Source organism: Natator depressus, chromosome 10, assembly GCF_965152275.1.
Source record: "Natator depressus isolate rNatDep1 chromosome 10, rNatDep2.hap1, whole genome shotgun sequence".
Taxonomy (NCBI): domain Eukaryota; kingdom Metazoa; phylum Chordata; order Testudines; family Cheloniidae; genus Natator; species Natator depressus.
Genome location: NC_134243.1, coordinates 32,818,431 through 33,073,578, shown reverse-complemented (window position 1 = coordinate 33,073,578; position 255,148 = coordinate 32,818,431). Strand labels below are relative to the sequence as shown.

Here is a 255,148-nt window from a genome sequence, read left to right as displayed (position 1 = left end):
TTAACAACTGCAAATAAGGTATTGGCACTGGAAGGGTTATTTTAAATTTTAGCTTTTGGTTATGTATTCTAAGCGGTTTATATTGAGTGTATGGCTACCATGGGCAAATAGGATGATCTAGTCTAACCCATTAAAAGCACTGAGACTGTCTAAAGACCCTTCACTTTTCTCTCATAGTACTTATTTGTAACAAAGATACTGGAGAAATAATTTGCACTTTGGAGGCAGGTTTGAATCTATAATTGTCAAAAGATAAGCTCTGGGGAGAAAAACAAAATGTGCTACAGTGAAAAACAGTTGTCTGACTGAATGTGTCCCTATGCACATGAGGTAAAATTCTGACCCCATTCACCTAGGGTTTTCTCACTGTATAAAAAATTCCATCTTGTCATCACCTAGTGAAAATAGGCAGACCCCGAAAGTGGTGGCCTCTTCTACACCATTGCCCAAAGCAATGCCTCCCGCAGCACCCAGCACCACTGCATTCTTTTTAAGAGCCCTACCAGTGTCAAACATTTGTTCTCTCAACATCCACTAATTCAGCAGTTCACAGCTGCTGGAGGAAACTTCACCCAAACTTTACTTCCTGAATTGCAGTGTTCTAAAGCCATGGTTCTGTATATGCAGAGCCAGGGGCTCTAGTAACACCCTCTGAGATTACAGCTTTAAACTGCAGCAGTAATAAATAGAAATATAAGTAATAATTAAAAAGCCAAGAGCCTTAAGTCCTAACTACTATTTAAAGACAAAGCACAGTTGCAAATTCATTATGAATACTGCGTAGAATTTGCATGATAAATGGAGGGTGTCTCTTATTGATCAGGTAATAATAACCATATCCTATTCTGATAAGCACCGTGTCCAAAATTACTGAGTTAACAGGGAACACCCAGAAGTTAACAACACACCGAAATGTGCTCTTCCCCACTGCTGCACCTCTCAGGAAGGGTATTTTCCACACTCCAATGGCAAATGTGATTTGTTTTATATTGGATTTATTTTAAAAGCTTCCTCTGTCCTGGCAAAGGTTATTTTTACATTCAGCATAAAAAGCTGCAAATATTGGTGTGGGGGGACTGGACTCTTCCATGCTCCCTGCCCCCGGTCAGTGCTGCTGAGCTGAAGCTAAAGGGGGAGGGGTAGCTTTTAAAGAAAGTATAAACTGAAAGACAAATGACTTGGGAGAGGATTTAGAATTCCTCTAGAGCAAGGAGGACAAGGGGCAGGGGCTAGGAGGACATGGGGCCCACGGGTAGCAGGTTGGGGAAGGCATGATTAGTTGAGGTGTTGTAGTCACCTGTATATGGAGTTCTGAGAGCAGTAGCCAAGCAGAGCAACGATTTGTATGCCATACAGTTATTATGCCAATTGGACACACACATCCCAACCAATAAGAGTGCAGAGAGCTACACAGAGAAATAATTGGACAGTTGTGGGTCAGTAATTGTGCTGCTTCTGTGCACCGCAGTTGACTGAGCCAATTCTGCTTCAGCATAACTATTGTTCATTGAGTTTGTAAAAATGTCTTTTCCCTCTGCATTTTTCTTTAAATTGTTCATGTGAGTAAATTTTGAGCTGGCAGTTGAAATTGCATTTTAAATTCAGACACAGCTACCCTGTTACCAAAGTTCAGTTGTATGTGGGGTTTTGGTTTGTTTTTTGTTGCTTTTTTTTGTTTGTTTCTATATCGTGTTGTGTACAGTATTATACAGATGTGACATTATGTAAGCAATTACTGTGCATAGAAAGCTATCGTGACTGGCTGGAGTGTTACAAGATTACAGAAACCTGCAGTAGGTTCATCTTAAAGGTAGAAATGCAAAATAGATCCTTCCGAGTTGATTTTGGTTTCACAAAAAATTGTAAGTTGGGCAAAGGTGATATTTCTGTTCAAACACCGGCTTAAGATTCCTCCTTGGCAACATGCCTGGAGATAGACATCAACTCCATATCGTCATATGCTTCCTTTAAAAGCTGCCTTTAGACCAGTATTAGCCCAAGCGCTCTCGCACTTTGGTATTGCATTTCCTGCCCCTCCACAAATGCGCATGGAAACAGCACAAAAGCGCTAAGCATTAACTGAAAACAATTTCCAATTCAAAAAACAATTTAAAAAAAATCCTAATCTCCTGGAAAGTGTTACTTTAGTGATGTCTTTGGGTTTTTTCCCCATCCCCGTAGACCCCACAATCACACTACATTCTCCCCTCCTCTTTGCAAACAGACAGAAAAGGCCTGTTTACAAACACTTCTGAGGGGAAGTTTGTAACTTCCACTGAATTATTTGCTGGGGAAGGTGCTTCCATTCAGCAGATGAATTGTAAATATTCTGCATATGCTTTGTTGACAACACACAAAATGGAAAAAAGTTGTATCTGTGAAATATTAAGCTATATATGTATATAGATAAAAATACATATCTTTGACTCGTTACTACAGAGCTGTAATCAACTGTATATTAAACTGTTTTACTGTATTGCAGAACATTTCACGCTATCTTAGATGTAGAAAAGCTGGGAAAGTAATTCACAATACAGTATGTCAACTTAAAATTTGTTTGCTTTTTTATTTTGCTTAGGCACAACTTCAAACAGAATCTGTGCCAGTTGTACATTGTTTCAGAGAATTACAGTTTGGAACACAAATTCTTGGACCTTTTATTTACTGAACATTGACTCCTCACAATAGTTCTTTGTGATTGCTTATGAAACTTCACTCATTTCATTTGTGGTTAGGTAGGATATTTGAGAGGAATTTTAAAAAGTAAAGGGACTTCCCAGGTAGTTTAGGATTAGAAGTACTCTAATTATTTGGTGGCAAATGACCTTTAAATTCTAAATACCAGTTTTTACAAAACTCCTTTCTGAAACAGACTTTTTTTTTTCTAATACACTACTATACATTGTGAGTCTGTGCTACAGCAACAGGTAACAGCCAATGCTCTTGGAAGAGTTCTGTTGTCACTCTTAATTCAGGTGCAAATCTAAGGAAATGAAGAAAAAGAGCCATATTGATTTTAGTTTCAGTAGAATCTCTAAGGAAAGAGTTCGACTAAGATTTTCAAAGCCTTAATGTTTGTCAACTAGAAAACTGAACACTATAGACAAGGTGTAGTATGGTAAGTAGCACAGTACACTATACGACTTGGGTATCTCCAACAAGCATCCTGTTATATTTTACTTGGGTTCATGTGGCTTTGATATATTTAACTCAAAAGATTTAAAGAAAATTCTGAACTCTTGCAAAATAAGTTTGACGTGCAGAAGAAAGGAAGGTTTTTTCTTTTTTCTGGATTCTGTGTCCACCCTACTCCACCCAGATGCACTCTTCATATCTTTGTGCCTGCCAAATGAACCTTATTTGCCACATCTTTTAAAGGACATCTTTAAATCCTTTTTATCTGGTGATGACAGAGCTATCCAGTTGTAGATTATTTGGCATGTTAAATTGGACAGCAAATGAATTGTGGCTTTACTGTTATTATTTACGTAGCCCCATTGATATGGAATAGGATTTCAGCAGATGCTTCATTAAGAACTTTGTCCCGCACTGAACCATTGAGAGCTACAGTCTGATTTTTCTTAAAGTTTTCTCAAAAGGAAAGGTAAGTATCAGAGAGCTTGTATAACGCACATATGGTACCATTCAGTCTTAAGGCAACCAGCCATTAGCCACATTTCCCACCATATTACTCAAACTCAACCCAGGAATTTTTATACCAATACACATATTTAACCAGTACTCAAGAGTTCCTGGGTGTCAGCCTTCTCTTGTAGGTGAAAACTGTTTGAACATTATCCAAGTATTTCTGTTTGTTTTCATTGTAGATCATGGTGATTGTCAACAGCCAAGAGATATTTTTTAATAAATCTTATAAAGGAATTTCCAATAAATCCAGTCTTCCTGTTTTCCTTGTTAATTGTATGTTGTCTTCTCCAAAAGTAAAATATTTTTAAGGTCCTAAACTTCCCTAGTTACTAAACCTTGGAGAAAAATGCTGTGTGTACAAATATGGAGTTATAGTTATCCAGCGTTGTACAGCTAAAAATATTGCGTTAGGAGGAAAAGTGTTTTCAAGAGATTTCTCCAACTGTATAACATCAGACACATTAAACAGCATTTCCAAAAATTGAGATGGCTAGGTTAGACCATATGTGTATAACTTTCCTATCATCCACCTTCAACAGCTGGGGTGGGGTGGTTTAGAAAGCCTGATGTCCCACCTAAAGTAAACTGCGCAGTATATTGAAAAATCTAAGTCTAAATCTGGAGCAAGCATTGTCCCGCTGGGTAGCAGTGTGCTCTAGTGAACTGAGCGCTTGAGTAAGAGCTAGGAACTCCTCTAAGATCTCCCAGCTGACCTTGAGACATTTACTTATTGTCTCTGCCTCAGTGTCCACGTCTATAAATAGGGATAATGATACTCATCTCATGCATGTGTTGCGAAGACTAATCGTTCATTTTATATAACACTTTAAAGCTGTAAAAGTACCATATAGTTGCTAACTACTATTGTTCCTAATTTAGTCTTGCTTGTTGTTCTTTCACTGTGTGAGGATATGTGCCAAGATTTGTCCAGGATTCCTGACGCTTAAGCATCTTGTGGTAATTGGGCTTTAATGGATGTGTAAGGAAGTCGATACATCGGTTGTGTACGCACTGCACGAGTCCAGGTAGGAATCAACCTTAATCAGTGTATTTTATCCATTTCTAGTAATGAGCCCAAGTCATATCTGGGAACAATGAAATAATGCAGAATTGCATGGGGTTTACTATAATTAGGGCCCTACCAAATTCATGGCTGTGAAAAACATGTCACAGACCGTGAAATCTCATCTTCCCTGTGAAATCTGGGGATTGTATGGGGTGGTCATGGTATTGCCACCCTTACTTCTGCGCTGCCTTCAGAGCTGGGTGGCCAGAGAGCGACGGCTGCTGGCCAGGCACCCAGCTCTAAAGGCAGCACCACTGCCAGCAGCAGCACAGAAGTGAGGGTGGCATGGTATGGGGGGGTCATTTAGGACCAACCTTACGGGTGGGTGACATGGGCAACCACCCAGGGTGCCATGATCATGGTCACTAACCCACGCACACAAAAGGCCCCTTTAACCTCCGAGTGATTGGCCTGGAGCCAGACGGGCAGGCTCCTACCATGCACAGGGCTCCAGCTGCTAGTCCCAGCCAGGCTGGGGAGGGATGGGACTTCCTCTTCCCCTGCACGGGCACTCCCTGGGCCCGGTCAGACCAACCTCCGCGCACCTCCCCCAGCTGCAGGAAGCACAACGGCTGCTGGTTGGGAGCCCAGCTCTGAAGGCAGTGCTGCCTCTAACAGCTGCGCAGAAGTAAGGGTGGCTATACTGTGACCCCCATACAATAGCCTTGCAATCCCCCTCTCCCCCGGCACTTGTGTCGGGACCCCTGTGGTTACAACACCATGAAATTTCAGATTTAAATATCTGAAACCATAAAATTTAAGATTTTTTAATTCTCTGACTGTGAAATTTACCAAAATGGACCTTGAATTTGGTAGGGCCCTAACTATAATGATGTTGCCATAGCATCCAAGACATGCGAGCCCTATAAAACCATTGGACAATATGGTTCCCATCCAAAGTGCTTACAACCCAAAGCAAAACAAAAACAAAAAGGAGTGAGGGGCAATAAGGTAAGACCTAGGTGAACAGGGTGATGACAGGTGCACACACCACTTGTGCATTCCATTTGTAAAATATCTTTTCTAAAACTTAGAGCTGGGGGGTCTTTTTCTGGGGGACAGTCAGAATTGATGGGTGAGAGAGGAATGTGTTTTAGCCAAACCAACAGGTAGTAGGTGTAGGGTTGGTAACTAACTACATCAGGAGTATAATATGTAACTTGTTGTAACAATGTGTAAAACATCTCCATCTATTATCCTGTCATCCTAACATTGTCTTATGAGGGGTCAGTGTGCCCCTGTACCATCTTCAGTGAATGTGTTCATACCATAACTTAATTGTGGGATAGGTCTGTGCTAGCCTTCTAGAATGAGTTTACGTGAATACCTAGTGCCTAGTACTTGTTAGTAGTGTCTGTTTTAGCAACGCCAGCCATGTTTTTGCCAAGTTCATGTACCAGACAGTGAAGCAGGCATTTGCTTTATGACAGGGCCTGACTTTGGTTCATAGCTTGGCTTTTGCTGACTTTGGCTCAGGCCTCAGGCCTTGCACCAGGCCCTGTGCGTCTGGCTGTCTCTGAGGGGGAAAGCACAGTGAATAGGTTAGTGAATCTGGGCAGCTGAAAGGTTGTGGTGGTCAGATGGGGCCAGGTCAAGGAGGGAGCAACACACTAGTAAATGAAAAGCCCAGAGTCCAAGTTTCAGAATTGAGTGAATGATGGTTGAAGGCCTCTTTACTCCTGCTCCCCTTATAGAGGTGAGGAGAGGACACTGGGTCTGTGCCATGGGCAGGACCAGGGGAGAGGACCGAGCAAAGGCTGGAAGGCCCAGACTTCTCCATCTTCAGCAATCGTAGGTGCTGGTTGCTTTGGAAAAGGAGCCATGAAGGAGTGGAGATTTGCGTAGTCCAGCTCCTCCTAGATGCTCTTACAGTGCTCCAGGTGCATGCTTCTGAGTCAGGATGAGCTGGACAGACAGTCTCAGATCCGGTAAGGGTCAAGCAGCCAAGTCTTGAACCTTTCACATTGTCAGAGCCATCCCTCTAAATAAGGAGGTTTTGTTTCAATCATTTTAGTTCTTACAGGCACAATGAACTGCTGTTTGCTGGACCTGACAGCGGTAGAGCCATCAGATATAAATCAATGCATCAGAACTTGTGCTCGGGCAGCTAAATAATAAACAGAAATTCAGGAGCCTAATGCACCAGAATGTGTAGGGAGCTAAGTGTATGGTACCTGAACTGGCTCGCTTTATTCCCCCCAAACCCATATAAAATACAAGGGTGACCATATGGTCCCTGAAAACTTGGAATGCGTCAGTTGTCTGTTGCGCTACAATTGCCTCCACACTGCAATCCCCTGAGCCAATGAAACTTGCTGGATGAGCATCAGTAGCCCCTGGCAGGTCTCTCCTGTGTCTCCATGCTGCCCCACCATCAAGTCTCCCAGGGTTTGTAGACTGAGGCCTGGCATAAACCACAGATGTTTGTCCTAAAAGCAATAGTTGTGGAATGTCTGGATTAATTTATTGCCAATTGTCTAATTAATTTATTGACAATTAACTCAAATTGAAGGTTTTGGGGGTTGGACTAGATGATCTCCTGAGGTCCCTTCCAACCCTGATATTCTATGATTCTATGAAACAAACTACGCTAGACAAACCCCCTTGAGCCAGCCCTTGCTCATCCATAGAGTCAGATCCATGAGAAATTGGATTCCTCGGGCCCTGCTGCGGGCAGTGAGCCTATAGACATCTGCACAGCCAAACAAGTGACTGAGCAGGGCAAACAAGTGACTGAGCTGGCAGAGGCACCAACTCCATGAGTGTTCCAGGGCTAGGGTCATCCACAAGAAAAAAACAGTGGGTGCTCAGCACCCACTGGCAGCCCCACTGATCAGCTCCTTCCCCTCCTCCCCATCGCCTCCCGCCTGCCAGTGAGCAGCTGTTCAGTGGGGGGTGGGGCACTCTGGGGGGAGGGGGCAGAACAGGGCAGGAAGAGGTGAAGCAGGGGTCGGAAGAGGTGGGGTGGGAGTGGAGGCAGGGCCTGGGGCGGAGCGGGGGTCGACCACCCTCTGGCAAATCACAAAATCGACACCTCTGTGAGCAGGAGTCTGTGGGTGAAATGGAGATGGGGAGAGCTATTGATGGAAGAAAAGAGGGAGAAGACTGGCACATGGTGGGAGATGAGAAAGTGAGAAAGAGTGAAGAAAAAAATATAGACATATGCCCCTCAAATCTGCTCTCACCCCCAACCAAACCATTGCCACAGCACTACCCCTCCGTGCTCAGGACAAGCCTCCTGGGTTGGACTTTGAGAATGTGATCACTTATGAAAGTAAAATAGCCACATTAGTCTCTTTCACTTTTCATTTCGCAGCCCAGCAGCATTCTCTTTGGTGGCAAGGTTTACATTGAGCTCAGTGCACCACCTTAGCTTTGCCCTTTTCTGTGGTGCTAATCTCTGCCTGCCCTTGCTCTCTAGAGCTGCTAGAGCCACCCTCTTAGCAGACAAGAGTCTTCAGTCCTGCACTGCAGGACCTCTATACCTGGGTGGTTCCCCCTAAGCCCCAGAAGTCATGCCCATGGACCTTGTTGAGGAGAATAGGTAGCAAGAAATAAAGAAGGCCTCAGAGCACCTATCGTTTCCTCTCCCTGATGCTACAGATTCCCTGCTTCAGGCTGAAACAGCAGGAAACCCACAGAGTCTTGGACACCAAAAATCAGTCCATTCTGGAAGTAAAGAGGACACCGTGTATGCAGAAGGTTTCAGGTAAGAGAAATAACAGGCAGGGGGAGTCTTTACACAACTGTATAGACCCAGCATTTGGACAGATGCCAGAGCTATTCAAGGACATGCTACGGTGTAAGTGAAGTCTTTCCTCCTTTTACAGTCACCTGACATTTCCCTCATGCTCCCTCCATGGATCTCTACTCGCTCCCCAGTCTCTGAGGTCCTTCTGTAACCCCCCAGCACCATCCAAGATACTGAAATAGCTAATCTTCTCAGCAGGCCGACAGGCCACTATCACAAGGGAAAGCCAGTCCTCCTGTCGCCCTCCCTCCTTCGTTGGGCGTCAAGCCCTTGGGCTTCAGATCAGTCGGATACAGATGGGCTCTTCCAGGCAGCAGACTAAGCTCAGCATCCGCCAGGTAAAGCCCTCAGTGCAGCCCTCCAAATCAAAAGGAGAAAGCAGGAAAGTCAGATTAAAAGAGCAAACAAATTAAATCCAATCCTAGTAGAGCCCATTCATTAACGGCTCAGATCCCTTTCTCCCAATAAATAAGATGAGAAGTTAGATGTACATCTGAATTGCCATTTTCAAATATCCCTGTTATTCTATGAGGGAGATGAGGATACTCAACCAGAAATCCAAGCTCAGAACAAGGCATTCTGGGAGCTCTATCTCAAAGAGCCTGAGGAGCTAAAGCAGAGCCTCCAAGAAAACACATCAAGAGCCAGGAAAGAAGATTCCTCCCCCAGCTCATCACCCCGCACAGAAGGAGAGGTACCAGACTCAGAGATGGAGGAGACAGGGATGGAGATTCAAGAGATTCTCTCCTGAGGAGAGGTTTTCCAGCCAAAGGTAAAAAAAAATAAATAAATAAAATAAAAGATCAAAATTCTGAAGGTCCTTCCCCAGGAAGAGGAACAAGAGAAGGGAGTCTGCAGGTAGCAGGCCCGAAAGCAGATACTTCCCCTATGGGGTTGGAAAGGAATCATTTCTACCTCTCCCTGGAACACTGGAGGATAGTGTCAGATTAGAATGGGACATCCAGACAAGCATAGGAGGCCCAGCAGACACCAGAGACTCTACAGTCACCTCTTTGATAGAGAAGTTGGTCATCCTGTGAGAAAATGATTTTTCATGTAGAGGGCCATATCAGTTCCTAAATGGACAGACAGACAGATGCATTGATTTACTCAATAGGATTGACATCCAGCAACCAGATGGTATCCATAGTGACCACCTGGAAAGAAGACATGCGGGCAAAACAGTTATTGGCTTTCTCCAAACACTCTGGAGGGAAATTAATTGCACCGTTTGTGGGCAAGAAGGCTATTGAAACAGCCGAGAAGAACCAAGAAAACAACTGAACATGCAGGAAGGGATTTTAAAGCTACCTACCAGACAGGGCTGCTATTCTTTTGGAGCAGCAGATATACCCAGTCTAGTGGACCAGATGCTGGATTCTCTAGCAGAATATGGTGAGAAGAATCCATGGAAAGTATAGGGGTGAAGCCAATTGGATTCCATACAAAATAAATAGAATTCTAATTTGCAGTCTTCTCTGTGAAAACTTGCCAAATGGGTCTGGTTCTCTAGAGCCCTTACAACTTCTAGTGACTTCATGGTGCTCTGGTGCCTCTGTTTCTGAGTCCAGCCACACTTCCCCATTCTCATATGACTGACAGTCACTTCCGAGCTGTACAGGAACACTTCAGTTTCCCTTTCTCCCAGGGTGTATGCACAGATAAATACGCTGGAGATTGTGGGGTTCTCGGATTCCTGGTAACAGGGGCCATACAGGTGCCTGAGATAGATAATGCTTCATTCTCTTCTGCCCTGGTGCTGTTTCAGGCCTCCACTTTAGGAGCCACGCAGGGTGGCCAGGTGCCTGCCACACAGAGCTCCAGCACAGGTGCTCCCAGTGCTCAGGTATTTGGCTGAAATCACTGTTTAGAAGAAAGAAAAAAAAAACTTCCCCACTTCCAAGGCAAGTCTCCTCCTTTGTTTGGTGCAATGGATGCTTGTGCTTTGTTTCCACCTTAGGCTTGTCTATACAGTGTGCAGCAAGTTGGGGTGGATATCTTACATCACACTGCCATACTGTGCACTAGCTGTCCGTATGAACCCTGCTGCCATGCACTAGAAGTTCCCTAGCGCATGTTGACCAGGGTGGATAAAAATCAATGGTGTTTTTTTAAAAATAAAAAAAGTGAGATTTTTTTTATAAAATGCTTTTTGAGAAAAAAAACCTATCTAAAGATATCTTTGAGCTATAATGTATCTTTATTAAAACTATCTCATCATGGAATAGGGATTATAAATTCTAATTCTATAGTATGAGACAATATATTCATGTAATGTTTAAGAATAATAATATAGAGAGAAAGGGGAGAAATAACAGACCTCAACCCTATTGTCCCTCTGCAAATTTGTGTACACAGAGTCAATCCCTTACCTCTCTCTCAAAGTGCAAAGTTTCAAAAAGTTCAATTCATAGAAGATTGTTGGGGGCTGACTAGATCTGGACAAGGAGAAGAAGTCTGGAGAGAAATGTGAGAAGGGAGGGACAGGCAGTAGAAACAAAAGTCAAACTGTTTGAGCAGCATATTCCAGAAATCTTGAGGTCTTTCTGAGTGTAACCTTCATTGATTTGAGATCTACCATACCATTCTCCCACTAGAAGGGAAAACCTATAATGGCAACAGGCTGTAAAAGAGACCCAGTTTGGGAATATTTTAATGAAGTTCCTCTACCTGTGGGTAAGACAGGCATGCGTGCAAAATGCAAACAGTGCAACAAAGAAGTGCAAAAAATATAGTTGTTACTCTATGGTACTATCATTTCAGATGCAGTTGTGATAAAAATAAATAGCTGAAATAGGCAGATCTTCCTTTTACAATTTCACCTTTAAAGTAGTACTGAGTGTCAGTGAACGCAATGAGTAATACTAAATAAATAAATACTTCAAGATCACCATCATTTTCTATAGTTTCAGAGTTATCTGCCAATGATAGTGTTTCAGTCACATCATGTATGTCACATAGCCACAGTATATGTGGCAAAAAGAAAAAAAATCTCCATCATCCAGAAACAACCATAGATAAGTTTGTGATAAGAACCAGCTGATTACAAAAAGAGGTAATTGATGAAAAAATTGCCCAGTTTCTTTATGCAACAAACTGTCCTTTCCATATGATTGAGAACCCACACTTCATTAACATGGTTCAGTCATTAAGACCTGGATACAGTCCACCCAACAGAGCAGTTGCCACAGGCAAATTGCTGGATAAAGTGTACGAAAGAGAAATTCAGCAGTGTGCAAAAGGTCTAGAGAGTAAAATTGTTAACTTGAGTTTTGATGGGTGGAGCAATGTTCACAATGATCCTGTTGTGTGTGCTTGTGTGACAACAGAAGAAGGGAATGTCTTCCTTAGAGAAACAATTGATACATCAGGTAATGCACACACAGCAGAATACTTACAAGAAGTAGCAATAAAAGCTATAACAAACTGTGGGAAAAAAAATCAAATGTCTAGTATGCAGCTTGGTCAGAGACAATGCTGCAAATGTATCCAAGATGAGAAGAAACTATTTACAAGAGACTGAAGAGAGTCCCAAGCTAACAACATACGGTTGCAGTGCTCATTTGATGCACCTCCTAGCCAGTGGCACTGCTGTGGGTACCCACAGTATGCCAACATTTTTATGGCTTACTTAGAACAACACTTCCTTAGCTCTCATCCCCTAATGTCCGTACTCTACTTGCTACATTGATGACATCTTCATCATCTGGACCCATGGAAAAGAAGCCCTTGAGGAATTCCACCATGATTTCAACAATTTCCATCCCACCATCAACCTCAGCCTGGACCAATCCACACAAGCGGTCCATTTCCTGGACACTACTGTGCTAATAAGCGATGGTCACATAAACACCACCTTATACCGGAAACCTACTGACCGCTATACTTACCTACATGCCTCCAGCTTCCATCCAGGACACACCACACGATCCATTGTCTACAGCCAAGCTCTAAAATACAACTGCATTTGCGCGAATCCCTCAGACAGAGACAAACTCCTACAAGATCTCTATCAAGCATTCTTACAATTACAATACTCACCTGCTGAAGTGAAAAAACAGATTGACAGAGGCAGAAGAGTACCTAGAAGTCACCCACTACAGGACAGGCCCAACAAAGAAAATAACAGAACGCCACTAGCCGTCCCCTTCAGTCCCAACTAAAACCTCTCCAGCACATCATCAAAGATCTACAACCTATCCTGAAAGACGATCCCTCACTCTCACAGATCTTGGGAGACAGACCAGTCCTCGCTTACAGACAGCCCTCCAACCTGAAGCAAATACTCACCAGCAACCACACAACAAAAACACTAACCCAGGAACCTATCCTTGCAACAAAGCCCGATGCCAACTGTGTCCACATATCTATTCAGAGGACACCATCATAGGACCTAATCACATTAGCCACGCCATCAGGGGCTCGTTCACCTGCACATCTACCAATGTGATATATGCCATCATGTGCCAGCAATGCCCCTCTGCCATGTACACTGGCCAAACTGGACAGTCTCTCTTGCAAAAGAATAAATGGACACAAATCTCACATCAGGAATCATAACATTCAAGAACACTTCAACCTCTCTGGTCACTCAGTAACAGACTTAAATGTGGCAATTTTGCAACAGAAAAGCTTCAAAAACAGACTCCAATGAGAAACTACTGAACTGGAATTAATTTGCAAACTAGATACCATTAACTTGGGCTTGAATAGAGACTGGGAGTAGCTGGGTCATTACACAAATTGAATCTATTTCCCCATGTTAAGTATCCTCACACCTTGTCAACTGTCTGAAATGGGCCATCTTGATTATCACTACAAAAGTTTTTTTTCTCCTGCTGATAATAGCTCATCTTAATTAATTAGCCTCTTAGAGTTGGTATGGCAACTTCCACCTTTTCATGTCCTCTGCATGTATATATATCTTCTTACTATATGTTCCATTCTATGCATCTGATGAAATGGGCTGTAGCCCACGAAAGCTTATGCTCAAATAAATTTGTTAGTTTCTAAGGTGCCCCTGTTCTTTTTGTGGATACAGACTAACACGGCTGCTACTCTGAAACCTCTTAGCGAAAGACTTCAGTGTTCCAGAAATAAAGGCTAATGTTGTTGAAATTGTAAAATACTTCCATAACAACCACTTTGCAGCAGCTGCTCTGAAAAAAGTGGGAGGAACCAAGCTAACTCTCCCACAAGACGTGTGATGGAACTCAGTAGTAGACTGTTTTGAGCACTATATCAAGAACTGGCCTAATCTGATGACAGTTTGTGAACAAAATCATGAAAAAATAGATGGCACTATCAGAGCCAAAGTTCTCAACATTGGGCTTAAGAGAAATGTTGAACACATGCTGAATACCCTGAAGCCTGTTTCTGTAGCCCTGAACAAAATGCAGGGAAATAGCTGTTTTATTGCTGATGCTGTTGAAATTTGGAAGGAACTGAGTGAGATCTTAAAAAGAGAAATATGCAATGACAGACTTAAATTACAAGCATTAAAAAAATGAATGGGACAAGCACTCTCTCCAGCTCATTTTTTGCAAATATTCTCAGTACTCTGTACCACGGTCAAACCTTAAGTTCTGAAGAAGAGGAGTTGGCTATGACATGGACATCCTGCAGTCTCTCCATAATGCCAACTGTAATAAACTTCAGACCTAAGGGTGAACCATTCAAGAAATATATGTTTGCTGATGATGTTTTAAAGAAAGTCACACCAGTGAACTGGTGGAAGTCACTTAAGAACTTGGATTCAGAGACTTTTGAAGTGATAATCTCACTTTTAACTGAAGTAGATTCTTCTGCCGGTTTAGAAAGAATATTTTCTTCCTTTGGACTAATTCGTTCCAAATTGAGAAATTGTTTGGGAACTGAAAAAGCAGGAAAGCTTGTTTTTCTTTTCCAGATTATGAACAAACAGGAAAATGAAGGTAAAGACAACTGAAGAAGCCAATATTTTAAGTTTCTCAAGTTGACCTGGCTGACAGTCGATTTAATTTTTGTTTTGTTTTTTAAATATTTAATTTAACTATTTTAGTTAAAAACAATTTTAACAAAAATAAACCTGATTTTAAAAAACTCGAATGTTTAACTAAATTCACAAAAAGAAAAGGAGTACTTGTGGCACCTTAGAGACTAACAAATTTATTTGAGCATAAGATGAATGCATCCGATGAAGTGAGCTGTAGCTCACGAAAGCTTATGCTCAAATAAATTTGTTAGTCTCTGAGGTGCTGCCAGTACTCCTTTTCTTTTTGAGAATACAGACTAACACGGCTGCTACTCTGAAACCTAACTAAATTCAAAAATTCATATGCTTGTTTTGTAAAAATATTACATGTTTGCTGTTGAAGAAAAAAATCCAGAATACATAACGTTGTTGTTTTAGTTAAATAAAACAATAGTAAATGTCTGTCTGGTGATGTTCTCCTCCTAATACAGTATGGCAAGAAAATCCTCCAAATATACTGATGATCATCCTGTTGAATTGGAGATAGTTCACCTCCCAATGACTTCATAAATATCTGTTTCAGTTACCTTTGGTAAATGAAATAATCAAACAATCATTCATTTTCTGATATAGCTGTAAAACTAATCTGAAAAGTTTTCAAAATAAATCACTTAAAAATGTATAGTGTGTACCTTCTAAAAATGAAATGTACATCTGTCTCTGAGTTGTGATGAATATGTATTAAGGTTATAACAACTAACAAGAATGCACTTTTATGTAGAAATCCATGATTAAATCGAGTCCACCCTTATGTTGACCTACTCCCATTTCCAAGCAAGGTGGATCAAAGCACAGTGCGGGACTTTTAGTGTACAGCAGCAGGGAACACACGGACATTTAGTGCGCAGCAGGCCTATTGCGAGGTAGAGTCACACCCCAGCTTGCCGTGCACTGACTGTTCATATGGATGAGCTTCTTGTGGTGCAACTTCAGATGTATTTCAGTCCAGTTGAAGGCCCTGGAGTGGTTTGTATTCAGTTACCGTTGACATTGAATCCCCAGTTTGTTAGATATAATTCAGTGCCGATTTCCCACATTAACTGTGGGAGAAGGGGCCTGCTGAATAATTCAGTGTAATGTGCTCCAATAGCACAAGGGCCCCTGTCTGTGTGTGAAGAGCCTGGTAGTGATTTTAGCATGCTTTTGTTCAGACTAGTTAATCATGGTTTTGGTTTTGGCAACTAAATGTAGTTGTTCTTTTGTATCAAGCAGCAATTCTAATTTCACAGCTTTCTAGGAATTTTATGGGAATTTAAAAAGTAGATACAAATGAAATCTATTAATATTTTTAATTATCTTGTAAATGTAACATCTATCTGTCTTGTATATGCTTCCCAGGAGATGCACTAAGACAAGCAGCCATGTTAAATTTAATATCTTGACTCCAAGAGTATGTCTACGCTGGAGCTGAAAGGCATAATCTCCGGCTCAAGTAGACATATCTGCTCTAGCCCTGATCAAGCTAGTGTGCTAAAAATAACAAGAATAGCTGCCATGGCACAAGCAATGGAAGGGACTCATTAGGTACCTACAGTCTGGGACAGATCATACTTGGGTTGGCTAGCCCTTCCTGCTGCATATGACATCACGGCTTCTCTTCTATTTTTAGTACAGTAGCTTGATCAGAGCTAGCGCAGATATGTCTCCTTAAGCTAGAAATTATACCTCCAGCTCCAGTGCCGATGTACTCTCAAAGAGTGGGGAGTGGGTCAGGAAGGCAGTAAGGATGGTGAAGACTGCAAAACCTAGCCCTCAATATCCAACAGTGGTGGATGAGGAGCTTTCAGAGATGATAATGTCTTAGCAGCCCTCTTTAGACCAACTGACTGACCGGGCAGATGAACTCCAAACTCAGCCAACGGCAGTGAGACCCAGAACAGCATCTGAATCAGAATGAACAACCAGCCCTGTCCGCAGTGCCTGTAAAAGAGAGTCTTCAAGGATAAACCTGAAGATACCAAAAACAGGCACTATCAGCTCAATATGTGACTCCTGGGTCGGCCAGAAGGAGCAAAGAACCCCAGTCCATTGCCTCTGAATTGATCCCTGAACTACTGGATCTGTTGGTAAGAGAGAAAAAAAATTAAAAATGCAGCCCCACAGATGTCATTTGCAGACACCAGGAATGGCCTTTGCCCCCTGGAGTGCAATTGTCTGCTTATATAATCTTAATGGAAAGCAACTCATTATACAGGCTGCCATGAGAAAGGGAACTCCAGTTTACTCACAGAGAGAACACAGAGTTCTTTTTGCGGATACAGACTAACACGAAACAGAGAACATTGTAATTTCCCAGGATTCTCTGCACTACTAAAAGGAGGAAGAACTGCGCTCAGTCTAGCAAGGAAATCACTTGGAGATGTGCTTGTGTAATCCACACTAGCACTGTGGCATTTTCCCCCTCTAGTGGCTGGAACACAGGTTTATGAGTCTGCTGCAGTCTCTGAGCTAACAGATCTGATCCAGTAACTCGGGCAATAGAGGCTCATACTTTTAGAGCTAGGGGGCTTGGGTCCAGTCCCTGCAGACAGTCGGATCCAGGCACATCTTTACACTCGACTTCATTGTTTATATGGTAACTGACAGGGAACAGCTCCTGTAATAATGTTACGGCAACTTACCCTCTGATCTACTGGATAAGAGCAGTATTCGCTTTTCATTTAGTCTACAGACAATATGCTAATTAATGGCAAATATCTAAAATACCACTTACATATAGATTTACCCCAGACTATTCCCATAACCCTTTACTTTCCGTGTGGTCCTAGTTTCCCAGGTATTGATCCTTATAAATTAATTAAGACTGATAAACAGAGGTAAGCTCAGCGATCCTGCTTTCACTCAAGAGCATATTTTACTTTATTGTTTCATGACTAGAGTGAATTTTAGTTAATATTAAAGACAATAAGAAAATTTTGTAGCACTTGAAAAGTTCCCTCTCCTTGTCATATACTTGGGGGGTATAAAAGAGATGCGGTGGTCAGAGGAAGAATTAGCTGTCTATTAGCAACACAACTTTGTTTCATTATTCTCAGAGTGGAATGGTGAGGAATGTATGCTGTATGGTTAATAACGTTGGTTCTGTGATCAGTTTAAATGACTGAATCTTTGTTCTGTCTTTAAACATGACCATTTCATAACAGACCACGCATTTGGACTCTGATCTTGTTCCCATTTAAATCAATATAAAACGCCCCCAGGATGCCCATAGCTCACAGCAGGGTACTGTACGTAGTGTGGTTAGTATGTTTAAGAATGTTGTTAAATTTAGAAGCTTCCTTTTATTGTTCTCTTGGAAACATACTGGTTCCCCCATGTTTCACCAGTGCAAGGTACCTGGGAAGCACGTTTGCCCAGAACTGGCTTAGACAAGGATTCCTTAAGCAAAATACAATCCCCCATCTTATCTCCTCTGCATTCTTTAAGATTCTGAACATGGAATAATAAGAGCATTAGACACTAGATAAAACCTAAAAAATAGAGAAGTTGAATATTGCCATAATTCAGAAATTGTTGTGCACTGAAAAAGGACATGGTGGCGGGGAAAGACAGGAAACAAGTATTTGTTGCATATAACACTGCTGAAAGGAGGGCAGCTACATTAATACATGAAAGCTTAGCCTTTGTGTTAGCTCATTCATTACAGGTGATTTCTTGCTGTCTAGCAGAAACGTTACTATTTGATTGATATGTATACCCCTCCTGATGAATTTATATCAGCTTTGTTTATCAGATACTCCATTCTTACATACATTAATTATATCCTAGAGGAGACTTTAGTGTTCAGGGAAATTCCAAGTCTGAGTAAAGCCCACATAGCCAGCTCTATCTTTCCCCTGATTATAGCCATGAGTGAAGAAGAGAGGCTGCACTCCAGTGGTCCATGACAGGCATAGAAGCCCTTCAGAAGGGCCCATTATCAACAGATGTAAATTAGAGCAGCCTTAGGGCTATTCTAACTTGCACCTACACAAGAATCAAGGACTGCAAAGGTGACAAAGTTCAGCTGGATTCGATAATTGGAGCCAATTTTTAAATGTTGAAATAAAGTCTTCTATGTATTTTCAAAGGTGTGTCCTGTGAATGCCCCAGCAGTTACATCTGCAATTTTAATGGAAGAAAATAAAAGACCTGGTTAAAAAAACCTATTGTTTAAGTTCTACCAAAAAACTATTCATTTGAGGAGCTCCTACTACAACACAAATACAAAGTTTTTTGGAGAACCTAAATAGCCTACAGTTTTCTAAAGATGAAAAAGGTGCAGGTTGAAGCAGAGATCTCAAAAGACAATGTTCAGAACACAAGGGAGCTTCCAAATCTCTACGGCCAGCAGAGTGTGTCACCAGCAAGTTCTGGAGCTTGTAGTGCTTCAGACACCCAACTCTCCATCCCTCTCTGGCCTTAAAGTCTGTGAATCTTGCCCCTAACTCAAGTCCGTCTATAGACACAAACCTTAACTTGAGTGTGGTGGTGCTTTTAGCTCAAGTTGGCCAGCTCCAGCTAGCACAGCTTGTCAACTGTAACCCAACCACTGTATGCAGCTGGAGACTTATTTCACAGCATGGCTGCTCTCACTTGAACTAGACATTAACTCAAGTGCAGACAGCTCAAGTTAACTCTGCAATGAAGACATAGCCTGACCCTGTCACAGCAAATTCACATTAACCAGTCCAGCTTGAACAAAAGAACGGCCATACTGGGTCCGACCAAAGGTCCATCTAGCCCAGTATCCTGTCTTCAGACAGTGGCCAATGCCAGGTGCCCCAGAGGAAATGAACAGAACAGGTAATCATCAAGTAATCTATCCCCTGTCTCCCATTCTCAGCTTCTGGCAAACAGAAGCTAGGGACACCATCCCTGCCCATCCTGGCTAATAGCCATTGATGGACCTGTCCTCCATGAACTTACCTAGTTCTTTTTTGAACCCTTTTATAGTCTTGGCCTTCACAACATCCTCTGGCAAGGTTGACTGTGTGTTGTGTAAAAAAAATACTTCCTTTTGTTTGTTTTAAACCTGCTGCCTATTAATTTCATTTGGTGACCCTAGTTCTTGTGTTATGAGAAGGAGTAAATAACACTTCCTTATTTACTTTCTCCACACCAGTAATGATTTTATAAACTTCTATCATATCCCCCTTGGTTGTCTCTTTTCCAAACTTAAAAGTCCCATTTTATTAATTTCTCCTCATTTGGCATCCATTCCATACCCCTAATCCCTAGCTTGATCCCATGAAAAGTCACAAATCATAATATTTGGTGAAGACCAGCATCTTTTTTGCAGTAAACAAATGAATAAAAGCAGCTTTCCTCTAGAGTTAGGTGCAAAGGGGCCATTCTGTAGGGTTTTGTGAAATGCTCTTATACTGGAGATGTTTAATTCTGGACATATCTTTGTAACTTCCATTAACTATTCTACAGTTATCGATGGTCATTCCTCTATTTAAATGGCTCTTGATTGGAGACATTCTCCTTAAGAGCGGCACAGAAGAAAGGTATATTTTGTGACATTTCTAGTTTGCTCTATGTATTGACCTCCTTGCAATAGCTACCAGAGATCCTCCAGAGAGACTCAGGAGTCAATCCAGGATAAAGAATATAACATTGGTCTGTCACAGATGACATCCTGCCTCAGTTGAAACACAAACCTCAATCTGAGGCCTTAACGAAGTCATAGACCTATGTGGTTTCCATGTCAATATGACCGAATCAGAGGTAGTCCATCCAAGCATTTTCCATGCTTGTGGATCCCTAAATCTATAACCTATTATCCCATAAATAAAACTTAGTTGGTTGTATGACATTTCCCTGGTGCAAACCCCACACAGCAAGGTACAGCCAAGTGCCAGGCGCCTCTCAGCTGTACCCAAATGCCCACACAACATGTTTCCAGTGATGTTGATGGACTCTGCATCTTCCCAAGGAACCTCCTACTGCTTCCAGCTGTTAGGGAAATACACTACACATTAGTCTCCCTTCCAGTAAAACACAAACCTTAATTACAACCTCAGCACATTAGCAAACATGCTGCATTGACAGATGTTCACAACATAGGTGTGGTGTGTGCTTGTGGGCATCTATTGAGGTTATAAATAAGGTTTGGCATTATATTTGGAGGGGGACTGTGTTTGTGTTTCCTTAGCTGCTGAAGGAAGAAGGAGGGTAGCTTCACTCCCATTGTAAGTGATGGGAACTACTGGCCATTTTGAGAAATGGAAAATTGTGAATACGATGGGGGAAAAGTAACTTCATTTAATTACAACCCAAGTTCTTCAATATGTTTGCAATATGTTTAACCATGTGAAAGCTGTGATAGATTGAAAAACCCAGACATTGTTAGCAAAAGGAGAAGCACGGGACCTTTTGTTCTTCAGTGTCCCATTTTTAATTAAACGTAACTCAGACTGAGGAGCAGATTTGCTTGAACATCCCCAAAGAATTCAGTTTTGACCCACAGATTGTACTCTAAAGATACACTGTATTCATCATACAAAATAGAGAGGCTGAATCCCTGCTTTAAGTGAACCAAACCTTACACAGAAGCACTACTGCAATGATAGAATACCTTACACCGAGACTCAAAGATGGCTTATTTCACCCTTACCTGTGTTTGGCCAAGTCAATTTGATCAAAACAAATATCCTTCCCCAAGTATTGTACTTTCTACAAATCCATAACCTTTATCTACTTGGATATATATTTTTTAAAAAACCTAGACAGAATATATATTAATTTTCCTTAGCATGAAGAGTGACCAAGAATTCAACTTGTAGAGACTTCAAAAACAGCAAATCATAGGAGTTGCTGTACTCCCCAGGTAGAAATTCTAGAGCTGGACAGCTCTAGAACCTTTGGAACAGGTTACATTTTAGAGAAACTCAAAACAAGAGCCCCACATGGCAAAGCTCTGGAGCGAGCAACATATTGTTCTTCTTTATTCTTCCCAACATGTTTTGTGGCAAAGACACATTACTCCCACAGGAGATCAGACAGCATCCTGTCTTAGTAACCACTCTGCAAACATGGACAGGACAGTGCCTTGGTATACTGCCAGTATTCTCATTGACTTACCAGACACACAAGTTACCAAGTTTTCCTCCCGGACACTAAGTTTGAGAGAGAGGATGTCAAAGAGTTGTTGACAGCTGGAGATATTTCCAGGACATCGCTCTACTGAGCTTTGAACAGCTCCGAATTAAATTTCATCTACCTTCTCAGGACTTCTGCATGTACCTACAAGTTAGTCGTGCTATTAGAGACAAATGGGGAAGAACCAATTAGAGGCAGCACTCAGGGTCCTAACCTAAATAAGATCCTATCTGTACTAAACTGGGGCACTTTCCTACCATTATTAACCACCTTGAGACCCTCAGGTGTAAAGTGCTTACTATATATGTGCTATTTATGATTGCTTTATAGTCTTTCCTCTCTTCCCCCTGCTGCTCTCAGTGGTCAGGTCTACCACCTGTGTTCTACAGTGGAAAAGGAATTGAAGAGCAGTTGAGCCTGCTCCTCCCTTTATGCCCTCAGGAAGGGAGGCACTCAGGGTGGAGCCCCAATAGACACTGTTGGCCAAAAGAATCTGATCTTGCACGTATAGGGTGTATACACACCAGAAGTTGAATGCATGTGAACTACAGAACTCAAAGAACCACGGTTACTGTCAGTGACATACCACAGTTTCCAGTTGTCATTTGCTGCAGCATGAAGTGGAGCTTGTGGGTCTTATTCACCCAGTCTGAAAATAACTGACCCAGACTTCCAGCTCCCTTCAGCCAAGACTCGCTCATGGTTAAATGAAGAGAAAAAGGCAAGGTGGCCTCTCAAAAGCCAGAATATGAAAATATGGAAGCCCCCACTCCCATCTGACAATGTAGCACCCAGTCAATAAGATGCTGCAGTAGCCCTTTCACACATCTCTTTAAAGTTTGACACTTTCAAGTAGTTAAGTCCCCAGATGTATTTTAAAATTGTAAAAGTCTCTGGGAGAATGTATTTTGATTTATAAATATTTTTTTTTGTATTTTTTACTGTGTTAAATCCAGTTAATTGCTGAGAAGTTAATTGGAAAAACCTTATTTTGGAGGGACGTGAAATGAAGAAAAAACCCTTGCTGACTGTGGCCTAGTAGGAGGAGAATGTTCCAGTGGCTAAGATAGTAGCTTAAGACTTGAGAGATCTGAGTTCAATTCCTTGTTTCACCACAGCCTTCCTATGTGACCTGGGGCGAGCTGCGTAGGCCCAGATCCACAATGGGACTTGGGCATTGCAACTCTAAGGGCAGGTCTACACTACAAATTTCGGCACAGCTGCACCAATGCAGTTTCACCACTGTAGCACCTCTGGTGAAGACACTATAAGCCAATAGGAGAGAGCTCTCCTGTTGGCTTAATTACTCCACCTTCATGAGAGGCAGTAGCTATCTCGGCGGGAGAAGCTCTCCTGATGACATACTGCTTTCTACACTGGTGCTTAGGTCAGTATAACTGTATCACTCCAGGGTGTGGATTATTCACAACCTGGAGCAACACAGTTATACAGGAGTAATTCTTTAGGGTAGACCAGGGCTAATTGTTAAGTGTCTGGACATCCGATGGAATCCACAAACCCTGGGTTAGGTGCCTAGACTCACTATACAGTTCATGTGGAGAGAGTGGTGCCTGAGAATGGAATCCACAAAAGCCAGTATGCTAGGCAGGGAGCTGCCTAAGCTAGCCAAAAGAGCCGATGCAATCCTTGGATGTACAAACAGAGGACTCTTGAGTAGGAGTAGTCAGGTTATTTATCCTCTGTATTTGGCACTTCCATGACCTCTGCTGAAATATTCTGTCCAGTTCTGGTGTCCGCAATTCAAGAAGGATGTTGATAAATTGGAGAGGGTTCAGAGAAGAGCCATGAGAATGATTAAAGGATTAGAAATCCTGCCTTATAACAAACTCTAGGAGCTCAGTCTGTTTATCTTAAAGAGAAGGTTAAGGGATGACTTGACTATAGTCTGTAAGTACCTACATAGGGAACAAATATTTAGTAATGGGATCTTAATCTAACAGGGAAAGATATAAGAAGAGCCAATGGCTGGAAGTTGAAGCTAGACAAATTCAGACTGGAAATAAGGCATACATTTTTAACAGCAAGGATAATGAACCATTGGAACAACTTGCAAAGGGTCATGGTGGATTCTCCCTCACTGACAATTTTAAAATCAAAACTAGATGCTTTTCTAAAAGATCTGCTCTAGGAATTATTTTGGGGAAGTCCTATGGTCTGTGATATACAGGTCAGACTAGATGATCACAATGGTCTCTTCTGCCCTTGAAATCTATGAAAGTCTCCTTGTTTTAGTTTCTTGAGGGAGGACTATACCATTCAGAAATGTGGGGAGGTTGAATTTAAAAGAAAAGGAAATTGACACCACCACCACCCCCTGCCATCTATAGAAAGCATTGTGATTAGTAGAGTAAAGTTGAAAATTGAAAGGAAATATTTTCTATTTAGGTCAGTAGGGAAATGTTTGTAGAAAATGCAAAAACATTGTTTGATTGATACAGGCCATATTTCTGAAATGAGATGTTGCTCCATGAAATTTCCCATTTTGTTCCACTTATTTCCATAGCAAAAAAAAATACAGGCCCTCGTGCTGCAACATTGTGCTCCTTCTTATTGCAAAGAAAAGAAACCCTGAAAACATGAACCAAGTAAAAAACTGATCCAGTGTCATCTTACTGAGTCCACAGACAGCCTATAACAACTGCCTCGTTCATCTCCACCGTCTATTAAATTAGACTTGCACACTTTTTATTGTCATGATGTATGAAGGCACCCTGAAAGTTTTCTCTCTTGACATTTAAAAACTCAATCAAAGCCTTAGGAATATCCAGTGAAATTCTTCATAGTTTTGCTGGAGTACATCTTAACGGAAGGGTAGTGAATTTTTAACATAGGGTTCTGTCACAGTTCCTGAGGTAATTACTTCTGACTCTCTTCTGACTCCTTCGAGGGGCCTCCACTCATGTCTCAGGCCTCTAGCTGTCACCTTCTCAGGGTGGGATCCCAGGATCCATTCACTCCAGAGCAGGGCCTGAGGCTGCTGACTCCTGGAATTCAGTGTGATCTCTTCATCCAGTCAGAGTTCAGTTCAGTACCCACCATCCTTCTTCTCTCAGGGGCAGTGGCAGGGTCATCTAGTGCCCAAAATTAGGGGTGATGAGCAGAGGTGATGTCTGCACCCTCTCTCAAGGCTATTTGCCTAGTTTTCCCCAAAATGTCTCTCAGCCCAGGGTCTTATTGGCTCCATCATCACTCAGGTAGGGGAAGTTGGCTGTTGGGCCTTTCTCCAGCCACTGATGTCCAAGCAGTTATGCCTGCTCCTCTCTAATGCAGACCTTCCAAGGTTCATCCACATCTCTGACCTCCAGGCTCATGTAATGTTTTCCTGTGTACTTAGCAATACTCTTCAGCACTACCTAGGAGCTTTAGCTGCTTACCTCATGGTGGGCCATTATGAGCATACACCTGAGCTTTCTCTACCTGATGGATGTCTGCTACCTGAGAGATCACTTCTCAACTTATACCCTACCCCCCCTCCCCACAGGAGTTGAGGTCAGCAGGTATGCTTTGTTGGGATTCCCTCTGAGACCTTTCCACTCGGCTTACCCAGAACACCCTGTCCAAGTCTGGGAGAACACTTCATCCAGTTTGCTGGGATCCAAGACTCCAGCTTATCATGCAGATTACTTTATTAGGCATGTAACAGCTCTTTGCCCACGGTAGCCAGGCCCAGATGCAGGGGGTTTAGATATGAGTGACACCACAATTCCAAATCATGTCACACACCACACAGTTCAACGAGTTCATATACATCTTTTCTAGCTACTAACATCTTGACTTCTTGCATGTGAAGACCAATCACTTTGCAGATTGCGTAAGGCAAGCTTATCAGTTAAGAGTGGTTTCAGAGTAGCAGCCGTGTTAGTCTGTATTCACAAAAAGAAAAGGAGTACTTGTGGCACCTTAAAGACTAACAAATTTATTTGAGCAAAGCTTTCGTGAATGCATCCGATGAAGTGGGCTGTAGCTCACAAAAGGTTATGTTCAAATAAATTTGTTAGTCTCTAAGGTGCCACAAGTCCTCCCTTTCTTTTTTCAGTTCAGAGTGTTTCTGCTTCCTTTGTTAACTATAAACATACCCACAATAGTTAGTTTCTGCCTCCCTTACTTACTATAAACATATTCACAATACTTAGTTGTTTCAGTAATTACTTGTTCAGGCTTGTTCAGCAGTTACTTGTTCAGGCATGTCTTGTCTTAAATTGGGCCGGTTCATGGCACCTAAGCCGGCCATACATGCTTGTGCTATTCTTGGCTTGGATTACCCAGGACTGTCTCTGGTCATAGTCTTGTGTCAGTTCTTGGATCAAGTATGAGTGACTTCTGTGTAGGTTAGCATTTATGTGTTGGGACATCTGATAGGATGCATATGAACGCTAGTGCCCTGGTAATGGTCATAGTGCTGCCTGTCCAGCTGCCAGTTGGTTGGCTTCTTTGCTGAGCAGCTGAAGGGGTCTCTGCCACAAGTGTGGCGAGCTCAATAGCATAAGCAGCAGCCTTGTGTAGTGGGCTAGATATTGGACCATGAGCATGATTTCCTGCATCCTAGCTCTGACATGGATTCCCCTCTCTGGCCTTTGTCCAGTCACTTAACCCTTTGCCTTGGTTTCCTCATCTGTGAAATGGTGCTAATTTATACCTCCTTCATAGGGACATTAACCTGGAAGATATTATATGTAGCAAAAACATGTGACACCCACCCTAAGGGCCTGTACATTAGTTACTTAATGAGGTATCAAAATCTGACAGTCTCTTGTTTTTGATGTCTGAGCCTATGAATCTAAGTTCTCCTATTACTTCCACGTGTGTTACAGAGGTTCCAGTACAGGGGAGTCTCGGGGGGGCAGGGGGATGAGCTGGCTGAGAGAAGTGCTTTTCTGCTGAGGTATATAACTGGCACAGCGTGAGAGAGAATGATTTCATTCAGAGTTGTAGGCATTGTCCATTTCTGGTTCTTGGGCAATATTTGCATCATATGAAATAGGACCCTATTTTCTGAATGGGATGTATGGTTTCCCTCTCTCTGAAGTGGTTTGTTTAAAGGTACTAGTGACATTTTCAGTGCAGCTGTATGGGGATGGCTGTTCGAATGCCCAAGGCCAGCAGTACCACCTAGTGGCGACACTCGGAGCTATGTAACCCAAACGGCGAGAGTCCAGGGCCGCTTTGCAACTACTGTCTGCAAACAAAAAGGGGGGAAGGGAGGGGAACCCGGGCCCACCCAACTCCACTGAGTTCCAGCCCAGGGCCTTTCAGAACAGTAGTCCATATAAGTGGCCAACAGCCTGGTACCCTTACTCTAGCTCCCTGGGTCACTTCCTACCCTTGTTTCTGTCTCTCCGTCAGTGGCATGGGTCTGCTTGGGATCCCTCTCAGGTCCGTCTCTGGAACACCTTCCCCAGGTGGCAGCAAGTCATCACCTTCGGCTCCTGCCATTAAAGGGCCTACAGCAGCTTGACTTTGAGGCCTGGTCCCATCTGCTTGAAGTTCTGGCAACGTCTCTGCAGGAGGCTGGTGCACCCAACTGCTCTCCTCCCTGGTCAGCCCAGACTGAGCTGAGCTGTTTCCTTTTGAATGCTCCCTGCACTGCCCAGCAGGAGCAAGGGCGCATGGCTTCCTGTGTCCAGTGCAGCTCCTTAACCCTCGCCTCACCGGTGCAGGGTTAATACACCCCACCACAGGGCATCTGTTTCTTTTATATCTGATGCAGGGGGTTGTGCCCTCAGAACTCTTGTTGTTTCAGGCTGTTCAGAGCTTGCCTCTGACAATTACAATAGAGGTGGCAGTGAAGGGAGATCTGAATTGAAGGAATAAGTGGGAGGGTGTCAGGAGAAAACCTGCAAAGCAAAAGCAAGTATTTAAAATTATTAAGTGAAAGCTTTGTCCCTTTGGAGCATATTTAATCGTCTGGGCCTTCGCTCCTCCATACACCTCTGTTGAGAAATACTACATAGGCAGTTGGAGAGAAAAATAGATTTGGATCCACAGAGAATCACAAATCCCAACCAAAGTAAAGCAGGGATGGGTGAGGGAGAGTAGCTGAGCTATGTGACCCACTCTTAGAAGCAGCATTCCAGTTTATGCACCAGAGCAGAGGCACAGAGAATGTTCAGACCTCTATCTCCACCTAGTGTTGGCCTCGTGCAGTACAGTTATTCTGTACCTTAAATAGGTGAGGCTACGGTAACACAGCTGACTTTATTCATAAAAAATTAGCAGCATTAACAGTTGAATGATGAAGATTTTTAAAGAAAATATTAGGTTCGTATAAAGAATGCAAATGTTTTGGTAGGCTTATGCTACATGGTCAGGAAAAAAAGATACTGATCATCCAGTATTGGAGAGGTCAAAGAAACAACTGTCTAGTAACCTGATAATAGTGGATGACTTTGACCATCTGAATATATAATGGATAAATATTACAGCAGGGCAAGGTTTAGAGAGGCAATTTCTCAACACTTTAAACAATTGGGTTTTTTTGGAACAACTAGTTGGAACAACAGACAAGATGACAAGCTATTCTTGACATAATCCCATGTAACCCAGAGGAGTTGATTCAAATAGTAACTATAGCTGTTGAGCATTGTGTAACACGGCCACAATATAGTGAAGTTCAACATCCTTGAGAGGGATCCTACTAACACCTAGTATTTGGACACTAAACTATAGAATGGGGATTTAAAAAAAAAAACTAGTAAAAAAAATGTCCTAAAGTCAAAAGTGAGGAAATTAACATCTATAGACTCAGCATGGAGGCGACTGACACATATGGTACCGTTACTGAGTCCCAGATATTGGGAGACAAGAGAAGGCAAGAAGTAAACTAACATGGCTAAATAGAGTGTTTGTACAGGATCTTACTGGCAAGAAGTAGGAGAAGATGGAAGGGCCTGGAATGGGAAAGGGACTCCGGGGCTATGAGGCCAGAGGCCCAAACCCAAAGATGTTACAGTTGTGGGAGCAAGGGACACTCTAGCAGGGGCCACTCACTTCATGTGAGCGCCCCCCTAACTGGTGTGCGTGTGCCTGTTCTCTCTCTGCTTTTGTGGTGCTCTCTGCTTGCACTTCTTCTTTTCAGGTGGGTTTTCAGTGACTCAGTCCTCCAGCCAAGTCTCACACAGTCCCTGTATGAAACAAAATAGATCCCTTCCGGGGTAATCAGTCCAACAGGGCCTATCCCAGTACCTGCCTTGGTCTTCGGCAGCCCTCCCTGGACTAGTTCTCAAATAGTCCTCGCTCTGGAATGGAGCGGTGCCCCTGGGGCTTCCTCCCTGGAGACTCTTCAATCTGTAGTGAGCTTTGACTGACACCAGTTGAGTCGCTCATTCAGTTCAGTTCATCCCCCTTCTGGGGTATTATATTTCAATATATATTGACCCCTTCAGGGTCTTCAGCCCTTTCCCTATGTAAACTCCCTTCTCAGTGCACTCAGCCACTTTGCCTGCAGCTGGTGGGGCGGGACCTGTGCCCGCCCACTATACCGGCTCCCAATCCAGGGACTCTACAAATGGCAGCCACCTGCTGCATCCCTTTAACTAACTTGTTGCTGCTACTCTTCCCTGGGCCACTTTCCCACAGCCCCAGCATGTTCAGTTTTACCCTTACCTTGGGCTGAAGTCTTGCTTGAGACCCGGCAGCCAGCTAGGAGCACCTTTCTTGCACCCCCAGTCCCTGCCGGCAACTGATTCTACTCTGTCCAGGAGCTCCCTTTTATATGAGCCTGCTGGACTCTGGCTGCCCCATGCAGCCTCTTTTCTGATTGGCTGCTTCCCTGCAGCCGCTTTAGGTAGCCTGGAGGACTCACCTGTACTGTTCTTTTCCTGGGGTGGGGTGTGGTATGACCATGAGGCCTCCAGCAGGGGGACTCTGAGTCTAGTATACCCCGTCACACCTGCCCCCTCAGACAGGCTTAGGGTGGTTCTATTGCGGATAATGTCCCTTCTTACCCAGTCTTTTCTTTGTCTCTCATAATTTAGGGTCTTCTCTCCCCGGCCTCTCTGCCCAGAGAGCTATCCTCATTTCTGCCCTGTTTTGGTCAGGGTCTTCTCGCCTCTCAGACCTCTCTGCCTCAAGCTTATAACACTCCTTTGCTCTCTTTAGTCAGGTTCTCTCTCCCAGACCTCCATCTGGACAGCTTTTAGCTTTTAACTCGTGGCTCCCTTGAGACATGTCCCTGTGCCCTAACACCCGAGCCTGCCTCCTCAAGAGGCAAAACTGTTTTATGTGGCTGCTCCCTCCACAATAACAGCAATTGAGCCTTACTAATCTCTCAGCCTGTGGCAGGGTTTCTGTGGCTCTCCTGGCCTTTTGCGCTGGCCACCCTGTCCTTTCCCCTGGTTCATCCAAGGGCAAGCCCTCCTTAAATGTCCCACCTGTCTACACCGATAACACCTCTTAGGTCGGGCCTCTGGCCAACAGCCCACTTGACCTCTGGTTCCCCCGATACCTATAACAGATGCTGTCTCTCTCCTGCAGGATCCGGAACAGATACTGCTGCTGTCTCCTAGCCTGGCCAGCCCCTGTTGCAGTTCCAGCTGAACCTGCTAACTGAACATGTTTCATAGTTTCCTTGATATTCTTGCCCACTTATTCCCTAGGAGCCTTGGGACCCCAAACTTCCTCCCTCTGGAGTCTTTGCTTTCCTTCCCTCCATGGGTTGGGCTCTCCTTCTAAATGGGACTTTTTTAGCTCCTACAACCTGCCCTTCACCTTGCAATTCAAAGCCCAGCAATGTCTCTTCACATGCCCCAGCTCCCCACACTTACAGCACCTTATCCCTGGGGCCTCGGTCTTCTTGGCCCCAGGTGGTGTTTTCTCAGTTCTGATCTCCTTTGTGGCTCGGACCTTTGGGTGCTGTCATCACTGCCAGGCTTCCTGCCACACTTGAAACTGGGGCTGCTGGAGTTGTTGCTGCTGCTGAATCTGAAGAAACTCCTGGACCTTGTGAGTTAATCCCCAGAATGACCAGGAGGAGACACTGTACCTAGTGGTGAGTAGACCACCCTGTCACAGGGATTAAAGGAAATACTTTAGAGAACCCATAGTTAGCTCGTTGCCACAAAATATCACTGAGGCCAAATGCTGAGAAGAATGCACAGAAGGACTGAATAGTTATATGGATAATGAACAGCCAGAGTCCCCGTAGACAGGTTATTTAAAAAATCTTGGGAGGAATCTAAATCCTGATGCTCCAGGGTATAAACCAGCGGATTACTGAGGATTTAGGGAGAAATGTGTCCTGTGGGCAGGTTAGTCAATAATTACCCACTTTGGAGTTTCTTGCACCTTTCTCTGAAGCATCTTATGCTGGCCACTGGCAAAGATGGGACACTGGGCTGAACGGACCATCCAGTCTGGCAATTCTTTGAGTACTGCCTCTCTGCATGCTCATTGGACTATGCACTGGTTCTCACTTGTCTTCAAAGCGATTCAGCACATCAACCCTGTTTCAGACAGGATTGTTTTGGCACAACCCCATAGTACCTGTGGCACAACCCCATAGTACCATAGTAATTGTACCAGTGTATTCTAGGACTTTTGAGCAGCCAACAGATTTATAAGGCTATCGGGAGTCACCAGACAGCTTGATTACAGATAGGCTTACAAGTCCTATTTAACTAGCTTTATAGGCAGGGAGATTTGGGAAGAAATACTCTGGTGCTAGTGGTGATGAAGTTCTCTTTGGAAACTGTAGTAGCCAAGCAAAATTTGTTCGTTGTCCACATCAGAGTGGAATCTTCTGCATACCTGTGCAAGGAAAACCAAACCTCGCATGGTTATCAAACTTTAACCCACCTCCTGAAGCATTCTGGGAGTTGTGTGACTGTCCTAGAATTCCCCATGTCCAGTCACTATTGCTGCTACTGCCAGCATGACCCATACAATGGAGAAGCAGCAGTGCAGGCTCTTCAGACAAGCAGAGAGTTCAATAAGTGAATGGACGGTGTGGGAGAGTTATATGGCTGCTGCTGATCAGAAACTGCAGTAGGAAGAATTCATGAGGAGGCTTGAGTGGAATAAATAGGTACTGGACCTAGGACACTGCTTAGGGGGTACCCCCAGGGAAAGTTCCAGGTTGAGCGCCTGACAGTGCTGTCCCTGAACCCAAGTTACTCAATGGTGGGATGATGTGATGGGAACTAGCCTGACGGCTTTGCTCTCAAGGCATTCCTTGTGATGGCACCTCTCATCAGCAGAGATCTGGATTTCCTGTGCCATGGCTCTGAGAGTATACCGTGGTCAAGCTCAGGAGCCATGTTATTTCAGAATTAAAGTACCCCTCAGTGATATAGGCAACTTCTCTTCTCTTAGGCAGAAAGAGCCCATGCATTTAAAGAGAACATCTCAACCAGTGAGTTATATGGGCTCATGGTGCCTGTGCTCCAGCAAATTTAGAGCCCAGCTCCACTGGGGCCAGGTCTCTCCCCTGGCCCTGCCTGCCGCCCCGCGCACCTCCCCCAGCCCTGCCTGCTTCCCCTGTGCACCTCCTCTGGAGTGTCCCTGCCTGCGCCCTGGACAGCGGGCGGCTGCCCTGCCACTCCACGCTGCACTCCCTCCCAGCCCCTGCTGGCCACAAAAGGGAATGGCACTGGCAGCAGGCTGAGGAGGGGAGGAGGTGCATGTGTGATGGTAGCGCCCCCCCCAAGCACCCACCACAGGGGAGGCGAGGGGGCTTCCTGGATCCGAGAGGGTCTCAGCCCCTAGGCGCACGTGCAGTGATGGTGCCGGATGAGTGTGCTCGGGGAGGGGAAGAAGGGGGCCCCTCCTCCAGAGCTTGCCCCTCCCCCGGAGCTTGCTGCTGCCAGTGGGGAGAGGGCTGGGGGGGACTGTGGAGTCTTCCTCTCTGGCCCCAGCCCCCAGGCAGCCTGCCTGCACCCCAGACTCCTCATCCTAGCCCCACCCCACCCCAGAGCCTGCACCCCCAGCCAGAGCCCCCACACCCCAACCCACTGCCCTAGCCCTGAGCCCCTCCCAAACCCCTCATCCCCAGCCCTAGCCAGAGCCCTCATCCCCCTACACCCAACTGTCTGTCCTAGCCCTGAGCACCCTCCCACACTCCAAACCCCTTGGCCCCACCCCATTAATTTTGTTATGTGCACCAATATGCAGGTGTGGGGAGGCGGGACTTGGACCCATTCTGAGCACCACCAGAAATTATACAAACCTGCTGCCCCTGATCTCAACATGCCCGTCAGGCATCTTGTCAATTGAAGATGCTTTGCTAATCCTCATGCCTGTTGCAGACCAAGTTACAGGTTTCATCACTTCGCATAGTTGATCAGTGATTCCTCAGGAGCTGCAGAGGAAGGTTTCTGCTTTCCCATCCAGGCTCAGACACTGGATGTAGCGGGACACCTACTCTGAAATCTAAGTTTCCCTAGAACTAGCAGTTCCATAACGACATTGCCTTTTAGCACAGGTCAGAACAAGCCCACTTATTGGAACGTCCCCCACACTTTCCTTTCTAGCATGACTGGTTCACTAATTAAGCCTTTTCTTATTCCAATCAAGTTGTTACATCTGCCTTACATGTATATTTGTTGACTATGTCTGCTACAAATTTCTGGTAATATCCAGGGTTCATGGGTGCTGAACTAGGGGTGCTGGAGGTGCTGCTGCACCCCCTGGCTTGAAGTGGTTTCCATCATACACAGGGTGTACAATTTGGTTCAATGGCTCTCAGCACCCCCACTATACAAATTGTTCCAGCCCCCCTGTGAGGGTGAGGTCACCTACAGGTTCTCCTTTGTACTTCGGTTCAGCATTTGCTTGCATTCAGCATGCCCTTTGGGTGGCGTGTGTCCTGAGGGGGGATGCCTACCTCTCCAACAGCCCTATCTTCGAGCAGCAGGATGGCTGTGATATGTTTAGCTTTTCTTCAAATTGCTGTGAGCTGTAAAGAATCAGAACACCAATCTTATCATTTTGTCATTTGAAAACTGTTTGAGGCCACCTCATCTTCTGGCTCCAGCTAAAATGTATTCACCTGAGTGTATTAGTTTCCTCCAGTTATCTTTTACAACTGCAGCCTCTGCAAAAAAGAAGCCACCTGACCTATACCTTCTTCTGTGACGGTATCAGCTATGATCAATCGTTCCCTGCAGAGCTACATTCACATGTTGGCATTCTTTCACACCCACTGCCTTCCACTCAGAAAAGGCACTGCTCCGTCCTGATGGCAGGGGCAGCATGCACCCCCTGATATCTCTCAAACTCGGATAGCTTTGAGAATTCCCACTGAGTCACATGCTTGGCACATGGACCTTCATGTTTGTATCTATCACAGAGCTATACCTGGAATAATAGTTTTGTCAACAAGTCATTATGGTTTGTCTCAATTTTACTAGATGGGTAACCACAGGCATAGATAGATAAAGGACCCAACCCTGCTCCCAGTGAGATCAGTGGAAGTTTTGCTATTGACTTTAGTGGGAGTGGGATTGGGACTCTAAGAGAGTTGTCCAGTGCCATAGAGAGTCAGTGCCAGGGGCAGGATTAAGGGAACTGGACATGATATACAGTAAATTTGCCAGATTTTCTAGGGTTCTCACCTGTCACCCTGGTCCCAGACATTTTGGCCAAACTCTTGCTCTTACAAAAAGTGCAGAGGGATTTTTAATGTCCATGCAGAACAGACTGGAGCTTGGGTGTTCAGGTGTCATTTGAAAGATCCACCACACACAGTAAACTACACTGGCACTCAGTTTTTATGTTAGCCCTTCATTCTTCCATACTGGGGTTTGAAGCTATCTAGGTAGTTCTAGCCTCCTGCTTACATTATTCAGCCAAATATTTAAAAATGAGAGAACCAGGGTGTGATGTTATTGACTTGAACTGGGACCATATAGATCATTGTTGCAACCAAGGTCCTGTAGTGGCACCAAATCTTATATAAAGGAGGTCAAATGAGGTGTCTAAGACAAGGTTATGGTTTGTTGGTTATGATTATGCTATCTGTATATGTGTACCATTTTTATAATTGAAGTTATGAATATTGGCTCTATACTGTCTGTATTTCAAACTTATGCTATGCTTCTGGGTGACACCCCAGACAAGTTGGTGTCCGTTCTGCCTAGCCTGCTTGATGACCCATTAAGGACCATCCGCCATACAATTGACCCATTGAGAGAAGGCAGACATGCCTTGGGACTCAGCAAGGTATGCAGGGACATGCCTGTGGACAGAACTCTGAGGTTTTTCCAGGCCCTGTGATGGACAGCTTGTCTTTACTGTAACTAGGCTGGTTCTGGCGGGACCCAACTGAGAGTGCCAATTCAGGACCAATTGCTTCAAGCAGGGCAGTTACAGCCCAAGGCTGGGGTTTCTATGCACACCAAGGCAAACCAATCCAGCCAAACAGAGAAGACTTTGGTTTTACCCCACTGGCTAACCACAAGTCACACACAGCAATTCCCTTGGACACTCCAGTTTCCCAGTATCCCCATCAGTGCCATTCATTATGGGGACAAATGGTTATGGAAACCAATACCCCAGTAAAAGAAAAAAAGGTTCTCTCAATCCCAAAGGACCAAGCCCCAGACCCAGGTCAATATACAAATCAGATCTTACCCACAAATCACACTATTGCCAATCCTTTAGAATCTAAAATCTAAAGGTTTATTCATAAAAGGAAAGAAATATAGATGAGAGCTAGAATTGGTTAAATGGAATCAATTACATACAGTCATGGCAAAGTTCTTGGTTCAGGCTTTCAGCAGTGATGGAATAAACTGCAGGTTCAAATCAAGTCTCTGGAGAACATCCACAGCTGGGATGGGTCTTTCAGTCCTTGGTTCAAAGCTTCAGGGTAGCCAAGTCCCTCCAGAGGTATGAAGCAGGATTGAAGACCAGATGGAGGAGCTGCAGCAGCTTGTTATATTCTCTTGCCATGTGGTCTGTCTTTCTTTGTTCCAAAGACAAGCTGTCCATCACACGGCCTGGAAAAACCTCAGAGTTCTGTCCACAGGCATGTCCCTGCATACCTTGCTGAGTCCCAAGCCGTGTCTGCCTTCTCTCAGTGGGTCAGTTGTCTAGCTGATGGTCCTTAATGGGCCATCAAGCAGGCTAGGCAGAGCGGACACCAACTTGTCTGGGGTGTCACCCGGAATCATAGCATAAGTTTGAAATACAGACAGTATAGAGCCAATATTCATAACTTCAACTATAAAACATATACAGATAGCATAATCATAACCAGCAAACCATAACCTTGTCTTAGACACCTCATTTGACCCCCTTTATATAGGATTTGGTGCCACTACAGGACCTTGGTTGCAACAATGATCTATATGGTCCCAGTTCAAGTCAATAACATCACACAGGGACCATTTTTTTATTTTTGTTAGGATACAAAATGTTAGTAATCGGCTTAGCCTGCTACAGAGGTATTTTCATTTCAAATATTAGGAAAAAATTACAGCTCAGGAGTCAAAGCCAGCCCTGCATTTGTCTGCAGTGCAGTCATGTCGGTTTATATTTGGCTCCAAGGCTAGACAGGCAATAGAAAATGCAACCAAGTGAGGCTAAGTAATCACCATTCCCGGAAACAATCAAGATTGGACTAAACCCATTTGTCTGGGATTGGGTAAGAATAATAAACTCAGTCCTGCCATGTTTCAGAGAAGCACTTAGGGCTTGTCTTCATTGCATAAGGTAGCTCAGGTTAGTACATGGGCATTACTGCACTCGAGTTGGAGTGAGAGAGGCCACACGTCAGCTGCTAATCCCATCACTCTGTGTAGCTCCTGTGTTGTTGTAACTCAAACTGCTGCATCCCCACTGCATTACTAGCTCCAGCGTCAGCAGCATTCAAGCTTCAACCCCCCCACCTCTTGCTGGGCCAGCTAGCTAGAATTAAGAGCACCACTTAACTTGATCTAGAAATTTGTATGTGTGGACAGGAGTCAGGTTATTACTATTTATTACCTGTATTGTGATAGCACCTAGGAGCCCTAGTTATGGACCAGGACCCCATTGTGCCAGGCACTGTACAGACACAGAACAGAAAAACAGTCCCTACCCCAAGAGGCTTATAGTCTAAGTTGGGGGGGAAATTTTAGTTCTAGCTCAAGCTAACCATGAAGTGAAGATTAGCCTTTAGTTTCTCTGGTGATGGGAACTGGACAGATAGACATGCTAAAGTATTAGAGAGCCCTTCCAACCCTAATGATTCTACGACTGACCTTTGCGATCCTCTCCTTGGGGGAGCTCAATAGGTGCCCCTGTGGGATACCATGGCATTTTGAGGTCCCCAGGTATGGATGTAGTAGTTTCCTCTATGGAGAGAGCTCTTGGAAGAGATATTCCCGATCACAGTGAACGTTGTCCCTGTGTGGTTAAAAACCTCTCCAGTGGCAGTGTCCCCATGTTTATTCCCCCCCACACACACACACTCCCCACTGTTCCTCAGGCGTTCTTGTTAACCGCTGGAAATGGCCCACCTTGATTATCCCTACAAAAGGTTTTCTTCCCCCCTCGCCCCCACTTTCCTGCTGGTAATAGCTCATCTTAAGTGATCACTCTCCTTACAGTGTGTGTGATAACACCCATTTTTTCATGTTCTGTGTGTATATAAATCTCCTCACTGTATCTTCCACTGAATGCATCCGATGAAGTGAGCTGTAGCTCACGAAAGCTTATGCTCAAATAAATTGGTTAGTCTCTAAGGTGCCACAAGTACTCCTTTTCTTTTTGCGAATACAGACTAACACGGCTGCTACTCTGAAACCTGTCTTAAGTGTGAAGGGGATAAAAGTTATCACTGCCTTTTAGATAACAAATTCAAGCCCATAGCATGCTGGTACCCTTCCAACTCTGTGCACCATGTGGCCACTTAATTCAGGAGCCCTAAGGCTGTCCTTGGGTGCTTCTCTGAGACTCGCAAGATTTGGGGTCCTCAGAAAAGTTATTTCCTGACTAAATTGTCTTAAAAGTTGTCCTATACAAAGAGAGAGAGCCCTCCTCCATGGAGGAGTGTGTGTGTTTCTGTGCACACTTCAGATACAGCAGCTGTCCAAGAACAAAACAAGAAAGAGACATCACTCAGTTTCATTGACTATGTTCTGGGGGTGTTGGAAGAGTTGCATCTGACCATTTGCAAGCTGAACTCTTGCTCTTTCTCACAGGCAAGGACCTTCAGGCCAGCCTCAAGCTAGCTGTTGATGAAGATTATCAATTGGAGGTGTCAGAGAACTATTTTCCCAGCCAGTGAGAATCTCAGATTTCCGAGATTTTTTTTCCCATCCCAAATCGGGATGAAAGGTTGAGATCTCAAAAATTTTCATGAACCAATAATCTGAATAAGAATTCCTGGGGTACTAGCCCTCTGGAATCAAGGCGGACGTGACTGATAAGGAAAGCTTTAAACAGTGAAGTGTAGGGGGAAGGTTGGGAGAGACTCCTGTAATCTCCATGCCTGATTTTAATACTCAGGAAGAGGAAAATCAGGTAAACAAGGCTATAGTAAGGGATAAAGGAACAGCAAAGGGTGAGAGAATGGACAGCAAAAGGGCTGTACCTAACTTAGCTAGGAAACTAGGTGAGGTCAGAGAAACAACTGAGGTGTTTGTGCACTAATGCAAGGAGCCTGAGCAACAAAATGAAAGAACTAGAGCTACAGCTGCTGGATGTGAAACCTGATGTTACAGGGATTACAGACACGTGGTGGAATAGCATTCATGACTGGAATACAAATATTGAAGAGTGCTTGCTGGTGAGGAGAGAGAGAAATAAAGGTAAAAGAGGTGTGGTAATATTGTACATCAGTAAGGTGGTAGGCCATAAAGAAATAAGAAGTGATATCAAAGATGAAGCAGAACTGATTTGGTTCAAAAATCACTTTGGAGAAGGATTGTAAAAGGGGTTCTGTTGGGATACTGTTAGGGGTTTGCTCTAGCCTGCAGGGTTGGATTCGGAGATGGAAGATCTCTTTATTATTAAGGAGATAAATACGATGAGGAATTGTCTCATTTTGGGAGACTAACTCTCCAAATATACACTGGAGAACAAATGCTACTAATAATGACAGGTTTCAGAGTAGCAGCCGTGCTAGTCTGTATTCGCAAAAAGAAAAGGAGTACTTGTGGCACCTTAGAGACTAACAAATTTATTTGAGCATAAGCTTTCATGAGCTACAGCTCACTTCATCGGATGCTGTAGCTCACGAAAGCTTATGCTCAAATAAATTTGTTAGTCTCTAAGGTGCCACAAGTACTCCTTTTCTTTTTGCTACTTAATAATTGTAAAGCCCAGTGATTTCTGGATATGATAGCTGATTGGTTCAGGGATTTTGGTGAAGAAATCTATCACAGGTGATGCTGTGTTAGACTTGTTTTTAGTAAATAGTGAGGATATCAGAGAAGAGCTGGTCATAGGAGACAATCTTGAATCGAGTCATCACGAGCTGATTCAGTTCAAATTAAATGGAACTATATTCAAAAAAGAAGTCGGTGTAAAAGGTGCACGCCCTCCGCACACATTACCTGTACCACCAGCTGCAGTGCTTTGGATGTGCTCTGCCTTCATGTCCCCAGTTGGGTTGTCAGTAAGTTCACCGAGGCTTTTATGTATCCACTAGGGCCGCCTTCTGAGGGTCTGATTTTATTAACAGAAAGTTCAATAGAAACACAAGGAAAACCTTCAGCCTGGCATCTTAGCAGGAGGGCAGATTCTGCCTGAGTTCATCTGTCCCACCTCGGACATCTGTCCCACCGCTTGTCAGGCCCTTTACCTACGAGGAACTCTTGACCTTGATTCCTTTCTGGGAGCCAGGGCCTTCCTGCCGACTGCAGCTCACATCTACACAACCTGTGGAGCTAAGGTCATCTTTGGTCCAGACTAATTCCCTGTTAGGATTTCTAATCACTGCTGACTGTGCATTTTTGCCTGCAGTCTTCAGCAAAGGGCTTGAAAGCCCATTTCTGATCTTCTTGCACCCACACTACTTTGTATGTGATGTTATGAGGTGAGAAACAAACTTTATTCTCCTCCCCTTGAGGGGTCATCTGTTCCTTTAGAATGGACTTGGTTTTAGCCCTACCTTGGTTAGGGCTGCTATCTCTGGGCCTCCAGCAGGGGAGAACACCCTTGTCTCTTTGTTTTTTATTTCAGCTTCCTCCTGGATGTGTGTTTCTACATCGCTAACTTAGTGGCTTTTCCCTTCAGCAGGGTGGAACACTACCTCAGAAATTCCCTAGGCTTGACCCTCTCTTCAGGGCTGCCATCTCAGCTTTCAGCACTTCCACCTTCTCACCCCAGGCATTGATGCTCTGGCACTGCCAGGGGATTTCCTCACGGAGCTCTCCCAGGTCCTTCTCCAACTACAAGTGCTATTGGTCATTGTTTTCTTCTTTTAATTTCAGGTGGGCCAACTCCTACTCCTGTGTCATGGCTGGAGCCAAGATATGGTCCCTTGAGAAGTGCATCTCTCCTAGCTCATCCGAAGCCTCTTCCTTTTGGGCCTGTAAGGCATGCAGTTGTGCAAGGACTTCAGCCATGATCCTCTCAGCTTGATTAACCTTTTCTTCTAGCTCTTTTTAGTTTATTAAAGGATGGGTTTGCTGGGTGGCCACCATCATTACTGCAGCTGCTATTATAGACACCACCTGTGTATTTGTACTTGTCAACACCTGGTCCTTTGATGGGTGATCCATTCCTCCCCTGGAAAAGCCTTCCAGGACACCTCAGGCATCACTCCTAGTGAGTTATTGCATTGCTGTCCATCTTATCACACGTACTAATGCCTTCGTCACTCACCGCTGCCCTCTCCTGAGCCATCATCTTCAGTCTTTCCAACTTCTGGACTTGTTCCAGGACCTGTGTCTTTTCCCACCTGAGTTTCATACTTTTTGGGTTACTTTCTTCTAAACTGCGCTGCAGGTTTGTGAGTCTCCTGGTTTTCCAGCAGCACAATTCATATCCTGCAGCTCTTTCTGGAGTGCCCCATTCGCAAGCTGTAGGCTTTTCAGTTTAGTCTCCTGGGCAACTTTTCCCTTGAATAGCTCCTTTTGTACCTTGGCTGCCTGGTGGTAGGCAGTCTGGTGCATCTTGGACTCAGAATCTAGCTGCTCTTCAGCCATGTTATCCTCACTTCCAAGACAGAGATGAAAGACTCATACTTGGATGCCACTGTGCTCTGCATGTTCTGCAACTTGGCCTTCAAGTTGGTATTTACTTGGCTGACCTACAGAGTTGTTTTCTTGAACCAACTGTTCACTGTCTTGCTGTTGCTCTGCTCCTCCTCCAGCTGGAGTATTCGGGTTTCCAGCCATTGCTTTTCCTCTAGGGCAGGGCTCCTTGACCATGGGTACTGGCTCTTCCTAACTGTCAATTAATTCCTGTCATGTGGTGCCTGGCACTTGGCACATTTAGCAGCTGCAAGTTTCTCCTGAATTTGAACCATCTCAGCCATCATCTACTTACATAGGTGCTAGAGCTTCATCATCAACCGCTGGGTTTCTTGGAGGCTAAGAAGGGTTTTCCTTTGAAGAACATGGTGTTCCTTTCCTAGCATGTTGATTCATTCTCTCATCTTAAACACAACCAAATGATTTCTCTCCCTCTCTGCAACTGGCTCCTTCTCCCTGTCTGCTACTCACTGGGTTTGCACCTGTTGCTCAGAGAGTTTGTCAGTAAGACTCCATCTGGGCCTGCAAATTGCATGAGTGCTCCACAACACCATCAGACCTCAGACGTTTCCCAGGACTTCTGAATCATATTTGTTCTTTTCCCTGGCCCCCAGCCCTGGAACCCTGCTGTCTGTCCTTCACAGCAGCTGAATGGACTCTTCTCTAACAGATTCCTTTCAGGCTCCGGTAGCAAGCTACCCCAGCTCCCAAAACCCTCATGCTCTGAGACTGAGGACAAAGTCAAGGTATCCCTGGTAAACGGAGAGAAGTCTGAACCCCCTGAAGCTTCCTTGGCTACCCAAGGTTTTCCCAACTCTACAAACTCTTACTTCCCTGAGTGCCATCCCCTCTGTCTGAAACCCAAAGTTCTTGTAGGACAGCACCTTTTCACATGCTCCTTTTCCCCACACTTGAAACAAGTTACCCTGGGTTGTCACTCTTCCAGGCTCAAAACTGTGTCCCCTCAGGCCTTTGTTCAGTTTCTGAAGCTGTCTGAGTCTCAGTATTCGTAATAGTCCAGACCTCCCCAAGTGTCTCAGTACTCTGTCTCACCCAGCTATCCCAGTAGTCTCTTTTTCTCTAGGGGCAGACCCAATTTACCTACTCTGGGGCCCACAGAATGCACACCCAATTGGCAGGACCATGTCTCCTTCTCTTTCGGTGTCTGTGATGGCTGGGCCTGTCTAGTCGCTGCTGTGGCTCCTGGACCCTCTGCCAAACCTGGGACTGGAACTCCTGGAGTCATGACTGTTGCTCCATCAGCCAGTCTGGGAGGTCAGACATCTCACAGCCAAGGATAGTATAGGCCCCTATAAAAGTCTTCGTCCCTCCTTGATGAGAGGAGGGTCTTGGGATCCTGCTAGCTATGCAATGTGTAACTGTGCATGTGCTGTCCCCACTCGCCACATCAACTCTGCAGCTGTGCCCTGCCTTAATGTCCCCAGTTGGGTCATCAGTAAGTTCACCAAGGCTTTTGTGTATCACCCAGCACCCCCTTCTGAGGGTCTGATTTGTTAACTGAAAGTTCAACAGAAACACAAGGAAAACCTTCACCATCTTAGCAGCGGGGCAGACTCTGCCTGACTTCATCAGTCCCACTTGTGTCTGTAAGTCGCATGTCAGGCCCATTACCTACAAGGCATTCTCAGTGTTGATTCCTTCCTGGAGCCAGAGCCTCTGCAGGGCCTTCCCGCCGACTGCAGCTCTTCTCCCAGCAGCAGCAGGCAGCTCCTCGCAGGCTGGGCCTCCTCCAGCTATCTGGGATGTCCCTCCCTAAATTCCTGTCTCTCTGAGTTCTCCTGCTCTGTTCCCTCAGAGCTCCTCTGCTTAGGCACCTCCTCTCTCTAACCAAGCTCTGGTAGTCTTTTATCAGGTCCCGTACTTGTTAGCCAGTTAGCTGCCAACCAGTCACCTAGGCAGTTAATTACTACAGGTGGGCTGAGAGGGGCTCGTTCTCCTTAAATAAGTCTGTCACAGGTAAACTGGGCCCTGACTCCCCTTAAAGGAGCCAGACAGCCCATGATATAGCTTGATATAACTTTTTTTATTTATTTTTTTTGGCCAGTGAGAAAGTTGGATTTTGTATATATTGTGGGATATAGTATATTTTAAGACTGGTATGCTGAAGAAGAAGGGGTGGATGCATACACCACTGTGGGAGTGTCTTTAGACAGGCTTTGGTGTTTTTCGGAAATGCAGGGTGATAGCAGTGGGCATTGTGGAATGAATTTCCGTTAGATGGATTGACTGTGTGTAGCACCACTGAGTTTCTTATCCTTGTCTGTTACAGATGTAATGTGACATGCTTCATTTCCACTTTTGTCTGGCATAACGATGCAGGTTGCTCACAGGCGGTGATTAGTGTAAATGAGGGAGTGTGTTGTGTTCTGAGAAGTTTTTCCCTATAGTGTGTGTTTGCCAGATTTTGTCACCATCTGCCATTTCTGTTTGTTGTTCCAAAAGATGTCATTCTGAATGGCGTTCGGGGGAATATTTTCAAAAGGTAACTCAGGGCAACATTGGTTACATTTGGATTCATGAGCTCTCTGCTGGGTTTCAACAGTCATCGTATATGCTGACCTATGTGATTTTTTTTTTGTAGTCTTTGTGCTGCTGTTGTTTGTCGACTTTGGTAACTGTCACATTCCAGGGTGCAATCCAGACCAGTGAGGGGTTATGTCACCACCTACAGTGCAGCCACACACAAATAGCCAAATAGCATGCAGGTCACACCTCAAGTGTCTGTGTGTATCTGCAGCCCTCATCCAGCAGCTCTGACCCTAGCAGCCTGCCAGCAACACTCCAGTCACACACTGTCGTCCACCAGCCTTGGTTACTACCTGCAGGGTGACCCCAACATACTCCCAGTCCTGGATTTTCCCCAAAACAGGTTCTGCACCAGCCAGCCCTTTCCTGGGCAGTTCAGATATTAAAGGCCCATTTCCCCTGTAAAGGGTCAATATTCAACAGTTAGCTACTGTAAGTGGAGTCACCAAACAGTTCTGTTTAAACACAGCACTGGATTGGTTCAGATTAAAAACGAGACAAGTTTATTTGACTACATAGGGATAGGTTTAAAATGAACTCAATATCCAGTGTTAAAGTCAGAAATGGTTACAAGAGAAATAAAGATAAAACACTTTCTAGTAGCTAAAACTTAAACTAGACTTGGTTCAAGGTAAAATCCTTATCACACATTCCCAGCAGCATTGCTGAGCAAATGTTTGTCAGGATCCCTCCCAACCTCAAAAGGCTGGTTCCTTTGTCTTCCTAGGTGTGTGTGAGAGAGAGAGAGAGAGAGCGCACTTGGCATTTTCTGCCTCTTTCTTTTATAGTCCAGTTAACTTATTGAAGTGGATTCTTCTGAGGGTTACCCCTCAAAGCAAAGTTTATTTAAACAGTAAAGAAGGCAACATGGAGTCTGGTGGTAAAGGAGGGTCCATGTTCTTTCTTCTCACCCATGGTTGCTGAAATGCAAATTTGCTTTGTCTCCTGCCCTCCCTTCTCCCTGCTGTCTTGAGGAGCCTGTTTACTACTTATATGTAAATTGTGGTAAGCACATTTCTTTGTGATACTTCTGCCTGGGCAGGACTGTGTGGATTTTAATATATGTTAAGAACATCAGACGGGGATTTCATAACTTTACATATAATGTTACTACATACATTTCACCAATGAGTTATTAGTTTTCAAATAGTACTTGACAAGGCATGCTTTGTACAAAGATTATTACAGTACTGTGGAGGGTGTGAATACAGAGGTGCTTTCGGTTAACGTATTCACTTTTCACCAGTTTCTGAGATGTTCTCTTTCTCTGTTGCAAACATGGAAAGTGGTATCCAGTCCAGGAATAGTCCATGCTGCAATATAACGTGTTTGTTAATGTCTAGTTTTAAGCAGAGATTTTGTCATTCTTCTTAGATGGGATCTGTGTGACTTTTTGGGGCGGGTGTCACTTTTTACTTGTTTTAGTTTGGTCAACATTTAAGAAAACATTGCTTCAGAAATTCTGACATGAACTATATTATTGTTCATGGATTGCAGTGTTGCCAATTCTCACAATATTTTGCTGTGTGTTTTTTTAAAGCCCCAGTAAATGTCTAGCTCTTGGGGTTGAAAAAGTTTGAAACCATGAACTCTGTGCATGCTAAAGGTTAAAAAACCAGAAGTTAATTAAAAAGAGCCCCAGAGTTTTGGGGTTTTTTTTTCATCTCTCAATTTTTATGCCAGTCATGATTTTAGAGGCCTAACTCTTGATTTTTTAATGTTTGAAACATTAATGTTTAATTCGAAACAAATACTTTTGAATCCATAGCAGATTTTTTCCATGTTTTTTTTTTCTGAGCTGCTACAGTACTCAGCGTGATATTTCTCTGTTTGTTTGGATGTAATGCAATAACTTCTGAATGCCACATCCAATCAATTCCAAAAATTCAGTGAACATTCTAGGCACCACTGGGCAGAATCCTATTGATTTTGGGGGAAATTGGGAAACTGGAAGGGGGAAGATGGGGTCAAATGCAGGCCCTGGTGTTTGTTTAAGCAGACCACAGCTTCAAACACCTCGGTAATTGACTATAGAACAAAGGACCACTTGATGGCAGCCATTAATGACTTCCATCATAGCAACACCCTCAGCTCTGTCCCTCCCCCTCAGAGGGTTTTACATGTTGACACCATGAATGACTCATCTCCTAGACAGAAAGAAGAAAGATGATACTGGAAGGAAGTGCAAAATGGGGTTCACAAAGACCCTGGCTTGCAGGAAGAGAATGTGAAACCAAGGGATAGGGGAATACACAAAGCCCCAGTATGGGGAGAAGGAGGGAAAGGGGAGTAACAAGGTGGCACACAGTGACTCTGGCATGGGGGGAGAACATGGAGGACACTCAGAGCCCCTGGCATGTTGCAAAGGAGGAAGTGGGGGAACATGCAGGGAACTTGTGGGAGGGGGCAAGGAGCCCTGGTGTGTGAAATGAGCTTGGCCGACAGAAGCTATAAAGCGTGAGACCCAGCCTAGCGTACAGTTTTCACCATTATGGTGTCTTGGTGCATGAAGCTGCAGCAATGCCTTTGTCTAACCCAACCCTTTGCACGGGCAGTGCTTGACCACTTCATGATCTTTAGAACCAGAAATGAGGCATGGAGTTGGTGAGGCTTCAGTCCTCAGAGCTGACTGAATCTGGCTGACTTGTTGGTGTGTATCGTGTCACTCATTAAAGTGAGGTGCGAGATCGTCATTGTGCATATACCCCAGACTTTCCCATGTATTTTCATGTAAAGGCAAATCATACATTTTACAACACTGATGCCTTCATTGGATGAAGGCAAAGGGTATTCAGTGTTCCCAGCTCTCGTGCTGAGAAATGATTTTTTTTAAGGACCTGTGATTAAGCTGGCCAGCTCTGAACATACAATGCTTTTCCTCGAAGTGTAGAAAGTCACTGTGGTTTCGTCTGCATATTCACCCGCTAGTTGGTGACTGTTGTTGGTGTGCCCTGGTGTCTTCACTAGTAGATGAAAAATCATTTCGCTTTGGCAATAATCTTGTTCCTGTTCCTCAGCGGTCGAGTGGATTACACTTGTGCTACAGTGTGAAGCAGAATTACAGGTGAGTAATTATCCCAGGTGGCAAATAAGTGGAATCTCTTAGGAAATAAGAGCTTTCTGAGGTCATCACAGACAAATGAGTACTCCTCCCTAGGCAGGGGACTGTAAGAGAACAGACAACTTGAGGTGGTGTGAGGGGGGTGGATAAACCACACAGGGGAGAGGTAAGGGTGCAGGAACTAGTCTGGGCCCATGAAGTTCTGCCCAGACAGGCCTGCTGGGCATGCTCCAGTTGGAGGCAGAACTCAAAAGGTTATTTCTTCGGCACAGCAGGTGGTGGGCAGAGAGACTACGCCAGGAAGGCATTTCCGAGGGGAGTTCTGCTGCACGAAGTCGAGACTGCCCACCCTGCTGAGACCCTTGGGCCATGTTGCCAGGGACAACCACCAGCTGCACTGCGCCCTAAGGGGAAGGGCAGAATGGTAGGAAGAGGCCCGGGGGAGAGTGTTAGCTGAACCGCAGGTAGTGGACACCTACCTTATGGTGCTCAAGAGGGCCCCTGGGCTGGAACCTGGTGGAGTGGGCAGGTCCAGGTTCCCCAAACCCAGAGGTTCCCAAACTAAGCCATGACCCAAAGGTGATCTGTGACACAGTCCCAGGTGCTCTGCCATGGGCAGAGTTTGGGGGGGTGTTGCCCCCCAGAAAAACTGTATGTGTTGGCAGAGTGGCAGCCAACCATGGCCCCCACTCAGGGCCAGAGGAGCCCAGCACCCCTTGCAGGTGACAGAGGGCACAGCAGAGCCAGTGGGTGGTGGGCAGAGGGCAAGAAGAAGGGGCTGGCCCCTACAGGCAGCAACGGTTCCCAGGGCAGCTGGAGGAGGCTGGAGCGTTCGTGGCTCTTCCCATTCTGAGCCGCTGAACCCCATGATTCATGGCTGTCGGGGTGAGGGGTGAGCTCAGGGCTGGAGCCCCTGGCCAGCCAGGCAGGGGGTGGGCAATGCTGCTCGGAGCTGCCAGCCTAGTGGGAAGGTGCAGGCAACAGGACTCACCCCTGCAGAGCCAGCAGGCCAGCCCCTATGTCCCCCTTCCCACACGCATCGTGGTCGGGGTGTAGGGCTGGAGGAGCCCTTGGGCTCAGAAACTCCTTCCTGTGCAGCCCGGCCTGGGTGGCCTGAAAGCAGCAGCTGCTGGCTGGGCACTCAGCTCTGAGGGCAGTGCTACCACTGGCAGCAGTGCAGAAGTGAGGGGAGCATCCCAAACCATCTACAGCAGCACGAAATGATCCAGCCAAAAAAATGAAGAAAGTGGTAAGAAAATATGATGACACATAGTTGAAATTTGGATTCTCCTTTACTGGATTGGCTGAGTACCGTGTGTTCTATGCTGCGAAACATTAGAGAATGAGTGTTTGAAGCCATCAAAACTTGAGCATCACCAGAAGCAAAAAACACTGTACATTGCAGAATAAACCACTTGAGTTTTTTGTGATTGAAAAAAGAAAAGAACTGAGTAAACAGAGATCAGTACTGGAAAAAACCACAATGCAAATAGAAAAGAGCTTAAAAGCATCCCACTTGGTTGTACTGAGAATTGCAAACCTCACTCATGCTATTAGAGAGGATTTGATTTTACCTTCCATGCAAGATATGTGTTGAGAGGTTCTAGGTGAAGAAGCTGCAAGGAAAACAGGAACGAAAGATCAGTTCATCGATACGACTGGTGATGCCTGTTATTTTGCATTGCAGCTCGATGAAACCACTGATGTAGCAAACAGCTCATGATTTATGTGCAGTTTATACTCAAAAACAAACTGACAGAAGAACTTTTATTCTGCAGAGTTACCAACCTGAACAACTGGTGCTGAGATCTTTCAGTTATTGAATTATTTCATTACCTCCAACTCACCGGAGCAAATGTGTTGCGACATGTACTGATAGAGCGGCTGCTATGACAGGTAAGTGAAGTGGAGTTGTCGTTTGAGTGAGAGAAGTCACTCTGAATTTTACTGCTACCCACTGAGTCAACAGGCACTGCCATCGAAAGAAATGAATGAAGAGCTGCATTATATGATCCTGTTATTTAGCAAAGGTGGGCATTTGTCCTGTTTGCTCTTGCCAACTCGATCAGTTGGAAAGAGCAAATGGGACAAATGCCCACTTTCATCAAAAAAGTGGGGTGTGGAGGAACATACGGGGGCAGGGGGTGAACGGTGATGCTAGCCCTGTGAGGGGGGGAGCAGGGTTTGGGTGGGGGACAGGCAGGGCTTGAGCGAGTAGTGACCGCCAGCTGCAGTCTTGCGCAGGGGTGCAGTCAGTGGTTGGGTGAGCAGTGACGCCAGCCCTACACGGGGTGGGGGAGGGCTCGGGCCAGCCCCCAATGTGTGGGAGGGGCCTCAGGCTAGCCCCTTGCGGTGTCTTGTTTCCCTTTTGGGAAATATGATAACCCTAAATATTTGATTCTTTTCTAATTGGCAGAGAATAGGGTTGGGTCTTCATTTACACAGCACAGATATTCAGATTTTGCACTAAAAAAATAGAACACACAAGGTAGTGTGCAAAGCCGGACAACTATTTTGTTTTAAAATCCAATAATAACAGGTTTTTAAACAATTTTGTTGCTTATTGTTCAGTTTTCTACAAAATTGTGGTTTCCCTGTTTGAACACCCCATTTTGCTCTTGACATATTTTTAAAGTATAGTTTCACTAACCCTGTTTGGTTTCAAAGACGTGGAAGCATTTCTTTGAGTATATAGTGCTAGGGATTTCTAACATTACAATTGTTTACATTAACATGGAAAGGAAATATGTACATTGTTTATTTACAGTGTTAGAATTTATATGTATGTAATTATTCAAATTAATATTTTTCATCAAGAAGTGTTAATAATGGGCCGCAATGCTTATTGCAGCTGCACAGATGGGCCTCAGGGGAAAAAAGTTTGGGAACCCCTGCCCTAACCCAAAACCGCAAGATGGGGCTGCTGCCCCACCCCCAAACTATAACCACTAGGAGGAAGGCTTGCCCCACTCTAAGGTGGGGACAGTTGCCGTTCAATATTTGAGAGGGACCCATTTTCTGTCATGCTTGAGGAGGGCCATTGTATATTGCCAGGCAGTGCAGGAACCAATAAAAAAAAAGCAGCTGTCAGAGGACAATGGACGAGGCAAACCAAGAGGAACCACCCATGCATTGTGGATTCCTTGCAAGTCTTGCAAGAAGCTGGGATGAAATCCTGAGTGTAACAAGATGGACAGGAGCCTCGCTGAAAGGGAGGTTCAGCTCAGTTATGATAAGAGGATGATAGCTGAGGCTCAACAGCAAGTGAAACCTTGCATGGAGGATCTAACTGTATCTGTATAATCTCTGTATCCATCTATGTAGTTAATTGAGAGGAAGGATGGTCTTGTGGTCAAGGTGTTGCACTAGGTCTCCGGAGATATTGGTTTAGCATCTGGGTCTGCTATAAGCTCTCTGTATGACTTTGGGCAAGTCACTTAGTCTGTCTGTGCCTCCATTCCCAATTTGTAAAATTGAGATAATACTTCTTTTCTCCCATTGTTTGCCTGTGATGTTTGTTTATTTAGACTATAAGTCTTCCAAGCAAAGACTGTCTCTTACTCTGTGTATATATGTCAGCTTCCTTTGTGGCTGTTCCCAGATATTGAACCAGGGACCTTCAGAGGTGAAGCTGAGCTAGAGAGCCAAATTCTTAATCTGACAGCTGTAGCAGGTCCACAGAGAGATATACACAACGCACACTGACCATTACACTCAATGGGCCCTGGCCTTATTTGCTATATTTAAGTACTACTGCAATAGAAATGATAATAGATCATGCTCATCACTGCAGTATCTGAGCTCTGTACAAATTCTAAACATGATATTAACAATTCAGGATGTCCAAGTTCAGTTACATGGTGTCTGGGCCAATAATGACCTGATGAACAACCCTGCCTAGAGTGACAGAATAGCCTGCTTCCGACTCACTGCGGTTTCTCGGGATTCTTTGGGCACATGGAGGGAGTCAACCAACTGGCTGGAATGGTAGAAGCAAAAGAGTCAAGGGCAGCTGGAAAAGGGCAACTGGGAGGAGGAGATGGCAGAACTGCAGTGACAGTAGCAGGGTCCTGTGGGGGCGGGGATGGGAAGAATGACTAGTAGGGAGCAGAGTAACAGTGGTGAGAGGAGTAGTGTCAGGGAGGTGACAGAGAGCAAGAGATGAACCCAATGAAACTAGGCAGAAAGTGTAAGGAGTTACAATGGGCTATATAGTAATTACTCTTTGCAGTAGTTCTCAAACTTTTTGTTTTCGCAGACCACTTGAATATTGCTGGGGGTCTTGGCAGACCACTTAGTGATCTTTCTAAATCTTGTTTGTACCATTAGCTAATTATTGTAAAACGCTTTGGATAAAAGCGCTATATAAAAAAAACCCTTAATAATAATAAACAGTTTTTTGGTCTACAAATAAAAGCACATAACTCATATTTTAATATCAGTAGTCTTACATTTCTAATGCAATGAATATGCCCTCTTTCCCCCGCCGCAGCAGCCCCTGAGCTGGGGCTGGGAAGGAGGGGGGTCTCCCCCCCCACCACAGCAGCCACAGAGCTGAGGCTGGGAAGGAGGGCCATCTCTCCCCGGCAGCTGCAGCCCTGGAGCTGGGAAAGTCGTCTCTTTCTCTGGCCGCCGCAATCCTACATGTCCCAAATTCCCCCCACCCTCTCTTCTCACCCCACTGCCCTCTCCCACTGACCCCCTATTCCCCACAAGGCCACCACCTCACTTTACATGTGTGTCTTCTCCAGGGTCCAGACACCTAATTAGTGGAGCTACGCCTGTGTGGCTCCACTAATTAGGTGGGTGGCCCTTCATTCTCTTGTGTGCGGCCGTCCAGGCGTGCACTTTAGAAGGAACTATCGGCGGACCACCTGAATGGAGCTTGTGGACCACTGGTGGTCCGTGGACCACAGTTTTGAGAGCCTCTGCTGTACAGTGTGCACCATGTGGTCACTGCCTGCTTATTCAAGATGCTATTTGAGGAACCTACTCGGAAAGGTGAGTGAGGAAACTCTCTCGCAGCCTCAGGAACTGCGTAGGGTAAAGGGTTTGAGCTGTTGTCTGATCCTACCTCAATTTAAATATAAGGAAAAACAATTTTTTAGGTTTCCTGTTTAGTTTATTATTTTATTTTCTCTTAGGGTCCGATCCTGTGAAGTGTATTGAATGGGAGTTGAGGGTGGTTGGCATGTTGTCAGACTAAGGCCTAAGACAGTGATATTTGGTACTAGTGAGGGGTCAAGAGGCACTGTGTGGGAGAAAGAGAAAGGGTTGTTTTTGCAACTACGTGTAGGAAATCAGGGTTACAGCTACAAGCACCGCAATAGTGGACTCCAGGTTAGCTCTGCCTAATTGCACAAATTCTCAAGAGCCTTTTTTGCAAAACATTCTCTCCTGCTCCCTTTGGGTACGTCTACACGGCAATAAAAAACCCCACAGCCCTGTGTCTCAGAGCCTAGGTCGATTGACTCAGGCTCCTGGGGCTCGCGCAGTGTAGACGTTCAGGCTCAGGTTGGAGCCTGAGCTCTGAGCCCCCCTCCCCTCATGGTGTTTAGAAGTCTGGGCTCCAACCTGAGCCTAAACATCTACGTTACAATTTTTAGCCCTGCAGCCTGAGCCCTGCGAGCCTGAGCCAGCTGACCCGGGTGAGCCCTGGCCATGCTGTGGGTCTTTTATTGCAGTGTAGACATACCTCGTATGGCAGTTGCATTTAGCATCAAAGCTATTTCATGAAATATCATTGGAAATACACAAAACTGAGAGATCCATGGAAATTACTATATTTTTGTCTACTACTGCCCCAAAGCTATATCTAGAGGCCATTATGATTATTTGTATATATTTTATCTAGAAGCCCTAGTCATGGACCAGGTCCCCACTGTGCTAGACTCTGTACGGACACATTTATAACCCTTGCGTCGCAACAGTATTGAGGATACAGAGTTAATTTTCTTGGGCCATAATCTCTACAAGCCACAAGAAAGTAAATGAAAGTGCCATGATGTCACAGTGCCTGAAGTGACTGAACCTCTGAACTCTCCATGGCCTCATTGGATAAGTCTACAGTGCATTGTAAACCCAGGTCTGCGGGTTCCACCCTTGCGGACTCGGTGTTTCCAAGCATGTACTTAAGCATCTACACTGCACTGTAAATCTAAATTTACAATTGCTGAACGCAGATCTCATAGCCATGCTAACACATCCATACTGCACTGCACAGACCTTCTGACTTAGGTCTTTGGCTCGACTTGCATCCACACTGCAAAATGACAGAGCTCAGACCAACTCAGCAAGACTCAGGCTGTGACCCACTCTCCTCGCAGGATCTGCAGGCCTGAGTCCAGAGGGGTTCTTGGCCTGATTCAGACTGATTTGTATGTGGATGGAAGTGAGGCTTGGTCTCAAACCTGAGTCTGAGGCCAGGTTTAGAGAGCAGTATAGACATACCAACTGAGGCCACCCCACTTAGGTCTCAAGCCTCAAGCTGTCACCTTTCTTAGGTGTCCTGTATTACTCTCCCTCTAGATGGGGCTAGAATTCCTCCTGCAAATTCGTTTAGCAAGTCTGCGTTTACTTCAGCTCCTGCCATCCTGTTATCTAAGGGGTAATGGCACAGTTAACCAGTGACTAGCCCGCTCTCACAAGAAAAAGTACTATTTATTCAGGAGAAAAGCATTTCAGAGAAAACATATCTTAAAAACCAGAAACAGCTTATACACAGGCCTGGCTTACAAGCTAACACCCATTTTCCACATGGAGGGCCTGAGAGCAACAAAATACTTTGAACCCTTCCCTCTTGGTCAAACCCTAACAAAAATGGATGAAATCCAAATCCTCACTATAGTTACTTCTATTTGATTTACATAACTCCCAGTCTGTCAAAGCATCCCTGGAGAGAAAATCCACTCCTGGTTGTAGCTGTTCCCTGGGCTATGTCATATTGTGTTGATTTGGCTCTGAGGAGATGGCCCTTGATGATAATAACAAGAGGAAGAGAAGGTAGAAGCTGGGGAGCAGAGAGGACATGGGAGGATGAAATAAATTTCTTTGATGCCCTTTCTGTTGTAGAATTAAATTATGAACAGGATGAAGATTTTTCCACATAAGAGATTCATTGCAGACACAGAACAATACTCTTTCCCAGAAGACCACCCTTATGGCTTACTTATTACAAACCTTGATGTCTTGCTATTGGAAGTCACATGATAAATTTCTGTCTGAACCATAGACATAGTTTGATTTCTATATTTGGAAGGGTGGAGGGCTTAATACCATTAATAATAGGTATAGGTCCAATTTCTGGATTTACCGATTGTTAATGGTACTTAAATTACAGTGTACCTGAAGTCACAGTTTACATTCATTATTTAATCACCCTTAATTTTTTGTTTTAACTTAATTATTTGACGTTTACCAGTTACCACTTAAAAATCAATATTATCATAAAAACAAATGCTTGAATAAACAGAACTGAGCAATTTCATGTAACGATGAATCATGTCTCCCTGGTTTTAGAGATACACAAACATTGTTTTAATATAGAAATACTATATTTACCTTAATGTGGATGCAATCATATTTCCCTTCGGTTAGCATAAATGTCCTCAATGTTTTCTGGAATCAGCTTTGCAGTTAAATTGGCTTCTATGTGAAGAGCCAGTGAAAAAAATCTTCCTTCTTCCATGGTTGAATGAAATCAGTTTCTAATCTGTCTCATTGCAGAAAAGCTTCATTCCGATGTGGCCATCCCGACTGGCAATGTGAGAGCTAACTGAATGAGTTGGTAATAGTTTTGGATACATAATCTGAGACATTTCTTCCTGAAGTCTTTGACAAGTAACCGGAGATTCCGTAGTGGTAAGAATGTCCATTTCTCCAGCTGCAAGGTGAGGATTTATGTTGAGTGGGTCTGCATATTTCTGCAAGAGTGGATGAATGCATTTTTCTCCCACCTTAAACACTGTGTCACGCACTTCAGGAATTTCCTTTGATTCTTTTGAGAATCGTCTCTCTAACTGCAGTTATGGCATCCAAAACAGGAAGGTACAACTGCTGATGCCACCTGTTTTTTTCAGGTGCAGTTACAGTCTTCGGCGTTTCACGTGCATTTATTGCCTCTTCTACATGCTCTCTTTGACCCAAAGTTATTGGGACAATAAAGTCCCTAAGAGCTGCCCAGGCTTTTACTACTTTTGCTTTTTGGCGAGTGAAGTGTGTCTTCATCTGGCACTGCACTGTTATGGTCTGGACAGTATTCTGTCATTTCTTTCCACATTTCATTCCAGCCTTCTTCACTTCTGAGTTTCTCAAAGTACCCTTTCATTTTCTCTCTGATAGGCATGAACTTTCATAATATGTTGAAAGATAAGCAAGCATGCAGTAAATTAAACTCCAGGCATGTGATGATAAAGGCTGTTGGCTCCCACAGACCTCTTTTTGCCTTGTTCGCTCAGATCTTGTAGACACTGCATGATGGCAGTGTATTGTGTTTTTACTGCAAACACACTTCTCCACTTACATGCCCAACACGTATCACTGGGCTGCATGATCTCTTGATGTTTAAGACCCGGAGCAGTGTGCATGTCGAGAAAACTCTGGTGATTGTTTGGCTCCACAAAGACTGGATACAATTGCTCAAGTACATTTAAAAAGCCCCCAGCACTACGACTTACTTTTCAGCACTCCATGAGGACGAGGTTGGCTTTGTGTGCCACGCAATGTAGATACATTACAAACAGATCCATCTTCTTTCATTTGCTGCTGAATTCCAGCTATGTGTCTTGACATCACAGAATCACCGTTATAAGATTGAGAAACCATTGGCACATTCTCCAAAGCTGTCTTTATGGTAGTATAGATGCTATTTGCATTATAGGAAGATGAACAATTGATAAAAGCACAGGAACCTTTCTTTAATCTCTAGGTTTTCTGTGTATCTGATGCAAACTGAAAGATCTTCTGTCTTAACTAACCCGGCTTCATCTGTAATTACAGGGGAGGGGGAGGGGGCGGGGGTGGGGGAGAACGGTCTTATTCCCTGCCTGTACAATTTCTTTGCAAACCAAATCTGCACAAATCTGCAGCACTTCGTTTTGAAATTCAGGGTGTGTGTAATTAAAATAACTTGCCTGCATTTTCTTGAAAGTTTTATCAAGCTTTGAAAAGAAATCTCAAACTTCATGGAAATTCCCTTTCAATTTAGAGTCCTTTCCCTCATCGTGCCCTTGAAACAGTAAACCAATTTTCGAACGTAACTTGACAATATCACAAACCTTAGTAAGGTAATACTGGTTTCTCTCAATGGTACTTTTATGGCTTGCCGAAAGCTTGACTGCTACTGATCCAGTTTCTTTGCTATGTTTGAAGCATTGCCACTTTTCCATACATTTCACATGAACCTGGGAAACAGCATGTTTAGATAATTTTTCAGAGATTTTCTTCCAATCCTGCACATCTTTTTTGATAAATGAACCATCCACATAGCCTGTTTCAGAGTAGATGTGACGGCAGGGAAAGCAGAATACAGCATTTTGTTGAACAGAATATTCAACCCAAGGAAATTTGTTGTAATGGAGAACTGAAAAAGAACAGTTAAAATCAGGCAGATGTGGTTGATTAGGCCCATTGCTTTTTTCTCCAAGATCTGTAGGGACAGTTACGCTTCTCATACCATCTTTAGTAGTATCTGTGCTGAGAGAACCTGTGCTCACTGCACCCAAAGATTCAAGATCCAGAACCGAGGAAGATGGTGGCAGGGCCTGGCCTGGAGGTGTGAAATCCTGCTGTAAATCAGCCACCAGTGGTTCAACTGTCACTTTCACAAAACTATTCCCAATGTCCATTTTAGCTTTTCTTGGGTTTAGAGAGGTCTGGAATCGCAGGTGGGAGGAACTTTTTTTTTTTTTTAAATCTGAATTGTAAACTACTGAAAAATAAATCAATGTATACAGTTTGGGGGTGGGGGGAAACTCCCCTTCAGACCCCCCCCCCCAATCTCCGCCCCTGGTCTGAACTATCCATTTCTTCTTTTTGTGGATTTGTGTCACAGTATTAAGATTATTATAGGGACTGCTCTCCCGAAAGCTACCGAATGGTTTGTGATATCTTAAATTGTAAATTCTTTCTGGCAGAGCCTGTATCCTCAAACACATTTATACAGGCACCTGACCTGTGTGCTATCGCAATATCAATATAAATAACAATCTATGATTGTTCTAACAATTGAATAACTTTCTGAACATTTCCCCTTTTTTAGCTGAAAGTTTCCATGCTTGCTTTCTGCTGGAAGGTGATTTAGAAGCAAATTGTGAGCAAAATCCCTTCTGCCATTTTGGAATAGTGTGAACATGTACATTTTCCCAGGGCATAACTCAAAGATATAAAAACTGTGAAACTTCAGACTGGCCAGGTAAATTGGCCTTCATAAGCAATAAGTACTTTCCTACAGAGAGCAAAGTTGGGAAGCAGCAGAGGAGCCCTGAAAAAGGGTGGGGGCTGAACTAACTGACTGACTGGATTTGGGCAGTGGGAAGCAGAATTGCTTGGATGTAAGTGCTGAGTTGATCATGAGCAGAACTGTAGCAGGAAGGTTGGATAACCAGCTGGTGTAGTGGTCAGGTTGTGGCTTTATGGTTTCTGCCAGCCTGCTCATCCCAGAGGAGCGGCCAGCTACATCCTCCATCACCCCACATGCTCTCTGTGACATCCTGTACCTTGGGGGAGCGCCCTGTAAACCCCATATTCCTCATTTGTATATGATTGTGATCTTGCATATAAAGCAGGCTATGTGAGGTATCAAGGGAAAGGTTATGATCTGCTGAAAGTCATTTTTCCATCCATATATTTATATAATTCATGCATATGAAGTTATGAGAATTGTATTGTATGGTTGTCACTATAACATGCTGTAAGTTGGGGAATGAGCCAGATATTAGCCCCAGAGAGACAACAGCAAGGAAAGTAACCAACATCCAGGCGGGGTGTCAAACAACCCATCAACAGCCATTGTCCAGCAAGGGAGCTACAATTCAATGACACACCTGCATGAGGCCACATCAGGGGAATTGCCCAGACTTGCCTGGGGACTCAGCAATGCCCACGAGATATGCCTAGACTTGTGTTCCACAAGCACATAGGACTGAGGGTATAAAACAGAACACAGGGGGGCCGCATGCTTGGCCTTTCTCTGGCCCCCACCTATGCAATAAGCAACAAGGACACTGAAGACTTGAGACTCCAACAGAGGAGGCTGGCCCAGATTTCAAGGGTGAAATCTGTGTACTATGAACTGCAATATCCAGTGGGGTGAGAAAAACTGCTTAATCTAGATGTTGCCTGGTCTAATAGGGTTGAGAGTTTAGATTTTGTGCTTATATTTTATTTTATGTTGATAACCAACTCTGATTTTTGGCCTATCACTTATAATTACTTAAAATCATATTTGTTTAACTGTTTATCTTTGGCAGTGAGTTTGCCTGAAGTGTGTGGCAAATCTGCACATTTTGCAAAGGCTGGTGAAGCAATTAATAATTTTGCACTGCTCATCTTGAGCAGTGCAACACGGTATATTCCTAAGGTACAGTGCTGGGAGCTGGGGGGATTTGGCTGGTGCCTTTCCCTATGATTTATGAGTGGCTCTGGGAGCATTCATGCAATATAGCCGGGTGTCGGGCTCCACGTGCTGTTGTGCTGAGTGATAGCAGCACCTGGAGGCATTTGTTGCTAGTCTCTAGCAAGGCAGTGTGAGAAAAAACCTAGGTTGGAGAGAGTTCAGGGGCCACAGCGGTCCCACAGTCCCAGGATCCACTCGGGGGGATCCCATCACACTCATTGTTCCCAGGAGCTTCTGTCACTACATAGGAGCTGGGGGGAGGCAAGGCAGGGGGAGCTGGCCCACCCACTCCACCAGGTCCTGACCTAGGGCCCAACATAGAATCATAGAATATTAGGGTTGGAAGAGACCTCAGGAGGTCATCTAGTCCAACTCCCTGCTCAAAGCAGGACCAATCCCCAACTAAATCATCCCAGCCAGAGCTTTGTCAAGCTGGGCCTTAAAAACCCCTAAGGATGGAGATTCCACCACCTCCCTAGATAACCCATTCCAGTGCTTCACCACCCTCCTAGTGAAATAGTGTTTCCTGATATCCAGGCTAAACCTCTCCCACTGCAACTTGAGACCATTGCTTCTTGTTCTGTCATCTGACACCACTGAGAACAGCCTAGCTCCATCCTCTTTGGAACCCCCCTTCAGGTAGTTGAAGGCAGTTATCAAACCCCCCCCCCCCCGACTCTTCTCTTCTAAAGACTAAATAACCCCAGTTCCCTCAGCTTCTCCTAGTAAGTCATGTGCCCCAGCCCCCTAATCATTTTCGTTGCCCTCCGCTGGACTCTGTCCAATTTGTCCACATCCTTTCTGGAGTCAGGGGACCAAAACTGGACGCAATACTCCAGGTGTGGCCTCACCAGTGCCGAATAGAGGGGAATAATCACTTCCCTCGATCTGCTGGCAATGCTCCTACTAATACAGCCCAATATGCTGTTGGCCTTCTTGGCAACAAGGGCAAACTGCTGACTCATATCCAGCTTCTCGTCCACTGTAACCCCTAGGTCCTTTTCTGCAGAACTGCTGCTTAGCCAGTTGGTCCCCAGCCCAGTTATTGAGTTACCCAAATTATGTTTTCCCCTGGGTCACTTCCTACCAGTCTGGTGCTCCTCAATTTGGGACGTGGTCACTGGCTTAGCAGACTCTCCTCAGTCTCTAAGTTCGTTCAATCAATCAATCAATCTCTTTTCGGGCTTAAGCTCCCAAAGGGTGGAGAGGGGGAAATCCAAGTCCCTGCTGCCAGAACAGCCTGTGCAAAGCTGTTGCCACTCCAGACACAACTCTCGGCATCAGCCTTCCCTCCTGGTGCCACATGCAGCTCATTCCCCACTTTTCTTGGGCTACCAGTGTCCTTTTAAACTGTTCTTCTATTGGGAACGTGCCCTGCACCTGTTGAGAGGTGGGGCCTCCCTAGCCGAGTAGTGCTGTACTCCCAGCCCTGCTTCAGTGTGGGGCTTGTAGGCCCCCTCACACACCTTCCCCATCGAATTCGGCATCACCAGGTCTGCTTGTGTCACAGTAACCCCTCCCCTCCAGACTTGTCCCATAAAAATAAGTCTGCATTTTTATTATCTTTACTGGCTTGATGCTGTACTTCAAAGCAATATCGTTGCAGGGACAAATATCACCACATGACTCAGGCATGGTGGTCCTTCCTGGATGGTAGCCATCGGAGGGGCACGTGAGCCATCACTAGCTGGAATGGTCGGCCCACAGGTAGTAATGTAAGGCCTCCATAGCCCCTTTAACCACGAAAGCCTCCTTCTCTATCACCACAGATGTGACTTTTCAGGGAAACAACTTCCTGCTAAGATATAGGGTAGGATGCTCCTCTCTCCACACTTCCTGCCACAGTGCAGCTCCGTCTCCGATGTCCAATGTGTCTGTAAAATAAAAGGTTTTGAAACATCAGAGTGAAATAAAACACGTTCTTGACTAGCCTTTTTTAATGCCCTGGAGGCCTTGTTGCAGGCCTTGGTCCACTGGATCTTCCTCTCTGAGGCATCGTTTACTAGGCCTGTTAAGTTACGGCTGTCATGGCAAAGCTGGGTGTGAACCGCCTACTGTACCCCACTAGCCCCAGGAGTTGACCTACGTGTTTCTTCGTAGAGAGGATCAGGCATTCTGCCAAGGCTTTTACTTTGCCATCTAATGGATGTTAACTGTCCCCCACCCACCATGTATCCCAGATAGTTCACTTCCCAGTTGTCTAATTGACATTTCACCTGCTTAGCTGTCAGCTTGGTCTCTTGGAGTGCCTGTAGGGCCGTTGTGAGGTGTTTATGTGGTCGTCCCAGGTCCTGCTGTAGATGACGATCTCATTGATATACAGCTCCATACTGACTATGTGGGTGCAATACTGTGACACACTGGGGTCCAATCTAGACGAGTCAGGGGCTGTGTCACCCCTGCCCTGCAATCTTGAGTGCCTTATAATACCTTGCTGATAGTATCTCCCACCTAGGTTGCTCACAAAGAGCCTTCTAGCATGCAAGTCACACCCTGAGTGTCTGTGTGTAGCTGCAGCCTGCCAGCCACACTTGGATTACACTCTGGGTCTCAGCAGCCTTAGTTATACTGCAGGGTGACCCCAGCACACTCCCAGTACTGGGTTTTCCCGCAGAAGTGTGTGTCTTCTACTGCCCAGCCTCTCCTGGATAGTCCAAATATACTAAGTCTGTTAGTCCTTTAAGGGAATAATACAATAGTTTACCACCTTAAATGGAGTTACCCAGACATTTTAACTTAAACACTCTGGATTAGATAAAAACAAGTTTATTAACTACAAAGAGAGAGATTTTAAGTGAGTACAAGCAATGAGGCATAGGAGTCAGAAATAGTTACAAGAAAAATAAAGGTAAAATGCTTCCTAGTCCTTAACTAAAATGATATTAGATTTAAAGCAAAGTTTCTCACCACGTGTTTCCAAAAGCATTACTGTCCAAACTCTTCAGGTCAGACTCCCCCAGCGTCCAACAGTTGCTTCTTTTGTCTTCTCAGGTGCAAAGAATGAGATGGACAGGAAAAGAGAGGAGAGATCTCTTGGAGTGTTTGTCCCTCTTTTTTATAGTTTCAGTCCGTCTTTGAAAAGCATTTCCAGCTCAGAACCAAGAGACAGGGGGTCTGGTGGAGGAAGGAGACCTAATGCTGTTTTTCTGCTAAGATTCAGGTCTCTTAGACCTTTCCCCCACTTTCTTGCCAAAGAATGGCCCCTTGATAAATGACGGCTCATCAGCTTTGTTGACAGCTGGCTGGGGTGTCAGCTTGCCTTTTGTCTTTGAGAAACTGGTTTAGCCTCTCCCCAGACTTATCTGGGAAACACACATCAGTCATGATTTCAGCTTATGTTCATAACTTTACACTTAATGTTGCTACATGCATTATACCATGATGTTACTGATCAGCAAGTTATGATACCTCACAAGACATGCCTTGTACAAAGATTATTAAAATAGTGTGTAGGGTGTGAATACAGGAGTGCATTCCATCACGAACACCTTAGCCATTAACCCCGGGAACATAACCACAACCCCATGCAGACCAGAGGGCATGGTTCTAAACTGGAAGAAGCTCAGAGGCACATAGCAGGCCATCTTCTACCTAAATTCAGAGGCAAGGGGAATCTGCCAATACCCCTTGGTTAGGCTGAAGGTGGATATGTATGTGACAACTCCCAGCCACTCCAGTAATTCATCCATTTGCTGCATGGGAAGCCATCTAATTTGGATATTGCATTCACTTTTCAAAAGTCTATGCAGAACCGTGTTGAGTCATCCCATATGGGCATGAACACTATCGGACTTCACCACTCACTATGTGACTCCTCAATGACCCTCATGGCCAACATGTTTTGTAGATCTTGTTGCACAGTCTCCCATATTTTTCTGGGTAATGGTCTCATACTTTCATGCACTTTCTGGAAGGGTTCAGTCTCTATATGAGGAACACTGGGTGCGTCCTAGCATGGTGCCTCTGAAAACATGAAGGGGAACAAGCTGATGAGTTTGTGTATCTTCTGTTCCTGTTTGTGTCGCAAGCCTTCCCTAATTGATAGAATCCCCATAGCAGAAGTGACACTCAGTCTCCCAGTTGGAGTTCTCTGATATGGGCACCCTTATTATGGTACTTCTCCTGGTCATGTTGCACCTTCAACAAGTTCTCCTTTGAAAACTCACTCAAGGATGTTAGCTTCTCTCTTAATTGTATTACATACTGCACTGAATTTCATAGATTCATAGATACTAAGGTCAGAAGGGACCATTATGATCATCTAGTCCGACCTCCTGCACAACGCAGGCCACAGAATCTCACCCACCCACTCGTGCGAAAAACCTCTCACCTATGTCTGAGCTATTGAAGTCCTCAAATCGTGGTTTAAAGACTTCAAGGAGCAGAGAATCCTCCAGCAAGTGACCCATGCCCCATGCTACAGAGGAAGGCAAAAAGCCTCCAGGGCCTCTTCCAATCTGCCCTGGAGGAAAATTCCTTCCCGACCCCAAATATGGCGATCAGCTAAACCCTGAGCATATGGGCAAGATTCACCAGCCAGATACTACAGAAAATTCTTCCCTGAGTAACTCAGATCCCACCCCGTCTAACATCTCATCAGGCCTATTTACCATGAATATTTAAAGATCGATTAATTACCAAAATCATGTTATCCCATCATACCATCTCCTCCATAAACTTATCGAGTTTAATCTTAAAGCCAGATAGATCTTTTACCCCCACTGCTTCCCTTGGAAGGCTATTCCAAAATTTCACTCCTCTGATGGTTAGAAACCTTCGTCTAATTTCAAGTCTAAACTTCCCAATGACCAGTTTATATCCATTTGTTCTTGTGTCCACATTGGTACTGAGCTTAAATAATTCCTCTCCCAATCTGGTATTTATCCTTCCGATATATTTATAGAGAGCAATCATATCTCCCCTCAACCTTCTTTTAGTTAGGCTAAACAAGCCAAGCTCCTTGAGTCTCCTTTCATAAGACAAGTTTTCCATTCCTCGGATCATCCTAGTAGCCCTTCTCTGTACCTGTTTCAGTTTGAATTCATCCTTCTTAAACATGGGAGACCAGAACTGCACACAGTATTCAAGGTGAGGTCTCACCAGTGCCTTGTATAACGGTACTAAAACCTCCTTATCTCTACTGGAAATACCTCTCCTGATGCATCCCAAGACCGCATTAGCTTTTTTCACGGCCATATCACATTGGCGGCTCATAGTCATCCTATGATCAACCAATACTCCAAGATCCTTCTCCTCCTCCGTTACTTCTAATTGATGCGTCCCCAGCTTATAACTAAAATTCTTGTTATTAATCCCTAAATGCATAACCTTACACTTCTCACTATTAAATTTCATCCTATTCCTATTACTCCAGTTTACAAGGTCATCCAGATCCTCCTGTATGATATCCCGGTCCTTCTCTAAATTGGCAATACCTCCCAGCTTTGTATCATCCTCAAACTTTATTAGCACACTCCCACTTTTTGTGCCGAGGTCAGTAATAAAAAGATTAAATAAGATTGGTCCCAAAACTGATCCTTGAGGAACTCCACTGGTAACCTCCCTCCGGCCTGACAGTTCACCTTTCAGTAGCACCCATTGTAGTCTCCCCTTTAACCAATTCCTTATCCACCTTTCAATTTTCATATTGATCCCCATCTTTTCCAATTTAACTAATAATTCCCCATGTGACACGGTATCAAATGCCTTACTGAAATCTAGGTAAATTGGATCCACTGCGTTTCCTTTGTCTAAAAAATCTGTTACTTTCTCAAAGAAAAAAGAAAAGGAGTACTTATGGCACCTTAGAGACTAACAAATTTATTTGAGCATAAGCTTTCGTGAGCTACACGAATACTTTTCTTTTTGCGAATACAGACTAACACGGCTGCTACTCTGAAACCTTTCTCAAAGAAGGAGATCAGGTTGATTTGGCATGATCTACCATTTGTAAAACCATGTTGTATTTTGTCCCATTTGCCATTGACTTCAATGTCCTTAACTACTTTCTCCTTCAAAATTTTTTCCAAGACCTTGCATACTACAGATGTCAAACTAACAGGCCTGTAGTTACCTGGATCACTTTTTTTCCCTTTCTTAAAAATAGGAACTATGTTAGCAATTCTCCAATCATACGGTACAACCCCTGAGTTTACAGATTCATTAAAAATTCTTGCTGATGGGCTTGCAATTTCATGTGCCAGTTCCTTTAATATTCTTGGATGAAGATTATCTGGGCCCCCCGCTTTAGTCCCATTAAGTAGTTTGAGTTTCGCTTCTATCGCAGATATAGTAATATCTACCTCCATATCCTCATTCCCATTTGTCATGCTACCATTATCCCTAAGATCCTCTTTAGCCTTATTAAAGACTGAGGCAAAGTATTTGTTTAGATATTGGGCCATGCCTAGCTTATCCTTGACCTCCACTCCATCCTCAGTGTTTAGCGGTCCCACTTCTTCTTTCTTTGTTTTCTTCTTATTTATATGTCTATCGAACCTTTTACTATTGGTTTTAATTCCCTTTGCAAGGTCCAACTCTACTTGACTTTTAGCCTGTCTCACTTTATCTATACATGTTCTGACCTCAATAAGGTAGCTTTCCTTGCTGATCCCTCCCATCTTCCACTCCCTGTATGCTTTCTGCTTTTTCTTAATCACCTCTCTGAGATGCTTGCTCATCCAGCTTGGTCTACAACTCCTGCCTATGAATTTTTTCCCCTTTCTTGGGATGCAGGCTTGTAATAGCTTCTGCAGCTTTGATTTAAAGAAATCCCAGGCCTCCTCTACCTTTAGATCCATAAGTTCTTCAGTCCAATCCACTTCCCTAACTAATTTCCTTAATTTTTGAAAGTCAGCCCTTTTGAAATCAAAAACCCTAGTTGCAGATTTATTTTTGTTAATCCTTCCGTTCAGTTTGAACTGAATTAGCTCATGATCACTTGAACCAAGATTATCCCCTACAACCATTTCCTCTATGAGGTCCTCACTACTCTCCAAAACCAAATCTAAAATGGCATCCCCTCTAGTCGGTTCAGCAACTACTTGGTGAAGGAATCCATCAGCTATTGCATCTAGGAAAATCTGAGCCCTATTATTATTACTAGCACTCGTCCTCCAGTCTATATCTGGGAAGTTAAAGTCTCCCATGATCACGCAGTTTCCATTAGTATTTACTTTATTAAAGACATTAAAAATGGCTCTATCCATATCCAAATTAGATTCCGGCGGTCTATAGCACACCCCAAGCACTATCCCAGGGGAGGCTCTAATAGTTTTCTTCCCCAATATAATTTTTGCCCAGACGGACTCTGTCTTATCCATTCCATCGCTTCTTATTTCTTTACATTCTACCTCATCATTGATATACAATGCTAGTCCAGCACCTTTACCTTTATTTCGGTCTTTCCTAAACAGCACATACCCTTCAATACCTGTAGTCCAGTCATGACTACTATTCCACCATGTTTCTGTTATCCCTATAATATCTGGTTTCACTTCCTGTACCAGTAGCTCTAGTTCCTCCATTTGTTACCTAGGCTCCTCGCATTGGTGTACAAACATCTTAATTTTTGCTGTTTGGCCTTGCTCACATTCTGTACCTGATTAGGCACGGTCATTCTACAGCCAGTATAACCTATTAGACTGGTATCCACACTGCCCTTCCTCCTTATGTCCATTCTCCTACCCACGGCTGTATCCTTTCTTACTTCGTTTTCTTCCCTCTCAATGCTAAAATCTGGTGTGGAGATTACCTGGACATCTCCCAACCATCTCCCCCAAATTCCTAGCTTAAAGCTCTCTTCATCAGTTGTGCCAGCCTCCATCCTAGAAGTCTATTTCCTTCCCTACTCAGATAAAGTCCATCCCAAGAGAACTGTCCTCTTTCCATGAATGCCTCCCAGTGGCCATACATCCCAAAGCCCTCCTTGTAGCACCACTGCCTAAGCCATCTGTTGATAGTCATAATCTTGTCACACCTTTGTTGCCCTTCTCGAGGAACAGGCAGAATCTCACTAAAGATTACCTGAGCCTCGATTTCCTTAAGTGTCTTCCCCAGCCTAGCATAGTCTCCCTTAATACTTTCCAGCGAGAATCTAGCCGTATCATTTGTTCTCACATGAAGGATAATTAGGGGATTCTTTCCCGCTCCCTTTAGGATCCTTTTCAACCTCAGGTCTACATCCCGTATCTTAGCACCTGGAAGACAGCACACCCTTCTATTCTCTGGATCAGCTCTGGTTACAGGCCTGTTTATTCTTCTCAGTAAAGAGTCTCCGATCACATAGACCTGCCTTTTCCTGGTGACAGTGCTATTCTCCAGTCTATCCCCTGTTCCCTCTGGCTGCAAGTTCTTTCCATTCCTATTCTCCCTTGTAATCCTCTTCAACCCATCCTGTATCCTCCTGAGGCTTATATTTGGTGTAGTCTCCATTGACTCTTCCCCTTTTCCTATATGACTAGCCGCTCTTCTCTTCTTCCTTGTCCTCCCACCTTCAGTGACTACCTGCTGAGCCCCTTCTTCATTTCCAACTCTGCAAACCTGTTCTTGAGCTCTGTTTCTCCTTCACTAGCCCGTCTTTTCCTCTGCCTGGTTCTTTTAGTCACATGCTTCCACTGACCACTTTCCTCACCCAGTCTCCCCTCAGAATTCCTCAGTCCTGCTTCCATCTGCAAGTCTGAGCTTTTCTCTTCAGATACCTCATGTCTTTGCTCCATAATCTGCTCAAAGTTAATGGACTGTGACTCCTATCACTCCAATGTTTCGCAAATCAGATCTAATATTCCCAGGGGTTGTCGCCCATATAGTAACTCAAATGGGGGAAATCCCATAGAAGCTTGGGGAACTTCCCAGATGGAGAAGAGAAAGGATGGGAGGTTGGAGTTGATCCCAGTAACAAAGATAGGAGGCCACAAACTTCTTTAGCATCTTTTACAAAGTTTTATTAAAATGTTTCACCAGCCTGTCGGTCTGTGCATGATGAAAGCCCTAAGAAAATTCATTTATCTTTAGCAAATTGCATAGCTCCTTCATTAGCTGTGACATAAAATTGGTTCCCTGGTCAGTGATATTTCTTTAGGAATCTCCACCCGGGCGAATACTTTCATCAATTCGGTGGTGATGGCTGCCACCTTTGTAGAGTGGAGGGGTACTGACTCAGAGTAGCATGTAGTGTAGTTCATTGGTCACTAAGATATACTGGTGCCCTCCTGTGCTTTTAATCAATCCCTATTAATCAATCCCTACCCTTTTGAATGGGGTCGCTTCCATGGGAAAGGGTACTAGAGAGGCCTTAGGGACCTTCTTTGGCCTTGCAGACTGACATTTGGGGCATGAAGCACAATAGTCCTGCACTTCCTTGTGGATACCTTTTTTCAGTATTTTTTCCTGCCCATGATGTCCTCCACTTGGGCCTCTCATTGTGTCTTCTGCTCCTCCCTCTTTCCCCTCTAGGGACACCCCTTGTCCTAATCCAAGCAGTTCCCAGAAGAACTTCCAGTCTCACCGACTATCATGGGGTAAGCTAAGTTCGGGGCCACTCCTGTGCAAGTAGTATCTGAGCAGTTCTGTATCGATAACTGGCAGTGGTGCAAGTAGAATTCATTTCTTACTGGTGCGCTGCACCAGCTAAAGGGGGGGCACATGACCTCCCCACATGACTCCTTACATAACCCCGCCCCGAGCCTGAGATCCCGTGCTCTCCTCCTCCCCTCCCCATGATCCATCCCACATTACCCGGGGGGAGGGAGGGGGCTCTGTCCTCCTCCCGCTTGCGTCGGAGACTTCTGAACCACAGGGCTCTCCAGAACCTCAGCGGCGAAAGGAGAACTTGGGTCCAATGGGCATCCCACGCCAGCAGCTCCTCTGGTGCGGCTGTACCGGTACTGCCCCCAGCCCTGTCCTCCAGTGGGCTGCCTACAGACGCCAGACAGGAGATCCTAGACGCAGCTGTGTGCAAGGGCTGGGGGAAGTACAGCTGTGCCGGAGGAGCTGCCGATGTGGGGCTGCCTGGTGGCCCCACATTCTGTTCTTCCTGTGACTTTCCGGTACAGTGTACAGGCTATAAATATCTTACCGGTACAGCGTACTGGACTGTACCGCCCTACTTGCACCATTGATAACTGGACTTGCCTTATGGGTATGGATGTACATCCCAATGGATGCACATCCCCATGTATGCACTGAAGGTATATGGTGGCCAAAGATTCTCCATGACTGCGGCCAGGTGTTCTCTGATCATTGTCTGACTATAGTCCAGGTCTCCTAAGCCTTGGACCCTGACTCCATTACCCTGTACCGGAACCACCAGTTTCTCCGAACCCCTCTTGTGGGTTCTGGATTCCACTGCCCAGACCTGTCTGTAGTTGCAGTCCATATATGGGCAATCTCATTGAAAGTGATCCAGTTGACCTCAGGTGAAGCAGTTGCCTGACTGGGAAGGTGCTTCAACTGTTTGGGCTCCGCCCCTGAATGGTGTTCCCATGGGGGGGGCCGTCAGGTCACACTGGAACTGCCCTCCTGGCCTCTCTCTCCATGGATAAACTCCTGTGGTCAGTCTCTGCTCAGTTGGTCCCATCCCCTTTGGAGTGGCAGCCAGGCTCCTCTTGTGCTTCCCCTCCTTGCTCTCCCCCGCCCCAGTCACCTGAGTTGGCCAGCGTTGAGTTGGGTCCCCTCCTGGTGTTTTGCAGGCAGGCCTGGCGATCAGCAAATAGTTCTCAGTCAACATCACTGCTTCCAGCAGGGTCTCCAGTTGATATTGTATTACTCACCTCCAGATGGGAAGATCTGGAGGAATTGCTCTAATATGATCTTCCCCACCATCTGTATTGCTGTCTTTTCCTTGGGCTGGAGCCACTGTCAGAAGTGTTCCTTTAGGGTCTGTACCAATGCCCTAGGTCTGACACCAGGAGCAAATGTGTCTCATTGAAATCTCGGGTGGTGAGCCTCGTTGGAGATGCCAAAAGCATCCAGGATGGCTGCCTTGAGTAGGGAATAACCCTGTGCAGCTACCGTTTCTAGGCTCCAGTATATGGCCTGCACTGTCCCTGTTAAGTATGGAGCAATCAGGACCACCCAGCTCTACGCTGTCCAACAGGTTGCCCTAGTGACTCTCTTGAATGTCACCAGGAAGGCTTCAGGTTTGTCATCTGGTTCCATTTTTGTCACCCTGATGGTGTGGCTGATGTGGTTCATTAGGGGCTCATTCACCTACACATCTACTAATGTGATATATGCCATCATGTGCCAGCAATGCCCCTCTGCCATGAACGTTGGCCAAACTGGACAGTCTCTACGTAAAAGAATAAATGGACACAAATCAGACATCAGGAATGGTAACATACAAAAGCCAGTAGGAGAACACTTCGATCTCCCTGGACATTCAATAACAGATTTAAAAGTAGCCATCCTTCAACCAAAAAACTTCAAAAACAGACTTCAAAGAGAAACTGCAGAGCTACAATTCATTTGCAAACTTAACACCATTAATTTGGGCTTGAATAGGGACTGGGAGTGGCTGGCTCACTACAAAAGCAATTTTCCCTCTCTTGGTATTGACACCTCCTCATTAATTATTGGGAGTGGACCACATCCACCCTGACTGAATTGGCCTTTTCAACACTGGTTCTCCACTTGTAAGGTAACTCTCTTCTCTTCATGTGCCAGTATATTTATGCCTGTATCTGTACTTTTCACTCCATGCATCTGAAGAAGTGGGGTTTTTTACTCACAAAAACTTATGCCCAAATAAATCTGTTAATCTCTTTTAGGGCTTTCAGCTCCTAAAGGGGCTCAGCTAGAGCAGCCTTCACAAACTTGTTGCCATTCCTGACACAATTCTCAGCATCAGCCTTGTTTCCTGGTGCTACATGCATCATTCCTCCCCTTTCCCAGAGCTACCAGTGTCCTTTTAACTGTTCTTCTACTGGGAACATGCCAGTATCTGTTGAGGGGCAGGGCCTCCCCAGCTCACTAATGCTCCACTCCCAGCCCTGGTTCATTGTGGGGCCTGTAGACCCCATCACAAGAACTGATTTATTAGACATATTTATGGAAATTAAATAAACATGGGTTTTAGGGAAAGAGGGGCAGTACAAGTATTTGTCAAGGCCTCCTCCTCACTCTTCCTTCAGACCATATGAATGAGAGAGCTGAACTTAACTCTGGCCATTCCCCGGACAGCTCTGGGACATAAGGCATGGGGAAGATTTTAATGGTTGATTTGTGTGGGGGGAAGGGAAGTTGAGGGAGAAATGAGGGCTCTTTCCTCACTAACTGCTTTACCTCCAGCTGGTTTAAGAAAACTTAAATATCAAATATCCAGAATAATGTAAAATATAATTAAAATATAAGTGTAGAACACATAAAATGCTATTTTACACATCATTAGCCAACCAATGGAATTCAGTCTTGTAGGAGGTAATCAATGTGCATAATGTGGATGGTCTTTTTTATAAAAGCCTACTAATTTTATGACTAACAAAAACATCTGTAGCTCTGCAAACTAAGGGACCAATGCTACAAAGACTTATGGTATGTAAATTCTTGCAGGATTGGGGCCTAAATAAAAGTAATCCAATCTCATGCTTCAGAGAATAAATTGATAATTTGAGAGGATCAATTAGGATTTCTTCCCCAATTCATACAACCTTGAACACTTGGCTAGTTGCATTATGCTAGATGTTAGGAATTTAAGATTTTTAACACTAGTACAGACCATTGATACATCAAGTCTGGATTGGTGCATCCCAGCTATGGTTAATACTTGATAGTTCAGACAAAGAGGAACAAAATGTAAACAAATTATGATGCATCTGGCCAAATGTACAATAGTGAACATTTGCAGTAAAACTGCTTCGACCTTTGTGGTGATGATTTTACACCCCAAAGCATGAGACCTTATTAATCCTGTCTTATACATAATTTATCATACAAAAAATATTATTTTTGGCCTTAAAATTATCCAGCTGCTTTTTAAATCCAGCTATAGTATTTAACTTTCTGATCCCCTCCGGAAGCAATTTTCACAGGCAAATTACACACTGTGCAAAAATGGCTTTTTTTATTTGGTTTTAAATTTTCCTGCCATTAATGTCATATTATGAGACATCATAAAAAGAGGGATTCATAATTTTTTCTAACCCTCAACATTGTAAGTGGAGTACCTCAATTAAGTCTCTTTAACTTTTCTTTTCCAGTTGAAATAATCCCAGTAATATGCAGAGGCGATGTGATGGATGTGCACACATTGCATGGAGCAGCAAGGGGGTGCACAGGTAGATTGATGTTGTGGGGAGACTGTCTGGGGTGTGCACATGCTGTGGGATGGCAGCATGAGGCTGAAAAGGTGGTTGTGCAAGAACTGCAGCGAAGCAGCATGATAGATATGTGGGCAAGTGTTGTGTGGAGGTTGGGGTGCTGCAGGAATTGGGTGTGTGTGGATAGAGAGCATCACATAGACATTTAGGTACCATAGGGAGGCAGCACGGGAGCGGTGGGTGGACACCATGGGGAAGTCATGAAGTGGGCACAGGCTGGTGCTGTGGGAAGGTATGGACACCACAGAGAGGCTGCATGAGGTGGGCATTATGGAGAAAACAGTATGGGGGATAGGGGAGGGGCATTATGAGGTGGAAGGGGGTATGGGTGAATGTTGCTAAGAGGTTTGGGTGCTATGGGTAGGTAGCATTGTGCATCATGTCACACCAGTGAGATGGGGTGTGGGCACTATGGGGAGGCAGCCTGCGGGCAAGAGATTTGGCTCTACAGGGAAGCAGCATGTGAAGGATATGGGCAGATAGGGGAATGGGGAGGCAGTGTTGCGGCCTATTGCACCAGTATTATAGGTGAGCAGCATGGTGCAGAGGCCTATACTCCAGGTCTTCCAAGGCAACAAAAGTCTAGCTTGATGCTCTCTGTAAAAGTTGGTGGGTGTTGCACTCTGTTGTACCAGAGCTATGGGTCTGTGGGACTGGGTTGGCAGGGGGAGAGTATGCACTGCCCCTATGGGGACACACGGGTGGCAGGCTGGAAGAGGAGACAATGGGGTGCTTCCCCCTGTTGCAGTGGTCCTATAGAAGGTGGGCACACAGCACAGGGTCAGGGGCCAGTGCAGGGAGGTAGTGTTTGAGGGGTGCATATGCTTGGCAGGTGCTGTTGCACCAGTGGGACAGCAGAGGTGCCCATCCTATGTGGCTCCAGGGGATAGGCCCCTGGATAATTTAGTAGGAGCCAGAGGGGAGGGATTAATTTACATGTTTATTTACATATATTTGCATCCTTTCCTCCCACAGCCAGGAGCCTCTTGGCAACTCAGGCTCAGTTCGCCTCTTTCCGGCAGCGCTCGTGTCTTTACGGGTGCGGCGAGGAGGGGCGTGCCCGTGCGCGGTGACGCAGAACGCAGGCTCCACCCCCGCCCCGCCCCCATGGTCCCTGGAAAAGAGAAGAGAAAAAAAAACTTTTTTTTTTAATTGAGGAATCAACAGCCGCCATCTTGTCGCGGAGCCGGAGCGCGGCGCGGGCGGGAGCGGGGCCGGGCCGGGCCGGGCCAGGGCAGCGGGGCCGCCCGCCGGAGCACGGGCAGCCGCACGGAGCGCCGCGGAGGGGCAGACGGGCTCGGCCAGCGGGGCAGCGACAGCCGGGGGGCGAGCCGGGCGCCGCCGCCGCCGGGACCGAGAGCAGTGGCCGCCGCGGCCGCCGCGCTGCGCTCATTGTTTTTCTTGCCGGCGGTGGCGGCTGCTCCTGGGCGGGCGGGGGTCGAGGGGCCGAGTGAGGGCCCGGCGCGGGGCCGGGGCGAGTCCCCCGCTCGGAGGGGAGGGGACGGGACGGGACGGGGCGCGGAGGAGCGGGGTGGGGGGGCGCTATGCTCCCTGAGTGACTGACTGAGCCGCCATCCGGGCACCTCCTCGCTCGGCAGGGAGGGGGAGCGGCCGGGAGGAGCGAGCCAGGCAGGGCGGGGGCGCTGGGCTCTCTCCCCACCCCGTCCTGAGCCCTCCTCCCTGCGGCCTGCTGCGGCGGCGGCCCGGCCCGGGCATGGGGCAGCGGGGGCCGCCGCCGGCCGAGCACTAAGCGGCGCTGTTGCTCGGCCGAGTTTTCCTGGGCGCTCCGCGCGGAGTCTCTGCTGGCGGCTGCCCGAGGCCGGGAGCGCAGGATCCGGGCGGCCCCGGCGGGCGGCGCGGGGCTGGAGCTGTGACCGCCGAGCCGGCTACCATGGCGGAGAACTTACTGGACGGGCCGCCCAACCCCAAGCGAGCCAAGCTCAACTCGCCGGGCTTCTCCGCCAGCGACAGCACAGGTGAGGGGGCCGGAGGCGGGCAGCCCGGGGCCGGAGCTCGCAGCTCCCCTCCCTCGGAACCGAGCAGGGGGCGGCTTCATGGGGGCGGCTTCTCGCCTAGGAGATCGGGAGAAACGAGCTTCCCCGCGGAACCGGCCGGTAGCCCCTCGCTGTCCGGGGTGACTCGCACCTAGCGGGGTCCCTGCCAGCCGACAGAGCCGGCAGGGCAGGAACGGAGCCTGCCCTGCCGGAGGTCTATCGCCTGCACCTGACTCCCGGGGCTCTTCCAGCTGGGTCCATGGCCACTGGGTCGGACCCTGTGTGTAACTTCAGCCCGTAACCACAGATCTGTAAACAGTGAAGGGCTCTAGGGCGTAGTAAGACCTGAGGGAAGCAAAGGGGATTGTTTCAGACTCACCTTGCGCTTGTTTGTGCCTGGTAAACAATTGTAAGTTAACGATAGAGCCAACCAGAACTTTAAAATTTCTATATTTTTCTCGGACTGAGGCAACATCTACAAAGGCTTTTTTGGTTTCTCAGGAAAACGTGTGTTCAGACAGATTTATTCCTGCAGTCTGTGCATGTATAACTTTGTCAAAACCGCATAGTTACCCAGTGTGCTGGAATAGCTCCTATCTGTTCAGAAATGCTGTGTAAATATGTGGGAATCAGTGTGAAGTGGTTCAGAGAAGTAGTTGTTTTTCCTTCACAGTAACTACTTTCAAAAGTTTTGGCTTTGGACAATAGTGGTTTTTTCAGAGCATATGATGTCGTTTTTAAACACACTGGATCAGCGTATTTTATGAGCTGTCAAATTTCCTCCCTTAAAATATAATTCTGTGCAGTAAACATGCATTTCTTTTGTGCACTTTTGTGTGTGCACCCAGTTTCATCCTTGAATGTATTATCACAACCCTGTTCTTAACTAAAAACTGGGTTTAGTAAATGGTTGACTCAGTCTGCTCTGAGCAATTTTCCTTAAAAAAAAAAAAAAAAAAGTGCATATCTTGTTAAGCATTTCAGTTGTATGGTACGTTATCTTGTATATATGAAAACACCCCCAGTAGTGTTGTAATGTTTAGACATTAATGTGGTGTAAATTTGACAGTAGGTTGTCTTACAGCCATCCTTACTGTTTCTCTGAGTCTTTCTCATAACAGGTGGGGAGTAGAGGAACACTTGAAAAAGAAAATGTACAAAAATTGGCAAAAGAACTCTAGGTCAGGTGTAGTACTTAGCCATTTTAACTCTCTTTTTGGAACTGACTGGAGTTGACAGTGAATGACAATACACATTGCTGTGAAATGCACCATGTAAACTAAAAAAAAATTGAAATAATTTTTTCTGATCTTTCATATAGTCACTTTAGGTTGTAACAATGGTAGGTAAAAGATTTGAAACGGTGAATTTTGAAGGTGATAATTTTGGATGTTTTAATTTTAAAGAGAGAGAATGTCCCAGTTTTGCAAACTTACTTATGCATATGGGTAGTCTCAGTGAACTCAAGGGAATCACTCCAGCAGATAACCTTAAGCATGTGCAAAAGTGTTTGCGGAGTTAGGGCCTTGATCAATAGAAAAATGACAGTGTCAGAGCAAGTACTACAGGTGTGACAAATAGGAATATCTCAGTAGGCACAATGTCTAAAATAACTTTAAAGATAAAAATTAAGATTAAAAAAGTTGCAGGTAGCATTGGTTTTGTTGTTGATCTTAAGTATATTGAAAGTGCTTTTTCCAATTGAATGTTTTTATATTTGTTGCCACTGCTAGTAGGCAATACAAATTGTTAGGGTTCTTATGTAAAATATTACTCAAAACTCTGAACTTAAAATGGGATCTTCTTGCCTGTTGGTTTAATAACAAAGTTGCGTTACAACCATGAAAATTGCCTTTGACCAGTTGCTCCGGTTGATAGGTTTGAGTGATGTGCCCTCAAAATCAGCAGGCTGTTATGTTCTGCTATTGAATGATGAATAAAGCCTCAGTCCTGCAAATGCTTACAGACATGCTTGCTTTTAGTATTGTGAGTAGTCCCATTGAACTAAAGGTCTGATGAAAATACCATTAATTATAGCTAAGTTCTTCCTTGTTTCCCTTTCACATGCTGCTTTCTGTAGCATTTAGTAGATTTAAGCATCCCATTTTCTGGGTAAATATTACCTGTTAACTTCAATCTTTCTCGTAGAAACAGTTTTCCTTGAGATTAGAATATGCAGAATTTTGGGTCTTTCCATTTGTTCTAGGGTGATGTAAGAATTGTTTGAGGCAAATCTTCCTTAGTGTATTGGAGTAATGTTTGCGTGATTAAAGTTAGTTAGAAGGCTTATGAACTTTTTTGTTAATGTCATAGTTCTGTACATTTTTAAATTACACTTTCATTTAGCATTTTATTAGCAGTAGAAAATCAAGGTGTATTGATAGAATTAATACAGTGTATATGTCATAAGTCAGTATTTTAGTTGGATTACTAAGGTGCTTGTGTTCTTACAACAGCAACACTATACACTAATCAAAGCTAGTTACTGGGAATACAGCTAGCTGCCCACTAGTTGACAGGTTTCATCCACATAACTAAGCTAATGAGTAGAATATCCATGGGAAAGGGTTTTCATTTATCTACCTAACCAGGAGGAAGGATCAATGTGTTTTGTTTCTGTATAATTATTTCTTTCTTAAATACTAAGTGACTTTCTTGTTGCACAACTTTAAGCATTTAACTCTTGTTTCATCTCGTATTTATTTCATAACAGCTAAGTTGCAATCTCTTTATACAAATATTTAATGTAAAAAGTAGGTTTATGGTAACTGTTAATTTTAATCTTTGAGGGCCATAATCATTTAGTTTGTCAGTATTCACATTTTGTCATGATGTACAGTAGACCATCCAGATTTTTAAATTAACGTCTCTGGAGCCAGTGCATGCTGTGTGGGAACTGATGATATATTAATTAGTAGCATTTTATCTAAAGATGTAGCAAAATGGGCATCCTTTAAGATGCCTAAAGGAGCCAATATAATGTGGCTGCTGTGATTTTTACTACTGTATACTATGGTGCAAACAAGGGAATGCATCTGTATTTGTTAAATGCCTTGCAAACTTTTGGTGCTGTAGAAATATATTATTTTCAAGAACTAACAGTGGTAGTCATTCAAATTGTTTTATTTTATAATCTTTACAATTTTAAATGTTTATAAAATTATACACTCACATGATTTAGGGAAGTTAGGATGGCTGAGTTGTTAAGCTGCAGTTTTAACATTGAGTTGCCTGGTGTTTTTTACAACTTCAAATTATGTACTGATTGATTAATTAGCATGTCTGTTTCTTAAACATCTGTACAAGTAGTCGTGACAATTAATGAAGTTTATGACTGTCCAGTGTATGTTTTAAACATAAATATTTTAAAATATTTTGAATTATTTAAAATAGAAAAAATTTACCTTGATATGAATTAATCTGCATAATTTAAAAATTGTTAGCTGTATTTCTTACTCACTATATTTTTAACTAAAACACTTTTAAGAAGTTAAACTATACGTGTATACTCATTTTACTTTGACCTTTTTTCTGCACTATACCCAAGAAATATGGTTATGCACTTCAGGTATCATTTCTTTCAGTTTAAAAGAAGTTAGTTTAATAAAAATCATCCGGATTTTACGGCCCTGAAATCTTTAAGATAATACCTTCTATTTAAATTAAGACAGACAATGGGAGTAAATATTCATGTACCTAACTGTGAATTCATATGACTTTACAAAGTGGTTTAAACCTATCTCCATTTGTGTGCCATGTGAACATTTCAGTTTTTTCCTTTTAAAGCATTAACTGTTATGCCCAGCTAATAAAATTTGCTTCCATGAAACTTATTGCCTGTATGGTCAAATGTGCAAACACAAAAGGTCACTTGTATACCACAAGACTTTTTATTGGATTTACATTCATGTACAATCCCAACAGTAGTTAGTAAATTTGAATTCTGCTGAGAAAAAATTATGAAAGAAATGGTACTTGGAAAAAAGATACAGATGAAGAACAAATGCTTTATATTGTGTTTTTTAAATTGTTCTGTGGAATGTATTACATTTATTTGCAGCACATTGCATTCCATTATCCTGCAAACTTTTGCCAAGGCACTTAGAGCATAAAATGTGGTTATAGTCAGAAAAATACAACTCAGTCTTTTGCAGGTATATTGGTTCTTAAGGCTGGCCAGGTGTATGTATAGTGGTGGGGAGCAGGGGAGGGAATCATGAAAGGAGACGTGTAAGTGGATTGAGCTGAGTTTTTTATGATTTTATCACATCAAAAAGTGTCTTCCCCATGGACTTATATAATTCAGTGCCATAACATGTAATTCAGACCAAGAGCTCGGTAGGATTCAAAAATGGATTATGTGTTTGGATGAGAACGCACAGTTACACTAGATAGGATAAAAATATATAAATGAGATAAAAACGTATGCTTTGGGATATAAGAAAAACATACTAACAGCATGATGTTCAGAAGAGAAATTCCCCTTGGCATCTTATTCCAAAATTATCCATTATGGGTTTCTTGCATTGTCCTCTAAAGCATATGATGATAACCTGTGTCAGAGGTAGGATGCTAAATGGATTACAGGTCTGATCTTGCAAGGAAATTCACATGGGAGGTATTTTGTGCTTTGCAGTGTTAATTTGTCGAAAATTATATTTTGAATTCTAATTGTACATGTGCCCAGAAGTTTATCAATGGGTGCATTTTTTTTATGGCTTTATAAATTTCAGGATAAATTCTGCGCTGTGCTGTGTTGTGGAACAGACCCATTACCCATGTGTAATCCTCTGCAGAACATAAGACAGGAATCTAGGGGTGTGCATGAGGGGGCACGCTTTGCTGCACCTTTGAGGTCTCCAGCTATCTGTTAGGGTAATTCTTGAAGTTTTCTTTGTAGAGGTGATTCAATTTCTATTCCTGCTGTAGTTTCCTGACTTGGTCATAACCCTGTGTCCATACCATCACAGTTATTTCCACAGCAATCAATGTGATGTACCAAACAGAATGTTATGACTTCAGATGATGAAGAATAAGCGGTCATAAGAGATGAACTATTAAACAATGATCTTGTTTTGATGCAATTGTCTCTAATAATAAAATGTGAAGAAAGACGCATACAAAAATCTTGCTACATAAGCAGAATTTTGTTTTTATGAAACATCAGCAGAAGAAATTCAGGTTATGGCCATGTACAGTGAAATAACTGGGACAGTTTAGGAATCTGACGTATTCTTCTTTACGTGGTTTACACTTTCAATTTGAAAAACTTCTATTAATTCATGCACGTTACAAGCATCATAGACTGTGCAAAAACAGTGTGGCAACCAGAAGAGAACTGTCATCTTGATTATTGCTGCAAATTACTAAATATTAAATTCTGAACCAGATGTAATTCATGCAGTCTGTCACTACTCCACTTCATCTTGCATTTACCTTCTCCTTTGCCACACGAGAAAAATAAGTTTAAAAATTTAAACCGCTTAGTAAATACAACGTACACTTTAAGTGCAATAACTTTTCAGTATTCGTATAATAAAATATCAAGTATGACCTGGTGAGAACTCCCAGAGTAAGTCTGATACAGCAAAATGAACTGTTTTGTCTGAGAGGTGAAAGACCTCCTACCTCATCCCCACCAATCACAGGTAGAAATAATTTAGTTCTTGTCTGTTGTTAAAAGCTTATTTGGTGCAACATTTTGGGGCAGCAGCCTTCTCTTACGCAGTGAGAAGGAAGTTGGAGCATCCTAGGTCAGGATGCATTTTTCTGCCATATATAAGCAGGCATCTCACTATTTCGGGAGTTACCCTTATTCATAATGATAAATTGGTGTGTGTTTACTTCCTCTCTGTATAGTTTCTGCCTTTGTGTACTCTTCTGGGATAAAGCCATAAGTTAATACAAAACTTGGATCTTGTAGATATTGAATTTGAATCTGTTTTGTAGTAGCAACAGTCTTAAGTCTTTTTTTCTAAATTTTAGAGATGCAGTTCAAAGATATACAGAATCTTTGTATGGTTATACAGGATAAGAGCCAATGAAGGGTTGACCAGCTTGATGGTGCTGACTAGCCTCAGCTCATTGACGTCAATGGGAATTGAGACTACTTGGCTTCTTGCAGGTTCAGGACCATAGTGCTTTACACAGGGTTGACTATCATTCTGGTATGATGATGTTGGTATTTTTATGCAGCACATTGAAAGCTGAAGGTTTCTTACAGTAAAGTGTATAAAATCATTGTTTCCAAGTCTCCTGTGGGCATGTGATCTCTTCCTTATGTATATTTGGTATATGCTTCAGTGCTGTACACTTTTGCACAGGCTCTCAGAGCTAAATTGCCAAGCAAAGAAAAAAGTGCACTTAAGGGATTTAGAATTTAACATAAAAATACAACATTTGAGGCCACATTTATAAAGCATAAAGGAGCAGTAAAGAACATAAGTTTTGTTTCATTGTTAATTTTTACAATGTGTCATGGGTTTGCTCGTTTATAATGTTGCTTAAATTATCCTTTATAGTAGGTTAAGGTAACAATGATTAAATTACATCTAAATATGTGTATTGTATATCTATATTAAGAAGACACTTCGTGGGGGAGAGTTTCAGAATGTAATATATATATAAATGAGGGTATAGTTGCATTAAATTGATGCTTCCTTTTAGATGAAGGAATGTAAACCCCACATTTCCTTGAATTGAAAGAAATGCTTTAGGAGCTTTTGTGATTCAGAAGGAGATATGAGCAGGTAGACTTTTCACCCCTTTAATATTGCCAGTTGCTGAAAAAATAATTTGAAGCTAATTTAAAAACAAAATAAACAGTACCTATTGTGCTACATGTCTGACATTTGACAGTAATTTTACAGTTATGCAGCACTACAAATATTTGCCTGGCAAGAGAATTTCCTCCCCTTGAGTTAGTATCTGTTCATTCCTCAAAGGTGGGTTGTCTCTCCTTCACTGCACTATGTGAAGGCTGCAGAGCTGTTAGTTTACGGAGGCCAAACCAAAGGGACTTGCCTGTTGACTTTTTGTTCCATACAGTTTGTGCATTTCATGCTCCTTTCAGTAAGAGCCAGCTTTTAATTTTAAGCATTCTTTTCTCATAATTCCACCTTTTTAGAGGAACAGAATAGACTTAAATTATATATGCGTGAAAATGTTTTACCTGCTGTTACAAGCAAGGCTGAAAAAATGTATTCACTGTGTCGGTATGATGAGACAGGAAGCTTTCCTAGGTGAGTGCCAAATTTTAAGATTTCATTTTAAAACCCTGAAATTTCTAGTTTTTATGGCTGTAAAGATAATCTTACACTATGTTTGGAACGAATAGTGTGTCTTCACTATTCAGCTTCAGTGGCCTTGCTGCTGTTCAGAGTTTTGCAAGCAACAGCAAATAAAAAATCTGACACGTTTTTTGGCTGTAGCTTTTCAGAATCCAGCGGGCATCTTGATGTGACAAAAATCACATCAGTTTTGCTGATGCTTTTGAAATATGAGCAATAGCAGAGGGAGGATCTGGAATTACTCACTGGAGCAGAGGGACTGAGATCTGAGTAGTGAAGATAGCCCTCAAGAAGCAGCCAAGAAGGGATGGAGCTGTGGAGACTGCATATCACTCAGCAGCAGGAGGCTCTTTGGTGTCAGAGGGAAGCAGAACAGGTGTGCTGCTTTTACCTTTTAGCTGTTAGATAAAGTTTTTGTGGAGTATCCAGTTGAGACACCTAACCAGAGGTTGATTTGAAAGATGATTACTCCCTACTCCAAAGAAGAGTCTATGGCAAGCATCTTGATAGGAATTCCACTGCTGTCTTCTTTCCGGCAGCCCGAGGTAGGGGGAGGTTGGTTTCTCACCTGGGTGTTATCCGCATTTTTCATTTTTACTTCTGGCTGTTAACTGTGAGTGTGTTTAAGGGGAGCCTGGGAGGAGAGAGAAGTTGAAAAATCTAGGAGACATTTTGGGGAGATGAGACAGTCTGAGATACGGGACATAGAGGGTGAGAAGGGAAAGAGGAAATACATTGAAGACCATTCGGGGAAAAGATACATTAGATACAAAAGATACATACAGAGGTGTGAAGCCAAAAGGGTAAGAAGATGTGGAAAAAAGCAATAGATTTTTAGAAAGTTATGTTTAAAGAAAGATTAAATAGAAAGTTGACTGCCTTGTTAGAGTTTAAATATCGTATACCCCAATTGTATTATTTGGGATGTTTCAGAGTAGCAACTGTGTTAATCTGTGTTCGCAAAAAGAAAAGGAGTACTTGTGGCACCTTAGAGACTAACCAATTTATTTGAGCATAAGCTTTCATGAGCTACAGCTCACTTCATTGGATGTGGCTACTGGAGTGAATGATTTTTTTTAACCCTGACTGGTGGTATTAAACCTCAGACTAGTACATGTGCATTTTTGAAATAGCAAATGTGACCCTTTATATTGTAATTGAAAGACTATAGAAAAAGCATTTATCTAAACCTTTCTATTACTTTACTTTGTGTAATCAGTTTCAGTATTTGAGAAGTCAGTCAGTTCCTCCTTTGTTTGGGTTTTGCACACAGGGACAGGGCAACAAATTAGACAAATAGGAAAATGTTGGCCCTGAAACTACATTTAACGCACATTTTGAGGTTGACTCCATTTTGAGTTGGCAGTGTCCTTTTTATCTCTGACCATTTATACCACATATCTCCAGTTTTATCCAAAGGTCTGAGTGCCATTCCTCTTGTCTAGGACACCACTGTGCTGCTAGAAGAGAAAATGGCAGAATGAAAGGAGACCATCCCTGCCCAAAGGTCAAAGTCACCCTCTCTATTATATTGAGTGGGGGAACTGTTCTGTGCTCATGGTCCTGCTCTGTCTGTGGCCCTCTTCTCAATGGGCTCCCTGATAAGCTGGATCCTTTTGGAAAGATGGACTTATTCATGGTATCAGTTTTATTTCTTTAGGGTAACCATAGAAGAGAGCCTTAGTAACTGATGCACTGGTTCAGAAATGGACAAACCAGATTCTGTCTTTCCTCCTAATCCCCAATTCAAGAAAGGTGTTGAGAAGTTCAAGTGCAAAGGAGTCTGGATAGTTATCCAATCACCTCTTCTGTTACGTGGGCTGTGGCTTATGAGACTCTGTTTTCAAGATAAGTACTTTTGGATGCAGTCATTTTTACCTTGTTTTTTCAAGAAAAAAATCCACCAACTAGGTGTACCCCAACAGTTGGAAAAGATTAATATTCTGCTGTAGAAAAGGCACGTGTTTTTCAGGAAAAAATCAAATCAGTTGGTTTTTTAATTTGTTTGTTTTCTTTGAACATCTATTGTACTCATTCATTTAAATGAATATAGTATATATGTGTATCTGTTATATAATTTTGATACTCAAAATAGGCTCTAATATTTTTGTGAATGAAATTTTAACTGTTCTAAAAAGTGTTGAGGACCTAAGTGTGCTTATGCCTGTTATGAAACAATAAGACAGTTTTATTAAACTGTCTGGGAGCCTAGAGGGGATGGGAATGGGACAGACTGGAGAGAGCAGCATGGTTAGTGGGTTTCTGTTCATCTTGGAAACCCAACATTGACACACATCAATTGAAGGTTATGCCATATAATCTGAAATGTCCCACCCTGATTTTGGTAGTTTCACCTGCCTGTTATGCTAAATAGCATCAAATGAACAATAAACAGACAACAACAAAAAAAAACAGTTGAAGTATTTTGACCAGAATATAATCTTCCAGGAAGATCTAAGATTGTATATCCACTAAATACTGCATATGGAAAAACATGAAAAAATAAACGAGCTAAAGAATCAACAGTGATATTATTGGATGATGGTTGATTGAACACAAGAAATGACCTGATAATAGTAGTAAGTATTCATACAAGGGAAAATGTGTCCTTTCTAAATGCTGTTGATTCTCTCTTTGAGAAGAAAATGGCAGAGTAAGTATCCAAGCTGCTGAAGAGGCCATCCAAGAATGGAGAAAAAAGTACGATAAAGTATGATAGCTCCTTTTTTCTCAGAAAGGATACAAACAAAAAATGGAACTAGATTAGAGAACTTCTCAGGTGCAGCCATCCAAACATCTGATGCATGAGTATTCCATACACTATTTACTACTTTCTCCACAAGGCTAACGTACAGTGTGGAAGCTTTGTCTCTGCAACAGCCATCAAGTCCAAGATTTACCCCAGGCATGAAATAGATCATGAGTTTTCCAGACTTTGTCCACTCTAAAACCAGCTACAGTTTTATTGCTTTAACCCCCATCCCAGAATCCTTTGTTGGATTAGGGTTGAGGTGCCTTGGATGGATATTGAGTGGAGTGAATCATTCAGTCATAGAAGATTAGGGTTGGAAGAGACCTCGGGAGGTCATCTAGTCCAACCCCCTGCTCAAAGCAGGACCAACCCCAACTAAATCATCCCAGCCGGGGCTTTGTCAAACCGGGCCTTAAAAACCTCTAAGGATGGAGGTTCTGCCACCTCCCTAGGTAGCCTATTCCAGTGCTTCACCAGCTTCCTAGTGAAATAGTTTTTCTAATATCCAACCTAGAACTCCCCCACAGAGTGCTTCAGCTTCTTGCCCCCCCCCTTCTGTCCCTGCCTCCTGCACTGTTCTGCTTCAAGGATGCATAATTATAAAATGGCGTGAATCATTTGAGTGATTTGATGGGGGTGGGATGAGGTGCAGATGGTCCAAAGTAGTTCACTCTTTTTTCCATTTTTGAGCATACTTTCCAGGAGCAGAGTGTGGGTTTTTTTGTTTTTTGTTTTTGTTTTGTTTTTTAAAGGGAGGGGGGACACTAAGTGCCATTGGGGGCAGCATGGCAGAATGAGGGAGCAGAGCTTTTACTTTCCCTTAGAACTTAGTAACTGCTGGGTTTTTGGCAAATTTAGCATTGTCTGTTGCCCCTTGGAAGCACAATCTCAGTTTAAGAAATGCTGACCTAGATGTATGAAGTACCTTAATCTCTATCAAAGGGCATGGCTACCTGGAAACTTCAAAGCGATGTCGCGGGAGCGCTTTGAAGTGCGAGTGCGGTCATGCACGAGCGCTGGGAGAGTGCTTTCCTAGCGCTCCTGGTAATCCACCTCCACAAGGGGATTAGCTCCAAGTGTTGGGAGCCTGTTTACACTAGCGCTTTAAAGCGCTCTAACCTGCTGTGCTCAGGGGGGTGATTTTTCACACCCCTGAGCCAGCAAGTTAGAGTGCTATAAAATGTAAGTGTAGCCAAGCCCAAAGACGGTCTTTCCCCTAGCCCCACTAATCCTGTTAGCACTGCTCACTATATCCCACCTGTGAAGGATAGGAGACACTAACCTGAGAAACTTTCCTTACCTTAGTTTCCTCAGACTAGTCTGTTCCACCAACACTCCCCGAAGCCAAGGATTTTATCTGTACTTTGTTTACATTTATCTTTCTAGTTGTTACTCTTATGAGACACTTTGCTTACATTTACCATAATCTTAGTATGGGTTTTAGCTTTGAGAGTACTGTATTTGAGACAGGGAGTCAGTGAGACAGGAGCCAGCCTGTGCCACCTTCACAACAGCTCTGCTGCTTCCTAGTGACTGAACTGGAGGATCAGCAGTCCCTATTTCTGTAACAAGGAAGGAACATTTTTGTTTTCAGTAAGTATGCAACGGAGTAAACTTAAAAAATGAAACTGGTATCTTTTGTAAAAAGAAAAAGCAAACCTTACTGATTATTGGGATTGGAGGGAAATAAGCTATCCTCCAAACACTGAAGTTAATTCTTTCTGAATGTAAGGTAGTTGGATTATTTTCAGTACCTAAGTTTGGTTACACAAATGACAAGAATGTTAATTTTAAACTGACCTCATAAAACAGCCCCAAATAATTAACTAAACATTAACATGCAGAGACAGAGATGTGGCCATCATATTCTGTCTGGATATTGATTTATTACTTAGCTGCTTTTTCTGACTAGATTACAATTTGAATTTAAAAGGTTGTTTCAATCAATTAATTTTTCTAAAACGTAAAAACAGTTGTACATTTAACTTTTATAAAGTTAAACTAAAAAAATACAAAAGATAAAATAATTTGCTTTAGAAAGTGTTTGTATAAATTCTCTGTAGCTTAGAATATGTCTTCACTGAATATGTGACAGCTGCGCTGCTCTAGCATTTCATTGTAGACACTGCCTATACCAGGGGGAGGGGTTCTCCTGTTAGCATAGATAATCCGCCTCCTCAAGAGGTGGTACAATTCTTCTGTCGACCACGCACTGTCTTCTCCTGGGATTAGGTGGATATAGCTGTCTCTCTCAGGGGTGTGGATTTTTCACATCCCTGAGAGATGTAGTTGTGCTGATGTAAGATCCCAGCGTAGACCATCCCTTCATCTAGAAAGACGCTACTTTATAAAAGGTCAGGGTTGCAAAGAAACTACTTACTATCAAGTTTCTATCTCCAAATCCAAATATGAGGTTCATTATAGGCTGCTATTGAAAATATTAAGTGTTGATAGCAATCACTGATATGTCTTTGTGGTTATGTACTCTAGATGTAGGATGCTTTTCTTTTGGTGATCAGAAGGTTTTGGATTCATCATAAAAACCTGTGGTTCCTCAAAAATGAGATTCTAGTGGTATCCACCAAAATCATGAGATGGGCTTAAAAATCCAGAGATTTTACAAATTGGATTTTGAGTCTGAAGGGTGCACTTGGGCTACATTTGTAAACTGTTCTTTGCAATGAAGGGATAGAAACTTTCTGTATATGAAAGCTGAGATTCTCACTGAATCACATTCCTGTAAGGGCTGGGGCTCTTAAGAAAAACACCTAATATTGTGACACTTGTGATTAAAATTGAAAGAGTTGGCAACACTGATTTCTCTTCTGGTATGTCTTCACTGCAGAGTTAGCATGGGCTCTTACTTGGGTGTTGGCGCTTACTACTCTCCCATCAACACACAAGTCACTCATCTGAGTTAAGAGATGCTTGAAAGTTTGGAAACTGGGCTAGCTGGTACAGTTGAGGTTGTGGGTTAGAGTCTGGGTTCTGCTTTCACTGAAGCTGGTAACCTCCCTGCTTTGAAGAGAGCACACAGGCTCAATCATTTGGTTGTAGATATTGCTTCAGTGCCTTCCAACGTTTCCCTCTATGCCCGGAAGGGCAGACAGAATATCCCACAATTCATTGGGAAAGAACCATAGAGCTTACTGCAGCCCAGAGAACAGTGGGATGCCCACAGAAAGCCTAATATACAAGGGAGAGTGCAGCACCAGTGAGGACACAGTAACTTGGGTAGGTTTTTGCAGGGTGGCTGTTCGTACCCAGCCAGGCTAATGCAGGTGTTCAGACCTGGATGCTGATCACTCAGACTGACTGTGATGTGAAGACCTGCACTTTTTGGATTCAGAATGAAGAAGTTTTACTTTAGTCTCTTAACTGCTGACACTCCTTGGATTTGAAAATGACAGACAGAAACTAACAGAAAAGTTTGAATGTAAGCAATTATGTTTGAGATTAGATTTTTTTTGTGTGTGGGGGGGAGGGTAAGGGGTGTGAGTGTGTTCATCTAACATGAGAATTGGGTCACTTAGTCATTTTGGCAAGGAGTATTTTTTTATAGCTGCTGAGAGAATCACTTGCCTTTGTGGATTTGTAGCAGAAATGCATATGCAAACTTGTGTGTTCTATTGCATTTTATTATAACTGTTTTAAAATGGATCTTGTATGTTGATGGGTTTTTAGTAAACACAACACCACTGACTGAAATATAAAAAAAAGAAAATGGAATCATTATCTTAATGGGATTTGAATACTGAATGTTTACAGATCCACGGTGTTAAGCTTTATGCTGGTTTTTTCTTACGTGCTTACTTTTGATTGTCAATAAGGCATGAACATTCTATTGTTTAGAATAGATTTGTCTCATTTTGCAGGGCATTAGGAATGGATAATATCTTTTTAGGTGTTCAGTGGACGTCTTCTGTTGCATTTTCTTATCTTTTGTATTATGTTTATAAAACTTCTTCCAGTCCCTATGGCGTGTGAATACTTGGCTCTCAGGTCTCCCAAGAGCATGCACAGTGAGCAAGGAAGATGAAGCTTAGGGTACTTATGGTATGCTTTCCATCTGTTGGAATCAGAGCTTTGCAAAGCATCATTATCCTCATTTTGTGAATGGAGAAACTGGATATGTCTGTACTACATGGACTGTACTGGCATAGCTATGCTGTTGAAGACCTGAAGTGTAAATACAGCCTACACTGACACACAGCTTTTTTTTCTGTCCGGTGTAGGAACACCATTTCCCCAAATGAAGTTAGCTGAGTTGATGGAAGCCATCTTCTGTCAGCATCACTGTATCTACACTGGAGGATGTGTCAACATAGCTATGCTGGTCAGTAATACGGTTTTTTCACTCTCCTGACCAACATAGTTATGTGTAGTTTTTTCAGTGTAGAGAAGGCCTGAGTTACAGAGAAGTTAGTAGCTAAAACTTCCGAATTTGGATGTCTGCAGATACACTTAAGCCCATATATAGGCACCTAAATAAATGGGAATTGCAGATGCTCAGCACCATTGAAAACTAAGTCGTGTATTTAGTTGACTAAGTATAGATTTGGGTGTCTAGCTTTTTGGCACCCAAGAAAACTTTGGCCTCACTCGACTTGCTGAAGACCATGGTTAAGGCTATGACTTTGTTACTGGAAGTCACCGAATCCGTGACTTCAGCCCCTGAGGCTGGGAGCTGCAGGGTCCTGTTGCCTCCTGCTGCAGCAGTGAGCTGTGAGGTACCCCGCTGCCTGAGGCAGCAGCTCCCAGCCACCATGGGTGGTGGGTGGACCCCAGCAGCTCCCAGGCCACTGTGGCGGCGGCAGGGGGACCCCGGCAGCTCGCCGCCCTGGGGCAGAGGGACAACTGGAGCGTCCCACCATGGCGGCAACAGGGGTACCCCCGCAGCCCCCTACTGCTGTGGGGGGCAGTGGGATCCCGGCAGCTTTCCTCTGCCACAGAGGGCCCCAGGAGCTCTGAGCCCTCACGGGTGGTGGGGGCCCCCGAACTCTCAGTCACCCGCAGCTGCCCCAGTCCCTTCCCAGTTTATCATGGATATTTTTAGTAAAAGTCAGGGACAGGTCATGGGCTTCTGTGAATTTTTCTTTGTTGCCAGTGACCTGTCCCTGACTTTTACTAAAAATACCTATGACAAAATCTTAGCCCTAACCATGGTTGGTGGCAGTGACTGTTCCCTTTTTTTCCCTGCCTCATTATTTTTCAAATAAAGTGAAAGTAAAAGCCAAAACAGCATCTTATTTTCTTTCCCCATTCTCCTTCTGTTTTCATCTCCTTTTTATTTCTCTCTCTTTACTCCTCAAGTGTTTCGTGTGAGCAATTTTATGAGCAGGGCTTTAAAAAAATCTATACTTCTGTGACATTTGGGAAGTTTGCTTGGGCAACTGCTGTTATCCTTTTCAGCATCTACGTTTTCGTTAGGAAAAAAACTTTTAGCCCTTACAGTTTTGATGGTAAGCTTCAAAGATGGGCCAGGTGTAAACTGATGCATTATTGTCTTCCTGTGTCTGCAGACAGATGGCTTCATTAGAATTGGAAAAAGTACAGAGAAGGGCAACAAAAATGATTATGGGTATGGAACAACTTCTATATGAGGAGAGATTTAAAAGACTGCGACTGTTCATTTTAGAAAAGAGACTACTAAGGGGAGGGATATGACAGAGGTCTATAAAATCATTAATGGTGTGGAGAAAGCAAATAAGGAAGTGAAAATTATATTTTCATTGGGTAACACCTGGTTCATGTGTTACCTGATGAAATTAAAAAGCAGCAGTTTTAAAAAAACAACAACAAAAGGAAATACTCCTTCACCCAATGCATAGGCAACCTATGGAACTCACTTTCAGGGGATCTTGTGAAGGCCAAAAATATAATGGGGTTAAAAATAAAAAATTAGATAAGTTCATGGAGGATGGGTCCATGAGTGGCCGTTAGCCAAGATGATGAGGGACGCAACTTCATTCTCTGGGTGTCCCTAAATCTCTGACTGCTGGAAACTGGGTTTGGATGACAGGAGATGGATCATTCGATAATAGCCCTGTTCTGTTAGTTTCTTCTGAAGCATTGGCTTCTGTTGGAGGACAGGACAGTGAGGTAGATGGACCATTGGCCTAACCCAGTATGGCCATTCTTATGTTCATTGTTATTCAGAGCTTGACCAAGCTTCAGCAGAATCAAAATTAACTAGAGTCTTGTCAGTCTTGCTGTTGCGAATAAGGTTTTGAACAGCAATAGTGAAAACTAACTAACGATTTAACTTTGCTGCTTGGGAAAGCAATGAGTAACACTGAAAGTAAGCGCTACAGTAGTTCACTGGGGCTGGTGGGACATGGAGAGATGATGGAATAATTTAGAAAAGAGAAATGTAAAGAGAAATCTGGGGGGAGAAGAAACAAAGTAGAGGCAGAACGGTGTAGAAGAGAAATACAAAGAGGTCATGTAGGGGAGAGAAGGAAAAGATTAAATGTGGACTGAAGATAACAGCTTAAGGTATACAATGATCTCCTGTAGGAAAGAAAATAAGTAATTTTCTCTAAATTGGTAAGAGAAGTTAACAAATTCAATGTAGTAATTAGGGTTTGAACAAAAATCCGCTAAATGGAAAGTTGATAGTGTTACAGTTAGAGTATACAACAGCATTCACTAATTTTACATACATATTTCCTTGTCACTGCTTTCAGAGTGTTCAGCTGAAGTCTGAGATGCAGCTAGACCATAGCTGGCTCACATGTATAAGTACCTTCGCAGAGAGAAAATACCAGATACTAACAGGTTCTTGACTCTAGCAGAGTAATGGCTGGAAGCAGAAGCCAGACCAGTTTAAACTAGAAGTAAGGCCCATGTTTTTAACAGTGCATGATTAACCATTGGAACAAATTACTAAGATAAGTGATAGAGTCTCTATCTCTTGATATCTTCAAACCAAGACTGGATACCTTTCTGGAAGACATGTTTTAGCCAATCAAACACAAATTATTGGGCTTAGTATATGGGTAACTGTGAAATATAATGGCGTCTGATGTATGGGAGGTTTGACTACATGATCTAATGGTCCCTTCTGGTTCTAAACTCCATCTGTTTTAATGACTGCCTCTTTTTTTTTTTTTTGTAGCCCAGATAAGTTATACAATACAGGGTTTGTTCTAAAACAGTGGTTTTCAACTTTTTTTCATTTGTGGACCTGTAAAAATTTTTGAATGGAGGTGCATAACCCTTTGGAAATGTTAAACATAGTCTGTGGACCCCCAGGTGTCCGTGGACCACAGTTTGAAAACCACTGTTCTAAAATATGAATTATGTGCATCTCCCTCAATGACAAACTGCTGACCTGATGGATACATATGACCTGTGCTAAAATGTTTCATTTAATTAAAACCTGTCTATTAACATTCACAACTAATAGTATTGGGAAGGGGCCATTTTGGTAAAGAAGTGTGTGCAGAAGGGAGGGTGGTAATCTGGGGAAGGGGAGTGGAGTTAAGGTAAAGATTGTTGTGTGTGTGGTAGTGGTAAAGTGGGTGGGGGAATAGAGGGTGTGTACTATTAGTCTTTGATGTATTTTTCCACTTCCTTTTGGGGTTATGTCACTTGTGTAGCAACCTTAATGATTGCATAACGAATTCTTTTGTGTGTAAATAAGCTTACTGGCATAGGCCAATTTTTTATGCAGCTAGTATTCTAATGTGTATAGACATCAGAGTGGTTTATTTTACAATTTGTAAGCATCTAGAACTGTGTATAGACATTTAAATAATAAAGATACATAAATTAAAGTTATGGACAAATTTCCCTTCAAGTGACAAAGGTGCATTTTCAGCTCTTAGTAATGTTGGACAGATACAAAGTCAACTGCTCATTTATTCAAAATACCTAAATCAGTACATGATTATGGTGGTTTAATAATTGAAAAAATAACTATGGTTTAATATGAAAGTGAAATGGCTGAACAATGAAAGCCCTTTTCGAATTGTGAAATCACTCTTCAAGCAAGATGGGAATTGTTTTACAGTTTGATGTGGAGTGGGAGGGGTTGTCCCCATTTATTATTACTTTTTATAATATGGTCACTATCAGCAGGAATGTTCTTATGGCCATTTAAATAAAAAGCTTGAATTAGTGGGTATTTTTGAAGGTATTAGCACATTAACATTGAAAATACTATTATGAGGAAAATAATGTAGTTCTTCTGTATAATGTTTTTGGCATGATTCATCCTTCTCATACTCTAGTTAAGACATAGAATGATAGGACTGGAGGGGACCTTGACAGCTCATCTAGTCCAGTCCCCTGCACTCATGGCAGGAATAAGTACATTAACTCCTTGCTTAACGTTATAGTTATGTTCCTGAAAAATGCGACTTTAAGCGAATCCAGTTTCCCCATAAGAATTAGTGTAAATGGGGGGGGGGGGGGGGGGAGGAGGTTAGGTTCCAGGGAAATATTTTTCACCAGACAAAAAACTAATACATATAATGTGTGTGTGTTTATGCATATGTACACACAGACACACAGAGTATAAGTTTTAAACAAACAATTTAATACTGTACACTGCAATGATGATTGTGAAGCTTGGTTGAGCTGGTGAAGTTAGAGGGTGGGATATTTCACAGGGAATGCCGTACTGCTAAATGATGAACTAGCATTCGGTTGAGCCCTCAAGGGTTAACACGTTGTTGTTAATATAGCCTCACACTCTACAAGGCAGCACGAATGGAGGGAGGGGAGACAGCATGGGAGAAGACACACACACCCTGTGTGTGTGTGTGTGTGTGTGTGAGAGAGAGAGAGAGAGAGGGAGATGTGCATCTCTCCTTTGAGTACACTGACACCACAGTCTAAGTACATTTAAAAAGATCAGGAAGTTGAGACAGCAGTTGCGGCCAGCTCTCTCCATCCTGAGCCCTCTTGTGTCTCCCCCCGCTCTATATGGAGAAGGGGTAAGTGGAGGGCAGGAGTAGGTGGGAGGGGGACACCCTGACATTAGTCCCCCTCTTCTCCCCCCCCTCTCCTGCACAGCAAGCAGGAGGCTCCTGGGAGCAGTTCTAAGGCAGAGGGCAGGAGCAGCACATGGCAGTGGGGGGGAGGGACAGCTGAACTGCTGGCAATTGGTAGCCTGCTGACCAGCTTCTGCACAGGGAACTTAGGGGAGCGGGGAGCTGCTGGGGGGCTGCTGGTCCACCCTGGTTCCAAGCCCTCACCAGCTAGCTGCAACAGGCTGCTCTTCCTGCAAGCAGTGGACAAAGCAGGCGGCTGCCAAACAGTGTTGTAAGGGAGCATTGCACAACTTTAAATAAGCGTGTTCCCTAATTGATCAGCAACGTAACAATGTTAACTGGGACGACTTCAAGTGAGGAGTTACTGTATTATCTAGACCATCCCTGACAGCGTTTGTCTAACCTGCTCTTAAAAATCTCCAATGATGGAGGTTCCACAACCTCTCTAGGCAATTTATTCCAGTGCTTAGCCATCCTTACAGGACATTTTTCCTAATGTCCAACTTCAACCTCCCTTGCTGCAATTTAAGCCCACTGCTTCTTGTCCTATCCTCAGTAGTTAAGGAAAACAATTTTTCTCCCTCCTCCTTGTAACAACCTTTTATGTACTTGAAAACTGTTATCATGTCCCCTCTCAGTCTTCTCTTCTCCAGACTAAACAAACCCAATTTTTTCAGTCTTCCCTCATAAGTCATGTTTTCTAGACCTTTAATCATTTTTTTTGCTCTTCTCTGGACTCTCTCCAATTTGTCCACATCTTTCCTGAAATGTGGCATCCAGAATGGACATAATACTCCAGTTGAGGCTTAGTCAGCGCAGAATAGAGCAGAAGAATTCCTTTTCGTGTCTTGCTTTCAACACTCCTGCTAATACATCGCAGAATGATGTTTGCTTTTTTGCAACACCATTACACTGTTGACTCATATTTAGCTTGTGGTCCACTATGACCCCCAGATCGCATTCCGCTGTACTTCTTCGTAGGCCGTCATTTCCCATTTTGTATGTGTGCCGCTGATTGCTCTTCCTAAATGGAGTACTTTGCATTTGTCCTTATTGAATTTCATCCTATTTACTTCAGACCATTTCTCCAGTTTGTCCAAATCATTTTGAATTTTAATCCTATCCTCTAAAGCATGTACCACTCCTCCCAGCTTGGTCCACAAACTTTGAGTGTACTCTCTATGCCATTATCTAAATAATTGATGAAGATAAACTGAGCAAAACTGGACCCAGAACTGATCCCTGTGGGACCTCACTCATTATGTCCTTCCAGCATAACTGTGAACCACTGATAACTACTCTCTGGGAACGGTTTTCCAACCAGTTTTACACCCACCTTATAGTAGCTCCATCTAGGTTGCATTTCCCTAGTTTATGCGAACGTTATGTGAGACAGTATCAAAAGCTTTAAAGTCAAGATATACCACGTCTATCCCTCCCCTCACCCCATCCACAAGGCTTGTTACCCTGTCAAAGTAAGCTATCAGGTTGGTTTGACAGAGTTTGTTCTTGACAAATTCATGCTGACTGTTACTTATCACCTTATTATCTTCTATATGTTTGCAAATTGATTGCTTAATTATTTGCTCCATTATCTTTCCGGATACAGAAGTTAACCTGACTGGTCTGTAATTCCCTGGGTTGTACTGATTTCCTTTTTGTAGATGGGCACTATATTTGGCCTTTCCAGTCTTCCATGACTTTTCAAAGATAATCACTAATGGCTCAGTTATCTCCTCAGTCAGGTCCTTGATTATTCTAGGATGTATTTCATCAGGCCTTGGTGACTTGAAAACATCTAATCTGTTTAAGTAATTTTTACCTTGTTCTTTCCCTATTTTAGCCTCTTCTGATCCTATATCATTTTCACTGGTATTCACTATGTTAGACATCCAATCACCACTAACCTTCCAAGTGAAAACTGAAACAAATAAGTCACTAAGCACCTCTGCTAGTTCCACATTTTCTGTTGTTTTTTCCCCTCCATTGAGTAAGGGGCCTACTCTGTCCTTGGTCTTCCTTTTGCTTCTAATGTATTTGTAGACTGTTTTCTTGTTACCCTTTATGTCTCTAGCTAGTTTGATCTCATTTTGTGCCTTGGCCTTTCTAATAGTCTCTCCCCATCCTTGCGTTATTTGCTTATATTCATTCTTTGTAATTTGACCTAGTTTCCACTTTCTGTAGGACTCTTTTTTTGACTTTTAGATCATTGAAGATCTCTTGGTTAAGCCAGGGTGGTCTCTTGCCATACTTCCTATCTTTCCTATGCAGTGCCCTTTCCTTGTGCCTTTAATAATGTCTCTTTGAAAAACTTCAGTTGTTTTTCCCCTTAGATTTGCTTGCCATGGGATCTTACCTACAAACTCCTTGAGTTTGCTAAAGTCTGCCTTCTTGAAATCCATTATTTTTATTTTGCTGTTCTGCCTTCTATCATTTCATGATCACTTTCACCAAGCTGCCTTCCACTTTCAAATTCTCAACCAGTTCCTCCCTATTTTTCTAAATCAAATTTAGAACAGCCTCTCTCTCACCTAGTAGCTTTCTCCACCTTCTGAAATTAAAAAATGTCTCCAATACATTCCAAGAACTTGTAGGATAATCTGTGCCCTGCTGTGTTGTTTTCCCAACAGATGTCTGTGTAGTTGAAGTCCCCCATTACCACCAAGTCCTGTGTTTTGGATGATTCTGTTAGTTATTTAAAACAGGATGGATTTGATTTAAACATTTCAGACTAGTTTTACAGCTATATCAGAAAATGAATGATTGATTGGTTATTTCATTTACTAAAGGTAATTGAAAGAGATATTTATGAAGTCATTAGGAAGTGAACTATCTCCAATTCAACAGGTTAGTCATAAGTATTTGGAGGATTTTCTTGCCGTGCTGTATTAGGAGGAGAACATCACCAGACAGACATTTAAATTGTTTTATTTAACTAAAAGAAAACATTATGTATTCTGGATTTCTTTTCTCCAACAGCAAACATAATAATTTTTATAATAATAATAACAAAACAAGCATATGAATTTTTGAATTTAAACATTCAAATTTTTTAAAATCAGGTTTGTTTTTGTTAAAATTGTTAACTAAAATAGTTAAATGAAATAATAAAAACAAAAATTAAATTGACTGCGTCAGCCAGGTCAGCATGAGAAACTTAAAATATTGGCTTCTGCAGCTAACTCAGTGGTCTTCACCTTCATTTTCCTGTTAGTAATCTGGAGAAGAAAAAAAAGCTTTCCTGCTTTTTCAGGTCCCAAATGATTTCTCAATTTGGAATGAATTAGTCCAAAGGAAGAAAATATTCTTTCTACATCGGCAGAAGAAGCTACTGCTGTTAAAAGTGAGATGATCACTTCAAGAGTCTCTAAATCCAAGTGCTTAAGTGACTTCCACCAGTTCACTGGTGTGACTTTCTTTAAAACCTCATCAGCAAACATATATTTCTTGTTTCAGAGTAACAGCCGTGTTAGTCTGTATTCGCAAAAAGAAAAGGAGTACGTGTGGCACTTTAGAGACTAACCAATTTATTTGCATGGTTCACCCTTAGCGCTGAAGTTTATTATAGTTGGCATTATGGAGAGATGATTGCTGGATGTCCATGTCATAGCCAACTCCTCTTCTTCAGCACTTAAGGTTTGACCCTGGTATGGAGTATTGAGAATTTTTGCAAGAAAATGAGCTGGAGATTGTGCTTGTCCCATTCATTTTTTTTTAATGCTTGTAATTTAACTCTTGTCATTGCATATTTCTCTTTTTAAGATGTCACTCAGTTCCTTTCAAATTTCAACAGTGTCAGCAATAAAACATCTACACCTCTACCCCGATATAATGCGATCCGATATAACGCGGGTTCGCATATAACGTGGTAAAGCTCCGACACGCTGCTCAGAGCAGCGTGTTAAGGGGGCCGGGCTGGGCCGGGGCTGAGGGGTTGGATAAGGGGCAGAGGGTCTCGGGGGCGTTCAAGGGCTCCCCTCCACCAGGGTCTGGGAGGCAGGAGCTGTGCAGGGGGCACATTTGGGGGTCCCGCAGTCCCAGAGTGGCCCGAAGGATTAGCTCCGCATCCCTCGCCCCGGCCCCAGCCGTGTCGCTCGCGGGAGGGGTTTGGGGGAAGGGATATGCCCCGCACTCACTGGCAGTGGTGGAAGCGGAGCAGCCTGGCCCCAGCCCGCTCCGCTCCACTCCACCAGCTCCCAGCCACGGCGCTCCGCTTCCCGCCGCAGGCGAGTGCAGGACCTTTCCCCAACCCTGCCCACAGTGACACGGCTGGGGCTGGGGCAAGGAAAGCGGAGTGAGCTGGGGCCGCGTCTCTCCGCTTCCTGCCGCAGGTGAGTGTGGGGGGCGTCCTTTCCCCAACCTCCCTGCACTCACTGACGGCAGGAAATGGAGTGCCATGGCTGGGAGGTGGCGGAGTGAAGTGGGCTGGGGCCGCATTGCTCCGCTTCCCGCCGTTGCAGGTGAGTGCCTGTTGGGGCGAGGGGTGTGGATGGGGGTCGAAGCAGTCAGGGGACAGGGAACAGGGGGGTTGGATGGGGGTGGGGTCCTGGGGGTGATTAGGGATGGGGGTCTCTGGAGGGGGCAGTCAGGAAACAGGGAACGGGGGGGCCAAAGCAAGTTTGATATAATGCGGTCTCACCTATAATGCTTTGAGACTTTTTTAGTCTCCTGAGGACCGCGTTCTATTGGGGTAGAGGTGTATTTCCCTGCATTTTGTTCAAGCCTACAGAAATAGGCTTCAGAGTACTCAGCATGTGTTCAACATTTCTGTTAAGCCCAATGTTGAGAACTTTGGCTGTGACAGTGCCATCTGTTTTTTTGTATGATTTTGTTCATACAAACTTGTCATCAGATTAGGCCAGTTCTTGATATAGTGCTCAAAACAGTCCACTACTGAATTCCATCGCACATCTTGTGGGAGAGTTAGCTTTGTTCTTTCCACTTTTTTCAGAGCAGCTGCTGCAAAGCAGTTGTTACGGAAGAATTCTGCAATTTCAACAACATTAGCCTTTATTTCTGGAACACTGAAGTCTTTGGCTAGGAGGTGCATCAAATGAGCACTGCAACCATATGTTGTTAGCTTGGGACTCTCTTCACTCCCTTGTAAATAGGTTCTTCTCATCTTGGATACATTTGCAGCATTGTCTGTGACCAAGCTGTGTACTAGACATTTGAATTTTTTCCCCACAGTTTGATATAGCTTTTATTGCTGCTACTTGTAAGTATTCTGCTGTGTGTCCATTTCCTGATGTATCAGTTGTTTCTGTTAGGAATTCCCTTCTTCTGTTGTAATCTGCTGGTTCTTATCACAGACTTATTTTATGGTTGTGTCTGGATGATGGAGAATTGTTTTTTCATTTTGCTACAGGTGATATACTGTGGCTATGTGACATACATGATGTGATTGAAATGCTATCATTGGCAGATAACTCTGAAACTATAGAAAATGATGGTGATCTTGAAGGTGGATAATCTTCAGAATCCTGTATGTCGAGGATGGATTCTCCTAACAAAATAACTCAATGCAGTTATTTAATTATTATTACCATACTGCTTATTTAGGGTATTACTCATTGCATTAACTGACACTCCGTACTACTTTAAAGGTGAAATTGTAAAAGGAAGATCTGTCTATTTCAGCTATTTATTTTTTATCACAATTGCATCTAAAGTGATAGTACCATAGAATAACAACTATATTTTTTGCTCAAACATGAGAATTCAAGAATAGTCAAGAAGGAAGACAGGCAGTCCTTAAGAAAGAAGTATAAAATAAAAGTTTACCAACCTGAAGATCCTGCATTTCAGACATGTTCCTTTCATCATCTTCAACGCAGCTTCCTCTTGAGAAGGAACACTTCTCATGATGATGTTTCATTCGGGCAACCAGGCCTTGCATTTCTTTGTTGCACTGTTTGCATTTTGCACGCATGCCTGTCTTACCCACAGGTAGAGGAACTTCATTTAAAATATTCCCAAACTGGGTCTCTTTTTACGGCTTGCTGCCATTAGAGGTTTTCCCTTCTAGTGAGAGAATGGTATGGTAGATCTCAAATCAATGAAGGCTACGCTCAGAAAGACCTCAAGACTTCTGGAATATGCTGCTCAAACAGTTTCACTTTTGTTTCTACTGTCTGTCCCTCCCTTCTCACATTTATCTCCAGACTTCTTCTCCTTGTTCAGATCTATTCCGCCCCCGACAATCTTCTATCATTGAACTTTTGAAATTTTGCACTTTTAGAGAGAGGTAAGGGATTGCCTCTATGTACACAAATTTGCAGAGGGACAATAGGGTTGAGGTCTGTTGTTTCTCTCCTCTGTATATTTATTTAAAAACATTTTTGCTGTTAACAAGCATGTTATCTCTGGAGACACAAATACACTGAGAACTGCAAAACTAAACATCTCTGATGGTATCTTCTAGACTGAGCACTGAATCCCATTGGATAGATAGAAAGTTTAACCTAAATAATCTATACAGAAGCCCATGGACCCCCATAAGATTGGAACTATTGGAATTCATTTACAAAACTTTTCTTAAACATTATATGAATATATTGTCTCATACTATAGAATTCGAATTTCTAATCCCTTTTCCATGATGAGATATCTTGGAGCTATAATATATCTTAGAATCCCCCCCACCCCCATTTGTCTCTCTTGCAGACTAAATAATCCCAGTTCCCTCAGCCTCTCCTCATAAGTCATGTGCTCCAGCCCCCTAACCATTTTTGTTGCCCTCTGCTGGACACTCTCCAATTTTTCTACATCCTTCTTGTAGTGTGGGGCCCAAAACTGGACACAGTACTACAGATGAGGTGTCATCAATGCCGAATAGAGGGGAATGATCATGCCCCTTGATCTGCTGGCAATGCTCCTACTTATACAGCCCAAAATGCTGTTTGCTGCCTTGGCAACAAGGGCACACTGTTGACTCATATCCAACTTCTCATCCACTGTAACCCCTAGGTCCTTTTCTGCAGAACTGCTGCCTAGTCACTTGGTCCCTAGTCTGTAGCAGTGCATGGGATTCTTCCATCCTAAGTGCAGGACTTTGCCCTTGTCCTTGTTGAACTTCATCAGATTTCTTTTGGCCCATTCCTCTAATTTGTCTAGGTCCCTCTGTATCCTGTCCCTACTCTCCAGCCTATCTACCACTCCTCCCAGTTTAGTGTCATCTGCAAACTTGCTGAGAGTGCAATCCACACCATCCCCCTGATCGTTAATGAAGATATTGAACAAAACCGGCCCCAGGACCGACCCTGGGGCACACCGTTTGATACCAGCTGCCAACTAGACATGGAACCATTGATCACTACCTGTTCAGCCCGATAGTCTAGCCAGCTTTCTATCCACCGTATAGTCCATTCATCTAGCCCATACTTCTTTAACTTGCTGACAAGAATACTATCAAAAGCTTTGCTAAAGTCAAGGAATAACACGTCCACTGCTTTCCCCTCATCCAGAGCCAGTTATCTCATAATTTTTTTTATTTTATTTTTTTTGGTGATGTCCACAGCTGGGGTCCCTCACTCCCCCCCTCTGGGGAGCGGGCTAGCAGGCCCCCCCCAAGGGGCTGCAGTTATCTCCTCATAGAAGGCAGTCAAGTTAGTCAGGCATGACTTGCCCATGGTGAATCCATGCTAACTGTTCTTGATCACTTTCCTCTCCTTGAACTGCTTCAAAATTGATTACTAGAGGACCTGCTCCATGATTTTTCCAGGGATTGAGGTGAGGCTGACTGGCCTGTAGTTCCCGGGATCCTCCTCCTTCCCTTTTTTAAAGATGGGCGCTACATTAGCCTTTTTTCAGTCATCTGGGACCTCCCCCGATTGCCATGAGTTTTCAAAGATAATGGCCAATGGCTCTTCAATCACATCTGCCAACTCCTTTAGCACCTTCGGATGCAGCGCATCCGGCTCTGTGGACTTATGCTCGTCCCAGCTTTTCTAAATAGTTCTGAACCACTTCTTTCTCCACAGAGGGCTGGTCACCTCCTCCCCATACTGTGCTGCCCAGAGCAGTAGTCTGGGAGCTGATCTTGTTCGTGAAGATAGAGGCAAAAAAAGCATTGAGTACATTAGCTTTTTCCACATCCTCTGTCACGAGGTTGCCTCCCTCATTCAGTAAGGGGCCCACACTTTCCTTGACTTTCTTCTTGTTGTTAACATACCTGAAGAAACCCTTCTTGTTACTCTTAACATCTCTTGCTAGCTGCACCTCCAGGTGTGATTTGGCCTTCCTGATTTCACTCCTGCAGGCCTGAGCAATATTTTTATACTCCTCTCTGGTCATTTGTCCAATCTTCCACTTCTTGTAAGCTTCTTTTTTGTGTTCAAGATCAGCAAGGATTTCACTGTTAAGCCAAGCTGGTCGCCTGCCATATTTCCTGTTCTTTCTACATATCGGGATGGTTTGTTCCTGCAACCTCAATAAGGATTCTTTAAAATACAGCCAGCTCTTCTGGACTCCTTTCCCCCTCATGTTGTTCTCCCAGGGGATCCTTCCCATCAGTTCCCTGAGGGAGTGAAAGTCTGCTTTTCTGAAATCCAGGATCCATATTTCGCTGCTCTCCTTTCCTCCTTTGGTCAGGATCCTGAACTCGACCGTCTCATGGTCACTGCCTCCCAGGTTCTCATCCACTTTTGCTTCCCTTACTAATTTATACCTCGCAGTAGGGTCATACCTCGCAGTATCTGTAGTGCCCACATGGATGAGTAGCATGTGGTTAGTAGTCAGAGGGCCAGATGATCCTCAGCAATCCCTCTATAACGTCTCCGATATGGGCCCCTGGCAGGCAGCTTAGCTCCATGTCAGGACATGTCATGTCAGGACAACAGCTGGGTGCCTCTCAAAAAAGAGTCACCAACCATCACTATCCTATATTTCCTCCTGGGAGTGGTGGCTGCGATCTTCCCAGCCTTGGGGGTACATGGCTTCTCCTCCTCCACCTTTGTGGGTGGTTCCTCATTGCTCATTATCAGGGCACCATACCTGTTTTCCATCACCCTGGTGGGTGGGTTGGGAGTATAGGTGGAGCACTGCCTGCTGTCAGAAGTAACCAGCTGCCGGTGTCCTCCCTGTGACAGAGCCATCTGTTCCTCCCCCAGGGTTTGACAGCAATCCTCTGAAACTGGGTAGCTTCCTTCAGCCTTGGATGTCTCCATATGAAATCTCCACATAATCTTAATCTGAGAGCCCTATTGTAGGACAGTGCTGTGCTCAGAATGTGAGAGACGGAATAACATTTATATTGTAATATACTTTACTGGCCTAACTGTAGAAGTGATTCTATATATTGATCTTTTTAATTTTTTTTATGGGGGGGGGAGGGTCAGGTGTATTAGGAAGTGACTTGCTTAGTACGGAGACTTGAATAAAGGGAAGACTTATATGAAGAGTAGTTTAGTTTGCCAGTTATCTCCTGTTCCCTGCTGAATTTGCAAATGTTTGAGAAAGCTAACATTGTTAAACCTATTTTCTTTTGTTTGATGCTGTAGTGAAGTCATAGCTATGTTTTGAAAACAACAGCAAAAACTTAGGACAAATATGTACATTTAAGTGGGGAGTACTTCCACTTAATCTGCTTTACAGAGTTTGTCACTTTGCATACATTTCAGTGAAGATGCACTTTCCATATAAAAGCAATCTATAATTACTGCTGCATCTGCAGTCACTCTTTCCCTGTGGAGATATTGATGGATATTAATAAGTAAATATTAGTAGTAAAATAAGGCATACATTTTTGGATTTGTGTTAACATATAACGTCTCGTTATGGTTAAAATACAGCTATATGAACAAATAGACTATAGTTGCTTTGCCTGTTCAGTGTATTTGGTGTCTTATATAAATTTCTGTTTAACTTGTAGATTTTGGATCTCTGTTTGACTTGGAAAATGATCTTCCTGATGAGCTGATCCCCAATGGAGAGTTAAGCCTTCTAAATAGCAGTGGGAATCTTGTTCCAGATGCAGCTTCCAAACACAAACAACTTTCTGAACTTCTAAGGGGAAGCGGTAGCTCTACCCTAAATCCTGGAATTGGAAATGTGAACTCAAATAGCCCTGTCCAGCAAGGAGTTGGTAACCAAGTCCAAGGGCAGCCGAACAGTGCTAACATTAGTAATCTGGGTGCTATGGGTAAGAGCCCTTTAAACCAGGGAGACACTTCTGCTTCAAGCCTGGCAAAGCAGGCAGCCAGCACCTCTGGACCTACCACACCTGCATCACAAGCACTGAACTCTCAAGCACAAAAGCAGGTGGGGATGGTGACAAGCAGCCCTGCAACATCACAGACTGGACCTGGGATATGTATGAATGCTAATTTCAGTCAGACTCACCAGGGCCTTCTCAACAGTAACTCTGGCCACAATTTAATGAATCAGCCTCAGCAAGGACAAGGGCAGGTAATGAATGGATCTCTTGGGGCAGCTGGAAGAGGAAGGGGAGCAGGAATGCAATATTCTGCCCCTTCCATGCAAGGGAATGCAGGCAGTGTGCTGGCAGAGACTTTAACCCAAGTGTCACCACAGATGGCTGGTCATGCAGGCCTGAACACAGCACAGACAGGAGCAATGACAAAAGTATGTACATATAACTTTATAAAGTCTATCTGTCTAGATGCATGTTTTTCCTCCAGGTATCTGAGAAATTGATTTTAGTAACTGATAAAAATTCAGGTGTCTTGAAAGTATTTGTTTTCAGTTTTTATTAGGTGTAAATTAGATATCCCTGGTTCATGTAAAACTAAGATACTAGACTTTTAGTAGTGATGAGTGTAATTTAACTGACTGTGCTAAAGATCCCAAACAGATCACATTTCTGAGCGGAAGAGGAAACTTTGGTCCTGCTTAAGTAATCTATTTATCATGTGAAAATTTTAAAGGTTTCATGCTTACAATAGGATATGTGTAATTTAAAGAAAATTGGGTTTTGAAGTTTCATTTTAAAATTAGCCTAAGACTATAAATTCTGTGTATCAAGTCTTTTCAGCAATGAATGTTTCACTGTTTAAAAAAAATTCTGATTCAACTCTGATTCTCTTATTGAGTTCCATTGTGTGTAGTAAGAAAAAGAAAAGAGGAAAAATATGCTTTGTGAATTCTGCACTTATCAGTTTCAGGCATTAGGATGTCCTGAAAATGAGACATAATGAAAGCACTGCTTTTATTATCATCATAAATGAAAATGGCTGTTTAGAATCTCTTTGAAGAAGGCTAAAACTAGGACAAAATCTTGCTAGTAAGTTATTGGAAGAGAAGAATTCAGTGGTCCAAAAAAGAAAAAAAAATGGCTTACTGACCATTTCTGTATGCTTCACTCTAGCAAACAGAAAAAGTGTTTATTTCAAGCTAAGCACATTTAGTACTGATAAAAGGTGCTAGACTGAGAGGCTTGAAGATATGTACCTGTTTACAGAAAAATTACAGAATAGGCAGAGGCAATACATGCTTCTCCATACTGCCATGTCAGTGTGCTCCCATTGAAGTCTTTGGCTTCTTTGCTTAAAGACGGGTACCAATTAGCAGAATTATAGTGACTGTTTTTGTGATGTAGACACCTGTCTGTCAGAGGGCTATGAGACCGTCAGAGACAGCACAAGTGTGAGAGTGGCAAGTCACCCATTTATAGCTCTCCCCTCTCCTCCTCCCCCCCCCCCCCCCCCCCCCGCAGCTGAAGAGCAGAGTCAGAGTTTTTGTATTTATTGCGTTTATCGATCTGGTCTATAACACATCTCTTACTAGTGGGTGGGGAAAAGTCATGTTTCACAAGTTAAGCAAAACTGCTATTGTCAGAGTCTCTTTTCATATTGGAATCTCAGGGACCCCACTTTTGTGTATTTACTGTAGTTACAAATTTGAGATATTGGAAAAGTGTAAAAGTCATGTGGTAGTATTGGACACTGACATCCTATTTAGCCACTGAACACAAAAAGGCAGGTTGTTTCCATTACCACTCAGTTCTTTACGCTTCTGCTGAAACTGCAAACAAGAATGCATTGAGTAGTTTAGTGATGTGGCTACATATCTCTTTGGGTTCTGTTATGAAAACTGTTCATTTCATATAGGCCACTAGGCTAAACCTGACAGGGGAAGAGCATATTTTCTGTGTGAAGTGTAGTCTACCAGCCACTTCACTTCTTCAACAGCTGGGAGTGCAGAGCTTTCTAGTAAGGAATTTCCCTGGACCCTGTCTGAGGGTTGGGGACCATTTTAGTATCACTCTTGGCTGCAGTGTGTTAATTTTGTTGGTTCGTTGCTGACAGAAGTTGGGGCACAAATTCTACTCATCCCCATTGGGGGATGATTTTCTTTATTTTAAGGAAGGGAAGCTTAAAGGTCTAAACAGATTGGCAGCATGATGTAAAGCTGAGCATACGTATAGTCAGTCTATGAACCTAAACATTTAGATGCTCTTTGTGTAGAGATTGATTGCTATAGTTACAGGAAAAGAATGGTTATTGGGAAGTAAGTAGAGAAGGGGGTAGGTGATTATTTTCTTGTACTAGATTTGTTTTTCTCTGAAATGTGTGGAAATGGAATGAAAATATCTAATTATTCGGCTTATTTCCATTTTTTAAAAACAACAAGGAGTCCGGCCACCAGACTCCTTGTTGTTTTTGTGGATACAGACTACCACGGCTACCCCCGATACTTGATTTTTTAAAAAGTAACCCATTGGAGCAGGTTTCTTTAGCTTCTACACAGCTGTGTTATGTAGGTTATAACTTGATTGTATGCACTTAGGGTGAAATGGACCTTGGGGCAGAGGTCCTTACTTGGGCCCTCTGCCCTGGAGTCAATTTTACCAGTTTTGACTAAGGATCACTTATCAAGCTGAATGGAGGTCATGTGACTTCTGCTTTTTTATTCTGTGATGCAATTTTTTTTTTTTAAAAGAACTTATCAATGACATATATTTCAAACACTCAGGAAGACAAGTTCTCTGAAGAGACCTTACAGTCTGTGGCCCTGATCTCGCAATGCGTTGAGTTCTAAACGGAGTATGTGGAAGAGTGCGGTTTGCTTAGTGCAGCAAAAAAAAGGCTGAGAGATTATATGACTTCTCTGGATAAATACATTAGGGGGTAAGCACTAAGGAGGGTGATGAGCTATTAAACTAAAGGACAATGTTGGTACAAGCACAAATGGGTATAAATTAGCCATGAACAAATTCAGTCTGGAAATTAGAAGGAGGCCATCAGAGGGGACAGGTTCTGGAATAGTATGCTAATAGGAATTGTGGGGGCAAACAACTTTAGTTTTAAGAAAAGCTGGACAAATGTAGTGCGGTTGTACGCCAGCTTACTTGTGATGGTTGGGGGCAGGGCTCAACAGCTTATGTCCTATATTCCTAAAAGCTCATGCTTCAGGATTTCAGCCAGATGCCTGCAGGGGTCAGAAAGAGATCAACCGCCCCTTCCCAAGGGGAATAAATATTATTCTAGTGTTGGTTTTTTTTTTTTGTTTTTTTTTTTTAACCCCTTCCTCTGAAAGCATAGAGAAGGCCACGATGGAGGGGACTTTGGAGGGGAAGGCAAGGACTCTTAGGTGGCACTGAGCATTCTCTCTGGTGCTTGCCTGGCTGATTCTTATGTGCTCAGGATCTGACTGATTGCAATATGTGAGGTCAGGAAGGAATTTTAATTAGCAGTGACCTTGGGGAGGGGGTTGCTTTCCTCTGCAGTATGTAGTTGTGGATCACTTGCTAGGGTTATCTGGGTGTATCTTAATCATTTCTCTGCCATTGTGGGGGCCTTCAGCACTGGTGCACCTTGGTCCCTCGGGGGCCTTGGTCCTCTCTGTTGCACTTAATAGTGTAGCCTCTTATGGGCTCTAAGGCTTTGGTCTAATTTTGGTTGTTGGATTTAGGGTGTAGGTGCTGCGAGGTATTGGGGGCCTGTGCTACATGGGAGGTCAGACTACATAATGCAGTGGTCCCTTCTGGCCTTAAACTCTGTGATTCTGTGAAAAAGACTTGGACCTAATTGTGCTTTAGTTTTAGAAAAGAAAAGCAAATGTTAGGTTGCATAAGGAAATGGAAAATAATACTGAAAATATAATCCCATTATATAAATTAGTGGTATGCCCTCACATAGAATAAATACTGTGTTCCGTTCTGATCACCCTGTCTCAAATAGGTTATGGCAGAGAGTGAATTTAGAGATGCATGGCGAGAACGATTAGAGGCACAGAAACGTTTCCATATGGAGAGTGTAAAGATTGGGTCTGTTAGCCATAGAGGACATGAATAAGAGAGGGCAGGATAAAAGTGTATAATACAGTGTTACAGTGAAGGTAAATCAGGCACTAATACTTGTACCCTTGAAAGAAAAGAACTAGGAGAACTACAGCAAAATTGAAAAAAGGAATTTCATGCATTGCACAACTAGCCTATGGAACTCATTTGTCACTTGATATAAGTGAGACATTTTAATTAACCTTCCTCTTTATTATCCACATTTTAGTCTTCAGTTGTTCATTTATTAAGACAATAAAACATACTAAGCTGTTTCTGTATCCTAAGTATACTAATTCAGAACTGATGGTTCTCCTTTGAGTGATTGTGAATCTATACATTCCACTGTAGGCATATGTGTACCCAGTACAATCAAGTTGGAGACTTTTGCCAACAGTACCGCTGGTTTGCACATATGCTCCTGCCCTCCTCATGCACAGAGCAGGGGACACAAAAGTGATGTGGCTGTTGCCTCCCTCTCTGTTCCTTCTTACCGCCTGTGGTGGGAGTTGGCGCTTCCTGTCACTTGTGAGCCTTGGTTAGCCAGTTTAGAAAGAGAGATTCTCATTTGGTATATAGGTTTCAGAGTAGCAGCCGTGTTAGTCTGTATCCACAAAAAGAACAGGAGTACTTGTGGCACCTTAGAGACTAACAAATTTATTAGAGCATGATCTTTCCAATATATACAGAGAAGTTGGAAGTTTCAATTAGTTAAGATGAGCTATTAGCAGGAGAAAAACTTTTGTAGTGATAATCAAGATGGCCCATTTAGACAGTTGACAAGAAGGTGTGAGGATACTTAACTTAGGGAAATAGATTGAATCTATTTGGGGGATGAAGGGAGATGTCAATTTTTTTTTTAAAGATTTACAGTCTGTATGCTGTCCACAACTGTGATGACAAGATGACCCTAATGAAGCCAAGATCTAGAAGGGCCTGCTGTGGACAGAGCTGATAGGAGGTTTAGATCTCCATCTAGAGACATCCTGAAGTCTCAAGTAGTAGCAAGGTCTATGCTGTGTTTGTCGTCTTCGTCACTAGGGTATAAACACCCTGAACATAAAGAGTTATATGGGAATCTTTTGAAATCATCTATCTTTCTTTTACAGTGCAAGGGCGGCAGTCCTTTTCGACAGTTGGGATCGCAGCACTGTGCAGGAGGGAAATGTTATCTAGTTCACTTCTGTCCCCTTCCCAAAACCTGCTTCCCATCCCTTTTCTGGGACCCATTTCACAAGGCTGTATTAATTTGAAGACTTTTAGTCTGTCTTTAATCAGAGAGCAATAGCAGAAGTTACTTACCAACACATAGGGAAAGGGTTTTATTCCCGCTATTTCCTGATTCCCCAAAAGGGAGGCTGTCTTTGGCCCCTCCTAGATATAAGAAAGCTGAACATATTCATCAAGAAAATCAAGTTCAAAATGGTTACCCTTGCATCTATTATCCCATCCATAGTGAAGAAGGATTGGTATGTTCCCTTCAATCCTGGCCACAGAAAGTATCTTCGATTCATAGTAGGGAATGCGCACTACCAGTAGATGGTACTGCTCTTTGTTGAGAGCAGTAAAGAGGAACTGGTTACAGACCAGCGTGTATATCGCTGCATTTCTGACTTTTATCAAACTCTGTTATAATCTAGCAAATGTTGTTCCTCCTTCTAGAATAACGGCCCATTCTACAAGGGCTCATTCCAGTTCATCAGACTTCTTGAGTAACATACTGATGTGGACGTTTGCAAGGCAGCAATGTGATCATTGGTACAAACCTTCTCCAGACACTGTTATCGCTCAAGCTTTCCTGGGCAATGCCATTTTGGCAAGTCAGTGCTACAGTCTCTCTCCATGTAATCCAAAGTTTCGTCACCTGTAAGGGAATAGCTGATGAGTCACCTTCACTGGAATGTGTATGTGCACAATCACTTGAAGGATTGAAGATGGCTTCTTTCCTGTTCCATAACTACTGTTCTTTGATGTTTCTGTGCATGCATGCATACATTGTACAACCATCCCACCATCTCCGTAGTTCAGGTATTAGATGGCTGTGTGAAGAAACAAGGAGGCAGTAGCCATGCCCCTTTATGGCCTCTGCTCACTGCACAAGGATGCATTTGTGTCCTAGTGGTACTGCTGCAAAAGTCTCCAACTCGAGTTCATTGGGTGCACATAAACCTCCACTTGAATGTCTATGTGCACAACACATCTCAAAGAGCAGTTACCACACAGGGAAGTAATCGTTTTCTTGCATCTCAGCTTTTAGTTTAGAGGGCCTTTCGGGGTTGCTCTGCTCTGACCACCTCTCTTTCCATTTTTTTTCTCACTGGTGTCAGTCACAGAGTTCATCCCATGTTAGTGGAGCTTTTTTGGTTTTTCTTTTTCCCATGGTTTTTTCCTCAATGGTAGAGGGGAAAATTTGAGAGAGGTATAAAGTGCGTCTGTGAACTGTTTTGAAGCTTGTTCTAAAGGGAAGTGGGAGTTGGATTGGCATTTACATTGACCTACATCACTGTGCCCTTGGGATCACACTCGTCCTATCCATCCGCATTAATGTGTCCTGGATTCTCCTAAGATCTTGGAGGATAAAGCTTGCCTTTGGGTCAGTACTAGAAAGGTGCATCGTGAGTGATCTGATAGTAGGCTTCCAGACCTTTGAGAAAAGAACATTTTTTTTCATGCTCTTCACTCCTTGGCTATTCAGTGCCAGGAAGATGTAGACAAATTAAAAGGATATTGGAGAAGAGCAACAAAAATGCCTGCGCAGTTGCAAAGGGATTTACTTACATGGGACAAATATAGGCAAGATGTGCAGAGAATGGCTAAACAGTTTTAACACCCAGCAATCAATATACTGGAAGAGTATCAGCACCAAGGTTAAATATTTAGATACAACTAGAGCTAATGTGTTGAACAGCAGGAAAAATTCCTCACATTGAGATCTGTTAGGCTGGGAGATAAAGCATTATCACTTGGACTACTTTAAAATAGACAAAACACAACACTATAAATATACAGTATGGAACAATCTTGTCGTAGTCTTGTCAGACAATCTTGTGGAATGACCTAGATTAACTAGTGTTCTTCGAGTAGTGTCCATATGGGTGCTCCATACTGTAGGTGTATCTAATCGGAGAATTTAGAAAACTGTGTCTGTTCAGCCCACACATACACTCTCCCTCCCTTGTGATCTGCCTCAAGGCTATCTAGTACTGCGCAGGCGAACCACCCTCAGTTCTTTCGTGGCCACCTTTTGGCCAGGAACAGAGTAAGCCCTTCCTTCTTGGCATTAAGTGTTTAGTAGAAGCAGTAAATGTTCTTAGACTTTCCGTTTTCATTTTAAAAAAGAATTTCTTTCACGTTTCCTGCCCTTGTTTGGGGGGATCACCTTCTATGGAGCATTTAGTAGTTGAATTAAGTTTTTCAGTTCTTTAAATAAAAAACCAAAAACCACAACTTTCATGTTTCCCTGCCTTTTGAGGGTGATTGCCCCAGGAGGGGCATGCCTGGTTCTCTTGGCTTCAAGAAGTGCCTCACTCTTGCAGTGAGGCAATCCCAATAACGGACAGACACTTTCATTGTGTCTGGTGTCTGGGGGACACACACATTCTTTCTGCCAGAAGCTAAAGGTGAGATCTCATAAGAACCGGGAGCTCAAGTTAAACGTCTCCTAATGGAGGGTGCTCTTCAGCTGCTGACTGAACCCAGTTCTCCGGGACGGAGATTGTCCACAGAGCCTTCAACATCCAGAGGGTAGAATTGTGAAAGAAGTTGGCTGATTTCTCCCCTCCGCCACTGCAAAGCCTCTGGAAAAAGGGCTCCAACCCCTCAAACTTGAGTCCTTGGCCAGCCAGAGGGGATCCCCAGCGTGCTTGGCCACCTCAGTACTGACAGCTCCGAAGCACAGTACGCAGAAATATCAGGGAACTATCTAAGTACCTGATGGGCACAGGTGCGGAGGCAGTGTCACCACCTCCCAGAGATAAAGACAGAGACCGAACCGTCTCTAAAAGATGAGCTCAGACAAAACCATCCTTGGCACTGAGTGTGGCAAAACACCCCTCATCCTAATATTCATCCCATAAACAACTTATGGTACCGAGTTGACACCAACATTCCTCGACTGTACCGAGTGTATCAACAGTACTGCAAAAGTTCAGTGACTGACAGGTCCCTCAAGAACAGAAGAACCAGAATCCCCACTACTTGGTACCAGAGCCCTGGTACCAAGCATGTCTAGGTCCCCTAAATTACCGCTGACACTGGGCCATTTACCCACAGTGCCCCGGTCAGCACCACCCTTCCCCAGTGAGGAATCTGTCATCTTGGTCACTGTCCTCCTTTCCCTGGTTTCTCACAATGTCCCATCATTGCAACATCAGGGACCTCCCCAACCGCACCCTTATGCCAACCTTCATTAGCACCACCGCTACCCATCTTCTCCCTCCTTCCCCCCCCCCCCCCGACCTGCCCTGTGGCCGTACTGGAATCCATGGATGATTAGAGATTTAAACCTCGCGAGCATCCATTGTCTATCATAAAGAATCCATCAGGCAGTCGCTACGGCTTTAGTGTCCAGGGGCCCAGAGCCTGAGGAAGAAACTTTTGAAGGACAGGAGGCCAGACTTTTTGAAGTGGAGACTACCCCACCAGCAAACTTCATCCTCACCAGATGAGGCTGTGATGCCCCCTCCATCACTAGCTGATGACTTGAGGCTCTTTCAGGACCTTACTAAGAGGGTGGTAGATGAGTTTCAAATTCCCCTACAGGTGGTGACAGACACACACCACAAGGTGGTAGATATTCCACACGCTTAACCAGGTGCTCCTGGATTCTGCCACGGTCATCTGGCAGACACCAGCTTCCATTGCACCAATGTGCAAGAGCTGACAAGAAGTACTGTGTCCCCGCTAAAGAGGCAGACTTCCTCTCTACGCACCCTCAACCTAACTGTATTGTTTTGGATGCAGTTAATGCACAGGGAAAACATCATCATGCCAATCAACTCCATATGATAGACTGGAAGAGGCTAGACCTGTCTGGGAAGAAGATATACGTGTCGGTGACCATACAATTCAGGCTGCTGAACTACAAGCCGTAATGGCTAAGAACGAATACATATATTATGAGAAACTCATTGCGTTTATTGACTGCTTGCCAGAGGTGCAAAAAGAACAATATCAGACCATTGTTAAAGTGGGTCAGTTAGTAGCTAGAATAAGGCTACAGAAGGCCCTGGATGCTGCAGATATGGCAGCCTGCTCGGTCTTGATGGCAGTGGTAATGACAGGCATCCTGGCTACACCTCTCCAGGTTGCTGAAGGAAGTGCAGGTGATGGTCAAGAACCTCCTGCTTGAAGTGCCCAAACTCTTTGCCAATAAGATAGATGTGTCACTTCACAAGTTAAAGGATTTCAGGGCCATGCTCCGCTCCCTGGGAATCTACACAGTGGGACAGAAGAGAAAATATGGCTAACAACCACCTCACAGATCCCAAGCACCTGAGTTCCCACTGTCAAAGTAGTATTACAAGTCACAGCGTAAGACCCAGGATGCAAGAGGAAGCAGTCAGCCTTCCAGTTCTCAACCCTCATCCTCTAAATATCAGTTTTGATGCTTTAGTTGAGGCCCTGAACAACTGTCCCTTGCAACAATGGCTGCTGCTATCTATGGACTTTCCATGTCCCTTTGGAAGTTGCCTGACCCTCTTCCACAAAGTTGGGAGAACATCACCTTTGACAAATGGGTCTTGGAGATTATTTCAAAGGGTTATGCCATCCACCTCATGTCCCTCTCCCAAACCCACCTTCCATCCCTATCCCTCTTCAGGGACCCTTTTAACTTGAGTCTACTTCATCAGAAAATAGATCTACTATGCCTAGGGGCCATAGAACCAGTCCCTGTTTGTCTAGATTTCCCAATCCCCCCAGGTGAAGGGATGTTGGAGACCCATACTAGATCTGAGGGCATTGAACAAATAAACGAAGGCTCCAGATTTCAAGAAGGTCACGTGAGTAGCCATTATTCGAACTCTGGAGCAAGGAGATTGGTGTTTGGCCCTCAGTCTTCTTCCACATTTCAGTCTGGCCATCTCACAGGAGGTTCTTCCAGTTTCTTTTGGGCAGGACCGTTATCAGTATAGACTGCTCCCATTCGGCCTCTCGTCCGCACCCAGGGTATTCTCCAAGGTTGTCTCCATCATAGCTGCACAACTGCGGACATTGGGTATTATTTGTCCATACCTGGATGACTGCCTCCTCCAGGCTCCTTTGTTTGAGGATGCCTTGTAAGCCACCCAGACGACTATGTGCATAATTGCATAATGGCCTACAGGTCAATACCCAGAAATTGATCTTCACCCCCAGTACACCTGGAGTTCTTTGGGGTTGAGCTCGACGCAGTACAGGCAAGAGCATTTCTCTCTCCACAGAGATTCGCCACTCTCATGAGTCTCAGAGACAGTCCGAGCCAGCCCACAAACATTGGCCAGGAACTGTCTGCAACTTCTTGAACACGTGGCAGTGTGCACTTTTGTGACTCCACACACCTGGTTGATCGTGAAATGTTTGTAGATGTGGCTCAGATCTGTCTGCTCCCCGAGCAGAAATGGATTGGAGAAGCCGCTGTCGATGCTCTCCAGGGTCAAACACCCTAGATTGGTGGAAGCAGTCTTCCAGTGTCCACGTGGGTATTCTGTTCATACAACCCCCACCAATGCTAACCCTAACAATAGACATCTCCCTGATAGGTTGGGGAGCCCCTCTTAAACGACCACGAAGTCTAGGGCAAGTGGTCTCTCTCAGAAGCAGTCCTCCATATCAACTTCTTGGAACGAAGAGCTGTCAGAAACGCCTGCACATATTCTTTCCCATTCATCAGGGATACTCTCATAAAAGTCATGACAGACAGTATAACCTACATGTTTTACATAAATCACCAAGGAGGCGCCAAATCACCCTCTTTGTGTGGAAGCGATAAAACTTTGGAATTGGTACATCTGCCACAGCATGTTCATGTCAGCCACTTGCCTGCCAGGGATACAGAATGTGAAAGCTGACAGTCTCAGTCAGAACTTCTCCCACGATCACGAATGGGAAACGAATCCTGCAGTGCTTCATGACATTCAACCTAGAGGGGACCCTGACAATAGATCTCTTTGCCACTTACCGCTCCCTGTTACAGCTGTCCATGAAGATGGCATTTCTGGTGGCATTACTTAGCTCGAAGGATGGGGGAGAGGGTGGCATTGATGGCACACCTGCTATTCATGGTCTTCTTTAAGGACAAAGTCACCTTGAGGCCACACCTCAAGTTCCTCCTCCAGGTAACCTCATCTTTCCATTTGACCTAGCTAATTCACGTCCCTGTATTTTTTCAAAAACTGCATCGTGCCAATAGGGAGGCCACACTACATATGCTGGATGTTAGGAGGGCCCTAGCATTCTACTTGGACAGGACTGAGGACTTTAGGAAATCTCCCAAACTTTTCCTTTCATTCGTGGAAAAATCCAAGGGCTCCACAATATCACCCCACAGACTTTCCAAATGGTTCTCTAGTTGGATTAACCACCATTACCATGTTTAGAACCTGCTGCCCCCGTCAGGAATCCTCACATACTCCACAAGATCTGTTTCCACTTCAATCACAATGTTAAACTTTAACTTTCGATGTTAGATGTCCCCATCTCTGAAAACTGCAGGGCAGCAACCTGGGCTTGTGCCCATACTCTTGCGGAATACTATGCGATTACCTGTGACTCAGCCTCTGATGCCGTCTGTGGCTCTACAGTGTTATCGTCAATAATTGACTCCATTCCAAAGTTCTAGCCCTCCATGGAGGATACTGCTGTGATGTCACCTGCAGTGGAGCTGCCACAGGGACATTACTTAAAGAAGTTACTCACCTTGTGCAGTGATGATGGCTCTTCAAGATCTGTCACCTTATAAATGCTCCACAACCTGCCCCCCCCCCCCCCCACCTTCTGCTTTGGAGTTCTCGACAAGGGTCTCTGTGGAAGCAAAGGAGCTGAAGGCAGTGCTAGATAGCCTCGAGGCAGACCATGAGGGAGAGCGCATGTGCAGGCCGAATGGACACTGCTACCTAAATTTTCTGATTAGAGGCACAGATGCACCTATAGGGACACTTCCTCTTCTCCATCCCTAATTTTTCTATTCCTCCAGGGTTTACAGAGCCTTGACATCTAGAGTCAAATTTAATTCTAAGGACTTGGCCTACTTTTCTAAGCTACTAGCAAAAGTCTATTATTTTAACTTAGAACAAACCCTGAAACCTCCTTGCGCAGACCCCCTCAGACGCACAACCCTGTCTTTCCAGTTGACGGATCATTGGGTACATCTATTTCATCTGTCTGGAATCTCTGTATTCCAGACTTTCTTCTTCACAGTGTATGTGAGCTTTTGCAAGATGCCTGGAGCTAAACAGCTTCTTAAAAGGCGACCTTGCCAAGGAAAACCCAGCAATCACATCAGATACTAGCAACTCTTCCCTTTGTGAGGTGGGCAGTTTTACACCTAAATGATCCAAAGATGAGAGAATTCATAGGGTAGTCCATCTGTTCAGATGTCCAGTGGGCTCTGCTAAAATGAGACAGACTTGCTTATGTTGGATAGGAAATTGCATTAATCAAGAAGGGTCCTTATATAATATCACCTAGCAACAAGTAGTCCTCATGTTTCACAGAATGCTCTTTGCACCTCCTCAGTCCTTACTCTAGTTCTAATGGTGGCTTAAAACAGGGCTCAGTGCTTGGATTTAAAGGGTCTTCTGTTGCTAAACTGTGTTTTCAGCTGTTGCATGTGCCTACCCTCTGCTGCCCCTATATAGTGTTTTGGAGCAGCCCCTGAGCTTACTCAGCCAATTTCTCCTGCTGGCTTTATAAAATAGTTGAATGTATTCAAGACCCAAGGATCAGAATAATTGATCAAAAATGAAGGAAATGTCCAAGGTCTGAGACTCCTTCCCTCCTTCCTCACCTTTTGTGGCATGTTCCTTTTGCCCCATGTGCACCACTATTGCTTCTTCTGTGAGGTCATCTTGGGGTGCTCTCCCTGGGCACACAGTGCTGGCTTTCAACAGCCGTAAAGCCTGAGGTTGTCTATCATTTAAACAGCCTCTTGGTCTTAGATGAGGATCTGCCTCTCAAGCTGGTCCAGGCAAACTGTTTAGGGTTCTGAGCCCTCATAGAAGACTTGGACAGTATTCTACCTGTCTCCCAGTAAGATTTTCAGCAGACCCAGCCCTCAGTCATCCTAGCGCCTTTGAATTTCTTCAAATAGCTTGCTGTCTCAGAAACCTTCCTTGTCTACTCAGACCTTGTTCCGAGAAGGGAAATGCCTCAAGAAGCGTGGCAGCCTGCTCACTTCCTTGTCTTCTACAGCGCAGACACTGAGCTGCTCGATTATTCAGTTTGCCTTAAAAATAAAACCCTTCCTCATAGTCTTAAACTAAAGATGACACACAGACTTCTTCACCCTTGTTTTCTTTCTGTAGCTGGAGAAAATCAGACTTTAAATGGGCCTTTCTAGAGTAAAGCAAGCTATCATCAGGGCCAAGTTTATACCATCTACAACTAGGAAAGTCATCAGCTTCCCCTAGTTCCACAAGATTCTTTTCTGCATCTCAGACAAACCCAGGGCCAGCCCAGAATATTTTAGTTGTAGTGGATGGAGCAGTGCCCTCAAAATACTTAGTGGACTGGAAGAGAGCTCATTAAAGAGGGGAATCTTCCCTCCCTGACCTGTGTAGTCGCCACGTGAAGAGCCCTTTAAATAGCCTTCCCCATGTTTCATCTATAGCTGGGGAGGTTTCTTAAGGGCATAGCAAACCTCTTCCCACAGCTCAGGCTTCCCACTCCCCGGTGGTATCTCAATCTAGTATTAAAAGGACTTATTAGACTGCCGCTTGTTCACTAACTCACCTTTCCGTGAAGATGGTGTTCCTCATTGCTATCGCCTCTGCCAGAAATATAGGGGAGATATAACGGCTTTGATGGAGCATCCCCCTTTTCTTTGTTCTTCCCTGTCAAGGTCACACTTACACCACATCCAATGTTCACTCCCAAGGTGACTTCTGCATTTCACATGAATCAGCTTATTTAGCTTCCAGCCTTTTATCCCAAAGCCAGTGGGGATAACAGGGAAGCCATACGCTTGATGTGAGAAGAGCCTTGCCTTCTATTTGGACAGGACAAGGGCTTTCAGGAAATCTGAGACTTTTCCTCTCCATTGCAGATAGTTCAAAAGATCTAGTGATCTCAACTCAAAGACTCTCTAAGTGGGTCTACAGCTGTATTAAATTTTGTTACTAATTGCATAATGTAGCACTCCCATCTTCAGTATGTATGCATTCTATGAGATTGGTCCCCTCTTCCGCCACCTTCTCCAAGAGAATCCCTATATCAGAAATCTGCAGAGCAGCTACCTGGGCATCTGTTCATACCTTTGCAGAACACTATGCCACCCTGGGGGATTTGGCTGCAGACTCCAAATATGGTGCCACAGTACTATCATCTTTATCAGACTTGACTCTGAAGTTCCAGCCTCCAGTGGTGGGTAGTGCTCTGGAGTCACCTACAGTGGAGCACCCATAGGGACACTGCTTGAAGAAGAGGAAGTTACTCACCTTGCGCAATGGTGATGGTTCTTCAAGATGTATGTCTATGGGTGTTCTCCGATCCACCCTCCTCCGTCTACTTCGAAGTTCTAGTAGTTGACTTTGCGGTAGAGAAGAAACTGAGAAGCGCATGCTGGCTAGTCTCGTGGCAGGTGAGGAGCAGCATAAGCGTGGGCTGGACAGACTTCTACCAGAGTTCTCCAATCAGCAGCTTGGAATTCTGTAAAAGGAACCACACTTTTCTCCACCTCTCTGAAGGAGGCATATTATTTAACTAGGGACACATGCCGATGGTGGACAGCTAGGAGGGTTGTTCCTATGGAGCTTTCCATGGGGGCTGTTCCTTTGGAGTTTTCTAGAGGTCCATAAGATTGAAGGCGCACTCAATACTTTTTTTTTTTTTAAACTGAGGTGAAGTTGCAGCTTCTGTCAGTTTTTCAAGATGCTTTTCCCAGTAAGACTCGATGCCTTTCTAGAAGGTATGGTTTAGTCAAACATGAGTGTTTGGGCTCAGTACAAGGAGTAGGTGGATGAAATTGTATGGCCTGGCCTTAAAATCTGTGAATTTATAAACCAGCACTCTTCCCATTCTCATCTTATTCATATTTTGAAATTTATTTTTGTCATCAATAACTACCTGAGGAAGCTGACAAAGGTTACAGCAAAAATCTTTCTTTAAAAAACAATATATACCCCCATTATAATCCTAAAAATGCAAACATCCTCCTGGATCAATATCCTAAACACTCTAAAGGAATACTGCCCAATTCACTTTCAAGTTAACCCTGATTTAGGCGTTGATGGTCACCAGAAGAGCTCATATGGTTAACAGTTTAGTTTTCCAATGTAACATGCCACATCTAGATATACATTGCTTCAACAAAATAGATATTTGGATGAAGAAATCTATGGGTTGCAGCACAAGCAAGGTGGTTTGATTTTTTTTTTTTTTTTCTTTTCCCTTTCCTTCTTTATATGTTTTTGTCTGAGGCATTGGTCAGTTGAGATCAAAATTGGTCTAAAGGTGCAGAAACAGAAATGTAACGCGATTGGATTTCTGTTTTCTCTGTACCAATTCAAAATAATCCTACCCCTTATTTATTGAGACACTTATCATAAGCTAATTCAGTTTTAAGTCATGGTATATCAAGTGGATAAAAATCAAATATATATTTAAAATTTTAATATTTTTTTAAAATAAAAAAAGCTGTTGAAAATTTAATTTGAAATTGAGAGCCTGTGTTAAGGCCCAAATTTAGTGTAATTTATTAAAATCATGTATATAAATTTTACTGCATCAGTCAGCCCTCTTCAAATTTTAATGAGTTAAAAGATGCTGCTTTTTAACTATATAGGGAACAAGGGGGAAAACATCTTTAACTTATGAGGTCTAGTCAGACTTTATAAATGCCACAACGTCATGGACTGTGTTAAGTATCTATTATTTTTGGTCTTTACAGTGGAGGAAGTGGCGGTTATTTACATTTTTCCAAATGTGTAAGTACTTTCAGTTTCTGTCTTACACAAAAGCTTTTGCTTTAATTTTAGTTTCAGTTTAGCTAGCAGGTACAGAGAATGTTTTCTTCATTTGGACTATTTTCATTCAAAGTTGAGAAAGTGATTAATAGTTGAAAAATCAGGAAAGCTTGTTTCTTCTTCAAATCTATGATTCAAAACTAGGTGAGTCAGGATATCTACTAATTCTAAAACACAAAGGACATAGGGCCAGATTTTCAAAGGTATTTAGGTACCAAAATACCTGGGAAAATCTGGCCCATAATGACCAGACCAGTCCCTCATTTTGCTGTTATCTACAGTTTGGGCTTGCTTTTCATCGATTCCAAATTTTTCTCCAAAAGAGCTTGATACGATATCAGAGTTTAAAAAAAAAAATAGTCTTGCAATCTTAAATGCATCACCCACCATTTTCTAATATGAATTATTTTTTTAAATTCAGAATCTGAATAAATGAGTGTGCTGAGCTATAAAATTGCTTAAATAAATGTACTGCATCCTTCTGGTTAGCAAAAAGTACCTAACGGGGTGAAAAAGTTGTTGTTAGTTGCAGATCAACATGTTTCATTGGTTTCAGAGTAGCAGCCGTGTTAGTCTGTATTCGCAAAAAGAAAAGGAGTACTTGTGGCACCTTAGAGACTAACCAATTTATTTGAGCATAAGCTTTCATGAGCTACAGCTCACTTCATGGGATGCATCTAGCAGCCAATAAGAGTAAACCTTTCTTTTGGAAAATAACTGAAGTTTTTATGTTAAATGAGATTAAAATCAATTATTTAAATCAAGGTTTTCTGCTCACTGATTGATTTAAATCATGATTATGTTGGTATAGCTGATGTCAATCAGTTCACCCTGTGGTGCATGAGTTCAGTTTTGTTGGATTTTAAAATTTGTTACTCTTAAGTGCATATTGTAGTAGGGAAAGAGTTTCAAAGAGTGTGGACTGAAGGACGGGGGGGGAAGGAGAGCTGAGCAGGGAAGTAATCTTCGAATGCACCAAAATTGTGTTCTTAGTGTCTACTAAGGAGGAATAACCAATCCAACCTTTTAAAATTGATGTACAGAGGCGCAGAAATAGAATGGTTACTTCCTATTTATCCTTTTTGGTAAACAGGACGTAGACTAGGGGTCTCAAACTCAAATGACCATGAGGGCCACATGAGGACTAATGCATTGGCCCGAGGGCTGCATCACTGACCGCCCCCCCCCTCGCTGCCCTTGGTCTCGCCCCCACTCCACTCCTTCCATGAGGTGCTGCCCCTGCCCCTCCTCTTCCCAGCCCTTCCCTGCCCCCATTCCAATCCCTTCCCTGAAGTCCCCACCCCAACTCCGCCCCCCCTCCCTGCCCCCAAGGGGTGCAGGAGGGGTGTGGGGTGCGGCAGGGGCTCAGGGCAGGGAGTGCAGGAGGTGTGCAGGGTGCATGTGCAAACATGGAGCATGTTATGGGCAAAACCCATGGTTGAGCCTGAGTTAAATCTGCTGTGAAGACCAGCCCTGTATGTACTGAACTGCCAAACAGGGTGTCTAAGCTACCCTACTTCTGTCAGGGATAAGGAGCAGGCTCAGTTCCTATCCCAGTGCAAATAGTACCTCTTCTCAACTCCACAGGACAGTCTAATAACATTACAGGCTTGCCAAAACTCTACATCTCTCTGCTGAAAGTGTCCTGTTATCTGTTAATCTTTAATTCTTATTAATTGGGGCAAAAGTCAAATTGGGACACCCTCATTAAGAACTTATTGTAGTGGAGAAGTATTTTTGTGTTTAGTGTACTTACATGCAGAATTTAAGCATACAGAAACACACAAGACATCAGAATTGATTGGGTGATGTTGTAATGGAGCTAAAACATTTTAAAGTGAAATTCTTCTCTGAAATGTCATGTAAGAATGATCAGTTCTTACTCCACAGATCTGTTTCCTGTAGATACAAATAAGATTAGATGACTTTTAGTGACAAATGAGGTTTTAGTACTTTTTTGCCTGTTACTCTTTTGGGAACCAACATAGCTGAAAGACAGTGAGCTGGATCCTATTTTTTGTGCCACAGAATTGTTTACTAAATTCCAGTTATGCTTGTGCATACCCACTGAAGACAGTAGTGGTGGTAACTGAGTACATAATCTAAGGGTAAAAACATAAAAAACCTTATCCCGAAAGAGGTGGTGGCTGGAATAACCGGTGCTAAAGATAACTTTTAAGTTTTAACATGCTCAGCCAGATTCTCAGCTGGTGTGAATCAGCGTACCCTATTGAAGTCAATGGATTATGCCAGTTTACACTAGCTGAAGATCTAGCCTCTTATTTGGGTGAATATAAAATCTTTGCCTACTTAGTTTAGCTATTTATTTATTAAGTATAGAAGTTAAATAACTTCTCTAATATGCTATATACATATAAATATGTGATGTAATACATGGCCTGCTGTCTAGTAGATTTGCAATGGGTTATATGAAGTGTTTTTATGCATTGTGGCCACAATTCAGCAAAGCACTTAGGTATGAGTTTAACTTTGGCACATGTGTAATCCTGTTCCTTTAGTGCCTTGCTGAATAGGGTAGGGATGGATTTAAGTATATGTTTAAAATTAAGCAAATGCTTCAATATTTTGTTGAAACAAGATTTGTGTTGTAAAGTTATTGACCATTAGATTTCTTGGTGTCTCATAGGCACTAAAAAGAGCAGAATCTAGTTTAGTACATGGGCAGACTCTGGAGCACTCTGGTTTGGATTATTATCCAAGAACCTCAGTTAGTCTGGGCTGTAGGCTAGAAAATACAGCATTCTGAGAAAAGTTTTCAAAACACTTATTAAGGCTTTGTTTAACTAGATTGATCTGGAACCTCTAGGCCCTATGAAGGAATACCGATCCACCATTTTGGTTTTTGGAGAATATGATGAGAATATTTTTTCAAAGTGGCATTTCTTAGAAATTAACAAATTATGTATAATCCTTTCATGTTCATTTTATAGATATATGTGGGTAACACTGATCTGACTCTTCATTAACATTTAGAAATGCTAAGAGTCATCTAGTTTCCCATTTTACACAAAAAGTTATGACTGCAACCATTTCCAAATCTTTTACGATGTAGAATGGATACAGTTGATTCAGAGCGAACCAGCTCCACCACTGACCTTTTATAACACAGTGCAAGGCTCATTTTCAGCACTATAAAGTGAAATCAGTAAAAAGATCAGATTGTTCTAATTCAGTCATTTTGCAAACTCCGTGTTAACCAAAGGTATGTCTATACTACGAAATTAGGTCAAATTTATAGAAGTCAATTTTTTAGAAAGCTATTTTATACAGTTGAGTGTGTGTGTGTGTGTGTGTGTGTGTTCCCACTAAGCACATTAGGTCGGTGGAGTGCATCCACAGTACCGTGGCTGGTGTTGACTTTTGGAGCATTGTACTGTGGGTAGCTATCCCACAGTTCCCGCAGTCTCCGCCGCCCACTGGAATTCTGGGTTGAGCTCCCAATGTCTAATGGGGCAAAAACATTGTTGTGGGTGGTTGGGGGTACATGTCGTCAGTTGCCCCTCCTTCCGTGAAAGCAACGGCAGACCATTGTTTCTTGCCTTTTTCCGTGCCGGCACCATACTGCTTTGGGCAGATGGTGCAGTAGGACTGCTAACCGTTGTCCTCAAACGACCGCTTCTGCTGCCACTCTGCTCTCCTGCTCTTGCAGCAGATGGTGCAGTAGGTTGGAAAAACTGGTCTTCCAGCCACCGCTTCCGCTGGCACTCTTCTCTCCTGGTGCTCTCGCAGGTCCTCCATATGACTGTCGTCGTCCGCCACTCCCGCTGCAACTCTGCTCTCCTGCTCTTGTCTCGCCATACCACGGCAAGTGTGCAGCCCGCTCAGCTGTTGTGTCCTGGCAGCAGACGGTGCAGTAGGTCTGCAAAACTGGTCATCCAACCACCGCTTCCCCTGCAACTCTGCTCTCCTGCAGATGCCATACCACGGCAAGCATGGAGCCCGCTCAGATCACCGTGGCACTTAGGAGCATTGTAAACACCTTGTGCATTATCATGCAGTATATGCAGAACCAGAACCTGCAAAAGCAGGCAAGGAGGCAACGGCAGCGCGGTGACTAGAGTGAGGAGGACATGGACGCAGACTTCTCTCAAAGCACGGGCCCTGGCGGTTTGAACATCATGGTGGTAATGGGGCAGGTTCATGCCGTGGAATGCCAATTCTGGGCCCGGGAAACAAGCACAGACTGGTGGGACTGCATAGTGTTACAGGTCTGGGATGATTCCCAGTGGCTGCGAAACTTTCGCATGCGTAAGGGCACTTTCATGGAACTTTGTGACTTGCTTTCCCCTGCCCGGAGGCGCAAGAATACCAAGATGAGAGCAGCCCTCACAGTTGAGAAGCGAGTGGCGATAGCCCTGTGGAAGCTTGCAACACCGGACAGCTACCGGTCAGTCCCAAATCAATTTGGAGTGGACAAATCTACTGTGGAGGCTGCTGTGATCCAAGTAGCCAACGCAATCACTGAGCTGCTGCTATCAAGGGCAGTGACTCTGGGAAGTGTGCAGGTCATAATGGATGGCTTTGCTGCAATGGGATTCTCTAACTGTGGTGGGGCGATAGACGGAACGCATATCCTTATCGTGGGACTGGAGCACCAAGGCAGCCAGTACATAAACCGAAAGGGGTACTTTTCAATGGTGCTGCAAGCACTGGTGGATCACAAGGGACGTTTCACCAACACCAATGTGGGATGGCTGGGAAAGGTACATGATGCTCACATCTTTGGGAACTCTGATCTGTCTGAAGAGCTGCAGCAAGGGACTTACTTTCCATCCCCAACAGTAATTTTCTGATCTGTTGAAATGCCTATAGATATCCTTGGGGACCCAGCCTACCCCTTAATGCCATGGCTCATGAAGCCATACACAGGCACCCTGGACAGTAGTCAGGAGCTGTTCAGCTACAGGCTGAGCAAGTGCAGAATGGTGGTAGAATGTGCATTTGGACGTTTAAAAGCACGCTGGTGCAGTTTACTGATGGTTAGACCTCAGCGAAACCAATATTCCATATGCATCCGATGAAGTGAGCTGTAGCTCACGAAAGTTTATGCTCAAATAAATTGGTAAGTCTCTAAGGTGCCACTAGTACTCCTTTTCTTTTTGCAATATTCCCATTGTTATTACTGTTTGCTGTGTGCTCCACAATATCTGTGAGAGTAAGGGGGAGACGTTTATGGCGGGGTGGGAAGTTGAGGGAAATCGCCTGGCGGCCGATTATGCGCAGCCAGACACCAGGGTGATTAGAAGACCAAAGCAGGGCGCGCTGCACATCAGAGAAGCTTTGAAAACCAGTTTCATGGCTGACCAGGCTACAGTGTGACAGTTCTGTTTTGTTTCTCCTTGATGAAAACCTGCCCCCTTGGTTCACTCTACTTCCCTGTAAGCTGACTGCCCTGGCCTCCCCCCTTCGGTCGCTGCTTGCAGAGGCAATAAAGTCATTGTTTCAAATTCATGCCTTTATTAATTCGTCACACAAATAGGGGGATAACTGCCAAGGTAGCCCAGAAGGGGTGGGGGAGGAGGGAAGTGCCACACTGCACTTCAAAACTTATGGAATGCCAGCCTTCTGTTGCTTGGACAGCCCTCTAAGGTGGAGTGTTTGGGTGCCCGGAGCCCCCTCCACCGCGTTCTTGGGTGTCTGGGTGAGGAGGCTATGGAACTTGGGGAGGAGGGCGGTTGATTACACAGGGGTTGCAGTGGCAATCTGTACCTTTCCTGCACCTCAGCCATACGCCGGAGCATATCAGTTTGATCCTCCAGTAGCCTGAGCATTGCATCCTGCCGCCTCTCATCACGCTGCCACCACCTGTCCTGTTGCTCCAGCTATCTATCCTCTTGCGCGTCCCTCCTGTCCTCGCGTTCATTTTGTGCTTTCCTGGACTCTGCCATTGTCTGCCTCCACATGTTCTGCTGGGCTCTTTCAGTGCGGGTGAACTGCATGAGCTCGGAGAACATTTCATCGCAAGTGCGTTTTTTTCACCTTCTAATCTGCGCTAGCCTCTGGGACGGAGATGCTAGTGGCAGCGTTGAAACATTTGCAGCTGCGGGAGGAAAAAAAAAAAGAGTAAAACTGAAAAAGACATTGGCCATTTAAAAGGAGGGGCTGATGTTTTCGGGTTAACGTGCAGCACAAACCCAACTAAACCTCCCCCACACAACCCAATTCTCTGGGATGATCGCTTCACCCCTCCCCACACCGCGTGGCTAACAGCGGGGATGATTTCTTTTCAGCCACAGGCAAACAGCCCAGCAGGAATGGCCACCTCTGAATGTCCCCTTAATAAAATTCCCCTATTTCAACCAGGTGACCATGAATGATATCACTCTCCTGAGGATAACACAGAGAGATAAACAATGGATGTTGCTTGAATGCCAGCGAACACCAGGACCACACGCTGCCATGCTTTCTTATGCAGTGATTCCAGACTACGTGCTACCGGCCTGGCGTGGTAAAGTGTCCTACCATGGAGGATGCAATAAGGCTGCCCTCCCCAGAAACCTTTTGCAAAGGCTTTGGGAGTACCTCCAGGAGAGCTTCATTGAGTTATCCCTGGAGGATTTCCACTCCATCCCCAGACGCGTTAACAGACTTTTCCAGTAGCTGTACCGGACACGAATGCATCCAAAGTCTTCAGAGCAAATTAATCATTAAATACGCTTGCTTTTAAACAGTGTATTATATTTACAAAGGTACACTCACCAGAGGTGACTTCTCCACCTTCAAGGTTTGGGAGCCCAGGCTGTGAGGGTATTGACTCCAGGGTGATGAACAGTTCCTGGCTGTCGGGGAGAACGGTTTCTCCGCTTGCCTGGTGTGTGCTATCTTCACTCTCCCCCCATCATCATTTTCCTAGTCCCCAAAATCCTCATCCCTGTTGTGTGAGACTCCCTTGCAGGAGTCCATGTACAGGTGTGGGGTAGTTGTAGGGGCATCCCCTAGAATTGCATGCAGCTCATCATAGAAGCGGCATGTCTGGGGCTCTGACCCCGAGCAGGCGTTTTCCTCTTTGGTTTTTTGGGAGGCTTGCCTGAGCTCCTTAAGTTTCACGCGGCACTGCTGTGGGTCCCTGTTATAGTCTTTGTCCTTCATGCCCTTGGAGATTTTTGCAAATATTTTGGCATTTTGTCTTTTGGAATGGAATTCTGATTGCACGGATTCATCTCCCCGTACAGCGATCAGATCCAGTACCTCCCGTTCTGTCCATTATGGAGCTCGTCTGCAATTCTGGGACTCCATGGTCATCTCTGCTGATGAGATCTGCACGGTCACCTGTGCTGATCAGCTTGCCATGGTGGCCAAACAGGAAATGAAATTCAAAAGTTTGCGGGGCTTTTCCTGTCTATCTGGTCAGTGCATCCGAGTTGAGAGCGCTGTCCAGAGCAGTCACAATGGAGCACTCTGGGATAGGTCCCGGAGGCCAATACCATCGAATTGCGTCCACACTACCCCAAATTCGACCTGGTGATGTATATTTCAGAGCTAATCCCTTCATCGGGGGGGAGTACAGAAATAGATTTTAAGAGCCCATTAAGTCAACAAAAATGGTTCCGTCGTGTGGACGGATGCAGGGTTAAATCAATCTAATGCTGCTAAATTTGACCTAAACTCATAGTGTAGACCAGGGCTTAATGTAATAGTTTGCACAGGTGTGTCTAAGTACAGTTTGGCTTGTGTAGTATTTATTAGAAGTAATACATGAGAGAATAAACCCTGTTGACTGAGTGTAGATAGGTTTGCTAACTGCCAGCACTGCAAAATCAATCTTGTTGTTTGTAAACTGAGCACACTTAATCTGGAAGTCAGATAGTAAACCAAAAATGACCTTTTTAGAGTCTCTCTTTCAAAGTAGAACTACACTTTAAATGGTAGTCTACTGTAGGGGTTGCTCAGGCTTCGGCTGGCCCTGGGTGGTGGGACTTGGGGCCCTGGGCTTCAGTCCCAGGCAGTGGGGCTTCGGCTTTCCACCCTAACACTGGCCCTGCTTGGTGGACCCCCTGTAACCTGCTCACGGCCCCCCAGGGGACCCCGGTGGAGAACTGCTGGTCTACTGGAAACTGCAGTAGTTTAATGTGAATCATTCACATGTGAGAGCTTTGTCACTAATTGCAAATCAGATTGGGTTGGTTTTGTATACTTGTAATTTTTTTGCAGTATTAGTAGAAATATGAATATAAATGTGGTTCCCAAGTTCTTTGATCTTAAATAGTCCACACACGTGGCAGAAGTGTAGTTCTGATTTTCAGGCTTACCAGTCAGTATTCCTGAATACCTTTCTGCTGCTGTTCAGCTTCTAATTTTTTTTACCTTTTAGTGGTATGAATGAGATGCTGAGGAGGGGGAACGCATACGAATTTAAATGTTAATCAGTAGAAATTAGAAAGTGCATGGGTAGCTGAATGTCAGGAACAAGTAACTTTATCATTTTTCTAATAAAGTATAATCACTTATAAATTCTGTTATACAGTAGCACTTTGCTGCCAAGACTTTTTAGAATCTTGAAAGATTTCTGCTTGCTCCAAGATTGTTTTGTTTCTGGTAGTTGGCAACGAAGTGTGAACCTGTACAGAATGGTGTAATTAGAAACAGGTTTGAAGATATGTCAAGGCCGCCAACATAATGGTATATAGGTTGAATGCTAGTGGCTCAGTTCCTTGGAAAGCAAAGGTATTTGACAATAGATTAAAGTTTCAAAACCATTATGTATAGTGCGCTACAGTAGAGCTGACTAAAATGGGCTGTGTGTGGGGTGGAGGGGAGGAGTAGATTCAACAGAAATGTTTCAACAAATTCAAAAGCACTGTCCCATATGTATTTTAACAGTCTTGTTTCTGTCTTCTGAATTTTCGGTGTGACTATTTTTGAGAATTTAATTGGAATTTTTATTTCAAAAATTGGAAAACATTCTAGTTTTGAAAATAATCCCATGTAACTAAGATGACCAATCAGAGGTTACATACTGGTGAAATGAAAAATGGAAATAGAAGAAATACTCTAAGGAACAACCAGCAGGCTAAATTTTTCATTTTAAAAAAAAAATCAAAAATTTGACAACTTTAAATAGGAAAACATAGATTTTAAAAAGAAAACCTTGCTCTTAAAAAAAAAAAAAAATCTGAACTCCTCTGGTCTAGAGTAACATAATTGTTGGATTTTTTACTGTTCAACACTATAAGGAAAAGATTAATGCTAAAACTGTCATGAACCTTTTCTTCCCTTGCCTCTCAGGGAGTTGCTCTGAGGAAATAATGATCCTTTATATGTTGATTTGGTTAGCAAATCTCAATTCTTTGTCTGGTTGGTGTTGACAGGCAGTTTTGACTATTGTGAGAACCGTACGTTTGCCAGGTTTTCATGAATGTTGGATGAATTTTCTTTTTTCTTTCCTCCTCCTTTCAGCCAAAACAAATTCCCCCTTTTGAAATTCTTGAGATGGAAAAAAATGACACATGAAATGCTACTCTAGCTTACAAAAACCATTCTCACTGCTGTGGGTGCGCAATATTTCTTATGTTCTGAAGAGCGTGAAGATCTGAAATACTTTGTAGAATTGTAATGCTTGAACAGGTAGCCATTTAAATATTCTTTGCACTGTCTATATTTATAGGTTTGCCTCGAAGGCAATGTCATCTACATAGTAGTACCTCCAAAGAGGTACTACTATGCCACTTTTCTGAATGTGCATTCTATATATACTAAAGTTACAAAGTGAGGTTAAGATAAAGTAGATGCTTAGCAGCCATCACTGTGATTTTTCTATTTTGGAGTGTTTATTTAGATGTTTGAAGTTGCTATTAAATAAGAACCACATTCTTTACTGTAAAATGGCTTTAGTAGCTCCCCTTGGATAGTGCATATCACAATACCACGGATGAAGCACATGAGAGCTGAGCATTGTTGATTAAAAGGCTCTGGCTATGGAATAAAGTTTTAGAGGAGATTAGGAAAATCTGGAGTCTGGTAGTCTTTTGGAAATGTTGCAAATCCTTCTTCTTGGACCAAGTATTTCCACTATAACAAGAATAACACTTGCAGTACTAACTCCCCCTTCCACCTGCCCATTCCCCCTCCCCCAAAACAAATCAACCAAACAAAATCATAAGTGCTAGCACAAGTTCAGCTTTTATGCTCTAAAAAAGAGAGAGGAGCCAGAGGGTAGGTCATAACTGCTTCCTTGCCATTAAAATGTGGGCCCTAGGTTAAAATGTTTGTACATGATGCCATGATGTAACTGTGTAAGCTGTTATGAGCAATCCTCAGCAAGTGTAACTAGTTTGCTCTGGCAGTTTGTTGCATTTTCAGTGTTCATTTTAAACAAGACCATCAATGTAGCAGCTTTTGAAAAGCCTCAGAGTAGGTCTTTTATCAGCTCCTTATGGATTGTTACATCGTCATTATTGCTTTTCAGATATTTGCATAGAATGTAAAAAAAAAAAAATAGTATTGTCTGTAGTTTCAGTGTCTTCAAAAGATACACATGCTTTTGTTATAAGACCATTTTTAAAAAGTATTCACATTAATAAACTTGTAAATTATACATTTAGCGTAATATTTTTTGGTGTTTCTGATTAGGGACGGCTATAGTGACAGCAGGGTACTAGTTTTGTGTGATGTGGCCATTTTGAGTAACCTGTGTGGTGATGTCTTGTGTAATTCTTTGTATGGACTTCTCCATTATTTCTCTTGTATTTGATCTACTGCTCTGGATTGAAATAATTCTGGGGGCATTTCTGTCCTATCCAGCTTGAATAGAGGCTTTTTGTTTATATATGGAAACGTAATCTCCCCCTTATGACATACTTGCTGAACCTGTCCATGACTCCTCTAGAGTATTTACCTCTGCTAAGGAGGATAGGTACTTCCTTTTCTGCTCCAAGATTCCCTTGCTCAAGGAAATGGATTTCCTTCCTTCCTCCCTCTCTCTCTCTCCCCCCCTCTGTCCCCCCTTCTGCCCACCTAATTGAAGTCATTTTTAACTTTCCCATTATCTCTTCTCTTCAGACACTTATTCATCAGAGGAAATACTTCTGAATCCATCTGATCTCTCATATGGCTCAAATACTCAAGAATGGGTAGTGGGCAAATTGTGCGGGATGAAAGTTATTTACTTTCCTTCATACAGTAATTGATCCAGAGGTGCTACCTGTCTTCCCCTTCTGTTGTTAAGGTGGCTGAGGCTTAATATGCAATCATCTGTTTTTTCTTTACCCATCTTCGAAACGTCCTTAAGAGCTTTAGGCTTGATTTGGACTTCCAGGGTTGCTAATTGTAGGTGGATTTGGCAGTGTCCTCACATTCTTAGGTTGTCTCCTTTCAGGGCCTGTTGGACATATGTGGAAAGGGCTGTCAGGAAGGCATTTGATATAGAAGGTGCAGAAACAGTCATTGGCATTATTGTTCTGTGTTTTTAGAGCTGCTGTCCAGTGGCTTACAGAAATTTAGCTAGCCAGAAGACTGTGCCTGATTTGCTCACTGAGGACAAAGTGTAGATCTCAGTTGGGAAAATCATCTTCATTAGGATCCCAAGTGAGTTTCCTTTGGAATATTTTGATATGACAAAGAAAATCATTGTCAGAATACACAAGAGAAGGCTGTGGTATGGTCCACTAATATAAACAAAAAAGAAAAATCTCTAAATAACCCACAAAATAGATTAGCACATGAGGGTGCCATACTAATACCCATGGAGGCTTCTTTTAAGGTAAAACTACTCCAAATTTCATTTGCATCAAATTCAAATGTTCACCTATTGTATTGGTTATTAAAAATGATTAAATGCTTTAAAGCCATCAGCATGAGGTATAAAGGCTCCTTACATCTAAAGTAGCCAAACACTATTTCTTAAGACTATTAGTAACAGATAATGTATTTTTTTAATCGCTAAGAAGTGTTGGTAATGGTGTTAGAAAATACTTTATAGACTGGAGAAAGTAATATGTACAAAACAGGTGGATTACAAGTTCTTGAATCAAGAAATGTCAAGTTTCCACATCAAACCATTTCTAAAACTCGTATGCAAAATACTAAGTCTTTCATATAATTAAATGAGATCCATATTTAATTTAAAAAAATCCTGACTTAATATTAGCAAAAAGAAAAGGAGGACTTGTGGCACCTTAGAGACTAACAAATTTATTTGAGCATAAGCTTTTGTGAGCTACAGCTCACTTCATCGGAATGGCCACAAGTACTCCTTTTATTTTTGCGAATACAGACTAACATGGCTGCTACTCTGAAACGTAACTTATTACTGTTGTATGTATTATGGTAGCTCCTAGAGATCTAGACTAGTTCGGGTCCTCTTTATGCTAAGCACTGTACACAGAATAGTACTGGATGAAACTCCTATGTTATTTATTACAAGAATAGGAGCCCTTTGTCTGCAGGTTTAATTATAATAGTGTGACCAGGGTGAAGGGCTAAGGGCTGCCTGCCTGTAACATGATTCAGCAAGGGTTTAAAGGAAGGGGTGTGCCATCTTTCCAGTCAGAGAGAGTTGGAAAGGGAAAGGGCTCTGGGGCCCCTGCAATCTGTTTTGGTCAAGGGAATAGCTTAATTCTGTGTTACTTTTGAGTTTTGTGTTCGAATAATAAACTCTGCCCTGAGGCACAGGCCTGAAGGAGACATGGGCATGACACTGTTCCTTTCCTGGGCTAGTGAGGGAGCTTACTTAACATATCTGTGATGGAGAATGTGGGTAGTTGCCACAGCCTGAAGGTAGAAATGGATCCTGAAGTGCTATTGATATGTCTGGGGGAACACGATCATTAGCAGCTCTTAGCACAGCACAGTAACAGTACCAGCAGCTGCAGCAACAATGGTTATAATTGCAGCAACATAAGTTCCAACAGCAACAGGAAAGCAAGCAGCAGTTACTTCAGCTCCTGGATCAGGATGACTAGGACTCATAATTTTGGTGTGATGCCTCAGTTACCCTTCGGTGGGGTGGGGGGGATTTCTCACTAATATGGAGCCAGAGGACAATCCTGATGCCTTCTAGAAGATCTGTGAACTGGTGTCAGCCGTCTACTGATGGGCCCAAGAGTTGTGAACCATCAGGGGGATGTTCCAGGCATATTGTGCTATGGATAGGATCTCAGCAAAGGACTATGGAGAGCTGAAATCAAGAAAGGACTTCTGTGCTGGTTAAGACGGGAACAGTTTGTCCCAGAATCTTTGCTGTGAGCTGTTGGATTTTAGCTGTTAGTGGCTAAAGCTGGATATATAATCCCCAGAGGAAATCAAGGAGTTGATGGCACTGAAGCAGTTTTTCAGCTCTTACCAGCGGGGCCCAAAGAGTGGGTCTGCCATCATGCCTGAATGAGGTGGCGGTGTGCCTCATGGAGAATTTGCTGGAGACAGAACTGGACTGCAGGACTATTGAAAGATTTCTGAGCAGGATCAGTGGTGGCTGGTTTTATGGGGGTGGCCTGGGATTACAAGGCTCCCACCAGGAAGTGTTCTTCTGGTCCACAGGGCCTGATTGAGACCCAAGATAGACCTCAGTGTTAGGCCTGGCTTAAAGACTGGAGAAGAGGGACCTATGGTGAGAGCGTTCCTGTCAAAGAGAAGGGGGGGCCTCCATGATTGGGTAGTCCCCTAATTTGCTTCCTCTGTGGGCAGGAAGGCTGTGAGTACCAGTATTGCCCCAGTATGAAATGTAATTATGCCCAAATGTGTGACTCTCTGAAACCCAAGGTGATCCACACAGTTATGAAGTTCCAGTCATAGTGATGGGAACAGAGGTGTTTGTGGAGGAACAGCTGATAACCTCTTTGGCTATATGTAGGCTGCATCAAGGGGAGCATCTTGTCCTATATCATGACCAAGGTTAGGTTGTCTGTGGGAGGCCGGAATACAGAAATGAGAATAGCCATGGTAGACATTGTAGCCAACCCAGTGGTCTTGGGCTGGGTGTGGTGCCCCGTAACCGCTTTCTTAAGAGAAGCAGTTGGGATAGACCCAGAGACAGGTGTCAACACTCAAGGGGTGAATTGGCCAGAAGAGAGATTTCTCTTTTCTGGTCCTGAACTTTGCAGTCCCTGGCCCAAGTTTCAAAGGGATCCTCTTTGTGCTAGGAGGGAGGCTCTTGGGAGACCAAGAGGCCCCAGGGAAAAGAGTTGGGAAAGTCACAGAAGTGTTGTGTAATCTGGACCCTTTGGGGTGCCCCTTTAAGGGCTGGACTTCTCAGGTCCCTACTCAGGGCAGGTGCTTAGTCCATAGCTAGCAGGCCTGATTTTATTCAAAGTGAGAGGGATGGTGCGGTGTTCAGGTGGCTGTGGGGACTGGCTGGGGTGAATGGGGTACTGTCCGTGCTGAATGGAATTCTCAATACACTCCCCACTTTGAGCACGAGGGGGACATCCTGATGAGAGTGGTCCAGGATAGTCAGACAGGAATATGACAAATTCAAGCTTGTCCCCAAACCATACCAGAGAAAGGCATTGTACCTAGTACATGGTGTACTATGGGCAGGCCATTTAGGGGGAGAGAAGACCCAGGAGAGGGTCTTAGCTCGAATCAAGGTCTGCCCATAAAGGGCAGTCCCTGCTGGAATCTCCAGTCCTCACTGTGAAACAAGTGAAATCTTTCCTTTGCTTAGGAGGGTATTAAGCCACTTGGCCAAGTTTTCCACAGTAACTGCTCGCTTAATGGACTTCCTGCACATGAAGGCACCCTGCAAGGTACATTGGTCTCCAGCTTGTGCAGGTCATTTTGGGGGAGATCAGATGGATCCTCTGCAGTAAATGGATTCTGCAGCTCTTGATTTCTGCACATCATGACAGGATACTTTCATGGATACTCCTTCCTGGAGTGGACAGTTGCTCGGTGGTTGAGAGTGTTCAGTGGTAAAAAGGGCATGTGATAGATTAGATGATCTAATGGTCCCATCTGGCCTTAAACTCAGAATGTGAATTTATCCTACAGACGAATGCCTCTTGAGACCTGGTCTACAATACAGAGTTAGGTCAAAATAAGGTGGCTTACGTCAACCTAATTATGTCAGTGTACACACTGCAGCCTTGTCCCACCAATGTAAGTGTCCTACTACACTGACCTAATAACTCAACTTCCACGAGAGGCATAGGACTTATGTCTGTGTAGTTAAGGTAATGCAGTGTCTGTGTAGACACTTCATTACTTACATTGGCTGGAACTGTGAAATTGACAAGAAAGCCAGGCAGCTAGAGCCCGGCTGCCATGGGCTCCCTACTCCTAGCCGGGCTGCTGCCTGCAGACTCCCTGCTCAAGGAGCCGAGAAGCACAGGTGTCTGGAAGGAGGGTAGCGTGGACATCAGCCAGTGCAGTAACTACAGCAGTGGCTGTAGGTCAACCTAACATAGGGCTGTAGTGTACATGTGCCCTGAGCAGAGGCTTGAGGCCATTCTGTCACAGGTCCTAGATGAAGGCAAAAACATCTGGTGTTAACTCCTTCCTGGAAAGGACAGTTGCTCAGTGGTTAAGAGAGTGTTTAGTGGTAAAATGGGCAGTCAGGGCCTTACAGTATTACATGCTTGGAGCACCTTTTACTCTGATGATCAACCATACCCCTTTGAAATGGTTTTAGTCTGAGAAGGAGGCTAGTGCCAGGCTGACATGCTGGTGTCTGGCTCTGCATCCCTGTGTTTTCACAGTACACCACAGGTAAATGTGGATTTCTTCTCCCAGGAAGGGTGAAGCTTGTTGGACAGTGTGTGTTTTGGACCCCATCTTGGACAGAGATGGGAGTGTGTGATATAGAGTGAAACAGCCAAAAAAAGAATTGAGGGGTCACATAATTTAGTGTTGATTTAAAGGAAAGTGCATGCCCTTTTCAGGGTGAAGTTCATTAAATCATCAATTTTAATCTAGTTTTCTTTTGTACTTTTTAGTAGTTTTTTTATTATTATTATTATTAATAAAAAGGTTGATTCTCACTGGTAACTATTAGCACATGTTGATGTGTAACTATACATAACCTTTTACACTAGATTTGCTAATCAGGAGGCTATACAGTATGCATACACATTTATTTAAGCATATATAGCTTAATGTACCTTTATTCAGGTTCTTAATTTTTACTCTTTTTATTGTTAGAAAATGGTGTGATTCTTATGAGAATTTTTTAGTTGGAATTTGTGTCAAGATCTACTTAGTTTTATTAACTAAAAACATCTTAAATGTACTGGATACAATAAAGTTTATCATATTTTTCATCTAAAACTAACTGATGTATTAAAGGAAGTATTATCTGTAATGAACTAATTGAACTGATAGTTTCTGGTCATCCCGTTCAGGACTTTAGAGCTATTAGAGCTCATCCTCACACCTAATTAGAAGAGGAAAACAAGCTTTTCCTGCTTTTTCAACTTGCAAATGGGTTTCTTAACTTTGAATCAACTAGTCGTTGAACTGAATTAGTTGAATAACTGAAATGAAAATATTCTCTCTGCACCTACAGAAGAGGCTACTGCTATCAATATCTGTTTTAGCACTTCAGCAAACTCTGGTTCCAAATCACTTAGCGAGTGACTTGCTAGTTCAGTGGTTTGACTTTCTTTAAAATTTGGACAGCAAACATGTACTGCTTAATATATTTTAATTTAAAATTGCCATAATATCATATTTAATTTTAAATAGGTTTATTTTTTAAACTTGTATTTCAATAAATGCATCTATTTTTTATTTAAAATTTGATTTATTTATTTTTTTAAATTCAATCTGGCCTTTTCTCCAAGGAGAAGAGATGCAAGAAGAAAGGCCTCTGGCCCCCTGTAACCTGTATTTGCTCAGGGGAGTAGCTTTATTTTGTGTTTGTTTGAATAATAAACTGCCCTGAAGCAGGGGCCTGAAAGAGTCTTGGTTATGGCATTGGTTCTTTCACAGTCTGGTGAGGGAGCCCATTGGTCTTAGATTCTGTAGGACAACTGTCCTCACTATTCCTATGTCCTATGATTTAACCACAGTTTGGACATAAAACTGCTGAACTGATTTTAGTACAGGTGTCTAGAAAATGATTGGGAGAAGAAGAAATAAGTATGCTTGGAAGCTTGAATTTTTTATTTGCATCACTGACATAATCTTATTGTCAAAATAAATTGTACTAATATCTTGAGAAGACATTAACAGTATTTTGTCCTAAACTTGGATTTATTGAAAAATTCTTGAAAAATAATTGGGTTTTCTTCAGACTAAAACTTGAGAGAAAAATGTATATGTTGAAACTTTCTGTTTCTATTTCTTGTATATAATTTCTTGATATAATTTCATTCTGTATTTGTGTTTGTACTGGAACAATGGCTATATTCAAATGAACAAGAATTAATTTTCTGCTTTGACCTAATAATCATAAAAGAGAAATTTGAGGCTGATCAGAACACATGGATTAATCTTAGCTAAATACTTAGAGCTGCTGCAAAGTTTCTATTTTCAGAGGTGGTATTTTCTACAAATTAAACATCTTAATGCTGTTTTTAAGACTTTTTGATCAGACCTGCAAGCCATGCTGTTTTGCACATGAATATTTTAATCTTGCATATACTGTATTTTGTATTCAGTTTCCATGAATGAGATACAATCGTTAACCAAAATATAAACTCCAAAATTTGAGTTCAGGTAGTCTTATAAAAGTGCAGTCCCTTTGTACCTCTTGGCAGTGTGGTTTGGACTTAACTATTTTGAGTAATTTTGTATCATCTGCAAATTTCACCATCTCACTGTTTACCCCCTTTTCCAGATCATTTATGAATATGTTGAACAGCACTGGTCCCAGTATAGACTCCTGGGGGACACCACTGTTTCTCCTCTCCATTCTGAAAACTGACCATTATTATTACACTTAAACCAGTTACTAATTCATGAGAGGACCTTCCCTCTTATCCCATGACTGCCTACTTTGGCTAAGAGTCTTTGGTGAGGGTCTGTCAAAGGCTTTCTGAAAGTCCAAGTATGCTATACCCATGGGATCATCCTTGTCCACGTTTGTTTACCCTCTCAAAGAATTCTAATAGATTTTTGAGGCATGATTTCCCTTTAGAAAGCCATGTTGACTCTTCCCCAAACAAATTGTGTTTGTCTCTGTCTATGATAATTCTGTTCTTTACTATAGTTTCAACCAGTTTGCCTGTACTAAAGTCGGGCTTACCCACCTGTAATTGTTAGGATCACCTCTGGAGCCTTTTAAAAAAATTGGCATCACATTATCTATTCTCCTGTCATCTGGTACAGAAGCTGATGGAAGTGATAGGTTACATACCACAGTTAATAGTTCTGCAGTTTCATATAAGATCCCTTAGAACTCTTGGATGAATACCATCTGGTCCTGGTGGTTTATTACTATTTAATTTGTCCCTAAACCTCCTCTAATGATGCCTTAGTTTGGGACAGTTCCTCAGATTTGTCACCTGAAAAGAATGGCTCAGGTGTGGGAATCTCCCTCACATCCTTTGCAGTGAAGACTGATGCAAAGAATTTATTTAGTTTCTCTGCAGTGGATTTAATTTTCCTGAGTGCTTCTTTAGCATTTCAGTCGTCCAGTTGCCCTACTGTTTAGCAGGCTTCCTGCTTCTGCTATACTTTAAATTTTTTTTGCTGTTTGGCTAGTTGCTCTTCAAATTCTTTTTTGGCCTGCCTAATTATAGTTGACTTGCCAGAGTTTATGCTTCTTTCCGTTTTCCTCAATAGAATTTTACTTCCAGTTTTTGAAAGGTTGCCTTTTTACCTCTAAACGCTTCTTTGACTTTCTTATTTAGCCATGCAGGCACTTAGGTCCTCTTACTATATTTGTTTATTTTGGGTTTACATTTAATTTAAGCCTCTATTATAGTGTTTTTCAGAAGTTTCCATACAGCTTGCAGGCATTTCACGTTTGGGACTGAACCTTTTAATTTCCATATAACTAGCTTCCTCATGTTTGTGTAGTTCTTCTTTCTAAAGTAAAATTCTTCTGTCCTGGTCTTCACCGACCAAGAGGAACATAGGTCTAAATACAAGTCCTATGTACAAGTTCCAACATCTCTAGTGCTTTGGTGAGTGTTACTGCTCTAAATTCAATCAGAGAAGACTGCATTTGTTGCTGTCAGATACCATTCTGCTTTTATCTGTGAAGTAATCAGATATAATGTAACAGGATGAATGTGGCCATGGAATTAAAACAGCTCAGATTGACCAAGTTGTCAACCACTCTTCGGGTGTAGAACAGGAGTCTCAAATTCAGTTTACCTTAGGGCCAGTGCCAGTCCTCAAATCCTCCCAGCAGGCCAATAATGTCACTGAAGATGGTGTTCACGCCACATCCCAGCCCGTTTCCCAACCTTTTCCCTCACTCCCTTGGCTTCCTGCCTCCATGGCTGCCTCTGCCCTGCGACTAGTGACGTTGCCTCCATGGCTGACTCTGCCCGGTGACTAGTGATGGTATATCTCTGTCCCTCTCCCCCAGCCAATGGGAGCTGCAGGGGGCAGTGCCTGCAACAGACAGCTGGCAGTGTGGCTGCATGGGTCTCTGGCAACAGCAGGGATAGGCAACTGCTTGCAGGGAGCCGAGCTGCCCGAGGTGAATGACACATTGACGAGTGCAACCCCTGGGAGGGTCCCAGGAGCAGCAGGATGGAGCAACGTTGGTGGGAGGGGCATGTGAATCTTTCCTGCCCACTCCCCTCCGACCTCCCCCTTCAGCCAGCAGCCATGAGGACCTGCTGAAAGAACTTTTTAAAAAATTTCCACGGGCCACAGTGGAGAGGTTCTCGGGCTGCAGATGGCCTGTGGGCCGGGACTTTGAGACCCTTAGTGTAGAAGGAAGTGGTCTGCGATAGAGTACAGGGTAATGCTGTAAAGCGCCTAAAAACTGATGTAAAGAGCTTGACAAAGCTCTGGATCCAGAAAGGAAGTCAGGGAATGGACTGAGGAGAGTTTCATGGTTGTAATGAACCAAGAGGTGATTGTTTCTGCCTGCTGCAGGGTTTTGGATAGAAGGGAAAGGAGATCAGAAAGAGAGAGGTTGGCCAGGGTGGAGGTGATTATAGTAGTAGAGGTGAGTTGAAAGTCAAGATATGGAATAGAGTTTTAGCAGTTGAGGGAGATTCTGATTTTAGTCAGATAATAGAAAATGGAGAAGTCGGACTTGGTGAGAGTTTGGATATGTCAGCCCAGTGAAAGAGGAGCTTTCAGTCTTGCTGAGACAAGCATAGTCCATTTATCTTTTTCCCCCTCAAGCCCTCTTCTCTTTTCTCCCCCTTTTCCATAGTGGTTGAAGAAGTATTTTGACACACCAAACCATATTAATCTCTTAGCATCTAATATTTGCCTAAAGTGTGCCAGTCTACTTATATCAAACCCAACGGGGTATTCGTTAGTGCTCTGGGACATAAAATAGGCTCTGTATTGGTCATAATTTTCATACCATGCCAACTGCCCACTGGTGTCCAGAGACTAATCCTTAATGTATTGATGCATGGTAGGTGACCTAGCACAAAACAAATATGAATGTAAAAAAGATGTTTTTCTAACTGAGAGCCCTGCACGTTCCCTGGAATCAGAGTCATTCTGGGTTCTCTACTTCCCACCCACCATCCCTGGTAGTAAAGATTCTGGTAGTCAGATGATGCCTGTAGTGATACCTGTGCATCTTCATTGGGTTTCCACAGGTGTAACTGGCAAAAAATTAATTTAGTGAACAGTTTTGTTGATACACATGGAATGGAATCTGGCTGGCACTGCAGAATTAGACATTACTAAACTTGTTTTTCTCAGTAATTCAGAAGCTCAGACCCTGAATATTAAAAAAAGGAACAAATCTCTTGAGTAAGATGGTGACACTTTTTCCACATGTTATTTTTACAGTAAGCTGTTCTTTAAGATACATACTAACCTACCAGTAAGTTGCAACAGCATGCACAGCATTCCTTCTAGACACTTACATCCCTGGTCTTGGTAACTTTTACATTTGTGTAATTTACACCACCCATGAGTTTGGCTCACTGAGTTTGGCCAAGCAATGGGCAACCATTATGAATGCAAACTGGTAGTGATGCAGCAGTAGATGTGGAGTGATGCAGATGACTAGGAGTGATAGAGGATTTGTTTTAACAAAGATAGGAGTAGATGAGACAGGCCACACAAAGAATGGAGTGAGGAGGGGATTTAGGATGGAACTCCGAGACTGATGGGGCCAGAAGGGAGACATAGAGCCAAGAAAGGAGACTGAAAAAGGATTACGGTACAGGGATATAATAGAATTGCAAAAGTGCAAGAAAGGGAGGATCTCAAGAAAAAGGGGATGGTCCACAGCACTGAGTAAAGAGAATCCGGTTTGAGGGATTTTTGGATGACCTTAGTGCAGGCAGTTTCAGGCAGAGAGGGGTGAATGGAAACCAGATTGACGCTCGAGGAGCCATAACCTGTGAAGCAGAACTGTACACCCAGGTGGTAAATCCAGTGAAGGCCTCTGCCTGTTAATTGTGGATATTGCTGCCTTTTGAGAGGCAAACTCGCCAAACTCCTTGAAAAACTCAGTTCTTCCATGATTGGACTGAGAGTTTCACATTGCAATGTATATACCATCGTCGTACCTAGTGAAAAACTGTATTACTACTTTTTTCATGTTTTTGGTGATCTGTGATTAGAAAGTGTAATTCTTCTGAACCACTAGCTTTCCAGAATTTTATTGAGAAATATGAGAAAGCAGATCTGTTCAGAATGGTGGTTATTTTTTGTTGCTCACAGGTATGTGGGTTGAGGAAGTGTAGTGCTGAATTGGAACAGTCTGGGTTTCATTTACTTTAAAGCTGTTGGTTTCTCAGTCTGAATAATAAGCAAAAATACGGCAGAGATTTTGCATTTTAGATTCTGAATAAATTTGCAAGCTTGTTTTGAGATTTAACAAGCCAGGATTAATTGACACACTTCTTGAAATGGTTAACTACTTTAAAATCTTCAGATACATAACTAGGACGCATAGAATTACCCCATCTGACTCTGGATATTTTTGGTGTGTGAAAGTGCTTGGTCTTAGGTGGGTCCTCTAGGTTCCTGCCTTCATTGCTTTTTTCATCTTTCTCGTTCATATTGGTGTTACCTGCTTGGCCAAGGAAAACTGAAACTGGTTCTCTCCAAAGCAGTTGATCTCATTCTGTAGTTGCTGTAGGAATGATATGAACTGCACTTCTTTTTGGACCGAGAGTACTGCCTCTGCAGCATTGCTGAGTCTAGAAGATTCTCTCTGATTCTGACCTGCTGTCTGGCACCAGGTTGCTCTGCCACTGAAACACCATTCTGGTCTTTCCTTTCTTTATTTGAAATTAGTTTTTAAACATGATGGTAAAATGCAAAAAATAAATAAATAAAAATTGAATTATATTATGTGCATTCTTTTGTCTCTAGAAATCATCATATAGTTGCTAATATGTATTCTTTGTGAGGCTTTGACTAAAAAAATAACCGTACAATTATTTTGTGATAAGACTATAGACAATAAGATACAATTAGATATTCCTGACAAACTACTCTTGCAGATGGTCCCTTTCCCAACTTTGGCTTTATTTTGTATTCTCTATTTTTATTCTGGTAAGGAAAAACATGACTTTTAGACTGAAACATAAGAGGGGAAAAGGAATTTTCACCTCTTCTGAGTTGTTTTTTGGTATTTTTATGTTACCTTTGAAGAACTTCCACCATAAAAATGAAATCTTATAGTAGTTTTTAAATTTTAATAGCAGTTTAAATAAACATTTTAAGCCAATTCTCATAACATTAGCTTTCAGTGTTATAGAGAATGTCGTGCCTCTACTAGTCCCAGACGGAGTAATGATTTTCTTTGTTCTAAGATACATTAATACATATCTCTTAATGCACAATTTGACGTTTTGTTTAGGTGGAAGGCAGGTAATAAGGGAATTGAAAATTTTGTCCCTTTATAACTAATTGTTGTCTTCCTCATAGTTTGAAAGGCTATTTTCTGCATGGCAGTAAAACATTTGTTTTAATTTTGAAGCAATGATAACTAAAGTCAAAGTGCAAAAGTAACTGATATGATACCAAGTACGGTATGCAGGTTAAGAAATTCTAAAAGTAAAGTTTGCTCCAGCAATGTTGGATTTGGCAAGTTTATACCTGTAACATGACATGGTAAGCTTCACATTGTAAAGGACAGAAGAATTGGAAATTATAGGGTGTAAGTGGCACTATATATAGGTTAATAGGACAACACTTCCCATTTTAAAATAGTTTTTTTCAGTTGCTTATAACTTAAACTACTTGAGCTGACATTTTCTATGCTAGGTTTCTGCCTGAGACAGGTCTTTTAAAAAAGTTTTCAGCTAAAACAGATTGCCATTTCTGAAAAAAAGGTTTTGGGGGGAAAAATATTGTTTTGCCTATGTTTAAAAAATATCTTACAGTAGTTATATTTGAGAAGCTCTAATGGCTCCATGTTTTGGAGCAGTGACTTGAAATCTGACAGGAGTATTGGTTTTATGTCAAAGATGTGCCTTTTGCTGTGCCTCTAAAAATTCACCCAAAGTCGGCCAGGTTCAGGGTGGATTTAAATCACTAGTCAAGAAGACTCAATTTAATCATGGATTTCTACATAAAAGTGCATTCTTGTTGGTATAACCTTAATACATAGTCTTCACAACTCTCGGATGTAGGTTTTATTTTTAGAACGTACACACTGTACATTTTTAAGTAGTTTTACAGCTGTATGAGAAAATGAATGATTGGTTATTTCAATTACCAAAGGTAATTGAAGCAGATAGTTCACCTCCCAATGACTTCATAAATATCTCCAATTCAACAGGTTAATCATTAATATTTGGAGGATTTTCTTGCCATGCTGTATTAGGAGGAGATCATCACCAGACAGACATTTAAATTGTTTTATTTAACTAAAAACATTATATATTCTGGATTATTTTCTTCAACAGCAAACATAATATTTTTAAAAAGCGCATGAATTTTTGAATTAGTTAAACATTCAAGTTTATTAAAGTCAGGTTTATTTTTGTTAAAATAGTTTTCAACTAAAAATTCTTTTTTTAAAATATTTCATTTAACTATTTACTAGACTATGTCAGCCCAGGTCAACATGAGAAACTTAAAATATTGGCTTCTGTAGCTAACTCCGTCATCTTCACCTTCATTGTCCTGTTAGTTCGTAATCTGGAGAAGAAAAACAAGCTTTCCTGCTTTTTCAGGTCCCAAACAATTTCTCAATTTGAATGAATTAGTCCAAAGGAAGAAAATATTCTTTCTACACCGGCAGAAGAAGCTACTGCTGTTAAAAGTGAAACGATCACTTCAACAGTCTCTGAATCCAAGTACTTAAGTGACTTCCACCAGTTCACTGGTGTGACTTTCTTTAAAACATCATCAGCAAACATATATTTCTTGCATGGTTCACCCTTAGCTCTGAAGTTTATTATAGGTGGCATTATGGAGGGATGATTGCTGGATGTCCATTTCATAGCCAACTCCTCTTCTTCAGAACCTAAGGTTTGACCCTGGTACCGAGTATTGAGAATATTTGCAAGAAAATGAGCTGGAGATAGTGCTTGTCCCATTCGTTTTTTTAATGCTTGTAATTTAACTCTGTCATTGCATATTTCTCTTTTTAAGATCTCACTCAGTTCCTTCCAAATTTCAACAGCATCAGCAATAAAACAGCTATTTCCCTGCATTTTGTTCAAGGATACAGAAATAGGCTTCAGGGCACTCTGCATGTGTTCAACATTTGTCTTAAGCCCAATGTTGAGAACTTTGGCTCTGATAGTGCCATATATTTTTTTCACGATTTTGTTCACAAATTGTCATCAGATTAGGCCAGTTCTTGATATAGTGCTCAAAACAGTTCACTACTGAGTTTCATCGCATGTCTTGTGGGAGAGTTAGCTTGGTTCCTCCCACTTTTTTCAGAGGAGCTGCTGCAACGCGGTTGTTACGGAAGTATTTTGCAGTTTCAACTTTAGCCTTTATTTCTGGAATACAGAAGTCTTTGGCTAGGAGGTGCATCAAATGAGCACTGCAACCGTATGTTGTTATCTTGGGACTCTCTTCACTCCCTTGTAAATAGTTTCTTCTCATCTTGGATACATTTGCAGCATTGTCTGTGACCAAGCTGCATACTAGACATTTTAATTTTTTTTCCACAGTTTTATACCTTTTTACTGCTACAAGGTCAATGGCCAGCTTTTTGGCAGCTATGGAACACCTGGGGGTTTCCCCAATCATCACAGGGACACTGATCAGTCTCAGGGGCATCTGGGAAATGGTCAGCAATAGTCTCCCACCACCCCCAGACTCGGAAGCAGAGTTAGACTAAGGTCCCCAGAGTCAGCCAGCCCTGACTGGGCTCCCTGGGTGCCCAGATGAGGCGATAGCGGGACCTTCCCACGCGGTCCCCTAAGAGGATATAAAAGCCCACCAGAAGCTTCTTAAGAGGGTTGCTTTGAACCTGGAGTTAGAGGACTTGGCAGAGCCCTCCGACTCCCTGTTCGATGATTTAATTGCAGCAGCCCCCTCCAGGGTGCCATTGCCCATCCATAATGGATTGGTAAAGCTGATCAAAACCTTTGTGGCAAGCTCCCTCTTCACTGCCTCCTATTTCCAAGCAGGCGGAGAGGAAGTATTACGTCCCTGCTAAGGGATTTGAATACCTATATACACACCACTCCTAGCTCACTGGTGATATCAGCAGCCAATGAGCATGATAGACAAGGCCAACTGAGATCGATCCCTAAGAATAAGGAGGCGAAGAGGCTCGATTTCTTTGGCAGAAAAATGTATATGATGGTCCAGCCTCCAGTTAAGAGTGGGCTACCATCAGGCGCTACAACTTTAACATTTGGCAGTCCATGGCCAAGTTTGTGGACTTGCTGGCAGAGGAGCCCAGGAAGGAGTTTCTGGGTGAGGGCTGAGCTGTGGCCAGGGCATCCCTTCAAGTGGCCTCAGATGCGGCGGACTCTGCAGCCCGGACCATGGCTTCGGCCCTTGCCATGATTTGTGTGTCCTCGTTGCAGTCTTCTGGCCTGTTGGTGGAGGTTCAGTAGTCCATCCAGGACCTCTCTTTTCATGGAACAGACAGCAAGTTACATGGCCTGAAAGATTCTAGGGTGATCTTGTGCTTGCTGGGCCTTTACACACCAGCCTCTGTGAGAAAAACCAGTTCCAGCCACAGCACTTCCACAGGTTGGGGGGCCAACCTCAAACAGAGTCTTTCCACAAAAAGGGCAGGAGCTACAAGCACCGGCAAGGCCAACAGCTTGCTCAAGCTCTACCTGCAACCAACGGGGTAATAAGCAGGCATTTTGAGGGTGCGCTCAAGGGTGACTTTCCAGCCTGTGATTGGGATCCAGCACCCCTGTTTTTTTCCCACCATTTGTCTCCCTTCCTTGGCCTCTATAACATCAAACCAGTGGGTCCTCAGCACCGTAGCAGGGGGGTATACCCTCCAGTTTATTTCTACTCCTCCCTTCCACTGCCCCCACTCCCTTCCCTCTTCAGGGACCCTTCTCAAGAGCATCTGCTCGCTCAGGAGCTGTAGGGCCTTCTGCGAGTGGGAGCTGTGGAGGAAGTCTCTCTCCACTTGAGGGGGAAAGGATTTTACTCCTGTTTGGTTTTTATTATCCCAAAGGCTAATGAGGGCTACATCCCATCCTCGACCTGTGGAGCCTCAACAAGTATCTCAAGAAGTTGAAGTTCCGCATGGTCTCCATGGCTTCCATCATTCCTTCCCTGGATCTGGATCTGGGAGACTGGTACGCTGCCCTCAATCTGAAAGACGCTTACTTTCACATATCAATCTTTCATGGACACAGAGGATTCCTATGTTTCGTAGTTGGGACCGCCCTCTACCAATTCACAGTGCTCCCCCTTGGCCTAGCAACGGCGCCAAGGGTGTTTACAAAGTGCATGTCGGTGGTGGCAGCCTACCTCAGATGTCGGGGTATCCAGATCTATTCCTACCTCGACGACTGGCTCATCAAGGGCCGGTCCAGGTCCAGCACAGCATTGAGACGTTGTAAGCCACTTGTCAAGCTCTAGGCCTGTTGATAAACAAACAAATGTCAACATTGGTTCCGGTTCAAAGGATAGAGTTTATCAATGCAGTCCTTAACTCTGCTTGAGCTAGAGCCTTCCTTCCAGAGGTCAGGTTCAGGGCAATGTCAGATCTGATTGCCAAAGTTGTGGCCACCCGCTTACCACTGCCTCAAATTATTGGGGCACATGGCCCACATGCACGTACCTGGTTTGGTACATGAGACTAAGACTATACCCCCTCCAGATGTGGGTGGTGTTGGTCTGTTCTCCAGCCAGGCATCACCTGGACAAGCTCGTCATGATCCCACCACGGGTACGTACTTCCCTGCAGTGGTGGTCCGACCTGGCGCTGATGTTGGAAGGTGTGCCATTTGCGAGCCCATGACCTACCGTCTCCCTGATATCAGATGCATCGTACCTCAGATGAGGAGCGCATCTTGGTACATTGCGAACGCAGGGGCTATGGTCAAGAGAGGAGCTCACACTTTACATAAACGTCAGGGAGCTCAGAGCCATCAGTCTAGCTTGCGCGGTGTTATTTCCTCACCTATCCAGTTGGGTAGTGCAAGTGCTGATGAACAACATGGCCTCCATGCACTGTCAGCAGGCGCGGGGAGCTTGTTCGTCGGCTTTATGCCAGGAAACCCTTCACCTGTGGGACTTCTGCATCCGACATGCAATCCACCTAGAAGCCTTGCACCTCCCTGGTGTCCAGAACACACTAGTGGATGACCTCAGCAGGTCCTTCTCTCACCACAAGTGGTCCTTCACTTGGAGGTTGTCAAGATGCTCTTCCAGAAGTAGGAAGTTCCCCGAGTGGACCTGTTCACCACCAGGCAGAATAGAAAGTGTCATCAGTTCTGCACCCTGCAATGCTTTTGTCAGGAGACCTGATGTACATCTTCCCGCCAATCCCACTCATCAGAAATCTCCTCTTAAAGATCAAGAAGGACAAGGTCATTATGATTGCCCCAGCATGGCCTTGCCAGCATTGGTTCGGGATGCCCATGGACCTGGCCATAGCAGCCCCATGGGCACTTCCCAGCTGCCCAGACCAACTCTCGTAGGATCACAGTCGGCTGCTGCAACTGAACCTCACTCCACCTCACAGCTTGGATGCTGTGTGGCTGAATCGAGAGGAACAAGCTTTCTCTAGTGAGCCCTCCTAGTGCCCTCCGCCAGAGCAACTTACCTGGCAAAGTGGAAACGTTTCTCATACTGGGCAGCAGAGCAGAGTATCTCCCCGACCCAGTCATCTCTGCAGTCTGTTCTGAATTACCTGCTTCACTTAAAGCACCAGGGCCTCGCCTTCTCTTCAGTCAAGGTTCACCTGGCGGCTAGATCATCTTTCCACCCTTGCCTCCAGGGTAGATCGGTATTCTCATACGACATGACATTTGGGTTCCTGAACGGCCTTGAAAGACTCTTTCCACTGGTCTGGGACCTGGTCCTCCAATGAGACCTCAACCTGGTCCTCTCCGGGCTCATGGGCCTGCCCTTTGAGCTTTTGGCTTCTTGTTCCCTTTCCCAGTTGTCTTGGAAGGTTGTATTCCTTGTAGCTATTACCTTGGCGAGATGTGTCTCCAAAATTAAAGCCCTTATTTTGGCGCACCTGTACCCAGGATTCTACAAGGTCATGGGTCTAGCTGCGGCGCCATCCGGCCTGCCTGCCAAAGGTGGTGTTGCACTTCCATGTCAAACAGGATCACTTCCTCCTGGCGTTCTGTCCAAAGCCTCACACGATCAATGGGGAGAGGCGGCTGCACACTCTAGATGTCAGGCGCACCCTGGCATTCTACCAGGAGCACACTAAGCCCTTCCACAGATCAACTCAGATCTTTATCGCGATAGGTGACAGCATGCAGGGCCTTCCGGTGTCCTCTCAGAGGATTTCGAATTGGATCACCACCTGTGTCCATACTCATTACGAGTTGGAGCAGGCTGTGCCTCCACCGATACTGATGGCTCACTTGACTAGTGCTCAGGTGTCTTCGGCTGCTTTCCTGGCGCATGTCCCAATCCAGGACATCTGCAGGGCCACGATGTGGTCTTCAGTACTCAAGTTCATGATGCATTATGCCATCACCCAGCAAGCCAGTGATGATGCTGGATTTGGCAGAGCTGTGTTGTAATTGACATGTCCATGAACTCCTACCCACCTCCGGAGGTACTGCTTGGGAGTCACCTACGATGGAATGGACATGAGCAAGCACTCGAAGAAGAAAAGACAGTTACCTTTCCTAACTGTTGTTGTTCAAGATGTGTTGCTCATGTTCATTCCATGACCCACTGTCTTTCCCCTCTGTTGGAGTTTCTGGCAGGAAGGAACTGAGGGAGGAGGAGTTGGCGGCACCCTTATACTGGCGCACACGCGCGCCACTCCAGAGGGCGCCAGAGCTGGTCCCCTACAGATGCCACTGAGGGAAAAACTTCTGGTACCGGTGAATGTGGCGAGCACACACAACTACAATGGAATGGACATGAGCAACACGTCTCTAAGAGCAACAGTTATGAAAGGTAACAGTCTTTTAGAGTTTGGCACCTAATTTCTCTGAAGATTGTCTGTCTGTAGTGAGCAAGCTCTGTTCGTTCACAGCTCCTATACGGCTACTGAAATGTACATGTGTCCTGCCCCCAACCCCATAGAGGGACTGAGCATACTCTATCCTGGGGCTGCAGGGGCTAATTAGTACTTTAATTACTCCCTTAGGCTGCTGTGGCACAGGGCACTAGAACCGACGGCAGGGAGACATCCTCTACTCTCAAAACTCTCTCTGCCAGCAGTTTTTTCCTGCTGAAAAAAATTGTGTGTAATCATGTAATTAAAGACTGTATCATAATGCTAATGCACAAGGGGAACAAATTAAGGCTGAAGAGAGCCTTAAATATGCCATTTCCTAATTTGAGTGCTTGACTTTGCAACCTTAACGTACTTCTAGTTTAGCTTGTTTTGGAGGAGCATTCTATGTATAATATGGCTGAGTTAATGTTCCTGAAGCAATCTGAACTTTTAGAGTGTTTTGATCTGAATGCTTGTTCACTCTGGTGACTGTACGGCTTGCTAGGAAAGTCTGTGTTGGATCTAGTGCTCTGGATAAAAGTAATGTGTGTTCTTGTCCTGTAAAGTTGAATTGTAGACTGAGTGTCTCCTTTTTATTTATTTTATGCTGTAATTACTTCTCCATCTGGGTTGTTCTGAACTAACCCCACTGTTTTTTGCCTCAGAGGAGAGTTGATGTTTTTTTCACCAGTTCCATGTAAGGACCTTTTTCAAGGAATTCTCTTGTTCTAATAAACTAGTTCCCTTTACTTTTCTCCAGGTAAGAGAAGATTCTGAACTGTGATAGATATCCTTCAAATGAGATCTGACCACTCTGTATAGTGCAAAAGGGCTGAAATCTGGTCGCAAATGACCAGCAGGGAATTCAGTGTGGTGGGAGCTCTGTGCTGGCATAAGCTCCTATGAATATCTCCTTTGCCAGTCACATCAAAGCAAGTAGTGTTGCAGAATTGAGAGAGGCTTAATGGACCCTTTGCCTGTGGTGTAACTTAGAGGAGCCCCACATTGACTCTAAACCTCACTGAGGCGAGGGCCAGTGTTGACCACCCCACAGAATCAGGGAGCCATAACCAGCTCTGACATCCCTTCCTCACCTGTACTGATTCACAGTCAGGGGACTTACACTTGTAAGCCCAAACACAGTTCTTCCCAGGCAGGGAGACTATGCCTTTTTGATTGGTTCTGGGCCACATGCTAAACAGGCAGCTCTTGCTCTCCTCTGGCCCAGCCCCCTAGCTAATCAACTGTACTAATGCAGCAACTCAGAGGTGGAAAAGGCTTGCAAGACTTCCTGCCCAATAGCTCTGTCCATGCTGAGCGCTTCACAGGTGACTGTTTTACTCCCTTCCCCTAATTGACAGTAAGGTATGCATGGAGAATTGCAAAGCTGAGTCAGTGATCTGCTTAATTTGTCATCCAGTTACTAAGTACAGAACACCTAGCATTTACATCCTGTCTCTAGTTTTAAGCATATTCAGCAATGCTAGAGGGAGGGAGTCCTGCTTAGTAGCATCCACTGGGAAAGGCAGAAAGCTGACCTGACCCTAAAGGGGGATAACTTTCTCCCTTTAAAGCCTTCCCTCACTTTTTCCTCCTATTGCCAGAGGTGACTCTGTAGGAGGGTAAAGAACCAGGGCATGGGAACACTAGAATGTGTGTGGGACACACGGGCAAGTGAGATGAGTGGAAAGGGAAACTGGAGGTTGTTAAATATTTAAAATATGGACTCTTCAAATGTTTGAATTTACACATATGTAAGACTTTTGAAGAGTGACGATGGGGATGTGTATAGAATTCCTCCCCCTGATAATAAGAGTTATTTTCTTGACTTGTCACACTGGGATTTGCTGTCATGGGCTTTATAAAGGTAGTAATAGAAAAGAGGGGTTAAATTATCTTGCTCTTCCCCTGCCAAAGAAATAAATTCCCTACAGTATATTTAAGTGGTTTTCTCCAGTGTGGTTCTGAATGACTCCAGTGATAGAGCTTCCACCATTTCTCTTGGGAGACGCTTCCACAGGCAAATAGATCTTATGAATAGACAATGTTTGTTACTCATTCAAGGGGAGTTTTGTGTTCTGCTGGTTAAATTTATTTGTTTTTTTTTTTAATTTATGGAAGGGTGCAAAGAAGCTGAGACAGGTGTCCTGTTTAATTTTTGTATTAATCTAAATAAACACATTCTACTTCACTTTTTTTCTGTTTCATTTTTATAGTTCTTGTTTTATTCCCCTTGGATGAACCTAACCATTCCTTTCTGTACTGCAGTAGAAATCCTCCTAGTCCTTATATGATTTTGCCAATGTTATATAAAAGAATACAGTCATATTAAACTTGGCTGCTATAAATACAAGAAGAGAAAATAAGCAATCTCCACACTTCATAATCAAGCCCCTCCCATCTTCCATCCCCATTTCATCCTTGTTTGGAAGACAAACTCTTAACCTCTAAAAATTTTATTTATGACTATCAATAAAATATCTCATAAATTGCTTGCTTATATAAACTTATACCAAGAATTTCTTGTTGGGTTAGTATGCCATATCTGACGTAAAGTAGGTTTTTTTGGTAATATTTCAAAATGTTTAAACAAATAATTAAACGAATAAAAAATTACTAGATAGTCCTTTATTTCCCCATATGCAATTTGTGTACAGAGTTGCATCTCCTGCACAAAAGAGCGCGCACAAAAAAGTTATCTGCTTTTGGGGTCTGTTTTGTGAGTGCATCATTGGAAAGAGTAAATCTTTTCCTTCAGAGTTTTATCGTGCTTTTATAAATTGGACTGCAACAAATAAGGTTGACGCACGGGGCATATGGATAAAACCAGGTGTCCAAATTTTATTGCCTCATCAGATAAGTTTTTGAAATGAATGATGAGTGACCCCTCAATGTCTGGGAAAGGGTTTTCTAGCCATGTGGATCAAAGGATATGAAGATGGATACTTACATCTACTTTTATCTTAAAAATGTTTGTAGATAAATGAAAGTTAATAGTAATATGTTTGTTTCTATTCTAGATGGGAATGACAGGTAACACTAGTCCCTTTGGGCAGCCCTTTAGTCAAGCTGGAGGGCAGCAGATGGGAGCTACAGGCGTGAACCCTCAGTTACCAAACAAGACAGGCATGGCAAATAATTTGCCTCCCTTTTCTACTGACATCAAGAGTACTTCAGTTACCAGTGTGCCAAATATGGTAAGTTGTATTTAACTTCTATGTCATTTCCCCCTTCCTTGTTATGCACCTTCAAAATATATTCTAAGTCCCCATGTATAAAGTTATATCTAGTAAAAACTGAGTTCACATCGTACTAGTTTAGATTTTAATGAATGATATTGAAAACTCATTAATCTGATTTCTTTCCTCAATAGTATTGGTCAGCAAAATATTAAAGGTGAATTGTAAAACAAAAATGAAGTAAGCCCCAAATATGCAAAGTGTGCCCGCTATCCAGCCTGTGGTGAGCATGAAAGATTGAAATAAGTTTATCAGGATACTGGGCTCGATGGACCGTTGGTCTGACCCGGTTTGGCTAGTCTTATGTAACTAGCATCCACCCTCCCAATTGTTTTTCACCTCAGAAATTGGTACTTTTTGTTTCACTGAAGATATCCCAGAATTCATTGTTCTCTGGTATCTCAGACACTAAGAATTGCATGGATTCCTCTGAGACAGTATTGCATTCTGTCACATCTCCAGTAAACTGGGAAATAATCAAGGGGGGGAGATTTAGAAGCTTATATAAAATTTATTTCTGTGCTCAGTAACCCCCATTATTGGTTACCAGGAGTATTTAGCAAAAAGTTCTGTCCTTAAAAGGAGACACTACGAATTTCCATTTTTTGAAATATTTTCTTTGAGTACCCCTAAACACTATGCTCTGCATTTTTAAAAATTATTAAAACTAAAATTAAGGGGGGAGGGGTGTCTGTTCCCTGCTGATGTTCAGAATTGAGTGTACCTGAGAGCAACATCACCGATCATGCTCAAGCCTTCACCTTTCCTTTTCTTTTTGTGCACACTACCACCTGCTGCCTCTTCAGTCTGTTACACTTTCACCTCTGCTTCTGCTGTAATTGAGTCTATAGAGTCTGGGGTAGGGTTTGTACACTCAAAGGAACAGTGAAACTGAATTCACTAAATGCTGTCAGATGCACCAAGCAAACTGAAATAAAGACTAGATATTTTCCTTTCATCTTAGGGATTCTTTATAAAAATATTGCTACAAAATTTTCAACTGGAAATGTGATTTTCAATTTGACAATCTCCCTCTACATCAGTGTTCATTTTTCTTTTGCAGATCACCTTTAAGAAAAAGCTTCTTTACCAAAATAATCAGCTCCTTCCTAATTTTTTCTAGCTGTGTTAGAATGCTGCTAAAAGGCAACACTGGATTGTGGCATCACTGAATGAAGGCACAGCTGATTAGAAAGGAGGAGTAGCTTTTTGCATACAATTTTGGAACTCAAAAGTGAAAGGAGAAACCATCAATTACAACAGTTTCTCCTAAAATGATTACTGAAAATTTTGTTGCGCTTTATAAATCAAGTCATCCTTAAGGTTATAAGAAAAGTCAGCCAATTCAGTTCTTTATACTATGTGGTATGTAATCATAAGGCTGCTTCTAGAATAAGTTTCAGTGGTTCTCAGACTGTGGATTGGGACCCCAAAGTGGGTCGTGATCCCATTTTAATGGGGTTGCCAGGGCTGGCTAATACTTGCTGTGGCCCAGGACTGAAACTGAAGGCCAAGCCCCACCACCTGAGGCCGAAGTTTGAGGGTTTCAACCCTGCGTGTTGGGACTCAGGTTTCAGGCCCCCTTGCCTGGGGCTGAAGCCCTTGTGCCTCAGCTTTGCCAACCCCCCTTCTGCCCCTGGCAGTAGGGCTTGGGCAGGCTCCAGCTTTGGTCCCCCCCTCCTGGGGTCGTGTAGTAATTTTTACTGTCAGTAGGGGGTCACGGTGCAATGAAGTTTGAGAACCCCTGAGTTAGGTAACAAAAACTTGTTTATATTGGTGGTGAACTTATAGTAAGGTCCAGTATCTTAGGTTGTGGTATTGTTACTTCATAAACTGTGTGTTCATATTTATTACTGCAAAGTTAAAGTGCCCTATTGTGCTTAAATTTATCTAACTGTGCTTATTGTCATCTTACTGTTAGTAAGAGATGCCACCTCCATCCACAGTCTTGACAAAAGACTGAGAGCAAGTGCATTTTGACCACTGTATTGTATTTTAAATGAAAATTGTGTTTTAAAAATGCCATAATAAAATGAAATGCCCTTTCATACAGATTTTTAGAATTACACTGTGGTATTGGTCACCTTTTAGAATATTGAAGCAACAAATGGTTGCAAGGTTCAGCCATGGTTTCTGAAACATTATTGAATTTACTTTGATCCTGTCTGCACTTGCCATTTAAACTTTGCACCGGTTCACCTGATCCGCATTTTCGGCAATGGGTAAATTTTCTAATAATATAGACAGTTTGTGTGTACACAGTTGTGCAGTAAATTAATTCTCAAGGTATACTCCATTGTTTGTCATAAAGGGTTGTATTTGGTTTTAACCTTGTACACTAAGTCCCAGAATAGATGCAGGCAGTGCTGTGTTATGTAAGCTCTATCTACACCACTACGAGTGTGTGTAAATTCCTAAAACAGTTAGAAGTTTTGTTTTATGTACAAAGTGGACTGTTTGCTGATAGAGTGAATAGTATCTCTGGTATCATTTTGGCTCTGATATGGGAAGCACACTATTGAATGCTCTCTTGTTTCTGCTGTGCAAAACAAATGACTTCTAGTTAGTGCAAGTTGCTTGTGAGAATAGTTCTTGTTAGTATACTTTTTAAAAATATAATTTACTTTGGAAATTGTGGATGTTTAGAGTATTGCAAACTTGGCCAATTTCATTTGATATTTTCTGTGCTTGCTGCTTCACAAAGTAAAATTAAAATATCACCACTTGAAGATCCCTCAATGTATTAGGAATAATTTAATTGAACTGCTTGTATAGTTTCTATGGAAACTACAAATTTAGTTATGTTTTATGCTCTTAAACATGATAGCAGTTACTATAGAAACTGATAATGCCTCTCTGTGAGATGCAAATTACTTACTGTTGGTTGACACTAGAAACATTGCCATTCTTTAGCAGAAGTATTGATGCACAGATACCACCCTTGTCTTCCAGATAACTCTCTTAAATCTAGCAGGAATTTCAGGAATCCTCACTTCAGGCTGTGTCTGAAAGGAAGTGTAAAGGGGAAGGAGAGAATATAAATCTCATAAACTTCCAGGTCTTAGTCCCATCCAGTTGTCGGAGGACTGCTCCTTCATCTCTTGTGTGCGTTGTCTTAAAAATCATCTATATTTTGGTGGTGTGTTTATAGAAGGGGGCTTGTTGCCACCTGGTAAAGTCAGGACCCTGTGTATAATTCTATTATGAAACCATTTGCACAGCTGCATAATTCCTTTTTGAAACTGCAGTTTAATGCTATAGAATCTAAACCCTTCTACGGACAGTTGGGTTCTGGAGATTATCCATCAGGGATACTCCATAGTTTCTCTCCTTCCTGCCTCTCAAACTCCCTTCCTGGTCCCACATTGGGGACCACTCTCATGAGGTGATTTTTCAGCATGAGGCAGAATCCCTTTTGCACCGAGTGGCAATAGAGCACATCCCACCTCATCATGGGACTGGGATCTACACCCAGTCTTTTCAATTTCTAAAGAAGACGGAGGGGGAGACTCATCCTGACCTTTGGCAATTCAACATCTTTATTTGAAAGCTGAAATTCTGGTTATATTGGCATTGATAAACTCTTCCCTTCAGAAAAGGATGTGGTTCACAGCTCTTGACACATAGGACATGTATTTCCATGTGGACCTTAACCCATCACACAGGGAGTTCCTGCATTTTACGGTTGGCCAGGAACAGTTTCAGGCCCTCCCCTTTTGGCTCACTGCAGCACTCAGAACATTTACGAAGGTTTTGTCTGTGGTAGCAGCCCAGTTGAAGTACCAGGGCTATACATTGTTTCCATACCTAGACGACTGACTCCTGGTAGGCCACTCTCGTTTGGAGGTCAGGTCTTCTCGTACAACTTCTAGCAGCCATAAATGTTTGCATAAATAAAGAAAAGTCCATTTTGTTACCCACAAGAACAATAAATTTAATGGGGGCAACATTGGGCTCAGTTTCTGCAAGAGCATATCTCCCCACAGACAGGATTCATAAAATAACCAACGTGATTTCATGCATTACCAGCAGACCACAAACTACAGTGCACAGGTATCTTTCACTGTTAGGCTCAAGGCCAAATGCACTTACATGACGCTGTTTGTCAGACTCTACTTGTGGTGTCTGCAAGCTTGGCTCCATTCAATCTGCCAACTGAACAGGGACCACATCAATTCCAAGGTGACTGTTTCCACCAGAGTTATCACCTCCCTCATTTGTTGGTCATGGTGTGAGTTCCCTTCAGCCCTCCCACACCCACAGCCACCATTGTGACAGATGCCTTCGTCCTGTGGTGGGATGCTCACCTGTACAACCACATTGGTCAGGGTACCTGGACCTCACGAGAGAACAGGCTACGTATAAACATACTGGAAATGAGGGCAGTCTGCCTTGCGTGTAAAGCCTCCCTTCCACTCATACGCTTATTCCATGTACGGATAATGTTGGACAGTATCACCATGGTGGTCTATATCAATGAACAGAGAGGAGCAAAATCTCATTTCTTCTGCCTGGAAGCTGTCAGACTTTGGAACTGGTGCGTCAGAAAGCGCATCATGATACAGGCCGCCTATATCCCCAGTATTCACAACTCCCTTAGAGACAGACTAAGCAGAAGCTTCTTGGCAGACTGTGAGTGGGAGGTTCATGACAATCATAAGTGAAATACTTACCCGGTGGGGTACTCCAATATTTGCATTCCAAACTAACAGAAAGCTCCCCCTATTTTGTTTCAGAGGAGCCATGGGTTGTGACTCCCAAGGCAGTGCTCTTCTGTTGCCTTGGACAAATGGCCTCAGATATGCCTTTCCTCCCATTTCCCTACTTCTGCAAGTCATGGGGAAGATATGTCACGACAGAACCGGTATCATTCTCCTAGCAGCCTACTGGCCCAGACAGCTCTGGTTCATGGAACTTCTAAAGACGTCTGCCTGTCCACCCACCAGAGTCTGCTCATTCCCTGATCTCCTAATCCAGGATGGGGGGAAAATTAAGCAACCCAGTCTGGGCTCACTCCACCTCATGGCCTGGTGTTTGAATGGGCGTTGGAAATAGAATTCTCATGCTTGGCCCCTGTTGAGGCCCCTGGTCCATCTTTACTCACCCTGCTTCAGCACAATTTATGAAAGGCCTGATCAGGACCTTCTCTCTAGTGCTTAAACCTACACATCAGTGGGACATTTAACCTTGTCCTGTGAACACTCTCAGGTCCACCCTTTGAACCCATGGCAACATGTGCCAGGACCCACCTGTCTATGAGGGTGGCTTTTTGTGACTATCATTTCTGCTAGGAGGGTCAGTGAGCTTGGAGCCATCATGGCAGGTCCTCCTTATACAGTGTTTCACAAAGAAAAGATTTCTCTCCAGCTGCATCCTGGATTTCTCCCCAAGATTGTTTTGAGTTCCACCTCCAATGAAATGATACTTACCTGTATTGTTCCCAAAACCCCACACTTCTGAAGAGAAGAGACCACGCTCCCTTGATGTCTGGTATGCCCTGAAATGAACCAAACTTATTAGGAAAATACTTGAAACTTTTTATTGCCATAGCAAAGAGATCACATGGGCAAGCCAGAATCTCCCAGAGATTTCTAAGTGGGTTTCGGGATGCATCTCGGAGTTCTACAAGATAGCAAAAGTTCCTTCCCCTGTGGCTGTCACAACTCATTCCACGCAAGCAGGCATGATGTGGAAGCAGCTTGTATCTGACGTCCTGCTGCAAGGAAGCTACCTGGAGTTCTATCCCCATGTTTGCAACACACTACACTCTAGTTCATGCCTCAGTTGCAGATGGGAGCGGAAGTGCCATTTCTCAGACAGCGATGGGATCGGAAGTATTGCAAGCATCTTTGCTGCCTTCTTCCTCCCACCCACCTCCAGTCTGAACAGTGCTTGCCAGTAACTCCCATGTGGAATACACATAAGTAGGTAGCACTCAAAGAAGTGGAGGTTACTTACTCTAATGTAGTTTCTTTGAGATATGTGGTCCCTATCTGTATTCTGCTGCCCACCCTTTGTCCCATCTCCTTTGGATGCTGTTGGATTTACGGTAAGAAGAGGAACTGGAGGGGCATCAACCCGCACTGCCTCTTCTACCCTTGGTTGGGAGCACAAGGAGAGCTACTGCGCATGTGTGGGCCTATGGACACTGCTCTGAAGAATTTCTAGATTTGGGCACATGGTGCACATGCACATACCCACATGTGTGGTCCCTATCTGAATTCCACATTTTGAAGAACCACCAGTTACGGCAAGTAACCTCCACTTTAAGTGACTATCCTAATATCACACAGGAACTGTGGCAGAGGTAGGGATAGAATATAGTTCTTAAGGCAGGCATTCAGTTGCCGTAACTATGAGGCCATCCTTTCTCTTTCTTCATTCACTACATATCTTGAAACTTCTGCAACAAATAAGTCAGGAGTCCTACAAGCAACAGCCTCATTCACTGTACAACCTTGATTTCTCAGAGCGTGGTCTGTCCTGTAAACTGATTGAAACAGGAATCCTGTGGAAATAGTAGTATGTTATCATGTAGCTAAAGACTGTCATGATGCATATGCATAAGGGAGCAAATTAATGTGGCACAGGAAACCATAATACTGGCATTTCCTAATTTTTGAGCACTTGATTTTGCAACCTTAATGTCCTTTTAATGTAGTTTTGTGTGTAATTTCCTAGCTTTAAAAAAAACAAATTCCTTCATGTGGAATCATCATAACTTCAGCAGGGTTAGAACTTTTAGATCCACAGCCCAGACCTCCAAATTCAGGTTAATAGCCGTGCCCTTAAACGACAGCTTTCTTTTGATGGTGAAAGTGGTTCTTTGAAGGATTAGGGATTATTGCATCGCCTCCGAAGCCTACCTTAGAAGAGGCCTAGATAGCCCCAGGGTGAAATCCAACAGGAATGAATCCAGGGAGACTACAGACTGCTGTTCAGGAAAAAGGGGTGTGTTAGAGAGCTTATTCCTTCACTCTCCCACTTCCCTGGTCCTTCTCACATGAACAGAGAGCAACAATACCCGAAGTCCGAAGGTGCAAACAATTCAATGTTTATTGGGGTGAACTTCCAGCAAGCTTAAATCCAAGTTCCTTTTTCCTTATTTTTGAATCCCAACTTACTTCCTGTTTGCCCCTAATTTATATAGTAATATTCTTAGCTATACCTTAACCAACCATTCTACTGAAATTTAACTAACTAATCCTAACATATTATAACATGATTATGTAACCAATTATATCCCACAACCTTAATTAGTTTACACCAAGCAAAATTAATTATACAGCAGACAGCCACAATCAGAACCAGACAGAGATTATACAGACAAACAATGGCAAAGTGGGAACTATAATGACAAAACAATACAGAAGTGAGGATTTCACATCCCAGGTATTGATAAGTGAGTTCTTGCCAGACAGGATGCTATTAAACTAAGTTTCCTTTTACATCTTGTAAGCACTTCCCTTTCTCTGGAGGCGATAGGCACTATCAGGGCAGGATTGTATTCCTATGTGACTAGTTTGGAATGTGAGGATGTGACTAGTCGCTTCCCAGCTTATGGCTGCCTCTGTTGGTTAGCCAAAGGCCTTAGCCTAAGAACAGGGCCTCAGACTGTCACAGTAAGAGAAGGACCTTACACTGGCAGACAGTGATTTTGATTCTTTCTTTTATACCTCTAACTAGCCAAGTGATAAGAATACACCTAAATTCGTAGAGTATAGGCCTTTACAGACAGGCCTGAATATCTGTATCCTAACAGGGTGAAGCCACTTGAGGAAGAAAGCAAACTTTATCAAGGTTAACTCCTTTCAGTACCAAAGAGGTAACAAGGAGACCCTTTGCATTTTAAATGGTCAGCCTTAGGGTAAAAGGGTCTAGGCACAGAGTCTTAGCATCAGGACAAGCTAAGGAACTTTTTTTCTTCCTGGGTCCAAACAATATCTGAGCAGTGGATACGGGAGCTACATCCATTGTTCTCAATAAAGGCACTGGATTGCTAGAGATGTATACTATGAAAATATCAATTTGCATGTAAGGAACAAAAAGTATCTCCTTAACAGCTCTTTTTCAAAAATGATGGGGGGAATAACCAGCTGTAATTAACTGATATAAGCATTGTATAACTTCTCAGCACACCATGTAGATTCCAGCAGTGAGAGCTATCTCAGAGTACCCAGAGCCCTAGAAGGAGAGCCTGAAGCCTCTCATGACTGTCAGAGAAAGTACTGCTTTCAGTACAGGGATTTCTGTGTTGAATGGTTACTGGAAGAAAGGAGTCAGAGTAGCAGCCGTGTTAGTCTGTATCCATGAAAAGAAAAGGAGTACTTGTGGCACCGTAGCGACGAACAAATTTATTAGAGCGTAAGCTTTCGTGAGCTACAGCTCACTTCATCGGATACATACAGTGGAAAAAATATATGCATCCAGTGAAGTCAGCTGTAGCTCACGAAAGCTTATGCTGTAATAAATTTGTTAGTCTCTAAGGTGCCACAAGTACTCCTTTTCTTTTTATGGAAGAAAGGAGATTCCCTCAACTTCAAAGGATGTTGCAATCATGCTGATAAACCTTTGAGATTTAGCATGATTTTAGTCTTACTTGTTTTAGAGTTGTAAGGGTGGATCAAGCATCAGACTCTTTTTTTTTTTTTTTTTTTTTTAATTGGGGATATTGAGATGTGATACCACCCTATATTATTAAATGAAGGAATTAAGCAACATTCTGCACGTTGTGGCATTCACAGCACTGTGCAACTGAGCTACAAGAGTTTTTGTGACCACCCTTTATTTGTCAGACTCTTTTGCAAACCCCAGTGCATGCAGGCACATAGGCTATGAGACTGAGTGAGAGAGTGCCTTTTTAAGTTTTTTCTATTAGGTTGATCCAATTTTTTTAGTGCATCCATTTCTGCATGAATCAAGGCTTAAGAGTATTTTCTTCAAGGAAAGCACAGATGCATCTATAGTGTTCTCAGTGGACTGTTTAGACAATGATTGATATGCCCAAGGGTTTGGCTACTGTACATTACAAATACAAGTTTAGATTTTACAGTTACTCTTCTGACCAGCAGATGGAGTTCAAGAATATTACTTAAGAAGCTAATATAACCATCCAGTCCTCATCTTTCTCAGTTGTTTTCTCTAACGTGAATTGGAGCAGCTCTTCTCCTTCTGACTTAACAGTTTGTCAGAATGTTTTATGGCAAACTTAGTCTGCTGAATCTCAGCATTTATCTTGCGTGTTCTTCTATGCTCACTCTCAATAAACTCAGTGGATTATCGTGGTTTTGCATAACGTAGTGATTTTGATAGAAGAAATGATGAAATTGGGAGGCTTTGACTCTGCCTGTAGAGGAGTATATAAAGAGCTCAAATAATTTTGGATGATGTCTACAAAAACTTTCTGCGGCTCAGCTCAATTTTTAGTAGTATTTTAAAGGAGATATAATTTAACAAAATATCTTCCCAGTAATTCAGTTTTCTGTCATGCAGTGAAATTAAGCAATGTGTAATCCTGACTATCATAACCAACTGAACAAAAGCCGCCAATGCAAAGTTGTGACTAAGAGGACTAATGTGATTCTTAGGTGTACAAATGGGAATATCAAGTAGGAGTAGGGAGGAAAACGTGGAATTTCCTTGGAGTGCTGGTCCCGGTGTGTATTCCACAAATGGGTATGCATGTGCACCATGCACCTAAGACCAGAAAATCTTGCAAGTAGTATCCATTGGTCCACACCTGCATGTTGGATTTCCTTGTGCTCAGCACTGAGGGTATAAGGGAAGGTGCGGATCGACCATCTCTCCAGTTCCTTTTTACTGCTGTGTGGCCTGAGTCTGAATCCTCAGCCCGGAGCTATTCTCGCATTGTCTTAATCTCTCTAAATAGAATTGTATATAATTTGTTAGTGTTTTTGTAGTATTCTTATAGTTAGTGTCGCTTTGTTTTTCCCCACCTCAGGGACCCTCTCTCTCTTCCCTTTTGAGAGTAGGACTTTACCCAGAATCACATGATTTAAAAACTGTCTCGTGTTCTTGCTCCTTCTCAGTCAGTGACTACCACCAGGACTGCCTTTACTGCTTTGGGAACGTGCATATCTCCGCTAAGTGGAGTATCTTTCGCTCCTTCCCACCTCAGACCTGAGAGGGACGAGAGCTCTGACTGAGGAGGTATCTCATGGAGAAAGCCATGAGACCCCAGTCAGGTCCATGCCAGCGAGATGCCCCTATACGACAGCTACAGTCCTCACGCAATGTACCTCCAAGCATGAGTTCTGGAGCAGAGGCCGGATCAGATAAATCTACCCGTTATCTTGGGCTTCTCATAAGAGTAAAGGGGCAGTCTGACCAATATAAAAACAATTCCTCTCTAAGTCTGTTTCCAAGAGAAAGGATCCCTTTCCGAGCCCTTCCAAGTCAGGTGAGTCTTCACATGCAGGTCCCAAGGACTTAAGTCTCCCTAAGCCTCCTGACCATGAAGGAAATGCATGCAGGAGCAAGGCTCCAATGGAACTACCACCACTGTTGACAGCAGTGGCGACCGTGGCCTCTCACAAGCCGCCAGCATCCTCCGGTATGGACCAAGAGCAGCAGACAGCACTCTTTTTCCAGTGGTAGGTTCTGCCAACCACTAAGTCTATTGAGGCACTGTATCAAACAGAACCAATAACTGGGACCCCTTGTACTCCAGGACATACTGAGACAAATGCTACTCAGAGGATATTTTCAACCTTCCAGACCCCGACTCTCTACTGTTTTTAGGCCTGGTACTTCAGAGGGACATTTTAATGCCAGAAGGGGATACCATCTCAGAAAGAAGGATTTATTCCCCTTCTCCATCCATGAGCCAGAGTTTCCTTCCACTGGCACCAGTAGTACCTCTGATGGAGACAGATCCAGCCTTCTTGTTGGCTGAATTCGATGTCTAGGACAAACTACCATCTCCCAGAGAGGTTAGTCTAGACAGGGCTTTGAGAGTTTCCTGGACCCATCCTCCATGCAAGCAGGATTACTTTCCAAGGGATCACAGGTACCTACTGCCTTTCCTCACACCAAACCAGTGTTCAAGCCTTCATACAGGCCCTATTTGAGTCCTTGGAATCTTTATGCATCACAGCTTGGATCTGTGCACTCTACCAAGTGTCACGTTGTCCCTCTCCTAGGCAATTATAGAGTGGTATAGCATACACTGGTAACGTACTTCTAACCTTAAAAGGGCTGAGAAACATTACTTTTGTGCCTGCAAAAGGGGAAGAACTCTTGTTCACCTTCCATGCCCCCAACTCCCTAGTAGTACAAGCAGCCACAGAAGAATCCAGGTAGCAACAGCCTAAAGCCATCCCTGTGGACAAGGGAGTGAAACGCCTGGATCTTCTGAGGAGGAAGGTATACACATCCACTAGCATCCGGTTCTCGGGATCTCTAACTACCAGTCCCTGTTGTCAAAATATGACTTTATGAACTACTTGAAGTTCCTGGAGTTCAAAGACACACTCCCCCAGGAGGGGACAGGGCCCAATTCCAAACCCTTGTTAAGGAAGGCAGTCTTTATGCAGCTTGCAATAAGATTTTAGCTGTGAACGCGGCTGATACCACAGTAGTAATGTAGTGTGTTGTGATTTCACTCTTTGGGATTCCCCAGGGAGATTCAGAACACCATTGAGGACTTGCCATTTCATTAAACCGGTCTTTTCAGTAAGAAAACAGACAAGTCTTTGTACTCACTTAAAGACTCCAGGACAGCCCTCCTCTTTCTGGGCATTCATGAGCCCCAAAGAAGCAGCATCATAAACAGGTGTATAAGCAAAGACTCCTTTCACAGCCTTTCTATCGCCGTTGAGAATATGAACCACCACACAAGCATCAAAGTGCAGATGACAAGGTGTGCCGAACTAGCCACCTTCATGATAGCCACCCAACCTCATCCACCTGCTAAAAGCTATTTTTGATGGGATGCTGGAGAGTTGCAACCTTATGAGACCGTTCCCACCTGTTTCTGGAGTCCACTTTGGTGGCTGTGTAGCATACATTGCCCTTAACTGGAGGGCTATAACAGTGGACCTGTGGGTCCTAGATACCATTCAGTTTGGCTACACAATCAAGTTTGTTTACCCACTTCCTCCAAAAACACCTTCCTTGTCTCTCTTCAGGGACCAGTCTCACGAGGAGACCCTTTAGCAGGAGATATAATTTTTCCTTGAATTAGGAGCTATAGAGGAAGTGCCATATCGGCATCAAGGGAAAGGGTTTTACTCTATTTCATAGTTCCCAAGAAAAAGGGAGGATGGAGGCCTAGTCTTGACATGATTTTTGTTCTCAAACTAAAATTCTGCATGGTTATACTGGCATCAGTAATTCTCCCTGGAGAAGGACACATAGTTTGCAGCTCTTGACATGAAAAATGGTTACTGTCAAATGGACCCACTTACCCATCCCTCAAAGGATTCCTGAGGTTTCTGGTAGGACAGGAACACTGCCAGTTCAAAGTACTACAGTTCAGGCTGGCAACAGCATCCAGGGTCTTCACGAATGTTGTCCTCTTAGTGTTAGTAGCACACATGAGAGAAAATGGCTACACCATCTTCCTGCACTTGGACCACTGGCTTCAAACAGGCAGATGCCAGCTGGAAGTTTAGTTGGCAACCTTATCCTTGCTCCACTTCTTGGCATCCTTGGAATCTGGGTATACATGGAAAAGTCTATTGACTCCCATGTAGCTCATAGAGTTTATAGTGGTGACTGTGGATTCGACTGCAGCAAGTTCCTGTCTCCCTGCAGACAGATTCCATGCCATGAACAGTTTGATAAGACACAGACCTTGAGCAACGGTGTGGGTCTGTTTTTCTTTAGCCACATGGCCTCCTGTAATGCCATTAGATACTAATAAGTTTCAGAGTGGTAGCCGTGTTAGTCTGTATCAGCAAAAAGAACGAGGAGTACTTGTGGCATCTTCGAGACTAACAAATTTATTTGGGCATAAGCTTTCGTGGGCTAAACCCACTTCATCAGGTTTAGCTCACGAAAACTTATGCCCAGATAAATTTGTTAGTCTCGAAGATGCCACAAGTACTCCTCGTTCTTTTGATTAGATACTAAGATTGCCAGTTTGAAAGTAGATACAGGATGCTGTCCCCGCTGAAGATGAAGGCATCAAAATTTTAACAGTAGAGGCAGAAATACTTTTCACTATAAAGAATCTAGCAACAGCATCCTTTTCCAGATTGGCTAAATCTGTTATCAAGATAGGAATAATATATGACTTTTGAAAACGGGTGACTAAATCTATATTTAGACTCTTAATTAACTGTCTAGTTTCCAAGTGCTGAGCACAGTCTTCTGTCATTGAAATTATGATGGCCGTTTAATAAATTGGTCATATTTTTGGTACCCTTTATTAAAATCTTGCTAAAATCTTCCTTTATTCAACAGAAAGTTTCTAAGGGATCTTTCTCTAAAAAAAAAAAAAAAAAAGTTTTGCTTCCAAGAAGTGAAGGCAGACTTCCTGAGAATCAGTCTAGAGTGGTGGTTCCCAAACTTGTTCCGCCACTTGTGCAGGAAAAGGCCCTGGCGGGCCGGGCCAGTTTGTTTACCTGCTACATTCGCAGGTTTGGCCCATCGCTGCTCCCAGTGGCCGCGGTTTGCTGCTCCAGGCCAGTGGGAGCTGCTGGAAGCAGTGTGGGCCGAGGGACATACTGGCCGCCACTTCCAGCAGCTCCCATTGGCCAGGAGCAGCAAACCGCGGCCACTGGGAGCGGCGATGGGCCAAACCTGTGGATGCGGCAGGTAAACAAACTGGCCCGGCCCTGCCCACCAGGGGCTTTCCCAGCACAAGCGGCGGAACAAGTTTGGGAACCACTGCTCTAGAGAGAGAGAAACTCATCTCTCAGAATTAAATACTGACATGTTTAGGTATTTATAAATGTTGGTTTTAGGTACTTATCGCCTGTCACACCAGAATAGTTTGTGAATTGTCTTGTGATTTTCAAACTACTTTTAATTCTTAAGATTATGAATATAAGATTAAAACAGGTGACACTGTTTCAATATCTTACACATTAATGCTGTTCTCAGTTACATATATGTGGAATTTACTCGATAACACATGAAAACAAAATGTTTTTTCATAGTCACAGATGCAAACCCAGGTACAGCAGGTGGGAATTGTACCAACACAAGCAATGGCAGCTGGACCAACAGCAGATCCTGAGAAACGCAAACTGATACAGCAGCAACTGGTTTTACTGCTTCATGCCCACAAATGTCAGAGACGAGAGCAAGCAAATGGAGAGGTGCGAGCCTGTGCTCTCCCACACTGTCGAACCATGAAGAATGTCCTCAATCACATGACACATTGTCAAGCTGGGAAAGCCTGTCAAGGTAAGAGCAAATTGCCAGAAGGTCAATAGACGAGTTCTTTACTACTGTCCAGTGAGTTTTTTTTCTCTCCTGTTTTTTGCCAGCTGACAGTGACTTTTTCCCCGGCATAAAAGTTCCTTTCTTTAAATAGCTGCTTTAAATAGCTCTTTAAATAGCTTTTTTTCCCTTCCACTTGTTACCACCATCAGACAGTTGTTCTTAGCAGAAAGAATAAAATATTTAATCTTTCAAGGTCACTATTAATACTGTTTTACTCCTGAAAGAATAGCATGTTTCACTTCTCCCATCACAGATCAAGCATGTCACATCTGCAGCATACCTGATCTCTACTAGCTTAGCATGTGAAAGCCATTAGATTGTTGTTGAACTAGTTTCCTTCATGTCAGAGCAGCATCTTTATTAATGTACTCTCCAGAGAAAGAGATGTTCATTATTTGTCAAGTCCTGACATTTTGTTTAGTTGTATTTGGGATTTTGGTGTTTGTAGCTCTCTTTAGTAAAGAAAATTGAGGATATTGGAAATGGAATGAGTTTATTCAAAGCCATAAAACCAGACTTAAACCTAAATTTTATTGCTTCACTTTTTTGATAGTTGCTCATTGTGCGTCTTCACGACAAATCATCTCTCACTGGAAGAATTGTACTCGGCATGATTGTCCTGTGTGCCTCCCTTTGAAAAATGCCAGTGACAAAAGAAACCAACAACGTAAGTGATCATTTCTACTTATCAGCTACTGTACAAACATTAGAATAACATAGGTAAAACAAACTGAATCAAATATACAGTACTATGAAGGACTTTGAATTATAGTGGTTTGATAAACTCATTTGCTGTATATGGTATTCTGTTATAAAAAAATACATTTGGGCAGTCCCCTTTTTTGATCATTATATTCAAATTATTACTTTTAATACCTGATTCATGACAAAGGGAAATTCCCAGTCCAGAAAGACAACATCCATTTTGCCAAGACAGGACAATTTCTAGCTGTCATTTTGTATTAAGATAGGTCAGTCAAATTATTAATGGGTCTAGTTATTATACCCATAAATTGTGCAATTCGTTATTTGCCCACAGATGGCTCTAGAGAAGATTTAAGATTCTTTCCTATCTTCCATAATATCAGAAATAATTTCAAGTCTGGTTCTTAACCAAGGGTGCCATTGATCAATGTAGGGCAAACAAATTTTGCATAAATGGAAACAGGTTTGTGGAGAGGAAGGTCTGATGCATGTGTCCCAGTGATTAATTGTAAGAATAAGTAGAACTGCATTGCACTGTATATTTAACCCTAAAGAAAAGGAATGAATGGCTGAAATTCTAGTAAGCCTTCTTGTGAACTCCACCATAGTAGCTTAATATTACAGTTAGGTAATATTTATTTTTCAACTTCTGGTCCATTTGTGTTCTTTTGTCCTCGAAGTAGATAACTGTTGAAATTATATTGGTGGGTTTTAAAGGATTGCTGGGCAGGATTAAAATAAACTGAGAGAGAAGATCTAACAGTGTGGATGCTACAGTCTGTTAAATGATATCACACAAAAGTAAATTTGAAAAGGAGATAAAAGAAAAGTCTTAAGTCATCGGGGGAGGTGGTGGGAAATAACTGAGGGTCAGGGCAGAACTGCAAATTTGAGTAGTTGTGTTCTGAAAGAGTTCTACTTCTGGTTTAGGCTGAGACCGCAAGGAAAGTGAGGCAAGCTAATAAACCATGTAAGAAAGAGGTGGAAGAGTTTCACCAAAGACAAAGGGAGTTAAGACTGGAAAGAAGCTACCAAAAACGTGATTCTACCATTTTCTTATGGTTAGGTTAGCTTAGGTTGAAAAATTCCTGCGCAAGTGATTCAGATTTGGAACATATTGATAAATTAAACACTAATAAGTCACCAGGACCAGATGGCATTCACCCAAGAGGTCTAAAGTAGCTCAAATATGAAATTGCAGAACTAACAACTGTGGTATGTAACCTATCACTTAAATCAGCCTCTGGTATCAGATAACTGGAGAATAGCTAATGTGTCACCAATTTTTTTAAAAGGCTCCAAAGGCAATCCTAGCAATTATGTGCCAGTAAGCCGAACTTCAGTATGAGGCAATTGGTTGAAACTACAGTAAAGAATGGAATGATCAGGCACAAAGGTTTAACACAGTTTGTTGGGGAAGAGTCAACATGGCTTTTGTAAAGGGAAATCATGCCTCACAAATCTATTAGAATTCTTTGAAGGGGTCAACAAACCTGTGGACAAGGGTGATTCAGTGGATATATCGTACTTGGACTTTCAGAAAGCCTTTGACAAGATCCCTCACCGAAGGCCCTTAAGCAAAGTAAGCAGACATGGGACAATGGGGAAGGACCTCTCATGGATAATAACTGGTTAAAAGACAGGGTGGTAAAGGGTAGGAATAAATAGTTTTTAGAATGGAGAGAGGTAAATAGTGGTGTCCCCCAGGAATCTATACTGGGGCCAGTGCTGTTCAACATATTCATAAATGATCTGGAAAAAGAGGTGAATAGTGAGGTGGCAAAGTTTGCAGATGATACAAAATTACTCAAGATAGTTAAGTCCAAAGCAGACTGCAAGAGTTACAAAGGGATCTCACACAACTGGGTGACTGGGCAACAAAATGGCAGATGAAATTCAATATTGATAAGTGCAAAATAATGCCCATTGGACAATGTAATACGCTCAAGAAAAAGATCTTGGCGTGATTGTGAATAACACGTCTGTTCTATGTGCAGCAGCAGTCAAACAAGCTAACAGAATATTAGGAACCATTAGGAAAGGGATAGAAAATAAGAGAAAATATCATAATGTCACCATATAAATCCATGGTATTCCCACATCTTGAATATTGCATATAGTTCTGGTCACGTCATCTCAAAGATATATTAGAATTGGGAAAAGATACAGAGAATGGCAACAAAAATGATGAGGGGATTGGAACAGCTGGAGAGATTAAAAAGGCTGGGACTATTCAGCTTGGAAAAGAGGAGACTAGGTGGGGGGGGAGTATGATTGAGGTCTATAAAATCATGAATGGGGTGGAGAAAGTGAATAGGGAAGTGTTATTTACCCCTTCATATAACACAAGAAGCAGGGGTCACCCAATGAAATTAATAGGCAGCAGGTTTAAAACAAACAAAAGGAAATACTTCTTCTCACAATGCATAGTCAACCTGTAGAACTTGTTGCCGGGGTTGTTGTGAAGGCCAAAATAATAACAGGGTTCAAAAAGAGCTAGTAAAAAGATAAGGTCAGGGAGGATAGATAGATCAATGGCTATTAGCCAAGATGGTCGTGGATGCAACACTGTGCTCTGGGTGTCCCTAGCCCCTGACTGCCAGAAGTTCGGAGTGGATGACAAGCTGTGGATCACTCAATAATTGCCTGTTCTGTTCATTCCCTCTGAAGTACCTGGTATTGGTCGCTGTTGGCAGACTGGTTAGTGGGCGAGATGGATGATTGGTCTGACCCAGTATGGCCATTCTTATGAATAGATAATCTAAATTAACGAGTTTTGAAGAATATAAATAGCCCCTTTATGCTGACTTGTTGTATCAATCTCCTCCCTGGTCTCCCTTTCTTTTAGGCATGGCTAATTGCTAGTGATTAATTTCTGTAATAACTGATTTTTGAGACATTTGCTGGTAGTTTTAATTTTAAAAAATAGCAGCTTTAATGTCTGATCAGTTCCAGTGAGAAATCCATTCAGTGCATTTGCTCTCAAGTTGTTAACTACAGAGTTTCTAGTAGTCGTAATGCAGGTGTTATCATGGTGATCTTCTAATTTAAGTCATTGCAGAACACTTGGCTTTGCATTGTTCATACGTTCATTTTTTTGTCATTTGTATGATTTATGAAACCAGTAAAAGCACTTGAATTAAAATAAATTTTATGTAAAAAGCAGTCTTTGTTGTTAGATCTCTGAGTAAGATGTTTTGGCTTGGATGCAACAGAAAGATGGAGGGTAACTGCAGAATTTGCCATCTTTTCTTGGAAGGGGAAGGCAATGCAAATCTCAAATCCCACCTTCTTTTCCTCAATTCAGCACTACTCACCATTAGCACTTACTGCCTAGCAGTGCCCTGATGTGCAAAATTCTTTAATCTGAAATGCATGTATGGATGACTTCTCATGGCTTGTACTAAGCTTAAAAAAAATTAAGTTTGTGGACATTTACATTTTATTTATTTTGATTTAGAACGCTAAGGTGCACCTGTCTCACGCTTTAGGCCCTCTTAATTTAACTGAATTCTAATATTACATTAATGGGGTGCATCTGAAAATTGGCACATTAGCAACATGACACATGAGGATGTAAACAAACATTGGTGTGCTGGTTCACAACATCCCAAATTAAATTATGCTTGCTTTTAAATGTGATGGCTTGTAACATTTCCCATAATTGTTAAAAATGTCCATGGCAGAAAATGATGGGAAAAAAATGAAAAAGAAAGGAATGGAAAGAGCAGTAACATTCTCTGTCAAGTTGTGATGCAAACAGGATAATGTTTCAGGATAGCTATCTGGCAAGCCATGAGAGCACTAGAATCTGTAGCCCTCTTCCATTGCCTATCTTAAAATTTGAACTTTGAATCCCTGTTGCATCTGTGCTGGGCTTTTATGTGGCTCCACCTTCTGAATTGTTGAGTCTGTGCTTCCCAGTGTTTCTAATGCTTTCCAAATTTTGGAGCATGCTAGATCAGTCACACCTCAGCGGTATCTGGAACACTTCAAACTCCCTTTGAGTTCTAGAGGGTCATTCTGAAGCAGAGGTGCTATATAAGGATACAGCACAGATGCATGTTGGTCTTCAGAGCTATCTTTTAAAGATAGGGAAGGGGCAGCTTCGGGGAAAGAGCACAAAACGTAGGAAGATCTGGTGGAAGGCCCCCCCCGGTAACAACCACCTCACACTTGCCAATCCCCAAGGTTCTGAAATCTTCTTATACCCTGTAGTAACTCATATTCCAGCCAGCCACTCCATTTCATTAACCTTTCTCACTCCTGGGACAAATGCATCTACCTAGCCTCCAACCCAATTGCCAAGATCTTCAAAATCCACTGTAGCAGATTTTTCTAAAATATTTACACCTGTGCACGTGTAAACTTTTTCATTTCTGGAGCCCTCTGCATTGTGGCAAGAATCCAGTGCCTCACGTGCTTATCAAATGTGTGGTGTTGAGCTATATCTTTTTAGGGTATTTTACTTAAGTCTCTGAGTGTTTGGATTTTCTACAAGGAATGTATGTGTCTGATCTCAACTACATCCTTGATATAAATGTAATCTTAAGTACTTATTTTTATTATTAGAGGTAGCACCACCTATTATTAAGGTTGTATGACACTTTCTCTTATAAGATCCTGTTTTCAGTTGCTTATACCTTGAAAAGCTTTTATCCATTTGGACTAAAGTTTTCCATGCCAAGTGTCTGCCATCAGCTTGAACTCTTTTTGGAAAATTTCAGATTAAATGGTTAAGGAATGTCCAAGAATGAAGGTAGGGGGAAATGCATTGCTGTGCCCATATTTAAAAAACAAAAAACAAAAATCTTGACCTTTGGACATGTCTGGTGCCCCCAATGCTTTGAAGTAGGGACTTAATTTGGCAAGGGGATGTCAAAAAGATGACTTCTGTCCCTTGCAAATTTATGCAAATTATGACTAGTTTACGAACCTATGAAAAATTGCAATTCACACAGTCTCAGCAGAGACTTCTTTGATTTTTAGCAGTTAAATCTCAAGATTCTGTACTCACTAGGCCTACATGAACCTCTCACTACTCCTAGTGCTGCCCAGCCTCGCATACGCCATCACTACAGAGCAACTGAGCACTCTTCATCCCCTCACAGCTCCTACATGTGATTGGCATTCACAAGTGTCATCCTCATACAGCAACTGCACATGCTGCAGCCAAGGGCTGCGGGGACAAGAAGACTTACCCTGTAATGAATGCTCCCAGTTTCTCTGGGCCAGGGTGGGGCCGGCACGAGAACTGAGAGCAGAGAATCTGTATTTCCTATACTCTTAATGATCCCATGCTGGCACCTAAGCATCATGTCTGAGGAGGAAATGGTCTGATTCAACTGAAAAGGGGACAAAAGTGAGGGTGAGGGAGAGAAGGGTGGGTGGGACTGGAGTTCGGGGAGAGAAACTGTGACCGGAAGTTGGTGGGGAGGATGTAGTGGAGGGATGAGGAGTAGTCTGGGATTGCTTGGGCAGTGAAGCTGGGACTAAGAGCTGGGGGTGGAGAATGGGATTGGTTGGGCAAGGACTATGGGTCTGGAAGCCAGGTGGTGGGGAGGACAAGCTGGATCTGCTTAGGGACGAAGACTGGGACTGGAAGCCAGGAGGAGACTTGGACTGTGAGCAAGTGTCATGGACATAGGTTGGAAGTATTCTTTTTAAAAGAAGAAAAAGAACACTATTGCTTCAAGTTTTACCTGCTTTGATAAGCATGCACATAAGCTTGGAACTTTTGAAGTACTGTCTTTCGAAACTGCATGCGTGCTGCCTATATGCTAGTGTCCCACTATCTCAGGGCATATAAAGGGGCATAACCCCAACTACCACTCTCTTCCTCTTGACCATCATTAGCAACAATCTAGAAATGATGTCCATTGCTTCACTTAGTCCTCTTCTTCTCTTCCCCTTGGGAAAGCTTTGCTTTTTCAGTAAAATAGTTAATTGTTGTTAAAAACAGTGTTAGTTTTCCTCTGTTGGGTGTTTAAATTTTCTTTAGGCTCCATTGAGTTTCCTCAGCACTGATGTGGGTGCTCCAGTAGCAGCAGAAACTAAGACAGTAGGCTTCAAACAGTGCCCCTCATGTGAGAGTTTAACATCTGTCATGGAGAACCACATAGGATGTGTCATTGGTTTAAGAGACTGGTACCTTTCAGATTGGTGCTCAATTCATAAATCCATTTCTACTCAGATCTGTTACAGCCAGGAGAGCTGACTCAGACTAAGCTTCTTAGAGGAGGCCATGTAAGTATCTGTCTTGAGCAGAAATGCCAGCGGAATCCAGTGTGAGATGCTGGTCGCACTCAGCTGGGTCTGGATCTGGAAGTGTTAGGTTTTTTGATCCTAAAGACACTCTGGCACACTTTGATACGATTTATGCTTCCCAGCCCCCAGGGCCGAAGATGAGGCATCTTCACATATCCTGTCAGCCTCACAATCCGGTTCCTAGAAGCTCAGAACTGTGGACATGAAGGGATTGACTCCTCTTCCAGCTGCTGCCTCAGGTTCTGTGTTGAGTTTTTGAGGCAGGCCTACAGAGTCTTCAAAAAACTGATGTCACTTAGTATCTGGGCCCTTTAAAGGGAGCTGTACTCCACCCGACTTGTGACACAGTTTGCTTGCCTCTCCAGGTGGAGAAAATTGGTAATGCCAGGGGACAGGCCTTTTGGGGAAGAGGTAAGAAAAGGACTCTCTTCTGGAAGAGTCTTGTGTGTGCCCCCGCCCCCCCACCCCCCCCCAAAAAAAAAAAAAAAAGGTGGCCAGACAGGCCTCTTCAGAAGATGAAGGGAAAGTGGACACAGGAGGGCTGGAAGAAGATCCTCCAGATCTAAGTCACCCAAATGCCCCTCTCTAGAGGAGTGGGCTTACCTAGTTTCCCACGTGACTGAGGCACTCAAACTTACCATAATGGGGAGTGAGACACCCATGATATTTTCCTGCAGGAGGCTCCAGAGATGGCTCCCTTCCAGTTCACCTTTCTGTCATAAAGATAGTCAAGATGAATTGTGCTGATCTACATGCTTCTACAACAATCCCAAGGTCGTTCAGGAAGGTGTACAAGATGGAATTTGCCCTCAAATCCTGTGTCTCCTTTAAGAATCCATTTGAAAGGAAAGTGAATAACTCTGTCAGATACACCTAGAAGCTAGGTTGCCAGCACAATTGACATCTTTACACTGGCTCTAACCCAAGAAATGGGCCAGTAGATTTTTTTTTTTTTTTTAAGAATTATAATAATTATGTGCTTTTCTGCTTGAAGTTTCTCTCTCCTCTCCTTTGACTGTACATGCATTAGGCAGCTGGTTTGGTCTTGAACGTAAAATCAGTACTTCAAGGCAAGAGAGGCTCATATTGTGTAGGATTGAAGCTTGTGTTTCTCTAGTTTTGCTCTTCAGATGACAGGGAAGCCCAAGTGTATTTAAACTTATATGTATATGTATATGTATGTTACATGTTTCATTTACTTGCATAAAAGATGCCTTCTATTGCTGTATCAATCTCATTTTGACTTTTTCCTCTTACCTCCTTAACCCCCCCACTCCACCTCCTTTTTAGCCCTTCTAGGGTCTCCAGCTGGTGGAATGCAGAATTCTATTGGCTCTGTTGGAACAGGCCAACAGACTACTCCTTCATTAAGTAATCCTAATCCGATTGATCCCAGCTCCATGCAGCGAGCCTATGCTGCTCTTGGACTGCCGTATGGCAACCAGCCACAGACGCAGTTGCAGCCACAGGTACAAGGCCAACAACCTGCACAGCCTCAAGCTCACCAGCAAATGAGGACCATAAATCCATTAGGTAGGTGAAGAAAATAGCAGTAGAAATATGTTCTGTAATAATAAATTTAATTGCAGCCTAATCCAGAAAATGAGGAAAGTTCAGGCATACCGATATGATTGCATATAGATAAAGACTTTTTTGTTTAGACTGAGTAATGAAACAAAGTTTTATCTTTAAGCATAGTTTCGTTCAATCTGTTAGAAAATTAGGAGGTTCCGTTTATGCCAGATATAGCTAATGATAGCTACTTTCGGAAAAGTATGATTAGCAGTTAAACATCTCTCAGATTTTGTTGTTGCTCACAGTACTGTTTGTATTTAGGCATAATTCCTTATGGACTTTATCTTGTTTAATAAAGCATGAAAATAACTCATTTTAAGATTGTTCCACTTCAGCAGATACTGGATAGACTAAGTTAATATGATGGATAAATTGTCAGTACTCTTATGTTCTCTCTTGTGGTTATGCAAGCTCATCTCCGATCTCATGAGTTTAGAATTTGAACTGTCAGTTTTTATAATGAAAACAGGTGTGCCAAAAATTATAGGATTTCTAATTTTCATCTGAGTAGTTTATTTAAAGAAACACGCCACAAGAATTAGATGTTCATGAACACGTGTTTACCTGATGTAACAAAAATATGTTTATTTCTCATTTCTTAACTAAGACCAAAATGCCATTTAATTGACATTTATTATCAAAACTCTGACGTATACCTAAGCAACCTTCTATACCAGTTCTGTTTCATTTTTTTCCCAAAGGAGCTAACCAGATGAACCTTTCTGCAGGAGGGATAACAACAGATCAGCAAGCTAGTCTAATCTCAGAAACTGCTCTTCCAACATCCCTGGGGACAACGAAGTAATGCACACGTTTTATATTCTTGCTAAGTTAAAGATTTGTTTGCATGGAGTGTAAGTTTTTAAATGAAGAATATGCATTCTGCAATATGATTGTATCGCCATTGTGTCTTCTGTTGTAACAATGAATGCTACTCTTTGGCCACACATTCTCCCACCCCCATTGCCATTTCAAACCTGCACACTTCCCAACACAATTTTTCTTCACACTTTTGCTTTGGAAATGCATTTCCAAAAGTAGAATATTTTATTCTTTTATGTACTTGTTCTGTATACTTAACAGCTATGATTCTGTATCTCATAGATTGCCTGTCCTTTCATCTTTGTTCCAATATCTCTCAACACCTAAGCAGTTTTAAAAGAATTAAATTAATGAGCCTCTTGCCAATGGCGAGTAGCATCAGTGAAACCTCTGGAGTGGTAGCAGTTTCCTTTTCTGCCCTCAAATTCCATGATTTTGTTCCTTTTTATATTGCAGTTTGATGGCTTCACAGTTTGATTTTAAAATCTTTGTAACTGTAGCTATCAGTGAAGAAAATTTATTTTAAAAATAATTCTTCTATTTCATATATGAAATGGGCAATTGTGTTCCAAGCTATAACATTCCCTTGTTCATCTTCCATTTCAGTCCACTAATGAATGATGGCACAAATTCTGGCAATGTTGGAAACCTCAGCTCGTTGCCAACAGCTGCACCTCCTTCCAGTACGGGGGTAAGGAAAGCATGGCATGAACATGTCACTCAAGACCTACGCAATCACTTGGTCCATAAACTGTAAGTATTTACCATAATGGGAGACTTTTTCCTAAATATTTACATTCCTTGATTAGTGACTTGCTGTATGGAAGTGTCTGAGTTGGGAAATTGTGGGAACCGAATCGGTAGATTTTGATGTAACCAATTGAAATATCACTAACTAATGTAATTTGATGTATCCGTATCTTGAGACTCAGTGGCTCAAAAGATTGGTAATGGGATTATTATAGCAACTGAAAAGTGAGCACCTGATAGTTGAAGGCCTACATGATTTGGTGGTCTTGGTTCGGTTCTTGTTGGGGAAATGTACACACCATAAAAACCACCATCACAGTTTGCACTGATCGGTGCCCTGCAGGAAATCTCAGCAGATGGCCTTAGAGACTGAGCTACCTTCTTAACCCTATTTTCTCTCCAGCTCATGTTTCAGGTTCTGAGGATAGTGCTGGCAAACATGCATTGCCTCCGCCCTTGCTGTACCTGTTTTGTAAATAAAGGACTTCATTCACTTGCGTTGACAGTCTAAACACATTTCACCATTACTAAATTCACTTAAATAATTGTGGGGGAATGGTTGGACAGTGGTTCTCTCTCTTAAATAGTGTTAATATATGTTATGTGTATACAAACTTTAACAATTGTAAAGAATTCTAAATGTACATTTAAAGAGATGGATTATATATATTTTTTCCCCTATAGTGTCCAAGCCATCTTTCCCACCCCTGACCCAGCAGCACTGAAGGATCGCCGCATGGAGAACTTGGTGGCTTATGCCAGGAAAGTGGAAGGGGATATGTATGAATCTGCTAACAGTAGGGTATGTTACTCATACATACCAGGCATTCACTACACTTTAGTGAACTGTTCATATTTTAAAACTGACACGTACAATGAAACTTGCTAAAAACCTTTCTTTTCATTTCACTACATGGCAGAAAATCTCCCAGTGCTTTCAGTGTATATTACCTTGTTTTATAGCAGAAAACCTAACAAATTCAACTGCTTAGGTGGTTTTTGCAGTCCCAATTATCATACCCCATTCATCCACCAAACCAGATCACTACTGGGAGTATCTTCCTATCTGCGGAGAGGAAGCAGGCCCTCTAAATCAGGGTTTCTCAACCTATGGGTGGGGACCCAAAATTAGGTTGCCAGAATGTTTCAGGGGGGTCACGTGACAGCTCCTGTGGCTCCTATCCCACAGAGCTAGCTGGGCTCACTTCCCTGTGCCAGGCATTGCAACCTCTGGGGTCCCAGCACCACTCAAGTTTGGCCCAGCCATCATGATGATGGGAGTCCAGGTAGGCCAAATTTGAATGAGTGGCGCTGCAACCCCATGAGCCAGGTGACAGCTCCACTCACATAGGTTTGGTCCAGTCAAGGGGCAGGGCCAAACCTGAGCGGCACCGCAACCCTGAAGGTTGCAACACCCCAAGCAGAGAGCCAAGCCCAGCCAGTCCCACAGTATAGGTTTGTGGGGTGAGTTCTGGGCAGGACTCAAACCCGCCCCCCCCCCCCGGGGGGGGGGGGGCAGGATCTTACCAAAACCACCCCAGGGCATGGTTATAACCAGGGCGAGGTGAGTGGGACAACAAAGCCCCAGGGGTGGCTTAGGCCAGCCCCATACGGCAGGGCTTGGGGAGGAAGTGCTACCTCCACCCCCTGACTCATCTCAGTGAGCCACTGATCCTGTCTGGGTTGTAGGGATGCAACCAAAAAATCGGGATCATGTGACCCCACCACCATGTTCCTCCTCTAGTAGGGGGCACAACTATGCTTACTTGCCCCAGGAGCTAAAACGTCAAGTTACGGCTCTGCCCCAGGGCCTCTACCCGCAGACTATTTACTAGGTTGTGACAGGCCATAAACATTTACAATTGGGTTCTGAGCCCAAAAAGATTGAGAACCAGTGCTCTAAATGTAAGTGCATAGGAACTTCCTGTATATCTCAAAGTAGTGCTAAAATGTTCCAGTATTTTCTTTCAAGAATTGTGGAAATGGATCCTCGCTCTTTGGATGTCTCCCTCTAGCAAACTAGTTCAGAAGCTTCCACAAGCCATGTCTGCTGGGATCACTCCCCCTACTTTAATTTTTGGCAGTAGGCCCAACTGCACTTCAGTTTCTTCTGACTGCTTGAAAGTGCATTGGGCTTGGAGTGCTTAGCCCAGCATCTTTGATGGTTCCGTGGCTGGCTTTGTCCTTCCTTTTCCCTTTCGTTTGACCTCTCTTACTTGTAAATAGTAATTTTAAAGAACACTTTTAAAGGCTTTTCTCTGTCCATGCCATTGAAGACATCGTTCTGCTGGATCCTAGCCCTGTTAGGCTGCTTACCCTTCCCCTGTTTGCAGCCTTATTAGGATTTCTGCAGGAGCATTGACTCAATCACCACCATGTCTGAGGTGGCTAAGAAAGCTAGCTTTAATCCGTGTGCTTCATAAGATGCTGTGATATCAGTTACCAATACTTATCTGTGGTGCCTGGAAGAAGGTCATAACAAGGACTGGTACTCAGTCTTCCTCACTTTCTCTGAACCCATAAAAATCTGGATAGTTGCCTCAAACTACTAGTGGTGGGGGAATTCAAAGTCTGGTCGACTGAGGTACTGAGCATCTGGTTTCAATGTTGGGCATGGGGTGAAAGCCACTTCTTCAAGCCTGCCAAAGCAGCATAAATGTGTCCAGCAATGGTAACCATGAATGAAAACTCTTACCAGACTGAAGTCCCTAAGCCCATGCCTAAGGAGGAAGATGCTAAGCAGCTGGTTCTCCTGGGACATGACCTGTGTGTGTGTGTGATGTTCCTCAGCCACACTCCAGGTGAGGATTGCCAGCTTCCAGGCAGTAATAGCAAAGTACGGGCTCCCTGTCTGGGATGAAATGATGCACTTCTTGGATCAGCTCCCTGCTGATGACCTGCAGCTAGCCTTGTTACCTGTTAGCTGGTTACCTGTTACCAGCCAGTTTGAGTGCCACTGGGTCCAAACAACCCAGTTGGCTGAGGGCATCAACAGACATGCTCTTAAGACCACCAGCAGCAGAAGGGCACTGGCTGCTCAGAGCATTTGCCCACAGCTTCAATAGCTCTTGTGCGTGCTTGTTCCCAGTGTTTCTCCTGCCTTGTCCCAGCGTTGCCTCGCTCCAGGCACACTGTACTCTGACTTCTGATAGGCTCTGACCCTTGGTTCTGGTGCCTGGCCTCTGACTCCAGCTGTGACTCTGGGCTCCAATTCCTGGCTACCGACTCCTGCTCTAACCACTAGGCATGGCTGCCTACATCCTAGTCACTAACAAGATGCAGTGTAAGTCTTGTGGCAGATGGTGTCCAAACACACACTGTGGACATCCATTTAATGCTTCTGCCAGATCAGTGCAATGGCAGGATTGTGATGCTCTTAGCTAAAGAGCCAATGGTCAGACACAAATGGAACACTTTCCATTTGAGAATCCTGATGTCTTTTAGTATAGAGACAGAAGACGAAGGATTCCCAGGCAAACCTCAGATCTCTTGGTCTCTGTTAGGGGGCTTATTCCTTCACCCACTTACGTCCCTGGTCCTTCTCGCATGAACAGAGAGCAACAATACCCGAAGTCCAAAGGTGCAAACAATTCGATGTTTATTGGGGTGAACTTCCAGCAAGCATGATTCCAGTTTCCTTCCTTAGTGTCCCCCTTCCCAGCTCTGACACCACAGAGGCTTACCTGTGTCCCTGTTCCCATTTCCCCCTTTAGCAAAACATGATTCCAGTTTCCCCACCCCAATTCCCTGTTCCCATTTCCCCCACGCACACACCTGATTGACTACAGACTATATAGTAAAACCAGGGAAGTAAGTGGGTGAAAGAATAAGCCCCCTGACAGTCTCTACACTCTGTCAATAAGACAGAAATCCACTCATCTCTTCCCAACCTTTGGGCCAGATGTCAACTCAGATGCACTCTTTTTTTCAGGTAGTGGTCCAAGCATTCTTACCAGAGGTCCCATTGGGGAATTCATCTGCTGCATTTAGTTCCAGTAAAAAAAAAAAAAAATGGACTCTATATATAGTCGTCCTTGTGGATTTTTACCTTTCTCCTTTGAGGACCATCAATTCCACTCTGTGACAACATATCTTCATGTCTTCATAAATGATCTGGAGGATGGTGTGGATTGCACTCTCAGCAAATTTGCGGATGATACTAAACTGGGAGGAGTGGTAGATACGCTGGAGGGCAGGGATAGGATACAGAGGGACCTAGACAAATTGGAGGATTGGGCCAAAAGAAATCTGATGAGGTTCAATAAGGATAAGTGCAGGGTCCTGCACTTAGGACGGAAGAACCCAATGCACAGGTACAGACTAGGGACCGAATGGCTAGGCAGCAGTTCTGCGGAAAAGGACCTAGGGGTGACAGTGGACGAGAAGCTGGATATGAGTCAGCAGTGTGCCCTTGTTGCCAAGAAGACCAATGGCATTTTGGGACGTATAAGTCGGGGCATAGCGAGCAGATCGAGGGACGTGATCGTACCCCTCTATTCGACATTGGTGAGGCCTCATCTGGAGTACTGTGTCCAGTTTTGGGCCCCACACTACAAGAAGGATGTGGATAAATTGGAGAGAGTCCAGCGAAGGGCAACAAAAATGATTAGGGGTCTGGAACACATGACTTATGAGGAGAGGCTGAGGGAACTGGGATTGTTTAGTCTGCAGAAGAGAAGAATGAGGGGGGATTTGATAGCTGCTTTCAACTACCTGAGAGGTGGTTCCAGAGAGGATGGTTCTAGACTATTCTCAGTGGTAGAAGAGGACAGGACAAGGAGTAATGGTCTCAAGTTGCCGTGGGGGAGGTTTAGGTTAGATATTAGGAAAAACTTTTTCACTAGGAGGGTGGTGAAACACTGGAATGCGTTACCTAGGGAGGTGGTAGAATCTCCTTCCTTAGAAGTTTTTAAGGTCAGGCTTGACAAAGCCCTGGCTGGGATGATTTAATTGGGGATCGGTCCTGCTTAGAGCAGGGGGTTGGACTAGATGACCTCCTGAGGTCCCTTCCAACCCTGATATTCTATGATTCTGTGAACAGAAGTAGAATAATGTGGTGGGGTCCTAAGAACAGCTCTCGCCATCCTATTCCACTCTGGCCTTAGACCCCCATCTTCTCTGCCACACATTCTTTTTCAGGAATTGTTATAATGAAAGTGCTATGGAGCAGTCTTCTTACTTCTCCAAATTGGAATCATAGAGTTGGTCCCTCACCCATATGGGGGGAAAAGGGCTCTACACTAGTTATTTTCTGATACCCAAAAGAGCAAAATGATTCTACCTCCCATAATGCATCTGAGGTAAAATATTCCAAAAACTGAAGTTCCATGTGTTGACATTAGTCTCTATTATACCTTTAAGTCCATAGGATTGGTTTGAGGTTCTCTACTTGAAGGATGCCCACTTCCCCTTCTCGGTCCATCCAGTTCCTGGGAAGAATCTACAGATTTAGAGGGAAGGAAGATTGGGGGAACCACTACCACTACCCATAGCAGTATTGTTTGGGTTACTTTGATTTCTGTAGAAAGCCACAAATCTCTGCCTGTGGTGGCTGTTTTCTTCAGATATTTAAGACTACCCTTATTTAGATGCTTGGCTTATCAAAAAAGCTTTTGCCAATTCAGAAAGTCTTCCGGTCCCTGAGACTTCTCATAGACTATAAGATTTACTTTCAACCCATAAAGGACAGAGTTAATTGGAACCCCGAGAGAATCCTTGAAGGTCCTCTCTCCAAAGGACAGATTCCATACCATGAGTATTATCTGAGATCACAATGTTGGCGAAGCATATAATTCTTCCTTGTGGCAGTTGGGCCTCATACCTTTTTGCATCTAGGTGATATTGTATGTCAGTCTGTGTCTGACATCTGTGTAGGGCTATCTGCAAAAAATTATATCATCCTTATCCTGACATATGGATAGCTCAAGAGGAGTCAAAACTTGCTGCTGTGGTGGACTGTGGAGGAATATCCTTGTCAGGGAGTTTCCTTGTTACCTCCTTTGCAAACTGATGCAACCCACTCCCCTTCCATGTACACTCTGTACCCAAACTGTGTCTTGAAGACCCCTAATGCCCTTTGGGGGATGTTATACCTCATGTAGCCCCACATCTCCCTCCGCCATATGGAGTTGGGAAAGGAGAAGCTGCCAGGGCAGAGCCAGCCTGAGACTCAAGATTGTAGGCATAAGTTCAGAAACAGATTAAACATACTTTTTGATATTGATGTGATCACACTGTGCATTTTACAGTGACTCTAAGCATTCTTTTTCCTCTGCTGGCTGACTTGACTGCTCAAGTTCCTTCCTTCAGTCATTTCCTTTCATCCTCCCTTCACATACCTTTCATGCTCTTTCCCCTCCCACCTTTCCTTTGTTTCTCTTTCTAGTTAATCCCCTTCTGCCTTCCCCCTTCTCACATGCTCTTTCATATACATAGACACCGACTCTCCCCCCCCCACCTCCTCCGCGAGTGCGCTGCGTGCCCACTTTTCCCCCCTCCCTCCCAGCGCTTGCTGCTGCAAAACATCTGGGAGGGAGGAGGGGGAACTTGGCGTGCTCAGGGGAGGAGGCGGGGCCGGGGTGGGAATTTGGGGAGGGGTCCAGTAGGGGCAGGGAGGGGGCGGGGACTTTGGGGGAAGGGGTTGGAATGGGGGCGGAGGGGGGGCATGAGCACCCACCAGTGCCATGAGAAGTTGGCGACTGTGTACATATATAACAAATAAAATAAAATAAGCAAAAACGCACCCAAAATTTTAAAATATACAGAATAAATAGGGCTGTCAAGTGATTAAAAAAATTGTGATTAATTGTGATTTAAAAAAAGTATTGCGCTATTAAACAATAATAGAATACCATTTATTTAAATATTTTGGATGTTTTCTACATTTTCAAATATATTGATTTCAATTACAACACAGAATACAGAGTGAATAGTGCTCACTTTATTTGTATTACAAACGTTTGCACTGTAAACAACAAAAGAAATAGTATTTTTCAGTTCCCTAGTACAAGTACTGTAGAGCAGTCTCTTTATCATGAAAGTTGAACTTACAAATGTAGAATTATGTACAAAAAAACCTTGCATTCAAAAATAAAACAGTATAAAACTTTACAGCCTACAAGTCCACTCAGTCCTACTTTTTGTTCAGCCAATTGCTCAGACAAACAAGTTTATTTACATTTGCAGGAGATAATGCTGCCTGCTTCTTGTGTACAGTTTCACCTGAAAGTGAGAACAGGCGTTTGCATGGCACTGTTGTAGCCACTACATGTCAGATGCGCTAAAGATTCATATGTCCCCTGATGCTTCAGCCACCATTCCAGGAGTTATACATCCATGCTGATGACGGGTTCTGCTCAATAACAGTCCAAAGCAGTGAGGACTAATGCATGTTCATTTTCATCATCTGAGTCAGATGCCACCAGTAGAAGGTTGATTTTCTTTTTTGGTGGTTTGGGCTCTGTAGTTTCTGCATCAGAATGTTGCTCTTTTAAGACTTCTGAAAACATGCTCCACACTTCATCCCTCTCAGATTTTGGAAGGCACTTCAGATTCTTAAACCTTGGGTCCAGTGCTGTAGCTATCTTTAGAAATTTCACATTGGTATCTTTGCATTTTTTCAAATTTGCAGTGAAAGCGTTCTTAAAATGAACATGTGCTGGGTCATCATCCGAGACAGCTATAACATGAAATATATGGCAGAATGTGGGTAAAATAGAATAGGAGACATACAATTCTCCCCCAAGGAGTTCAGTCACAAATTTAATTAACGCGTTATTTTTTTAACAAGCATCATCAGCATGGAAGCATGTCCTCTGTAATGATGGCCGAAGCATGAAGAGGCATATGAATCTTTAGCGCATCTGGCACACACATCTTGCAGCGCCAGCTACAACAGTGCCATGCGAATGCCTGTTCTCACTTTCAGGTGATATTGTAATTAAGAAGTGGGCAGCCTTATCTCCCATAAATGTAAACAAACTTGTTTCTCTTAACAATTGGCTGAACAAGAAGTAGGACTGAGTGGACTTGTAGGCTCTAAAGTTTTACATTGTTTTGTTTTTGAGTGCAGTTATGGAACAAAAAAATACATTTGTAAGTTGCACTTTCATGATAAAGAAATTGCACTACAGTACTTGCATGAGGTGAATTGAAAAATACAATTTCTTTTATCATTTTTACAGTGCAAATATTTGTAATAAAAAATATAAAGTGAGCACTGAACACTTTGTATTCTGTGTTGTAATTGAAATATATTTGAAAATTAGAAAAACATCAAAAATATTTAAATAATTTCAATTTGTATTCTGTTGTTTAACAGCACAATTAATCGCGATCAGTTTTTTTAAATCGCGATTAATTTTTTTGAGTTAATTACACAAGTTAACTGCGATTAATCGACAGCCCTGAAACTAATATGGATATCTGCAAACCAATACTCTGTTCACTCTGCTTATGTGTTATATCCCTTTCTTCCACCCTTTTTGTCTTCTCTATTTAGAGTGTAAGCTCTTTCATGTAAGAGTGATCTTACTCTACTGTGACTAGAACAGGGGGCCCCAGTCACTGCTTCTTGAATACCAATAATATCGGTAGTAATATTCAGACATCTTTTGAATGGGCTGGCATGTCCATCTTGATAACGACACTCTTCAAGGCTTGTGGGCTCCATAGGGCTCGATGATACATATCAGATGAGTCTAAGAATTATTCATCTAGCCTGTGAGGCTTTCTCCCTCTTACCAGTTCCAAATTATTATTTATTCATTAATTGTGTTGTGGTAATGTAAAAAAATATACAGCAGAAAGATGGTCTTTTCCCCAAAAAGCTTACTCTTTAATTAAACCTGCCCAAGCCACAGTGCTGTATTACACTAACCAGCATGGAGGACTTATGGCTCAGCAGCCTTGACAAGAAGCTGTCTTGAGTTTTGAAGTGGAGCATTCACCACCAAATTCTCCTGTGGCACTCTGTCTGCCGGGAGAGGACAATGAGTTAGCAGACTTTGAACTGAAGGTATACTCGGCAGTCCTAATAGGCTCTCAAGAATTCATTCCTGTATTCTCTTTTGTGTAAAAGGGCATACCCCTTTTAGATAGTTCTGTCATCAATGAAAATGCAAAATGTCTGGTTCTGTTCCAGGGTGGGCAGGATCCATCATCTCTGAATGACACTTTTCTCCTGGATTGGAGTCCAGAATATTTTTGTGAATTCTCTCCATTCTCAGTAATTTTGAGGGCTATCTGGAAAGTCAGGACAGGCCTAACATGCTGTTAAATGCCCCCAGCTTGCACACTGGCAATTTCAGTTCCCCAGTGTCCTGGAACTGATGTCAGAAACAGAAAACTTGCTTCCCAGTTTACCAGACTTCTTGTCTGTGAATCAGGGCAGAATTTTGCACCTGGATTAGAAATCTTTCAGTCTCATCACTTAGCATCTGGGTTGTTGGGGCACAGAAGTACAGTAGATTCTGTTGAAAGCAAGGAATCTTTGATCAGGGAAACCTACTTGATGAAGTGGAAGAGATTCTCTAAGGCATCACAGAGGGGCATAGACTCAAGACAGTCATCCACACTTAATTTTGGATAGTCTCCATCAAATAACCATATTACCATTTCAGTTGGTACAAGATGGGCCTTTGAATAACACCACAATTTATGGCAAAAATGAAATCTCTATTTTAGTTGAATCATGAGAGCCCTTCCATCTTTTTGCCTGAAGGCTCTTCTCTGTTCCCTGGAAAGCTGCAGGGTGTTAGTTTTGTTTTCACAGAACACAGGCAGTTCTGCAAGTTAGTCAATCATTCTTAATACTAAGCGGGGGAAAAAAAGAAATGGAACCTCTGAAGTGCAGTATTTCACAGTAGGTGAGAGCAACCATATCATAAGCATGCAAAAAATCCAAAAAAAAAAAAAAAACCTCTCCAGGAACCATAAGCATTATGTTCACGGATGCATGACGGCTGCATAGACTGCAAGGAACACAGAATCTTCTAATGTTACAAGCAGGGTAGTAACGTTCATTTGTTGACTCATTTGACACCCTTAACAAAATGGATGTTTCCTCATCTGCAGATGCAGTGTTCGGTTGTCTGATCCTCTAGGCTGCTGTTTCTCACTAATTCTTTAAATTCTCTCTCTTCCTATGTCTGTCTTATCCTTCACAGTAGTGACTCTGGATTGGTAGATTAGTTGTGTATATGAAAAAGGCAGTTTTATTCTTTACTTGTAACTTGATCTTTTCATAACAGACTAAGCTACCAGTTTAGAACATCTGCCTTTCTTCTGCAGAACTGCAGGTGAGCAGCTCCTTTCATTATTGACTCTGGATTGGTGGCTAGGTGTGTTAAGAAAATACCAACTTATAAATAAGGATAAAAAATGTCCCACTGGAGAGTAAATTGTATCTTCATATTGATTTCTCTGCCAGAAAGTAGCAGGCATCCTGCAACAGTCCCTTTCATAAAAACTTATGCATGATGATTTAGAAAAGCCTATTCTTTGGAAGACAGCCAAGATGGACAGTCAGTCTGTAAAGTAAACTTCCCTTGTGTTTTTTTTCCAAAAGCTTCACTGTTACTCTCCACTTAAGAATTACAAGGAGTCTCATCTCCATATAACAGTTGTGACAAGAAATGTAATTCTTCTTCAAATAGGCAGCTCTTTATCTGCAAGAGAATGTAAATGACACACGATTCAGGTGAATTAGTTTTACCTCTGTATTTTTGTATTTTTTTGTAATACTGAATATTATCTTTCTCCTTTATAGGATGAATACTATCATTTATTAGCAGAGAAAATCTATAAGATACAAAAGGAGCTAGAAGAGAAACGGAGGTCTCGTTTACATAAACAAGGGATCTTGGGTAACCAGCCAGCCTTACAGACCCCAGGGGCTCAGCCACCTGGTATCGCACAGGTGGCTGCTGCCATGGGCCAGACACAGCCCTTGAGACCTTCCAGTAAGTATGGATTAGATGAGATGGAAGAAGAGAGTGGGACAGTTTTTTACATTTCGTTTATTGAATTTAAATACTTCTGCTATGCAGTGTCGTGGTTGGCTGAAGTGTCATTGTGCTTTTTATACTATTTCTTAATTAAAAAAAAAATTTTTTTTTCTTTGACCATTCTTTTGATTCTGTTACAGATGGGCCTATGTCCATGCCGAATGTGCCTATGAGTCGTATGCAGGTCTCTCAAGGTATTTAACTTTTTCCTTCAGTACATTGCTTTGTTGATTCAAAACATAGCTTTTCTAGGTTGCTTTTCTTCTGGTTTCCTTTCATATTGTTTATAACTTTAGGGGGAAGGGTGTGTGTGACTCTCTCCTTCTTTTATTATTTGTATTCACAATTATACTTGTTATGCTGTCAGGAGTGACTCTCAACCATGAGTGTCAACCTCAGGGCAGACTGTCAAGAAGCAGGATGAAAACCCCAAACTGGTTGTATATTCTATCATTAGATTTCACCAAACCAGTATCAATTGTCAACTCCTAACACACTGTAACAATCCTACCATGGAGTCATCGATAGTCTCTAGGTATTCCATTCTATCTTGCCACCCAGGCGAGCTTGACTTTTTGATAGATGATCACTTTACACCAAAAATCACAATAATATTCAGATTATTCGCCGTCCCAAAGGACCAGTCATTTACCCCAAGTCAGTTGTATTCAGATCTCAAACCAAAGACAGAGCTTATAGCCAGCCAGTCCTGTAACAAACAAACAAGGTTTATTAACTAAGAAGAGAAATGAATTATTTATAAGATTAAAGCAGATAAACACACGCACAAATGAGATACAATCTTACGTTAAAAAAGTAATAGAAGCTTCTTTAATAAGCAAGCTGTTATGTCCTTTAGGGCTAACCCAAGCCTAGCAGCTTGGGGATCTCTTGCTCATATTTAGGAATCTTTGCCCTCAGAGTCCAGACAGCAAAAAGATACTAGGGTCTCCTTAACAAGTATCTTTGTTCCCTTTCATCAGCATTCAAGCTGTGATGGGACACATGCTTGTGGGGGAAGCAGTTAAGTCTTTTGTTCACAATGTCTCATCTGATGTCTGTAGTCCTTCCTTTGTTGGGGAGAAGATAGCACCTCTTGTGGTAAACTAGGATTTCACACCTGGTAATGCTTCTCCCCTGACTGTGGGGAATTTACAGTTTTAGCAAGAAGAACGAGGAGTACTTGTGGCACCTTAGAGACTAACCAATTTATTTGGGCATAAGCTTTCGTGGGCTAAAACCCACTCCATCGGATGCATGCAGTGGAAAATACAGTAGGAAGAGAGAGATATATAGATAGAGAGAGAGTGCATGAAAAAATGGGTGTTGCCATACCAACTCTAACGAGACTAATGAATTAAGGTGGGCTATTATCAGCAGGAGAAAAAAAACTTTTGTAGTGATAATCGGGATGGTCCATTTCAAACAGTTGACAAGAAGGTGTGAGTAACAGTAGGGGGAAAAATTAGCATGGGGAAATCGTTCTTAGTTTGTGTAATGACTCATCTACTCCCAGTCTTTATTCAAGTCTAATTTAATGGTGTCCAGTTTGCAAATTAATTCCAGTTCTGCAGTTTCTCATTGGAGTCTGTTTTTAAAGGTTTTTTTGTTGAAGAATTGCGACTTTTAGGTCTGTAACTGAGTGTCCAGGGAGGTTGAAGTGTTTTCCGACTGGTTTTTGAATGTTCTAATGCTTGATGTCTGATTTGTGTCCATTTGTTCTTATGCGTAGAGACTGTCCGGTTTGGCCAATGTACATGGCAGAGGGGCATTGCTGGCACATAATGGCATATATCACATTGGTAGATGTGCAGGTGAACGAGCCCTTGATGGTATGGCTGATGTAATTAGGTCCTATGGTGGTGTCCCCTGAATAGATATGTGGACAGAGTTGGCAATGGGCTTTGTTGCAAGGATAGGTTCCTGGGTTAGTGTGTTTGTTGTGTGATCCATTGGTGGTCTTCCAGAAAACACCATTCTGGCCACTATGGATGTAGAAGCCCTTGACACCAACATTCCACACAAAGATGGATTATAAGCCATCAGGAACAGTATCCCCGATAATGTCACGGCAAACCTGGTGGCTGAACTTTGTGACTTTGTCCTCACCCACAACTATTCCACATTTGGGGACAATGTATACCTTCAAGTCATTGGAACTGCTATGGCTATCCGCATGGCCCCACAGTATGCCAACATTTTTATGGCTGACTTAGAACAATGCATTACATTTGTCATTACACAAACTAAAAACTATTTCCCCATGCTAATTTTTCCCCTACTGTTACTCTCACCGTCTTGTCAACTGTTTGAAATGGGCCATCCTGATTATCACTACAAAAGTTTTTTTCTCCTGCTGATAATAGCCCATCTTAATTAATTAGTCTCGTTAGAGTTGGTATAGCAACACGCATTTTTTCATGGTGTGTGTGTGTGTGTGTATGATATGATCTTCCTACTGTATTTTCCACTGCATGCATCTGATGAAGTGGGTTTTAGCCCACGGAAGCTTATGCCCAAATAAATTGGTTAGTCTCTAAGGTGCCATAAGTACTCCTCGTTCTTTTTGCTAATGCAGACTAACACGGCTACCGCTCTGAAGTCTTAGCAAACACTTCCATAGTAACAAAGCAGATATATAAACATTAACTTCTAACACGGGATACAGATATAAGTAGGATTAATACATGCAGCATCCTACAATCATTCCACAAAGTCTAAACACAAACACATTCTTAAATTCTAATACCTATTTTAAAAATACTAAAACACAGGTAAGCCAGACTGGTTTCCAGCTGTGCATTTGTCAGTGTTCAGTGAGTCTTAGGGGCCTTGGCATGAGCTGGCATCTGGTCTGCCAGCATCACACACTTTACCAGGCTTTATCACAGTGGTATCTCAAGGGCTAACAAGATGTGTCCAATAGTTTCTCCACAACAGGGATAATCAGGTTAGAGAGTAATTTAGCATCTGTGAGAAAGGAAGGGAATCAGCAGTACCCTCACTTAATTTATCTATCAGTGTGAAATGTGTTAAACCATTTTTGTTTTCAGTGCTTCTTTGTCAGATAATCCTGTTCGCCCAGAAGATACTTGTAAACTGGGAATTTTCTCATTATTAATTTGTTAATGCTAGAGGAATGCAGTAGCCTTGCTCCAGCTGCTTTTTCCTGAAAAGTACTGAAAGTTGAGATGTTTCATCTTCCTAAGTAGTAGTCCAGGTTTATCTGCTTCATGAATTAATGTTTGTTATGGAATCTAGTAAGCTGAAACCTGTATCGCAACCCTTTCGAGCTATGATATGGCACTCTCTGTTTAATGACACATCTAGCATTTTATTTATTTTGGGTAGGAAAAGAAAAGTTCTTTGAACAGGCACATGTATATCTGTAAATATTGAGCCTATGATAAATTTATGCCTTTACCAATGCATGGTTTGTGGGGTGTATTTTTGAGGAGGATGGTGGGGAGAGGGAACTGCTACCTTTGTTTTGGTAGTTGCTGGTTGTGGTATTATTTTGGTTTATACTTTGACTTGGGGCAATGTGCTTGCCTTCAATGTGTACTTTATATGATTTACTTTGAGAATTACTTACAGTAAAACTTGAATAAGAGATCATCCTTTTTATACAACTCCTGTCTTATGTACCACTCCCCTGCAAATTTTCCTAAAAGTATTGAGTATAGTAGTACTTTTCTTTTAAAGAGCATCACCTCCATTTGTTTGCCCCTTGAGCGGTTGTTTAAAACAAGTTTCAGTGTTGGTTTTCCCTAAACATTTCTCCCTGTCCAGCATGTCTTTGTTAGTGACCATTTTGCAGGAAGGAACAACATTGACTTTTTTAATGTGAAGAATGGTTATTGCTCTTCTGACAGCCTGAGGCAAAATTGTAATCAATTGCATATAATTACATACCTCACTTGCTCTCTGGCAGTGTGTGTGGGTAATGCTTTTTACCATAACTGATTTGAATTATGATAGTGTAGGCTGGTAACTGTACTACATGTAAGTGCTTGATGACTTGTTCCTAATGAGCTGTTTTGGGGGTGCATTTTGCAGGAATGAATCAGTTTAACCCCATGTCCATAGGAAATGTACAGATGCCACAGGCACCCATGGGACCCCGTGCAGCTTCTCCAATGAACCATCCTGTACAAATGAACAACATGAGCTCTGTTCCAGCGGTTTGTATTTGCTTTCCTCAAGTTCTTCTTATAGTTTAATTCCACTTAAGAATTTCCTTCGTTTTTATAATAAAGATGCTTTGGGAAAAAACATATTCATGTTAATATGGAAAACTCATGTGTCTGCTCATCTATTTGAATTTCATGCTAATTAGCTTCAGGGAAATTTATCTTTCATCTTTGCTATCATATGGTTTTTTTACTGACTTGTTTATTTGTTTTCAACGTTTAAATTTGACATACAGAACCTAAATACTTAGGGTGGGAGGCGGACATCAGAGGTATAACAGTAATTCGTGTCTTCTGGGAGAAAGAAGCTTGGTACTTCCAAGTACTGTAGCCATCCAGTGTATAAATCCGTGGTAACACTTAAAAACTTGATTTCATTTTTTTCAGAAAATTAAAATATATTTTAAGAGTTCCAGCATATTACTTTTCTATATTAGCCCAAAGAACTTAGCGTTCTAAATATAGCTTTAGTATTTTTTTCACTTTGAGTAGCTCATTAAATGTTGTGAGGCAATGCTGACATCATACATGTGTCCAAAACTCCCTTTGATTTATGAGGTCAGTATTTTTTCTCAGACCTTATGCTAATTATCTAGTTTGTTTTTCCTTTATTTCTACCCAATTAATTTCTTTAATAACTGATATTTTTGTTTTTAAATATTAGATGGCAATGTCTCCTTCCCGAATGCCTCAGCCACAAAACATGATGGGAGCACATTCCAGTACTATGATGGGTCAGGCTCCTACCCAAAACCAGTTCCTCCCTCAGAATCAGTTCCCATCATCAAGTGGAGCTCTGAATGTGAACAATGTAGGCATGGGTCAATCAACAGCCCAGACAGGCGTTTCACAGGTAGAATTCATTTTCTGAAGTATGGATTATCTTAATCTAATTTCATGGGCGGCCACGCTCAGCCCCCAACAACCCCCCACCCCTCCTGCTTCTACCCAGCGCAGCTTCAATCTCCCTGGTTCGGGCCACGCTGCCCTCCCTCTCGGTGCTCTGGGGTCGGGGCCATGCCACCTGCCCTCCTGGGGCTGGGGGCTCTAGCCTGGGACATCGGCCGGCAGCTGCAGTGGGGGGCTCTGGTAGGGGGCACGGAAGGGCTGGGGCCTCAGGCGGAAGGGGCAGGGCTGGGCGCTAGCCTCCACCAGCCAGCAGTTCACGAAATGCCAGTGTCTAATTTCCTTTTAAAATCTCACTTCTTTGCATAGTTTGCATTATATTTGTATATCCAGTGTTCATTATACCCCTCCAATTTAATCAGCTTCTCAGAGACTCTCCTGTCTTTCACTTTCTCTTTCTGCATTCCAAGTATTTCCATGAGCTGCTACATAAACTCTGGGTGTATTAGTTTAGGAAAAAATCCGCACCACCACCCCTGGATGTGAATTCTATAATTCACATAATCTTATGGAGAATTTTAGCGGGGAATAGCAGGAAAAGTTAATTTATAATGCATGATTTAGCTATTTTCAGTGTTCCCCCATTGTATTTGAGTCATCCATATGCTCCTATTTTTTCTTTGTATGCAGACTTTAGTAGCTATTATTTTAAATTATGGACTGCAAGAAAGTATGTAATCAAAGCAGCCCTCTTAGTTTTTTGCATTTCTTTTTTTTTTTTTTTTAAACTGGTTACATCTGAATTGGAAGCTGTTGTCTATCACCATTTGTCTTCCATATTATTACAGAAGTTCAGTCAAATTATTTGTTTAATAGCTGAACACTTCTGCATGTGGCTTTTTAAAAAATAAAAACATCTGCCCTCCTGGAGAAAGTCTTGAATACATGATGGACAGAAAAACAGTATCCCTCAACAAAATATTTATAAGGCAATATAAAAGCATTTTAACACTTGACATTTTACTACCTATAATTCATTCATATTTCTTTATTGATTTATTTAGATTTATACAAATACTTAAAAATACTTGTATGAAGATTTTTAAATAGAAATCAGATGAAGGCATACAGTAACTCCTCACTTAACATTGTAGTTATGTTCCTGAAAAATGCGACTTTAAGTAAAACAATGTTAAGCAAATCCAATTTCCCTATAACAATTAATGTAAATGAGGGGGTTAGGTTCCAGGGAAATTTTTGTCCACACACACACGCGTGTTTTAAACAAACAATTTAATACTGGTACACAGTGATGATGATTGAGAAGCTTGGTTGAGGTTGAGGAGTCAGAGGGTGGGATATTTCCTAGGGAATGCCTTACTGCTAAATGAAAAGGAGTACTTGTGGCACCTTAGAGACTATAAGCTTTCGTGAGCTAGCAATTGGCTGAGTCCTCAAGGGTTAACTCTCTCACAGCAGGAAATGAGGGAGGGCAGACAGAGACACACAACGTGTGTGTGTGTGTGTGTGTGTGTGTGAGAGAGAGAGAGAGAGATGCGCATTTCCCCTTTAAGTATGGAGAGTGAAGTCAGAAGTACACTGCCTCGTTAATTAGATCAGCAAGCTGAGACTGGGCTGCAGGTGCTGACTGTTGTGTGTGTCCCCTGCTCTATGGAAGATAGGGTAAGCGGGGTGCAGGGGGAGGGGGACACCCTGACATTAGCCCCCCTCTTTTTCCCCTCCCCTCCACACAGCAAGCAGGAGTCTTGAGGAGCAGGTCCAAGGCAAAGGGCAGGAGCAGCTCAGGGCAGTGGCGGGAGGGACAGCTGAACTCCTGGCAATTGATAGCCTGCTGGGCAGCTGCTGCACAGGGAACTTAGGGGAGTGGGGAGCTGATAGCGGGGCTGCTGGTCCACTCTGGTTCCAAGCCTCCACCGGCTGCTCTTCCTGCAAGCAGTGGACAAAGCAGGTGGCTGCCAAACGAGTTAGAAGGGAGCATTGCACAACTTTAAACGAGCATGTTCCCTAATTCATAGATCAGTTCATAGAATATCAGGGTTGGAAGGGATCTTAGGAGATCATCTAGTCCAACCCCCTGCTCAAACCAGGACCAATCCCCAGTTTTTGCCCCACATCCCTAAATGGCCCCCTCAAGGATTGAGCTCACAACCGTCGGTAACGTAACAGTAACAACATTAACCGGGACAACTTTAAGTGAGGAGTTACTGTATTAATATGGTCTGCTCTCCCTGATTCTCCCTCCACCCATTCTAGTTTGTCTGATGCAGCATTTAGTAAAATATATCATCTTAAAACATATGCACATGCACCATGTCATTTATATTGTACTATTTCAATTTTATAATGTTGCTGGACTTGGAAATGTGGATCCACAACCTTTTTGAATATCCAAAATAGTCAAGTCAGGGTAAAAACTGTTACATGTTCAAGTGTATTGTGTATAGTAAACACAAGGGAAAGAATTCTGAGATGCCTTCCTGAGCAATGTAGCTCAGTAGGTGCAGCCTAGGTTGTGGGGAGCTTTCAGCCACTTTGTGTCCTCTGAATTCTTACCCCTACCCAGCCCATGGCACAACTTAGCTCTTGAATGGCTGCCTATGGGGAGTGCTCTCTGGGTTCCATCTCCTTTATGATAGCAGAACAATATAAAAGGAGCAAAAAGCTATCGAAAATTATTGGTGATTTTATGTGGTCAGAACCTGTGCATTTGAGATAATAAACACGGTTGCTGTAAATAAATAAATATGAAAAATGTATGGTGATCTAAACTGCTACTCTTGTAAGGCATTTAATGCTCTTATAATGTCCAAGTAAATATGACTCAATTTTGGAGCAGCATGGATACATTAAGAACTCTCTCTTTATAGCAGGGGCAGGTTCCCAGTGCTGCTATTCCGAACTCCATGAATATGCTAGGACCACAGAGTGGTCAGATATCATGTCCACCAGCGACCCAGCCACCTCTACATCAGACTGCACCTCCTGTATCCAATGCAGCTGGCAAGCCACCTATCCAACACCAAACCCCACCTGGAATGACTCCTCCTCAGCCAGCAGCACCTACTCAGCCATCCACACCAGTCTCATCTTCAGGACAGACTCCTACACCAACACCTGGCTCTGTTCCAAATGCAACACAGACACAGAGTACACCTACAGGACAAACTGCAGCACAGGCTCAAGTTACACCACAGCCTCAGACTCCAATACAACCCCAGTCTGTGCCAACCCCACAACCATCTCAGCAACAACCAACATCTGTGCAGGCACAACCTCCTGGCACTCCAGTAAGTATCAGCTAGTTTATTTGGTCCAAATGCAACAGAAGCCTAAACATTCAACAAGGAACTTTCCCCTGTATAGTACTGTGCCATAGAATTACAGATTGCAGGATCCTTATGCCATAGCAACAGTAGCTTGTTTTATTGTGGAAGATATATTTTAGAATAGGTATTTATTTAGATCCATAAGCAAACAAAATGCATTCATCCAAATGTTCTCAGAAGTCAATTTAGTTAGTGATTTCCAATACTAGGATTAAAAATACTACAGAATGTTTCTACAGCTGTGCGTGGGAAACTTGTAAATAATCTGCCTGTGCTATGTTTGGCTCTAGTCAGGATCATTAGTCTTTCACCTTCATGATCATTAAATTCACACATGGTTTTTAAAGATGGGTAGAAAGAGACTGCATGGTAATCAGTGTGTACTATCCACCGTACAGTTGCTTTATCAACAGAAGATGCTAATGCATCAGATGATAAACTCATTCCTGTCTTTACTTCTGTATAACTCGAGATCTGTGTTCTGGTATCCAGAGTTTGGTTTTCATAGAATCATAGAATATCAGGGTTGGAAGGGACCTCAGGAGGTCATCTAGTCCAACCCCCTGCTCTAAGCAGGACTAGTCCCCAACTAAATCATCCCAGCCAGGGCTTTGTCAAGCCTGACCTTAAAAACCTCTAAGGAAGGAGATTCCACCACCTCCCTAGGTAACGCATTCCAGTGCTTCACCACCCTCCTAGTGAAAAAGTTTTTCCTAATATCCAACCTAAACCTCCCACACTTCAACTTGAGATCATTGCTCCTTGTTCTGTCATCTGCTACCACTGAGAACAGTCTAGATCCATCCTTTTTGGAACCCCCTTTCAGGTAGTTGAAAGCAGCTATCAAATCCCCCCTCATTCTTCTCTTCTGCAGACTAAAAATCCCAGTTCCCTCAGCCTCTCCTCATAAGTCATGTGTTCCAGTCCCCTAATCATTTTTGTTGCGCTCCGCTGGATGTTTTCCAATTTTTCCACATCCTTCTTGTAGTGTGGGGCCCAAAACTGGACACGGTACTCTAGATGAGGCCTCACCAATCTCAAATAGAGGGGAACGATCACGTCCCTCGATCTGCTGGCAATGCCCCTACTTATACAGCCCAAAATGCCATGAGCCTTCTTGGCAACAAGGGCACACTGCTGACTCATATATCCAGCTTCTCGTCCACTGTAACCCCTAGGTCCTTTTCCGCAGAACTGCTGCCTAGTCATTCGGTCCCTAGTCTGTAGCGGTGCATGGGATTCTTCTGTCCTAAGTGCAGGACTCTGCACTTGTCCCTGTTGAACCTCGTCAGATTTCTTTTGGCCTAATCCTCTAATTTGTGTCGGTTTTAGTGAGTATCAGACTCAAGAGTGGTATTATTTGAGATGATCCTTTTGTGTATGATTTTGTACTATTCCTCTTAGCAAGACAAATGAATATTTCTATATATTTCCTCAATGTTTTGATTTTTGTACCTTTTTACATCAGCTATCCCAGGCAGCAGCTAGTATTGATAACAGGGTGCCAACCCCAGGCTCAGTTGCGAGTGCCGATATCAACTCCCAGCAGCTGGGACCTGATGCACCAATGCTAGAAAGCAAACCAGAGGTTAAAAATGAAGAAACTGAGCCAGAGCCTTGTGAAACACAAGTGGAACCTAAGACTGAGGTAAGTGAAATTCCTTCACAGTTAATTAGAGCAATAATATATAGGAGCTAAAATAAGTTGAGTGTGAATCAGTGAGCCAAGCTGATGAGAAAATATTAGTTAATGTAAAACTCTGGTTTTCACTCTGGTGGAAGCCCTGTGTATGGTGCTTTATTGTGTATCGGGCTACTGACACTCCAAACTGATAGAATTTGTAGTTTGAGACGTTATAGGTGTAGTTTAATCTCATCTCTTTCTTTCTTAAGATGGAGGAGGATTTACAAGGATCTTGCCAAGTGAAAGAAGAAATAGATGTGGCAGAGTCAAAACAGGAGCCAATGGAGGTAGAAGAAAAGAAACTTGATATCAAGGTAGAGCCTAAAGAAGAAGAGGAGAGTGGCACTAATGGCACCACTTCACAATCTACATCACCATCTCAGCCCCGTAAAAAGAGTACGTATATAGAAATGGGAGTTCTTGGTTTTCTGTTTCCTGCAATCTTTAAGCCAACCAGGAGGTCCCTCTGTTTGTATGTATGCACTAACACCACAAATTGGGGGCTGGGGCTGAGACTGTGCGTTAATGTGCTACCCTTTTTCCTTTTGGAAAGCAGTATTCTTATCTTTTCTTGGATCACAAGTGAAAAGTAAGGTTTTGATGTCCTCCTGATTTGCACTTAACGTTACTGTCAATGATAACATCTCAGTTTGGCTTTTTCACAATAGCCAGTCTCTAGGCAGAAGAGCCAAAGCCAGGGTAGTAAGGGATTGGTTTCAGTTCAGGACTGAGGTGAATTGTAGGGAAATTACAATTCTCCCTTCCACCCCTCCTTCCCCCCAGCACCTGAATACTGAATTGTGCCGAAGATCTACATCTCCTGCCCTCGCTCGTTCTCAATCAGCAGTGAGCACAAGCGCTGCCTTTACTGCTTGGGAGAAGCCCACATCTCATCCAGATGCAGTATCTCCCTCTCCTTCCCAAGCCGTACCTGGGAAGATTGGGCTGTCTGCCTCAAGAAGCACCTCATGGCAGTTGCCATGAGGCCGCAGTTGGATCCAGGCTGGGAACCACTCCTTCCCCCCCTCCCCCCCATACATCGGCCTGAGCAATCCAGGTGTGTGCCTCCTACCACAAAGACCCAGTCCGGTTCCCCTGGTACCAGTGCTATAAACCCCGTGCCAGGGTCTAATCGTAAGGCAAGGAAGCATGCGCATAAGCATGGTAGTAAGTCTTCCTCTAGGCTGAAGAAGGACGTTGCACCTTCCATGAGTTCCAGCCGTGGAGAAACTGCGCATTCCAAGGTGCACAAGCATGACAAGAAGCCACATAGACCACAAGATCTGCTGGTTCTGTCCACTGAGTGAGATACACCTTCCAGTTCTGCACTGCCAAAGACAAGGGAACCTTCGGTTCCGAGGCAGGCCTCCATTCCGGCCCCAGCTCTTGTTCAGACTGCGGCGCGCATGCCATTGACACCAGGCAGGTTTGAGGCTGTGCCTGAGCCTCGTGAACTCTTTGCTTTGGAGAAGGTGAGGTCTCCACAGCTTGCACTCTAGTCACCTCATGCGGTGGGGGTGCTCTCCCACCTTGGACTTACCTCCTTCAGCTAATATTCCTGCCTGCTCTCTTCCAGCTCATGTGGTTCCCATGATGCTGCCATTAGAACCAGGCTATGACTTCTTGGCATCAGAGACTCGGACAGAGCACAGGTCCACCCTTCCCATACTGTTGATACAACTATCCAAAGGCTCTGATGACTCAGTGACAGTACCTTCCCTTTTCCTAGCAAAGGAGTCCCTGGTACCCCACTCCTCAGGGCCCACCACAGCAAATTAAGGATCATCCTTCTGGGCCCTACTGGGTGTCCTGGCCTCAGTATTCACCTTCAGAGCCTTCCCATTCAGCATGAGAGGAGTGCCCCGTCTCCTCTTTGATCGTCATCGAGTAGGTGTTCAGAACCAGTGTTGGAGGATGAACCGCTTAGCCTGGCTCTGACCGCACCACTGGAAACTGAGTGATTCACTTCATCATCCCCAGATGCTGTGGTGTCATCAGCTCCCTCATCACCTCTGGATGATTACCGTCAGTTCCAAGAACTGTTACGCAGAGTGGCTGATGCTCGCCACGTTCCACTGGAGGAAGTGCAGGACAAACAACATCAGCTTCTTGACATCTTGCATGCCTCGGTACCAACCAGAGTGACCCTAGTAATCAACGATGCCGTTCTTCAGCCGGCCTGAACTGTTTTACACACTGTGGTCATTTGCGCACCCACCCTTAAGGGGGAAGAAAGAGGTACTATGTACCAGCGAAAGGGTCTGAGTTTGTTTTCCCCACACACACACCTAATTCCCTCATGATACAGGCAGTGACAAAGCGGGCCAGGCAGCAACACCTACGCTCCACCCCAGCAGATGAAGAGGATAAGTGACTGGACATTCTGGGTCGCAAGGTTTTTTCTTGGCTGGCCTTCCAATTTTGCATTTGTAACTACCTGACACTATTAGCTAAATATGACTTGCTTACTTATGGCTTGTTGGCTTACTTATGGCTTGTTGGCGGACTTTGCAGACAAGCTTCCCCAACAGAATCATGCCTCCTTCGTGACTATCTTGGAGAAAGGCAAACTGGTCGCAAGGATAATGCTCCAGGCCGTGGTGGATGTGGCATATATCTCTTCACGCACAGTGGCCACTGTACTGCAAAGGGGAGCAATAGATCCTGATCGTACAACCTATCAGGGTGCAGGGTTTTATTCCGCCTATTTTCTAGTTCCCAAAAAAAGGGCGGCTGGTGACCAATCTTATACCTCCATCATCTCAGTTACTTTATACGCAAGCCAAAGTTTTGTATGGTCACCTTTAGAGACCATCATACCTTCACTGGAAAGAGGCATGTGGTTCTCACTGTACAGGAAGCCTATTTTCACATAGACCTCCATCCTACCCACAGAAGGTTTTTGAGATTCAAGGTAGGCCCTTGACATTTCCAATTCCGGATTCTACCATTTGAACTCACTACTGCTCCCTGGGTATTCACCAAAGCTTTCTGTGTGGTAGCGGCCCACCTCTGGTGTCAGGGAGTTCTTATATTTCCCATACCTCGATGACTGGCTGCTAGCAACGCGATCCAAAGGGAAGGCTCAAGCCTTGACCTTCATGCTGCTCCTACTCCTCTTCTCCCTGGGGGGTGAGCGTAAACATAGAAAAATCAACTTTGGATCTGATACAGTCCCTAGAATTCATTGGGGCATGCATCGATGCAATCTCAGCATGAGCCTACCTACTGGAGGACAGGTTCCAGATAATTCAAGAGTTGATTCCTAAAGTGATAGCCAGCCATCCTGATCCATTCAGAACTTTCCTGTCCCTCCTTGGTCACATGGCAGCCTGTCCGTACATCACCGCCTTTGCTCGTCTTTGCTTTTGCTGCCTGCAGCTGTGGCTCCAGAGGTCCTGTTCTCCCACACACCAAACCATGGACCTCATCCTAACAGTCCCACCCAAGGTTCTCTCCTCCCTCCACTGGTGGACAGACCCGGGTCAGATCAGCACTAGGATGCCCTTCCTCCCATTCTCTCCAAGCATGACGATCATCATGGATATGTGTCATTCGCCAGCTGGGGTGCCCACATGGGCGAGTATATGACACAGGGGACTTGCACTCATGACTCCCAGTTGCACATCAACATTCTGGAGCTTCGGGCGGTGCAGAGGACATGTCGCGCATTTCTCCCATTCGTTCTGTCCTGTCACATGCTCATCATGTCAGACAACACCATAACTGTTTATTACACCAACAAACAAAGGGGCATGTGGTTGCTAGCGCTTTGTGGAGAAACGATTACTCTGTGGGATTGGTGCATAAGCCACTGACAACAGGATTTAGTGGGCAATCTTCCGGGGACTGAGAACGTGATTGCAGATTCTCTGAGCAGGCAGTTCGTGGCTGACCCTGAATGGGAACTCCACGACGCCGTAGTCAGTGACATTTTCACCCACTGAGGGACTCCAACCACAGGCCTCTTTGCCTCCCATGTCAACAACAAATGCATCCAGTGTTGCTCCAGAGGAGGCCTCTGTGCCCATTCCCAGGGAGATCCCCATATCATCTGCTGGTCGGACCAGGCAGACTAGCTTTTCCCCCGCTACCGCTACTGGCGCGTGTCCTCCATAAGATCGGGTGGGAGAGGGCCACAGTTATTCTAATTGCCCCATTTTGGCTCTGCCAGTACTGGTTTCCCCTCCTCCTCTGCATGTCAGTGTGTCCCCCCACTTCCACTGCCAGCATTCCCGGAACTGCTCACGCAATACAGCAGCAAGATCAGATATCCTAATCCACAGACACCTCACTTCAGAGCTTGGTTTTTGGATGGGCATCTTTCCTAGAATGGGAGTGTTCGTTGGCAGTACAAGACATCCTCTCAAGTAGCAGGAAAGAGTCCACGAGGCATTCCTATCAAGCTAAGTGGAAATATTTCACTTCCTGGCCCAACAGAGTGGTCAAGCCCTTGAGAATGTGAATATTCCCCTTATTTTGGACTACCTTCTGTCCCTGAAGGCGTCAGACCTTGCTCTTCATTCCATCAAGGTGCACATGGCAACTGTTAGTGCTTTCCACCCCCCATGGAAGGACACTCTGTATTTATGCATCTTTTGATTAGCGGGTTTTGGAAGGGACTCCTTTACACCTATTCACCCATTCAACCTATTGCTCCCACAATGGGACCTCAACCTCGTCCTTTTGACCTTAATCACTTCGCACTTTGAACCTTCAGCCTCATGGCTCTGTCTCTCCTTTCCACGTAGGTCGCCTTCTTGGTTGCTATTACTTTTGTGAGAAGGATAGGCAAACTGGGGACCATGTTAGTGGACCCCCATTTTACCACATTCCATATAACGAGGTTTCTTTGAGTATGCACCCCAAGTTTCTGCCAAAGGTTGTATCCCGCTTTTACCTTAATCAGCCAATACACTTAGCTGCTTTTCTTCCCAAAGCCTTGTGCCATGGCAGAGGAGTGCGTCTTCACTACCTCAACGTGTGCAGGGCCATGGCCTTCTACCTGCAGAGAACGAGATCATTCAGGAAGACCCCTCGACTGTTTATCGTTATAACAGAGGATTAAGGGATAGGTGACATCCACTCAGAGGACTTCTAAGTGTGTTTTGGGGTGCATTATGCTCTGCTATTGATTTTTGGGACTGTCTCCACCCCTTGGTATGACCTCACTCCACAAGAGCGCAAGCATCAGTTACAGCTGTGCTTCAAGATACACTGCTTATGGACATATGTAAGGCGGCCACCTGGAGTTCGGTGCACACTTTTGCTTCACGTTAGGCGTTGGAACGAGATTCTGCGATGAATGCCCCATTCCACAGAACTGTTGTCCAGTCAACGGTTGCGTTATCTCCTCACACACCCCTCCTCATGACTTGGTACTGCTTATTAATCACCCTCAGTAGAATACAGTATGGACCATTACTCAAAAAAGAAGAGGTGGTTACTTATCTGTAACTGCAGGGTCTTCGAGATGTATGGTCCCTGTTTGTATTCCAATACCACCCTCCTTCCCCTATGCTGTGGATCTGTCTTGAATTGTGGTGGTGAAGGAACTGAGGGCATGGTTGGTCCGCCCTGCCCTTTATCGCCTCCTGGGACAAAACCGTGAGGCGGAGTAAGGGTGCATGCATGCACCAACGGACACAACTACTTTCAAGATCTCCAGCTCCGGACACATGGAGCACGCGTGTTACCCTCAGTGGAATATAGATAGGGACCACTCATCTCGAAGAACCTCCAATTACAGGTAAGTAACAGGTATTTACAGCCATGATTCTTCTTCAGTGGTTTGTTGTCCACTTCTTCAAGTGAACCCTGTTGCAGGCTCTGGTGTAGAAAAACCCATCCTTTGAGCCAGAAAAAAACCACGTAATTATTCTCAAAAAAGCAGCAATAAAAGTTAAATGTAAAAGTTTTAAGCCTGTTTTGAAGAGAAAACCTCATGGCTTTGTGGAAGTAGGGAAGCTAATTCAGAGTGTGTGATCCTCCATGGAGGCCAAACAGAACTGGCAGGGTTTCAAGAGTGGCCAAGTTAAGCCCTATCTCAGTGATCGATATATCTTCTGTGGACTGATGGCAGGATGGCAAGAAGGAAAATCCCACTGTAGTAGTAATGAATTTAATTATGAGAGAGAAATTATCTCCCATCACTCAGGCAAATTACAGTGTAATCCACTCAGATTAGTCTGTACATGTGTAATTTGATTAGTCTACCTGGATGAGTAGCATAAGTGGATTATTCTGCACACTGCAATCATGAACCTTTTCAAATATTTGTTAAAGCAACATTATGAACCTTAATTGCTCATTACCAGTAGTTAGACACTCACGCTACAATTCATAGTTATATATTGCCAAGTGCTAGCTACTAATAGAAATGTTTTATTACTGGGATTTCTGGTACATAATTGCTGCATTCCAAGTTACTGTAGAGAATGCTTTAGTAATTTGATTATAAAGGAGGGAAAGAGAGTCTCAACAGAAACTTCTGAACCCAATTAAAGAAGCTTCACTGATTGTAGCTACAATGTTGTCACTTGATTTACTGTTTGTATTGTTAATAAAAAAATAAGTAGACAGGTGGTAGAACAGATGGGGTGGTAAGATAATGTATAACATTTTGGTATATGCACTTAATTGTATTTTACTCTTCCATGCTTCTTGGCTTAATAATGTAATTCCATATAAATACAAAATGAAGGTTAAGCAAAGCACTCTGAAAAAATACCAAAGTTGAGATTGTATGCAAAACCTTCCCACTGGCCACCATGTATATGCATTATGATATAGTCTGTAATTTCAGTGTAACATTATTTCCCAAACACAACATATAAACTTTTTCCCTAAAATCTTACAAACACTATTACAAGATATAGTAACACAAATTTCATTGTCAGAATGGTCTAGAATATCTTTATTGAGAAATTCTGTAATTTCTTTTCTCTACAAGTATTTTAATAACTTAGTCCTAGCCACGTATTATACAATTTCTTTTCAAATGGCAGCAAAGCTTCCCTTAACTGGAAATGTAAATGATTTATATATGCCAGTACACTTTAACCATTACTCTGTTAATGGTTAGTCTGCATTAAGCTGTGGCTTATTGTGCACTTTTCACTTAAAATGACTTTCATGGATTGGTTAGAATGCATGCTGGTACACAGTACTACAAGACCTATAACTGTAGAAAAATATGGCATTTCCTAATTAAATTCTGAAGCATGCAACTGTAATGCTCTCTTAATGTAACTGCTTTTATGAAATTTCTATAAAAAAAAAAATGAAAAGGAACTTCGTTCTCCTTGTCTTTTGAAGATCTGCTCAGATGCCAAAAGTCTACCTTTGGTCAGAGACTAAGCATGGAAAAATTCAGCCCAAGTAGTGGGACTTAAGGAAGGTTAGGAGTGACTAAAAACAGCTTTCATTATAAAATGACCAAAAGTTATTTTGCAGGCTCTTTGCAAAGGCTGCATTCCAAATGAGGGCAACTTCTCCCTTATCCATTTTCCCTGAAAATGAGGTTCTGCCCTCTTTCAGATACACCATGGAAGGGAACCTTTTTTTCCCTTTGGCAGGCTGAGCTTTTTCCTGTCCCCGTCTTTTCTCCCTCCACCCCCTTCCTTCACAAAGCAAGGACAGTTTGGAGTGTTTATTAATTCAGGACTGCTTGCTATCTCTCCCTTGAATCTTCCAAGGTAGACTTGAAGGAGCACTTCTTTTCAGCATTCAGAAGCCTCCAAGCTAAGTTGATTTCTTTCCCCATCCAACAGGATCCTCTACTGAAAAGATTACAAGTAAAAAGAGAACCAAAAGTATTGTCTTCAGTAATTTCAAGGATGCTGCTCTCATCTTCTCTAGAGTTTTCTCCTTAATGACTTCAACCAGGACTCCCTCTAAAGCAATTTATGGTATAATGTTGGTACTTAACAGATAATGGATGATGATGATACAGGCAAAGGTCACGTTTCTTTCAGCCATCACATGCCAAGACAAAATGGGGTACGTGGTGGTTTAGCGCTAGCTTCTGTTCATCTTGCCTATATTCACAGAACTTCTTTCCTGAAAAGGAAAACCCAGACCATTGTTTCTCAAAAAGGAGAACCCTATAAAAGGAGTTTTTTCCCCTCTGGGGGAATCTGAACAGCACAGGAAAAAAAGACAAAATCCCCTGTCCACAAGCACTTTTCTCCATATTTTTCATACCTTTCAGAGGCCAAGGGTTCTGAAGATGAAACTAAAGAGGTTTTTTCCCTCCTCAAACTTTGAAGGCTAAATTGTGAAGTGATCAGTTACCTATATATTTTGCGGGGAAAGGTATAACAAGATCCAGTGGCTGGAAGCTGAAGTTTAATTAAAAAAAAAAAAAAATCAGACTGAAAATAAGATGCAGATTTTAACAGGGAGGGTAATTAAACATTAAAGAGCATAGCAAGGGATATGGTAAGTTCTCCATCTCTTTTAGTCTTTTAAAGACTGGATATTTTTCTAAATGATATACTCTAGCTCAGCCACAGGTTAGTGGGCTCGATGCAGGGGAAATTCTATGTCCTGTTATGCAGAAGGTCAGGCTAGATTATCTCCTCTTTTGGCCTTAAAAATCTATTAAATGAAATAATCCAGAACCATTAAATTCCAAAGTATCCAAGCCACACCACCAAGACTGCACAGCCAGTAGGAGGTACTTTCTCTTTTCCTCTAGAAAGAAATTCCAGATCCCATTTCGTTCGTTCGTTCCTTGGAGAATGCCACAAAATGTAAGTGGGAGTTTCTTCATAAAAGACTTTCTGAGCAATCTCAAAAGTTCTCAAGAAAACATGGGTCCCTTCGGAAGGCGAATTCCTGCATATGATACCCATGACTAGGAGAGTGGAATCAGCGCTCCATGAGGTCTGCAAGGTGTTGGCTGCAGCCCAAGTGTCTACAGCTTCCACCTGCTTTGCATGAATTATTTTTGCCTTGGCTGGCAATTTTCAGGAGGAAGTGCCAAAAACAATCCAGGGAACGTAAATCAGTGTTTCAGAGATTTCTTCAACAGCGGCAGTTATTTAAGACTTCTTTCTGGATTCATTTCAATTCTGAAGACAGTTGCAATGGGCAGAAGGCACCATTAGTTAAGATAACGAAAAACAGATTTACAAGTTAAACATCTGGTGTCAGGTTCCAAATATTCTTGGGGAAAGCTTTTCTGGAAGCTTCTTGTCAACGTTATCAGTAAAGAAATCGTTTCCCTCTCCAAAGCAACAAGGTAGGGATTACCAATCCATTTGCAAGAATAAAGGAATTCTTAATACCTAGAGGGAGTTCACCCTGTGTTTAGCTGGCTGAGCAGGAAGGAGATGGAATGGAGTCTCTACTAGTCAAGAATGGCAGTAGTTGAAACTTTTTACATCCAAACAAAATACTGAAAGCATGCTGTTCTCTTCCAGACATGCTTGCCTTAGACACTGTTTCCAAAGCCTGTTTAAAAGAGCCCCTATCTGTCCTTCAGCATCTCTGATCTTCAGAACAGATGAGATCTGACTGAGAAAGTCCTCCATTTTATTAGTGGCACCTCTCCGACCTTGGTGGCCATGTTATGCAGACTTCATCTCAATAATCCTCCCTTCTACCTCTGCTTCTTTTCTTCACAGTCCCCCAGGAGAGACACATTTACTTGAAGGTTCCTTTTACCACCAGATTTTACCAGAATCTGGGCCCCATTAATCCACTTGGATATTAAGAGGCAGCAATTAAAAAAATAGTTACTCCAGTCTGTGGTTATAAACACATTCTGGCTCTTCAGAAAGAAATCTACCAATTAGGATTTGTTTTAATTTGGTTTCAGGTGGTGCTCACCCATTGTGCTAGGCAGTGTACAGAAATGCAGAAAGAATGATTCCCTGTCCCAAAGAGTTTATAATCTGTTAAGACAATATAGGGGAAATTCAGTACTTGGTGCAGGGCCAAGCATACCAAGGCCAAATTCCCAATTTCGTACAGGAGAGCTTGGGCCCAATTCTGTGTTTCCCTACATTGTGTTTAGTCATTGGTACCAGTGTCAAGATGGGGTCAGGTTCTGTCAAATCACAATGACAGCACTTGATGCCACTTTGCAGTATAAATTACAGTAATGTCAAGCTCCTTGTCTCTAGGTCTGAAGGCCAACACTCTGTGCCAGCATACTTTGACAATATCAAATATTTCGGGTGTGAACAAACCAAGACTAATCTCCTCTCCACATCAGGCAATTTCTGAGGACAAAAATTAATAAGCCTTAGAAGGCAGTATGGAGTAATCCCCTGAACTCTCCACCCGGATTTGAGTGCCTTAACAAAACTTTCTCTTGGACCTCTTCACCAAAAGTCTTCATCCTCTCAGCAATGCAGATTTTTAAACTGGGTGGTGGTTCTCCTACACCCAACATTCATTCCTAAGGTAAACGCATATTTTTCACTGCTCTCAGGAGGAAGTCCTCCTTCCCTTCCTCCCCCCTTTTTGTCAAGGCTATGTTCATCCAAAATAAAGTCTGGTATATTTTGGATGTGCAAAGAGCACTCCATAATTATTTCAGGGTTTTTCAGAAAATCTCCTCCTTTCTTCTCCTGTCAATCCACTGCTGAGAGCAAAACAAGGCATCATAATAATCTGTTTCTGGGTGACTGAAATTGTGCATCAGGAAAGTGTATCAGTGTTCCAAAATCAGTTATAGCCCATCAGACCAGGACTGTTTCTAAATTCTGATCAGAAAATTCTTTTGCCACTTATCAAGCCATCTGGTCATTTGTCCATATTATAGACAGTACAACTTGGACATAGTTTTCTGCAGATTTTGGTCCTTCCCTGCAGTTTTCTTTGCTCTAAAAATCTCAGTAGGGGTAACAGACATGGCTGTATTTGGTGTGGTTGCGGGGGGGGGGGAATTGTTCTTAACTGTTTATCTTTTCTTTGATTAGCCAGGTGCTCTATTCCATTCCTCATTAAAGTTATTGTTTTGTTAATCAGTTATGGCCAAATTGCCTTCTCTGCCCAGTAGAAAGATACCTTTCACAGGGTAGGATTGTTAATCTGCAGTCATGAAGTTAATAAATACGTTGAAATTCTGGAAATACTCTCTGGCAAGATTTCAAGAAAGGCAAAGCCAAACTGTCCTGGTGACTCAGATCTAGTTCTGCCTCCGATCTGCACAGTAGAATGAAAAACCCACATTAGGAATAATGAACCTGGCTGTTTGGAGATGAGAAATTATTTGATGACAAAATTCTGTCTTAAAGTATATAGAATAGAGCAGTTTTAATATCTGAGAGAAATTCTTTTCTTTGTATTTTAACTGTGTTTGGGGTTGTTGTTTCTTTTAAAACAGTCTTTAAACCTGAAGAGCTGCGCCAGGCTCTCATGCCCACCCTTGAAGCATTGTACCGGCAGGACCCAGAGTCCCTTCCTTTCAGACAGCCTGTGGATCCTCAGCTCCTAGGGATTCCAGTGAGTTAGCATTAAAAGCCTTTGTGGTATATGTATATATGCATTATGATATCTCATAATTCTTATTTTTGTAAACTTATTTGGCCTAATATCTTTGTGCTTGTTCAAGTTGTATATGGCCATGGGAACATCAGCTGTGTGCCCTTAAAGATTTCTCTCCTTGAGTTCCAATTAAGAGTTAAGAATGAATGCCTGAATTTCCATGGGAACCAGAATGTAGAAGTTGCTCTTCTTCGAGTAGTGACCTTATGGGTGCTCCACTTCAGGTGCAGATGGGCCTCTCAAGCCCCTTGATTGGAGACGTTCCATTAGCAGTGTATGTTTGGCCCCCACCTGCAGTCTATACAATCTCGGGCTACCCATCGAGGATATATAGGCTGCACAGATGAACCGTCCTCAGTTCCTTCTTTACCGCCTTGACCCGAGATGGAGCTCTAGCGTGTCTGCCTCATCCATTCTTCAGCGTGTTCTACAGTTGTTCTTTCAGTAAGTTTAGTGTTTCTAGTTAGTGTTACTTCCTTTAGTATAGAATTAGTTAGATGATGAGGATTGACTTTTTCGTCTCCCTTTTTCAAATACTACCTCTTGTCAGGAGGCTGTGCCGGTCAGCAACGGTCACCCTAAGTGCATCTACTGCTTGGGAGAGTTGCGTATCTAGCAAAAGTGTAACTTTTGCTTAGCTCTCAAGTTTAGAGTATGAAAGAATTGAGAGACCAAACTAAGACTTCTGATGATGGAGCATTCCCTCCCTTCCACCTGCTTTCAAGTCATGTCAGGAGACACATATTTCCCCCCTCCCCATGTACGTCTGTTTCCAGACAGATCCAGCGCCCCTCCGACCTCAGCCCAGGTCTCCCCTAAGAAGGGGAAAACTTTGGAGGACTCAGAAGGCTCCAAAGAAAAGGAGCTCAGTCTCCCACCGCAAGGAGCCAGCTCCCAAAGGCCCCAATTGCATGCTAAGTCTGTGGTGCTGAAGGCCTTGACCCCTTGGCTTGGTACCGCGGAGGCAAAAGGCTCTTCCTCCAGTACTGGTGGGGCCGGGAGATCCTAGAGCACTTTGGAGAAGCATGGCTCTGGCAGGCCCTCCAGTACCATCTGTGAAGAACAGGGAGGTGAAGCCTAGGATGTACACTCCTTTAGAATGGCACTGTCTGTCAGACTTACCATTTCATCAGTACTGGGCTAATCAAAGCACCAGACGCTTTCAGCCTTGGCACTGTGTTCCAAATTGACAGTACCGTCCACCTCAGCTGCTGCAGAGTATCGATCCACTTAGTACCACAGGCATTTACTCCAGGAACTTGTCTGTTTTAGATGAGCCAGAGTCTCCACTAGTTCTGGGTACCAAACAACTTGGTACCAAGATCCCGGTCTCCAGATTAACATTGTTTCCCAGTACCACAAGACTCTCCACCTTTTTCTGCTGATGTCCCACCAGTGAAGGAGATTGAGGAGGATGAAGTTAGACATTGTCAGTCTCCCCTGTCAGTGTAGGGTTCCACTCAACATCCATACAGGAACCTGTATCCTCATCCATGACAGGGAAGGTGGGATCAGTTCTGGGCACCATCTACTCTCTGGATGCCCTATTTGGATAGAGAAAGAACAGAGGGCGGTTTGCCTATGCAGCCCCATGTACTCTGTGTGTGGCGCACGGTTGTGTAGAACACGTGCAGGCGGGACAGACACTGCTAAATCTCCAATCAATGGATCAAAAGGTGCACGCACACCTGAAGCAGAGCACCCATCACACATCTCAAAGAACTATAGTTCTGCACAGGGTGAGTAACCTTTCCTTTCTTTCTTAAACAAAATTATCCTATGTATGGTATCTGTTTTAAACACTGATTATTTTTTCTTCTGAAGACCTTCAATCATCATTTGGATCTAGGAAAATGAAAGTTATAGCAGAGTAATTTTAGGAATGTGTTCAGATTTTATAGCACAATAAGATTTTTGGTGTTCTATAGTCACAGAATAAGACTAGCATAAAATCATGTCTTAAAAGCTGCATTTTGCATCCGTCCAGTACTGTAGAGTGAGGCCAGGTCTACACTAAAAAGTTAGGTTGACCCAGCTATGCCACTCAGTGGTGTGAAAAATCCAGACCCTGAGTGACATAGTTAAGCTGATATGACCCCTGTTGTAGACAGTGCTAGGTCGACAGAATAATTCTTCTGTTGACCTAGCTACTGCCTCTCGGGTAAGTGGATTAACTGCAGCAACGGGAGAGCCATCTCGTTGCTCTAGTGAGTGTCTACAATTAAGTATTACATCAGTGCAATTGTGTTTCTATAGCAGTTAAAGTGTAAACATAGCCTATGTAGATGATGGCCTGATCGGATGGCCATCTGGAATGTAGACCAGTTGTTACAAGGCTGATGATGATTTTTAATAACATACTTTCTCCGCATCCTCTAGTAACTCTACACGCTTTGCAGAGTGCCTAACAACAAAATAAGAACTCATGCAATATAATAAAAGATCAACTTCTTAGAGTACAACCACACAGAAACAAGTGAAAGGGCCATGTTTGAAAGAAGAGGTAATAAGTATAGGGTCAATAATGGTCATTCAACAAACACCTTTGAATGTGGGTGGATGAAGCTTCAAAGTGTTCTGTTTTCTGTTTAAGTGGAGCTGGCATAAGGGTATTTCATGGGGGAGCAAGTTTTGCACAGTAAACCAACACAGGAAAAATGTGATCATCTGCTGCCTTAGGTTCTGTGGTTGAAACTAAACAGTGTGTTGAATGTGTGCAGGTTCCCATCAGTTCAAGACTAGCAAAATAACTTTCAAATATAGCTACTCCGAGCACCCATCACAGAGCTTGACTTGTGAATTTGTCCATAGTGTAGTTTGAGCTTTTTATGACAGTGAAACTTGGTGACTTAGTGATCTTCTTTGGATCTTGGTTTTTATATTTTTGTTTTTAAATCTGTTTCCCAAAATTCGAAGTTCCTTTGAGAGCTATTAAAAGTTTGAACAACTTTAACAAAACAAGCACAGCAGTTTCTCTCAAACTTGGTCTGTTTTGAACTCCTTAAAGCATCCTTTAACTGGGCCTATGGATTCCAATTTTAAAGACTCAAGTAAAGACATTTGAAAGAAGCAATAGAAATGTTATAGATCATGGATAAAATTTTCAAAAGCACCTAAGTAACTTAGGAGCCAAGTTCTGTTGTCTTACAATGAAACTTTGGATGCGAAGTCATTTGGGCAATTTTGAAAATTTTACCCAATGTCCATTATGGGTTCAGTTCATCTCTGTGTAGGGGGTCAATTCTGCACAAGGCCCAAACCCCATTTAAACTCCAGGTAAGCCTCAAAATAGACTGTTTTGCACACATTCGTGGAGACGTTAAATCCATTTGGATGTGTTCAAAATAGTAGGCACTAGAAGTGCATCTTAAAAATAATGGATGATATTTCTTGTATTTTGAAGGATTACTTTGACATTGTGAAGAATCCTATGGACCTTTCCACCATTAAACGTAAATTGGATACTGGGCAATACCAAGAGCCGTGGCAATATGTGGATGACGTCTGGCTAATGTTTAACAATGCCTGGCTTTACAATCGCAAGACTTCCAGGGTCTATAAGTTTTGCACTAAACTCGCAGAGGTCTTTGAACAAGAGATTGACCCTGTCATGCAGTCACTTGGATACTGTTGTGGACGCAAGGTATATTTTTCAAGTTTATTATTGCTGAAAAACTAAGTAGTTTGACAAAGAAGGTTAAAAAAAAAAATCTCCTTTAGATACTTATTTTGAATAAAATTAAACTACTAGTTGGAAAGGCTAGAAAAAATTAGACTGTTATGTCAACATAGTAAGGAAGTGGAAAATATCTAAAGGATTCTAGCCAAATTTCTTTCTATCACTGGCGGTGATATCATTTTCAATATGAAGTGTTGAAATATTTTGCTATTATACACAATCCCATATATCTTGCACCCTCTTATCCAGATACAGGGTCAGATCCTGAGCTGCAGTAAGCCATTTTGGCTCCATTGAAGTCAAGGGAGCTGAGCTGTTTTATTCCAGCTAAGGATCTATCCACATCAATCCATATCCACTTGAAGCTAATAAACACATCTCAGTATATTACAGTATACTTTTATAGCACGTTCACTACGTTGCATATTCACAATGTAAAACACACTTTAAAGTTTTTTCACCTTTGTTTTGCAGTATGAGTTTTCTCCGCAGACCTTGTGCTGCTACGGAAAGCAACTGTGTACTATTCCCCGTGATGCTGCCTATTACAGTTACCAGAATAGGTAAGTCCCAAATTCCTGCATTAGCCGAGGATACGAGATCCAGTGAGTGACAAAACAAGTTTGTCTTTTTGTAGCCTAGCACATACTAAGCAGAATGATGATTAACGTCTCGTTTCCTTTATTTCTCTAATAAATCAGCAGAAAATAAGCTTATTGATTGTCCTTCTGTGTGCAACCCTCTTGCAGATAAACCCTTTGGTTTTTTACATTGCAACTTACAGTTCATGGTATTTATATGCTTGTCAGTTTATAGATTCTACACGGCACCACTTAACTAAAGTTGTTTGTATTTTTCCATTAAATCTGAAGCATGACTTAAAAAAAAAGAAAATGGCAACTCAGGAGAACATATCTTTTGCCTTGAGAGAGTTCTGAATAAAAATGTGCAGACGTATCTTCAAATCACTGTCAGAAAGATATCAACTTAAGGTTTATGTTGGAAAGAAAATGACTTTGTGGATCACGCCACTTAAATTGCATCTGGTATTTTTAATATGTTGGAGCACAAAATTAGAACCTGGAGAACTTATTAGTAAAACAAAACTTCTTAATTCAACTCAGTTTCATGAAGTCTTCGTAATCTAAACAAAATTGAGGCTGTAGTATTGCGTATTCATAGTAACTATGCAAATGAAATGTAAAAGGTTTTGTTTGAGAGTTCATGATAAGTTTGACTTCCATAATAACTTCCAGGATCCCATGAGGAGCTGGGAGGAAAAATAAAGTTACTATGTAAAATTTAGTCCTCTGGTTAATAGAGGGAAGAATATATGATTCCATCCATGTTGGTGTTCTGTTTTATTAAACAATGTTTGGAATTAATTTAAACATCAAAATGACACAGCTCTATCATTTTTCTGATATTTTTATCTCCCCCCACTCTTAGAAAATGCATCTATAGCAATTAAGTTCATCTTCTGTTTAGTGTACTTTAATTCATCAGTGCTGTAGTGAGTAACATCTATTAAAAGAAGAAAGAAAAGTTAGCTTTTAGCTTCTTTTAAAAAAGGCTACTAAATGTAAATTAGCTGTGGCTCTAAAAAACTATAGGAGGAGACATTTTTCAAGTTATAGTGTGAAACATTTTCTTGCCACAGATTTGACAAAGCTTGAGCCATGCCAACTTGGAGGTGTACTGCAGATTGCCTTTTAACTTAAGTTATGAAGTAAACATTGACAGCTACCACTTTTAAATTTCATCTCTCTGCACTAAGAAAATCATGTCGGCACTTTACAAAACTGTAGCATCCAACACAGATGATGCAGTTCAGTCTTACAGACTAGATGGGGCAAAACTATGTTTTATTTTTATTCCTAAATTGCACTACTGTCTCGTAGTCTGCAGGGCTGTAGCACAATTCGGAATACACTCAAAACACCAAACCATATTTAACTGTCTGGCACTTTCATTTAGTAACCTGGTTATACAATACAGTTGATTTTTTCATTGTGTAGACATGTGACTCTTAGGGAGGAGTGGATAATGTGGCATCTTTTTATGGGGCATTTTATGTATTAGTCATTTATATGATGTCCTCAGGTGTATCAGATGGTGATGATATTATACAAGATCTTTCCATGATGGACACATTACAAATGTGTGCAGTAATGATTCACTAGTTTATTACTAAATACTTCGTTACTTTTTTAACAAAAATGGATTATGTGTCTGAAACACTTAAAAAAGATAAGGGATAAAAGAGTTATTTGGTTCAGATGTCACGGATTTATGACGGTGAAGGAGCTGTTCACAGAAGCTTTAATTTAGTAAAACAGGGAAGTAGATTATGGATTGGGCCTTACTGATCCTATAATGTTCAGTCATCATTCATGTGTAGCAACTTTACCTGAAGACTTGCCTTGTAGATAGGTCATGTGGATTTGTTTCTTCTGACTTTATTTCAAAATTTTAAAACATATAAAAGTACTGCAAGGCATACAGCTCAACTGGTCATGTTTTGCACTGACACACACTGATGTAAAAAATGTGTGTGTTTTTTCCCACAGTTGCTAAGAGAGGAGAGAACTCATTTGTAAATACAAGATCTTGGGATAAGAATTTCAAACTGATCAGACATTTCCTTCTGATTAAACATCCAGATATTTGAATGTCCTTTGTAAATAATGTTTCTTTTTTTCAAGAGGTGATAGATCACTAGGATTGTTCTTTTAAATGCAAATTCAGTTGTTAGAATGCCAGATATATGGGATTGATAGAGCATGGATACCTTCATTTGGGGTGGGGTGGCAAGATTTTATTTGTTGACTAAGAAGTATAGTGCAGTCTCATTTCACTAGTAATTAAACAGATGCATAGTGAGCGACGGTCTCTCCTCCAAAGAAGTTCCAATCTAAATAGACAAAAAAGACACGGTGGGAGAGGAAACAGGCATAGGGAGGGAATGGGACTTGTCCAGAGTCGCACAGTGGGTCAGGATAGGTCTACACTGCAAATAAAAACCTGAGGCTGCTCTGTGCCAGCTGACTTGGGCCCCGGGGTTCGGGCTGCAGCCCGAGCTCTGGGATCCTCCCACCTTGCAGAGTCCTGGAGTCTGGAAGTCTACGCTGCCGTTAAATTGCCCCTTAACCTGAGCCCCACAAGCCCTAGTCAGTTGGCACAGACCAGCTGCAGGTGTCTAATTGTAGTGTAAACATACCCTCAGTGACAGAGCAGGGTGTTTTGAACCCAGATCTGCAGAGTCCCAGTCCACAGGGGACTGTGTTCTGGTTGAATGAACAGCAGTTCAGTTAGTTTCTTTTCTTAACAGAATACAAGTATGTACCAAGTTATGGAAAGCCTATATTCTGCTGTGCTTATTCACAGAAACAATTTCCTTGTATAATTCCCTTACCAAAATCCTAGCTTTTACCTAACCAAATAGTAAATTAGCATGAAACAAATTGTGTCTAGCAAATCCGCAATAGGCTAAATATCCTTGTTTTTCAACTTGTGTAGTAGAGATCGTTATTGGGGATTGTATAACAGTGTTATCTGAAGCCAGCATATCACAGATTAACTAAATCCTGACAAAGAATGCTCAGGCATTGTGAAACTCAGGCATTTCAGTTAAATAATGGCTAAAAAGTAATAAATCAATAGGTGAATTTGGTCTTCATCTAGTTAGTTCAAACCTGAGCTAACTAGATGAAGGAAATATAAGGAATATTAAGGAAATATATTAATTGTTCTGGAAAATATGCTTAATATTTGGGTACAGATTTGAAACTTGATTTTATATACACGATCAGTTGCAATGGGCAATTATTTACTTAAAGTATATATGAAGGAAAATTATCTAATTTCAGTCGAACTTTGAACCATTAGAGATGTGTATGCAAAGATGTTTGAACCTTTCCTTGATCTGAGCCACTGAAACATAGTGCTATCTTTAATAAGAGGGATTCACAATTATCTAAACAGTCTGCATTTGAAAAGCTTTTCATTTTCAATGTGTTACAAGAACCACATGGTTGTTTTTGTATGACTGGAGTAACCACAGTATTGTGGTGGTGCTGTAGATTTTAATCTTATAATATTGACTGCATGCATGCAAAATTGTTATGGGAAAACTCTGAAAGCTACAGGCAAGTCTCATTTCTTCTGTGCAATTCCGTATTCATCATTATATATCTATAAATAGAGTATCATCTGGGCGATCTGATTGTATAGACCTTCAGAGTCTTTAGGTATCATTGTATTTCAGTTTTTTTTGTTTTCTCATTTTAATTATTTCATGGGACTCAATCCCTGTGAGTAGTTAATTCTGCAGGGGGCTGTGAGCTCTGGTCCTGATCCAGCAAAACACTGCAGCATGTGCTTCTCTTCATGCATATGCATAAGTGCTTTGCTAGATTGGGGCAGGAGTGCTCAGCATCTTGCAAAATAGAATCTGTAATGGTCACAGTATGAATAATGGATCGACTAGCCCTAGAGACTAATTGAATCAGTAAAATGTTAATATTGCCTTCGCTATTTGATTTAAGTAATATGCAATCTAGGGGTCGATCGTGGTTACTTATTGCTCAGTCTCACAAGTTTTTTCAGAGACTATAAACTTAATCTGAAAGTGTATCAGAATTAACAATTTCCAAAACCATTTGAATGCAAAAAAATTCAGTGGATCCATGACCATTGATTTCTCTGGTTATAGCAGTACCTATTTGGCCTAGGTGTTCAATTTGACTCTGAAAATGAGCAGCCTTACTATAAAGAAAAGAAGGGAGTTTGCTGTATCTGAGAAAATGTTAATATGTACACTCACACACACCAGTATTTATTCTGGCCAAAGTGTCCGAAATAGGCAGAATTCAGAAACAAAGTTAGTAGAAGTAGGGTATGTGCAATTAGTACTCTCTGCCAAAATGCTCTTCTGCTTAATTTATAAAATGTCTGTTGTCTCTCTCAATCCCCTACAACCAAAAGGTAACAAGTTAGATCTTCTGCCCCCTCTGCATCATTCTGGCAGCTCCAAAGTCCTGCCTTCATTTAGAAAAAAAACATATTTTTAACTTGTGTTAAAGTAATTCATGTTAACTAATGCACATAAAATCCTAGTGAGGACAAGACAGTTGCAGTTTTAACTCATGTTAGCTATTTGAGGTAAACTCTGGGAGAAAGTGTAGGCTCCAAGATATGGGACCTTCAGATAGCTCTTTTGCAGCTCCCTTCCTCAGCTGCATCCAATGGTTATTGGGCACCACTGAGGAATTAAGTTCAGTTTGTTTGAATTTGGGTTGTTTTACAAATACTTTAAAATTTACGTCTTACTAGTAACATAACGGTTAGTGCCAGTCACAAGAAGAAAGTTCCGCTCAATACATTTCAGTAAGAGCCTGCAAATGACTTCGCTATCTCCATGAAAATACAGCATCAGGAAGCTGTCACCTGGATTACAGTAGTGGGAGAGGGGAGGTATTTGAATGAATGAAGGGGCAAGCAACCCTATTTATTTCCATCCCATACATTGTTGGTTCAGTGTGGCATTCTGAGTCCTATTCTGATGCCTTTTATGCTCATCACTTTTATCTATAGATCTGGTGCTGAGTACTAAAACTGCATTTCACTGTGCTGCCATTGCTGCTTATACTCTCTTCTCGCTCTTAAACCTTCGTACAGCTTTTTTTTACTTTGATCCCGTGTGGCCAGTTTTACTTTCTATGATTGTGGCCTATATTTGTTAACTTTGTTCCTGTTTTAAGTCGTACCCTTTCCAAACATTTAGGGTTTTTTTTCCTGTTGTATTCTTTACAATTCTGACAACTTTGGTTCCAGTTCATCTGCTACAAAAAAATCTGTGTAACTAGATTTTTTTTTTTTCAAATGCAGATTGTATCTTTAAGTAGACCTCTCATTTACTCAACTTGGTTTACTAAATCACAGCAGTGTTTTTGCTGAGTGTCATGGATTGGCTGACGGTTGGTCTAGTGACCCAAAATTGCAACCTGCTTTACATTCAATTTGCAAAGCTTCATTGCAGATCTTTAATGTACTACTTTAAATATATTGTATTTATGTGCAATATATAAAAAGTTGTTCACATATATACATATATTACTTATATTTATATATAAATGGCTGGAAACTCTGACCCATAAGTGCATTTCTGTTAAATGTTTGTCTAGAGTATGGATTTGGTTTCATTTGTAGTAATATACAGTTAGCTGAGCAGTTGGTCACATTTCATTTTATAAACCAAATAACTTTTGAATCTGTAATATTTTTAGAGATTTTTCAACATTAGGATTATTTCTGCCTTTGCAGTTTTACTAATTACATCACTGAATGCTTTTGGCATATCTTCCCTTTTTTTTGTTACTCTCTGTGAAAATATTTTTCAGGCTTTTTGACAGGGTGTTCTTTTCCAAGGAAACTCAGTAATTCTTACGCCTGAAATTATACAGCATTTTCTCTAACTAATGAAAATCAAATCCAAATTCTTAAATTTGAAGGATATACAAATGTAGCACTTCACAGCTACTTATAAATGATTCCAAAATTTTGAATTTGATTGACAACCTATTATTTGTTAGTACAGATGGCCTGTAGTGTATAAAATGAGACCGAATGCTAATCTGTGCTTTGCCTTGGCTTTCTGCTCTGTGTTGTCTTGGTGTTTGCATCTTACCTCTTATGTCTGTGCTGTTTGTTCCCTTCCCTGTTCTCTAATCCTGCCCTTCCCTTCCCTCTGTTCCTTTTCATTGTCCACACTGACCCATCAATCAACCAACAACGCCCCCCCTTTCGTCGTGGTGATCTGCCCTGCTCTGATTGATGGCTCCGTTGCTTGGGTGGCTGTGTAATATGATGGACCAGTTCACCCAAATATGGCCTTCTTGCTGACAGGTATCACTTCTGTGAGAAGTGTTTCACTGAAATCCAGGGGGAGAATGTTACCCTGGGTGATGACCCTTCACAGCCACAAACGTAAGTAATCATGATTCTTCTTAATGCTACATTTAAAATAACGGAAAAGAATTGATTTGGTTGTCTGAAATTGACCATTTGCTGCTTTTAGGGTAAATTAAGGGAAGGTGTATAGTTTCTTACTAGGAGAAGGTTTATATGGGTACAGGTGACTTACTGTTGTTACAGTGTCAGACGATTATCAATATTCTCTGTCTTCATTTCTTCTGTTTGCCACACTCCTTGATAGCTGCCCCATGTACTGTTGATTTCAGAGACAGCAGACGCTAAAAAGTGTAAACAGAAAGCAGATTTTAATGATTCATTGATTATTTGCATCTGCTATTGAAACAGGGCAATACTGCTGGAAAGCCTGATCGGTTACCTTCTTGAAGCACTTATTTCATGAATGAATGCTGTAGCTTTTTTTCAGCCTGACAGACTGGCTTGAAGTGAGGTGCAACAAGGCTTACAGTCAAGACCAGCTATTTTTGGAGAGGGCTTCTTTACTTACTGCAATTTTCCTAGGTTTTTTTGCATCTTGTATTGGATCTTACATTGAGTATATTTGTGTAGTAATCGTAGTGCTTTTAGCTTACTACACAATTAACTAGTTTTGCTAACTGTGGAAAAAAATACATGTTAAAATAAAAATGAGTGGAATTGCTTTGTCTAAACAAAACTGAATTCCCCTGGTGTGCTTTCTTCTTCAGACTTGAGATTTCAATCATTTGCTGCAATTCAAGTAATCGTGATAAGGTCTTAGCTTCATTTGATGTAATTCTGGCAATAGGAAAATTTCATTTTACTCTTTCTCTTTAGAACAATCTCAAAAGATCAGTTTGAAAAGAAGAAAAATGATACACTAGATCCAGAGCCGTAAGTATTAGGTCGTCTTTTTTTTATTAAAAAAGTTAACATGACTTTCTGATAATAACTGTGTAGTTATTACAGCTACTACTTCCTTCTGTGGCCAGCATTTCAGAAACTGGAAACTATATAGCCAGAGCAATCCTCTTCCCCATCTCCACCCAAATAGGTAGCAAAATCTTTACATAGAGTTCTTAGCCCTTTGTATGGCAACTTTTAAACATATTATATTTGGGGGAAAATGTGCCTTTAATATTTTGCACTTCTATAGAACTTTTCATTAAAATGGGGTTGCAACCCACTTTGGGGTCCCAACCCACAGTTTGAGAACTGCATGTTAGGTTGACAGTAAGCTTGAGCAACTTTACTCAACCTGTGTTTGCAACAGTTAGTTGAAAACTTAAATAGATGGAGGTCATAGAATACCTGTTTTTTGCAAGCAGAATTCCATACTGCAGTCCATAGGAAATTTAGCTTAAATATGGATGACCGGTAGGACCCAGGGAAAGGGTCTAGAAAGTAAGAGTTTGGACAAAGGACCATTCTTGTTCTCTTTTGGGCCCACAACATTTTGACAGTTCCTTGTTAACTTAAGTGTATTATACACATTTTTAGATCTTAAATGTAATGGCAGAATATATCCAGTTCCATTTTGGTGTGGAAGTATTTTTCATTGGTCTATAAATTTTCCTTAATGAGGTTACTAGCAAGGTAAATATATTTAATTGATACCCATCCACATAATCTTGTTTTATTGTTGAAAGGTAGCCCTCTGGAGAATTACCTGCCTAACAAGCATTGACCTGGTTTTTGTAGTTTCATACTCTTTATCTCTTAGGAAATTAAGGTAGCTTTTTTTTTCCTTTTTCTTCCAAGCTTTGTTGATTGTAAAGAATGTGGTCGGAAGATGCACCAGATTTGTGTGCTACATTATGATATTATTTGGCCTTCAGGGTAAGTAGCCTTAGATGGGTTTTAGCCTTTCTTCTGCAATTATAATGAAACTCTTAACTGTATAGATCCTGTTGAGCTGTAGATTTACACACAATAATTCTCTTTCAGGGACCACATATAAAGAGACAAACCACCTGTAAATGAATTTTTAATTTGGTTGTTAGTGGCTCCTTTGCATATTCAAGCTAAAATATGTAGGGAGAAACTTGTCCACAAACATTGTTTCCTCTTTCTGAATTACTTACTGTTTGTAAAAGTTGGATAATGGTAGGGGATAAATATTAAAAGAAAGATAAAATGAATGTGCAATATTAGTTACTCATTTGGTGGAATGAGTAAACCAACTCTAAAGCATCTAACATTTTCTGAACTTGATGTACTTAAATTGTTCCTAATCCATATTAAATGATGAGACAGTAGTTCGGGATGCAAGTCATTTTTTTTCTGACTACTACTCTTAAGAGTAAAAGTGTTTAATGGTGGATTAAGCTAGCTGGGGCTGTTTATACTAAATTATCAGCAAAAATTTGTTGTTTTACAGCTTTGTTTGTGACAATTGTCTGAAGAAAACTGGTAGAACACGTAAAGAGAACAAATTCAGTGCTAAGAGTAAGTTTGTGTGGTTTTTTTGTTCATACATTTTAGAATTTCTTCAACCTTTATCTTGCCTGTGCTCCAGCCCCAGTACCTTCCATTCCAAATCCTAGTATATGTTAGGCTTGCAGAGGAGATCTCCCCTACCACTGGTGCAGCTTCACTAATGCTAGCAATATTAGGAGTACTAGTGCAACAGTGGCTGCCATTATTTTACTCAGTGTCATTTAGACCTGCTTTTCACAGGTCTCAATCGTCAGTGCCTGTGCCCTGGAGTTGCACCATGGATAGTGCACTAGGGAGAGATTTCTCAAAGGCTAGACTATGCAGAATTCAATGAACAGCACAGAATTCACTGTTAAGTGGAAGTGATTATATTGGATGGTGCTGAGAGCTGAACTTCTGATTTTGAGCACTTGGGTTTTTTTGCAACACACATATGTATTTCTAATTCTGAGGTATAAAATAAAGCAGAAACTCAAAACTAAACACATAGATGACTGATTAAACTTAAACTAGTTTCCATGTAGCCTTAAAACAGAAATAAATGTCTGACATTTCTGTGCTCAGCAATCAACAAGATTTAAAATATATATGTTGTGCAGACGCATACTGTGGTAGTCCATGCACTTCCGGTGTAATTCAGGAATGTTAAATGATCAGTTGTTTCCTTTTACAGCTCTCTCTGCTTTTTGAATTAGTATAAAGTAATAGAAATTCTCAGTTTTAATAGACATCATATTTAGTTGTCATGTTTTATGTCTAGAGCTTTTTAAATACATTCTAATTTCAAATTTTTGTCAAGCTGTAGTTGAAATATTAATTAAAAAACGAAAGGTTTTCGGCACTTAGGGCAAAGTGTTCAATCTGCTGTGCTAATCTTTATTGCAGATTGTGTACACGTTAACTCCACAGAACACCAAGTGATGTCAATAAAAGTTCCATGTACAGTACAAGTGCTGAATATACAATAAGGACCAGCACTGCAGAATATGGCATTCATCGTGAAGAGAGGAAAAACAAATTAAACATTAGACACCTAGGAAATTCAGAGTTAATTTAAACAAATCCAAACATTGGAAAGTATGGAAAGGCATGCAGACAACCTTAACTTATTCCACTGTGGTGATGCCAGCCTCCAAACTTTCCTCCTTTGTTCTTTTCATATTTGAGGCCATTATTTTGAACACTGTAGTTTTGTAATTAAGGGTTTGCAGAGTAAGCAAACACCCTACGTTGTATGAAGTGGTATTTTTGGATCAAGGACATTTTTGAAGAAGTTTAAGAAATTCACAGACTGGAGCGAACATCTCTTCAGTTTGTAAAAGCCAGAGTATTGATCCGGTGATCACAACTCACTGTACTCCCATCTTCCCTTTGTTATCTTTGTTCGTAGAGGCAGTCCATGGTAGCGGAAATGTTAAAGATTGAGAAGACAATGCATTTGTACAGCTTGCACAGACTTTTGTATATAAGTTGTAACTGTTCTTTGGCAACACACTCATTTTCGCTTTTTTCATGTATGTGCCATACATTCATGAGCTAGTCTTGGGAGATGTGTGTAAGTAGATGCAATAATTCTTATTTACTGATATTTCTGTAATTGGTGGCACATGGAGTTTTGGGGTGGGATTTTCAAAATTTTCATTGGCCTAGCTCGGCTTTTATTGACGTCAATGGCAAGTTTTACCATTTACAGTAGTGGGAGCTGTTAAGCCAGTGCTGCGTGCTTTTGAAAATCCAACGCATGATGACTGTTATGGAATTTTAGTATTCTGTATGTCTACTCTGGATTTTATTAAGCACAGTTTTATTCTCTGGACATTTTATGACTGTACAAACCCCAGCCATTATAAGATTAAGAATAATGTATTCTGGTGTTTGTGGTTGCTGTTGAGACTAACCTGTTATGGGTGGGTAAGGTTGTTTTAGCGTTTATTCCCGTTCGCCTCCCTCAGAACATCACTACAGAGGCAGAGTTAAGATTGTCTGAGTGCATTTCTGTACTTGGAAATGTTTGGTTTCTTTTAAGTTTATTCATAACTTTGAGTTTCCTGGGTTTTACGTGTGTGTGTGTGTGTGTGTGTGTGTGTGTGTGAGAGACTGTATTCTTGTAAGTTTTTTTACCCTTAGGTTACTATGCATTACTACCAGCTTAACTTTTTAAGTGGGATTTTCCTTGGTTTTTGTTACATTTTTGAAGTATACATGTTTCCTGGGCACCACGCTGGAGGGGAACTACTTCATTCCCTGGGACTCCCTGCATGCCTCCGGGGGGAGGGTGCGTCTTGAAATGGTGAGAGGACTCCCCCACACTTCTCCTTTTGCTCCAACCCAGCAAGCCTTCTACTAGTCTCTTCTTCCGTTTGACAGGTGCAGTTAGGCTAATAATCATCTTTGACAAGCCAAAGTTCCCCTCTTTGATTCCTACCACTTGTTGTGCGTAATTTCCCTGTATTGCCCTCTTCAGTCCTCACATCTCACCTCCTCACACTTGCCCCTTTTCTTTCCTTCTCTGATCCAAGAGGATTTCTTTAGCCCCCCCAGTGACATCAAAAATAGTAATAAACAGGCATGACACCTCCCCGCAAGATGAAACTGGATTGTCTTATTTGATCCCTTCTTACTCTCCATAAGAGTTAAGGTTTCTAAATAACTTGTCTGTAGAAGGTGTTCTAAGGATTAAAAATACCTAATTCATGAATTCACAAAGAGCTGCATCTGTGTGTGAAGTTTAGAATTCTTAAAACCTACCATAACGTAAAACACATGGGCCAAAAAAGCACAAGATGCTAGGGGACAATATAAAACACAGGTATTTTTATAAAGTGGCATATAAAGATCTTTAATCCTGCACATTCCTCCTGATTTAATTTCTTACTCTATTTTAAGCATTCCAATTTGCAAAAAAAAAAAAAAAATCTTATTGCTCCAATAAAAAGTTAGAAGTACACTGAAAGTAGGGCTAAATTAAACTTTAATTATGGAATTGTTACTAGGATAAAATTAACCCCACCACAGAGGCACTTGCAAGGTTCTTTGCATCACTTAAGTCCTTAATACGAGGCATTGTCATAGAAAGTCCAACTGCAAGTGGGTGGCTTTTCAGAGGTCCTGGCCAGTATAATGAGTAGCAAGAATATTGTGTGGAATCCAGTGGGGCTGGAACTAGGGATGCTGCCTCACCCCATGGCTTGAAATAGTAATAACAAACACCAAATACATGGTTTCCATCCTCAGCACCCCAACTGTAAAAATTGTTCTAGCACCCTTGAATACCTACAAAAGCTGCAATGATGGCATAGGAAGAAACATCATGCTTCCATTCATATTTTATTGGGCCCAGGGTTCCCAATAGCATTACTTAAAAGCGTAGAGGGAGAGAGAACGGAAGTATATCTAATGAAAATACTATCTTAAAAATTAACTAAAAAGAATTTTCAGTTTTAAAAAAGTTAAAATAGAAAAAGAAAATAATTTCTTTAGATTTAAAGTGTAAAAAAGGAATACTTTAAACTGTGAAAAATAACTAACTTCTACAGTTACTGAGCACATATGAGGTCCAGACTTTTTCTCCTGTCTCTCGGCTGGGGATATTAACTACATAAAGATTGCATGAAAAGAAATACATATTAAAGGAAAAGCAAGCTCTAAGTAACCAGAAATGAACAAGAAAGATTGGAATTGAAAGGGGAATGTATTTTGTTCTTTAGAAGTCACAGGTTCTAGCAGTTCAAAAGGTTATTATGGTTTAAATCTGGAACATACTCCTATGTTTGGGAATTTATAAACAGATATTTGACACTTTATAGTTCACCATTTAAACTACATTAACTTGTAAAGTAGTGAATTACAAGTTATATTTACCACTCAGACCTAAACAGAGCTTCATATGTCTACATGCTGAAAAGATCTCATAAATGTCTGATTTTATGTGCTATATAGTATGCTATGTTACCAAGGTACAGTGTCCTAAACAGCCTGATTTACTTGATTTTTGTGGCATTGTCTGACTGCTGGTATTTTAATAGTAGGTAAAGAAAGACAAATCCTGTGTAAAATCAGACTTCAAATTAAGTTTGTACGGTGATGGTAGTAGTTTATTATATAAAAATACAATTTTTATTTAATCATATTTTTGAGTTAATAATGTCTCTTCTCTGTGGCTGTTTTTTGCATTGGTTCCATGACAAATATTTGCTTAAACCAAAGGTTTTCAAATTCCTTTAGAGTATGGATCATATTTTAATAGATACTTTGCATTTAATTTAATATAAGTTTTGTCGCGTGGGGGGGGAATAATTTTTACAGTTTCATTTTGTTCTTCAGTTCATCTTCTCCACCCCACTGTTTTGTTCCTCTCTCCTTTCCCTGCTCTCTTGTAAATATTGCCTGGCCATCTGGTTTCCTCCTTCCCTTGATGTTACTCTCCTGCTGGTAGCCCCCTGAGGTGACTGGCAATCCTAGCACACTGGTGGCTTCAGTTCCTAAGAGCAGCTTCAGCTTCCCTTCTTTCTCCCCCTTCCCCCAATTTGTTTTAATAGTGGCCCCTTCTAGAGATGTAGAAACAAGGATGAGAAGTCAGTCCTAGGTAGACCACAGGTTAAGAACCACTAGCTTCAACAACAAAATTTGCAAATAGTGTAAAAGAGAAGGGCTTTAAAAGTGCATTTTCCCATAGAAAGCTTTTCTGGGCAATTGCTGTCAACTTCTCCAATATCCAAGCTTCTTTTTTTTCTTTAATTTCAAACGTTCCTGGTTGCAAAGATAAACTTCCAAATATAAATTTAATTTAACTGTTATAGTGTCGTCTTCCTAAATATGTAGAGAGATGGCTCCAGTATCTCTGTTGCTGCTCAGAGCTCTGGTCAGTTTTTACTTTGCTGCAGTTTGGCAGTCTTGTCAGTGTTCACTATGCCTGTTCAGAATCATTTGGTCATCTGAAAAACTGACAAGACTCAGGTCAGTTTTAGTTTGCTACTTGGGAGAATTATGACCAGCAACGGAGGAAGGACCTGGGGCTGTGCAGTGGGGAGACTTGTAAACTGACTAGAGAAGAGTGGACACTTCCCCATTCAGCACCCAGAAAACTTAAGGGAAGGACAGTGTAGCAGAGACCAGCTTTCCCTCACAGAAGGCATTTGGCTAGTAGAAGGTAGAGGAATGAAGATCCCATGCCATCATCACAGCAAACAGGAGGCTCTGTTGAGGAAGAGACCAGAGAGAGAGTGTGCCACTTCTGCTTTAGGCTGAGCATTTCAGATGTGTCGGACACCAACTAGCAGGAAAAGATGGAGATCCTGAACAGCAGTGTGCATGCTTTTTTTCCAGTGACTGGTTGGCTTCTCTATGGCAAAGGGTTGGAGGGGGGAGTGAAGGCTCCGGCTGGAAGTCTGGGCTCTGGGTCACACACAGCTCCACTCCTCTAGCCCAGCGAAGTTTGGGGGAAGGGGCTGGAGAGCTCAAACACAGCTGCAAGCGCCTCCCCCATGGGCACAGGGAGCGGAAGACAGAGCCTTTCCCATGCAAAGTTTCCCACTTTGCCAGCAGTCCATGGAGCTGCCCGCAGTGGTGTGAGTGGTCTGTGCCAGGGGGCCTGGGGCAACATGACACTCCATCCTGTGGGGCGCAGCAGGGTATTGGGGCAGAGGCTCAAGCACCTCTCCCGCTAACTGAGTCGCTCATTAAACTCACCAGGTGAGTTGGCTGCGGTACAATGGGCAGGGGGCGCCCCTGCTTGGCTCAGGGTTTTAATTCCTCTCCACTGCGTATGACCCAGCCCTAGCAGCTCCAGCTGGGCTGGGGGAGGGGCACCTCTCCCCACCTGAGTGGCCTGTGATAGCCTGCTGCATGGCCACATGACTGAGAGGGAACTTAGCCCAAAGGTAGCCCAAGCTCTCAGGGTAGTAGGTGCCAGATATGTTTTTCAAGCTTTAATAAGGATTGTCTTGAAAATAAGTTTAAAACTCCTTCTGTAGCTTTTTATAGTAACTGTATGAACTGCAGCTGAGAGCCAAAAACATAGTAGCCTGTTAAGAGAGAATATTAACATTTTTAGAGCAGTCAAAATGCTTGGCTTCTTAAGGATTGTATTTTAGGGTTAATGCTTGGGTTGGCATGGATGTTGGTAATCTCTTGCAAGCATAATTCTATTCTTGCTCTATACATCTGTTCATTTGGCCTTCTCCTTAGTTTCCATGACTTACTGTGCAATAGCACAGAGTGATGAAATGACTTTGAAGGGAATCACTTGGTAGAATTACCCACTGAAAGATGTTAAAATGAGGACAAAATCATTAGAATTCATTACAACTGCTAGCTAAAAATATGCTGGATGCAATTACTAGTTTCATATAATGGAACTATGCACCTTTTTTCTATGTTCTTAAGATAGAAACATTGCCAAAATTAAATACCACTTTTAACAATGATCTGCAGGTGTAAACTTCAAGCCCAATCTACTGTAATATGATGTGTGGAATGTCCCACATCATCGTTCAGCGTATTAGTGTTAAAAGTGGAAATGATACAGTTTTCCATTGATCAAGTTCCTCTGCAGTCAGCACGCAGTCTCCCATGTAGTGACACTCCAAAGTGTACTGTGCTGATGTCCTAACCACAGAATCCCACTAGATTGTGGAGTTAGATTATCGAGATGTTAAGGAAGGGGTATGCTTAGGGTTAATTTTTATATCGAGATTTTTAATATGTTGTATATTTTTATATATTGTCATACGAAATAAAATCTTAGACTGTAAGCTCTGTAGGTAGGAATGGTGGTGTCTTTTGCGTCATTACAGCTGTCAGTGCACTCTTGGGTTTTAAAGTAATCTTCAGATGGGTATTCAGTTCCACTACTACGTGAACGCCCCAGGTGGTCAGTTATAAGAGACAACAGTCTTGCCTCCTGGCTAGATGGCAACTGATTAAGGTTTTGGCATGGAAATTTTTAGTACATTTCATTGCAGAGGTGAGGGGGGAAAGAAGATAAGTAATGAAAGGGTCACCAGTTAATGTAGTTTTTGCTACATAAATGAGTATCATACGGGGGTTGAAGGATGAGGCCCCTTCGGGAGGTGGGGTGGGGGGAGATTGGAGAGTAAGCACCCTGCACTCACCCCATAGACTCCTGTCCCTCAGAGTTGGACCCAGCTCCAGGCATTGCAGACTGGCATACGGGGTTGCAGCACACTCAGATTTGGCTTGTCCACCCCTCTGTAGGTGGAGATGGAGGGGTGGACAGGCCAAACATGAGTAGCAGTGTGACCTGGTGTCCAGGTCACAACACCACTTGTTCTGGGGGCCTAATCAAATGTGTTTTTACAGTCATTTTTCCAAGATTTCACTGACTTTATTTAAATTTACATTTCCGTGACCTCTGTGACAAATCACATAGCCCTACGACTGATGAATAGTAGCTGTGGGAGACTGTAAATTAAATGTAGCAGGGTAAAATGGGTGACCATGAGAATGCATATGTGAATTATGCCAGCACCTTGATTTTAGATAGGGAGGAAATATGCTGGTAAGACTAGAATAATTAAATACAGTTTGCCAAGTAGTAATTTGTATGTAAAATTATATAAATGATTTAAAAAGCAGTAGCAATAAGCCCTACAACATAAGGTACTTTCATTTTCACAATTTAAATGACAAGGGTTATTTTTCTTTAAAAGTAAAGTTTTGAAAGACTTTATATTTTGAATGTATTAAAAATTGTATCTTTTTGTCTGTAGTGTACTTTTTTCATGAATAATTTTTAAATGTTATGAAAGAAGAAAAACGGAATTAGTGGAGCAGGGATATACAGGATGTGGACTTGAACCTTTAGGGGCTTCTTTGCCTGTGCAAATAACTATTAAAGCTCAATATGTACATTTTTATAATTATGTAGATTACTCAGACTGAAACCTCTGTTTTAAAAACAGTGAAATCTCCACTGAAGTCAGGAGGTTTTTCATTTCTGTTGACTTGCTTTGCTTCAAAAGGTGTGGCTGGGAGCCAGATTTATAAACTGATGTAATCTCTGTCAAGCAGCCAAATGAGTGTTTTTCTTACAAGAAAAATTTTGCAGTATTTAAAAAATCTCCTACAAATTTTAAATTACCATAAAAGCCTTCTTTGTTAGCACATTTACAAAGTGTTTTTTCCACTGTGGTGTGGTTAGCCTGCCTATAAGAGTTGTGTAAATTTAACTTTTGCTAAGAAGGTGACTTTTTATTTTGGCTGTAGAAGGTAACTCTAATTCTCATGCAATAGTAAAGAAAACTGAAAGCACTATGACTGCATCCTAGGAGCAGTGAGTCAGAAAGATCTCGGACACTGTGATTCAATCTAAACTATGCTTCAGTTTCCCCAAACTTTTTATCACTACTTACTTGGTCTTTGATATTTTTCCCCCTTAGGGCTTCAAACTACCCGTTTAGGAAATCATTTGGAAGATAGAGTAAACAAGTTTTTGCGGCGACAGAATCATCCTGAAGCTGGGGAAGTCTTTGTCAGAGTCGTAGCCAGTTCAGATAAGACAGTAGAAGTAAAACCAGGAATGAAATCCAGGTTAGTCCTCTCTTTTATTATGGTAGCATTTTGATGTATATTTCTTGTGTAACTTTTTGCCTACCTAGGTATAGTAGAACCTCACTAGTTTGCACTGGTTTGGAGACACTTTGTAAATTATCAGAGTTTGGGAATTGGCAAGCAAGTGAACAAACATAATGAAGTCAATACACCATAAAATGTACTTTAATTTATTTTGGGAGTTGTATTTTAACTTTTAACATCGCTATATTCTGTAGTGTATTTTATAAAAATAATGCGACCTTAGATTATGCAACATTGAGGTCTTTTATTACTATTAAATCTAGAAGAGGTGAGGAAAAATCACTATTTTTGTGCAGATTGTAGGATGTGCAATTTAGTACAGTGCAGATTAGTAAAGTTCTACTCTAGTAACATTTCATTAATTATGTTGCCTTTCTGTATACATTGGCTTCTGAAAATGCTTTTATAGTAAATGGGTTATTTCATGACAAATGGGATGGTTTTTGAAAGGCTTTATCCATAAAAGTACTTTAGTTTTACTCCAAAGACGGCAGAGTGTTGACTGCATTTCAGTTAGTAACTTCAATGCGTTATAACTAATGTACCGTTTATTTAGAGGCTGGCAGTTTCTTTGGACAATTTTGTACTTTGTGTTTACATATTCAATCATAAGCTAATTGTATGGAAAAACTTTTGTCTCAAAGCTTTATGGAAACTGGCCTTGCATTGCCATGATGCCATTTTAATATGATTCTGTACTCTGCCACAACTGGTACTTAAATTTTTCTGAAGAATTAAAAAATGTTGTAAAGATCTGTTTCCTTTTTGATAGAATTTTAGAGTCCATTGATAGATTTCTTCCTTTCCTGCAGGTTTGTGGATTCTGGTGAAATGTCAGAGTCCTTCCCTTACCGAACTAAAGCTCTGTTTGCTTTCGAGGAGATAGATGGAGTGGATGTGTGCTTCTTTGGCATGCATGTACAGGAGTATGGCTCTGACTGCCCACCTCCAAATACCAGGTACTTTTTCATTTCTACAGCAGTGACTGGTGCACATGGAGCCTTTTAATACTTTAAATACAGGCTAGCTACCCATACTTCCACATACTGAAATATTCGTGGCACATGCAGTCTTACTATAAAGTTAAGTGTGAAGACTTTTCCACACCAAAAAAAAAAAATTGACAGTCAAAATGTTAGTAAGTACATAAAATTCAAATCTGTCTACTTCCATGCTAGCATTTTCCCTGGTCTCTCAATATCTTTGTCTGTTGTCCAAAAGGTGAAACACTGGCAATATTTCACTTTTATTTCAGCAACTTTACATCATGTACTTTAACGTGTCTCTTTGGTCAGTGAAAAGTAGTGCTCCTCTTTGAAATCAGCTGCAGTCTTTATTTTCCAGGTCCCTGCCCAAAGCAACCAAGTCAGTGGCTGTTGTAAAAGCTGAACACCAGTCTATGAAAGCTAATGTGGTTTGTATTTGAATCATTTTCTTTTTTTGTTTTCTCCCTCATCCTCACAGGCGTGTGTACATATCGTATCTAGATAGTATTCATTTCTTCCGACCCCGCTGCCTCCGAACTGCTGTTTATCATGAAATCCTTATTGGATATCTGGAGTATGTGAAGAAACTTGGGTGAGCAAAAGTTGTCTGAATTCTTTGCAAAATGATGCTGTAATTCAATGTCATGTGAACAGTATGGTTACTCTATGTAACTTTAATTAAAGGGTAGACTTCTCTCTTACTTTGGGTGTGGGGAGGGCTTTTGATTTGTTTAAGACAATCTCTTACCTTCCTTCCACCATCTTCTCAAGAGTCTTATGAAACAGACACCTCTTCTCCCACAGTGGAGATATTGTTTGGATTTCTGCACCAGTGAGCATATAGTGGTGTTTTCCCCATACTGGGAATGTTTTTCCTTAATTTCTCTTTCCCTTTTTAGACTGAGAGAATCTCATTCCCTCCACCCACTAAACTGGTGAGAGAGTTGGGTACTGAATAGCCCATTCAAAGCCTAAGTTCCATGATTAGACCATGGGCCCTTGTATAGAGACAAGCTATTACTGCCATAAAACTCCCCAACATCTTTATAAGGAAGCAAGAAGTCTGAGTCCATTTGTAAATGTGGTTGGGTTTATGTATAGAAAAGGCAAAGGAATTTAATTACAATGCTGAGTGTTAATTGAGATGTTATTGGTTTTTGCATGTAACCTGCAGGTATGTGACAGGTCATATTTGGGCCTGTCCCCCAAGTGAAGGAGATGACTATATTTTCCATTGCCATCCCCCTGATCAGAAAATACCAAAACCCAAACGCTTGCAAGAATGGTATAAGAAGATGTTGGACAAGGCATTTGCTGAGAGGATCATTCATGACTACAAGGTTTGTATACCTTTTACTGGCTGGATTGATTTTACAGTGTTCGTTATATCTAGGCTACTTACTACACTTCTTCAGTGTAAGGGAAGAGGCAGTGACTGTTCTGCTTAATGTTTTATAAACATTTACATTCTTAGCCATTATCTTCCTTTGCTTACAGTTTTCTGCAACTTTCACCTCTGAGGTTACAGCCTTTTAGTCTGGGTCTCTGCCTTAATGGAAATTTTTTTGTGAGCATTTGAGCAAAACTAATTCAGCCAGGTTTGGCTAGAGAGTGGAAAATTAAATAAATATCTAGATAGATAGCTGTACAGTATATAGATACATATTTTAATCAGGCCTATTTTAACAGCAGTGGTCCTGAAATGCCTGGAGGTGAAAGCTGAATTTTGGCATGGAAATAGCCTTTGTCAAGGAAAAGTGCTTTGGAAGATGGTGGCAAAAATTGGTTTTGATTTGACCAAGTTATGACCCATTGAAAATCGCAGGCTAAAGGTGCACAGTTCATTTGAAAGGAGTTTTCTCACTGAGTTTATGAAGTATGATGCTAAGGAAAGTTATGCCGTTCACTCTTAATTAGCTAACTTAGCTGAGTAGTGAATGGAAAGCTCTGTAGTGCCCTTGTCACATTCATTGCTTATCTTGTAACGGAAAAGCTGTGCAGCTTGTAAATTTGTAGGAGAGATGTTCTTTCCTAGGGGTATAGGACACTTGGCTAATGTTTAGCCTAATAACCAGTTATTTTTTTTCTTTCAAAAAACTCTACTTTGAGTAATGGTCCCTATTGTATTCCACTGAGGGTTACAAAGGAGAAAGAGAAGGCTGCTAGAGAATCTGTTCTTTTCTGATCATACAAATACTTCGTTTTCAAAAAACTAAACATATATACACATTGCTAGTAACTTTATAATCATTAGCTGTGCAGTTGTATTTGTGATAGTGTTTTAGAATACACTGTAAACTCCTCCATGTAGAACCAGTTCCTTTTCAAGTGTACTAAAAAAGCTTTAAGCCATGTGAGTGCAGCAGGTATGCCTCAGGTTCTGCTATTGACTTCAGGCTTTTTTTTTTTTTTTGGTATTCATTCAATCTTACTGTTATGTGACACATTTAACAGGACATCTTCAAACAAGCAACTGAGGACAGGCTGACGAGTGCCAAGGAGCTGCCTTACTTTGAAGGTGATTTCTGGCCAAATGTGCTGGAAGAGAGCATTAAGGAGCTGGAACAGGAAGAGGAGGAGAGGAAGAAGGAGGAAAGTACAGCAGCTAGTGAAACAACAGAGGTAAGTTAACCTTCGCATACAATATTTGTCCCCAGATCAGAAGTTGTCCAGGTTGCTAATCTCAGCTAGAGCTCATACCCGATACTGATGATGCAATTCAGAACTAGGAGAAAAAAATATTTTTTGTCTTTCAGTTGAGTTTTTAAACCAAAGTTCCTATCAGCTAAATTTCTGGCTTCTTTCCAGATAAAAGTGAAAAATTTTATGGCACTTTTTAAATAAGAGTAGCAAAAGCTTCCATGTCACAGACAACATTCCTACTTTCTTTTAAAATGTTTTCTAAAACCCAGGGATGTCTGTGAGCTAATTTGGATTGCACAATGGCTGCCCGGTTTGCTTTACAGCCCCTTCGCTGAATTTCTAAATTCAAGCTACCTTAAAATATCTGCATTTTGAAAGACACTATTTAAAGGCTGAATTCTTCTTTCTATAGCAAGCCTATGCATGTCAATTTGCAGTGATAGGGGATTGAAATGCAAATGTTAGTACTGCAAATTACTAAAGTTTTTTTTTCATTGACTTAGCCCATGATTCTGGATGGTGTAGTTTCCTCCAGTACCGAGTGTGTTCCAGTCCCCAGAATCATCAATGGCACTGGGGCATTTACCTCTAGCTTCCCTATCAGCCCCACCCTATTCCAGCAAGGAGTCAGTGACCAAGATGAGAACCTCTTTCTGGTCTCACACCATGCCCCATCATTACAACAACTGGGCCCTCGCAGCCACTTTCCGATCCCCAGCACTCCTGGTGCGGCTACCCTTGGGTGCAGCCACTTTCTCCCATTCATCAGAGTTACTCTCACAAAAATCATGACAGGCAACATTGTGACAGGTTCAGTCACAGAGACCCCTTTGGGACTGTCACATGATGTGCTGAAATTACCTCTGAGCCCGTTTTCCCTGCCAGCTTGGGACTCCCGAGCCCTGCCTTGTTGAGACAGACACACTAGCCTGCAGCAACACAGACTCAGGGTCTCGTCACACCCCCAAAGCTGCATACTTTAACCAAAAACAGCTCAGCAGGTTACCTCTCCAGCACCCAGATACCCAGTTCCCAATGGAATCCAAACCCCAAATAAATCTGTTTTACTCTGTAAAAGCTTATACAGGGTAAACTCATAAATTGTCCTCCCTTTATAACACTGATAGAGAGAGATGCACTGCTGTTTGCTCCCCCAGGTATTAATCACTTACTCTGGGTTCATTAATAAACAAAAGTGATTTTATTAAGTATAAAAAGTAGGATTTAAGTGGTTTCAAGTAATAACAAACAGAACAAAGTAAGTCACCAAGCAAAATAAAGCAAAAAACTGATTACAGGTAATATCTCACCCTCAGAGAGTTTCAGTAAGCTTGTTTCACAGACTAGACTCCTTCCTAGTCTGGGCCCGATCCTTTCCCCGGTACAGTCCTTGTTAGTTCCAGCAGACATCTCAGGTGGTAAGCAGGGGTTTTCTCATGACTGGTTGCCACTTTGTCCTGCTCCAACCCCTTTTATAGCTTTGACACAAGGCGGGAATCTTTTCTCTCTGTGGGTCCCTAACCCTCCTTCTAAATGGAAAAGTACCAGGTTTAAGATAGATTCCAGCATCATGTGACATGGTCACATGTCCTGTGAGACTCCAGCCTCCATTCTTCCTGGGCTGGCCCACACATACGCAGAAAGGTTTGTAAGTAAACAGAACCTTTTACAGTTCGTTGATTTTGAAGCACCCTTAATGGCTTCCACTTAATATGTTTACATCAGTAATACAAGTTTGTCTTATTCTCCTAACTCCAGACGTAGAAATAATACATGCAAACAAATAGGATGAACACACTCAGTAGATTATAAGCCAGTGGTTCCCAAACTGGGGTTAGAGATTCACAAAATGTTACAGGGGGTTCTCAGGAAAAAATTCCCTAATGGCGGACAGAGCTGTCCCTACGGACCCTGGGCAGCACTGAGCCCCTGGACTTCCAAGAGCTAAGCAGATCAAAGCAAGCATATCTATCAGACTGAGGAGATTTAAACTTCAAGACTCCTTATAAGAAATGGAAAGGGAGGTTGATATTTTTTGCTGTTTTTAAAATTAAATAGGCAGCTAGTATTGTTTTTAAAATTATTATGAAGAACAAGTTTAAGCTTTGTTGTATCACGCGTTGTTTGCCTGGACTGCTCAAGACCTGAATGCTTGTGTAGGAGGAACACTTTGAGTTGGCTTCTTAAATACCTTCATGTTGTTTCACATCTGATACTCCTTGATGAAACACAGGAGCCTTGTCTGATAACAGGCTTATTCAAAGTGATACAAGCTATGAAAGTGAGATCTTGGAAGAGTGTTGCCATTTTCATAATGTAATAAAAATACTGTAATGATAAATAATTAATAATAAATAGTGTGTAATCATATCATTAAAAACAAATTTTATATGTCCAAGATCACTGCTTTTATAATTTATACTCAGGTAAAGGAGAAAATCCCTGGAAATACTCAGTTTTAGGAGGGGGTTCACAAGACTCAACATTTTAGTGAAAGGGGTTCAAAGGTTGTTTAAAGTTTGGGAACCACTGTTATAAGCTTTGTAATGATACCTTACAAGAGACCTTTTACACGAAGCATATTCCAGTTACATCATATTTACATTCATAAGCATATTTTCATAAAGCATATGGAGTGCAAGGTCACAAACATAGCATGCATGTTTTACATAAATTGATAGGGAGGCGCCAGGTCACCCTCTTTTGCTCAGAAGCACTAAAACTCTGGAATTGGTGCACCCCCATAATGTACTCATATTCAGAGCCCCAGAACCTTAGGAGGACACTTACGAGGACCAGGAGGCCAGACTAGAAGAGGAAACTAGATGACAAATATCTCCTCTTCCTCACCAGATGAGGCAGTGATGCCCCCAGATATATTGCATACCTCCTTCTCTTCAAGAATTGCTCTCTCAGGTAACAAGGCACTTTTAGATCCTGCCAAGATTATCTGGCAGATACCAATTTCTGTTGCGCCAACATACAAAAAGGCCAACAAGAAGTACTACGTACCCCCAAAAGAGGCAGTCTTTTTTTTTTTTTTTACACATCGTCAACCTAACTCTATTGTGAATGCCATTAATTCACGAGGAAAGCAACACCACACTAAATCAATGCCACAGGATAGAGACTGGAAGAGGCTCGACTTATTTGGAAGGAAAGCATGCTTCTCAGCAACTCTGCAATTCAGGATTTCAAACTGCCAAACCTTAATGGCAAAGTACGACCATATGAATTATGGAAAACTCAGTGCCTTTATTTACCACTTGCCAGAAGCACGAGAACAGTTTCAAGCCATCATCCATGAGGGCCAGCTGGTAGTGAGAACGGCACTACAGACCACACTGAATGTTGCGGATGCAGTGGCCTGCTCAGTTTTAATGGTGGTGGTAATGAGGTGGATTTCATAGTTGCACCTCTCAGGGCTGCCAGAGGAGTACAGATGATGGTTGAGGACCACCTTTTTGAGAGCTCCAGACTCTTGGCTGACAAGTCCTCCGCACTCATACTCCTTGACCTTGACTCCAGTACATTGTTTGGCGTTTATAGGGGCCAAACTCAACACAGCGCAAGCGAGAGCATTCTCCCCACAGCACAGTTTCGACACCCTGACAAGTCTCAGAGACAGCCAACAAATGTCAACCAGAAATTGCCTCCGGCACATGGCAGCATGCACGTTTGTGACATCTCATGCCCGACTACACATGAGATGTCTACAGGCATGGTTCAGATCTGTTTGCACTCCAAACAAAGACAGGCTAAACAAGCTGTTAGTGATACTCTCTGGGGTTAAACATTCCCTGGAATGGTGGAAAGCCCTATCCAAGGTCTGTGCACGGATCCTATTTGCGCAACCCCCAACAATACTGATTCTAACAACAGACACCTCTCTGATAGGCTGGGGACCCACCTGAACATCTGCAGAGTTCAGGGCAAATGGTCCCTCATGGAAGCTGTACTCCACATCAACCTTTTGGAGATAAGAGTCGTCAGAAATTCCTGTGCACACTTTCTCCCATTCATCAGGGATACTCTCACAAAAATCATGACAGACAACACAGCATGCATGTTTTACATAAATTGTCAGGGAGGCGCCAGGTCACCCTCTCTTTTGCACGGAAGCACTAAAACTCTGGAATTGGTACATTCCCCACAGTGTACTCATATCAGCCACTTACCTGCCAGGGGTACAAATTATGACAGCAGACAGTCTCAGACAAAATTTCTCACGCAAATACAAATGGGAAATTAACTCAACAGTGGTCCACAACATATTCAGTTGATGGGGAACCCCAGCAGTAGACCGGAACAAGAAATGTCCCTGCTACTGCTCCAGAGGCTCAATGGGGCAGAGAGTTGCTTTACGCCTTTTCTCTGTTCCCTTTGATATCGAAGGTCCTATTAAAGATAAGGCAGGAAAAAGTAAGTTATACTAATTTTCCTCATCTGGCTGAGACAAGTATAGTACCCATACCTGATGCAGCTAGCAATGTGTCCTCCAGTTCCTCTTCAGTCCATTCCTCACCTACTCTCCCAAAACAACAGATCTGTAACCCCAACTTACAGATCCTCTGGCTCCAGCCTTGGCTCCTTTGTGGTTCCAACACAGAGAGCTGCTTCTCCAAGGAGGTGAAGGACGTGATCCTACACAGTAGGAAATTGATGACTCGTCGCACTTACCTCCAAAAGTAGCAACAATTCCTAATTTGGTGCAATTCCAAACAAGATGCTCTGACATCTTCCTCCCTCCTTTTGATCCTAGACTATATACTAGATCTCAAAAGGGCTGGTCTCTCTCTTAGGGTATGCCTTCACTACCCGCCGGCTTGGCCCGGCTCGGTGGGTAGTGATCGATCTATCGGGGATCGATTTATCGCGTCTCGTCAAGACGCGATAAATCGATCCCCGAATCGACGCCTGTACTCCAGCTCGGCAGGAGACGCCAGTGGAGTCGACGGGGGAGACGCCACGGTCAACTCACTGCCGTAAGGATGGCCAGGTAACTCGAACTAAGGTACTTCGACTTCAGCTACGCGAATAATGTATCTTAGCTCGAAACACCACCCCTAACCCCTCCTGTGTAGCCCAGGCCGTAGCTAACTCCAAGTACATCTTGTGGCCATAACAACCTTCCACCAGCAGGTGGATGGATATTTGGTATTTGCCAATCCAACAACATGAAGATTCTTCAAGGGCATGGGAAACCTCTTCCCACACACCAGGCGCTCCACTCCAACTTGTGACCTCAGACTAGTTCTAAAGGCCCTAACTAGACCACCCTTTGAACTTACGGCCACTTGCTGTCTTCTGCACCTGTCCATAAAGACAGCATTTCAAGTGGCCTCAGCCACTATTCCCCTATTCTCGGCGTGACGAATAGGGGAAATAGTGGTGTTGATGGTGCACCCACCCTTCACTGTCTTCTTTAAAGTCAAAATCACTGAGGCTGCACCCAAAGTTCCTTGCCACGGTGGCCTGATCCTTCCACATAAACCAACTCATCCCCTTCCCCCACCTTTTTCCCCCTCAGACCGCACCGTGACAACAGGGAGGCAATACTACATATGCTTGACGTTAGGAGAGCCTTAGCATTTTATTTTGACAGGACGAAGGGCTTTAGGAACTCTCCTAAACTCTTCCTCTCCATTGCAGACCAATCTAAGAGCTCCTCAATATCAGCTCAAAGGCTTTCCAGATGGGTCTCGAATTGCATTAACTGTTGTCATGCCTGTAACCTGCTGCCTCCATCAGGAATTTGCACGCACTCCACATGATCCATCTCCACCTCTGTTGCATTTGTTTAAAGATATTTTCATCTCAGAAATCTGCAGGGCAGCAACGTGGGCCTCTGCTCATACTTTCACGGAACACTATGTAATTACTTCAGACTCAGCTTCTGATGCCAACTTCAGCTCGATGGCGTCATCAATAATAGACTCCATTCCAAAGCCCGAGCCCTCTTTGGAGGACACTGCTGTGAATTCACCTACAGTGGAGCACCCATAGGGACACTATTCAAAGAGGAAGTTATGCACCTTGTGCAGTAATGATGGTGCTTCAAGATGTGTGTTCCTATAGGTACTCCATGAACCATGCTCTTGCCCTCTACTTCAGAGTTTACAAAAAGGGGGCTCTGTTGTAGAGAAGGAACTGAGAGCGGTTTGCCCATACAGCGCTAGGTAGCCTCGTGGCAGAGCACAAGGGAGGGAGAGCATGTGTGCAGGCTGAATGGACACTGCTACCTAAAATCTTGAATCAGGGGCGCAGATACACCTACAGTAGAGCACTGATACAGGGACACACCTTGAAGAACCTGGATGGTGCAAAAAGAGGGGAGTGCAGAAGAGCACCTTTACCCTCTCCTCTGCTCCAAGTTGCACTGAACAGTCCTTGGTTGCTGTTGAAGATAAGCCCTGTTTTTATGCCTTTGCACTCAAACATAAATGTTAAGTTGCACTGAGGAGGACTTGGATCAAAAAATACCAACATGTTACTTAACAAGGGCCTGTGTAGACAGGCATGAAATGTACAAAAGCAATTGAAGGAAGTTTTGAAGGGCCTTGTCAGATTACAGACTGATAACACCATCACCATCTCAGAGGGAAATCTGGTTTGGTCTAATTGACAGCAAAGAGCTGGAACAGCACAAGGACAAAACCAAAAAATTATTTAAGGAAGCTATGGAATTAATGACTGATCCCATACACAGAGGTCATACATTGTTCTCAGACTAGGAAGAAGAGGCTGAAATGTGGCTGATAGAACATAACCCTGACTTTCCTTTCTCTCCTAGCATTTAAGAGTGAAGGGCTAGATTTCTGCCCTGAACATATGTTTGCAAAGGAGGTTGTATCATTGTTGCATTAAAATTTTGGAAGGAAAATGAAGGAATGCAGGACCGTTGAATTCAGAACATGGTCTATTTTGAAAAGACCTACACTTCTGTCTGACTCCCCTCAGCAGCACTAGAGTGTGTTTTTAATACATTCACATGGGCTTGGTCAAAATTTCAGTACAAGTTAGATGCTGAAAAAATGAATGAATTGATAAAATAATATTGGTATCTAAACTTGTTAGAAGACTGGAGACTTTATTATGTTTACTGAATTGCAAGCTTTTCCGTTTAGATAATGTTTGCCTTCGTGTTTGAATAAATTTCTTACAAAGAATATAAGTGTGTGTATTTCATTTCATAGAATTTTCACGAGTGCTTTTGGATTGTGGAAATCACAACTCGGGGAGGGGGTGTTTTGGGAGGTTTTTGACTTGGTGTTCATGTTTTAAAATAATTGTCAAGGGCATCTAGTTCCAAAGAGAGGCAACTTTTTTGCCTGGTCTTATAAATCTAATCATAGTCTGACCTGTAAATGGGCATAGAAAGTGCTTTAAAAAATATTATTGTTCATATGTAAATTGATCCCTCAGTGAGCTGTGAAAATCCATACTGATGGGTTTTAAAAGGAAATTATTGTCCCTGTGCTTGCCTCTACCATTTAATACACAGTCATTATGGTCTGATGTGTCACTGCAGCTGCCTGGCATATGCCCTTGTTAGGAAACGTCTATTGGAAAGAATTGTACATGCGCAGTAACAAATTTTCTGAATGAAGTATGTAGTAGTCTTAATTTTAAAGCCCCCAGAACACTCATCCTTGTCTGCACGTTGAGCCTCGGGGCGCACAGAGTTTCAGAGCTGTTCGAAGTGATAGAGCTCAAAAAAGCATCTGAAATCCCAAGGGCAAGGCAATTTTGTTAAACTCCTAAAATATTGGTGCTGTGTAAAGAACTGCTGGCAAGCTGTGAAAGGTGAAGTGTGCAAAGCTTTCACAAAAAGTTATAATGAAAATGCATAAAATCCCAAATCCTTAAATGTATATATGTATATTTAAATTACAAACACATTTATGTTACTGTAAATTGTTTGAAAATTGATTTGTTTTCCTTCCCTTGCCTGACAAGTTTTAAATTCATGCCTCCTGTTTCCCCTGGAAGACTTGATATGCCAACAGTAGTGTGGCTAATTTACATAATTTGGAACGAAGTCTCAACTCAACTCAACTCTTGACAGCAAAGGGCTTGAGTGAAACAATAGTAAATGGAACAGAGTTTTACGAAGTTTAACATCCTTCCAACATATTTATTGCAGGGGAGCCAGAGTGACAGCAAGAATGCTAAGAAAAAGAACAATAAAAAAACCAACAAGAATAAGAGCAGCATCAGTAGAGCTAACAAAAAGAAACCCAGCATGCCAAATGTGTCCAATGATCTGTCCCAGAAACTCTATGCCACCATGGAAAAGCATAAAGAGGTACAGTCAAAAATACTGTGGAAATAGGAGATAACATTTTTGTAAAATGAGGCTTGACAATAGTTAAGTCAAAACAGGAAGGAGCAATGCTTGTGATTGCAATAAGACTTTTATTTTTCTTTTACAATACATATTGAAGTAGGTTACCTTCAACTAAATTAATCAGATCATACCATATTTCTGGTATGGTATAGGCTTTGTTTCTCTATTTAAAAGCTTTTATTTCTAAAAGATGTTTTGGAGTTATTTTTATAACCCTAGTCATTTTTCCCATTTACTTGCAGGTCTTCTTTGTGATTCACTTACATGCTGGACCTGTAATAAACACCCTGCCTCCCATTGTGGACCCTGATCCATTACTTAGCTGTGATTTGATGGATGGGCGGGATGCCTTCCTTACCTTAGCAAGAGATAAGCACTGGGAGTTCTCCTCATTACGCCGATCCAAGTGGTCCACATTGTGCATGCTCGTAGAACTACATACTCAAGGGCAGGATCGTTTTGTCTATACGTGCAATGAGTGCAAGCACCATGTGGAAACAAGGTGGCACTGTACTGTCTGTGAGGTATGTGCATATGTGTCTGACTCATTCTTTTTTTCTCTTTCCACTCTTCTCCTTCTAAATGTGCCTCCTTCTCACCCATGTTAAATGTTGTCCTGAGAACTGCCCATAGGTCCAGAAACTAATTCTGAGCTAGGTTTCGGGATTGCCAACATGGGTTAATTGCCACAGCAGAGTAATTATTCATGCTGTGCACGACACAGAATGACCTAACCCCTGCTGTAGACGCAGCTAGAGTCGACAGAAGAATTCTTTTGTCAGTTGAGGTGTTGCCTCTCGAGTATTGCTGCAATGGAAAAACCCTTTCTGTCACTGTAATAAGTGTCCGTGCTATAGCTGCAGCCCTACGGTTGTGCCACTGTGGCCCCTGTAGCATACATATAGTTTCAGTTCTTTCAGGTAAAGTATATGCTTTAGCTTCCTCAATATGAAGGTTTGTTTTGGGGATAAAATTTTGATTTAGCGTAGTAACGAATTTTTAGTCTAACTGCTATAGGAGCAGCTAAATATACAGCAGTCAAGCAATCAGTTTCTGAATCTAAGGTAAATTTGGCTTACTGTTAAACTCTGACTCTGAGTTAGATTTAATTTGATATTAAAGGATCTAGGACCTTTAGGGTATGTCTACACTACGAAATTAGGTCGAATTTATAGAAGTCGGTTTTTTAGAAATCTGTTTTATATATTCGAGTGTGTGTGTCCCCACAGAAAATGCTCTAAGTGCATTAACTCGGCAGAGTGCTTCCACAGTACCGAGGCAAGCGTCAGCTTCCGGAGTGTTGCACTGTGGGTAGCTATCCCACAGTTCCCGCAGTCTCCGCTGCCCATTGGAATTCTGGGTTGAGATCCCAATGCCTGATGGGGCTAAAACATTGTCATGGGTGGTTCTGGGTACACGTAGTCAGGCACCCCTTCCCTCCCTCCCTCCGTGAAAGAAAGGACAGACAATCGTTTTGCGCCTTTTTTCCTGAGTTACCCATGCAGACGCCGTACCACGGCAAGCATGGAGCCCGCTCAGCTCACTGTCACCGTATGTCTCCTGGGTGCTGGCAGACGCGGTACTGCATTGCTACACAGCAGCGGCAACCCCTTGCCTTGTGGCAGCAGACAGTACAGTAGGACTGGCAGCCGTCATCGTCATGTCCGAGGCGCTCCTGGTCGCCTCTGTGAGGTCAATCAGGAGCGCCTGGGCAGACATGGGCTCAGGGACTAAATTTGGAGTGACTTGATGAGGTCATTCTCTTTAGTCCTGCAGTCAGTCCTATTGAACCATCTTATGGTGAGCAGGCAGGCGATACGGATTGCTAGCAGTCCTCTTGTACCATCTTCTGCCGAGCAGCCATGAGATGTGGATGGCATGCAGTCCTTCTGCACCGTCTCCTGCCAGCCAAAGATGTAAAAGATAGATGGAGTGTATCAAAACAAGAAATAGACCAGATTTGTTTTGTACTCATTTGCAAACCCCGCCCCCCGTCTAGGGGACTCATTCCTCTAGGTCACACTGCAGTCACTCACAGAGAAGGTGCAGCGAGATAAATCTAGCCATGTATCAATCAGAGGCCAGACCAACCTGCTTGTTCCAATAAGAACAATAACTTAGGTGCACCATTTCTTATTGGAACCCTCCATGAAGTCCTGTCTGAAATACTCCTTGATGTAAAGCCACCCCCTTTGTTGATTTTAACTCCCTGTAAGCCAACCCTGTAAGCCATGTCGTCAGTCGCCCCTCCCTGTGTCAGAGCAACGGCAGACAATCGTGCATCTGAGTTGAGAGTGCTGTCCAGAGCAGTCACAATGGAGCACTCTGGGATAGCTCCCGGAGGCCAATACTGTCGAATTGTGTCCACAGTACCCCAAATTCGACCCAGCAAGGCCGATTTAAGTGCTAATCCACTTGTCAGGGGTGGAGTAAGGAAATCGATTTTAAGAGTCCTTTAAGTCAAAATAAAGGGCTTCATCGTGTGGACGGGTGCAGGTTTACATCGATTTAACGCTGCTAAATTCGACCTAAAGTCCTAGTGTAGACCAGGGCTTAGACTCATTGTGCTAGTCTCTGAAGCTGGACTTCAGGAGACTGATCTAGTTAGTAATTAAGCAGAGGAGAGGAGCTAAGGCTTTTGGCTTTTGTTCTGGGTAGCTATCTCTACAGAGTAGGCAGCAGCTCTGGGCTTGCCTATCAGGGGAATTTTAGTTGTATAATTTTACTGCTACAGTTACACTGGTATTAATCCCCGGGGGACACTTTTATACCAGAGGTTAGCTTATGTTGACATGATATTGAACAGGATACTGGTCTAGATGAACCTCAGGCAATTCTTATGTTCCTTTGTGGAAATATTCATGAGTCCCCTGTACCAAGTTGGAACCTTTTAGACAGTAGGGGCTATGTGCATACTTCCTCACAGGTCCAAACAATCAGTTGGAAGATTATATAAGGTGCTACAAACTCAGCCCCCTCAGTTCCTGTTCAGCTGCTGCAGTGGCAAGTCTTAAAACCATTGGCTGTACTCTTTTTTTTTTTTTCCTTACCCTGCAATGCCTTCTCTTTTTCTCAAAAAGAAAAGGAGGACTTATGGCACCTTAGAGACTAACCAATTTATTTGAGCATAAGCTTTCGTGAGCTACAGCTCACTTCATCGGATGAAGTGAGCTGTAGCTAACGAAAGCTTATGCTCAAATAAATTGGTTAGTCTCTAAGGTGCCACAAGTCCTCCTTTTCTTTTTGCGAATACAGACTAACACGGCTGTTACTCTGAAACTTCTCTTTTTCTAGTTGTTTTAGGTTTTTACTACATTATTTTTAAAGTTACAGTTTAGACAATGTATTGTGAGTTCCACTGTTCTAAACTGTGCCTACCAGGCTGATAGAGTTGGTTGCAATCTGTGGAGACTTAAAAAAAGCAACTGGTTTTGTATTGGCTTTGGTTAGTTCTGTTCTCAGGCAGTGTTGTTAGACTGTTCTTCCCAAAGAAGTAGTCAAGGTTCAAGAGGAGCACCTCTTGGGTTTCAAAATACCCATTTCTGGAGTTCCTGTTGCTCAGCACTGACATATTAGAGAAGTTTTGGCTCCTGCAGTATTAATGGGTTTAATATCAGCTCTGTCTACTAGAAGGATATTCCTCTGTCATGTCCTATCCCAGTGAGGCAATTGTAATTGATGGGGTGGAAACTTACTGTCTCATAATAGCATCTGAAAAGGACAGAAGCAGGCAGGGCAATTAGTTGCTGGGGATATTATCTGAGTAGCTTCTAAAGAGGATACTTGCTCTTGAGTGACTTAACTGGAATATTTTCATAAATAGAACCATAGGATTAGAAGGGACTGCAAGGGTCATCTAGTCTAATCTGCTACCAAGATGCAGGATTTGTTACGTCTAAATATTGGGTGAGCCTAGCATCTCCTCTCTTGAGGTGGTCCAGTTCCTACAGGCATAGCCCTGGGTGTTGGGCCCTTCCAGAATGTGCCTTAGTTGACACTGAGTGGAGCAAGAACAATCCCACCCTGCAAAAAAAACCCACAGAACAGTAAAGCCTAGTTTCACATCAAGAATACATTGGCATAACCTCTTTAGCCCTTGTAGTGTCAAGAGCTTTATGCTGTATTAAGATGCTGAACTGAGTGGATTTTTCTTTATTTTTAGGACTACGACCTTTGCATTAACTGCTACAACACTAAGAGCCACGATCACAAGATGGTTAAATGGGGCCTGGGTCTGGATGATGAGAGCAACAGCCAAGGAGAGCAACAGTCAAAGAGCCCCCAGGAATCGCGTCGACTAAGCATCCAGCGCTGCATCCAGTCCCTGGTCCATGCCTGTCAGTGCCGCAACGCAAACTGCTCATTACCATCCTGCCAGAAAATGAAACGGGTTGTTCAGCATACCAAGGGCTGCAAGCGCAAGACAAACGGTGGCTGTCCTGTGTGTAAACAGCTAATTGCGCTTTGCTGCTACCATGCCAAACACTGCCAAGAGAACAAATGTCCTGTGCCATTCTGTCTCAATATTAAACACAAGCTTCGGCAGCAGCAGATTCAGCACCGCCTCCAACAAGCTCAGTTAATGCGCCGAAGGATGGCTACCATGAACACCCGAAATGTGCCTCAGCAAAGTTTGCCTTCTCCTACCTCAGCAACGCCTGGTACTCCCACGCAGCAGCCAAGTACGCCACAAACACCGCAGCCGCCTCCTCAACCCCAGCCCTCCCCTGTAAGTATGTCACCAGCTGGCTTCCCCAGTGCAACAAGGACTCAACCCCCTACTACTGTTCCAACAGGAAAACCTACAAACCAGGTGGCAGCACCTACACCTCCTGCCCAGCCTCCCCCAGCTGCCGTGGAAGCAGCTCGGCAGATTGAGAGAGAAGCTGCCCAGCAGCAGCAGCAACTCTACAGGGTCAACACCATAAACAATGGTTTACCTCCTGGCCGTCCAGGAATAGTAAACCCAGCAGTGGGTTCAGTGAACCAGATGCAGCAGGTTGGCATGAATGTACCCCGGCCCAACCCCGTAAGTGGTCCAGTAATGTCCAACATGCAACCTGGACAATGGCAATCGACTCCAATGCCACCGCAGCAAACAATGCAGCCGGGAATGCCGAGACCTGTTATGCCAATGCCGCCACAGCAAACTGTAGCTGGGCCAAGAATGCCAGGCGTGCAACAGCCACCACGCAGCATTGCACCGAATGCACTTCAGGACTTATTGCGGACCCTGAAATCACCCAGCTCTCCACAGCAGCAACAGCAGGTTCTTAATATCCTCAAATCCAACCCTCAGCTTATGGCAGCTTTTATAAAGCAGAGAACAGCCAAATATGCGGCAAACCAGCCTGGGATGCAGCCACAAGCAGGCATACAGCCTCAGCCTGGGATGCAGCAGCAAGGTATGCACACCCAGCCTAGCCTGCAGACCCTAAGTGCAATGCAAGCAGGAGGCCAGAGACAGAGTGTTCCTCCTCAGCAGCAGGGAATCGGTGGCATGAATCCCCAGGGGCAAGCGATAAACATTATGAACCCTGGACACAGTCCTGGCATGGCAAACATGAGTCCACAGTATAGAGAGATATTGAGGCGGCAATTACTGCAGCAGCAGCAGCAGCAGCAACAAGGAGGTGCTGGCATGGCAGGAGGGATGGCAGGGCATAATCAGTTTCAGCAGCCTCAAGGACCTGGAGGTTATCCTCAAGCCATGCAACAGCAACGAATGCAGCAGCATATATCAATACCGGGGGGGTCCATGGGACAGATGGCTCAGATGGGCCAGCTGAATCAGATGGGCCAACCTGGCATGGGGACAGATGGCACCTCCAACATTCAGCAAGCACTGCAGCAAAGGATTCTGCAACAGCAACAGATAAAACAGCAGCTAGGGTCCCCAGGCCAGCCTAATCCCATGAGCCCCCAGCAACATATGCTCTCAGGACAACCACAGGCATCTCATCTCCCCGGCCAGCAGATTGCCACATCCCTCAGCAGCCAGGTGCGATCTCCAGCACCTGTTCAATCTCCCCGGCCCCAATCCCAACCACCACATTCCAGCCCATCACCAAGGATACAGCCCCAACCGTCACCTCATCATGTCTCTCCCCAGACTGGTTCCCCCCACCCGGGACTTGCAGTTACTATGGCTAGCTCCATGGATCAGGGACACTTGGGCAACCCAGAACAGAGTGCAATGCTTCCACAGTTAAACACCCCTAACAGGAGTGCATTGTCTAACGAATTGTCTTTGGTTGGTGATACAACAGGAGACACACTAGAAAAATTTGTGGAGGGTTTGTAGCATTATGGGAGCATCACTTTTTTTCCTTTCATGTTCTTGGACGTTTTGTACTGAGAATTCAGACATCTAGGTTGTTTTGAATCCTAGATGGAACTGCTACTTCCTACACATGGAAGAATGAATTGCTGTTTAAAAAAACAATACAAAGAATATATTTTTTTGTTAAAGCCAGGCGGTTAAAATATCTGGTCTCTCTTTTGTGGGTTTTTTGTTTTTGTTTTTTTTGGGGTTTTTATTTTTTTTGTTCCTGTTGACTCATACCTTTTTTTAATGGGAAAACAAGTTCATTATATTCATATTTTTATTTGTATTTTCAAGACTTTAAACATTTGTGTTTAAAAGAGAAGAAAAATAATATTCAGAAACTGTTTCCTGAAAAATGCAACATTATAATGTATCCCGATAACTTTGACATGTTGCGGGAAGATTTTTTTCTATAGTGAACTCTGCAGGCATTTGAAGTATTACCCCTGGAAAAAATAGGAATTGACTCTTGCACACACAAACATTGGCTAATGCCAAAATCCTTGTCTTGCAGATGTAGAAATTGTTGCTTTGTTTCTCTGATAAAACTGGTTTTAGATGGAAAAAAATAGGGATGATCACTCTTAGACCATGCTGATTTCAGTAGAGAAGAAGCATTCTTTTCTTTCATTCTTTCTTCTATGTGAAACTTGAAATGAGGAAAGCAATTCTAGTGTAAATCATGCAAGCTCTATAATTACTATAAATAAGAAAATCCACGAAGATTCAATCACTGTATAGAATGGTAAAAAAACAAAAAAAACCTCATTTCTTACTTATATATCATATTGTTAAATAAACTGTGTGCAACAGACAAAAAGGGTGGTCCTTCTTGAATTCATGTACATGGTATTAACACTTAGTGTTTGGGGTTTTTTGTTATGAAAATGCTGTTTTCAACATTGTATTTGGACTATGCATGTCTTTTTTCCATTGTATATAAAGTATTGCTTAAAATTGATATAAATTACTGAAGTTTTTAACATGTATTCTGTTCTTTAAAATCCATGTAAGAATGTTTAAGGTTTTTATTTATTTATATATTTTTTGGATCATGTTCTTTGTAAGACATGGCTATGAATATTCACTCATTACACAGAAGCAGCCAGTGGCATTGATAGGCAAGGCAGGATAAAAGGAGTACTGTCAGTAGCATGTCTGTTTTACCACACCCTTTATCAATTGTTTCCTTTTTGGGGAAGGGGAGAGGAAGATAATCTGTTTCCCATAGATTTAATACTTACAGGCATTCATCCCAAAGGGTTAACTGGAATAAATTATTAATAGCCGTTGCTTTTTTAAAATGCATTGAATTTAGAGAAGGATCACCATTGGGGGAGAGAGAGAGAGAGTACTGAGTTAATTCTAGGCTAATTTATTTAGTCTATAGCAAAATATGAACATAATATAAACCTATTGACTTTAACACTATTTTTCTGCTGTTAACTCCAAGTCTAGATTTGAGGGTTTTCTGTGGAATAAAAATAACTAATCATGTACGTGTTCCCTCTAATATCCTGTTGTCATGCCCTGATGTTCATGGGCACACTCCACCACCCAATAAATTACTTTGTTTCTGAATTTAAAACTGAGGAAACTCTCCAGGTTTAGGATATGAAAGTTAAATCCACTGTTAGCCTAGGATTACAACACCTTACATTTTAGTCATGTGGCTTATGTGAACTTCAAAGGGGATTTGCAGCAAATCCAGAAGAATACCCCCTAACCCATGGTCTGATGTTGCTCTGGTTGGGAGCACCTGGCTTGCTTGGCTTTTTACATGAAGTTAGCACTTCCTCCAGTATTACATTTTTTTTTTTTATTGGGACAGTGTTTTAAGGAAAAAAAGCAAATGTATTAACTTCTGGAAGTGGAAGAACTTTTTGCCCCATACTGTGAAAATAGTAGTGCACCACAGCACTGCTTAATCTTTTTTAAACTGTAGAGGGTCTCTGCTTAACGTCTTCTGCAAATCTAAACTATTGTACCAACATCACCATCTTTGGACTCACCTTCCCGTGCAACTGTCTTCAGCAATCAAGATGTCAAAATTCTGGGCTGGGGTGAGGTCACTGAACACTAACCCAGAGCTTGTCCAAAGGAAATTGTAAAAAGGATGGAAAGCCCTGATGCTGTGTCTCATGCTGTATACATAAAAGGAGAAAAATACTATATTTGTGATCAAAAAGAGGAAACTTGAAATGTGCTGGTGTTTCTAATAAAAGCTGGTAAAACTGCTTGGATTGAAGGATGGTTCCAATTGGCTAGTGCCCATTAGGATCAGCTGAGTCTGAACTAAGGTTTAGCTGACTACTGAGTTCCGCTAGTGTGTGTGTATATACATATATAAATTTTTATTTAAAAAATTCATTAGCACTATTTCTAAAGCTGTATAAGCGAAACCCTGAGGGAGATGGGGCTGCTTTCATCTTACCGTTCAGCTGGCTTCCAGCTGTGGAAAGTGTGCAAGAAAGTCCTGATAGAAAACAGAAACGTAATTAAGTTCTGATATCCCTGTCGAGAGAGTGCTGCTAATACTGTACGTATGGGGGTGGGGGGTGGGAGGGAGAGTCTAGAATGCGCAGTGTCACTATTCTTGAGCTCATGTGCTTTGCAACCATGCTGAATGCGGTGGCACATAATTTCTCTGTCATGTTCAAATAAATTCAGAAATTAGATGTGCTTCTTAGTGTTTCTTAGAGAGAGACTTCGGAGTGCTTTAGATAAAAGGGTGAATTTTACGGGTGTGGGAACAGGTGCTGTCCCACTTTGACAGTGGCAGAGCTAGGAATAGATCCTAGATCATAAGGTACCAGCTGCTTTGCTATACACTATTCACTTGAGAGAGCTTTGATTGCAAGTGAATAAGAGAGTCAGTATAGGCTTCCTCGAGCTTATTTTGACATGAAGTTCAGCATAAATTTAGTTCTGGAATGTTTTTCAGTTTTGTCAAGCCCTGGATTTGAATATGCTGCAGAGTTTTGTGCTGGCAATAAACAATTGCATTGTAGAAGCCTTGAGAAATCTAGGGCATGGGAGGCAGGTTTGAGTCTTTTGGCACTGAGATGGTTAGGTCTTTTAGCTCCAAATTAGCTCCAAAGAAGGGATGTATCTTTCTTCCCTGTCACAGACAGGAATTGCTTAATTATTTTTGAGGGAAAGGGGCCTTTAATTCTGAATTGCCTCTTGCAACAACTTGGTCCACTTGCCTCCCTCTCTCCACCATGCCATCTATCAAGGATGGATAGTCACATGTGCTGTGTGTTTCAGCTAAAGTAAGCAGAGAAATAGCAATGTTAACAGTTAAGATGTCATCATTCTGATTGAGTCAACATCCGAGATGAATGAGAGCATCTCTCATCCCTTGCAAAGATATTGTTTCAAACTGTTTACAGATTCAAGATAGCTCTGCGCTAGTTCATGTTCACTTTGTTTTGGAAGGTTTTCTTGGCAATCTGAAGGGCTAGAAATGTTCTTTTAATGGGAGCTGCAACTGATTCTGCACCATAGGTTCCTGTGTGTGGTCTGATGCAGCCCTGCAGCATACAATCCATCCTCTGGTAGGAAGTAAGGAAGTTCTAATTTAGTAGTGAGATTCAATTCTGCCTTCCCCTTCCCTGAAATGTACTAATAGCAATGTTAGTTTGAGGGCAGTACACTCAAATGATCAAACTGGAGCTGTAGTACCAAAATCAAGATAGTATAAAATACACAGAGCTGAAAACAGCCACTGGAGTGGAGGGCTGTACTCTGTCTGATGTGACTTGTGTACATTATATTCATGATCATGTGCTAGAGATAATCAAGATGGATATGATAAGGGAAGGTACTTGAGGGGAAAAAAAATCTGTACGTGATAGAAAACAAGAACTTGGAATGCAGTGCTGTAGAATCATAGCTCATAGATACCGTTCTGGGATGGTTTAGAGATGAAGCAGGTAGTGATGACTACAGTAGCTTGCCCAGGCATTTCTATTCTAAAAGGAAATCTTCAGTTTCTTTTTAACTTTCCCGAGTTTTCACCTTGCTTGAAATTTTTGATGCACTTGCTTTCCATTAGGAATCCCTTTATTTTTCTGCAAGCTTTACCCAGAACTCTTGAGCCATTCCCAAACATTGGCAGTCTGGAAACAAGTAGTTCTACAAACGTTTTGCAATTGCTCTCTGAATCGCTGATGAATGCTTGAAATCTGGCCGAGCTGCGGTCCTTAGGCCACGCACATGCTTTCCGTGGGCTTGGTAAAGAGTTGGTTTTGATTTACCCGAGTTATAAGTGTTTAAAAATGTGCACAGTCACTGCTTTCGTCCAACAGAGTGTATGACCAGTCACTGCTCCATTGACCCTGTCCACGCAGTGTGTGTAAATTGAGTGGACATTTCTGCTATGCAGACGTCTCCGTAGTCCATTCACATTACACCCATGTACATAAGAAAGTTAAGGAGGTCAGGTTTAATGCATACAGGCTTATGCACTGTAATCTGTGAAACTGCATATTTGATAAGTTATCTGCTGAAGAGTCCTTTCCACATAGTATAGAATGAATGTCTGAAATGGTGCAAAGGCCTAGACCTCCTTTATTTCATGGACTGTGTATCTGGTGCTTTACAGCTGTATATGATGGCAATTTTCTTAACAAAGGCTAGGAAATCCCTTATAAAAATCATTATAGTCAAAGAATATAAAGGTTGCAAAGTGAAGGAGGCAGAAGTTAAGAAATTCCAAATTTATTTCCCATTAAGTCTGCCCCTTGTGCACGTGAATAATGTCATCTTTTCCTCTTACAATCCTTTCTTCGTTCTGTGTGCAAGTTAGTATTCAGTGAGGCAACTGTTCAATATTTATCTTTATTCATATTGTTAATTCAGTGACTTTATGGTTCATCCACCACACACCTTCCACACTCAGCCCTGAATGGGCTTTTTTTGTTTTTCCCTTCAGAGGCTTTTCTATAATGCTCTGCATTGTTGTGTATCAGGCCCCTAAAGCTATTAATGATTTATCCTCACTGTCAGGTCAGGAATTAAGTGACTTGCCCAGTGCCATGAAGGGAAAAATCTGGTTGAGGTCACAGTAGAAACCACTGTTTCATGAACCTCAGTCCAGTGGATGAAGCACAAGACAAGCCTCATTCAATAAACACCAGCTTCTGGAAGTGAGTGAGGCATTGGTGCTCTGGATCTGACCCTTTTCACTACACAACCCTGGCTGATAGACACAGCAAGTGACAGACAAGGGCACCTGCAGAAAAAACTGTAATTAAACACAATCTCCAGCATGTGCTCAAAGGAGCAGGGCTAAGGTTTCATGGGCACCATCAATGTTGGGGTTTCCTAACCTTTGCTTGCTTCACTTTACAATTCTGTTCTTTAAATGGGGGATGAGGTTAATGGAATATAGAAAGTTTCACATAAAAGTAGGGAAGTTGTGGTGCTGCTCTGTATGGGCTTGGTGCCTGTGCGATGGAAACAGCTCCTGTCCCTGTAGAATAAGCATATTTAAAATTTCAAAAAAGGACATTAAACAGAGTCACAGGGTCTGACACGGAGAGGGACCCGCTTAATATGCAGTCTGGAAAGGTGATGCAAGTGGCAGGCTGGGACAGAAGATCTCATGGTGTGAAGTTATTCAAGTTAGATGCAAGTGACAAAGCATGGAAAGAATGAAGAGATGCCCACACAAGCCTTAACAGTGAGACCAGCAAACTAGCTGGGAAGGAATGGGAGGTACTTCTCATGGGCCGGGCTCACCAGTTAATCTGGGGGGGTGGTAATGAAAAATAACCCTTGTCCTGCCGAGCAAAGGAAGGCCACTCTGTGACCCAAGGCCTACCCACCCCTCTTGCAGCGTCAATGCCCTGGATTGTTTAGAAGTTTCATTATGTTATGGTTTTGGCCTTTGTTCCACAAAAAGCGCTGTACTTTGCTTTACAGAAGTTACCACCCTGTCTAGGGGAAATCTTCCTATCCCAGTGCTGGAAAACTGCCCTAGCAGTGTGACTGGATTCCCCCAGACCTGGAGGAGATGTTGGCTGCCATAGTGATAGCACAGCTAGTTATTTGCTATGCTCTCCATGTAGAGAACCTGGCACAAGCAGGAGGGTGACACAGCTGGAGCATGCTGGATTCTGTTAATCCCAGGCTGTTCTAATGAACCCCAGGCAGCAAGCTACAAACTGGCAGAAGCAGCCGCCATGGCCTCCACTTCAACTGCACCAAATGGAGCACTAGCACAGCCCATAATCCTTGTACCTAGTGCATGAAATGTAACTGAACTCCCTATGGTTGCAAAGTTCCTGATGATTTGTAAAGAGAAAGGAAAGAACTAGCTGTTTAAGCACAGAATCATAGAAATGTAGGGCTGGAAGGGACCTAAAGAGATCATCTTGTCCAGCCCCATGTGCTGAGACAGGATCAAGTAAACCTGGACCATCCCCAATAATCCTTTGTCCAACCTGTTCTTAAAACTTTTAGTGATGGGATTCCACAACCTCCCTTCCTATTCCACCACTTAATTATCCTCCTGGTTTCCTAGGATCTAACCTAGATCTCCATTGCTGC

At 42.8% G+C, this 255,148-nt stretch overlaps 1 protein-coding gene across 2 annotated transcripts; it reads left to right on the top strand.

Annotated features, from left to right (window-relative positions):
- Positions 1–73,051: 73,051 nt before the first annotated feature.
- CREBBP (CREB binding lysine acetyltransferase) lies at positions 73,052–250,993 on the top strand. 2 transcript variants are annotated; one of them, XM_074965683.1, is made up of 31 exons: positions 73,052–73,220; positions 102,153–102,865; positions 151,289–151,465; positions 165,634–165,883; positions 166,476–166,589; positions 174,185–174,427; positions 175,171–175,270; positions 175,898–176,044; positions 176,726–176,843; positions 186,810–187,002; positions 187,188–187,241; positions 191,107–191,231; positions 191,905–192,093; positions 194,975–195,394; positions 196,902–197,081; positions 197,327–197,513; positions 208,459–208,577; positions 212,023–212,262; positions 212,773–212,861; positions 219,175–219,285; positions 220,087–220,143; positions 221,011–221,088; positions 221,630–221,697; positions 230,088–230,238; positions 231,096–231,242; positions 231,748–231,861; positions 232,444–232,609; positions 233,724–233,891; positions 242,059–242,220; positions 242,505–242,786; positions 246,425–250,993. In XM_074965683.1, the coding sequence occupies exons 1-31, from the start codon at positions 73,136–73,138 to the stop codon at positions 248,564–248,566; spliced, it is 7,389 nt and encodes a 2,462-aa protein (XP_074821784.1). In that variant the 5' UTR covers positions 73,052–73,135; the 3' UTR covers positions 248,567–250,993. The 2 variants fall into 2 exon arrangements, with proteins under 2 accessions (XP_074821784.1, XP_074821785.1); XM_074965684.1 differs by having other exon boundaries at positions 73,053–73,220; positions 219,205–219,285; positions 246,425–250,832.
- The last annotated feature ends 4,155 nt before the right edge of the window (positions 250,994–255,148 follow it).

Coding starts and splice junctions, on each gene's coding strand:
- CREBBP (XM_074965683.1), top strand. CDS start 73,136: ATGGCGGAGAACTTACTGGACGGGCCGCCCAACCCCAAGCGAGCCAAG. Junction 166,590..174,184: donor TGACAAAAGAAACCAACAAC/GTAAGTGATCAT, acceptor CCTCCTTTTTAG/CCCTTCTAGGGTCTCCAGCT. Junction 212,263..212,772: donor GATACTGTTGTGGACGCAAG/GTATATTTTTCA, acceptor TTTGTTTTGCAG/TATGAGTTTTCTCCGCAGAC.